At 38.5% G+C, this 288,358-nt stretch overlaps 2 protein-coding genes, 1 long non-coding RNA gene and 1 pseudogene across 4 annotated transcripts; 2 read left to right on the forward strand and 2 right to left on the reverse strand.

Annotated features, from left to right (window-relative positions):
• Positions 1–2,951: 2,951 nt before the first annotated feature.
• LOC120099197 (uncharacterized) lies at positions 2,952–39,415 on the reverse strand. Its single transcript, XR_015646892.1, has 3 exons — positions 39,257–39,415; positions 38,045–38,142; positions 2,952–3,245 (listed from the first exon to the last, which is right to left on the reverse strand). It is a non-coding gene; the product is annotated as an uncharacterized LOC120099197 (long non-coding RNA).
• On the forward strand, positions 9,551–10,282 carry Psma2-ps2 (proteasome 20S subunit alpha 2, pseudogene 2; annotated as a pseudogene).
• On the forward strand, positions 39,124–239,571 carry Efhc2 (EF-hand domain containing 2). Of its 2 annotated transcripts, none has more exons than XM_087599492.1 (15): positions 39,124–39,269; positions 67,668–67,856; positions 109,535–109,685; positions 121,121–121,344; positions 124,410–124,661; positions 134,976–135,089; positions 136,785–136,923; positions 143,650–143,815; positions 152,110–152,252; positions 155,032–155,228; positions 158,813–158,943; positions 206,218–206,415; positions 207,632–207,724; positions 219,932–220,037; positions 239,245–239,566. In XM_087599492.1, exons 2-15 carry the CDS (start codon positions 67,725–67,727, stop codon positions 239,350–239,352), a joined length of 2,154 nt encoding a protein of 717 aa, XP_087455618.1. In that variant the 5' UTR covers positions 39,124–39,269; positions 67,668–67,724; the 3' UTR covers positions 239,353–239,566. The 2 variants fall into 2 exon arrangements, with proteins under 2 accessions (XP_087455618.1, NP_001100422.1); NM_001106952.1 differs by lacking the exon at positions 39,124–39,269 and adding an exon at positions 39,271–39,403 and having other exon boundaries at positions 239,245–239,571.
• Positions 97,165–100,836, reverse strand: LOC147998139 (uncharacterized). Its single transcript, XM_087601257.1, has 2 exons — positions 99,377–100,836; positions 97,165–99,208 (listed from the first exon to the last, which is right to left on the reverse strand). Exons 1-2 carry the CDS (start codon positions 100,834–100,836, stop codon positions 97,165–97,167), a joined length of 3,504 nt encoding a protein of 1,167 aa, XP_087457383.1.
• Positions 239,572–288,358: the final 48,787 nt, after the last annotated feature.

Genomic DNA, 288,358 nt, shown 5'->3' on the forward strand with positions numbered 1-288,358 from the left:
TTCTTTCCAGATGATGATTGAGAAGCTAATTTAAAAAAAAAATGGTGCCAGGTACCACAAGAGTAACAGAACTGTGCTGTTTTCTCGGGTTTTGTTTTTTTACTTTTTTTTTTTAATGGAGTGTGCTGGATGTCTCTACAGTTTTGTTCAGATGACTGCAGAACCTGGAAAAGCCGTTGCTGCTGTTGATGCATAACACACTGCTATTATTGGTCTTTTTATATAAATATAAATATATATACAGATATATAATTTGAATTTTTTGAAACTTTACCTGTGCTGTCAACTTTCGAAAAAAGTATCCCCGTTTACTGTGTTGAGTTGGCACTGTACAGAAATTAACAGCCATATTGGTCTAGAAATGTTGAACTTAAGTTTTTTTCCATTTGTAGAGGGGTAACACACTGTATTAAATATGTAAGGTCTTATATACGTGGGTTTGATTACAAAAACTAATAAAGTATTCTCTAAATTAAAAAAAAAGAAATACTCAAGTTAATAATAAAAAAAAAAGAAATGAAAGACTTTCTAGAATTAAATGAAAACGAAGGCACGACATACCCAAACTTATGTATGGGGCACAGTAAAAGCAGTGCTAAGAGGACAGTTCATAGTACTACATGCCTTCCATAAAGAAATTGGAGAGTTCTCATACCAGCAATTTAAAAGTACACCTGAAAACTCTAGGGAAAAAAGAAGCAAACACCCCAAGAAGAGTAGAGGGCAGGAAATAATCAAACTCAGGGCTGAATTCAATCAATTAGAAACAAGGAATCAATGGAAGGAACAGTTGGTTCTACAAGAAAATCAAGAAGAAAGACAAACCTTTAGCCAAACTAACTAAAATGCAGAGAGACAGTACCCAAATTAACAAAATCAGAAATGAAAAGGGAGACCTAACAACAGACACAGAAATCCAAAGAATCATTAGGTCTTACTTCAAAACTGGTACTCTACAAAATTGTTAAATCAAGATCAGGCAAACAATTGAAATAGTCCTATTACCCCTAGGAAATAGAAACAGTCATTAAAAGTCTCTCAACTTGTGTGGTAGCTGATGTTCCACCCCAACATGTACCCTAACTATGAACCCTGTCTATGAGCACATGAAAGGGCTGGTCCTGCAGAATCAAAGTTTCAAGATCTCCATGACACAGAGCAACAACTCGATATTCAAGAGGAGTCCCAGTGAAGATTTGTAATTGATGGAGCAGAAGCCAGAGGCCTCAAACTGGAACTATGATTCAGCGCAATGAACATTTGCAAGCAATGATCTTTGGACAAAAGAGTAAACGTGTGACACACTGATACATCTTAGCTTCCATGATAAGTTTTTATTTATTTTTTGTTTTCTTTTGTAGGGGGTTGCAAGGATGGATGGTGGATAGGAAGGGATGGGGATATGCGATGGGGTGCGTGATATGAAATTCACTAAGAATCAATAGAAGGATTTTTGTGTTTTACTTGTTTAGCTGGTTTTTTTATTTGTTTTTGTTTTTAAGCCCAGCCAGTGCCATGGTTTTAGTGAAAATTCTACAAGACTTTCAAAGAAGACCTAATAGTAATACTCCTCAAATTATTCCACAACATAGAAACAGAAGGAACATTTGCCAAAATCATTTTATGGGGCCACAGTCACCTGATACCCAAACTACACAAAGACTCAACAATGAAAGAGAATTACAGACCAATTTCCCTTATGAACATTGATGCAAAAATACTCAATAAAATACTTGCAAATTGAATCCAAGAACACATCAAAAATATCATTCACCATAATCAAGTAGGCTCCATCCACGGGATACAGCGGTGGTTCAATATACAAAAATCCATTAATGTAATGCACTATTATAAATAAACAGGAAAAAAGGTCCTCAGCTGAAAAAGCCTTTCACAAAGTCCAAACATTCCTTCATCACAAAAGTCTTGGAGAGGCCAGGGATATAGGGATTGTAGGAACCAGAGGAGACAAGAACATCATCACAAGAGAACCCACATAATCAACTAACCTGGCTTCAAGGGGCTCACAGAGACTGAACCAACAACAAGAGAGCTTGCATGGGACTGACCTAGGCCCTCTCTCTGGTTCTTGTGTAGTTGGTCTCCTTGTGGGACTCTTAACAGTGGGAGCAGGGCTGTCTCTGTCTCTTTTGCCTGCCTGATCTTGGGACCCTTTCCTCCTGCTGGGTTGCCTCATCTAGCCTTAATATACAAGGCAGCGCCTGGCCTTATTGCAACTTGATATACCATGTTTAGTTGACATCCATAGGAATCCTGACCTTTTCTGAAGAGAAACAGAGAAGGAATGGAGCTGGTGGAGGGATTGGAGGGGATAAGTGAGAGGAAGCTGTGGTCTGGATGTGATATGTAAGGAAAGAGTAAATTTAAAACATGTTAATAAAACATTAAAAACATAACAAAGAACGTGTGAGAGAGGTAGAAAATGAGGAAGAGTGAGAGAAGTTAGAGAAAGGGCTGGAGAGATTTGTTGGAATTATGGGACAGGATTGCAGGGGGTAGGAGACAAGATTGTGCACTAAGCAACAAATAGCATGTGATAATAATAAAGGCTATTTTTTCATGAAAAAGAATATATTTGTTTATATGTATACAAAATGCCTGATGATTTTCAGAGCAGCTATAGCATCTTGTTTTCCTGTCAGCAATATGAGAGATAGAATTGCAGTTTTGGTTCGCTTTGTTTTTTTGATTTGTCAATAACTCTCTCTGTAATGTTGATGATGACAAGTTACGGCATAGTCTAAATCTTTCATTGTAAACCTTGTGGCTGATGTTTTTTTCAGGTTTTGAGTGATGATCCGTAGTTTGTTCTATAACTGAGGATTCATTTACTTTAGTCACCTTAAAAAATTCATATTTACAACTTAGGTCATGTTGTCCATACTCTTTTTAATTTCTATTTCTAGAAATTAAAGTGTACCATTTCATGCTTTTAAGCATATCTCAATACATTTTATTAGTATCTCTGCATCTTTGTCTCTTTCTGCTGCATCTTTGGAAATTCCTCATGACATGTATTCCAAGTCACCAAGTCTCTCTTTAAATGTATCTGATTCTTTAAATTTTCATTTGCTATTTCTGGAAGACATTCAGTTATTCATTCATCAATCATTCCCTATCTTCCTTGATGGGAGTATATTGTTACCATTCATTTGCAGTCTTCATTTCTGTGTCAATCCCACATTTGCTCCATTTGCTTGCTTTTTCATCTGTTGTGCTTTTGCCTAGAAAATAAAATAAAAGACATCTTTATTTAAAAGAGGGATGCATGAAAATAATAAGTAAAGTGAAAGGTAATTTGGTAACAGGGAGGCATTAAAGAGATGAGTTTGCCAGCTTCTGCCCTACCATTTCTCTAATGGAGCCTGCCAGGAGGTACAATCACTTTGTAATTATATATCCTAAACCATGTTATTTCTGGTTTGTTTTTGTCTTTGAGCTTATGTCAGAGCTAGCAGAGCACAGGAAATGGAAAACTTACATATGTTAATTTTCTGTATAAATATTCTTTAAATCCTTTCTGCAGAAGAGAGGCATGTTGCTAAGGGGTTGCTCCCAGAGCTTTGACAGTGGTGAGCTATACCACTGGGCTACATATCCAGTTTGATTTATTTAGCTTTATTTTAAGATATTTTATAAAGTTTTTTTGTGTGTGTGTGTGTGTGTGTGTGTACGTGCACACGCACATGCCTGAGTTATGTGCATCTAAGTGTGTGTGCTTCCAGAGGCCAGAAAAGGGTAGGTATTGGATCCATTTGTCCTACAGTTATATGAAGTTGTGAGCCACCAGCATGGGTTCTCTGCAAGTTCAACAGGTGCGCTTAACCACTGAACCATCTCTCCAGCTCTCCAGCTCTTTACTTTTAACATGTTTGCAATATTTAAACATACATTAGCATTTATTGAGTGTCTACTATGTGCCTGATTCAGTGCTAGGTCATTTTCGTGTAATCTGCATGACTGTTTTTCAGGGTTACAAGATGCTCGGAAAGCAAAGACACTTGCTGCTAATCCTCATGATCTACATTCAGTCCCAGGACCTACATGGTGGAAGTTAAGAATGAAATCCCACAAGCTGTCCTCTGATGTCTACACATGTCCCCACAGAAAAGAAACAATATAAACCTTTGTTTGAACCTTAGAACACACACCACTGTTTTACAAAGAGTACTGCTAGTAAGCAACAAAGTTGGTGTTTGAAAACTAGGCCTTTCTTTCTCTAACCTTTTTTTTTTTTGTCAAGTCAAAACTTTGACTTTGGTAAGAAATAGCAGCAGTAAACAGAGCTATTTTGCCAGGTTTGTTTTCCAGTTGGCTTCTTCCATAACTTCTAGTGAGAGAATGAATTTTCAGGTTAATAGTCTTTTGTATGTGGCTTACCCCTAAATACTCTCTCTTCAGTAATAATGCTGCCTTAGGAGGGCAGGGAGAGGGATATACTAAACTCAGTTTTCCTATGTTCACATTCAACAATCAACACGGAAGATTTTTGACACCACACATGTGGCAAATTTTCTTGTACATCAAATATTTAAGAATTCTTTATTCATTTATGTTAGATTACATACAGTTAAGGTTTCCATCCTTAAGGTTGCTCTCCACTTTAATTGCTAGTCACAAACCCCTGACTGTATTATCGCTTAGGTTTCTGACCTGTGGGCTACAATCAGGGTTCCTACAACCCCTTCGGTGGGCGCAATTACTGTGCTAAAGTGGCTGACAGAATTCAGAGAATGTTTAGCTTACTGGTTCACTATATCAGCTATTACAAAAGGTGCAGAGGAACCCAGAAGAAGTGAACCATAGAGCAAGGGTCAGAGGCTCCCTTTTGGGCACTCTATTTTCCTGGAATGCTGTCCTTTGAAGTTTATGGAGGCTCCACTACTTAGGCCTGAGTGGTACTGGGGAATAAGCCCTGGGCCCTTGTGGAAGTAGATCAATGCTGTACCACTGAGCTACACTTCCAAATCCATTTCTTTAAGCAAATTCAAATGATTAGTTTTATTATGGGTAATTGGTGATCAATTAAAATCTTAGCTCTAGGCGTTGGGGATTTAGCTCAGTGGTAGAGCGCTTGCCTAGGAAGCACAAGGCCCTGGGTTCGGTCCCCAGCTCCGAAAAAAAGAACCAAAAAAAAAAAAATCTTAGCTCTACAATCCAAATCAGAAGCTACAGGATGAGGCTGAAAGTCTCAATCCTCTGATCCTGCCATGATCTTTCTGGTGACCAGTGCCCATTCTGAAGCTATTTAGGAACTGCCACCCAGCAGACATGAGCCTAAAAAAAGACATCTTTGCGTGAGAGACTGCCAGGAATTTAGGAGTTTTATGCCTGAGAATATATTACAACAGCACACTTTTAAGTCCCCTTGAATATTAATAAGAAGGACATGGAACTGGCTGTTATTAAAAATCAAAGAAAACAAAAGGCCCCAAAGTTCCTAGTATATGGCTACTCAGTAAATTTATGCACACTTTATTCAGTATTACAATATAGCCACTATTAAAATTTACCACTGAACATTCACAATCATTATAACATCATTGCAGCAATAACAGTTCTGTGTACTCTTTTTATATAACATGGTATAAAACACACATGCAAGCTAAATCTCATACACATAAAATATAAATAAATAAATCTTAGAAAAAAGTGCAGTTCAAGGTCATCCTTGAATACATAGCAAGTTTAAGATCACCCTGGACTAAATAACTGTCTTGGAAAGCAGAAGAACATTCATACAGCAAACAGTGAATACTCAAAATTGTAGCAACGTAGTTTAGAAATAGCTCATTATCATTACCATTGAATTTCTATTGCCTTCCTCCCAGCTATGTCCTTTAGAATTTATTTCTAGTTGTCATGCCTTTCTTTTATTAGTAATCTATATAACTAAACATTATATTGTTTCATTTGCATGTTTTTGAAATTTAAATAAATGTGTCTCCTGCACCTTGGTTTTTGCCTATCTACTTTATGTTCCTTTTAGAATTGTCACAGGAATGAAACTGAGAATTGATATCTTAATGATTTTTCATGTTCCATTATTTAGGTGCTACTTAATACATTTTGATACAGTTTATCATTTATCTCTAAGTATCCTGTCCATCACTTTGCTAGATTTAGTCTGAGATATAAATTATTTTGATGTTATTATAAATGGGTTTTTGAAAAATTAGTTTTCTAGCAGTTTATCGTTGCTGGACAGAAATGAAATTGATTTACCCCCTTTGATGTAATAAAACCATTCATCCTCTAAAAGGTCTGGAAAAAAGAAAATGAAACATTGGTTATCAGATGTGTACAAACTATAGTGATCTTGCTTAGGAAAGAGGGATTCAGATTTCAGAACAGTGGTGTTTGGAAAAGTAGAAGTGAGACCAAAGAGACACACAAAGAGGGTGTTAATAACATACATAGTATTTAATTTTATTTTGAAGCAAATCTGATAACATATTAACATAGCAAGTGTATGAGTGACTGTGTTATTATTCTTTGTGGGTTTTGGAAACAGGCTGTAATTTTGAAAGTAAAATACACGGTATTTACTGTGTGCTCAAGATAAATCACTTTTACAGTGAATGTCCTCAGAATCCATTAAAGCTAAATTGGATGCTGTAAAGTGGCGGCTGCATGCCAAATCCAAACTTCAGATAGAATTATTCCTTGTGCTCTATAGTTTTGAAAATGGATCAGTGAATGCCAGTGATTTTGTTTTTAAATCTGGATTTCTAAATTCTTTTAAAAGATAAGAATGTCTGGGCTGGGAAGGTCGCTCAGAGGTAGAATGAGTATTTAACTTAAGTGAGCTCCTAGGTTTGGTTGTCAACACTGCAACAAAAAAATAAAAAAGAAAATCTGACAGTGGCAGACGTCTGTGGGTGGATTTCTAGGTGATGATAGTTCATTAGATAGGCATTGCTTGCCTGATTGCTTTTCCACTGTTTATTCTAATAACAACTTTCAAAGATTTTCAAAGATAGATGAAAATAAGCCCCTAGATACCAATCAAGGACACCCAACAATCATAGATTCATGACCAGGGTCTTTCTTATATTGTAAGATTTTTATGAAATTATTTTTATCTATTCATTTATTTACTAAGTGCTACAGAAGGAACCCAGGGCCGTGCTGATGCTAAGCATCTGTTGCAGCCCTGAGCTATAGCCATTAAAAGACATTTATTTCTCTGAAGCTGGTGCTAGAACCCAAGGCTTTGTGTATGATAGAAACTGCTCTACCATTAAGTTCCATCCCAGCCCCAAGGTTTATTTTGTACTTGGCAAACAATTGTTGTATATATTTATTTGCAGACCACATGTTGCTTTGAAATATGTCGACATTGTAGAATAGCTAGATGGAGTGGATAAACATATTCATTACTTCACATGTTACTTTTTGTAGTGAGAAAACTTAGTATTTATCCTGTCACTAGTTGTTAAGAATACATTGTTAATAATTACAGTCATTATATTGTACAACAGAGCTTCTGACCTTGTTCCTCTTAATTGATATTTTATACGTTGATTAAAACATCTTTCCCTTTGCTTCTTAGTCCTGAGGACCACAAATCTGTTTTCTGCTACTAAGCATTCAACTATTTTAGATTTTACTTGTGCACACGTGTGTTATGTATTGTTCTGTGCTCCTTTATTGCACTTAGTATCTCCTGGACATGATTTTACTGTTTCAAACACTGAATAATATTCTGTTATGTATATATGTCTTTCTTTTCCACCCCACCCTCCCCCCAAAATATGATTCAGCAATATGACTTCTGGGTTTATCTCAAAACAACAACAACAACAACAACAACAAAGCCGAAATCAGTGTGGTGAAAAGACAACTCCATTGCAGTGTTCACTGAAAAATTGTTTACAATAGACAAGTTTCAGAATAAAGGTAAATATGTATTGATGGATGAATGAGTTTTAAAATGTGATATTGAATATGGTGGTGAATACCTTTAATCTCAGCATTTGGGAGGCAGAGACAGACAGATCTCTATGAGGTCAAGGTTAAACTGGTCTACATATTGAATTCCAGGGCAGCCAAGGGTACATAGCAAGAACCTGTCTCAAAATGCCAAACACCAACAAATATGATGTATTGGATCAGCCATGGACATGGGGCCCAAGGTCTCACACATATGATTGGTTTGTTTTGGTTTTCCATAATGGCTGTAACAATTTATACTCTCAAAATAGTATATACCCAATTCCTTTTTCTCATATGCTCAATAACACTTGTGATCATTTTCTCAATTATGTTCTTGTTAATAGACATTGTGATACATCCAACTGTTATGCCTTTAGGATGATTAGTAATGTTGAAAATGTTTTCATATATTTCTTGGAAAAAATATATCTTTAAGGCTTTTGTCAATGTTTCAATTAGGTTATTTATTTTTATTATTTATTTTATGTATGTGGGTGTTTTGCCTGCATATATGTCTATGCACCACATACATGCATGCATAGTGCCTGCAGAAGCCAGAAGAAAGCATTAGATTTCCTGGGAGTAGAGTTATAGATAGCTGTGAGCTGGCATGTAGATGCTGGGAATGAAACCTTCCTCTAGAAGAGTAGCCAGTGGTCTTGACACCCAAGCTATCTCATCAGCCCTGGACTGTTTTTCTGGTGGTGAGGTGAGTTTCTTATATATTTTAGACATTAAGTCTTTATCAAATATGTGATTTGCAAGTCTTTCTCCATATGTTGCCTTTTCCTTGTTAGTTGATTTTTCTGTAAAAGACTCATTGGTCAATTTTGCTGTGTTTAGTGCTTCTACTTTCTGGGACTTCTGGTTAGTTTTGAAGTAAATCCCGAGCCTTGTATCATTTCATCCACAATATTTTACTCTTTATTTATAAAACACAAGTGCTTTTTTGGGAGCTTAATCATGAGGCTGGAGAAATGGCACAATAGTTAAGATTATGTACTACTCTTGCAAAAGAGTCAAATCCAGTTCCCAGCATTCCAGCATCCATGTTGGGTGGTTCACAATTACCTGGGACTCCTGCTCCAGAGGATCCAGTGCCTTCTTCTAGTCTCTGTGGGCTCTTGCATGTGTATGCACAGGTGCCCCCCCAAACACACATACACATAAGAAATAAAAGCCAAGAGCACATTATTTTTGTCACACGTAAAGATTTTAACAATAATTACCTAAAATAATTTATCCAAGATTTCTCATCTTTATTTTATAATTTGCTTAAATAGAAATTCAAATATGGCAGACTTTGGGGTATGTACCCGTAATAACAGCATAGGAGGTTGAGACAATCTTATGATGGCTGTAAACTATAAAATGAGTACCTATCACATACGCACATGCGTGCACACACACACACACACACACACACACACACACACACACAATAAGGCCTTTATATCACACATGGTTTATATATTCCTTAAACCTTTGTGGCCTGATAATTAGGGTTAAACGCACAACAAAAGTTTCTGTGGTAATCAACCTGTTAATCATCTATACTGTTTTATGTCAATGCAATGAGACTGATGCAATTGAAAATCTGGACTTTGGTGTTCCAACTTTCCAGATAAAGATGGCAGAGTGTGGTTACAACTTCTCTCTGACTATATTCAGGCCATCTGGTAAACTTGTCCAGACTGAATATACTTTAGCTACTGTAGCTGGAGGGGCCCCTTCAGTGGGAATTAAAGCTGCAAATGGTGTGGTATTAGCAACTGAGAAAGAACAGAAATCCATCTTATAGATGAAAGGAGTGTACATAAAGTGGAGCTAATAACCAAACACATCAGTTTGATATATGGTGGCACAAGCCAGATTACAGAGTACTTGTACACAGAGCTTGGAAACTTGCTCAGCAATGCGATCTTGTTTACCAAGAACCCATTTCCATAGCCCAGCTGGTACATCTGTGATGCAAGAGTATATCCAGTCAGGTGGTGTTCGTCCATTTGGTGTTTCTTTACTTATTTGTGGGTGGAATGAGGGCGAACCATATTTATTTCAGTCAGATCCATCTGGAGCTTACTTTGCCTGGAAGGCCACAGCAATGGAAAAGAACTACGTGAATGGGAAAACTTTCCTTAAGAAAAGATATAATGAAGACCAAGAACTGGAAGATGCCATTCATACAGTCATCTTAACCCTAAAGGAAAGCCTTGAAGGGCAAATGACAGAAGATAACATAGAAGTTGAGATCTTCAATGAAGCTGGGTTTAGGAGGCTTACCCCAACTGAAGTAAGGGATAACTTGACTGCTATAGCATAATGAAGATGTGCCTGAATCATAAAGATCTCACACACTCTACTTATTCGTGTTAAATTACGATTGGTTTGTGCAGACTTATTTCTACAAGGTTTAATGGTTTCACATTTTTAAAATAATAATCATAATAAACTGTTAAAACTAAGAAAAAAGAAAATCTGGATTTTATTTTTAAGACAATGTCTCAGAATATATATATCTTTGGTTGGCCTGGAATTTATTATATAGACTAGGCTGACCTCTCAGAGATTGGCTTGCCTCTACCTCCAAAGTGCTGGGATTAAAGGTGTGTTCCAACTTACCCAGAAATAAAAAATAGAATTTAAATTTTGTTTCATTTTAATTACTTAAAATATATTCTAATGTGTTTATTAGAGATTCTGTTTTTGTTTTCTCAGCTTTTAAAATTTTGTCAGAATTTTAAACTTTGTTTCATTTTAATTACTTAAAAGTGTTTTCTCATGTGTTTGTTAGAGGCTTTGTTTTTGATTTTTTATCAGTTTGACACAGGCTAAGAGTCATCTGAAAAGAGAAAGAGGGAACCCCAATTGAGAAAATACCATCTTCAGATTGGAAAGTAGGCAAAAGTATGCAGCATTTTTTTTGATTGATGATTGATGTGAAAGGGCCTAGTCAATTGTGGGCAGTACCATCTCTGAGAAGGTGGGACTGAGTAATATAAAAAAGCAAGATGAAGAATACACAAGAATCAAGACAGTAAGCAGTGTTCATACATGGCATCATCATTATGTCCTACCTCAAGTTCTGTCCCTGACTTCCCTTCATCATGGAATATAAATTGGAAAATGAAATAAACCATGTATCCCCGAGTTGATTTTGATCATACTATTTATCACAGCAACAGAAACCGAAGAGAGAACATTTAGTAAGACACATTTCACATACCATGAGGTTCAACCTTTGAAGTAAATAGTTCACTTGCACTCCAGTCAAAAAACAGGGTAGATGAACTGCAGATCTTACCTTCCTCCTCATCTACTCCAAATACATTTCCACAGTCTCCCCCCAGCTCGCAGCACAGTACCTGATGCATCCTCACCCTGACCCATCCAGTGGATCACAGAGCTCTTCCCCTCCTGACCTCCCTCCTCCCACTCTTTGCTTTATCCCAGTCCCCAGCTCCAGCAGACACTTCCGGGGAACCCACAACCCACGGGGGCCAGAGAAGCTGGTAGACTAGCTGAAGCTCTTCACCTTTACCTCCATTGTTCCAAGTCCCATCCCACATTGTATTCCACAAGTCTAAGCAGACCTTCTGCTCTGGCTTTTCCATACTCTCTGGCCCCATTGCCAGGGGACTAAGCAGGTCCTGGTGGAAGACCCTGGTTTCCTCCCTTCTGTAAAGCTCCTCCCACCCCTCTCCTAATCCATTCCCATTCCTAAGTGTCAGCTCCTAATACTCAGAAATACATTTTTCCTAGAATACCCAGTGTTCACTTGTATCAGGATCCCAGAAGAATTTTCTACCAGGTAACACACAGCCACCACATTCTCCTAAGAACAACATAGGAATCAGAAACCAAGGAACAGAATATCTACCCAACAAGGTAAGACTAGATATCAGCACCTAGAATTACAATCTTCCTGATTCCAGATGCCTAAGCACTAGTGCAAAAACACAATCAACACCCAGGATGTCTTCACTTGAGCCCAGCAACCCTACCACAGCAGACACTGAATATTCCAACATAGCTGAAACAAATGGAAAAGACCTTAAAACAGCCTTTATGCATATAATAGAGCTCCATAAAGAAGAAACAAGTAAATCACTTTTTAAAAATTCTATGAAAACACAAACAGTGGAAGGAAATAAACAAAACAATAGAAGATCCAAAATTAGAAATAGAATAAAAAAGTAATCTTTTTTTACTGAGGGAAATCTACAAATAAAAATTTTAAGATCTTATACAGGAATCACACAGGTAAGTTTACCCGCAGAATACAAGAGATAGAAGAGAGAATCAGAGGCATTGAAGATAAGACAGAAGAAAAGAGATACATTCGTCAAAGAAAAATGTTAAATGTAAAAAACTCTTGGCACAAATTATCCAGAAAATGGGGACACTACAAAAAGGCCAAATCAAAGAATAATAGAAATAAAGCAGTGGTTCTCAACCTGTGGTTCATAACCCCTTTGGGGGGGGGTGGTCAAATATCAGCTATCCTGCATATCAGATATAATTCATAACAGTAGCAAAATCACAGTTATGGCATAGCAATGAAAATAATTTTATGTTTGAGAATCATCACAACATGAGGAATTTTATTAAATGGTTATAACACTAGACAGGTTGAGAACCACTACCATAGATGGAAAAAAATTCCACGATAAGACCAAATTTAAGTAATATATCTATGTAAACATTCAGTCCTGCAGAAGGTGCTTGAAGATAAACTCCAACCTAAAGTGGCAAACCATACCTCAAAATCCCAAGAATTAAACAATCCCAGACCACAACATCAAAAAAAGGGAAACAAACACACCACCACTACCACCACTATTACCACTGTGATCATTTGTATATGCTTGGGCTAGGGGGTGGCACTATTATGAGGTAAGGCCTTGTTGGAGTAGGTGTGTCACTGTGGGTGTGAGTTTAAAACCCTCATCCTAGCTGCCTAGAAGTCAGCTTACACTAGCAGCCTTAGGATGAAGATGTAGAACTCTCACTCTGCCTGCACCATTCCTGCCTGGACACTGCCATGCTCCCACCTTGATGATAATGGACTGAACTGCTGAACCTGTAAGCCAGCCCCGATTAAATGTTGTCCTTATAAGAGTTGCCTTGGTCATGGTGTTTATTTACAGCAATAAAAGATTAACTAAGACACCTACCATCATCACAACAACAGCAACAAAAACACCAAAACAACAACAACAACAAAAAAAAAACAACTTAACAGCAATCAAAAAAAAAACATTGCTCATGGATATCTCTAAACATTAATTGTAGAGGAATTTTAATTCAACAACATGGCTGCTCTGGCCATGGATCACATCCAAAGACCTTCTAGGCCTGTGTGACCCAACTACAATACAAACACACCTTTATTCTCTCTGGATGCAATAAGGGATATATGTCATTAGCAAAACAATGTATATAAGGTTAGTTTGTAGAACAAAACAATGCACATAAAAGTTAGTTTGTAGAAGAAAGCAGCCATGTTTGAAAGTGAAGTCTAATTAAAGGGTGGACAAAGTGACAAATCAGAGAAATATTTGACCAACTGAGTCAAAGATAGGATATACCTGGCTCATGAAAACAGACAGGAAAGAGACACAATTTATGAGAGCAGCACAGAGGGAGAAGGCAGGGAGGCAGTTTTACCTGGACAGTTTTACAGAGATAGGTTTTAGGTGAAGATGAAGAGCCAGAGAATGAGAAGGACGCAGGAAATTCAAACAGATTGCCACAGTTAGAGGCCAAGCAGGGCAGTTCTGTTAGAAGCTGAGAGAAGCCAATTTGAATAGGTCAGCTTGGAGAGAAGTTTGGGGCAGATCAGCTGAATTGAACAAGCCAGAGTCAGTTCAAAAAGAGATAGTAAGGGTGAGCTTACTCAGCAGTAAGCCTCCAAGATGACAGTTATATCAGATGAATAAAAGTTACTTTTACAAGTATTGGTCTCAAGTCACATAAAAAGATACAGACTAACAGAATGGATACAAAAGCAGGATCCATCCTTCTGCTACATCCAAGAAGTACATCTTAATATCAAGGATAGACATCAGTTCATGATAAAGGGTTAAAAAAAGATATCCCAAGCAAATGGACTTCAGAAACAAACAGGTATAGTTATTTTTAATACCTACTAAATATATTTCAAACCAAACTATTCAGATGAGATAGGGAAGAACACTACATACTTCTTAAACAAAAAATCCACCACGAGGATATTTCAATTCTTAACATCTGTGCTTCAAATTCAAGGGCAGCCAAGTTTGTAAAAGAAATGCTACTACAGCTTAAACCACATATTGAGCCTCACATATTGATAGTGAGAGAATGCAATACCCCACTCTCACCAATAGACAGGACATCCAGACAAAAACTAAACAGAGAAATGCTGGAGTTAACTGAAGTTATAAACCAAATGGACCTAACAGATAACATTTACAGACATTTCACACAAAGAATATACCAAAGAATATACCTTCTATGTACCTCATGGAGTTTTCTCTAAAATTTACCACATACTGAGACACAAAGCGAGGCTCAACAAATACATGAAAATACATTGCATTCTATGATTGTGGATTAAAGCTGGATGTCAACAACACTAAAGAATGATAGAAAACTTACTTAAGGAAATTGAACAACTCTCTACTGAATGAAAAATAGGTCCAGTTAGAAATTAAGAAATTAAAGACTTCCTAGGATTCAATGAAAATGAATACCCAACAAACTCAAACTTAAGGGACACAATGAAGACTGTTCTAAGAGGCAAGTTCATAACACTAAGTGCTTCCATAAAAAATTGAAGAGGTCTCATACTAGCAACTTAACAGCACAGCTGAAAGCTTTAGTGCAAAAAGAAGTAAGCATGACCTAGATGGGTAGAGAGCAAAGACAATCAAGTCCTGACCTAAAATCAATCAAATAGAAATAGAGAATAATACAAAGAATTTTGGAAATAAAAAGCTGATTCTTTGAGAAAAATCATCAAGATAGATAAATCCTTATTCTAACTAATAGATGAACTGAGAATATCCAAATAAACAAAATGAGAAACAAAAGGAGGCACATAACAGATAACTAAGGAAATACAAAGAATCATAAAGACATACTTTAAAAACCTGTGTACCACCAAATTGGGAAATGTATAAGAAATGGATAATTCTCTCAGTAGGTACAACTTGCCAAAGTTAAACCAAGATCATATAAGACATTTAAGTAGACTTATAACCCCTAGTGAAGAAGAAGCAGACATTAAGTCTCTCAACAAAAACCACCCAGGTCCAGATGGGTTTAGTACAGAATTCTACTAGACTTTCTGGGAAGACTTACTGCCAATACTCATCAAATTCTTCCACAAAATAGAAACAGAAAGGACATTGCCCAGTTCATTTTATGAGGCCATGGTCACCCCGATACCACATAAAGACTCAACAAAGAAAGAAAATTAGAGATCAATTTCCTTTATGAACATAGATGCAAAAATATCCAAAAGATACGTGCAAGCTGGATCTAAGTGAAAGAGTTGTGTGACAAAAAAACTAAGGAAGGAAGAAATTGAAGAAGGTATCAGAAGATGTAAAGACCTCCCCATGCTCATAAATTAGTAGGAATAACACTGTAAAAATGCCCATCCTAACAAAAGAAATCTACAGATTCAATGAAAGCCCCATCAAAATTCTAAAACAATTCCTTACAGACTGTGAAAGAACTATACCAACTTCATATCAATGAAATCTCAATATAGCTAGAACAATCCTGAATAACAAAAGAACTACTGGAGGTATTATTATTCCTGATTTCATGCTGTACTACAGAGTTATATAATAATATGGTTATACAGTAATATAATAATAACACCATGGTATTGGTATAAAACAGACACGTTAATAAATGGAATCAAATTAAAGTCACCAACATAAATCCACATACTCATAGACATCTGTTTATTAAAAACAAGGCCAGAAATAAACATTTGAAAAAATACAGCATAAAATAGTCCTGGTCAAACTGGATGTCTATATAGAGAAGAATACATATAGATCAACACTTATCACCCTGCACAAAACTCAAGTTCAAATGGATCAAAGACCACAACATAAAACCAGATATACTGATCCTGATAGAGAAGAAATTGGGGAATAACCTAGAACCTATTAGCACAGGAAAAAGACTTTCTGAACAGAACACCATTAACACAAGCAACAAGATCAGTAACAAATAAACTCATGAAACTGAAAAACTTCTATAAGGCAATGGACCCAGTCAATTGAACAAAATCCAGCCTGCAAAATGGGAAAAGATTTTTATTAACTCTGAATCTGATAGAGGATATATATAATATAATATATAATAGATATATAACAATACAAAGAGTCAATGAAATAAGTTGGCTCTTTGAGAAATCAGCAAGATAAATAAATCCTATATGTCATATATATATATATATATATATATATATATACATATATATATCAAGAAACTATAGATCAAGAATAAAACTCAATTAAAAATTTTAGGGCAGATCTAAACAGAGAATTCTCCATAGATAAAACTGAAATATATGAGAAACACTTAAAGAAATATTCAACATCCCATCAGAGAAATGAAAATCAAACTACTTTGAGACTTCGTCATACATTTGTCAGAAGGCTATGATCAATCAAACAAGTTACTGTTCATGCTAGCGAGAATGTGGAGTAAAGGAAACATTCATCCATGGCTGGCAGAAATGCAAACTTGTACAACCACTGTGGAAATTGGCATGGTAGTTCCTCAGAAAGATAGGAATTGACTTACTTCAAGATCTAGCCATACCACTTGGGTACATACTCAAGGAACAGTTTATCCTACCACATGAACACTTGCTTAACCATGTTCCTTGATGCTCTATTTATTCATAATAGGCAGAAACTGGAAGCAACCTAGATGTTCTTCATCCAAACAATGGATAAAGAAAATGTAGCACATTTATGCATAGAGTATTACTCAGCTTTTAAAAAATGAAATTTAGGCCTTCTGAATTCCACATGCGCCTGGAGCTGACCCTATGACACAGCTCTCTGTACCTAGAACTCCTGGGGAGAGAGCACGATTCTCAGAAGTACAGACAAATAGAGGTGAATGCTAGTAGCAAATCAATGAACTGAGAACGGGAACCCCGTTGGAGCAATTAGACAAAGGATTGAAAGAGATGAAGGGGCTTGCAACCCCATAAGAACAACAATGCCAACCAACCAGAGCTTCCAGGGACTATAAACACTACCCAAAGACTATACGTGGACTGACTCAGGGCTCCAACTGCATAGGTAGCAAAGGATGGCCTTGCTGGGTACCAATGGAAGGAGAAGCCCTCGGTCCTGCCAAGGTTGGAACCCCAGTGTAGGGGATTATAGGGGGGGTTCGTCAAGGGGGTGGATGGGGAGGGGAACACCCTTATAGAGGGGGAGGGGGAGAGGTTAGGGGGCTTATGGACAGAAAATCGGGAAAGGGAATAACATTTGAAATGTAAATAAGAAATACCCAATTAAAAAAATTACAAAAAGGGAGGTCCCACGCCCGCGGATCCCGGGCCCTCAGCAGCTCTCTGCTCCCAGACCCTGTGGGAAAGACACCTCACCGCCTGATCAGGTGGGCACTCCTGAGGCTGCAGAGCGGAAGAGACCACCAATACTGCCCACCCCTGCCCACATCCCTGGCCCAAGAGGAAACTGTATAAGGCCTCTGGGCTCCCGTGGGGGAGGGCCCAGGAGCGGCAGGAACCCTGCCTGAGACACCACCAGAACCTGAGGGAAACAGACCGGATAAACAGTTCGCTGCACCCAAATCCCATGGGAGGGAGAGCTGAACCTTCAGAGAGGCAGACAAGCCTGGGAAACCAGAAGAGACTGCTCTCTGTACATACATCTCGGATGCCAGAGGAAAACACCAAAGGCCATCTGGAACCCTGGTGCACTGAAGCTCCCGGAAGGGGCGGCACAGGTCTTCCTGGTTGCTGCCGCCGCAGAGAGCCCTTGGGCAGCACCCCGCGAGCAAACTTGAGCCTCGGGACCACAGGTAAGACCAACTTGTCTGCTGCAAGAAAGCTGCCTGGTGAACTCAAGACACAGGCCCACAGGAACAGCTGAAGACCTGTAGAGAGGAAAAATTACATGCCCGAAAGCAGAACACTCTGTCCCCATAACTGACTGAAAGAGAGGAAAACAGGTCTACAGCACTCCTGACACACAGGCTTATAGGACAGTCTAGCCACTGTCAGAAATAGCAGAACAAAGTAACACTAGAGATAATCTGATGGTGAGAGGCAAGCGCAGGAACGCAAGCAACAGAAACCAAGACTACATGCCATCATCGGAGCCCAATTCTCCCACCAAAACAAACATGGAATATCCAAACACACCAGAAAAGCAAATCTAGTTTCAAAATCATATCTGATCATGATGCTGGAGGACTTCAAGAAAGACATGAACACACTTAGGGAAACAAAGGAAAACATTAATAAACAAGTAGAAGCCTACAGAGAGGAATCGCAAAAATCCCTGAAAGAATTCCAGGAAAACACAATCAAACAGTTGAAGGAATTAAAAATGGAAATAGAAGCAATCAAGAAAGAACACATGGAAACAACCCTGGATATAGAAAACCAAAAGAAGAGACAAGGAGCTGTAGATACAAGCCTCACCAACAGAATTCAAGAGATGGAAGAGAGAATCTCAGGAGCAGAAGATTCCATAGAAATCATTGACTCAACTGTCAAAGATACTGTAAAGCGGAAAAAGCTACTGGTCCAAAACATACAGGAAATCCAGGACTCAATGAGAAGATCAAACCTAAGGATAATAGGTATAGAAGAGAGTGAAGACTCCCAGCTCAAAGGACCAGTAAATATCTTCAACAAAATCATAGAAGAAAACTTCCCTAACTTAAAAAAAGAGATACCCATAGGCATACAAGATGCCTACAGAACTCCAAGTAGATTGGACCAGAAAAGAAACACCTCCCGTCACATAATAGTCAAAACACCAAATGCACAAAATAAAGAAAGAATATTAAAAGCAGTAAGGGAAAAAGGTCAAGTAACATATAAAGGCAGACCTATCAAAATCACACCAGACTTCTCGCCAGAAACTATGAAGGCCAGAAGATCCTGGACTGATGTCAAACAGACCCTAAGGGAACACAAATGCCAGCCCAGGTTACTGTATCCTGCAAAACTCTCAATTAACATAGATGGAGAAACCAAGATATTCCATGACAAAACCAAATTTACACAATATCTTTCTACAAATCCAGCACTACAAAGGATAAGAAATGGTAAAGCCCAACATAAGGAGGCAAGCTGTACCCTAGAAGAAGCAAGAAACTAATCGTCTTGGCAACAAAACAAAGAGAATGAAAGCACACAAACATAACCTCACATCCAAATATGAATATAACGGGAAGCAATAACCACTATTCCTTAATATCTCTCAACATCAATGGCCTCAACTCCCCAATAAAAAGAAATAGATTAACAAACTGGATACGCAACGAGGACCCTGCAATCTGCTGCCTACAGGAAACACACCTCAGAGACAAAGACAGACACTACCTCAGAGTGAAAGGCTGGAAAACAACTTTCCAAGCAAATGGTCAGAAGAAGCAAGCTGGAGTAGCCATTCTAATATCAAATAAAATCAATTTTCAACTAAAAGTCATCAAAAAAGATAAGGAAGGACACTTCATATTCATCAAAGGAAAAATCCACCAAGATGAACTCTCAATCCTAAATATCTGTGCCCCAAATACAAGGGCACCTACATATGTAAAAGAAACCTTACTAAAGCTCAAAACACACATTGCACCTCACACAATAATAGTGGGAGATTTCAACACCCCACTCTCATCAATGGACAGATCATGGAAACAGAAATTAAACAGAGATGTAGACAGACTAAGAGAAGTCATGAGCCAAATGGACCTAACGGATATTTATAGAACATTCTATCCTAAAGCAAAAGGATATACCTTCTTCTCAGCTCCTCATGGTACTTTCTCCAAAATTGACCATATACTTGGTCAAAAAACGGGCCTCAACAGGTACAGAAAGATAGAAATAATCCCATGCGTGCTATCGGACCACCACGGCCTAAAACTGGTCTTCAATAACAATCAAGGAAGAATGTCCACATATACTTGGAAATTGAACAATGCTCTACTCAAAGATAACCTGGTCAAGGAAGAAATAAAGAAAGAAATTAAAAACTTTTTAGAATTTAATGAAAATGAAGGTACAACATACCCAAACTTATGGGACACAATGAAAGCTGTGCTAAGAGGAAAACTCATAGCGCTGAGTGCCTGCAGAAAGAAACAGGAAAGAGCATATGTCAGCAGCTTGACAGCACACCTAAAAGCTCTAGAACAAAAAGAAGCAAATCCACCCAGGAGGAGTAGAAGGCAGGAAATAATCAAACTCAGAGCTGAAATCAACCAAGTAGAAACAAAAAGGACCATAGAAAGAATCAACAGAACCAAAAGTTGGTTCTTTGAGAAAATCAACAAGATAGATAAACCCTTAGCCAGACTAACGAGAGGACACAGAGAGTGCGTCCAAATTAACAAAATCAGAAATGAAAAGGGAGACATAACAACAGATTCAGAGGAAATTCAAAAAATCATCAGATCTTACTATAAAAACCTATATTCAACAAAACTTGAAAATCTTCAGGAAATGGACAATTTCCTAGACAGATACCAAATACCGAAGTTAAATGAGGAACAGATAAACCAGATAAACAACCCCATAACTCCTAAGGAAATAGAAGCAGTCATTAAAGGTCTCCCAACCAAAAAGAGCCCAGGTCCAGACGGGTTTAGTGCAGAATTCTATCAAACCTTCATAGAAGACCTCATACCAATATTATCCAAACTATTCCACAAAATTGAAACAGATGGATCACTACCGAATACCTTCTACGAAGCCACAATTACTCTTATACCTAAACCACACAAAGACACAACGAAGAAAGAGAACTTCAGACCAATTTCCCTTATGAATATCGACGCAAAAATACTCAACAAAATTCTGGCAAACCGAATCCAAGAGCACATCAAAACAATCATCCACCATGATCAAGTAAGCTTCATCCCAGGCATGCAGGGATGGTTTAATATACGGAAAACCATCAACGTGATCCATTATATAAACAAACTGAAAGAACAAAACCACATGATCATTTCATTAGATGCTGAGAAAGCATTTGACAAAATTCAACACCCCTTCATGATAAAAGTCCTGGAAAGAATAGGAATTCAAGGCCCATACCTGAACATGGTAAAAGCCATATACAGCAAACCAGTTGCTAACATTAAACTAAATGGAGAGAAACTTGAAGCAATCCCACTAAAATCAGGGACTAGACAAGGCTGCCCACTCTCTCCCTACTTATTCAATATAGTTCTTGAAGTTCTAGCCAGAGCAATCAGACAACAAAAGGATGTCAAGGGGATACAGATCGGAAAAGAAGAAGTCAAAATATCACTATTTGCAGATGACATGATAGTATATTTAAGTGATCCCAAAAGTTCCACCAGAGAACTACTAAAGCTGATAAACAACTTCAGCAAAGTGGCTGGGTATAAAATTAACTCAAATAAATCAGTTGCCTTCCTCTATACAAAAGAGAAACAAGCCGAGAAAGAAATTAGGGAAACGACACCCTTCATAATAGACCCAAATAATATAAAGTACCTCGGAGTGACTTTAACAAAGCAAGTAAAAGATCTGTACAATAAGAACTTCAAGACACTGAAGAAGGAAATTGAAGAAGACCTCAGAAGATGGAAAGATCTCCCATGCTCATAGATTGGCAGGATTAATATAGTAAAAATGGCCATTTTACCAAAAGCAATCTACAGATTCAATGCAATCCCCATCAAAATACCAATCCAATTCTTCAAAGAGTTAGACAGAACAATTTGCAAATTCATCTGGAATAACAAAAAACCCAGGATAGCTAAAGCTATCCTCAACAATGAAAGGACTTCAGGGGGAATCACTATCCCTGAACTCAAGCAGTATTACAGAGCAATAGTGATAAAAACTGCATGGTATTGGTACAGAGACAGACAGATAGACCAATGGAATAGAATTGAAGACCCAGAAATGAACCCACACACATATGGTCACTTGATTTTTGACAAAGGAGCCAAAACCATCCAATGGAAAAAAGATAGCATTTTCAGCAAATGGTGCTGGTTCAACTGGAGGTCAACATGTAGAAGAATGCAGATCGATCCATGCTTATCACCCTGTACAAAGCTTAAGCCCAAGTGGATCAAGGACCTCCACATCAAAGCAGACACACTCAAACTAATAGAAGAAAAACTAGGGAAGCATCTGGAACACATGGGCACTGGAAAAAATTTCCTGAACAAAACACCAATGGCTTACGCTCTAAGATCAAGAATCGACAAATGGGATCTCATAAAACTGCAAAGCTTCTGTAAGGCAAAGGACACTGTGGTTAGGACAAAACGGCAACCAACAGATTGGGAAAAGATCTTTACCAATCCTACAACAGATAGAGGCCTTATATCCAAAATATACAAAGAACTCAAGAAGTTAGACCACAGGGAAACAAATAACCCTATTAAAAAATGGGGCTCAGAGCTAAACAAAGAATTCACAGCTGAGGAATGCCAAATGGCGGAGAAACACCTAAAGAAATGTTCAACATCTTTAGTCATAAGGGAAATGCAAATCAAAACAACCCTGAGATTTCACCTCACACCAGTGAGAATGGCTAAGATCAAAAACTCAGGGGACAACAGATGCTGGCGAGGATGTGGAGAAAGAGGAACACTCCTCCATTGTTGGTGGAATTGCAAACTGGTACAACCATTCTGGAAATCAGTCTGGAGGATCCTCAGAAAATTGGACAATGAACTGCCTGAGGATCCAGCTATACCTCTCTTGGGCATATACCCAAAAGATGCCTCAACATATAAAAGAGACACATGCTCCACTATGTTCATTGCAGCCTTATTTATAATAGCCAGAAGCTGGAAAGAACCCAGATGCCCTTCAACAGAGGAATGGATACAGAAAATGTGGTACATCTACACAATGGAATATTACTCAGCTATCAAAAACAACGACTTTATGAAATTGTAGGCAAATGGTTGGAACTGGAAAATATCATCCTGAGTGAGCTAACCCAAACACAGAAAGACATACATGGTATGCACTCACTGATAAGTGGCTATTAGCCCAAATGCTTGAATTACCCTAAATGCCTAGAACAAATGAAACTCAAGACAGATGATCAAAATGTGAATGGTTCACTCCTTCTTTAAAAGGGGAACAAGAATACCCTTGGCAGGGAAGAGAGAGGCAAAGATTAAAACAGAGACTGAAGGAACACCCATTCAGAGTCTGCCCCACATGTGGCCCATGCATATACAGCCATCCAATTAGGCAAGATGGATGAAGCAAAGAAGTGCAGAGCAACAGGAGCCAGATGTAGATCGCTCCTGAGAGACACAGCCAGAATACAGCAAATACAGAGGCGAATACCAGCAGCAAACCACTGAACTGAGAAGAGGACCCCCGTTGAAGGAATCAGAGAAAGAACTGGAAGAGCTTGAAGGGTTCGAGACCCCATATGTACAACAATGCCAAGCAACCAGAGCTTCCAGGGACTAAGCCACTACCTAAAGACTATACATGGACTGACCCTGGACTCTGACCTCATAGGTAGCAATGAATATCCTAGTAAGAGCTCCAGTGGAAGGGGAAGCCCTGGGTCCTGCTAAGACTGAACCCCCAGTGAACTAGACTATGGGGGGAGGGGGACAATGGGGGGAGGGTGGGGAGGGGAACACCGATAAGAAAGGGGAGGGGGGAGGGGGATGTTTGCCCGGAAACTGGGAAAGGGAATAACACTTGAAATGTATATAAGAAATACTCAAGTTAATAATAATAAAAAAAATACAAAAACACGAAAAAAAATTACAAAAAAAAGTGTGGAAAATTCTGAGAGCATAGGTGAGACCACCACTTCTGCTCACATTCCTGGCCGAAGAGGAACCTGCCCGGAGCCCTCTGGACACAGTTATCGAGGAGCAGTGTGGGACAGGATCCTTCCGGTTTCAAACTGTGCCGGGAGCTGACCCTGTGCACAGCTCTCTGTACCCAGATCCTGCTGGGAGAAAGCCCGACTCCAGGAGTGCTGACATACGGGCATAAAGGATGGTCAAGTCACTGTCAGAGACAGCAAAACCAGCTAACACCAGCGTTAACCTGATGGCAAGAGGCAAGGGCAATAACCTAACAACAGAAACCAAGGCCACTTGGTATCATCAGAACCCAGTTCTCCCACCACAGAAAGCCCTGGATACCCCAACAAACCTGAAAAGCAAGGATTGGATTTAAAATCACAACCCATGATAATGTTAGAGATCTTTAAGAAGGACAAAAATAATTCCCTTAAAGAAATACAGGACAACATGGATAAACCTGTAGAAGCCCTTAAAGAGGAAATAGAAAAAAATCAACCAAATAGGTGAAGGAATTGAACAAAACCATCCAGAATCTAAAAATGGTAATAGAAACAATAAAGAAATCACAAAGGGAGACAACCCTGAAGATAGAAAATCTAGGAAAGAGATCAAGACACATGGATGAAAGGATTACCAACAGAATACAAGAAATAGAAGAGAGAATATCAGGGGCAGAAAATACCATAGAAAACACTGACACAACCATCAAAGAAAATGCAAAAACAAAAAGCTCTTAACCAAAAACATCCAGGAACTCTAGGACACAATAAGAAGATCAAACCTAAAGATAAGAGGTATAGAAGACAGCGAAGATTCTCAACTTAAAAAGGGTCAGGGCTGCTGCCGCAGAGAGCCAGTGGGCAGCAAACTTGAGCAAACCCCACGAGCAAACTTGAGCCTCGGAACCACAGGTAAGACCAACGTTTCTGCTGCAAGAAAGCTTCCTGGTGAACTCAAGACACAGGCCCACAGGAACAGCTGAAGACCTGTAGAGAGGAAAAACTACACGCCCGAAAGCAGAACACTCTGTCCCCATAACTGACTGAAAGAGAGGAAAACAGATCTACAGCACTCCTGACACACAGGCTTATAGGACAGTCTAGCCACTGTCAGAAATAGCAGAACAAAGTAACACTAGAGATAATCTGATGGCGAGAGGCAAGCGAAGGAACCAAAGCAACAGAAACCAAGACTACATGGCATCATCGGAGCCCAATTCTCCCACCAAAACAAACATGGAATATCCAAACACACCAGAAAAGCAAGATCTAGTTTCAAAATCATATTTGATCATGATGCTGGAGGACTTCAAGAAAGACGTGAAGAACTCCCTTAGAGAACAAGTAGAAGCCTACAGAGAGGAATCGCAAAAATCCCTGAAAGAATTCCAGGAAAACACAATCAAACAGTTGAAGGAATTAAAAATGGAAATAGAAGCAATCAAGAAAGAACACATGGAAACAACCCTGGATATAGAAAACCAAAAGAAGAGACAAGGAGCCGTAGATACAAGCATCACCAACAGAATACAAGAGATGGAAGAGAGAATCTCAGGAGCAGAAGATTCCATAGAAATCATTGACTCAACTGTCAAAGATAATGTAAAGCGGAAAAAGCTACTGGTCCAAAACATACAGGAAATCCAGGACTCAATGAGAAGATCAAACCTAAGGATAATAGGTATAGAAGAGAGTGAAGACTCCCAGCTCAAAGGACCAGTAAATATCTTCAACAAAATCATAGAAGAAAACTTCCCTAACCTAAAAAAAGAGATACCCATAGACATACAAGAAGCCTACAGAACTCCAAATAGATTGGACCAGAAAAGAAACACCTCCCGTCACATAATAGTCAAAACACCAAATGCACAAAATAAAGAAAGAATATTAAAGGCAGTAAGGGAAAAAGGTCAAGTAACATATAAAAGCAGACCTATCAGAATCACACCAGACTTCTCGCCAGAAACTATGAAGGCCAGAAGATCCTGGACTGATGTCATACAGACCCTAAGAGAACACAAATGCCAGCCCAGGTTACTGTATCCTGCAAAACTCTCAATTAACATAGATGGAGAAACCAAGATATTCCATGACAAAACCAAATTTACACAATATCTTTCTACAAATCCAGCACTACAAAGGATAATAAATGGTAAAGCCCAACATAAGGAGGCAAGCTATACCCTAGAAGAAGCAAGAAACTAATCGTCTTGGCAACAAAACAAAGAGAATGAAATCACACAAACATAACCTCACATCCAAATATGAATATAATGGGAAGCAATCATCACTATTCCTTAATATCTCTCAACATCAATGGCCTCAACTCCCCAATAAAAAGACATAGATTAACAAACTGGATACGCAACGAGGACCCTGCATTCTGCTGCCTACAGGAAACACACCTCAGAGACAAAGACAGACATTACCTCAGAGTGAAAGGCTGGAAAACAACTTTCCAAGCAAATGGTCAGAAGAAGCAAGCTGGAGTAGCCATTCTAATATCAAATAAAATCAATTTTCAACTAAAAGTCATCAAAAAAGATAAGGAAGGACACTTCATATTCATCAAAGGAAAAATCCACCAAGATGAACTCTCAATCCTAAATATCTGTGCCCCAAATACAAGGGCACCTACATATGTAAAAGAAACCTTACTAAAGCTCAAAACACACATTGCACCTCACACAATAATAGTAGGAGATTTCAACACCCCACTCTCATCAATGGACAGATCATGGAAACAGAAATTAAACAGTGATGTCGACAGACTAAGAGAAGTCATGAGCCAAATGGACTTAACGGATATTTATAGAACATTCTATCCTAAAGCAAAAGGATATACCTTCTTCTCAGCTCCTCATGGTACTTTCTCCAAAATTGACCATATACTTGGTCAAAAAACAGGCCTCAACAGGTACAGAAAGATAGAAATAATCCCATGCGTGCTATCGGACCACCACGGCCTAAAATTGGTCTTCAATAACAATCAGGGAAGAATGCCCACATATACTTGGAAATTGAACAATGCTCTACTCAATGATAACCTGGTCAAGGAAGAAATAAAGAAAGAAATTAAAAACTTTTTAGAATTTAATGAAAATGAAGGTACAACATACCCAAACTTATGGGACACAATGAAAGCTGTGCTAAGAGGAAAACTCATAGCGCTGAGTGCCTGCAGAAAGAAACAGGAAAGAGCATATGTCAGCAGCTTGACAGCACACCTAAAAGCTCTAGAACAAAAAGAAGCAAATCCACCCAGGAGGAGTAGAAGGCAGGAAATAATCAAACTCAGAGCTGAAATCAACCAAGTAGAAACAAAAAGGACCATAGAAAGAATCAACAGAACCAAAAGTTGGTTCTTTGAGAAAATCAACAAGATAGATAAACCCTTAGCCAGACTAACGAGAGGACACAGAGAGTGCGTCCAAATTAACAAAATCAGAAATGAAAAGGGAGACATAACAACAGATTCAGAGGAAATTCAAAAAATCATCAGATCTTACTATAAAAACCTATATTCAACAAAACTTGAAAATCTTCAGGAAATGGACAATTTCCTAGACAGATACCAAGTACCGAAGTTAAATCAGGAACAGATAAACCAGTTAAACAACCCCATAACTCCTAAGGAAATAGAAGCAGTCATTAAAGGTCTCCCAACCAAAAAGAGCCCAGGTCCAGACGGGTTTAGTGCAGAATTCTATCAAACCTTCGTAGAAGACCTCATACCAATATTATCCAAACTATTCCACAAAATTGAAACAGATGGATCACTACCGAATACCTTCTACGAAGCCACAATTACTCTTATACCTAAACCACACAAAGACACAACGAAGAAAGAGAACTTCAGACCAATTTCCCTTATGAATATCGACGCAAAATTACTCAACAAAATTCTGGCAAACCGAATCCAAGAGCACATCAAAACAATCATCCACCATGACCAAGTAGGCTTCATCCCAGGCATGCAGGGATGGTTTAATATACGGAAAACCATCAACGTGATCCATTATATAAACAAACTGAAAGAACAAAACCACATGATCATTTCATTAGACGCTGAGAAAGCCTTTGACAAAATTCAACACCCCTTCATGATAAAAGTCCTGGAGAGAATAGGAATTCAAGGCCCATACCTGAACATAGTAAAAGCCATATACAGCAAACCAGTTGCTAACATTAAACTAAATGGAGAGAAACTTGAAGCAATCCCACTAAAATCAGGGACTAGACAAGGCTGCCCACTCTCTCCCTACTTATTCAATATAGTTCTTGAAGTTCTAGCCAGAGCAATCAGACAACAAAAGGATGTCAAGGGGATACAGATCAGAAAAGAAGAATTCAAAATATCACTATTTGCAGATGATATGATAGTATATTTAAGTGATCCCAAACGTTCCACCAGAGAACTACTAAAGCTGATAGACAACTTCAGCAAAGTGGCTGGGTATAAAATTAACTCAAATAAATCAGTTGCCTTCCTCTATACAAAAGAGAAACAAGCCGAGAAAGAAATTAGGGAAACGACACCCTTCATAATAGACCCAAATAATATAAAGTACCTCGGTGTGATTTAACAAAGCAAGTAAAAGGTCCGTACAATAAGAACTTCAAGACACTGAAGAAGGAAATTGAAGAAGACCTCAGAAGATGGAAAGATCTTCCATGCTCATGGATTGGCAGGATTAATATAGTAAAAATGGCCATTTTACCAAAAGCAATCTACAGATTCAATGCAATCCCCATCAAAATACCAATCCAATTCTTCAAAGAGTTAGACAGAACAATTTGCAAATTCATCTGGAATAACAAAAAACCCAGGATAGCTAAAGCTATCCTCAACAATGAAAGGACTTCAGGGGGAATCACTATCCCTGTACTCAAGCAGTATTACAGAGCAATAGTGATAAAAAACTGCATGGTATTGGTACAGAGACAGACAGATAGACCAATGGAATAGAATTGAAGACCCAGAAATGAACCCACACACCTATGGTCACTTGATTTTTGACAAAGGAGCCAAAACCATCCAATGGAAAAAAGATAGCATTTTCAGCAAATGGTGCTGGTTCAACTGGAGGTCAACATGTAGAAGAATGCAGATTGATCCATGCTTATCACCCTGTACAAAGCTTAAGTCCAAGTGGATCAAGGACCTCCACATCAAAGCAGACACACTCAAACTAATAGAAGAAAAACTAGGGAAGCATCTGGAACACATGGGCACTGGAAAAAATTTCCTGAACAAAACACCAATGGCTTACGCTCTAAGATCAAGAATCGACAAATGGGATCTCATAAAACTGCAAAGCTTCTGTAAGGCAAAGGACACTGTGGTTAGGACAAAACGGCAACCAACAGATTGGGAAAAGATCTTTACCAATCCTACAACAGATAGAGGCCTTATATCCAAAATATACAAAGAACTCAAGAAGTTAGACCGCAGGGAAACAAATAACCCTATTAAAAAATTGGGTTCAGAGCTAAACAAAGAATTCACAGCTGAGGAATGCCGAATGGCTGAGAAACACCTAAAGAAATGTTCAACATCTTTAGTCATAAGGGAAATGCAAATCAAAACAACCCTGAGATTTCACCTCACACCAGTGAGAATGGCTAAGATCAAAAACTCAGGTGACAGCAGATGCTGGCGAGGATGTGGAGAAAGAGGAACACTCCTCCATTGTTGGTGGGATTGCAGACTGGTACAACCATTCTGGAAATCAGTCTGGAGGTTCCTCAGAAAATTGGACAATGAACTGCCTGAGGATCCAGCTATACCTCTCTTGGGCATATACCCAAAAGATGCCTCAACATATAAAAGAGACACGTGCTCCACTATGTTCATTGCAGCCTTATTTATAATAGCCAGAAACTGGAAAGAACCCAGATGCCCTTCAACAGAGGAATGGATACAGAAAATGTGGTACATCTACACAATGGAATATTACTCAGCTATCAAAAACAACGACTTTATGAAATTCGTAGGCAAATGGTTGGAACTGGAAAATATCATCCTGAGTGAGCTAACCCAATCACATACATGGTATGCACTCATTGATAAGTGGCTATTAGCCCAAATGCTTGAATTACCATAGATCCCTAGAACAAATGAAACTCAAGACGGATGATCAAAATGTGAATGCTTCATTCCTTCTTTAAATGAGGAAAAAGAATACCCTTGGCAGGGAAGGGAGAGGCAAAGATTAAAACAGAGACTGAAGGAACACCCATTCAGAGCCTGCCCCACATGTGGCCCATACATATACAGCCACCCAATTAGACAAGATGGATGAAGCAAAGAAGTGCAGACAGACAGGAGCCGGATGTCGATTGCTCCTGAGAGACACAGCCAGAATACAGCAAATACAGAGGCGAATGCCAGCAGCAAACCACTGAACTGAGAATAGGTCCCCCGGTGAAGGAATCAGAGAAAGAACTGGAAGAGCTTGAAGGGGCTCGAGACCCCATATGTACAACAATGCTAAGCAACCAGAGCTTCCAGGGACTAAGCCACTACCTAAAGACTATACATGGACTGACCCTGGACTCTGACCTCATAGGTAGCAATGAATATCCTAGTAAGAGCACCAGTGGAAAGAGAAGCCCTGGGTCATGCTAAGACTGAACCCCCAGTGAACTAGACTGGTGGGGTGAGGGCGGCAATGGGGGAGGGTTGGGAAGGGAACACCCATAATGAAGGGGAGGGGGGAGGGGGATGTTTGCCCGGATACCGGGAAAGGGAATAACACTCGAAATGTACATAAGAAATACTCAAGTTAATAAAAAAAAATAAGAAATTGGAGAGTTCTCTCACACTAACAATTAAAAATAAATCCACTTTCTATATACACAAAAAGGGTCAGTAAATATCTTCAACAAAATTATAGAAGAAAACATCCCTTACCTAAAGAAATAGATGCCCATAAACATAGAAGAAGCCTACAGAACTCCAAATAGATTGGACCAGAAAAGAAATTCCTTCAATCACAATCACATAATAGTTATAACACCAAATGCACAAAACAAAGAAAGAATATTAAAAGCAGTAAGTGAAAAAGGTCAAGTAACATATAAAGGCAGACCTATCAAAATTACATCATATTTCTCATCAGAGACAATGAAAGCCCGAAGATCCTGGGAAGATGTCATATAGACCCGAAGAATATAAATGCCAGCCCAGGCTACTATATCCAGCAAAACTCTCAATTAACATAGATGGAGAAACCAAAATATTCCATGACAAAACCAAATTTTCATAATATCTTTCCACAAATCCAGCCCTACTAAGGATAACACACAGAAAACTCCAACACAAGGAGGGAAACTGCACCCTTGAACAAGCGAGAAAGTAATCTCCTTGCAATGAATCCAAAAGAGAAGAGACACATGAACATAATTCCACCTCTAACAACAAAAGTAACAGGAAGCAACAATCACTATTCCTTAATATCCCTTAACATCAATGGACAATCAATTCCCCAATAAAAAGATATAGACTAACAGACTGGATATGTAAAGAGGACTAAGCATTTTGCTGCATACAGGGAACACACCTCAGTGACAAAGCCAGATACTACCTCAGAGTAAAAGGCTAGAAAACAACTTTCCAGGTCTTAAGAAAGAAGCGGGAGTAGTCATATTAATATCGAATAAAATCAACTTTCAACCAAAAGTTATAAAAAAGAATAAGGAAGGACACTTCATACTCATCAAAGAAAAAATCCACCAAGATGAACTCTCAATCCTGAATATCTATGCTCCAAATGCCAAGGCACCTACATTCATAAAATAAACCTTATTAAAGCTCAAAGCACACATTATACCTTACAAGGTAATAGTGGGAGACAAAGATATTTGTGAGAGTTCATTCTCTTTCTGCTATGTAGTTCCTAGATATTAACTCAGGACCTCAAACTTGATGTACCCATTGAGCCAATTTGCTGGCCTATCATTCTTTTCCTGAGTATATATTTTTTCTTCTTTCTTTGATTATAATATAATTATATCATTTTCTCCTTCCCTTTCTTCCTTTAAAACCCTCTGATTGATGTACCCCCTTGCTCTCTCTCAAATTTATGGCCTTATGGCCTCTCTTTTTGTTGTTCACATACCCCACACACACACACGCACGCATGCACGCACGCACGCACGCACGCACGCACAGAGAGAGAGAGAAGGAGAGAGGGAGAGAGGGAGAGAGGGAGAGAGGGAGAGAGAGAGAGAGAGAGAGAGAGAGAGAGAGAGAGAGAGAGAGAGAGAGAGATACCCTATTTAGTCTTTATAATGTTACTTATATGTGCGTTTTCAGAGCTGAACATTTAACATTGGATAACCAGTTTTTGTGGTTTTCCCTGTGAAAGACTTATTTCTCCTGTTCTCTATATTCCTTAGTTGCCTGTAGTTCTTTGTGTTGGTTTGAGGCCTGCCTAGTAGGTTTTCCCCTATCTCTAGCAGTTTCCATCCGTTGCAAACAGAAGTTCCCTTGATGAGGAGTGAGAACTACAGTTATCTGTGGGCATAAGGACAAATATTTAGAATGAAGGTACGGATTATGCTGGTTTAGTAAAGTGGCAGCAGCTATTTCCTATTCTCCTTCAATCCTTGTGTTCATTATTAGTCTTTTTGTTTCTGTGAATGCCTATTCTAGATATTTCAACTAATAGTTGGCCATTTGCATCTGACTTTTCTCATTTGTCACAATGTTTTCAATATTCATCTACATTGCAGTATGTGGCAGTTCATTCATTTCATTCCCTGACAGCATAACGTTCTGCTGTGCACATATTACACAATTTGTTTTACTCATCAATTGGTAGACATTTCAGTTATTTAAACCTTAGCTGTTATGAAAAATTCCACTGAAAGAATTCCTGCACACTTTCTGTGTATTCACATGTTTTTAGTTTTTTTGATTTATACCTAGAGTTGGAATAAATTAAGTCAGAGTTTAATTTCTAGGGAGACAACCAAATGGTACTCCTACCAGTGATATATGTAGCCTCCCATTTCTCAACATCTTTAGCAACACTTGTAATTTTATTTCATTTTATAATCATTTAATAGTCCTAAAGCAATATTGTAGTTTTGATTTGCATTTCTGTAATTACTAATAATAGGGAAACTTTCTATGTGACTATTGGTTATTTGGTTATTTGTTTAATTTTTAAAGAAAATTGTCTAGTTTGATTATATCACTTGCATTGTTTTGACACTTATTTATTCTCTCTCTCTCTCTCTCTCTCTCTCTCTCTCTCTGTGTGTGTGTGTGTGTGTGTGTGTGTGTGTGTGTGTGTGTGTGTGTGTGTATACACCCAGGTGGAGCAAGCTCTGAATAGCCATTCCTTCAGTCTCTGCTCCAAACTGTTTTCATATCCTCTCCTATGAGTATTTTTGTTCGACCTTTTAAGAAGAACTGAAGCATCCCCATTTTGTCTGTCCTTCTTCTTGAGCTTCATGTGATCTGTGGATTGTATCATTTTTTCATTTTTATTAAATTGGGTATTTCTTATTTACATTTCAAATGTTATTCCCTTTCCCAGGCCATCAGCCCCCTAACCCCTCCCTCTCCCCTTCTATATGGGTGTTCCCCTCCTCATCCACCCCCCATTACCACCCCCCAACAATCCTGTACACTGGGTGTCCAGCCTTGGTAGGACCAAGGGCTTCCCATTCCACTGGTACCCCAACAAGCTTATCCATTGCTACCTATGCAGTTGGAGCCCAGGGTCAGTCTATGTATAGTCTTTGGGTAGTGGCTTAGTCACTGGAAGTTCTGGTTGGCTGGCATTGTTGTTCATATGGGGTCTCAAGCCCCTTTAAGCTCTTTCAGTCCTTTCTCTGATTCTTTCAATGGGGGTCCCGTTCTCAGTTCAGTGGTTTGCTGCTGGCATTCGCCTCTGTATTTGACCATTTTCTAAAAGCAATAGCAAGGGTTCAAGGAGATACAGATGGAAACTCAGGCTAGTAGAAGCCTTTCAGTACAAAGCAGATCAAGGGTCAGGCACAGTAATGATACAGAAACATCAAATCATAATAACTACATACACCAGTGGTCTACATTGAACATTAGAGCACAATAGAGCCCATCCTTCTCAATTGTATAAATATTAGATCACAAAGAAAACATCAGTAATTTCTATACCACTTGAAAGATTCCAAACCTCCTTCTTAGCAAAGGGATAGCATAGCTATCAGGTTAGAATAAAAACAAAATTTAAACTCTATAACATTTAAACTTCTAGCTAGAAACTGAAAATCTATCAAACAACCATTGGGTTAAAAAAAAAGGGCAAAACAAGTAATAAAAGTAGCAAATATCAGAGACTGTTGGATACTTTTAGAGATCACTAGAAAATCTGTAGTTTTACACACTTATGTCAGTATTTATAAATAAAATGCATGAATTGTGTTAATGTTGGAAGTCAGAAAAGAAAATGTGTTCAAATAATCCGTAAGGATGAAAATACTTTAAGTATGGAAGCAGAAAAGTAATAAAGTTTTAGAACAGAAAATAGGCCAAACTGATTTAAGTAAGAAAAATACATAAATTATTTGCCAAATTAGCCAAATCAAAATAGGACAGATACAGCTTATATATATAATAAGACAAAGAACAAATAATGTGGAATATCAATAGATAAATAAACCAAACTGGCTTACAAATGAATAATACACATATCCTAAACAGAGAGAAGCAGACACATCCAAGAAAATTTTTACTTTGGTATTTTGACTATAAACATTAAGTCTAAAGCAAAATTGCTGAGAAGAAATAGTAAAACCTATAGTAGGTTTGGATTTCACAGAAGCCTAAATTACATGCTTTTTACCCTCATAGGTCTGGGAAGAAACTCAGGGCCCTCTGTATACTAAGGAGAGGCATTCATCTGCTACAAAGTCACCCATCACCCAGTTAGATACCCTAAAACTGTGTAGAAGAATTTCAACCCAGCAATATGACTGCTTTAGCAAGGGATCACATCCAAAGACCTTCTAGGGTTTTCTCTGTTATGGGGCTGGGATGCAGACAATCCCTGGATTAAAGTATGATCTGGCTGGAATACAGATGTATCCCTAGTAGATACCTTTAATCTCAAACAATGTAGGTAGAAGGAAGTAGCCATATTTGAAAGTGACTTCTAGTTGAGAGGAAGACAAAGAGACAAATAAGAGAAAGATTTGACAGAATGAGTCACACATACGATATGCCTAACTCTCAATAGAACAGACAGGAAAGAGAGGCTACTTAAGAACAGGCAGAGAGACAGGGGGTAGGGAGAGGCAGTAGTTTTTACCAGGACAGTTGTACAGAGATAGGTTGCAGATAGAGAACAAGCTAGACATTGATGAAAACAGAATGAGTGAGAGAATGAGAAAGATCCAGAAGATTAGAATAGATTGTTAATTAGTCTGATGCCAAGTAGAGCAATTCAATGAGAAACTGAGAGAAACAAAACTGAATCGGTCGGCTTAGAGAGGAGTTTGAGCTGGAACAGCAGAGTTGAACCAGCCAGTCAGAGTTCAGAAAGGAATAGACAATGTGAGATTATTCAGCAATAAGCCTCAGAAGCTGAAATCATTCTAGGCCTAGATTAGATTGTACAGAGGCCAGAAGCTTCCAGGACCAGGCCTAGGGTAGCAGATGGAGGTAGTAAGCCTCCTAGAGGACAAGTATATCTGAGGAAATCAAAGTTACTTATACACAACTTCTTTTGTGGTCTTGTATTTAACAAATAAGTAGATGAGCATTTACTTTTTGTCAATACTCATTCATCTCTGAGGCTTGATATGCAGAAAGGGCTGGGGACATGGCTCAGTAGATAAAGTCATTGCTACACAAGCTTAAGGACTAGAGTTTGTATCCCAATATCCATATAAAAGCTGGGTAAAACTTGTGAAACCTGTATTCATAATCCTGTAACCATAAAGAAAGTAGACATTGGATCCCCAGAGCAAGGTGGCTAGTTATACTAGCCCCAACAGTGATCTCTTGCTTTATTAAGGGACTCTGGCTCAGAATATTAAGTAGAGAATGATCCAGGAAGATGCCAAACATCAACCCCTCATTTCTGCATACATGTGCACATGCAGTCACACATATATGTGAACATGTATACATATAACTACACATATACATGTGCTAAGGGAGAAATAAAAGCAGGCATTCTACTGTGCTGATTCAAAGTAGACATATCAGTGGAAACTCCTTGCTTATGACATATTTCTTTCTGTGGACAACAACATCTGTTTTTATTTCTATTGACAAAAACTTGGTATAGTGCATCTTATTACATGAGAACATCATCAATTATGATAAGATTACAATGTCATATGTTTGCTTCTTTGTTGAACTAATGAAATATAGCCTTCCTCTTATGGCATACCTCAAAGGAAATGGTAGTTACTATAAACTGGGGGACTTTTTCTTCCAGTATCTGGTTTATCCTCTTGGAAGATGTCAAGGTCAGAAGAAAAACCCAAAACACCAAAAACTACAAGAGTTATCCCAGATTAAAGGAGAGTAATAGTCCATGAAAACTAAGAGCTATGATGTTGGAATGGACTCTGAACAAAAGTACATTATTGGGAGAGTTGACAAGATTTACATTTTAGGTAAGATAATGGTGTCTTCAGGTTTACAATAAGAAAGTTCAAGTATAGAGAAAATGATAAAACCAATGTACTAACTAAGAGACAAAAGAGTTTAATCTGGATGAAGTGAAAATGGGAGTTAGTTGTACTGTGTTCTAGTGGTCCTGTGCTTTCAAGGCAAACATTCTAAACTGAACCACATCCCTAGCCTGTTTATTTTGTTTGTTTACATCTTTATTTTGAGATAAGTTCTCCAAAAATAGCCTAGGCTGGCCTTAAACTCACTAGAACTAGTGATCCCCTTGCCTCAGCCTGTAGTATCACCATCCTGTGTTAACAAGCTGAGCTTCTTTTGCTACAGCTTTCCTAGTGTCTTAGTTGGAGTTTTACTGCTGTGCAGAGACACCATGACCAAGGCAATTCTTATAAGGACAACATTTAACTGAGGCTGGCTTACAGGTTCAGAGGTTCAGTCCATTATCATAAAGGCAGGTGCATGGCAGCATCCAGGCAGACATGGTGCAGGAGAAGCTGAGAGTTCTATATCTTCATCTGAAGGCTGCTAGCAGAATACTGATTTCCAGGCAGCTGGGATGAAAGTCTCTCAAAGCCCACCCCACAGTGACACACCTACTCCAACAAGGCCACACCTACTCCAACAAGGACACATCTCCTAATAGTGCCACTCCCTGGGTCAAGCATATTCAAACCACTACACCTAATATTTTTAAATTAATTCACTTTAGAAAATAACAAAAAAAAGTATTTTCAAAAGCATTAAGGAGAACCTGGACTTGGTGACATACATGTGTAATCCCAAAACTGAGGAGGAAGGGGCAGGAGGACTAACAGTTTCCCACTTGGAGTCCACCCTGATCTATGTGATGAAACTGTCTCAAAACACCACCAACACAAACAGATTTTGTATTCACTGCATTATTGTTAATAATTAGTAAAATAAATGAAAATAGTAATTATCAACAATAGATGACAGCAGATTTGTGTTCTAATCACAGGATGCACATTAGATGGATGAACTATTTTTCACATGTGTCAACATGTAAAGATCTCAAAAATAAAAACCATAGGTGAAAGGGGCAGGCAGGAGAAGCTTGGGTTATTCTGGTTGGAGGGTGTGCCCATGGCAAAAGGAGTGTCTGGGAGACAAGTCAAAATACACATTCTCTAAACAAAATAAAGATGGACAATTCTGTCTGTGAAGAATTTTCACACATTTAACAGAAATTCAAGTAACTGTATGACTACAATGTAGGAGGAGGAAGGCACAAGTAGTGTGTATTGTGCTTAATGCAGACAGAGGAGGGGTACCAGGGAGCTGAGGGAACATTCATTTCCCAGTAATTACAAAGCCTTCTGTACCTCCCTTTCACACTAAACCAATTCCTGGAATAAGAAGAGGTTACCTTGTTGAAGCATGGAAAGGCAGGCATGTTTCTAGAAGACAGAGTGATTTTCAAAACCCCAGTCTTGCCTGGTGGAAACAGGTAGAGGTTTCTTGAAGCTGGAACAGAGGAGGGGAGGGTCAAAGCAGTAGCCACTAGAGATGAAAAGTGTTCCTTTGGCAAGGGCTCCATGCCTGGCTAAGGAGTTTGATGGCCTGCAGGGGAGGGGAAGGCAGCTTCTTGAAGTAGAGAGTAACAACTGCAGTTTGAATTTCACTCTGTAAGCATGATCTGTTGTCGCTGCCTCCACTTCTAAGGAAGAGAGTAGGGCAAGCCATAATTGGGGGTAGGGGTCTCAACAAAAATAGCAGAGGGATTGATAAATATACTAAGGTGTCCAACCAGCAGGGCTGTGGGGCAGTTAACTGTAGGCTTTCTTTCTAGATGTCTGCGTGGCTAGTGGAGCAGTCTTGGTATTTTATTTGTTTGTTTTGGTTTTTTGACATAACCTCACAGTGATGCCCAGGTTGGCTTGGAAAGGAGGCATTCCTCTTACTTGTGCCTCCAGGGTGCTAGGATTACAGGCACGAGGCACGGTGCTTGGTTAGAGTTTTTATGCGGCCAATCCTACTCCTGGACACTGCTGATGGACCTTAGATTTTCCACACTTAGGCCATATATGAAATGATCAGAAGAAGGATTGAAGTCCATGTTTACCCTTGGAATGGGTTTCCCTGTAGGGGGTGAGTGGTTTTAGATTCATCTCAAACGTTTGAATTAAAAAAAAAAAAACAGGCTGGTGAAAATGCAACACAGCTCTGTAAACTCACAAGCGTCAGATTTCTGTACGTTTCAGGGCATTTTAACTACACTTAATAACAAAATGGCAAAACAATTCTGTGTCAAGATTTCGTGAGCTGAAGGTCACAGGAGGATATGAGCTCTTAAAAAAACGAGTGAAAGCAGAAAACAGCATAAGTGAAAACTGAGCACTCACTGTAAGTGCGAGCGCGGAAAACCAGTGGGGTCAGAACAAAGCTGCTTCCCGCTGGTGGGCGGACAGGAAAGGAAGATCATAATGCTGTGCGGAGGGGAAGGGAGGAGCCCTGTGGGCTTGGCCCCGCCCCCACCTCCACTCTGTCTACCCCTTACCCCCTCCCAGGCCTTGGCTCCGCCCTAAGACCCCTACCCTTTCCCCGCCTATCTTAGCCCCTCCTCCCTCCATGACGCTACCTCCGGTCTCCAGGTAACGCGGGGGGTCAAACAAGCGGCGGTTGAGGGCATTAACTATCTTCTCTCTCTGGTCGGACCCTTGATCCTCTTCGGACTGTGACAGCCATGGCTCTACCGCTTCTGCCTGGCAACAGCTTTAACCGCAATGTGAGTAGGCAGGAAGCCCAAGGTCTTGGTCAGATCCTGGGAGTCAGACAGAATCTGGGAGTGTTCATCTCCTTAGGTCCTACCTGCTAGGTAGTTCCTGCCATTTATTCCTGTGTGCTGAGTACACCTAAAACTTCATGTTCCCTCACCCCTTTCCTTCGAAGTGCATCTGAATGCTTTTCCTACATGACATCTAAGTATAGGAAGTTGGGCCATCCAAAGTAGTTGGTGACAGTGATGATAAAAAGAAGCACTAAGTGTTTAATGTATGTGCGGTGCCGTGCTTTAATCGCTCTGGGTATTCTCCATAGCTGTTTGGATTATATCTTTTTGTTCCCGTTTACATCTTGAGGAAACTGAGGTCTTCGAGGTGATGCTAGTTTTCTTTCAGGCAGCTGGTCTTTATAATCCATGAGTCTAATTATTATCTTTAGTACACTGTGTGTAAAAGAATAAACTTTGCTACTAAATAGAAGAAACCCGGAAAGAAGCATGGCAGATAGGGAAGCCTTCTATTGGCCTATAAAGTTTAGTGCCACACAATGGAAATGGGCACCTAAGCACAAAACCAAGAGATCACAATCCCTAGAACAACAAAGAATTCTGCAATAAGTAGCCACATACCTAACAGGAGGAAAACTAGTCAAGCTTTTGTTTTCTAGGGGTTACTGTCTTTTGCATGGGTTTGCTAATGTCTTTAGGAGAAGTTAATATAAATCGATGAAAAGGACTTCATGTGGAGTCAGTCACTCAAGGTGTTTGTAAACTTCAGCTCAAAGTTTGCAAAACACTCAGTGCACTGAATTGACAGATTCTGAACAGTGTCTGTATCTGAGTTGATGGCCCTAAAGGGCCAGTATTGTTGTAGATGTTCTATTTGAGGTTGATTTTTAACCCCTCACATCAGCTAGTCTGTTAAACTTTGAACAGTGGCTTGCACATTTTGTTTCTTGGCTGATGTAAGTTAGAGGCTGGCCTCTGAAGTGTAGCATTGTTCTTTGGAAAGATTAAATCAGCCAAATAAGAAAGGCTCCAAAAAAGAGGGCATGAAAAAAGATTCCAGAAATAAAGAAGCATGCTGTGCAAAAGTAATTTTAATAAAAAATGTAAGCAGAGTCTACAGCTTTTGGCTCAGCTACGCTTCTGATTACTGATGCCCACTGCCTGCAGAAGTATCTCAGCTCTCACACGCAGTGATTAAGGGTGGGTAGAGAAAAAGAGTGTTTGGATGAGATATTTTAAAATCAGCAGCATAGTACTGAGTGTTCTTTGCTTTTTATAAAACTTATTTTATTGGGAAGAATAACACATGCAGAAAAATGCGCAGTAGATGATCACAAAAGGAACATCAAGAAATAGAGTACTACCACTACTCTAAAAGCAGCCCTCTTGATTATACGTGCAATTTGTAGTAGTTAAAAATAAATGTTCTGAATATTACCTGGGACCTATTATTACTAAAATATTACTTGTTGCTTCAGATTCAAATTTAACTGAGCAGCTTGTGTTTTATGTGGAACTCTATGCCCCTTCCCACACCCTGTTAACCCATACACCATTCTCCAAATGGAACCACTATTTTCCCTTTTGTCACTATTGTTAGATTTGGCTTCTTTGGAACCTTTTATATGGGGAAATATCCTGTGCTTTTTGTTCTGTGACTTTTTTGGTTCAGCATTGTATTTGTTAGATTTGTCCATGTGGATAATATGTCATTGTATGAATATATCATACATATATGTGTGTGTGTGTGTGCATATATCCTTCTGTTTATTTTATCTATTTATTTTATTCTTGATAGCTCTTTGGAGCTTTTACAAATATTCTTGCTATGATTCTCTTGTTCACTTCTTTTGGTGTGATTGCTTGATTGGATGGCACTGATACTGAAAGCATTAGTGAACCCTGAAAAGTCATAATTCTCATTGCCATCAGCATTTTTTTACTTATGTGTTTTTATTTCCAAATGCCTATAGTGTTTAGTCTTTTAAATTTTACATATTTTGGTCAGTGGTTGCACTGCAATTTGCAATCTTAAAGATTTATTTTGAATTTTTTAAACTTACTTACCTGTGTGCTTGCCGCATGTGTTCATGTGTATGTAGAAGGCAGAAGAGGGCATCAGACACCTTGGAGCTGGAGTTACAAGGGAATTGTGAATTGTTGAGGATTCTGGGAACCAAACTCATCCCCTGGAGAGCAGCAAACACTCTTAACCCCTTTGTGGTTTTAATATGCATTTCCCTGACTTCCTAGTAAACTTGAACATTCATTTTTACACACCTTTAATCCCTGCACCCAGAGGCAGAGACAGAGGCAAGTGGATCTTTGTGAGTTTGAGTCCAGCCTGGTCTACATAATGAGTTTGAGGACAGCCAGGGCTATAGAGAGACCCTGCTAAAATAAAGTATCAAAATTGTCATTTCTTTTGTGTAGTGGGCACACTTGACTTTCATACAAATCCACAAACTGGCCATATGGCTTATATATATTTAACTTGATAAGAAAGTAACCCCCTGTCATGAGACAGGGTCTCATGTATCTAGTCTGGCCTCAGTTGGAACTCATATTTGGCCAAGGATAACCTTGAACTCACGATCCTCCTGTCTCGATTTTCTTAGTACTTTGAGAAGCCTGTGTTTGGTGGCCTGTTTTGCATTGGCAACAACAATGAATTTATGTTATGCTGAGCATTTGGTGTTGTCAATATTTTGGACTTTAGCCATCTTAATAGACATGTAGTATATCTAATTTTAATCTTAATTTCCCTAATGGCAGGAATGTTGATAGAATACTATTTGCACTCTCCTTTGAACAGTGTTCATTAGTGTCTCTTGTTTTAGTTTGAGTGTTACCTTACCTTTGAGATGTTCTTGTTTTTTTTTTTTTTTTTTTTTTTTTTTTTTTTTTTTTTTTTTTTTTAAATGAGCAGCCATTGTTGCTGTGTGGGCTGCTAAGATTTTCTCCCACTCCATAGTTTGAATTTTATTGCTCTTAAAGTTAGGAAATATACATATATTTTAAAGAAGAGAATACAAGCTGCATTCAAACTGCATTCAAACTGATATTTCCAATGCAAGTTAAGGATCCTAGAACTTTTTCTTAAAACTTCTTTGATTTTATATTCAGAATTTACTTACATGGTCAACAATTAGTTACTTGGTATGTCTTACCATAAGTACATATTCATAGAATTTCTAAACAATATCAATGGCATTATTAAAATGATTTCTTTCTTTATTTTTATTTTATGTGCATTGGTGTTTTGCCTGCATGTTTCAGATTCCCTGGAACTGGAGGTATAAGTAGGTGTGAACTGCCATGTGGGTGTTAGGAATTGAACTGCATCCTCTGGAAGAGCAACCAGTGCTCTTAACTGCTAAGCAATTTCTCCAGCCCCAACAATAACATTATTAACTATTTAAGTTTTTAAAGAGTTCTTTGTAGGTATCTCTGTTATAAAGAACCCCTTCATTAGAAAAGTATTTCCAAATTACTAGGGCGAGTCTTAAGGCATGCAGTATTTGCAGTGTTATGGCTTAAACACAGTACATTGTTTCTACCAAGCAAATGCTCTCAGTCACTCATATTCAGTTTTACTTATATAATTGCTGTGAGTAGAGTTTCATAACCATCTCCATACCCAGTTAGCGTCATTATTTTCATTGTGCTTTTGATTCTTATTTTTATTGTTTCATTATAATGTAAAAACATTTCATGCTTTCAAAGTCAAATTTACTGAATAAAACAGGGCTACCTTTTAGCCATGACCTTACAACTTTGCTCCACCTTCTCTCTAGAGATAGCTCTAAAAATGATTTCTTTCTCTTTTCCCACCTCATATCTCCATTCCTTGTTTCTCTTTCTTTTCTTCCTTTTTGGTCTGTCTCCCTCCAGTCTGTTTTTAAAACAACAATTTCTTAAAAGTATTTGCCCTCTTTCTCTTTGTTAAATAGATAGTAACCTACTCTGCTTATTCTCTTTAATCATTTTTATTTCATTTTAATGCCATATCATGAAAGTCACTTAATAGGGTGTAGAGCTAAGCCTCATTGCTTTTCACAGTGATAGAGTTACCCTATTGTGTGCACTTAACAATAGTTTATTCAGCCTATCCATTTATGATTTCCCATCTTTTGTCATTACAAATAATGCTATAATACATCACCAAAGTTATACTTCGAAAGGAAGCTAGCACATAGTGTGGGGGAAATATTTACAAGCCATATGTCTATTAAGGGATTTAGAATTGTAGTATATAAAGAATCTCCATGACGACAACTACAACAATAATCTAATTAAAATGGGGAAGTAGTTAGAATAAACATCCCTTCAATGAGAATATAGAAATAGCAAATATGCATGTGAAAAGATGCTCAACAGCTTTACTTATTAAAGACATGCAAATTATTAAAACTATAATAAGACAACACTTTAGACCTATAAGGTGACTGCAGAAAAAAAAGATGAATAAAGGTTGCAAGGACATAGATAAATCACTGGTAGGATTGTGAAATGCAGCTGCTAGTGCTGCAGAGAGCAGCCTGGTACCTTCTGAAATGGTTACATAGAGATACTGTATAACATTAGCACTCTTAAAAATCTACCCAAGAAAAAAGCATGCATATAAATGTGTATGAGAGAACTGATCATACTTTTTAAAATTTATTATTGTTGTTGTTGTTATTATTATTATTACTATTATTATTATTGCCTAGGATTGGCCTTCAGCCATTGTACATGCTATACAACACAGACAGAAGCAATATACCCATCTTTTGTAATGACTCAAAATAGAAATAACTGATGACTCTCAACTGATTGGTGGGAAATGAAAATGTGGTATCTACACAAAATTGAATGGTTTTTAAATTTTCTCTTAGATTTTAGAGATAGGGTCTCAGTGTAGCTCCAGTTGTCTTCATACTTAATTTGTACGCCAGGCTGACCTCAAATTTGCAATCTTTCTGTTAGGATTAGAGGCATGCTCTATCTTGCTTGGTGCTAGAATACTATTCAGCCAAAAAATATATTACTCATATATGTTATAGCATAGCTAAACCATTACAGAACAATGTGTAAAAGACTGTATTATATATATACATATATATATATATGTATATGATCATGTCTGTGTAAGACGTGAGTGGCTTGATGTATAGGAGGAACAAATAGATTAGTGTTTACCTTAGGCTGTGTAGGGTAAGAGGTAAAAAGAGGACTGGCTGCTATTGAAATTTCCTGTGAGGATGATGAAAGTGCTCTGAAATTAGATTCTCATGATGATGTACAGCTCTTATTTTTATGAAATCACCCTGAATTGCTCATTTTGAGTTGGTTAATTTGATGATAGTTTATGATACAAAAGAATGCTATTATAATGGTTTGGTTAAATGCCCTCCAAAGGCATATATGTTAAAAGGCTTTGTACCCAAACCATGGCGCTACCCAGAGGTGGTAGGATCTTAAAGGGATCAGGCCTAGTGGACAGAAGTCATTGGGGGCATATTACCAAAACAGATATTGGAAACCCTGCCTCATTTTCTTCATCTTCTTGGTTTCTGGTTGCCACAATATAAGCAATTTTTTTCTCTATATGCCCCATGCCATGATGTTTGACATCCTCACAGGCTCTAATATAATGGAGTCAACCTCCCACAGACTGAAACCTCTAAAACTGTAAGCTTTTTGTTCTTATAAGTTGATTATCTTAATATTTGATATTGTACAGATGGCTAGTAAGTAGGGTTATAAATAGTTATTCAATGGATTTGGTAACGATGTTGCTTGGAAAACAAAACAATTGGTGTTTATTATGCCATAGCACTGGATATATTTTTTAATTTCTAAGAGTTATTTTGTCACTATATATGTACATGTATTTTTGTGTGTGTTTGTCTGTGTATACATATGAGTGTACAAGCACATGTTGTATGGAGGCCAGAGGTGAACACTGAATATCTTCCTCAAAAACTCTCCATCATTTTTAGAGTCTCTAATTGAACTTGAAGTTCATTCCTTGGGCTAGGGTGGTTGGCCAGCAAGGCCTAGGGATTCTCTTGTCTCTTGCCTTACCAGCAATGGAATTACAGACAAACACTAATGTACCCAGCTTTGTACATGGGTGTCCTAGATTTTAACTCAGGTCCTGATACTTGTACAAGGTGCTTTTGAGGTAAAGAATTGTGTCACTTTGCTCCAAGTAGCTATTGAAATGTTACAATTTTGGACTGAGCCACCTGTCTTTTTCTTCGTGTTATTGTTTGTTTTGAGGCAGGATCTATGTGCTCCATCCAGGCTAAGCTGACCTGTGTACTACCATGCCTGATCTGGTCCACCTCTTGAAGTTTCTCCCCATATTTTGAAAATTACAATTCTGATGATATTTCTAAATGTTATTTGGACTCCAAAAATGAGAGCCCCTTTGCCTACATTTTAATGTGCATATCAAACGTGCAACATCATATTGCATTTTGTACTGTACTACAAAGTCTTTCCACCTAGCATATATTGGCATCGGTACATTAATGTCTGTGCCCTTGGCAATGAATTTAGTGTGACCAGCTGATGATGTCCCTGCAGATATCCAGGAAGGGAAGCAAACCCTTAAAGAGATAAGAATGAAAACCCAGTGACTCTGTCAACCTGGATCAGACACCTCGGAGTCTAGTACCAGGTGGTTCATTGTCGCTATATTTAAAACACAGTGCTTTGGGGAATATATTTCCAGGCAACAATCAGTCCAGTCAGTCTGTACAATAAATCTTAAGATGTGACTACATAGAAACTATGTTACAAAGTACATGTGACTATGAGAGTGGGTTCTATAGCTTAAAGGCCTAGAATTTAGTGTGGTCTCTGACCCAAAGCATAGACATCAGCAGGCCATAAATTGCTTGTGACATTTGATGAGTAATGGTCTAAGGAGGAAAGAGTCTGGGATAATCATTCTCAGGAATTTGCATAAGGTCTGCCAGTATAGCAAAGGTCACCAGGTCCTTAACAACCTCCACTCTCAGCCTTTTGGATGGAATGCAGGTATTTGATTTTATCTCCACCAGTAGGAAACACCCCTGTAATTAACATTCCTGGTTCCTTGGTGTTTCTCTGTGAGTGCAAGGACTCCTGTGTCCCCAGCTACCAGCTGTGTGAAGTTTTTACCTCTGACTTTTGTGCAGTGATGGACTGCAACCTACAATTATAAGTCAAATAACCTTCTTTCCTCCACTAAGTGATTTCCCCCCACCCCAGCAGGTTGTTTTATGACAGCAACAGGAAGCAAACTAGAACATTCCTCAAATAGCCATTTTGATTTAAATCCTTTCTTGTCCTTCTCATCATTACCTCCTTTTGCTTATTGAGAACAAGAGTCTGGAGTTGGCATGCTGACACCCTTGGAGTTAGGTTCTACCCTAGGGCTCTGCTTAAATTGGGTTTGTTCACTTGTGATGAGGTGGTAGTTCTCAACTGATCAGTTGAGAACTGATTTGGGTTACCTCTTGGTACTTTTTTTATACAAGGTCCATCCTGAATAACTGATTGTCCATTGTCCCTCTACCTTCAGTGATCATGGTTAAGAACTCGACAGTGATTGCTTCAAGTCTTTCTCCATTTAGTTTGATGTTGGCTACTTGTTTGTGGTATATTGCTTTTTACTATGTTTAGGTATGGACTTTGAATTCCTGATCTTTCCAAGGCTTTTAGCATAAAGGGGTGTTGAATTTTGTCAAATGCTTTCACAGCATCTAATGAGATGATCATGTGGTTTTTTTCTTAAATTTGTTTATATAGTGGATTACATTGATGGATTTCCATATATTAAATGATCCCTGCATCCCTGGGATGAAACCTACTTGATCATGGTGGATGATCATTTTGATGTATTCTTGGATTCAGTTTGCAAGAATTTTATTGAGTATTTTTTCGTCAATATTCATAAGGGAAATTGGTCTAAAGTTCTCTTTCTTTGTAGGGTCTTTGTGTGGTTTAGGTATAAGTGTAATTGTGGCTTCATAGAAGGAATTGGATGGTGTTCCTCCTGTTTCTATTTTGTGGAATAGTTTGGAGATTATTGGTATTAGGTCTTCTTTGAAGGTCTGAGAATTCTGCACTAAATCTGGTTCTGGACTCTTTTTGGTTGGGAGACTTTCAACAACTACTTCTATTTCTTTGGACTTTATGTGATTGTTTAGATGGTTTATCTGATCCTGATTTAGTTTTGGTACCTGGTATCTGTCTAAAAATTTGTCCATTTCATCTCAATTATCCAGTTTTGTTTACTATAGTCTTTTGTGTTAGGATCTCATGATATTTTTTTAATTTCCTCAGTTTGTAATTATGTCTCCCTTTTCATTTCTGATTTTGTTAATTTGGATACTGTCTCTGTACCCTCTGGTTAGTCTGGCTAAGTGTTTATCTATCTTGCTGATTTTCTCAAAGAACCAGCTCCTGGTTTTGTTGATTCTTTGTATACTTCTCTCTCCCTACATATTCAATATAGTACTTGAAGTCCTAGCTAGAACATTTCGACAACAAAAAGAGGTCAAAGGGATAAATTGGAAGGGGAAAAGTCAAAATATCACTATTTGCAGATGATATAGTATACTTAAGTGAGCCCAAATATTCTACCAGAGAACTCCTAAACCTGATAAACAACTTCATGAAAGTGGTTGGATATAAAAATAACTCAAACAAACCAGTAGTCTTCTACTTAAAAGATAAATAGGTTGAGAAAGAAATTAGGGAAACAACACCCTTCCCAATAGTCACAAATACAAAATACCTTGGTGTGACTCTAACCAAGCAAGTGAAAGATCTGTATGACAAGAACTTCAAGTCTCTGAAGAAAGAAATTGAAGAAGATCTCAGAAGATGGAAAGATCTCTAATGCTCATGGATTGGCAGGATTAATATTGACAAAATGGCCATCTTGCCCAAAGCAATCTACAGATTCAATGTAATCCCAATCAAAATTCTAACTCAATTCTTCATAGAGTTAGAAAGAGCAATTTGCAAATTCATTTGAAACAACAAAAAACCCAAGATATTAAAAACTATGCTCAATAATAAAAGAACTTCTGGAGGACTCACCATCCCTGACCTCAAGCTGTATTACGGGGCAATATTGATAAAAAGTGTATGGTATTGGTACAGAGACAGGCAGGTAGATTTGGCAGGAATAGAATTGAGGACCCAGAAATGAACCTACACACCTATGGTTACTTGATCTTTGACAAAGGAGCTAAAACCATCTTGTGGAAAATAGCATTTTCAAGAAATCCTGATGGTTAAACTGGTTGTCAGCAAGTAGAAGAATGCAAATCAATCCATTCTTATCACCTTGTACAAAGCTCAAGTCCAAGTGGATCAAGGACCTTCACATAAATCCAGATATACTGAAACTAATAGAAGAGAAAGTGGGAAAGAGCTTCAAGCACATGGGCACTGGGGAAAATTTCCTGAACAGAACACCAATGCCTTATGCTCTAAGATCAAGAACCAACAAATGGGGTATCATAAAATTGCAAAGCTTCTGTAAGGCAAAGGACACTGTCAATAGGACAAAACGGCAGCCAACAGATTAGGAAAAGATCTTTACCAATCCTGCATCCAATAGAGGGCTAATATCTAACATATACAGGGAATTCAAGAAGCTAGACTCCAGAGCACCAAATAACCTATTAAAAAATGGGGAACAGAGAATTCTCAACTGAGGAATATTGAATGGCTGAGAAGCACCTAAAGAAATGGTCAACATCCTTAGTCATCAGGGAAATGCAAATCAAAACATCCCTGAGATTCCTTCTCACACCAGTCAGAATGGCTAAGATCAAAATCTCAAATGATAGCAGATGCTGGCGAGGATGTGGAGAAAGAGGAACACTCCTCCATTGTTGGTGGGATTTCAGGCTGGTACAACCACTGTGGAAATCAGTCTGGCTGTTCCTCAGAAAAATAGACATAGTACTACCCGAGGACCCAGCTCTACCACTCTTGGGCATATACACAAAAGATATTCCAACACATAACAAGGAACCATGCTCTACTATGTTCATAGCAGCCTTATTTAAAATAGCCAGAAACTGGAAAGAACATAGATGGTATTCAACAGAGAAATAGATCCAGAAAATGTGGTACATTTACACAATGGAGTATTACTCAGCTATTAAAAACAATATCATGAAATTCATAGGCAAAGGGATGGAACTAGAAAATATCACCCTGAGTGAGATAACCCAGTCACAAAAGAACATACATGGGTATGCACTCACTGATAAGTGGATATTAGCCCCAAACTGGGAATGTCCAAGGTACAATTCACAGACCATATGAAGCTCGAGAAGAAGGAAGACCAAAATGTGGATGTTTCAATGCTTCTTGGAGGGGGGGGAATACTCATGGGAGGAAATACAGGGACAAAGAGTGGATCAGAGACTGAAGGAAAGGCCATCAGAGACGGCCCCTCTTGGGGGTTCCATCCCATATGCAGCCACCAAACCAAGTCACTAGTTTTGATGCCAAGAAGTGCTTGCTGACAGGAGCCTGACACAGCTGTCTCCTGAGAGGCAAATACAGAGGCTGATGTTTGCAGCCAACCATTGAACTGAGAACCGGGTTCCCATTGGAGGAGTTAGAGAAAGGATTGAAGGAGCTGAAGGAGCTTGCATTCCCATAAGAAAAACAGTACCAACCAACCAGAGCTCCCAGGGACTAAACCACCATCCAAAGAATATACATAGATAGACACATGATTCCAGCTGCATATGTAGCAGAGGATGGCATTGTATGGCATCAATAGGCGGAGAAGCCCTTGATCCTGTGAAGACTCAATTCCCCTGTGTAGGAGAATGCCAGAGTATTGAGGTGGGAATGGGTGTGTGGGAGGGGCATTACCCTTATAGAAGTAGGCAGAGGGGGAAATGGGATAGGCCAGAACCAGGAAAGGGATAACATTTGAAATGTAAATTAATAAAATATTCAATTAACAAAAAGATCTAGACAGGTGCAAACACAGCTTGAGAAGATCGTGTCCAGAGTGAACATCTCACTGTTGTCTCCCACTGTTGCTAGGGAAGAAAATAGGCCTTACTTGGGCAGTAATATATAGAAAGGGAAAGGAGAAGTCATTTGCCTGTGTTGCCTAAATAAGCTACATTGCTGTCTTAGATGCTTTGTTGCCGCAGTAAACATCATGACCACAAGCAATACCTTGCACCTTACAGTCCTTCATGAAGGAAAGTTGGTACAGGAACCTGACACCACTGTTTGCTCAGCTTGCTTTCTTATACCATGGTACCTCCCCCTGGTGGGCTGGGCTTTTCCCCATCAATCATTAATCAAAAAAAAATGGCCTAGAGACTTGCCCACAGGCAATTCGTTAAGAATCATTTTCTTAATTGAGTTTCCTCCTTTCAGATGACCCCAGCTTGTATCAAGTTGACAAAAACAACCAGAATAATGGCTTTTGTGAAGCTTGGCTTAGCCAAAGTGGCCAGGGCAGCATCCAGATGTTACTATGCAAGTTGAAACTCAAAGCCATTTGTCTGTGATATGGTGAGGGATATTTGTGGGGTAAAAACAAATGGGACAAGGAATGGGAGAAGTCAGCCTAGAGCAAGAGTTGGCTCAAAGCCTGTCCATTCCCCAGAAATCTCATCCTGAGATTGGTCACAGGATCATTCTACCCTGCCCTGGGCTTTCGTATTCCTATGTACATATCCCTGTACCCCTAACTTTTGCTCCTCCCAGGAGGTCATGTACTTCAGTAGACAGGTTAAACTTCCTTTCACCTTATAAAGTCATGTCCAGTAGCACCCGGAATTCTTCCTTATGCAAATGAGGCACCCCCAGCACCCTGACCCTGCTCAATGATGGTTTGTATGCTTGGCCCAAGAAGTGGCACTATTAGGAGGTGTAGCTTTGTTGGAGTAGGTGTGTCATTGTGGGTGTGGGCTTTAATACCCTTGTCCTAGCCGCCTGGAAGTCAGTCATCTGCTAATTTCCTTTGGTAGAAGAGATAGAACTCTCAGCTCCTTCAGCCCCATGTCTTCCTGTACATAATGCCCACCTTGATGATAACGAGCTAAACTTCTGAACCTGTAAGCCAGCCTCAATTAAATGTCATCCTTGTGGGAGTTGCCTTGGTCATGGTTACAAAACCCTAACTAAGACAATGGTGTACAATGAAAGCCCCTACTCACTCGCAGAGGTTTGAGCAGCCTTTGTTCCCCTCATTAAATGAGCTGTCTTACTGAAGCTGTCTCCTGAGAGTCTGTTCTTGTAATACTCAGTTTCCTGAGGTCTCTTCAGCTCCTGGACATTCCTACTTCAATTTCCCTTATCCTCTCAAGGTCTGCTGAATGGAATAGGGTGGGGAGGCAGAACCTGGGTGACAGATATTTATTTTCTCAGTGAGGGATATTTATTTCCTTTTTCATGGTGTCTTGTTTCACATTTGCTGGGAGCAGCAGATAGTTTTTATGCAAGCTTCTCTTGGGGAGAAGTGTTCCTGCAGTGGGACTCCAGAGCTCCCTAGCACAAAATCAAAGGATTTCCTTTGCTATCTCCTCAGGTATATACTGTGCACTACAGCTGCAGAAAGAACAGATGCAGATTTTTAAGTTTGGGAAAGTTGCCCAAAGGAGGGCCAAGTGAGGTGGGCATTTTTACTCGATCCTTACCTAGGCTGCAACATTCTTAATTTTGACCTGGCAGCACCAACATCACAAGTGGCTGGATTGACCACTTGAAAGGCGGATTCTTTGCTGCATTTCTAGTGCTATAACTGGTATCTCAAAGGAGGGGATGTCTAGAACTTACCTGGGTCCTCTGCAAGAGCAGGGGGTGCTCTTAACCTCTGAACCATCTTTCCAACCCCTTTCCTTTTTGTACGTGTCTGAAAATTTTATTTGTAGGTTTCTAGGTAGAAACATTAAAAAATAATACATAGAGGTCATAGATGCCTTTTAATCAGTTTCCTCCAATGACAACATCCTGCAAAATGATGGTATCATATCTCAGTCAGTGTGTTGACATTGATACCATCTGTGATTCTGACTCTAGGGTTTTTTTTAACTTAGCATAATTCTCTGGAGGCTATCCAAGTTTTTTATTATTATTAATTTTTTACCACCCAGCAGTAAACTCAAATATTCTGTGTATGCACCAAAATTTCTGTAATTGTTTGACTGTTGAAGGTTACCTGGGTAGTTTTAGATTTTGGCTATTGGGAATAAAGCTTCTATGAATGTTCATGTACAGGAGTTTGTATAAACAGGTTTTTAAAATATATTTATTTATTGTGTGTGTATGCATGTGTGGGTGCATGAATGCCACAGCACACCTGTTAAAGGATAACTTTTAGGAGCTGATTTTCTCCTTCTACCACATGAGTCCTGGGCATCCAACTCAAGTTCTCAGGCTTGGTTGCAAATGGTTTTACCCACTGAGTCTTCTCATCAGCCTGGAAATGTAAGGTTTCATTTTCCTGAGATAAAGAAGCAAGAGTACAATTCTTGGATCATATAATAATGATTAATTTTATAATGATACTGTCAAACCACTTCTGAGATCAGATACCATATTACATGGCCACTGGTGATGTATATGTGAACTACTTTGCCCACAACTAGGTTAACATTTAGTGTTGCCATTTACTTTAGCTAGTCTGTAAGGATAGCATTACTGTTGGTGTAATTTATTTTGTTGATTTTTGTCAACTTTACACTATCCTGGGCCATCTAGGACCTGGGAACTTCAATTAATAGCATGAGGTCATCAGATTGGTACTTAGGCAAGTTTGTGGGGTGTTTCCTTGGTTAGTGATTGATATGGGAACGACCCAGCCCACTGCAAGCAGTGCTATCACTGGGAAGGTAGTCATGGGTTGTACTAAAACAAAATAAACAAAAAGGCTGAGTAAGCCACAGGGAGCAAGTCAGTAAGCAGCAAATATTTCTCCATGTTCTCTGCTTTTATTCCTGACTCCGGGTTCCTGCCTTGACTTCCTACCCTATCTCCCTTTTGTGATAGATGGTGAATTGGGACATGTAAGCCAGATAAGCCCTTTCCCACACACATTGCTTTTGATCAGAATGTGTTATCATAGCAAATAAATCAAACTACAACACAAAGGATGATACCTCAGTCAGTCTCAAGTGGTTAATGAATTGAATATGCTTCCATGTATTTACTAGTCATCTATAGCTCTACCTTGGTAAAATGTCATCTTTGTGTTTTGGTCATTTTTAATTTTTTTATACTGTTGACTTTTGACAATTCTTTAGGTGGGATGTAGTTTGCATATATCGTCTCAGTCTACAACTTGTCTTTTTCAACCCCTTTAATATTATTTCAATGGACAAAAGTTCCAAATGAATTTTGTTTACATGTGCATATGTGCACATGCATTTATTTGCGTGGACATGCATGGACATCAAAAGACAACTTGTGGGAATCATTTCTCTCCTTTTACCATGTCGGTCCTGAAGATTGAATTCAGGTCATCAAGCTCAGTAGCAAGCTCCTAACCCGTCTCACTGACCTGGCCTATGCTAAGAACTCTCTGTTCAGCCCTACAGCCTAAGACTGTCTCTTTTTTCTAATAGTTTTACATTTTTAATTAATGTTTATGATTCACTTCGTTAATATTTATATAAGGTATGAGGTTTGGATTCTCAGTTTTCCAGAATCATTGGTAAAAAAAGCCTGAGTTGCTTTTGCATCTTTGTAAAAATTCAGTAGAGCATATGTGTCTTCTGGCATGGCTCTCTGTTCTATTGACCTGTGTCCTCCTGTTTCCTATTGCCATACTATTTTTATAGTTCATGCTACTTAGCAACATTTAATGTCATGGTCAGTGATTGCTTCTACTTTGCCTTTGCTAGGATTTTTCTTTCTATCTTTCTTATTTTTTCCAAAGGATAAGGAAAATAAATCCTCATTCAGATCACATAATGATCTTACTCTGTTAAAACAATGTCCCCGCATGTATCTCAGTGGTGGAACATTTGCCTGGCATACATAAGGTCCTTGGCTCAAGAGAACAAAAACCCATTCTAGAATCTCAAAACAAACTTCTGAAAGCAAGGCTAAGGAAACAAGGGCATTATTCACATTTGGGGAGGGGATTTTTAAATGGACATTGTCATGGGAGAAGGACTTTAGAGGTGGAGACACTAACTAATCAACTACAATGATTTTTTTTTATTTTAACTGACTTTAGGAGAAAACCCTGGAATTACTCTCTTTATTAGCTAGTGCCTTGAGTTGAATTACTTAGAGAGGAAAAAAAAATCAGGACATTGGTGAAGATGCTACACTCTCTAGGTCTTGACTTAAATTTTATTTTTTACTTTCCAATTGAAATATATTATTAACTATATAAAACAGTTTTATTGCTATGTTGAATTGATCGCTAATACTCACATGCACATTTTTCTAAGTTAGATTTACAAAGAGGAAAATTTGCTTAAGAATGTTGTAGAATTTTTGGGACATGCCTTTTTTATTTTCACATTTGGATAACTTCTCCAGTGACTATGAGTTTATTAATAAGTAACAGTAGCTTTCATGCTCTTCGGTTCTGAACTCTAACATTTGACAGTTTGTTGTTGTTTTCTCTGGACAATTTGCAATAGTTTCTGAATGACTTCTCTATAAAAATATAAGAGAAAAAATGAGTTTCTAAAACAAATATGACATTAAGGCAGGAAGAAAATCCACAATCCTATTGGAATAGAAGGAAACTAGTCCAGAATATGATCAGATATGTATGACTAAAACTAATAATTTTTAGATAATTCTATGTCAGACATTAATTAGATGCTGTCATGCAGTGTCTCAGACTTGTAATCCCAGTATTTATTAGCCCAAAGCCAGAAAGATCCTGGATTCCAGACGAGCCTAGAGGCACAGGAAGTCTCTATCTTTAAACTATAAAAAGTAGTTTTTTAAAAAAGTGTTTTTAGGGCAGCAAGATGACTTAGTGGGTAGAGGTGCTTGCCACCATGCTTGTTGTCTTTGCAGTGGTGAATCCTGGGCATTAAATAAAGACTTAGTGATTGTCAATCAAGTGCTATATCACTGAGCTGCATCTAGCCCCTGAAATGTTAAATATTATCTGGTTTTCTTCAGTTCCCACATTTTTATAACTGGATGGCATAGAAGTGATTCTCTAGAACTGTCTTCTCATATATGCTGAACTTCTAAGGGATCTAGTCTGTTATTTGACCCATCTTTTCCTTTCAAGATCATAGCACTCAATATGCCAAAATGTCAAAAGAACTTGTCAAAAGCAAAAGTGACTATTCAACTCCAGTGAGTTAAACAAAGGAAGAGAGTCTCCTTTCTTGAAACAAAGCACCAAAGAATACAAGAAATGGTGCTGAGGAGATGGCATAGTTGGTAAAGTGCATATAACATGAACATAAGGATGTTGTGCAAACCCCCAGAAGCCTCATGTCTGTAATCCTGGTGCTGAAGAGTATCTCTGGGGTTTTCTGACCAGCTAGTTTAGCTAATTGGTGAGCTCTACGTTCAATGAGAGTTCCCATCTTAAAACAAAATACAACAAAACAAAACTGGAGACATAGATGGGAGAAGGGAGCACAAGCCCCCACCCCTGTTTGAGAGGTATTGGCAGTTGCTGGCTGCTAGGGAAAGTTTAATCCATTTTTTAGGGGTGTGTTCTCTCCTTGGAGGTGGATGGATATGATCAAAATGTATTACATGCATGTATGAAATTCTCAAAGAATACATAGATAAATCAAATTTTTAAAATAAGTTGGAAAAGCCATTGAAGAAGACATCTTATACTAACCTCTAATTTATACATATATAAATATACCACAAATACATTATATGTACATGTACATTACATATACATTACGTGTACATGTGCATATACATATGCCTATATATTACACATACATCACACACATACACACACGCATACACACATATATATATATACACATATATGTACATATACATATACATATATAGTGTACATACATATACTCCACTCCAAAAAGATGATAAAGAAGAGAAGAAGGAAAGACAGACAGGAGAGAAGAAAAGGAAAGAAGGAAGGAAGAAAGGGGAAGATAAGAGAAGGGAAGGAAGGAAGAAAGGAAAGAAGGAAGGAAGGAAGGAAGGAAGGAAGGAAGGGAAGGATGTAAGGCCTGATGATGAGTTTGCATCCTAGATTAATCATCATAACATCAGAAAAATTATTATGACTGTCCTTTGGAATCCCCATTTATAAAATGATGCCACACACTCAGTTTTTCACAGAGATTAAGAAAGGTGAGTGCTGGGGCTGGGGATTTAGCTCAGTGGTAGAGCGCTTACCTAGGAAGCGCAAGGCCCTGGGTTCGGTCCCCAGCTCCAAAAAAAAAAAAAAAAAAAAAAAAAAAAAAAAAAAAAAGCTGAGTGCTTCTAGAGTGCCTGGTACAGGACTAGAATTTTTATTAGCCATTATAGCAAAGGAAATGATACTTGCACCTACAGCGATGGGTATCTAGCTTACTTTGCTGTACCTAGTCAGCAGTCAAGTTCACACCACAACCTTATGTAGGAGAGTATTAACTCTCATAGTATCTTTTCAAACATATTTCCTATGCATGTAGGAAATGCTCCTCAATCTAGTTGGGTCTGCCTCTTGTCTCAGAATCATATTTCTTATTCTCCAAGATAATGTCAAGACTCACCTGAAGATTCTTAGTGGAGTCCTTAGAATTTCTATGTCCTTTAGCCATATGCCATTTGTTACACTTGGCTGCCAAGAAGTAAATCTTTAAAAAGAAGTTTTATTTTTTTTTTAATTTTTTCCTCCATCTTATATTTTGGGTTTAAAAAAAAAAGAAAAAAGAAAGCTCGTGATATATATGCCTGCAAAATAAGCAAAATAATTCCTAAAAAAAGGAAGTTTTATTTAATTTCACAAGTGATTGACTGCATTTGTATCAGGCCCTGTTAATCTGACTGGTTGAGAATAAGACCACTACCACAATATAAAGCAACATTTGAAGCAAGCCTTAATTAAGTATTGGCCAGGTAAATGGGCTCTGGCCAGGTCCATTTCTGGGTTTCCAAAAAATGGGCCTGAGTCATGTTTTACAGGGATTTAAAAAATCAAAACCCATAATTCACCGCCTTTCCCATTGGGTCCAATCAGTGGAAAGCATATATCCTAATATACTTCTTGCCTGTGTATCTTTTACCTACATCCAATGAAGGACAGTTATGCATCCTGACATATTTCTTGTCTGTTGTGCCCAGATTTCAGGGTCCCCCAAAACCACCTGGAGCCCAAATCAGTATTCAAAAGCCTTTATTCAGGCTTAAGCTCTGACCCTCAAACTCCTCCAATTCATGCTGAGAGCCCCAACCTCAATTAGTCAGGGTTTTTATACTGGTTTGAGCAGGGAATAGGGGTCTCCAGTCTGGCAGTCACCTCATTTGGCAAGGGGTATTCTGATGCATAGTCAATGATGACTTCAGCCAGTTTGAGCATTTTATCCATAATCTCTGGAATTTTAGACACTTTCCCTCTATTCTCTGATTAACTCGGGCCCAGGGCAATTTCTCCCTGGTATTTTTATTAACTAGAGTTCAAACTGGGAACAAGCTGGAGTCAGCTTACAGATCAGAGTTTCTCCTGTTGCCTGTATTCTTCATTTTCTACTTTTCCAGTAAGTATCCAAGGCCCAATCATGGGTTTTGTGTTTCTATGGTTCTCAGAATTCAGAGGTTGGTATTGAGATCTTAGGATTAATAGTTGAACAGCATTGACTCCTTGTCTGACAAAAACAACTATTAATATTACAGGGGCCAAATGTGAGGGTAAGCAATAACTAATAAAGGGCCTGCTAGGACTGAAATCAAGGTGATCAGTCAGGAGGACCAGTTTGAACAGATTTTTATTCCATCACTGTGTCTATTTTCTTTCTAGTTCTCTGTCCTGTAATCTCTCAGCTCAGCCATATTTTCTCTGACTATGCCTATGTGGTCTTTGTAGATGCAACATTCTTCTCCTGAGGTAACGCAGAGATCCCCTTGTTGTAGGAGCAATAGTTCCCTCCTGTTCTGTAGTACTACTTTAGCTAGAGATGAAAGTAACTCTCCAGAGCTGTCATGGATTTTTCGAGCCTCTGAACACCATCTGTAGCCAGTGGAGAGATGTCCTCAATGTCCAGATGTGGATCTGTAAGCTAAATATGAGTATAATGTACCCAGGGGGAGATCCCATCAACCTTGAGGGCAGTGGGCCTAGTCAGGACAACGTAGGGTCCTTTCCATTGAGGCTCCAAGGTCTCTCCTATATCTCTGACTGAATATCACCTGTCCCATGGGTGATAGTTGTATAGACTGGAAGGACATATAGATGGACAGCCTCATATATGCCCTTCAGGTGAGGTCAGAGTTCTTTTTGTATGTGGGCTATGATTTCAATAGAGTTAAGTAAATGGAGACCATCAACTTCAGCTAGCAGTTCTGCTTTCTGATTAGGTAGGATGGGAGTGGGGTCTTCCAAACATAATCTCATAAGGGGTCAGGCCCAAGGTATAGGACGTACTACACACCCTACAAAGGGTGAAGGGGAGGAGAGCCACCCAGTCCCCACCAGCCTCCATAGTTAATTAAGTGAGAATCTCTTTTAGAGTTCTAGTTATCCTTTCTACCTAGCCTGAACTTTGGGGCCTGTAAGCACAGTGTAATTTCCTCTCTGCCCCTATGGCCTTGGTCATTCCCTGTGTTACCTGAATGGCAAAGGCTGGTCAATTGTTAGTAGATCTCCTTTTTCCTTGGGTTGGTTATCTGCATTTGTGGATTTGCAACTCAAGCATTTGGAGGCAATTTGTTCTATTTGGGGCCTAAAGTTGAGGATTTTATGTGTATATGCCTAAGTAGATCTTTGGTCCATCTAGTGCCTAAATGAGTGGTTTGATGCATGTGCTAGAGTAGGTCTTTTTCCAATTTCTTAAGCAGGATCAGTTTGCAATCTCCTGTGAGCCATCATTCCTCTTTATTCTGAGTCACAGGCAATCAATCAAGTTCAATTCCTCTTTAGTATATAGGAGCTTTTCTGGTAAAGTGGGTGGAGTGCTATGGGTTTTGTAATTGCGGGGTTAGAGCAGTTATAGGGTCCAAGGCAGCCTCTTTGGCAGCCTGATCTGCCCTCTGATTGCCCCATGGCTCAGCGGTGTCTGCCTTTTGATGGCCTGGGCAATGTATAATAGCTAATTTCTTGGGGAGCCATAAGGCTGCCAGCAGGTCTAAGATCTCCTGTTTGTTCTTAGTAGTCTCTTTTTCTGCAGTAAGTCTCTTTCTTGTTAGCTCCATGGATGTGAGTAGTTGCAAAGGCATACATAACTGCTGTCTGTTTAGATGCTAATCCTATTATCTTTTCCCAATTTCAAGGCTTTGGTCAGAGCAATGAGTTTGACCTTCTGTGCCAAAGTGCCTGTTGGCAGGGCAGTAGCCCAGATGGTTTCTATCTCTGACACTGTGGTCACCCCCACATACCTCCATCTCTCACAAAATTGCTCCCATTGGTATACTAGGTGATGTCTGCATGTGGTAGCAGCTGGTCTGTCAAGTCCTTCCTGGGCCTGTGGACCTGACTCAGTTTCCCAACACAAGCCCTGGGTTAGGTAGCAAGGATGCTGGGTTAAGGACAGTGCTTGGAATGAAGTGAATGGGTTTCCATGGTAGGGGGTATTAAGCAGCAGGCTTTGGTAATGGGTCATGTGTGCATTACTCAGATCCTCTTGGTGGCATTGTGGGAGTGACTTATAATTGTTACCCCTGAGTGAATTTGTCAGAATACTTGACTAATAAGGATATGGCTGCAATTATTCTCAAACAAGGGGGCCATCCAGAGGCCACTGGGTCAAGTTTCTATGACAGGTAGGCCACAATCGATTCCAGGGGTCCAATGTCTGGTTAAAGATCCCTTATCTACATTGATTCTTTAGAAGCTTTGGCTTCCCATCTTGTGGATCACTTGCCTTTTTTAGTTGCTAGGTGGCAAAGCTGATGGCTTTTCTTGGGAGTCTGCTGATGTGGGCAAGAGAATCTTGGCCAGATTGCTAGTCAGATGTTTATTGGTGGTGGTCATGGCCCACAGTTGCTTTTGATGTAAACTCCCCACTCCCACCCCTGCTACTGCTAGCAATTCCTCCAATGTCTTATCTGCTAACCCATTTATTGTCTGCAATTTGTGCCTGATATCAGGCCCTGCCTGGCTCACAAAGACTATCATGAACCCTGATTTATTTTCTGGTGCCTTTGGATCTAAGGGTGTATAAATATGGTAGGCCTCCAGAAGGCTGCAGGCAATTCTGTTTTTTCTTGTTACATGCTACTAACTTTAGCCAAATCAGTGGGTTGTTATGCTGCTGCTGGGAGACCCCCTCATTAGAGTATGGTGGTAGACCCAGAGCCTCTCCTTACCTCCTACCATGTTGTAGTCCCAGTCAGATCTGATCAGTAGGAAACCCTAGCATCTATTAGGACAGGGTCAGCAGTGGGAGTCCCATTGGCACCTGAAACCAGTTTCTGAGCTTCTGTCAGGATTATCTCCTTCTTTTCTGTAGTGAACAGGATCTGTAAAACCTGCCGGCAATCATCCCATGTGGGCTGATGGATAAAAATAGCAGAATCCAATAAATCTATTAGGGGTATGGGCTTCTCTGAGAATTTGGGGTTCTGAAGCTCAAAAATGTATAGGTAAATATTGGAAAAATGGATAATATTGCATCAGCTGTTTTCAGCTTCATTCCTGGGACCTAGGGCCCTAAAGGAAAGGGCAATTGAGTCAGCAATTGAACAGGTTTTCTCTGTTCTCCTTGTATGGGGTTGGCTCCCCAAGGAGGCAGCCTCAGCTTCCCAAGGCTGGATTCAGAGGTTGTTTGGGGCTCCTTGGTGGAGACTCTGGTATGGGGAGGTAAAAAGAGGGCTTCTTCCTCTGTAAAAGAGAGCCCTGTAAAACAGGATAGAAATAGGTGGTAGGTTTAGTTTCAGTTTTCTGTTTCTTGCAATTTTTCTGGTGGCCAGCCAACATTAAAAGTTGGCCATTAGTTCCTACAAAAAGTAGTTAGTTGGTCCTTCTTAATATCTAACCCTAAATTTTTGGCCCTAATTTTAACGTCCTTAAAGTGGTCCAGAAAAAGAATTAGGGAGGTAGTTTGAGTCTGCTTCATCACTTCAGTCAAAAGAATACAGGTCAGGCAGACAACAAAGAGGAACACAAAGAACAATAATATACTTAGTCCTCCTGGGGGTCTGGAGGCAAAAAAAAAAGAAAAAGTGAGACATTGTGCAGGCAGAGTGACCCACTTCATCTCCTCAAATTCATGAGAAGGATTCAATCCCTTACATGTGGGTCTGGACCATCTCCCAAGTTGCATGCAGGCTGTGCAGGGTGTCTGCTTAGACCTTAGACCACTTGCAGACTAACTCATACTAGAGAAAAAGTGCCTTTAACAAAGAAGACAGTAGAGTACAAAAGACACTTATCAGTGCTGTATGAAGGCTTAATGGGTTGGGGATCCTGGTGGCAGTCTCAGGGATTCTGGCAAGTCCCAGATTTCAGGGTCCCCCAAAACCACCTGGAGCACAAATCAATATTCAAAAGCCTTTATTCAGGCTTAAGCTCTGACCCTCAGACTCCTCCAATGCAACACATTCATGCTGAGAGCCCCAACCTCAATTAGTCAGGGTTTTTATACCTGTTTGAGCAGGGAGGTAGGGGGTCTCCAGTAGGAAACTAAAGTGATATAAAATACTCATTGTATTACTTATAATTTTAAAAGAACTGGATGTCATTGGACATACCTGTAATACTAGCACTTGAAAGCCTGAGGAGCATCTCAAGTTCAGGTTACCCAAGGATACATATTGTGTTAAAACATTTCAAAATATATATTTGGAGAAGAGAAAAAAATTAACACTTAGTAACTGTGGGCCTAGGAACTGGTTCTTTTTATTATTATTTTTAATTAAAATAATTTATTCATGTGTCTGGGTATTTTTGCCTACATTTGTGTTTGAGTACCATATGCCCAAGGAGGCCAGAAGAGGGCTTCAAAACTGAACTGGGGTTATAGATGGTTGTGAACTGCCATGTGGAATCAAAACCTGATTTTCTGTAAGAGCACCCAGTGATCTGAACCACTGTGTAATCTCTTCACTTATTCTTATTATCATTTAAATTTTTTATTGGTTATTTTATTTATTTCCATTTCAAATTTTATCCCTATTATTATAATTTTTAATTGGAAGTCTAATTCATTTCTTAAAAAAAAAAAACCAAGAAAACAAAATCAGTGCTATTAGACAGCCACAATCCCAGATAATCTCTCAGTCCTAAACATGGTCCTATAAAGAACTTTTTCTTATTCTCAATTTAGAGATGCTAAAGAAAAGGGCCTCTAGAGAATAGAAAGTGCTTCTGGGGGATATGGTGTATGCATAGCCAAACTTGAATGGGAATGGCATCAAATGCTTATTTTCTGTTTTATTCTTTATATTACTAAGTTTATGCCTTCAGACTCCGGTTCTGCTCTATTTCCCAGAATTCCAAATGTTTGTATTCAATGTAAAGTGGTCTAAGCCACTTTAAAGTGTGTACACACTTCTGAATGTGTACAAGGAGAGAACAGGTGACAACATCCAATCACCTCCATCTGAAAATAAGCCACAACTTACGTTCTATTGACTCAATAGATTTTTTTTGTTGAATCTGTGCCAGGCCCTGTCATCCTTATTTTCAGGAATTAAGAAATCTAGTATGAAACACAAGGACATCAATAGATTACTATTACATAATACACTAAGTACACAGATGGATATCTAGAAATTATGGACATGAAGCTGTGGCTCATTTGTTGCATGGATGAATCCGTAGAAATCCTGTGTAATTTTTCTGTTTCTCTTTATACTGTTTAAGATAACTGACCAGAAATGATTAGTCAGACACAGTTTATAGTCATCTGAAAGTCTTTATTCCAGTCAGCTGGGACTGCACCCAAATGTTCCACAACCTAGGTGTGACCACAGTATCCAGAACATCAGAACATGTGGTTGTAAAAGGCAGCTTCAGGGGCCTTCATAGAAGTAAGTAGATTGAAACAAGCGGTTTCACAGAAGCTGAGAAAAGAAGTTAGCTGGAGGCTTCCACACAAACAGGCAGAAGCTTAGATAAGTTGGTCAGGACATCCTCACCTTTGTTTCTTGGAATAGAGTTGGGTAGTTTTCATGGGATTCCCCATGAAAGAGATCAGATTCCAGTTAAACTTGAAATGGCCTCAGCAAGAATACAAGATGGAGGAACCACTGCACTCTCTTGTCCTCTCACCATACCACTACTGCTTTCAAGGACAAAGATCCTCATGATCTGTGTTTTAGGTACTTATGTCTTGCCTTGGAAATACTAGTGGGAGTTAGTGGGTCGGTATGTAAAATGATTTAAAGATAGGGTGACCTTCATGACATCTGTAGAAAATCTATGCAAGAACAGAATATTCTGCTTCTAGCAGCCAGGAAAAACTTCAATAAGAGATGGTGTTTTGACAATCTTTTATTTATTTCTTACATTCTTCTGGGCTTGGGTTATTTTAAGGAAATTATAAATACTAGAAAATCAAAAGTTTTGATTTGCAATATCTTACCTAGAATAATTTCAAAAAGACAAAACAAAAACATATGGCTCACAGGATATTTTGTCCTGTGACTCTGCAAAGAGCATTTTCATCAAGGTTGTGACTATCTCTTTGTTGACAAATTTAGGGTGAAGTCTCAAGGCTCATTTTCACCTGGGCATTTAACCAAGTTAATCATGCCCTCCTTCAAATGCTGTCTTTCCAGTTTCCATGACACTAAACCTTCCTGTTTTCTTTCTGTCTTGCAGATGGTCCTTTTTGGTCTTCTTTGCTAATTCTATACCATCTCCCTGAATTGTAACACGGGGATATTTTAAACTTTAAATTTCTATCTTGAATTTCTTTACTGCACCATCATTCAATCCAGTATTAGACTGCCTAAATACTAGACATCAGCTGTCATGTGTCACATTTTTATACCTAGCTTTAAACTCTTCTTTAGACTTCAGACTCACCATCACCTGCTAATTAACATTTTTACATGCTTTTCTCAAACTTAACATAGGCAAAACAGAACTCTGGATTCTTGTGTGACTTTTGGGTTTTGTTTAATATCCCAGGATGTAAAGCTCCACATGTCCATTTTCCCAGGCCAAAATATTTGTACTTATTAGCCATGTGCCTATATTTCTGTATCTCTTATCTAATCTAGCCATACATTAACCCTTTATGCTCTATATTTTCATTGTTTTTACTTCCAGGCATCTGCTTTGGTCCACCCTGGTTCCAATGCACCCAGTGTAGTTGTTTTGTAGTTCTGTGCCTATATCTAATGTAGGGGGTTGGGTGGAAGCATGTTTATTTTGGCTCATAGCTTCTGAAAGCCATTTAGTGGAGCTCATAGCTTTATTTATATTTATTTATGAGGAGGTGGGGTATAGTATTATGCAGTAGCACATGTCTGCAGGTCAGAGAACTGGAGTTTTATGGATTAAACTCAAGTTCTCAGGGTTGATGGCAAGCACCTTTACTGTCACACCTCCAAGTCACATTATTATCTCCACCTTGTGTGTTCAGTTAGTGCTCTATTGGCCCATGTAAAGCTAGATTTATGTGGTATCTGGCAAGGTAAGGCCAAACAGAAAGGTAGGGTAGCATGAAAATCTAAAGTACAGGAATGAATGGTGGGAGAAAGCACTGTTAGGGAGGGCAGATTGCTTGAAGATGGCAGGTGGGAGGGTGTGAAGACTGTGACAGAGGAAGATTCTTGGTCAGAGGAGGCTTTGCCTGTCTGTGATGTCTAACACTTGAATATCTTTAGGTTTCTCTACACAGGAATCCACAGGGAAGTGAAAGCTGTTAGCTCCTGCACCAGATTCACAAATGAACCCGTAGTTCAAGGAGAGGCAGTTAGACACCGAGTATGCAAACTGCTAACTAATTGTAGCCACTCTTGATTCCTTGGCAGTGTGGGTTTTTACCATCTTCTGTGCAATGTCTTTTCAGCATCCTCATTCTATATTTCCTAGCACCTTTGTTATGCCAACATACACATGAAACAACACAGCCTCTGAGGGTTATATTGCTTCTAAGATGACTGTTTTCTTGACCCAAGTTCCTGTTCTTCTCTTGGGTGATTTCTTATGATATGGCCTCACTCTGTAGCCTAGGATGATCTGGAAGTTGCCATGTAGCTCAGGCTGGTCTCAAACTGTAGTCTCGCAAATGCTGGGATTATATATGACTTACCATGCCCAGCTTCTCTTAGTTTCTTCAACATATTTCTGTGGCATTTGCCTCAGGGAGTCAGGGATTGCCAAACTTTGCCATCATGCAAGTCATCTTCAAGATTAAAAATAAAGCATCTACAGTCCATCCACAGTCCAACAAATCCATTATATAATTAATACTTCTTTGCCAATTGAATCCCAGTAAAACTAAATATTTAAAGTGGAAACTAGATCCACTTTATAAAAGTCAAAGATTATAGTAAGAAAAGGGTAAGCCAAAATGGTGTTTTTACATTGGATGTTATGAGTCTAAGGCCTGCTTTTGGTGGTTGTAATTAGAGAAATACACCAGAAGCTCAAAATTAAGTCAGCATTTTGCTATCAAACTGAGACTTTACTCTCCCTTCATAGAAAGGAAGAAGATAGAATGGAAGTCTCCACCATCATACTTGGAAGTAGGACCTCAATGTTTGTATGCAGGGATTTTTCTTAATTTTAAAATAATTTTAATAATATATTTTTTTCTTTGAAAATTTCATATAAATATTTTAATTAATTTATCAATTCACTTTACATCCTGATTCCTGACTCCCCTTCTAGTCCCCCCTTACACTGTCCTCCCCTCACACCCCCTCCTTGAATCCTTTTGGTGTCATATCTAAGAAGCTATTACTAAATCTAAGGGTATGACTGGCAATTAGTCTATGACAGATAGCTGAGATTTGCCCAAAGCCATAACCCTGGAGTCTACATAACTCAGCACCGAGTGGGTGTTTACATGATATTTATAAGAAAGATGAAAATATGGTAGGGCATTACTTGACTCTTGAGGAAAGTGGACTTTATATAGAACATGATGAGGGGCATGACTCTGTATTGGCCCCAAGGTGCCTTACAAACTGAGAAAATGATCAGATCAAAGGGGAGGATACATGTGGTCACTTTGTGAAGTTATGTGGGTCAAGTTAACAAGTGAGGCCTTCCAACAATGGCAGGGGCTTTTGGATTGTGGAAACCAGGATCCATGCTACATGTATGAACCATTAGGAAAGCTTTTTAGGGGAAGGGAGGTTATGACTTAATCTTTATAGTATATTACCAAGAATATGGCCTGATTCGTTGACCACCTTACTGAAAGAGATTTTCAAGGTATTTCAGTATTTGGCTTTCTACATTATGGACCTTCTTGGATATTCTATTCCAGTGCACCTTCCTTTCAAACTTGAACTTGGCTTCTGCTTTACTAGACTTTTCCATCTATTCCTATCTATTGGTCTTCACACTCAGAAATGTTCCTCTCATTGTCTTGCTTGGAGTATAGTCCTATCTCTTCTCTGCCTGATTTACCTCATCCTCTAACCCCTGAGTCATCTTTATCAACTCTTGGCATTACTTGTGCCTTCTCTCTGTCCACATCACTAAAAACTGGTGGGAGGCAAGGTTTCACAATTAAGAGAATGTCAGCTTTGAAGAATTTTCTTTTATATTAATGTTGACGAGGAAAAGATTTTGTTTTCTGTTTTGGTAAATGTAATTTTTAGGCTTCTGTGAAAAGCAGTGGCTTTCTTCTCTTAAATAATTAGGTTTTTTCTGTTTTGCATTCTTTGCAAATAAGTAAAGTAGTCCAATTAGCAAACCAGTGTTCTGAATATTCACTTACACTAATCATTCTGAAATATTGTAAATAGCATGGAATATTAGCTTTATTCTTTCTGCTTTTCAAAGTTTTAAATTAATTAAAATAAACTGAATTTAAAATGTGGCCCAAATTTATGGATAGAGATTACCCATAGTTACTTGACATTTCATGTACGTTTTGTGATGGGAAAAAAATCTATTTATATTAGAAAAGTCTTTATTGCAAAAAAATAAAAAAGAGTAACTTTGGCCATTTTTATTTACTATTATTGTCTTTTGTACTCACAGATAGGAAAGGAGAAGTTCCATAGGTCTCAACATTGGGGCTTTTGCAACAATGTCAGGATGCTCGTGAGTGAGGATAAGCCTGGAATAGGTGGAGATCTACTACCTGGGCAAAAGATAAAGCCTAAACACAGCGTATTTCCCAAAGGAGATGGAACCGATGCGCCATCCTGGGTTGCTTTTGATAAGCAGGTAAGTCACATGACATTAGGGAGACATTCAAATGTCAAGTTTTACATGTAGATGTGAGAAAACAGCACCTTTAATATTGTATATTAAGGTTCTTTACACTTTTGGCTTTTATACATATTTCCTTTGTGCATAATATTTTTCAATTTTTTTCTAAGTAGATAAATAAAAATGTGCACAATTGGCCCTCTGTGTCAACAGGATCCATAGATATGGATTCAACCAACTTGCAGTCATAAACATTTAGGGTGGGGTGGTCTATGTTGAGTGTATGTGGACATTTTTGTTTGGTGTCATTCTCTAAACTATTTCCTTGGCAACTAATTCCATAGGATTACATTGCATTAGGTATCATAGGTTGTTCAGAGAGATGAATTAGAATATACGAGGCTATGTGGAAGTGTTATGCATACATTATTTATGTAATGGACTCCAATATCCTTGTGTATTTCTGGAACAAATTCCATGTGGATACCAAGGGATGACTATATATTTAGGATGTATGACGTGTGTTTTTGGAATATGTACACACTGTGGAATGGCTAACTCAAGCAAATTAACATGTGAATTACTTCAGACTTTTCTGTAGCTTGAAGTTGTTTTTGTTTGTCTGTTTTGTTTTTAAAGACAGGGTATCATCATGTAGCCCTGACTGGTGTAGAACTAACCATATAGACTAGGTTATATAGTCTCAAACACCATATAAGCCAATTTGGCCTGCCTTTGCTTCCAAAGTGCTGGATTAGAGGTGTAAGTCACCCTACCCAGTTAAGAGTGCTTAAAATCTACTCTCTTGGTAAGTATATAGTACATTAATATTACCTGTAATTGCTGTGCCATGCGATATATATCTAGAACTTATTCTTTCCATTCAGCTTTGATTTTGTATCCTTTAGACAAGGCTACTTCCTGCTTAGCCTTAGACAAAAACATTCAAGAGCAGAGGCACCCTAAACAAAGAAAAATTATCTTTGCTGTATTGTTTCTGACAGGGCACTTTTGTTGTAAGGTATCAGATACTTATTTTTTCCAACTAGTGCATATCAACCTTCATCTCCTGTCTTTCTCTACATAGGAGTATCTAAGAGTCAGGTGAACCATGCCATTTTGGTCATTAACTAACCTTGTATGTTCTAAATGAGGCATTAAATAGGACTTGAAAAATATGTTTTCTTTGTTGCACACTAAATGAAGTTCTCCATCCCTAATGACTGTAGTGTGAGCTGATGAGAATTGTTAAAGTAAAAGAAAGATGCACCATTATTACTCAAAGCCTCAAACTCATTTATATGGAAAGGTTGGTCTTGGAGTCCTGATCCTTCTGCTCCTGTCTTCTGAGGGATGGATTACATATGTGCACCATTACACCTGGCTTATGAATTTTTAAGGTACATGTTTGCAAAGAATGCACACAGAGATACAACCAATAGCTGAATAAAGGGGGAATGCAGTTTGTTTCCTTTCATCTATTTTTCTCTCTCCCACTCTAATGATAGGGACTAAACCCATGTTCTTAAACTTGTTAGGCAAGCACTCTGCCATTGACCATAGACAACATCAGCATTTTAGTATCTATAGTAGGGACAAAGATCAAAGGAAAGAAACCCAACAGAAGCAGGTATTTTCTATAGGGCAGATTATGGATGTACCATGTTTATAACAATTCTGAATCACAGCTTCATGCTTTGTTCTCTAAAATGAACTTGTTATATTATCTTAGACCCTCCCTGTAAATTGAAAAGAATTCAGGACTAGATAAAGATTTCAAATCACAATATGCTCAATTTATCAAGTGATTATTTTTTAGTATGTTTAACATGGACCAGTTGGCAATACTTTGATTCTAATCAAAATGTCCTGAAATATGGTAGAAGGGACACATTCCCATGTCATCTGTGATATTATCCATCAGTTAAAGCTCATGTTATTTGAAGCCCAGTTTTGATACTTATAAGAGATGTAACAGACCACAGGGAGGCTTCTTCCCTGGGAAAGCAGATTGGTTTTCAACATGGGCCAATATTTCCTTAATTTTTTTCATGTCTGGCTCTCTGGTAGACTTAAAGCTCAAAAACAATTTCTGGGCTGACTGACTTGGAGCAGTTATGCATGGGTTCCTGCAGTTCTGTACTTTATAGATTATTTAATTTTTAAGGGCCAAAGAAAATATTCTATTTTTACTTCTTAAGTAAAAAGGAGTTTGATGACAATATTTTAAATCCAGTATGGAAAGAGTAATATAGCCTGCACCATTCTCTTGCATGTAACTTTGAAAATGCTCTTTATTTCATATTTTGTCAATATTTAATAATGCTTTTCAAGACAAACTTTCACTTCTGTAAGTACTTATAAAATTATGTAGACAAGTTCATGAAGGTGGAATTATAGTAGCTACAGACTGCATGAGACAATGAAGAGCTTGCTCATTTCAGATCTGACTAAATACACATCATTACATATTTTGTTGATCAACAACAATTAAATATTCATTGAGCTTTAAATGAGACTCTAAGGCTATGAGATATTAATGTGCCCTGACAAGATTGTGAGCTACCCAACAGATCCTAGTTAATATCCAGAGCAAATCATAAAGTGCTTCCTCCATTAGTGGCCCAGCAAAACAAGTCAACACCTGTTAATCATTTGTTTTCTTAAAGTGAGACACTTTAAACATGTTTCCAGCTTTTCAAATAGCTCTTTATCCCAGGGTTATATGTAAAGTTATACTCTCAAGTAATACAAAGTAGAACTGAAGGCAGTTCTTTGGAGGCCACATTCAAGTGAGTATCTGTAGTAAATGTTATTGCTGCCCACCCAGGTCTATATTAGGAAGTATGTTTCCAGCCCCTAGCTGCAGTGACTGCTTTTCCATACTTACAATCCTCTCTGGAGCCTTGCCCATGCTGATGGAAGTTGAAGCACCCAGACATATTCCAGCCCTTCCCTAGGAGCTGACAAGATTAATCAAAGCCAAGGGCTTCTGCTTCATTCTCTCAAGGTGAGACAATTATGTGCAATGACCCAGGCTCCCTTGTGTTGTCAGGGCAGTGTTCAACATGCTTTATGAATGCATACTTGCTTGGCTTATTTCCCCTTCTTTTGGTGCTTTTATTCAGTCCTTAAAAATCCCTCTCAAGAGGATTGAAAGAGCTGAAGGGGCTTGCAACTCCGTAAGAACAGCAATGCCAACCAACCAGAGCTTCCAGGGACTAAACTATTACCCAAAGACTGACCCAGGAACTGACCCAGGGCTCCAACTGCATATGTAGCAGAGGATAGCCTTGTTGGGCACCAGTGGAAGGGGAAGCTCTTGGTCCTGCCAAAGTTAGACCCCCAGTGCAGGGGAATGTCAGGGAGGGGTGGTAAGGGTGAGTAGATGGGGAGGAACACCCTCATGGTGGAGGGGGAGGGGATAGGGAGCTTATGGACAGGAAACCTGGAAAGGGAATAACATTTGAAATGTAAATAAAGAAGTATATCCAATTTTAAAAAAAGAAAGAAAAATTTCTCTCAAGATGTAGTACTGTCTCTCCTCTTAGGGTATTTGGTTACTGCTGGTAAACCAGCTCAGAGAGCACAGGGCACAGTGGTCCTGAGTTTCACCTCTACTTATGAGGTTTCTGGACACTACTCTTAACACTTGCTCAGAGAGGACAGGACAAGCCTCAAATGGATGGGGTCCGTAGTATGCCTTTTCCTTCCAGGAGTCATGCTGCTTCCTGCCAGGCCAGGAAGGGGTAAAGTGGAGCCTTCTTGAACGTTGCAAAAAATTTAATCCCAAACTGGGGTTTTTACCCATACTTTGACCATTTAGGTCCCCAATAAAAGACAAACACAGCCTTTATATTTACAATAATCCTTAAACAGCACAACAGCTGGGGACTTATCTACCCTCTATGTTATTGGAATCTACATCCCTATCAATAAGCCAGAGTTATTATTTACTATGTTTCATCTGGGCTGCTCTTAACTCCAATTGACCAGCCTTCATGGCCATGTTTTCATGACTCACTTAACCCATGGTGGTTTCTCTCTCCTCCTTTACTTTCCTCTCCTCCTTGAGGTTCACTTCTGACTGAAAGCCTGGGCAACCTAAACCTCACCTATGACTCTTCTGCATAACTATTGGCTGTTGGCATCTTTATTACCAATTGGAAATAATTTGGGGCAGGGTCATGGGTTTATGTGCAGATTCCATGTCCTGAAGACCTATACTTAGCATTACAATAGACAGCAAGATCAAACCTTAACATTAGAATCTTAGTGTTACAGCCTCTTTAAATAAGCAAAGGCCTTCTCTGACTATCTTTAATGAAAACAGCTCTCTGAGATAATCTTACCTTGTTTGTATTTCTTTCCTGGAGATGGGTGTGAAGACATCCACTTTATTTGTGGTGATCCAAGGGTTTTATATTTTTGGGGGGAAGGGTATGAGACTATCCAGGGAAGAAAAGGTCATTGGCTAAAAGCTAAGGCTACTGAGGTGCCTCATTAGCATGTAACTGTGACTAACTGTTTGGGGGTTGCTTGGTTAGTGCTCTGAGGCAGGCATGGAAACAGGGAGGAAGTTAGTTCCACTACTGCTGATCTCAAGTTTCAGATTTATGGGATTTAAGCATGTTCCACCTCACCAAGTTCTGTGCCAATTCCTCTGGTGTGATGGGCCACATGCCCCACAACAAGATAAATCCCTGTTTCAAGCCCCATTTTTGTCGGTCCCAGCCTAGGATAACATTACAGTTTTATCTGTGATTCTAAAGGTGACCATCAAAATACTCTGGTTTGATCGACCATCACTTGATCAATAGAGAAAGTTTTATTAGCAGTCATCAAAAAGAGCCAGTATGTGTTATCCTACATGGTCCCTGCTGTGAATACATATTGCCAGTCACTCTTCATTCATATGCCTTGATTATTTTACAGGTGGACTATCAGTTTTATTCAGGCTGGAATGTGACTATTTAAAATTGTTTACTTTGTGTTCCTTGTTTCTTATAGCTATGGCTATTTGCCACTCATTTCATCAGGTGAGTGGTGCATATAAATTGAGAGAGGTACTTGGTTTGAGTTCTCCATTTAAGTTGATTCCTAAGTTTAACAATTACGCTGAATAATAGTTGCTATAAGAGTTAATACAAAAATGTCATGATTAACAAAATAACATATTAAATGATGATAGGATTGGAACTGAACTGGTCCCACAACTCTCTCCAAAATCATTTGAGGGAGAGAGCTGGACTCTCCTGAGAGCTCAGATGAGAAAACTACTTCTGCCCACATTCCTGACCCAAGAGGAACCTGTCCTAGTGCCCTCTGTCCCCTCTGGGCACAGGGACCTAGGAGCAGACAGGAGCAGGACCCTTATGGTTTCTGCCTGCATTGAGAGCCGAAAGCCAGTTGCCAGGAGTGCCTACACACCCAAAAGCAGAGGTAAGACCAACTCTTCTTCTCCAAGAGACCTGCCTGGAGGCTTCAGGACACACAAACCCAGGAGCAGCATTCTGTACACAAATTCGGCTGTAAGAAAACAGGTTTATAGGAGTGCTGACACACAGGCTTACAGGAGGGTCAAGCCACTGTCAAAGACAGCAAGACAAGTTAACACCAAAGATAACCTGATGGCAGAAGGCAAGCACAAGAAACTAAGCGACACAAACCAAGACTACTTGTCATCATCAGAGACCATTTCTCACACCAAAGCAAATACATGATATCCAAAAACACCAGAAAAGCAAGATTTGGATTTAAAATCACATCTCATGACAATGATAGAGTACATTAAGAAGGACATAAACAACTCACTTAAAGACATACAGGACAGCACAGGTAACCAAGTAAAAGCACCTAAAGAGGAAACACAAAAATCACTTAAAGAATTAAGGGAAAACACAACCAAACAGGTGAAGGAATTGAACAAAACTGTCCAGGATTTAAAAATGGAAATAGAAACAAGAAAGAAATCACAAAGGGAGACAACCCGGGAGATGAAAGTCCTAGGAAAGTTATCAGGAGTTATAGATGCAAGCATCACCAACAGAATACAAGAGATAGAAGAGAGAATCTCAGGGGCAGAAGATACCATAGAAAACATCGGCATAACTATCAAAGATAATGTAAAACAAAAAGCTCCTAACCCAAAACACCCAGGAAATCCAGGACACAATTAGAAGAACAAACCTAAGGGTAATAGGTATAGAAGAGAGGGGAGACTCCCAACTTAAAGGGTCAGTAAATATCTTCAACAAAATTATAGAAGAAAACTTCCCTAACCTAAAGAAAGAGATGCTCATAAACATACAAGAAGCTTACAGAACTCTAAATAGGTTGAACCAGAAAAGAAATTCTTCCTGTCACAAAAGAGAGCAAGAAAGAAAGAAAGAAAGAAAGGAAGGAAGGAGGAAGGAAGGAAGGAAGGTAGGAAGGAAGGAAGGAAGGAAGGAAGGAAGGAAGGAAGGAAGGAAGGAAGGAAGGAAGAAAGCAAGCAAGCAAGCAAGCATATTAAAAGCAGTAAGGCAAAAGGGTCAAGTAACATACAAAGGCTGACCTATCAGAATTGCACCAGACTTCTCACCAGAGACTATGAAAGCCAGAAGATCCTGGGCAGAGTCATACAGATCCTAAAAGAACACAAATGCCAGCCCAGACTACTACATGCAACAAAACATAGATGGAGAAACCAAGATATGCTATGACTAAATCAAATTTTAACAATATCTTTCTACAAATCAAACACTACAAAGGATAATGGAAGGAAAACTGCAACACAAGGAGGGAAACTCCATCCTTGAAAAAGCAACAAAGTAATCTCCTTGCAATGAAACAAAAAGAAGAGAGCCACAGCAACGTAATTCTACCTTTAACAACAAAAAGAACAGGAAACACCAATTACTATTCCTTAATATCTCTTAACATCAATGGACTCAATTCCCCAATAAAAAGACATAGACTAACAGACTGGATTCTTAAAAAGGACCCAGCATCTTGCTGAATACAGGAAACGGGAAACGCACCTCAGTGACAAAGATCGACACTACCTCAGAGTAAAAGGCTGGAAAACAACTTTCCAAGCAAATGGTTTGAAGAAGCAAGCCAGAGTAGCCATTCTAATATCAAATAAAATTGACTTTCAACCAAAAGTCATCAAAAAATAAGGAAAGATACTTCATATTCATCCAAGGAAAAATCCACCAAGATGAACTCTCAATCCTAAATATTTATGCTCCAAATGCAAGGGCACCTACGTTCATAAAAGAAAACCTTACTAAAGCTCAAAGAACACATTGCACCTCACACAATTATAGTAGTTGATTTCAACACTGCATTCTCTTCAATGGATAGATGATGGAAACAGAAACTAAACAGAGACATAGAGAAACAGAAGTTATGAACCAAATGGATTTAACAAATATTTATAGAACATTTCATCCTAAAACAAAAGAATATACCTTCTCAGCACCTCGTGGAACTTTCTCCAAAATTGACTATATAATTGGTCACAAAACCAGCCTCAAAAGATAAAAAAAGAAGATGGAAATAATCTCATGCATCTTATCAGATCACCACGGACTAAGGCTGGTCTTCAATAACAACAGTAATGATGGAAAACCCACAAATTCATTTGGAATTACAAAACCCCAGGGTAGCTAAAACTATTCTCAACAATAAAAGAACTTCTGGAGGACTCACTATCCCTGAGCTCAAGCATTATTACAGAGCAATAGTGATAAAAACTGTATGGTATTTGTACAGAGACAGGCAGGTAGATACGTGGAATAGAATTGAAGACCCAGAAATGAACCCACACACCTATGGTCATTTGATCTTTAATAAAGGAGCTAAAACCATCCAGTGGAAAAATGATAGCATTTTCAGCAAATGGTGCTGCTTCAATTGGAGGTCAGTATGTAGAAGAATGCAAATCGACCCACTCTTATCGCCCTGTACAAAGCTCAAGTCCAAGTGGATCAAGGACCTCCACATCAAACCAGATACACTCAAACTAATGGAAGAAAAAGTGGGGAAGAGCCTTGAACTCATGAGCACTGTATGCTCTAAGATCAAGAATCGACAAATGGGACCTCATAAAACTGCAAAGCTTCTGCAAGGCAAAGGACACTTTCATCAGGACAAAATGGCAACCAACTGATTGGGAAAAGATCTTTACCAATCCTGCATCTGATAGAGGGAGAATATCCAAAATATACAAAGAACTCAAGAAGTTAGACTCCAGAGAGCCAAATAACTCCATTAAAAATGGGGTATGGAGCTAAACAAAGAATTCTCAACTGAGGAATATGGAATGGCTGAGAAGCACCTAAAGAAATGTTTAACATCCTTAGTCATCAGGGAAATGCAAATCAAAACAACCCTGAGATTCCTCTTCACACCAGACAGAATGGCTAAGATCAAAAATTCAGGTGACAACAGGTGCTGGTGAGGATGTGGAGAAAAAGAAACTCCTCCATTGTTGGTGGCATTGCAAACTGTTACAACCACTCTGCAAATCAGTCTGGAGGTTCCTCAGAAAAAAAGCTCAAATTACCCAAGATACTATCCACAGACCACATGAAGCTCAAGAAGGAGGTCGACTAAAGTGCAGATGCTTCAGTTCTTCTTAAAAGGGGGGACAAAAATACCCATTGGAGGTATGGAGACAAAGTTTGGAGCAGAGACTGAAAGAATTCAGAGCCTTCCCCACCTGGGTATACAGCATATATATAGCGCCACCAAAACTAGATAAGATTGATGAAGCCAAGAAGTGCATGCTACAGGAGCCTGATAAAGCTGTCTCCTGAGAGGCACAGCTAGAGTCTGACAAATACAGAGGTGCTAGCAGCAAACCATTGGAGGAGTTAGAGAAAGGACAATGATCCAGTCAACCAGAGCCACTACCCAAAGACTACACATGGACAGATTTATGGATGGGAAGGGGGGTGGTTGAGAAAGGGAACACCCTTATAGAATTAGAGGAGGGGGATGGGTTGGGGGCTTATGGCCAGGAAACCGGGAAAGGGAATAACATTTGAAATGTAAATCAAAAATATCCGATAAAAAAATAATATTAGGATCAATAGTTGTGCCATGTGATCCACACTGAGCCTGAAGTGAAAAGCTTTGTAGTATTGATTTTTTCTTCATTTTTAGCATTTCTATACTTTATTCATCAGAACTTTTTACATTAATATTGAAGTTTTAAACTGCCTCATTTGTGGGCTAGAAGTTACTAAGAGGTCTGCTACCAATGACTGTCTAGATGCCAAAATCCATGTGAAGCAGGCAACCCTGTACTACACAGAACTACTTTAACTAAAATGCCAGTCATGCTTCTGTTAAGAAAGCCTCATTAGTTTTAAAACCTTTAGCACTGGGATGATTGATTCAAATAGCTAAAACAATTTTTCTTAATATTTCCCACCTCTGAAAAGGCCATTGATGTCATTGATTTTAGCTAAGAAAAAGAAGGCCATCATAGGCCAAGCTAAAAGTTAGTTTGCTCCACAGTCAGGTTGGAATACTGAACATGAACACATCTAAGCTTTGTGGCTAGGGCATGCAGTCTCAGCTACTCAGGTGGCTAAGACAGAAGGAAAATAAGTTCAAGGCCTGGAATATAGAGTGAGTTCAAAGCCAGCTTTGACAAGTTTTTAAGACCCTGCCTCAAAATTAAAAAAGAAAAAGATGAAATAGGAAGAAACAACAACCAACCAGCCAACCAACCAATCAAATAACAGGATTAGGTAAATAGCTCAGTAGAACACTTTTCTAGCATAAGTGAGACCCTAGGTTCAATTCCCAGTACTAGAAATGAAAACAAACTCAAAAGAATGTTGTTCCATCCATTAAATGCATCATGCACTCTTAATGGTTCCTAGCTGTTACCCCAGTACCTTCATTAAGAAGAAGCAGAAATAATTGTGGTGAATATGTAAATAAGGAATCATACATTCACAGGAAGAGCAAAGATCTGGGATTGAGTATTGGAGGTACTTGTTCCAGTGCTATGGACCATTAACTGTGTACCTGTAGCTTAGTCACTTTACTCTGGCCATCAGCTGCCTTGACTTCATGTGATATAGGGCTTGACTAGATGATTTCTAAGAGACCTTTGCCTCTGGCCATCTATATATGTGTTTATGCTAGAACCAGACCTAGGGTTTTAATTAAATCAATATTAAGCACTGTATGTAGGTTATAGCAGTGTGTGATATGTTGTGGCTGGTTACTATTATATATAAGATCCTATGGTTAGCTGCTTTTATAAAAGTCAAATTATTTAGAAATGTGTAAATGACTAAATGCTTTTATATGACTTTTATCTGGATGTTAAGCACCATTTACATAGACTATACAATTATGTTTTCATTTCTTTTCATTTTTCAATGGCAGCTAGTTAGCATAATTTATTTGCTATTTCATAAATGACTCTAACATAGAAAGTGTCGGGATAAAGGTTGATCTTATGGGGTACACATGCATTCAAAAGTACTATTTAATTTTTTTCCATTTATTAAAAACATAATTATAATTAAAACCACTGACCATTGAATTAGAATTTTAATTACTTCCCATTAATTGACCTTGAGTTTATAGTGAGCTAATTATATAGTATTTTATGAATCTTTCTACTTTGAACAATATAAAAATAATTCAGTCTCTTGAGTCACCTTGATTTTCTTTGTATTCATGTGTTTGAATAGATGCCTCTGTGTGTGTGTGTGTGTGTGTGTGTGTGTGTGTGTGTGTGTGTATCAGAGTACATGTGTAAAGGTCAGGGGTCAACCTTTGGTACGGTTCCTCAAAAGCTGTCCACCTTGTATTTTCAAACAGTTTCTCACTAGGATCTGGAGTTGAACAAGTAGGTTTGACTGGCTGGCCATCAAAATCTCAATGAAATCTAAAAAATCCTGTTTCTGTCTCCAGTGTATGCCACCATGCCTGGCTTTTTATGCTAGAGATAGAACTCAGGGTATCAATACTTGATAATCATTTCATTCATAGAGCCCTTGACTTAAAAAGTAGGTTAGTTTTCTTATTACTTTCTTAGCAGGCATTAGAAAAGACATAAGGTAAGATTAGAGTTTGTGTAAGGAATATCGGGGAAGGGCTTATGGAAAAGAAAAGTTGTTCTGGATTAGAAATTATCAGGAAGCTGCAGTATTTTTATGAGTGGGCACACATTAACACATCTCCTTGACAGAGAGATCAGATAAGAAAGAGGCTATTGCTGTTAACTTGAAGAAAACTGCTGTCACTCCTATGAACCAGGAAAGGTGGAATTTGACATTTGGGGAGGGGTGAGGGATATATTATTTATTTTCTGTCTGTGTTCACACATGATTATGGAGTTGTCTTGGAATTTATTTATCCATCATAGTCACAGGGTGACCCTGTCTGGTGTTGTTGATTGAAATTATTCTTGTTCCCCAGGGAAATACCAGGCCAGCTGACAGTGTTAGGTGGGCAGGCCTCAGGGGCTAATTTTCTTTTCTAGTCTAATACCAATCAAACTTCTAAATTTTTCTGCAGGGTGATTTAGGACTAGTTAACTACATCAAAATTTCACATGATTAACAAAGAACAATGCATAAATACAGATTGAAGGAATCTTGCCTAAAGTCATTAGGCATATTATAAAATATAATCAGTGCATCAAATTAAAAGACAGTTAACACCTTGAAAATTTTTAGGTACTATATCTTTAAGGTATGCTTCAATTTGCAAATGGAAACTTTTCCATAGGTTTACGTAATTTTTAAATTATCTGATTCCTGCTAGAAATATATTGCAAGACACACAGACACACACAGACACACAGACACACACACACACACATCTGTGTAATTGCAGTATATTGCCATCTAATTCCCATGTTTTACTCAGAATTATATAAATCTTTAGTTATTTCGCTTTAGAGAAGAAAGCAAAAGGCTTGTCTAAAATCAAACGTGTGATGCCCCCAATTCACAACTATGTATTCTACATTTATCATTAAGAGTAAAGCACATAATTACAATCATTAAATTTATATTAAAATGAAAGTTTCCAATTTCATTATACAATGTGTGTTTCTTTAATTTTCTTTTGAAATTCAGAAAGCATTTAATTAAAAAGTACCCTGAAACCTCGAATAATTTTTTGGAATTAAAATGAGATTCATAAATGAGTGTGTTATTAAAGAAGAGTTTCCCTCTTTTCTTTATATCCTAGAAATGGATTCCTTGACAAAAATTTAAGACCTTTGCCAATCTTAAAAGATTTATTTTTATTGTAGGTATATGCTTTTTCAAAAGGTTTATTTTTATTTTTAATTGTTTGTGGGGGTCCTATGTGTAGCTTCAATCCCCCATTAAGGGGACAGAGGAGTATGGCAGATGCCCTTAGAGCTTACAGATGGTTTACAGCCTGAAGTGGATGCTCTACAAACCAAACTTGAATCTTCTGGAAGAATAGTACAAATAAGCTCTTAATCACTGAGCTGTTTTTCCAGTCTTAGTTTGATTTTGTTTTTAAGCAACAGTCCACAGCTTATTCATATTAGCCTAAAGTCATTTTAAGTGCTTTTAAGCCAAAACTTTAGTACCTATCATCATATCCCTATTAGAATGGATATAATTTAAGAATAATGACAATACATTCCTGGTATTATATCACCACTTTAAAAAACAGTTTGGCAGCTTTTAAAATAGACATATACTTACCACATGATCAAATGATTTAACTCTCACATACCTATCAAAATAAAAGTGAAACACATACACCAAAATGCATATATATATATATATATATATTCTATTTTTATTTTTTTCTTTTCTTCTTTTTTTCTTTTTTCTTTTTTTTTTTCGGAGCTGGGGACCAAACCCAGGTCTACCACTGAGCAAAATCCCCAACCCCTTTATTTTAAAAAAGGTTTATTTTATGTATGTGAGGGTTTGTCTGCTAATTTCTATGTATACCATGTACATTCCTGGCACTCTCAAAGTCCAGATGAGGGACTTAGACCTTCTGCAATTAGTTACAGATAGATGGTCATGAGCCCTCATGTTGGTACTGAAAACTAAAACAAGATCCTTTGCAGGAGCAGCACGTACTCTTAATTGCAGGGCAATTTCTTTAACATCCCTCCATATTTTTTTGCATGTGAACTTTAAAAAAGTTTGTGTATGTGCATGTGTATGTTTGCAGGAGTATATGTAAGTGAATATGCACATGTGTGCATGTGTATGTGCATGTGGAGGCCTTTGACATAATTCCTCAAAAGCCAGCCATATTGTTTTTTTTTAGAACAGGGTCTCTCATTGGAACCTGAAACTCTCCTATTCATCTAGACTGGCTGGCCAGTGAGTTCAAGGGATTTTCCTGGCACCAGTGGTCCAGCCTTGGAATTGTCATTCTCTCTAGGCCTGTGAGTTTTGGGGGCTGAACTCAGGTCCTCATGCTTGCACTGCAAGTACTTCAAAGAGTTAATCATTTCTGAAGATGCCACTTAGGGATTTTCATAGATGCATTATTTACAATAGTCCAATCAGGCAATAACACAAAGATCTATTCACTTAAAATGGATAAACAAAATTATTCAGCAATGTAAACTCCTGAAGAATGCTATATGAAAGACTATATGAAAGGAACCAGATATAGAAGTCTTCATAGTGTATGGTTCCATTTATATGAAATTCTAGAAAAGAAAATACGTAAGAGAAAAACAAATCAATCCTTGCTTGGGGCATGTGGAGGGAAACATTTAAAAGGTGATAGGAATGTTCTAAACTAGATTGTGCTAAACTAGATTGTGGGAATCATTATAAAGCACTATAAATTTATTAAAAAGCCACTAATAGACCAGTGTAATTGTAGGGGTAAATTTTATGGTATACAAATGACAGCTTAATATGTGTATTTGTATTATTGTCCCACAAAAAAAGTACTATGTACTAGGTGACTTAAAAACAAAATGTATTTTCTTAGGGGTTGAAGACATAGCTCAGAGGTTATAAGCATTGGCTGCTCTCCCAGAGGTATGGAGTTCAATTCCCAGCAACCACATGATGGCTTGCAACCATCTATAATGAGTTCTGATGCCTGCTTCTGTCATGCAGGGGTGCATGCAGACAGAACACTCAAATACATAAAATAAATAAGCTTTTTTTTTTAAAAAAAAGAAACAACAAAAACAAAATGCATTTTCTCCACAGTTCTGGAAGTTGAAAGCCAAGTGTGAAGGGAGGGTTGGATCCTCTTGAGACTTGTCTCCTTGGCTGGCAGATCACTACCTTCCTGCTACTTCTAAAATGGTTATCCACTATGTGCATGGACTTTTTAAAAATCTAAAATCCTGTCATGTGCTGAGATAAACTTTAGACTAATTTATAGTTTGCTCTATATTTGTAATGTATAGAAGCCATGGTTACTTCTATATTTCCCACTTCTGATTTTAAACTAGCTGAAGGTTTATTTTAAACATTTAAAACTGTTGAAGAGTTTGACTTTCCATTTGATTACTAATAGTGGGAAATAGTACAAATACTAACTGTGAATTATATGTGAACCATATTCCTGATTTTAAAAATACTTTTGAAGTACTATTTGACTCATTAAAAATAACAAAATGAGTTATTTTTAAGCTGCCCTTTCTTCAGATTTCCCTAACAGCGACATTTTATTTAACCATAACAAGGAATCAATATACCCTGATTATGTTTGGTAGTTCTCTTGTGTTCACTTATTCCTCCTCCCATTTAAAATAATTTATTCATTTTACAACTTTCAAGTTTTCCTATTTTAGATGTATACATTTTATGTGTTTGTTTTCCCTGCATTTATGTATATGCACCATGTTCATACCTATTGTCTACAGAAGTCAGAAGGCATCCATTCCCCTGGAACTGGAGTTAATCATGGTTGTGAGACACTATGTGGGTGCTAAAAAACAAATATGGGTCCTCTGCAAGAGCAACAAAAGCTCTTAACTACCAAGTCACCTCTTTAGTCCATGATTTTGTTTTTTATGTGTTTGGATTTTCTGCTTGTATTATGTGTGCCTTTGTAATACTTATTTGCCTGGTACCCACAGAGGCCCAGGTGTCAGAACTCATGAAAGTGGAGTTTAAGAGGAGTATGAGTTACCAGGTGAGCGCTGGGAATTGAACTTTGACACTCTGGAACAGCAGCCAGTACTCTTAATTGCTGAGCTATTTCTCCAGCCCCAAATTTATTTTAATTATTTTTATTATGTATCTATTGTGAGTATGTACATATGAGTGCAGGTCCCTGTGGAGGGCAGAAGAGGACATTGGATGCCCTGGAGTTGGAGTTAGAAGTTGTGAGCCATCTAATGTATGTGCTATGATCCAACATCTGCACAAGCAGTGCTCTTAGCTGTTGAACCATATCCCTATTCCTTTCCTCCCAATTTCTGAGTTTCTTCACTATAGCTTAGTTTTGTCTGTTCTTACATTTCATGAAAATGGAATCTGGAGTCAGACTTATATAAGATGTGAGATATAAATTTGATGATATGTATAGAAAGCGAATATAACAAATTCACATGATAAGTCTACTGTGAAAATTTTCTTAGTATCTTTACTATACTACATCATCTTCTAAATTGATAGCCTCAGTTTTAACATGTAATTATGTTTCCCCCAGAATACATTACTTCTCTTATCTCCTCCAGAGGTTCTTCAGGAGCATTTGAAGAAGTTAAAACTGTCCATGTTTTTCCATATATTTTAATTATGCTCTTCTATTTACCTTGTTTGAGCACTGTCTTATTTTCACTGATGTTTTAATATTTGTTCCTTTGTGTTTTCATTTAGAGAGGGGGTGAAGAGGGGAGGGGAGGAGAGAGAGGAGGGTAGAAAGAGAGAGCACGAACAAGAGGAGTCAAGGAAGGGGAAAACATGATATAAAATATTGTATGAAAATATTTTTAAATAAAAACAAAAGTAACTGTTTTGAGTTTGGACCCCTTCCTAGTTTCCTTTAAGTATGGATAAAGACCACATATCACCTTTGTAAACTTTTTATCAAAAATACAAATAAATGAAAGAGTAAGGCTATTCATTATAGAAAATGACTGGACATTATTTAAAGTTACCCAGAAATATTAATCTTTGCCTTTTTCTTCAGTGTGGCTCCATTTCCTTGGTTTTTGTTTTTATTTTTTTTTATCCTGTGGTTTTTATTTTTGTCCCTCCCATCCCTGGCCATATTTTCTATTTTCTTCTCTTATTTCATGGACTCTTTCTATTGCTTCTTATTCATTCTATTAACATTTATTTCCATCCCTTTCTTTCCATCTCCTAACCATGAAAATCCTATTAAACTTACTTTCTTCCTTTTTTCCCACTTTGTTTTCCTTTTTGGAGCTTTGGAGTGGCTGGCTGCTTCTTTGGAGAACATTAGCATCATCACTATGAATAATATTATCAGTTATTTCCCTTTGTTTTACTCCAGATATGGAGCTTAGGTGCATATATCCCCTGCAGTGGAGCATTATCAGATATTAACTCCACATCCAGTGCTTGGAGCGAGGGTCCATTGGAAACTTGACCCTTCTTAAGTCTAAAATCAGCCAACAGTGAGGCTTAGAAACTAGATTTATCATCTTGGCCACATTGTAAATCTCTGTTGTTCTGTTTCCTCATCTGTTCATTGCAAATAACAAAATGTACCTTAGAGTTTCCCAGGAACAGATATCAAATACCCAGCCCATTTTGGTAGTCATGCAGAATTAATTCCCATCCTTTGCCCAAGGCTTGCTTTGTTTCCTTACAGATTCAGAAGGTCAATGTTTCTAAGGAAAATAGTGGGGACACTAGGACTATCCCAGGCTATCACCCATGTTGCAGAATTCTTATATTTTCCTTTGAAATCAATTACTACGACATATTGCAGAACAAGTCTACAGATTTTGCCACTGATATCATTGTGTTCTACCAAGAAGCCATGTGGTGCCATTCCCAATTATTCTTCTATGTACTATTTTGACTTGGGCTACTACAGATAGTTTTTAAAATTTCTTGTATTTAAGCAGGAGGGTTTGGAATGTCTCATTTTGCTTTAGCAAATTTACATAATTTAGGAAAAATGTCAATACCTACATACCTGTTTTCTTTAGAATAAAGAGCAATCAGTAATAGACTGACAACCATGTTAACACTCTGAGTGTACAGAACTTGTACAGATTTCATAGCATGGTCATTTATCGAGATTAAGGCAAATTAACATTGGTATTTTGTTTAATTTTAATGCTATTTCTTTTGCAACCCATGCTGGTTTCTCCTTTTGCTCTTGCCATGAAATCTTTTCTAAGGGGATTTATTTGTCTACAGTTGCTTCTACTTGGCGATTTTCTTCCATTTGACTTTACAGGGCAGCTACTTTGGCATTTATCATTCAAAATAAATATAAAACCCCTGTATGTTCGACTCTAGTCTAATTGACCTTTATTAGAGCTTTGCTTTTTACTGATATGTAATGGGGACACTACTGTGTGCTCTCAGCTTTTCATTTACTATATATTACCTGTGCATCAAATTTGCTCTTCTTATTTCACTTTGTCCCCCTCTCCATTCCTTAGGGGTTCCTCTGAGTTCTTCAGTTGGGATTTTTTAACATACTTATTGATACTCTGGGACTTTCACATCATGTGCCTTGATCGTTCTCACTTCCACAGTCTGTTCCTGTCCAGCTCTCCTTATAACCTACCCCAAAAAGTAAAAATAGAAAGGAGGGAAAAGCCCAATTTGTGTTGTCTGTATTCACTAGAGCACGGTCAAACTCTTACTGGTCTGCCCCTTAAATAAAATTGAGTTCTCCTCCTGGACCCCTATCAGAAGCCATCAATGTGGAGGGCTACCCTTCAGCACCTTTATTACACTTTTTCAGAGTTCTCTTCATTGGATTCCTGTCTATGTTGTTTCTTTGGTGGGGATTGAGGGGTAGGGGTCATCACAGAAGCCTTCTATGTCCTTCCCTCTCAGCTGTTCATCTGCAGTCATTGATATCATAGCAAAAGCAGACTCATAGTCTTCATAGCAGGAGAATGGACCATGGCCCTCCAGTTTCTGGCAACAGCACAAACCATGAACATGTTTCTTCAGAGTTTTAGGATTGGCAGATATAGGAAAGAAAGAATCATAAAAGAAAGTAAGGAGCTGAAGAGATGGCCTAAGAGTAACAGTTAAACTGTTCTAGTAGAAGACCAGGATTTAGTTCTTGACACTTACATCTGGCACTTACAACTGCCTCTAACTCCAGTTTCTGGGGATCCACAGCCTCTTTCTGCTCTCTGAGGGTACCAGGCATTGACATGGTGCACATACATGCATGTAAGCAAAGCATTCATACACATAAAATAATATTTAGAAGACAGGAAAGGCCTTTCTGGGGTATATAGATGTGGAATATCAATTGAGTCACCTTCTAGGTTTTATTTTTCAGCAGTCTAAGAAAAGGTAAGACATCTTTTCTGATTGCTGTTAATTGTCAGGCCAGTTTGCTGAGATACTAATATCACAATAAGACTAAACTACATTGGCATGACATTGTATCAGAGGGCTAACTCAGTGCATAAGGCTCATGTTTAAACATACTATAATGACCATTACCCGTTAGCTACCAGTTGACTTGTCCTCTCTTGACTTCTGAATGTTCCCATTATTAGTCTTTCTCTGATTGCTGCCACCACTTCACTGTATTTCAACCAAGATTAGCCTCCTCACTGACATCTCTATTGTCAACCTGATTCTCTTTTCCTGTTGCATAATCTGCTACAGGTAACTTTAGCATCCTCTACCTTCATTTGCATGGCCTAGGGACCTTTCAGTCCTTTTTGCCTTTCTAGTCTGGTCATCTCTGCCACCATGCTTTCACTCAGTCATTAGGTGCACAGAATTACTTTCATCTTGTAACCCAGTTACAGAAAACATTCATGTTTCTGGAACATTGTATATTGTTTACTTCGTTACCTTTGTCTTTCTTGATCTTTCTTCTATTTTGCAGACCCACTTTAATTGTGAGGTTTATTCTTGATACTTTTAGATACAGCTCTTCCCCATATGATCTTTTAAAATCACATTTGTTTGTTTAAACAAAAGTTATTATTTTAAAACTTATTTGTGTATGTGTGTGTGTACATGTGTGGAGGTCAGGGGACACTTGTGGGAGTAGGCTCTCTCCTTTCACCATGTGGGTCTCAGGATTCCAACTTAGGTCGTCAAGCTTGGCAACATGCATTGTTTCCTACTTGGCCATTTCACTGGCTTTCTTAATTGATCAGAGCATTTTCTCAAATCCCAATAATAATTTTTGCATCCTCTATTGAGCAAATGTAAGTAAAGCTTTTGTGATAGTCCAAGGGATATGGCTAAGTTTGTGGTCTCTAAAGTTGGGGAGCTTGCATTATCCTCTCAACTGTCTCAGTCTTTTTAAAAATTTTAGTCAATTAATTTATTTTTATTTATTCCCTTTATATCCTACTCACTGTCCCCCTCCTGGTCTCTCTTTCCCACAATCCTTCTCCAATCACCCCCTTTCCCCTTCTCTGCTGTCTTAGTCTTTTACTTTGAAACCTTGGGTGACTATTTCACTTCACTTCCCAAACCCTGACTTCTATAAGAAAAGGATCACAGTCTGACCTCCTTTATAGGAATAAACAAGATAAGCAGTATAAAAATAAATAACACATCTCAGGGTCCATTAGCACTTAGGAACCTGAGGCAGGGGGATTATGGGTTCAGGCAGGCTAGGCTCTGTAGTGTGACCTGATCTCAAGCCACTACTTTTAAACAAAAAAAAAATCAATGTTATTTTTATTTAGATTTCAATTTTTAGTGCCTAGCACAGTATATGCTGAGACACACATTGCTTTAAAAAGTTATTGTGTATCTGTGCATGGGTGTATATATTTAGTCTCATGGGTTTATTGTCAGCAGACTTTACTTTTGAAATAATGTTGATTAGGAACATAAATTTCTTTGACTACATGGAGTGACTTTTACTGAGTATTTTACCAACCTAAAACCTTTTTTTTGATATTTTTATTTCCATTTCAATGTTATCCCCTTTCCCTGTTGTCCATCCCTAAACCCCTTATCCTATCCCTTCTCTCCCTTTCTCTATTAGGGTGCTGCCCCACCCAACCACCCACCCCTTCCCACTTCCCCACCCTGACATTCCCCTACACTGGGGTTCCAGCCTTGGCAGGACCAAGGGCTTCTCCTTCTACTGGTGCCCAACAAGGCCATCCTCTGCTACATATACAGCTGGAGCCATGTGTATTCTTTGGATGGTGGTTTCGTCCCTGGGAGCTCTAGTTGATTAGTATTGTTTTTCTTATGGGGTTGCAAGCCCCTTCAGCTTCTTCAATCCTTTAACTCCTCCAATGGTGACCCCATTCTCAACTCAATGGTTGGCTGTAAACATCCACCTCTGTACCACCTCAAACCTTTAAATTTAGCAGTTTTTCTATAACTTTGCTGGTTTATATTGTTTTAGTAAAAAAGACTGTTGGCACAAATACCTACTTTGTGACTTAGTTGTTTATACATTTCAGGGTATTAAAATGTACTTAGAGACCACCAGGCTAATTCAATGTACTGGGGGGCAGAGAGGTTTGGTTTATTGGCTAACTACTAGAATTATAACCATATTGATTGACTGTGGCAGTGTCTAAGCTTGTTGGTTAGTAACATGGTTTCTCTTGGATAACTTGGGTCCCTTGTTTTTTTTTCTTTTTTTTTTTTTTTTCGGAGCTGGGGACCGAACCCAGGGCCTTGCAAGCGCTCTACCGCTGAGCTAAATCCCCAACCGGGTCCCTTGTTTTAATTCTACTATAAATGTAGAATACCAGGGAATAATTTTATTTATGTGTTTGAATTTATGCTCACAAATGTGTACAAATTTTCTTGTGAAAGCCAGAAGACACATTAGACACCTTGAAGCTGAGAGTTATGTTAGTGAGAAGACTGACATGGGCTAAGATCCTAAATTCAAGAGTCTGCTCTCCAGCCCCAGGAAATCTTCCCACAGTGGTTCTGGACCTCTTACTAATAATAAGTGTATTTTAATTGCTTTGCTCCATAGATTCTGCAAGAATGTGAAGACAATATTTTAAGCTGCCAGCTTTGTATCCTACACTGAGTTATATATTATTCAGTATTTTTATAAGTTTCATATTCTCCCCATAACTATTGTATACACACTTTTCTTAATCCTTTAAATAGTGCTGCAATATCCTGTGATCAGTTAGTGCCGATTTTCTAATTCTTTGCTAAAAGGTGAACAAAGAAAATAAGTGGTTTGTACCAGTTATATAGTTAATTGGTGATTGAAATAAAAGAATATTCCAACGAGCTATTTCCCTTCCTCCTTATATGCACTGTAAAGTCCCATCTTGAAGCATGATAAAAATAAGTTCATGAATGCTTATGATGTCTATGCAGGTATATTTCTTCTTACACCATAGATTTAGTCATGGAAACTGGCAGATGAATTATAGATTTATGGTATTTTTTAATAATGTAAAAAATCATGTGGAAGTCATCTTCCTATAATGTATCCCTCTGGTTATTCACTTATTTAACTTATTAATAATCTCTTAGTTCAACAATATAAATGAGACTCAGAGTTTGTATAAGCTGAGTTTCCCTAAGATATGCATATTTAAACACAGTATCCATAGAAACACAAATTTGTCAAAAATGGGGAGGAAAGGAACTAGAATTTAGAAATTGTGACTTGAGCATTGATTTTAATATATACTCTCACTTCCACAGTCCCAATTGAAATGACTGCAAAGTTTAAAAAGATGAAATTACTTTAGTGCTGGAGGCTGGAGGGATGGGGAGGTGGGGAGATATAGAGGGTTCATGTATATGAGACAAATTTTTGAGGAACTGCTACTTAACAGTGTAGATAGGGTTGCATTCTAAATATAGACCAAACCTAACATGTCATTTCACTTGACTAAAAAGAACTGAATTGGGGGTTAGAATAATATACATGAAGATTTTTAATCTAGTCTATATTTTCAAATGTTGATGGCTTAAGATAGCGACCTTCTGGTCCAATATACTGAGCTCAAAGCAGAGCTCACAATTAGGGTTTTTCTGTGACATGAAGCAGTAGTATACAAAGGACTAACCACTTTGTTCCTGGAATAATCTATGAAATGAAAAAAAAATCTAAAGGACGTTTTTCCTGCTAGGTACTATCCATGGCCCCTCCCTAGTTCTTATTCCACATCATACCTTAATTTGTATTAGTTACACTTTAAGAAGGGGGATTTAGGAGCATCGGAATGGATGGGGAAAATTGCACTATTTAGGGAGAAATCAAACCTGGTAGACTGTTCAAGAATGACGAATCTCAGTATGAGACTTTTGAAATGATACTACAACATAAATGGAAAACAAGTTCTAAAAGGCAAAAATAAAAAGGAATCTCCTTATTTCAAAAGTTTGTTTTGTGGGCTGGAGTCAATGATGGCTCATCAGTTAAGAGGACAGTCTGGAATTCCTTTCTTTTCTTTCCTTTAAGATTTACTTATTTCTTATGTATACAGTGTTCTGCCTACATTCTGGCCTGAAGGCCAGAAGAGAGCACCAGATCTCAATACAGATGGTTGTAAACCACCATGTAGTTGTTGGGAAATGAACTCAGGACCCTTAGGAATAGCAGCCATTGCTCTTAACCTCTGAGCCATCTCTCCAGTTCAATGGATTACTACCCAGCTATCAAAAACAATGACTTCATGAAATTCATAGGCAAGTGGAAGGAACTAGAAAATATCATCCTGAGGTAACCCAATCACAAAAAACACACATGGTATGCACACACTGATAAGGGGATACTAGCCCCAAAGATTATCCAAGATACAATCCTCATACCACATGAAACTCAAAAAGGATGACCAAAGTGCAAATGCTTCAGGCCTTCTTAGAAGGGGGCACAAAACTATTCATAGGAGGAGATATGGAGACAAAATTTAGAGCAGAGACTGAAGAAATGGCCATTCAGAGACTGCCCCACTTGGGGATCCAGCCCATATACATATAGCTACCAAACCCAGTCACTATTGGGGATCCCAAGAGGTGCATGCAGACAGGAGCCTGATATACCTGTCTCCTGAGAGTCTCTGGCACAGCATGACAAATGCAGAGGTCGACTCTCACAGCCAACTATTGAACTGAGAACAGGGTCCTGATGGAGGAGTTAGAAAAAGGATTGAAGGAGCTGAAGGGGTTTGCAACCACATAAGATCAACAATACCAACCAACCAGAGCTTCCAGGGACTAAACCACCATCCAGACACATAGCTCCAGCTGCATATGTAGCAGAGGGTGACTTTGTTGGGCACTATTGGGAGGAGAAGCCCTTGGTCCTGCCAAGGCTGGACCCCCAGTGTATGGGAATGTCAAGGTGGGGAGGTGGAAGGGGTGGGTAGTTAGGTAGGGAAACACCCTCATAGAAGAAGGGTGAGTGGGGATGGGATAGGGGCTTTATGCATGGGAAACCAGGAAAGGGGATAACATTTGAAATGTAAATAAAAATATGCATTAAAAAGGACAAAAATATTGAGACATGACTGAAAGCACTTAGAAATAATTGCTTGAAATTTTCTACTGAGAATCATTTTGATCTACTGAAAATGTGATTGAGACTGAGAAATGATTTACTTAGAATAATTATGTAAATCCATAAAAGGAATTGAAGATTTCATGAAATATAAAAAAAACAAAAAAACCCAAAAATACTGATTTTATATGCATACATATATGTTTTTATACATACAAATATGTATATAACATATGTAACATTTATATTTACTTTAGTATAACATGGGTAATAAATGCCCACTAAATTAAATACAGAGCTTTCTCAGTACTTTGGAAAAGTGAAAAAAATAAAAGAGGACAGTCGGCTTTTACAGGAGACCCCACTCAGTACCTAGTACCCATGTCAAAGCAGCTCCAAGACATCTGTGATACTCTCTTCTGGATTCCTAGGATACTTGTACTCAATTGCACACACCCACCCTCTGCATACACACTTCATTGAAACAAAATAGGGCATAGATGTATATGCCTTTAATCCCATTATTTGTGGTTGGGAGCAGAGGTATGCGGATTCTAAGTTTGAAGCTAGCCAGGGCAACTTAATGAGAGCCTGATACAAACAAACATACAGCATGTTTTTTCTAGGAAATGACTGTTTTGGGTTCTTATGCAAGTTGTGTTTTCTCTTGTACAAGTGGAAGTGATTCAAAGGAAGCAGTGAAAACCCTAAGAAGTGAGAGCTGTAAGAAGAAACAAAACAGAAAGAACAAGTTAAAATGCTGCTGAAAGAGCAGGTTGCTGTGGAACGAAAAAAAAATTTAAGCAAACTACAGACTTCACCATGTGAAGGAAAAACCGGGAGAATGGAATATTAGGACAAGAAATGCTAGTATCTATTAAAAGTCAAGTCTTAGAGCAATAAGATGACAGTTTAGAAAGATGGAGACTTAAAACCAAGTTGATTGAGCATACTTATAGAAAATAAAAACTCCATCTTTTTAAACTACAGAACGAACTAGGCCTGCAAAGTGAGTATGTACTCTGTACCAAGTTTCTGAGGGAAAACCCCAATAAATTATACATATTCTGACAGTTTTACTACAATGCAAAGAAATGATAAAACACTGGTAGAAATGGTACTTCCAACCTATAGTAGTGCATCTCATCTTCCTAATGCTGCAAGCCTTTACTACAGGTCCTCGTGTTGTGGTGACCCCCAAACCATATAATTTTGATTCTAATAATGGTAATTTTGGTATTATGAATCATAATTTAAATATCTGATATGCAAGATATCTGATATATGACCTCTAAAGGGCTATAGAGCCATACTGAGGACTGCTGCTCTGAAGGGAGAAACTCTGTTAGTAAATGCCATGAGCCAATGGAGTTATGTATGTATCTTTTAAGGGGAACAAGTTTGTGACCAGAAATTCTATAACCACCTAGCCTACCACTTGAAATATACTGCAGCCAATTAAGAGATTAAATAAATCAAGCCAAGAATGGCAGTTCTCACCTTTAATTCCAGCATTTGGGAGAAAGAAGCAGGTGAATTTCTGAGTTCAAGGCCAGCCTAGTCTATAAAACAAGTACCAGGACAGCCAAGAATATACAGAGAGATCCTATATCAAAACTTTTTTTAAAGCAAAATGAAAGAAATTAAATAAATTAACCAACCAATCAATATGTTAATAGGAAATAGAATTAAAAGCATAAACATTTTAAGAATTTATTGAAAAACGGAAGGATAACATGGATTCCATAAGCAAGATAGAAACAGAAAATAACATACAAGTTTTGTTCAGATAAATTACAACCATTTTTAATGTGTGGAATGCTTGAACTTGTTTCTTAAAAATTACAGTAATAGTTAAAACCTGTTGACCAACAGGGGTTAAGAAATAAATCTTGTCTCTATATCATCTTTATCACTTTTATGACCTCTAAATGTTTTTCATTTAACTCTGCTTCAAAAATATATGCACTTTGTAGTTCTTTGGAAGCTTAGAAGGATCTAGATAGAATTCAAGGTCAGCCTGGGCTATATAGAAAAGTTTTGTTTCAAATTAAAAGGGGGGAATGATGTTAAATAGTTTTGATTTAAATGACCAGGATATTAAAAATCTCTCTTTGATTACTGATGACATTTTTGTGGCAAAGAAGTTTTAAGTATGAGAATTCCTTTTATAATCAGAAAACAAGTTACTTAAAATAATATGCAAGTTCGTGTAGCTTTATAAAAAAAGATACCATCAGTAGTGGGTTTTAAGTAATAAAAGTAGGACCCTTTCCCTATTCCTTGTCATATTATTTGTAATGCATTATGTATCTTTATAGAAGGGACTTTCTGATAAAACATACAAATGTAGCAGAATTATTGTTACGGGCAAAAGTTAATGAACCATTTAGCCTAAGGCATCAGAAAAAGCACAATGAAACATCAGAGTGCAAATCAAAAAGGTAAGTTTAAAAGCCCAATTGTATAAATCAGCAAACAAAAGAAATTTGAATAAGTCCAGGCAGCCCAAAAATTGTGTAAATCAAACACATTTCACACTTCTTTGCTTTGGAAAAAAATACAGAAAAAAATGGATGTAAGTCAAAAATTCACAGGAGTAAACTGTATAGTTTATATGCTAATTAGAAAAGCAACTGTTGTAGCAAGTATTAGAATTGGCTCAGGAATGGATTAGCCAATAACTATAGAGATATTACAGAACTGAAAGGAGGTCACTCCAAAGCTAACCTACTCTGGTAGGATTACAGCCTTATACTTTACTGTTTCTACCTCTTGTGTTTTTTTCATTAGGAATCCTGAAAACTTAACAGTTAGTAGGTATGAATCTCAAAGTTAGATATGAATAAAAATCGCAAGAACAAAATCCTTTGTCTTTTAAGATAAAGTGGCCTATTTTCTCCCCTTAAGCTTTAATTATAGACATAGTTGACTTTTATTATTTTTGCTTTGTATTTTTGTTAAGTGCTGCTGACTAAACTTCCCAGGAACTTCTTCATTGTAAACATATATTGCTCCAGAGAGCTATACCACTACCATTGCCTTTTAAAAATATAAGTGTTCTTAAAGGAATGCCAGTGTTCAGGGAGGCAGTGGCTGTTAATGAATTTGAGAGGCCCTGTGATTCTGGACTAACTTCACTAATGGCCTAAGGATCACTAACAGCAAGTTAAATTTCTATACCACTGGCGTCCCTAATGGGTCTGATATCTTTAAAATAGGACAATGGACACACTAAGTGCCATACCAAAAAAGGGAGGGGGTAAATAATTCTTTGAAGAATATCCGTTGCTTAAGGACAATAGTATTTACAGGGAACTGGAGATGGCTCAGCTGATAAGAGCATACATTAACTTTGCAGAGGACAGAGTTCTGTTTCTAGCAGCCATATTGCTCATAGTTGCTTGTAACTCCATTTCCAGCAGATCTGACACCCTCCTCCTGGTCTCTAAAGGCACCTGCACTCATATGGACATACCTTCACATTTTTTTTTAAAGCTAGACATGATAGTGCTAACCTTTAATCCCTAAACTTTCAAGGAAACAGAGCCAAGTGGATCTCTTGAGACCAATCAGGTGTACATAGAGAGACCCTGTATCAGAAGAAACAAACAAATAAAAAACCCCTACAGAAAACAACAAAAAATATTTGCAAAGTGCCCAAATCTCACACAGTTATCTATTTTTATGGATTCCTTACCCCTAATCGTGGACTCTGCAGGTGAAGATCACTGTATTTGATCTAGGTCATTCAGACAGGACTATACAGTTCACTCCCATGCTTAAAAAATGTTCTGCATGTTAAGAAAGTGTGTAATACATTGCAGCCATTTACCATAAAAAGGGTAGCAAAAAAAAGTAAGTTAGAAAAATAGTTTTCCTGTAGAAACAGCGTTCTTTTATAAAAGAAAAAAATACTTTCCTTATTTGTAGGTCCTATCTATCTGGCTGAATGTTTTTACAAATGCAGGTGCTTGTGGGTGCTGCAGACAGAACTCAGGACCTTTTAAGTATTAGCACATGGTCTCTATTACTGAGTCACACCCTCAGCTCAAGATACATTTTTTCATTCATACTTATCTTTGAAATGTTCAACTGACAGTGTCACTTTGCAAGAGCATCATTGATTTACCTTTCCTGAAGCTAAAGTAGCAAGAAAGGTAAATGAAATAGGATACTGAAATACAATGAATAGAATTCTGAAAAATGCAAGTAAGGGCATCCCTACCCATATAGTATAGCTAAGGTAGCATTTCCCAAACTGGTATATCTGGAGAATTTGTGGTTGAGCTGTACATCATATTAATCTCTAAGACAAGAAAGAAATGTCTCTTTTGGTTATTTATAGTGCATGCTAATATATCAAAGCACACATGAAACCTTAAAATTTAAAACAGATAAAAAGACTACATAGGACTTTATACAACTAAATATTTTCCTAAAATGTATATTCATAAAACCTTGCTTTGTATAGTATTCTAAGAGGTCATGTCCCTAGAGGTTGAAGGATAGTTTGAGCAATATCTAGTTTATACATTAAATGGGAGAAAGATACACAGTTCAAAGTGTTTTTCAGGTTTGTGTCTTGAAAACTGCAATAAAACCAAGCTGGTTACATTCTACTAACTTCCCTGGTTCTGTTAAAACGCAGCTTATTTACACTTAAAACCTTTTCTTCAAAAGATTGGATTCTCAAACAAAGGCAGAAATCTATGATACATTCTGTTATTTATATGCCAGTTTTCTGGTAAGGCTTGCCATACTTTATATTTGGCACCTAAAAGCAGAGTACATATGCCATTGTTTTTGCCTTAGCTTTTAAATCAGAGAGGGGCATAACGGCTTATTCTTAATACCATCTTCCATCCTACATATTGTAATTAACTTCTCAAAATGCTAATGAAGTTAGTTATTGATTTATATGTCAAGAAGTCTTTGCTTATTTCCTAAGCAGTATTCTAAGACTGAGAGTTAAGTATAACAAGGCTGAAGTTTGAAAACTTACAACATAGTAAATGGTAACTGATGAACACAAATATATTTAAAACATGCTAAGTAAGTGCTATGATTCCAATAAACAAAAGGATTATTAGTCTTTTTAGAACAGTAGTCAGAGATAACATTTCTGTGAAAGTGAATTGAGCACAAAGTCAGATGGAGGTAAGCCAACTTTTCTGGATGCAGTTTTACAGGGTAAAAGAGACCTTTCATTTCTCACCCAAACATGGCGTTTGTAGATTTGAATATGTACGTTGTGTCACCACAGTAAGCTTCATTAACACAAATATTTTTTCTTGAGTCTGAATGGACATGTGTCTGAAAGGACTGCCTTTACCAAGTGGGTAGCTGAAATTCTTCCATTTCTAGCATGTGGATGTTGACATCTTCTAAAGAAATCTGCAGTCTGAACAACTGCTGTGCTATTATGATGTACTGAGGTCTGAAGAGCTTCACGATTACATTCTAAGTTCAGATTCAAAACTCTCAGTGGTTCACATTCAACCTTACTTGGTTCCTAGCACTTGCAGCACCTCCAGAGTTTCTGTTCCCATCCTACTGCAGTCCAATCAGAAGTAGACATATTAAGGAGAGATTTTGAGGAAGGCATCTTGCCCTGGTATTCTCTGCTTTTATCAACTCTGATTAGATTTTTGATTTGAGATAAAGGTGTTCAAAATGCTTTGGTTTTGTCAGGCCAACATTTTTTCAAGACTGTCAACTGTGTCCTTCTTCTTTAAATGTTGTAGAGGTGAGAGGTATTCTCCCGCAAGGTAGCCAAGACATGAGACAGTGGCTCATTTTTAATATTAGCAATTTCTTGCACAGTATGCAGGCCCATGCCTGGGTGGGCATATTGGCAAAGGCTTTTGGGAACATGGCGAGGCAGAAAGTAAGGTGCATCAGTTTCAATAAGAATTCTCTCCAGTGGGATCTTTTTTAGAGCATCACGTGCCTGCCAGGCACTAGAATAAGTCAGAACTGCTGTGAAGCCTACAGACATATTAGGAAAGTACTCTAGCAGGGGCTCAATGAGTGGGTAACTGCCAGTGAAGCAGTGCCTGTGGATCTTGTAGTCATAGGGCACATGTTTTTTCATGATGCCCATTAGATCTTCATCAGCCTCTCGGCAGTGAATCACCAAGGGCTTCTTCATAGATACAGCTAGCTGTAGTTGTCGCTCAAAAACTCTAAACTGGTCTGGGACAGGTGTGGTGCACTTGTAAGAGTAGTCCAAGCCCATTTCTCCAAAGGCTACAGCTTTGGGGTGGCGCAAGGCATACAAGATGTTTCTTTCTTGATGTTCATTGTAGTAACGTGCAAAATGAGGATGACATCCAAAGGCACCCCAAACCAGATCTTCATTCAACAGCTCTTTCCATAGGCCATTTCTTAGGGTACGAGGATCACAGAAATCAGAGATGCAGCCCTGAAATTCCTTAGGAAAAGTATAGCTATACATTTCCCTGAACTCAGCAAAACTTCCTTGAAAGGACAACTTGGAAAACAGCATGTCCAAGTGACAATGAGTATCGATGAAACCTTCCATTTGGCTTGGATGTGAATGATGCCTTGGCAGGAAGTCAGATGCAAATCCTCCAGCATCCTCTTGATTTGTGTTCTTTGCCTGTGTTTCTGTGCCCTGCATATGACCAGTCATCTCTTCAGAGGTCACTGTATAGTAAGAATAACCAACTGGAATGTCTTTCTTGACTCTCTCATCCGTGGATGTGGATTTGGTAGTACTGCTGCTGTTACTGGGACAATATTGAGAAATCTTGGTACTGCTAGTGCAAGAGTGGTCATTCCAAGGACTAAAGTATGAATTAGGCTGTAGAGAGTCATTCTTATTCTTACAGGATAAAGACTGTGAAATGGCTGGGAGGCTTGGTGAGAATGATGCATCCTGAATGAATCTGGATGTGGAGGTCTTAACATTAGATCTATAACTTCCTGAAGAGTTGGAGGCTTCAATCATTCCCCCTTCTTTTGATTTTTGGAATAATGGAGAGGAGTTATCCTCACTCTGGTATTTGGGGAGTAGAAGGCTGTTTTCATAACTAATTGCATTTTTGTCACCAAATAACTCTTCACTAGGTGGTTTAAAACCACGTAGAAGCCATTTCCTCTCTCCAAATTTGCCTATCTTGTGAGGTTGGCATGCAAAAGGAAGATTTCTGGTGAGTCTTCTGCCCATCTTGGGATGCTCCTGTGCAGTCCTAGAACACTCCCCTTGGGTTGTAGTAAATTCTGCTGGTGCTTCAGCTTTGGGCTTAGAAGGCTCTACTTGGGGAACGGTGGGTTCTGCTCTGGGTATCGGAGCCTGCCATACAACCTTTGAAGGCTTGGCTCCAGGCATTGGAGACTGCCATATGAGCTTTGGAGACTCTGCTCTAGGCATTGGAAGCTGCCCTTCAAGATTTGGAGGCTTCGCTGCTCTGGGCACTGGAGGCTCCATCATGGGCTTTGAAGGCTCCACCAAGGGCTTTGGAGACTGCCCTCTGAGCTTTGGAGGCTCTACCATACGCTTTGGAGACTGCCCTCCAAGCTTTGGAGGCTCCACCATGGGCCTTGGAGACTGCCCTCTGAGCTTTGGAGGCTCCATCACAGGCTTTGGAGACTGCCCTTTGAGCTTTGGAGGCTCTATCACGGGCTTTGGAGAGTGCCCTCTGAGCATTGGAGGCTCCACCATGGGCTTTGGAGGCTGCCCTCCAAGCTTTGGAGACTCCAACATGGGCCTTGGAGACTGCCTTCCAAGCTTTGGAGGCTCCACCATGGGCCTTGGAGACTGCCCTCCAAGCTTTGGAGGCTCTACCACGGGCTTTGGAGACTGCCTTCTGAGCTTTGGAGGCTCCATCACAGGCTTTGGAGACTGCCCTCTGAGCTTTGGAAGCTCTGCCCAGGGCTTTCGAGGCTGTCCTCTGGGCTTCGGAAACTGCCCCCTGAACTTTGGAGGCTCTGCTGGAGGCTGCCCTCCCAGCTTCAGAGGCTCCACTACAGGCTTTGGAGGCTGCCTTCCCAGCTTCAGAGGCTCCACCACGGGCTTCGGAGGCTCCACCACGGGCTTTGGAGGCTGCCCTCCCAGCTTCAGAGGCTCCCCCACGGGCTTTGGAGGCTCCACCATAGGCTTCGGAGGCTCCACCACGGGCTTCGGAGGCTCCACCATGGGCTTTGGAGGCTGCCCTCCCAGCTTCAGAGGCTCCCCCACGGGCTTTGGAGGCTCCACCATAGGCTTCGGAGGCTCTACCACGGGCTTCGGAGGCTCTACCACGGGCTTCGGAGGCTCTACCACGGGCTTCGGAGGCTCCACCACGGGCTTTGGAGGCTGCCCTCCCAGCTTCAGAGGCTCCCCCACGGGCTTTGGAGGCTCCACCATAGGCTTCGGAGGCTCTACCACGGGCTTCGGAGGCTCTACCACGGGCTTCAGAGGCTCCACCACGGGCTTTGGAGGCTGCCCTCCCAGCTTCAGAGGCTCCACCACGGGCTTCGGAGGCTCCGCCACGGGCTTCAGAGGCTCCGCCACGGGCTTCGGAGGCTCTGCCACGGGCTTTGGAGGCTCCACTACAAGCTTTGGAGGCTGCCTTCCCAGCTTCAGAGGCTCCGCCACGGGCTTTGGCGGCTCCACCATGGGCTTCGGAGGCTCCACCACGGGCTTCGGAGGCTCCACCACGGGTTTTAGAGGCTGCCCTCCCAGTTTCAGAGGCTCCCCAACGGGCTTCGGAGGCTCTGCCACGGGCTTCGGAGGCTCCGCCATGGGCTTTGGGGGCTCCGCCTTGAGGTTTGGAGGCTCCATCTCGGGCTTTGGAGTCCTCTTTCCCCTACTAGGCTTTGAAGACTGTACTGCCAGAGAAGCTACAGGCTTAAACTCTACTCCAGCCCTGAGGTGGTCCACTCCAGTCTCTGCTCCAGCTTTAAAATGCGCTGCTCCCACCTTAGAATGCTCCAGCCCAGGCTTAGGAGGGTCTCCTTCATTGGATTTTGCACTAACACAAGGCCCCCCTTCCCCTTTAGGGGCACCAGCTTTTCCTTTTGCTTTCACGGAACCAGCTTCTACCTTTCCCTTTGGTACACCAGCCTCCCCTCCTCCGTTTGAGGCACCAGCTTCCTCCTTTACGGTTGGGGAGCTGGTCTCCTCCTTTATGTTTGGGGCACTATTTAGCCCTTTTGTCCTTGGAGCTATCCCCTTTTCCTTCAAAGAACCTCCCCTTTCTTTTTGTGTTGATTTTCCCAAGATATTCTGGATAGCTTTCTGGTAAATCACAGAAGAACCCCGTTCTTGAACTCTGTCTCTCTTTCTTTGAGACTTTTCTAGTTCCTCAGTCTTATTTTGACCTATCACTTCGTCTTTAAATTCAGAATTGTGGGAGCCATGTTTGTTACCATCGTAGGCATCCTCTAGAGAAGCCATCTTTAAAAAACTGGATAGTTATTTGAAAAGTCAGTCCCATAAACTGCAGAAAACTGCCCACTGTAGCAGATATAGAGGCAGCTCTACTTCTACACCTGAGATTAAGGGGGAGAAATTGAGCTGTGGAATGCGCTACAGGCTAAATTTCAGAGTTCACAAAGTCTTCCTGGGCTTTTTGGCCCTTGTAGCCCCTAGGGCCTTTAGCCCTCACCAAGTCACTTAACCAAGTCCCCGGGGCAAAACAATTTGCTATGGGAGGGGTTACTCAGCACCACATAAGTGGTGCTGGAACTCACGCGGCTCCTTCTTCGATGCCTCAGGAATCTTTCTTCATCTTTCAACCTTGTTCAGGAATTGCCAAAGACCTTCCACCGTACTTTCAAAGTGCTCTGGAAAAGTTAGAGATGAGGATTCTGGAGAAGCTTCACACAGCGACCGAACGCCACGACGAGCTTCTCAGAATGGCGAGGATTTTCGACTTTTAGCCCCTGTTTCCTGTGTGAAGACGTACTTCCGGTTCATAAAAAAATGTAACCTTTGGCTTGGGGTTCAGGGCCCCGCCTCCTGACTTTACTTCTACTGGCTAGGAGGGAAACAGTCCAGCCTCTTTTGTTCCTCTTTTGTTCTGGATAGGCCAGAAGTCTGGAGCATCATCCTCAACTCCACCTCTTTTCTCTGTAAGCCTTTCCGTTTCTTCTGTTTCCTTTCTTCTTTGTGGCTGGCTACGTGGTCCTAGATAGACCTCCGGTGGTGAGCTCCCATTTTGGATGTATTTGTGTCACGTCTCCACTCTGTTTTCTCTCTACTCTGTTCTCTCCCCACTTGTGGCTTACAGTTTTGGCTTTGAAAACAGTTTAAATCAATGTATTACCCTTTCTCCCCGACCCCTTAAATCTATGTACCCCCCTTTTCAATCTCTTCTCCCTTTCCACCCCTTAGACCTATGTGCCCCCTTTCCCTCTCCCCAACTCTTTTTAAAAATTTATTTATTTACTTTACATCGTAGTATCAACCCCCTCTCTCAGTACCCCCTCAGTACCCCTCCGTTCTTCCCTCCTTTTTCTGAGAAGGAGGAACCCTCCTGGTTATTACCACCACACCCCACACCCCACCCCCACACATATTTTCTGCAAGACCAGGCACATTCTTTCCCACTGAGGCCAGGCACGATGGTCCAGTTAGGGGAACAGGATCCACAGGCAGGAAATAGATTCAGGGACCATCCCCGCTCTATGTGTTGGGGGACTCGCAGGAATACCAAGTTTTACATATGCTACATATATGCAGGGGTCATGGTCCAGCCAGTGGGTGCTCACACTTTGGTTGGTGGTTCACTCTCTAGGAGCCTGCAAGGATCCAGGTTAGTTGTCTCTGTTGGTCTTTCTGTCCTCAATTCTTAACACCTCCATCCTCACCCACTCTACATATATTTCTTATATTAATTATATTAATGAAACCCTGGAATGCCCGTTGTCCTGGCTTCCTATTTCTGTGACCTCTGTGGTATCTTTCCTTATATACCATGCATGGTCAATCTATCCCACTTTTGTGGGGGGAAAAATGAAAGAGGTTGATTTGTTAACATAGAGCTGATAACCACCAAGTATTTAGTCCTCCTTCCCACATTTCCCCTTTTCAAATAGCACAGGTGTAGATTTTAGAAAGCATAATTTAAATTTACACACTTCTTAAAACAATTTTGATTTTTAACTTAATATTTCTGCATGCCTGAAGTAATTTTTATTATTACTATATGGTTTTCAAAACCATATTAGTGAGTTTATAATATCACAGGAACTGCATACAGTTAATTTACTAAACTCTCCCTTTTCAAACTTTTTAAACCCTCTCATTTTACTCTTTTCCCCTTATAATTAAAAATGCAGTTAAAACATCTTTGCAATTTTTAAGATTTCTAGTTTGGATTTTTGCTCCCTTTGGGCTATGTGCCCAGACTTCTTGAGATCGCTCTCAAGAAGGATAGGTATAGGATTTTTAAATTGCTCTGCATTCTCCCTGCAGTTTTTAAAAATGTGATATAAACTGAGGAATGGTGGTTCTTCTGTTGTACTGCAATACAAGGTGCTCAGAAGTTCATTGCCAGACTTGGAACAGAAAAAATATATTTCATGATAACTCCAAACCCCCCATGATTAACTGTCCTTTTAACAGAAGAAACATATAGTAACAAACTTGAGGTCTCCCTGCAATTATAATTGTGTATATCTAGTAATTTCTTAAAGTAAGGATTTCATTTGTGTTTCTAATTTTTTTAATGTAAAAATTATTATAAAATACTCCCCAAGTTCATTTCTCTTCATATTTTCTGTCGTTTTATTTTCTTTAAATCCTAGAATTCCTCTACAGTGTCCCATCTTTCTGTCCTGCATTGACCTTCAAATCCAGCTGCCCTTCCTCCTATGTGCTGTTACCTTCACTTCCTTATTTGTGTGTGTGTGTGTGTGTGTGTGTGTATGTGTGTGTGTGTGTGTCCTGAAAGAGGTTTTGTTTGTTAGGATAAAGCTGATACTTCTCTGCTATATATTTGGAGCTTATAGTTTATTTAGTTGGGGATATCCAGCTAGTTTTTAAAGTTAGAAATTTTGTTGATTTGTGATTATTTTCTTATGCATTATAAATTCATGTGCTCAATAGAATCTATTCTTTATCCTTAGATAGTATGTGTTTCGTTAATCTGTTTTTGTTGTTTTAATAATTGAGACATTTGGATATAAAATCTGGGTGAACTAGGTCTCTATTGCTCTTTAACTTTTGTTGTTATTATTAACATGGCTTATTTTATTGGGTTTACTAAGAATTATTATGATAATTCCTAATTCCAATGAGATAGGCAATTGAAATATTTTAGTCTACATATCCAGAATAGAGTTCATTTGTGGTCAAGTTCCTTTGTGTCTTCTAGCAAATGCTTTGAGTTTTATATGGATCAAAGTTCTAATTGAAACTGCTTTTGTTATGTAATTTTAAATTTTATTACCTTTATTAATTTATCTAATATATGTGCAAGTATGTATGCAAACAGGTGTGCATGTGTTCATGTGCCACTGCGTGCATATGGATGTCAGAGGATAATTTACAGAAATGGATATTCTCTGTCCAGCATGTAGGTTACAGGTACTGAATTTTGACCATTAGGCTTCATAATCTCTACATGCTGATCCATCTCGCTGGTTATGTGAAGAATTTTTCTTTTCTATTGTGAACTTACTTCTTCCTGTTATATTTTCTAACTATAATATTTTTGATTGGGTTGTCTTTAATGAAATTTTATATTTTTACTTATTTGGATTTTGCCAGTCGGCCCATAGAGATGTTTTGTTGCTTCTTGGTATTTTCATTTCATCTCTTTTTACATTGCCTAGAACTTTTAATGACAGTATGAATGATGATTTGCTTGTATTGTCCTGTTCTCAATAGTGGTAGGTGCATAGCTTAATTAAATATAATGTTGGTTGTTGAGGCTGTTTTAAAGCACATGCTTTATATTTTTTTGTTAAGGAATTACCCTGGTGTTTTAAAACATATGGGGTAGGAAATGGCCACAGGATCATTACATTACATTTGCACATGTTCCCTAAATTGAAATCATTTTTATGTCTGTGAGGAAAATGTTTCTTTTTGTATAGGTGTCTCATAACTGTTAATGGAGTGTTATAAATTGCTTACAATGTAGTTATGATCTGTAAAACATTAAGTAGTGAAATTTCTGTGTACCAGTATTTCTTGGTGGTAGCTTGCACTTGAAAATCACCTGGGGAGTCTTTAAATCAATGATGTCTGAGATAATGTTTTTATTGTGATGATGGGAATGGTTATATAGGGGTTGGGGTGTGACATGGTCCAAGCATCAGGAGTATAAGAGGCTCTTAAGTGATTCTAATGTGAAGCCAGCTCAAGACTGTTGCTCTGTAGTTTATTAGTTTCTTTAATGGTGTATTTATCAGACATTGGAATTCACTTTATAAGCTGTCCCTCTTTTTGGTATCCTAGGGATATCATATATAGTCTTTTTCCTTTCTTTCTCACTTTGAAATAATTAATTAGTAAATCCTCTTGGTTGGAACATTTGTTGGGAATACTTGGGAGAATTTTTTTCACATCATAGCTATTAGCTTATTCGCTGTATTTTTGATAATTCATGTTAATTACAGAAATTAGTTTCAATGTATTTAAACTGAATTTAAACTTTATTTTTTGTGTATATTATGAGATAATTTATCTTACAAGTTTTAGACTCGTGATGTCTCACTTCTGATTTTATATAGTCTCTCTTGGTGAGCTTTTCTGAATTTTTACTTATTTAAAGCATTTTTAGATTGATTTGTTATGATTTTATTTTTCTTTGAATTTTCTCTATCTGCAGTATTGGATTTTTTTGCACTCTACTGATTTTCTTTATGGTGTATCATTATTTCATACCTTCTTTAGTATTTCATAATTTAGCTCAGAGTTCCTTTTTTATAAATGTTTTGATTAATATAATTTTTGTGCTGTTAAGATCAAACTCATGTGTTTGGATATGCTCACTTGTGTTATATTCTCTGTCTTATCTCATCTCTTCCCTGCTCCTCTCCTCTTTTCCTCCTTACCTTATGCCCCACTCATATAGCCTTTCCTTTTAGATAGGGTCTTACCATGTTGTCTAGGTTGACTTGGAACTCCTGTGATTAAGTGGGGAGCCTCAGCCTCTTGAGTGGCTGAGGTTACAAATAAATGCATGCCATCATGCCCACCTTCCTAAACATTTTAAATTTCAACTGACCTGTGACACTGATCTTTTTTGAAGTGTCAAAACATTGGACATTATTGGTATTTCATCTTTCCTAATAGCTTCTCTAGAAATTGATATGTAAGATTTTGACACTCAGAATTTGTTTTCTTTGGGACAGGGTCTCACTGAGTTGTTCAGATTCCCAATCTTCCTGTACCCCAGTTCCTCTCCTCCTTAGCACTGGGATGCAGGTCCCAGACACCATACCTGTCTAACATTTATATGTTTAGTTCCTGAGTAAATAATTCCTGATTTATGCATTGGTTACTCCAAACCCTTATCTTTAAAATGTAATTTTTTTCTGAGTTTAAGCTGTTGCTTTAGCCTTATAATTATAGCTCCTATCCTTTTGTGGATAATGGACAGACGTCTGCATGCAATACTATTTTGTGTCAGTGTTTCACTAGATAATCTTTGATAACACTTTAAGGGTAAGACAAGAATCAAAATGAATGTTAAAATCCAGCCTGGACTATGGAGTCAAAAGCAAATAACTCAGTTGGCATGAAAATAAGTTTAACTTTTTCATTGAAAGCTAAATTTGTACTGTGTGTCAAGTTATAACAAGTTACCCATCAAAATGTACTTTTTGACTGCTTTGAATTTCTCAACTTTATTTATAACATGATCCTAAATCCGGAAATATAAACATTAATTTTTTCCTTCCAAAACAATTTTTCCTCATGTGCCTGGTTTTTTTTTTTAAGAATTGATTTTATATCCTGTAATCTCTGTGATTAAAACTCTCCAAATACATTGGTGATCAGGCAGGTAACCTTGTACAGTAAATACTGTGGGGCCATTTGAAGTTTATGGAGAACTAAAGATTACATATTATGCCAAGTGACATTCACATTATGTTTTTAAGAAAATAGCATTTTTTTGAAGATCAGAAAATAGCATTTTTTAAAAGGAGGGCTGGCATAATTGCTCAGTGGCTAGAGGTGTGTGCTGCCAAGACTATAGACCTGAGTTTGATCCGCAGGACCCGCATCATGTAAGGAGAGAACTGGTTCTCCCAAATTGTTTTTTGACCCCTATAGTATGTACATGTGCACACATGTATACACACACACACACACACACACACACACACACACACACACTTTAAAAAAAGAAAATTTTGGGCTGGAGAGATAGCTCAGTGGTTAAGAGCACTGACTGCTCTTCCAGAGGTCCTGAGTTCAATTCCCAGCAACCACATAGTGGCTAACAACCATCTGTAATGGGATCTGATGCCCTCTTCTGGTGTGTCTCGATGACAGCACACTCATATACATAAAAATAAATAAATATTAAAAAAAGAAAATTTCAAACAGTTGTATCCTCTAGGTTTAAACTAGTCTGTGCTTAACTCACAAAAAATATGAAAAAACCTTGTATCACTGTTTTGTTTTTTGTTTCTCAGAGGCAGACATTCACTTTATACTTTCAGTATACATAGATCACTTTGTTGCTATGAACTGGTGGCAGTCCTTTCGCCTTAGTCTCCCAAGTGTTAGGATTATGGATATTAGTCTCCAGACTAGACTCATAGTTATCTTTCTATAAATTTTCATTTTTAACAGACTTTAAATTCCCTCTGGATTCTTTGATAGATGGAGTTCATTTATCTTTGTGAAATCACTTATTTTATACTTATTGGTGTGAGCAGAGTGTAAGTGTGGGTGCACATGTGCCCTGGTACATATTTAGAGTTTAGAGGCCAGCTTTTAGGAGTGTGATGTCTGCTTCCACTTTGTCTTTGAGGCAAGGATTCTTATTTCTGTCACTATATTGCATCCCTGCACCTCCAGCTGATATTCATGTGTCAGCTTCCTATTTGGCCATGAGACCTGCAATTAGAGACCTGAGCCACTGCATCTGGCTTTTTTTCTTGTTAGTGTAGGTTCTAGGACTTGAACATTCACCTCATGCCTGCACAACAATTGACCACTAAGGCCCAGCCCCTTGTTTGGATTATATAATTGAAGTTGAAAAAGTTAATTATGTAAATGCTGTAATGCTGTGGTCATTTAAAATGAACAAAATGTTTATCAGTATCCTTTAGGAGTATTTAGTTAGCTTCATTAAAATATACATTTGTAGGCTGGAGATGATTGTTCAGTTGTTAAAAACACTTAACTGCTCTTGCAAAAGATCTGGGATTAGTTACCAGTACTGACATGGTGGTTCAAAACCACCTGAAACTCCAGTTCCAGCGCATCAAATGCCCCTTTTCTGACCTTGGTGGGCTCAAGCATGCATGTGGTGCATATACATACCCTGAGGCGCGTGCACACGCGCAAACACACACACACACACACACACACACACACACACACACACACACACACACACACACTTTTTTTGTTCCTGGAAATATAGCTCTGTGGGTAAGACTACTTTCCACATAAGCCTGGGACCAGAGTTTGATCCCTGGAACCTATGCCGAATGGGAGGCAAACCAGTTACACAAAGTTGCTCTTTTTCTTCCACTTGTGTGTCATAGAACATACAAGACCACCACCCCTCACCCATTCTATTCTCACTATAACAATCAAAGAACACATGGAGCCAAATCACCCCAGAAATACTTAGCTCATTTCTATCAGAAGTGCATACTTTAAAAGTAGCTCTGTGATAGCTGGCACAACTGTTGCACAAATCACAGAAATATTATCCCACCAATTACCCTCAATATTTGTGTCCTTCTGTATGAGCAGGTCATCCTATTGAGAGTGATTTCAGAGGTTAAAGATATTATTTATGCCACATGGCACAGAAGCAAAATTATTAAATGTGACTTTTCAGAAAATGTACTTCTTATAAACGGGGGAAAATGATTTATTTTAAGGAAATTTTCTAGAATAATTTTGTCAGGTCCCAAAGAATCTCAGGACAGATGAGTGGCTAACTGTGATGCCTAATACAATACAAAGTGCATGCTGATCTCATGTTCTCTCAATATGACAAGTGCTCTTCTCACTTACTCTTAACCTTCTCAGGCTCTGAGCTTAGCTTCCCTTTCCCCAGCTTCTGTTTCTAATATAACCCTGCCATTTCAGGCATATGCTCTCTTTGTCTTCTTGTTTCCCTTGGCCCCTTCTCTCTCTTCTCTTCCTCTCTAGCTTTCCTCCTCTCTCTCTTTTCTCACATGGTATGGTGTAGCCTACTGGCCATGTCTAGTGTACTACTTCCTTTTCCTGCTCCGGACTCCCTAGATGCTTCTGACTGTTCTTGCTCTCATATGTGCAGTAAAAACATTTTCCTAAACCATATTTAGGAGTGGTCATATCCTCAGTTTTGTTCAGTTTTTTTAACTGTCTCTGATTTTTGCCAAAAGTGGTTACACTTTAGAATCAATTCTATCCCCCATTCACATGTCAACACTGGATTATTTAGCTTCCTGGAGAAATGGCAGGTGCAGTGTCCATGCTTTTAGAAGGTTTTCAGATTGGCCTTTTTGAGCTATGTCAAGGCAAGCAATCAGTAAGACTAAGTCTTGGGATACTTTTATCCTGTAGCTAAGGTAACTTTGTGCTATTCTTAATGAGAAAAATAAAGTTTTGTTGATTCTGACAGAAAAAGTATTTTGTGCTTCAGACACACAGTTTGAATCCTATTTTGAGATTCCAAAGATAGACAAAAGTTTACTTTATTGTAGAAGTGAAATTTGGGCTTATTATTTTAATATATATAGTCTTTTTAATAATTACAAATTATTTTAATTTATAACCAGAGTGTGGTGAAAGTCAAATAATTCTAATATATTATTGGCTAGGTTGTATTTGTTCTCATTAGCTGATATATAGAATGTCTTCAGCAAAACCAACTTTCTTCCTTAACAAAGATTGTACAGGACATAGATTTATTAATTTTAAGTTTGATGATTCTTTTCATGGTTTCTAATTATGATTCCAACAGGTATTATCTTTTGATGCCTATTTGGAAGATGAAGTACCTGATAAAAGGCAAGAAAACTTTAGAATAAGATACTATAAAATCTATTTCTACCTTGAAGATGACACCATTCAAGTAAATGAACCAGAAGTGATAAATAGTGGACTGCCTCAAGGTATCTATTTAAAACTGCAATGTTTTGCTTCCAACTCCTACCTTTATATATTGTCTGTCTTCAGCTTTATGAAAGACCCTATGCTAATACTCTCAGTTATAGGCAGCAATGAATATAAACATGATGTTAGCCTCTAAGTTTACAATACTGACTTATATTTCTGCACTTATAACAGCATAGGCCATTTTCTCTTCCCCTTATAGTAAGCTATAGTATTATATCTAGTATAGTAATCTCTCCTGTGTCTATGACCATGTCTTTAAAGCTTTTTGTGTGTCACTAAATTATCCCAGTACCATCGTCCAGGATGCTATTGCTTCTTTCTTAGAGGAAAAGAAAGCTTTTCTCCCATGCAAATTTCAGGGCACTATTGTTTCTACTTTCTTGAACTTGCTGCTTGCCACGTGTATAATCGTGGTTCTCCTCATCTACTGCTAACACTATCGGATTGGAATTATCATGACCTTGATGGTTGTTTAACTGTGACATTTAGCTTTAGCATTGCTGTGACTAATCTCTGACAAAAACAACTTAAGGGAGGTGCTACTTGTGTTGTTCATGGTTTCAGCTCAGTGTTGTATATGTGGGTTAGGCAAGGAACTTAGTAGGGTAGCTGACATTATGGTGATCAGCAAGCTGACTAAAACAGTAGCAGGGACAAGTGCAAGATACAATTATGAATGATATGCTAATGACCTAATCCCAGCAATTACCCTACTAGCTAAAGCTCTATATCCTCCAAAGAGATCTCATCATGTTTCAAATCCATAAATGGATTAATTCCTTCGTTGGAGTCTAAGTTATCTTGTTTATTAGGTCAGCACCATCCTAATTTAATCATTCTGGAAATGCCTTCATAGATGTAACCATGATATGTATTCATAGTTTCCTGGTGTTTCTGAGTCCAGTGAAATCAACAAGATTAACTACCACAGTGTCTCAACAGAGCCCTGTTCTTTCATTGTGTATGCCTGAAGTCCTTATCAGTGTTCCACTTCTGCTATAGATGAGAGTTTACCTTGTGGCCACAAGGAAGCTGATCCTAGAGATAAAAGGAAATGACATTTCTTTTTGTGCTGTGGTTCTTTCCCTGGAATGAGAACTGGACTCTAGATTCTGTCAAGGGATAGCAAACATGATGGTGGCAGGACTGATAGTTTGTCATATGTAAGACAACAGTACAAAAGATGTTCCAAATAGGAAGACACAAATGTCTTTGATATCCAAGTGTCTGTCTTACTTAGATATTGTTTTCACTAATAGCACAGTAGGCATATAGGAAGATTGAGTGTTTGCTTGGTCTTGGTGCAAATAACTTCCCAGGGTTTCTTATTCTTTGAGAACCCATGATTTGTTTTTTACTACAATGTGTGTGTGTGTGTGTGTGTGTGTGTGTGTGTGTGTGTGTGTGTGTATGTGTGTGTGTGTGTGTGTTGTCTTTTGGAGTATTGCTACCTGTAATATTTCAGACTTTGAAACTTCTCTGTCTGACTACAATATGTACCGCTTTTCCTTCCCTCATTTTTCCTCATACTTAAAATACTGTTCTGTTTTTGATTCTCAGCAAAACGTATGTACATGTCTATTTGTTCTCTTTGTTGTTATTCAAACCTATGCTACTTTCATTGCTTGATTATAGGAATGGCACAGTTGCCTACTGTGGACATTCTGCAATTTCCTTTCTACTTATTATCTGTTCTTTATGTGGCAGCTTAGATAGTACCTTGAAGTGTTGACCTCCAAGAAGCATGTAGATAGGCTTGCTCATAGAATACCAAAGAGAAGGCTAATGGGTTAAATTAAAATTAATGAATTACATAATACAGTAAAATAATGTAAAATTCTTAGTAACTGCTATCTGGGAATGTAGTTTAGTTATAAAACCCTTACCCAGCACATTAAAGGTGCTGAGTTCCACCTCCCATACTACAAAATTGAACCATACTAATTAAACGGACAAACAATTAAAAATACAGTGAGGAACAGGGAGAACGAGAGAGTTTGGACAAAGTTTAAATGGAAGAAAAGTACATGTTGCCTGAGTCCTAGGGTAGATATTAACATCCCCTCCCCTTTTTAGTGTGGTTTAGAGACCAATATTGAAGGTTAAGCAAGAAGAATCAAGGCAGGAAGCACTTTGGGTCAAAAGCGCACACTGACATAGATCCATATGGGGATGAGTATGCTTGGCCAAAGCTGTAGCTTATCAGTAGTCCTACTTTATAGTATAGGTTTTTGTTTGTGTTCCTTGGGCAAGTGCAGTTGGGGCCAGAATGGATGTCACCAATGAATGAGTGGCTGAATTAAGATCTCATGAATATTAAGGACTCATGAATATTTAGTGACTTGTATATTTAGTGTACATGAATATTTAGAGCCCAGGTGCCTCATATATATTTAATATTGCCTGAAAGTTAGTTATGTTTTAGTCCTTCCATCCTTCTTTTTATATTTAACACATATATTCTGTATTTCCTACTTTCTTATTGTTATGTCTCAAGAAGCTTCCTGCCCATAAATTTTTGCTTACTTATTTAGGCCTAGCATCTACATAATAATTTATCATGATGAATTTAAAGAGGAAATTGAGGTGTGTATAGGGAGCTTCTGAAAAAAATCAAGGATTTTCCTGATAGTGTAGTTATATTGTGTCTGGTATATGGAATGATGAATTTGGAGCCAGGTAGCACTGCGAAGAAGTATTTGTTGAATACCTATCTTCATAAAGCCCAAGAATTGAAGATAGAATAAGATGAAGTTTGCCACTGTGGTTCATTGGGAGGCATAGCATCTTCAAAAGAGTGGAGACATTTGGATGATGATACTCACCAGGCAGTTAGAACCTTGTAGGGAAAAGTAAAATCAAGACCTGAAGTGTGAATCAGGAACCGGATTATAATCAGAACCAACCTTATTCCTTTTTCTCAGGGTGGGTGGCTCTATTACGCTACATCTCAGCTTTTATGCTATTTCCTCCCTGGCCATTATCAATAATTATGTGGTAAATCCTTTAAGAAATACAAAGATGCCTTAACATTAAAAATAAAAAAGGTTTTAGTAGACATTAAGTCTAAAAATGTGACATTATTTCATGAAGGGGACAAGAAGTTTTAGACTCTTAGGGATTTTATTTCAAACGTAAGGAGGTTTTTAAAAATCAGCAAGGCTAGATGTAGTGGCACACACTTTTAATCCTAACACTCAGGAGACAGATGTAGGAGGATCTCTGTGAGTTTCAGATCAGCATGGTCTATATAGTCAGCTTCAAGACAACCAGGACTCTGTAGAGATACCTTGTCTCAACTAAACAAATGTATTGGCTGGTCTTATGTATCAACTTGAAACAAGAAAGAGTCAATAGAGAGGAAGCAAGCCAGTAAGCAGCACCCCTTTATGACCTTTGTATTAGACCCTGTCTTCAGGTTCCTGCCCTGTTTGCGTTTCTGTCCTGACTTCCTTTGGTGATGAACAGCAATGTGGAAGTGTAAACTGAATAAACCCTCTCCTGTCCAACTTGCTTCTCAGTCATGGTGTTTTGTTGCAGCAAGAGAAACCCTAAGACAACAAACACAAAATCAACAATAACAACAAAAAATCAACAAATACATATTAGGAATGTTTAAAGTATTGAACATAAGGAGAAAATTATAATGTTTCATTTTTGTGACCATGTGTTACTTTAGTATTTTCAGTTAAGCATGTGGACAGTATTGCTTTAGCAAAAAAAATATTCTAAAGATTGACTTTTAGTGTGTGTGTGTGTGTGTGTGTGTGTGTGTGTGTATTTCCTGCATAAATATATGTGACTACATGCATGTCTGGTGCCTGTGTAGGCCTAAAGAATGCATTGGATCCCTGGAATTAGAATTTCAGATAGTTTTGAGCTGCCAGGTAGGATCTGGGAAGTGAATTTGTGTCCTCTGCAACAGCATAGATTTATTAAGCGCTGTGCTGTCTCTGTGACTCCTAAAATATTCTTTCTTCTAGACTTTTTCTTACATATTTTGCTCTGATGTTCCACAACCAAGCTTTGTTTACCTTTGGATTACCTTTCCTACTGTGACATGCAGATTGCCCAAATGGGGAACTTGAGGTCACAAGATACCCCAAACCTTCATTATTTGCTTGAATTGTTTATATTTTTATCATTACACGAGCATGTGTGTAGGCATATTTGGATTAGACGGAGGTCACAGATCAACTTCAATTTCTGGTGTCTTCTTTCATCACATTCCTTGTTTTTGTTATTATTTAATCTTGTTTGCAACAGAGTCTAACTATGTAGCCAGGAGTGGCCTGGAAATTGGTGCATAGACCAGGCTGGTTTTGAACTCCTAGAGATCCCCCTGCTTCTGCCTCCTCAGTCCTGGGATCACAGGTGTATGGTACTATGCATGGACACCTTATTTTTTTGATCCAGGGTCACTCATTGGATTGGGAGCTCACTGATGAATCTAGGTTAGCTGGCCAGTAAGCTCCAGAGATCTTTCTGTCATCACTCTTTAGCTCTAGGATCAAGACATGTGCTTCCATGCCCAGTTTTCTTTTGTTTTGTTTTTAATGTGGTTGGTAGGGATTGGAACTTGGATGTTCATACCTGCATGACAAGACTTTTACCTACTGAACCATCTCTCTATCCTTTTCTTTTTTCTTAAATAGTAATTTTATTAAGTCTTTAGGAATTTTACACAATACATTTTGATCATATTCACTCGTCTAACTTCTTTTACCAATATTACCTTGCTATGTGCCCACTTTTCAGCCATAGCCCCTACCTCTCCACCCTAATATTAGTTTCTATTCTTAAAGTGTACTGGTCCTTGTCTACATGTTTTCAATTCATGAAACTATCCGAACACTGTGAAATCCAAAGATATTACACGTGAACAGTTATTTTTAATTTCTTAATTTCAAAGCTCACAGAAAACATTCTCATAGCAAGTTATAATGATTCACTTTAAAATTATTTTTATGTAAGAAGGAAGGAATCTTATTCACAAAGACCTGAGGGCAAGAACTCTGAAAAAGAGACTATTTCAACATCTCTGAAAAAAATCAGAATTCCTGATTGACTTTCTGTGATTTTTTTTTCTTATGATAAAACTGCATCTTCGAGGTTGTAGACAGAGCACACAGTAATCACACCGTGTAATGACACTGAGTTTGTCAACAGAGTGGAGAAACCTGGAGGGCTGTAACAAATCCTGTCAAAAGCATGAACAACCATTCTGCCACCAGGTTTTGCTTACAGAGAGACTACTGTCTCTTGAACTATTTAATATGATGATCATTAAAAAAGGTCTGCTTAGGCAGAAAATTATTTGAAAACTCATTTAAATGCCTTCTTCAAGCTTTTTAAAGTAATATAGGAAAAGAAAGTGGATTTAATGAGCTAATGGTTTAGACCTTGTTAGGATGGGGCCGGTAGTCTTTGTGCCTTGAGTTGCCTGTTCCTGCCTCTCGTGGAGAGGCCAGGTACAATTATTCGATGTAGACCTTATGGTTCAGTAACCAGTACAACACGATAAATTATAATTCCCCAACACACAGCATTTTAGTTATCTTTACTATGTACTTTTTCTTTTACAGAGTGCAGGGATGTTGGGAAAAGGTAGAAGTGAAAACATACATCCATTAGGCTGGTATAAAAATAGGTATTCAGCTTACGTGAGCTTCTATTCAGAACAGTGTATTTTAATATATACTAGTTCTTGTTGGCATAGAGATTGGGTATGTGTGTGTGTGTATGTGTGTATATATGTATGATAAGTCAAATAAGTCATTATCATAGTTTAAAACTTTTCATTTTAAGTTTAGACATGACATAGTTTCATTTCTATCGTTCTAGAATGCAGTTAAAACAATTATATCAGATCAGGAATGTCAGGTAAACCCAGAAGCTTAACCACCCTACTCATCTAACAGAATAATTGTCAATCCAGTGCTATCCTGTCCAAACTAATTTGTGTTAAAGGAAGAGATAATGATTAGAAACATGGCATAGTTTCTGGAATGGTCCAGACCAGTCAGTCTTAGGTAGGAAGTCATAAGTTTTCATATTGCTGACCTGAAGAACTGGCCTTTACATGGTTGTTAGTACATCCCTGGTTAAGAACAGTGACCTGTAGTAATAGTTTCTTTTGGCTCCTCAACTGAGTACTATTTCTTATACTTCCTAAAAGCAGTAATTTACATGAATGAAGCAAATGTATTTTCAAACTAAAATTCCTCGTTTGTATGCTATGCATTTGTGTCAGGCACATTCTCTGCCTAAGTCTTTTATACCATAAAGTAGAGAGGGCCAGCAGTAGGGTTGCCAGAGAAAAGATGAGTTGAGCAGTTAAGTTTGAATTTCAGGTTAGGAATGAAGTTTTTAGTATAACCATTATCCTAAGTACTGCATGTGATAAACTCACAGTGAAATGTTATTTATTCTTTTTCTGTAATTTAGATTTAAATTGGTATTCTTTATTTCATTTTGCTAAATCTGATAAAAATTGGGGTGGGAGTTATAAATGAATGGAACAACATAGAATTTAAAAGTAAAATGGGCTGAGAAGATGTCATGGTCAGTAAAGTTCTTGCCATACAAGCACAAAGACCTGAGTAAGGATTCCTCGTCAGCCACATAATAAGCCAGGCATGGCGGTACACATCTGTTATCCCAGCACTGGGAAGGCAGAGATAAGATTAGTGGACCTTTCTCCCAGCTATTCTTCTCTATTCAGTGAGTCCCAGATTGAGTAAGAGATACTATCTTTTAAAAAGCCAGAAAGCAATAGATGTTGACCTGGTCTACACACAGACACAGACACAGACACAGACACAGACACAGACACAGACACAGACACAGACACAGACACAGACACATAGAGACACACACATACATTCGCATGTACACACAGACATGTCTGTATGTATATACCACACAAAAATTTTTGAAAAAGAATATAAGATCAGAGGTGAATAAAGATGTGTTTATACTATTCAATAAAATATTGTGGAAGCAATGAGAGATGAAGGAAAGAAAGGAGAAAGGGAAATGGGAGGTGGGATGTCATGCTTGTTATACAGGTATCATAAGTGGTAGCAGATGCTTGAGGGATCAAAAGTGGGGAAGCCAGGCACTGAGGAACTTAAAATCTGAGAGGTTCCTAAAAAAATTTCCCACTTAAAGGTGGAAGAGAAAGAAAGCACAGCTTAGAGAGATAACATGAAAGCAATATGTGGGGAAGTGGTGGGCCAAGACTTTGGCAGGTATTCATAGAATATGTAATGAGAACTAGGCATGGAGCTAGTAATGCTAAAGGATGTTACATAATATACCGGGCTATATTTTTGTACTGATAGAGCAGTTAATGGGGTCTTGCATTTTGGTTGTTATTTTTCATTCTGTCCAAAGATGTAGGATGTTTAATATTTTGTTTATTTGATGCTAGGTATGTGTCAGATTAATGGTATATGAGAAAGTTATTCTTATAAAAATCATACTGCAAAGGTGATGTTTTAGAAAAATAACAGTAAAACTGGAGTAGTCACATTAGTGGATGATCAAAGTAAGCCCAAGAGAAGGAAATGGTGTTCTGCCATAGCTGATCACTCAATATAGATTCAATAGACACAATGACAAAGGTAATTCTATTTTTATATTCATTTACTTAAATATTCTCTTGTCCACCCCAGGTACTCAGTATCACTGAAATAAAGTAGATATCCTTACAATAGCGATTGGGGTAAATGTTGGACTTTTAATTCTGAAAAGTGAATTTATAAAGCTGAATTTGGAGTTATAAGCAAAATCTAAGGCAGATCTGAATGACACGGAAACATTGTTAGAGAGTTGAGTGTAGTCAGATAGCAGACCCCTTTTGGGGTAGAGAGATGAGGACTAACTGGAGGGCAAGCACTGGATGCTTGGATGTGTATTCCAGCAGCTTTATGAACATCTGAAAAGTTAAAGGACTGCCAGGGTGCAGGCTTTCCTTTGTATTCGTTTACTTTAACAACTTCAACTGCTTTTCAGTGTGTGCCAAAGACATGGCATCCTGCCAATTTCTTTGATATTCTACAAACAAACCCCACTGGTAAAGTCCTTGCCATTTATCATGGAAGACTGTAAACACACAAATTCCATAAATACATGGTATAATCCTTAGAGTACACAATTGAGAGATCACGGAAATATATGACTAAAAGCTCTCATTTGAAACCATACATATTTCAAATGCTTCACACAGGGTTTCTGATTCACCCTTGATTCTTGTGATGTTAGGTTTTTTTGTTTTTGTTTTTTTTCCTGTGGTTGTTGTTGTTGGTAAATTTTTATTGGCTGATATACCCACTTTCTGATTCTAGCCCATAGATAGTCAAGACTGTTTTCTATTACTACATTTCTGATATTTTCAAAAGCATCTAATGGGGGCTGACCTAAGGAAGCCATGAGGAGTTCTGAGATATAGGCAATGGAGGGTAGAAATGCCATGTGGTACAGGGAACAGGTGTCTGATTCTGGAAACTAGTACTTAGAAGGGGGACAGGATGTTTAGAGAGAGTAGCTCGACCATCAATTTCTTTTCCTTTCATTGTAGCTGATGTCTCTCCAGCTCATTTCTATTCAATTTGCCTGTGGATCTTCCTCTACTCCTTTACTTAAGTACTTTCTGGATGATATACAGTGAGATATAACTCAGTGAAAACTGTAGAAAATGACGATGTTTTGTTAGTCTGAAATCTCAAGTTTAAAACGCTTCTCTCAATTCTTAGACTATAACATTGGTCTAGACACTTAAGCATTCTTAGCTTTAGTTTCACATCTATGAAGCAAACATTGATACTTATTATTGAGGATTGGATGTGTCAAGAAAAGTCTATTCTAGGTCTATGATGGCAATGGTGGTTATTATTATTATTTAAATGCACTATAGTCTACTAATACCTTGAAAGTGATAATATTCCTACTCAGAGCCATACTTAACAAAGCTATAGCTCATTTGAATTCTTAAAATGAAGTACAAACCATAAGTATATGTATTACTTTTTTATTGCTGATATAAAACACCATGACCAAAGCTGCTTATAGCAGAAAGGTTTATTTGACCTTATAGTTCCAGAGTGTAAGATTATGGCAGCAAGAAAGGAGGTGATAGCTTATGTATTGAACAACAAGCACAAGGCAGAATGAACTCAAAGTCTGCCACCAGTGACATACTTCTCACAACAAGGCTATATTTCCTATAGCTCCCAAATACTGTCATCGATTGTGGACCAGGTATTCAGATGCCCAAGACTATGGAGGTTGAGACAATCACAGTATGAATGTACATTATTGCATTTGTATATGTAGTGTGCATGTGTGTGTGTATGCATGTAGAGGGTCAAAGTCAATGCCGGGGTATCTTCCTTGTTCTCTCTCTACTTTATTAATTGAAGCAGGCTCTCTCATTGAACCTGTAGCTCAAAGATTCATTCTCTTCTAGATAGCTGGCAGCTTGTCCTAGATATCTGTGTATCTGTTTCCTGAGTACTAGAGCTACAGGTAGCTGTCACTCTATCCAGGCATTTCTGAAGGCTCTGTAGATCTGGACAAGTGCTTTATCCACAGAGCCACTTCCCTAGTTCCATAGATGAAAATTTTGAGGAAGCTCTAGATTGTTGAGTATTTAATAACCTGTCAGAATGCAAGTATTTTAAAAAAGACATATAATAGTTCCTGGAAATATCTGAAATGCCCATTCTTTTATAGATTTTTAAGTATGCAATTTGTTCTAAATGTCTAATCTTGAATGATTAAATAATTTGCATTCTGTTTTCAATGGCATAAATTAAAGGCTAATTGAAGTATAATTCTTTGCAATAAAATTATATCATCTTTTATGTAGTACATTTAAAAATAGTCTATGCCTGTTCTAATTGTATAGTTTTGTTATTTTAATTTAATGTACCAAGTAATTAAAATTGCTATAAAGAAAAGAAGATGAAAATGATTTTACTTAATTTCTCCTCAGCAAACTGAAGAGATAAGTAGAGTAGTGGAACAGTACCCAACACAGTTCCTGGCTCATAAAGATTATTCATTAACTGTTCTTATAATGAACAAGAATGAGTAAGTTTTAAGTATTTTTATGTTTGGAGAAAAAGCACTATTCTCAATATTATATACAGCACTAAGAACATAAGGTGATATCTTTCTATTAAAATGTTTCTATACTGAACTCACACAAGCCACATGTTACTGGATTATTAGCAATGTGATGTCCTTTGGTTCTTTCCCCCTTTGCTCTAAGGGTAGGTTCTCAGGCCTAAGTCAGTAATACATGTTGAAAGATAGCTCTGCATGTGTAGCTTCCATTGTATACCTTGAAATGTAGACTGCTTTTTGCTCGGAGTTCACTCCTCGAAGCTATTTCTTTACACAGACAGCTTTGGAAAGACAAAGATGGCCTTGGTTTCTAGTACAAATTGGCTTTTAGCCTTGGAAGACAGAGGTAGTCCTTCCCTGAATCACACAAGATGACATGTCTATTGTTTGGTCTAGTAAGACTCCTAACTCCCCACAGAAGGAGCAGGTTCCCTAAAGTCAGGGTTCCTCTCTTGTGCCACTCACATTTGTAGGTGTTATCTTCATTTTCTCTCTTTCCTCTTGGGAATTGCAGCTTATTGAATTATTGCTTTGTCTCTACTATTAAGAGAATGAGCACTGTAGAACTAGCATTGGATATGGAAGATGGTGATGAAATCAAGAATCTCTGACTCAGAGTACTGGCTAAAACTATAAAGTCTTTAATAATCTTCATTTGTTGGATGTGATTGGGTGGATATAGGTAAAGGTACTGGAGGAAGAAGGAAGACTACATTTCTAGATAAACAAGGATTCTTTTGAACTTTCCAAGCAACCTAAAGTAATTCATGCTTACTGAAGCTGTAAATCCTAGTACTGGTACACAGAAGCTAAAGTTTGTTAGTTTTCTTGTTATTTTTGTTTTCTTTTGTTTTGTTTTAGCCTTTTGAGCCTTTAATGAACACTTTACTTTGGGGCCTTAATGCTTTGTTTAGTTGAATGTGTTGGGTTTCTGTAGTAACTGAAAGCAAGTCTATTTTTGTAGGACAGGTAGGTACATGACAGTGGCATTTTGCTTACCATTCTAACACTACCCCTCTTTTATATCCATTCCTGTCCTCTATTCTTTGTGGTTTATAAAAAACTTCCATAACAACACTTAGGAAATTCAAATGTCTTATCGTGCTGGTCAGAGAACTCTGGACCTTAAAAGTCTTTGCTCACTTTTACTTGAGTTTAAATGTATAATGTTGCTTCTTAGAAACAGCCGCTTGCTTGCCTTCTACCATGTCACAAGGAAGCATTCAAGGTTGTTGCTTACATATAACATAACTTCCTGCTAGCCAAATGACTAAAACTGCGTTTCATTTTTCCCCAGGTACTTCTATCAGGCGTCATCGGATTCCTTTTCCACCTCCTTATGATGATCAGTTTTATACTGTGTACGACTTCAATATCAACATAAGTGTTGTCTTCTATGGACGCACGTTCAAGATTTATGATTGTGATCCATTCACAAAAAACTTTCTGAGGAAAATAGGAATCAAATTGAATCCTCCAGGACAGCGTCCATTTGATCCCTACATGAAAATGCGGAGAGAGGTAAGAACAAATACATCTGTGACTTTTTGTCTTTAGAGAAAACCATAGTTATGAGGGTTGTCTTGTTCTTCTTGGATAGAAAGGAAGACCAAATGGTGGCCACAGAACAGGAATGATCCCCTTGTTTCCTTCCTCGCTGCTTTCCTTCACCTTCACCCTCCATTACTTTTGGGGAGCCTCCCTTCCAGCTGTAGAGTATTTTGTGATCTGTGTAGGTTGGATAATGTCTAGGAACCCACAATTAGTTTTGTGGTTACCAATATAATGTAAGTTGAGTCCACATTTCTTCTGCCTGTGTTTTCTGGTTTTAGTTCCCTGTTTCTGGTTGGGAAAAATATGTCTTCTGAACAACTGATTAAATAAATTGAACTTTGAAGATTCCCTTTCCTTCCTTCTTGGAACTTTGTAAACTTGGATGCTGGAATATTCTAGAAGAGTGAAGTAGCTGTGGTTTGCATTTCTCCCAGTTGAGTTTAAAATTTCATCTTACTGAACAAAAATTCAGTGATAATTGTTCTGCAGTTCTTTAAACTGATTACTTGACCCTAGTTTTCTTCTTTTCCAGAAGGCTCAGAATATACAAAAGAAGAATCATTGGTTAGGCCACAAACCTAGCCAGGCTCCTTATTGGGACTGGACTGGAAATTCTGGATTCTTACCTTAATTTCCATTATTATTATTTATTTCCCTTTGTATTTTTATTTTGTATTTATTTATTTACATATTCTTGAGACAAGGTTTTACTATAATGACATAGGCAAGTGTTGAATTCACTGTGTAACTCAGGCTGACCTTGAACTTACTGACCTCCTCCTGATTCTTAAATGTTGGGATTACAGATGTGGGCTACCACTCCTCACTATTTTTTGTTGTTGTTAATATAGAACTTCATGTAACCAAACATATAAGCGTTAAATGTACCTTGGAATGAGCCTTAACCTGCATCCAAACTACAATGTTGAACAGTTCCTTCTCCCCCCTTCCCTGACTTTTCTAATCAGTCCTTCTCTCTCCTCCAGGATAACCACTATTCTAATTGCTGTCTCAATAAGTTGGTTTTATCTGCTTTTTATTGTTTTCAAAACTCATAATTAATTTTGTTTCAGAATAACAAAATTTAAAATAAAATTCCCTTTGACTCTTTTTTTAATCTCTCATTAAAAGCTATATGTGACATCATTCCCCTGTACCTTCCTCTTAGCCTCAGCAAATTATTTTTTGCATATTTAGGCATATAATCCTACTGTGAAGTATATGTATTATTAGTCCTGGAATATCTAAGGTAAAATAACTTTGTATCAATGTAAAAGATTTTTCAGGTTTGGATTCATTTTTATGTTTATCATATGCCCTGAATGATAAGTACAGTCTTCTGAAGCCTCATAGAGAATCTGAAGGAAAAAGATCCTTATAAGTTAATGCTCCCAGCATATGACTATATGTATCCAACAGCAGTTATTGTTGTATGATAATGATTGTGAATGATGAAAAATTATATGAATCTCATATTATTCAACATACTGTCAGGTTTTATAGTCTTCTAAGGAAGAAAAAGTTGTGACAACAGTTGGAAGTAAATACCAAGGAAAAGGAAATGTTTTAATTATCTCCTTTTAGATTTTGGGAACCATTTTGGTATTTAAATGGGGCCAAAAACCCTCATCAATAAATATAGAAGTCTTTGGAAAATTAAGAGTTTAATAAGAGGCTTTTATATTGGGCTTTATGGATTTAGTTAAGTGTTTGCTGCTGCCTTGTTATGTAAAGTTAAACTATTTTGCTTAAACTGAACAAGATCTTAGTGGTATATGATTAATAATACATTATTAGCAATCTTATACATTAAAAGCATTTTAACTAATTAAAGCAGAGGTCCCATAATTTCACTTAAATATTAAGGATAAGTGTAGAATGCCGTCTAGAAGTATTTTTTGTTTTCCTCTTGAGATAAAATTGAAGCTAGACTACCCTGAATAAACACAAAAATTCAGGAATTTTGAGAACGATTATATAACTCATTTTTGGGATAATATTTCCCAAGTGAATCTTTCCTTACCTAACAATATCATTTGCTTATACCAGATAGAATAGAGGCAGCTATACTCTAAGACAGGGCTAAGAGGTTGCAAATTGAAGGAAAGATGATCCAAAACGACCATGGAACTCAATGCTTCTAGAGCATGCTGAGTCTTGCCAAATAGGGTTTCTGTGTGGAGTGGAAGTTCTCCATTTGCTCTGTTTGTATGTCCATTTCCTGGATATCTGAATTTTTTGAGCAAAATTAAACCATAAATATATTTCTTCCTCTTATCTTTGTACATACACACATGCACAAGCATGCATGCACACAGAGATGAGAGATTTCTGGTAGAAAGACAGATTTTTAAAATGAAAATACAATCAGTTTGGGATTTGGTTTATAAATTTTAAACAAGTACAGGTCAAATCTTAAATCAGTGCAACTCAGTGTTTGGAAAATGTGTATACCAAAGTAACCAATATGAAAAAAATGTCAAATGTTTGGGGCTGGGGATGTAGCTCACCCACAGAACATTTCCACAGAATGTATAAGACGCTGGGTTCAATTAGCATAGCAGAAAACAAAAAAGAAAATATACAGACTATTTCCCATAACAACAAAATATGCCTTTGTTCCCCTTTCTAGTCAAGTCTCCTGAAGTCACCCTTTCTTGTGATATCCCCTATACAGACACAATTACTGTTTTGGTTTCTGTCACCGTAGAGTAGGTTTGTTCATTTGTAATAAAATTAAGAATAAAATAAAGGCTTTGAGAAAAGTCAACTTCAAACATATCCCAGAAATATAGTTTAGCATGTTAAAATGTTGTTTAACAAAATATGAAAAATTTCTTAATATTTGCCTGTATCCTATAGGTTAAAACTGACTGTGAATTTGTATATCTGTATGTCATAGTATTTAGTTGAAAACTTTTAAAACAGGATGACAGAATAGTCTACAGAAAATAATCTTTATATTAACTGATTGTCTCCAAGATATGACTACATAAAGCCTGCTTTATTTCTGCCTCTTTTTCCACTTACAGACGTTAGAGTTTGTGGATCCTTTTCGTCCCTATCAGTCTTTTGACACCCTGAAACGATTCCTCCAGTATGATGGGAAGGTTTTGCGTTTCTTCTGCCTGTGGGATGATTCAGCCTCACTGTTTGGGGATCGTAGAGAATTTGTCCTTCATTACTTCCTTTGTGATGATACTATTGAAATCAGAGAAATACTGCCATCTAATTCGGGCCGGGATGCTATGTCATCATTCCTTCGGAGGAGTAAGCTTCCCAAGGTAAGCAGTTTTGAGTATGTTTTTGGGCCAAGAGACTTGAGTCATTATTTGGAATGGTGTGCGATGGCTCTGTGATGATACTTGCCATATGCTGCTTGGTTTAGTTAGGGTTTCTATTGCTGTGCTAAGATACTATGACTAAACGCCACTTGTAGGGGAAGGGACTTTTTGAGCTTATAGTTACACATCACAGTCCATCTCTGAGGGAAGTCAGAGCCAGAACTCATGCAGGGCAGGTACCTGGAGGTAGGAGCTGATGATACAGAAGTTATCCAGGAGTGCTGTTTACTCACTTGCTCTTCCTGGCTTATTCAGCACCCAGGGGTGGTTCTATCAACAGTGAGCTATGCATTTCTACATTGTCAAGCGACAAAATACCCCACAGACTAATTTTATGGAGGCATTTTCTTTTTTTATTAAATTATTGTGTTTATTTATATTCCAAATATTGACCCCCTTCTAGGCCCCATCTCCCAGAGTTCTTCATCTCCCCTTGCCTTTGCCTATGAGAGGATGCTCACCTACCCATCCCCTCACCCATCCATCCCACATCTCACCTTCCCACCTAACACCTCCTCCAGCATCCCCTTTCGTTGGGTCATCAAGTCTCTACAGGATTAGATGCATTCTCTCCCACTGAGGCCAGAAAAGGCAGTCTTCTGCTACATATGTGCTGGGGAGGGATGGGGGACATGGACTAGTCTATGTCTGCTCTTTGGTTGGTGGCTTAGTCTCCGGGAGCTCTGAAGGAGCTGGGTTAGTTGAGACTTTTGGTCTTCCTAGGGTGATGCTTTCCCCTTCAGTTCCTATAGTCCTTCCCCCAACTTCCATAGGAGTCACTGACCTCACTCCAACGACTTGCTGTAAGTATGTTTATCTGTCTCACATAGGAAGCCTAATATGACTTCTAGAACTAAGAGGTTGTAGAGACAATCTCCACTAGCACAATCCCCTGTTAGCAACATGTGAGTGCAAGTCTTCAGCCTTCTAGCCCAAAATTCACTGGCAGACTCTTGAAATGCAGATTTTGAAGGGCTGATCACCCTGTCTTGGCAGAGTTTATCAGTCAACTATTCTGCATAATTCGTCCTTTTCTGGACAGTATTAGTCTGCAGGTGAAGCAGGCAGTTTTGTCTAGTGACTGCCTAGCCACAAAGTATGGCCTCACCTAGAGGAAGAGATGTTCAAATTCTCTCTTAAATCCACCAAAGGGGAACTGTTAGGAGCAGATATGTCTCAACAAAAGATAAATAACTTTAAATCTCAAATTTTGTGGATTTCTGACGTTTTTTGAAATCCATCTACCTATATAAGACAATCTGTACTGTTGTCTTTATATCTTAATAGTAACTTGGAAGTCCTCTCACAAAGTCAGCAATATGTTTGCTATTTGGCCCTTAACTCACATGTGTAATCAACTCAGAAGTTCGTAATGACATCAATAGAAGGACTGGCTCTAAACCTTGTACTTTTAAACTTTTAACAAATACATTCTATACCAAAGCAAAGATATGATTTTAGCTTAGTTAACAAATGAGATTAGGACTGTATAACTCAATCTAGCCAATTCTTCCCTGTTAAATTACAATCAATTTTAATTTCCGCATTAAAAACAACTTTAGAATAACCACTTTCAGCCCCCCAAAGTTCAGGGAATTGGAGCGACAACTCCTCTATAACTTCTTCAAGCTGTACATGGGCGTTGAGATATCCTTTGGGGTAGGGGGTAGGAAGAATGAAGCAAATGCTGTACCTGATGTGTCCTGACTGGACCCAGCTGAAAGTCCTTGAGATCAGGAATCCAAGTAGGCACACTCTGTAAAATACAACTCTCAAGAAAAAAGTTTACAATCGAAATCTCTTTTTGTTTGATTCTCCTGAATTAATTTTTTCAGGCAGTCTACCTCTATCAAATCTGATCAGTATGACTCTGTGAGGTTTCCAGAGCCTAATCACACCTTTTAAAAACACAAAGACAAAATCTTTCTCCCAAATACTGTGTTCCTTAGTCTGAAACCAGAAAAGGTTGTATTTTGCACTCTCTCCAAGAGTAATAATAATAAAACTAATAATAAAAATAATAATAAAAATAATAATAATAAAACTCTTTAAAGTCACACCCATCATGAAGACTAAACAATTTTTTAAAAAGGGAGTAAGCTAAACAATGAGCCTGATAGGTTTTTGTACTCTATGATATCAGGAAATTAACCCAAAATTCCCGTGGAGCCCATGTTAAGAGAATACGATCTTCCTGTTGTGGTAAATATCAAAAGTAACCACAAACCCTCGCTAGCCGGCATCAACGAGCCATATGGCCTTTAGCAGGGTAATTCATGAGAAAACCAAATACTTTCTATCAATTCCAATATCAATAAGCAACATATCAAACCAGGACTTTAGCCCAAAATATCTCAATCTGTCAAGCTCTCTACTCGGAGCCACAGATTTTTCTTTAACCTTAATAACTTCTATAATATATGTCTGCATTCACTCTGCCTGGTGTTACAGACATTCATCACAACTCTCTACTTGGAGTTAGTGACTAATTTTTTCCTATCTAAGTTCTGAACTGTGGATGAAAATCCCCACCTGATTCAGGTAATCTCTTTACTCTCTACTTTCTAAAAACAAACTTAATCACCTTTTAATAATACCTGTAATTTAGAAGTAGCTTGTCTAACTAGGATTTCAATCCAAAATTCCTGTGGAGCCCACATTAAAAAGAATATGAGTGTCCTGAAAGACTTTCTAAACAACTTTCTTTAAAAAGCAGCTTTTAATCTCTAACTCTCTGAGCTGCCATTACTTATCACACAGCAGGGGACCTACAGCCTGCCAGCCCAGGTGTGAGAGATCACATGACTTAACATGGAGCTGGCCTCCTCTTAGAAAATAAAAACTTTCTCTCAACTCTTAGGATTACTAATGGATTCTTGCCCATCACATTGGTTCTCCATCCATTGTTGTAAAAAAAAAAAGTGTCTTTTAGCTTGCTCGGTCTAGCACCTCAGTGCCCCAAGATATCTTGGCGGAAACACATCCCAACTCCACGGTGGCCCAATGTCTCCTGCCACTGCACACTTTCCTACACTCAAACCATAACATAAAAGAACACATAACACAATACTCTTAGATCCAATTGATAATGTGTAAGTGCCCTCTTAAACGTACAGAGCCCGGTACCATCCATCCCTTGGGAACATTGATAACAACCTGTAAGTACACAGAGCGAGATCTTTAGGTCAGCCTCCCTTGTCCTGCCATGGCTTCTCTCTCTCCCCCCCTCCTGTCTCTTCTTTCTCAGGTCTTCAGTTCTATTCCATTGATCGACCTGCCTGTTTCTGAACCGATACCATGCAGTTTTTTTTTAAAAATTACTATTGCTGCTTTGTAATACATCTTGAGATTAGGGATGGTATTCCACCATAAGTTCTTTTATTATTGAAAATTGTTTTTACTACCCTGAATTTTTTGTTATGAAGTTGAGAATTGCTCTTTCCATGTCTGTGAAGAATTGTGTTGGAATTTTCTTCGGTGTTTCATTGAATCTGTAGATAGCTTTTGAGAAGACCATTTTTACTGTTAATCCCACCAATCCATGAGCTTGGGAGATCATTCCGTCTTGTGAAGTCTTCCATTTCTTTCTTCAGGGACTTGAAGTTCTTGTTATATAGATCTTCAACTTGCTTGGTTAGAATTACACCAAGGTATTTTATATCATTTGTGACTATCATGAAGGGTATTGTTTCCCTAATTTCTTTCTCAGCCTGTTTATCACTTGTATAAAGGAAGGCTACTGATTTGTTTGAGTTAATTTTATATCCAGCCACTTTTCTGAAGTTGTTTATCGGCTATAGGAGCTCTCTGGTAGAATTTTGGGGCTCACTTATGTATACTGTCGTATCATCCACAAAGAATGATACTTTGACTTCTTCCTTTGCAAATTGTATCTGCTTGATTTCCTTTTGTTGTCTAATTGCTCTGGCTAGAACCTCAAGTACTATATTAAATAGATAGGAAGAGAGTGGGCAGCCTTGTCTTGTCCCTGATTGTAGTGGGATTGCTTCAAGTTTCTCTTTTTAATTTAATTTGATGTTGGCTGGTGGTTTGCTGTGTATTGCTTTTAGTATGTTTAGGTATGTGACATGAATTCCTGATCTCCCCAAGAATTAAAAAATTCATTTAATAATTTTTTACAATCCAAATTTTATCCCCCTTCTGGTCCATCCTCCAACTTTTCCACATCTCATACCTCTTCCCCGAACCCTGTCTCCATGAGGATGTCCCTACACCCACTCCCATCCCCGACCTCACTAGACCTCTAAATTTTCTGGGACCTCCAGTTTCTTGGATGTTAAGTACATCTTCTCTGACTGATTCTAGACCCAGAAATCCTCTGCTGTATATGTGTTGGGGGCTTCATATCAGCTGGTATATGCTGCCTGGTTGGTGGTCCAGTGTCTGAGAGATCTTAGAGGTTGAGGTTAATCGAGACTGCTGGTACTCCTACAGGGTTATCATCCTCCTCAGCTTCTCCCAACTTTTCCCTAATTCAACCACAGGAGTCAGCAGCTTCTGCTTATTGATTGGGTGTAAATATCTGCATCTGACTTTTTCAGCTACTTATTGTGTCTCTCATGGCAGTCATGATAAGCCCCTTTTTGTGAGAACTCCATAGCCTCAGTAATAGTGTCAGGGCTAAGAATGGATACAGAAAATGTGGTTCATTTACAAAATGGAATACTACTCAGCTATTAAGAACAAGGACGGGCTGGGGATTTAGCTCAGTGGTAGAGCGCTTACCTAGGAAGCGCAAGGCCCTGGGTTCGGTCCCCAGCTCCGAAAAAAAGAACCCAAAAAAAAAAAAAAAAAAAAAAAAAAAAAGAACAAGGACATCCTGAGGTTGCAGACAAATGGATAGAACATCCTGAATGAGGTAACTCAGTCCCCAAAAGACATGCATGGTGTGTTCTCACTAATACGTGGATATTAGCCAAAAAAGTACAGACTACCCAGGATACAATCGACAGAACTTAAAAAAAAAGTTTACAAGCTGAAGGACCCAATCGAGGATGCCTCAATCCCACTTGGGAGGGAGAAGAAAGCAATCACAGGAGTGGGGAGTGAGGGACTTATGTGGGAAGGGGACAGGGAGGGGAAGAGGGGAACATGCTCAGGTATTGGGTGGGAAAACAGGACTGAAGTCCTTAGGACTAGCAGAAAGAATGGAAACAGGCAACCGCAGAAGGTAGAAGGTGGGGGGACCTTCCAGAATGTACCAGAGACTTAGGAGGTGAGAGACACAGGACTCAAAGAGAGGGACCTTAGATGGAATGCCCTGTAGTGGGGAGAGGGAGCTTAAAGAGCCCACCTCCAGCAGAAAGAGTAGGCATCAGTTGAGGGATGGGTTTGCCATTCCACAATCAAAAACTCTGACCCATAATTGTTACTGTCTGAAAGAACTGTAGGGACAAAAATGGAGAAAAACCTGAGGAAGCCAGGTCTAACAGTAGGCCCAAATTGGGATCCAGCTCCAAGACTTTTAATATGGAAAAATGTTGTATTTTGTTAAAGGCTTTTTTAAGCATCTAATAAGATGATCATGTGATTTTTTTTCTTTGAGATTGTTTATATAGTGGACTACACTGATGGATGTTTTTGTATATTGAACCATCGCTGTATCCCTACTTGATCATGGTGAATGATGGCTTTGATGTGTTCTTAAATTCAGTTTTGCGAGAATTTTACTAAGTATTTTTACATCAATATTCATAAGGGAAATTGGCCTGAAGTTCTCTTTCTTTGTTGAGTCTTCGTGTGGTTTAGGAGTCTGAGTAACTGTGGCTTCATAGAATGAATTAGAAATGTTCCTTCTGTTTTTATTTAGTGGAGTAGTTTGAGCAGTATTGATATTAGCTCTTCTTTGAAGGTCTGGTAGAATTCTGCACTAAATCTATCTGGCTCTGGGCCTTTTTTTTTTTTTTTTTTTTTTTTTTTGGTTGGGAGGACTTTATTGCTTTATTGACTGCTTCTATTTACTAGGGTGTTCCGAGACTCTTTAGATTGTTTACATGATCTTGATTTAACTTTGGTTCATTGTGTCTGTCTAGAAAAATCAAACGTTTCATCTACATTTTCCGGTTTTGTTGAGGATAGCCTTTTATAGTAAGACCTGATGATTTTTTTTATATTTCTTCAATTTCTGTTGTTATGTCTCCCTTTTCATTTCTGATTTTGTTAATTTGGATACCATTGTTGTATCCTTTATCTAGTTTGGTAAGGGTTTATCTATCTTGTTGATTTTTTTCAAAGAAACAGATCTTGATTTTGTTGATTCTCTGTATTGTTTTCTTTGTTTCTATCTGGTGGATTTCAGCCCTGAGTTTGACTATTTTCTGCCTTCTACTCCTCTTGTTTGCTTCTTCCTGTTCTGGAGCTTTTAGATGGGATGTTAAGTCACTCCTGTAGGATCTCTCCAATTTCTTTTTTTTTTTCAGGAGCTGGGGACTGAACCCAGGGTCTTGCGCTTCCTAGGCAAGCGCTCTACCACTGAGCTAAATCCTCAACCCCTCTCTCCAATTTCTTAATGAAGGCACTTATTGCTATATTTTCTTTTTAACACTGCTTTCATTGTGTCCAAGCTGTGCCTTCATTTTCATTGAATTCTAGAAACTCTTTAATTTATTTTTTCCCCAACCAAGTTATCATTGAGTAGAACATTGTTCAGCTTCCATGTGTATATGGGCTTTCTGTCATTTTTGTTGTTATTGAAGACCAGCCTTAGTCCATAATGGTCTGATAGGATGTATGGGATCATTTCAATCTTCTTGTATCTGTTGAGGCTTGTTTTGTGACTGATTATATGGTCAATTTTGGAGAAGGTTCCATGAGGTGCTGAGAAGAAGGTAAGTTCTTTCAGGGTGAAATGTTCTGTAGTATCTGTTAAACCCATTTGTTTTACAACTTCTGTTAGTTTCACTGTGCCTCTGTTTAGTTTATTTCAATGACCTGTTCATTGGTGAGAGTGGGTTATTGAAGTCTCCCACTATTACTGTGTGAGGTTCAATGTATGTGTTAAGCTTTAGTAAAGTTTCTTTTATGAATGTGGGTGCTCTTGCATTTGGGGAATAGATTTTCATAATTGAGGCTTCCCTTTAGTGGATTTTTCCCTGATGAGTATGAAGTGCCCTTCCATTTCTCTTTTGCCTACTTTTGGTTGAAACTGTACTTTGTTGGATATTATAGAATGGTGACTCCAGCTTGTTTCTTGGGACTGTTTGCTTAGAGAACTTCTTTTCTGCTCTTTACCCTGAGGTAGTGACTACCTTTGTTGCACAGATATGTTTCTTGCATGCAACATAATGCTGGATCCTATTTGTATATCCAGTCTGTCAGCTCTCTTAACGTATGTCTTTTTATTAGGTAATTGAGTCCACTGATGTTGAGCGATATTAAAGACCAATTATTGTTAGTTACTGTTATTTTTGTTGTTGGGATGGAGTTTTGTGTTTGTGTGTTTGTGTGTGTGTGTGTGTGTGTGTGTGTGTGTGTGTGTGAGAGAGAGAGAGAGAGAGAGAGAGAGAGAGAGAGAGAGAGAGAGATTCTCTTCGTTTAGGTCTGTGTTTTCTTGGATATGGTTATCCTTCTTGTGTTGGACTTTTGCTTCTAGTATCCTCTGTATTGCTGGATTAGTAGAAAGATATTGTTTAAATTTGGTTTTGTCATGGACTATCTTGGTTTCTCCATCTATGGTGACTGAGAGATTTACTAGGTATAGTAGCCTGGGCTGGCATCTGTGTTTCTCTTAGAGTCAGTATGACACCTGTCCAAGATCTTCTGAATTTTAGAGTCTCTGTTGAGAAAGCTGGTATAATTTTTGATAGGTCTGCCTTTTTAAGTTACTTGGCCTTTTTCCTTTACAGCTTTAAATATTCTTTCTTCATTCTGTACATTTATTGTTTTGATTATTATCTGGCAGGAGGATTTTCTTTTCTGGCACATTCAGAAGTATTTTCTTAATTGAGATTTCCTCTTCCCAAATCACCCTTGCTTATGTCAAATTGATAAATCAAACAAACAAGCCCCCCCCCCCAAAAAAAACCAAACTAGACATCACACTTTTGGCAAGTAAAAGAAAGGAAGATATGTAAGGGAAGGAACCTAGTTTTTGTTGAATTCACAACAAGCAGTATTATGAAATATGGGACTCTCTTGAAATTTATTGAAAAGTTTTGAGGTGAATGTTCAAAAGCTCCTATAGCCTACCAATGAGATTCCATGGTATTGATTCGGGTATGAACACACACACACACACACACACACACACACACACACACACACACACACCTGCTCACACATGTCAATATAATCATACATACTAGTATACTAGTATATGGGAAGGAGATAATCACAATTCCAAGTGTAGTGACTAGTCACCAAATAGCCAGTAACCAGTGACAGTATGACATTGGCATTTTCTTTAGTATGGAGAAGATTTGTCAGACTTGTTTCTACAAATAATGTCAGAATTTGAGAGGAAATGTAACTGGTACAGCAGGAATGACACATAGATAGGCCTGGATTAGAATTGTGGATTTGCCTTTTTATAGCCATGTAAGCATGGACATGCCACTCTTGCTCTTTGAACACACATTTCCACATCTTTAAAATGTAGTTAACAGCTCCCGTAATTAGACAGGGTAAATGAGATGTTATAGTAAGAGCCACTATTTGAATCCCCATTTATTAATACCTATCAGGTTACAGAGAAGCAAAGTTCCTTTTCACAGGTCTATTTTGTGTTTTATTTTTAATTTGGTTAAAATATTTAAACCTCTTTCTTACTGTTTCTGAAAAGGTTATCAGGGGCACTCATTTTTATGCAAACAACCGCCGGCCATTCAATCCTCACAGGAGACTCTCCCAGATTCTCTGTTTTCTGCCAGAAGTCCTGCTGTGTTGCTTCTAGGCTGTGGAGGGGGAGGTAGAATTTATTCCTCAGGGAGCTCTAGAATATGCACAAGAGGCCACCAGGAGGTATCTGGGAAATCTGTTTATAGAATGTCTTTGAAAAATAGGTTAAACAGGAAATAATGATGCACCTGTCATTTGCAATATATCTTCCCATCAATTGCTTCATTTTATTTATTTATTCAACAGCTATTTATTGAGTTGTGTGCAGCCTCTTGAGCTACAATGGAAAAGAAAATGTCTTGTGTCCTGCTTTGTGGAGTATAGATTCCCACGGGGATGGGAGTGTGGGTGGGGTAAGATGCAGAAGGGATGGGTATATGCTGGATACTCAAAGCAAGGAATATATTGCTGAGGTGAGAGGGTTGCAGAAGCTGTAGTTCTGAGAGCAAGCCAGGCTGCCAGATGTACTCCATTTCCTGAGCTTAGGACTAGATGGCAGATAGAACAAAGGCAGATAGTGAGGGCCACCAATTCTTCCTTGAGGATGTTTGCAGTTTAGGAAATAGTAAAGATACCTGTTTGCACAATTGGAGAAATACTGAAAGAGTCTTAAGCCCATGGTGTATTGTAACTGTTGGCCTTGTCACCCATGCCCAGTTTGCAAAAGCAATGACTCTGAGACTTCTTATATATGAATAAATGCCTAGGACAAAAGCCTTGAAAAATTCTCTGACTAGCTTATAAGTATAACTTAATCATCCTGTAATTCTATTCTAAGTTCTGCCATGTATCTAGATACCTGGTCCTCAGTAGTTTGCTGCTGTCTCCATCAGTGTTCCATGATGAATTCTTCCCAGTGCTTGTTTCATCATAGAAATCCGGTCTCTTGCTCTACCAGATGTCCCACCTTCTAATCCTGCTTCATCTCATTGGCCAAAGGCTTTTATATTGACAGATGAAACTTCCATACATTGTACAAAAGATTCCCTCCACAGTGTATGAGGAACTAAGCAGATGACTACTTGTATTCTTGAAGCCTGGGTGTGGTGACAAAAGTCTATAAACTCAGCAGGTGGGAGTTATCAGAGGAAGATCAGAAGGAAGATCCTGAACTACATGAGTCTGAGTATAAGCTGAGTATACACTCTTTTGTATAAGACCTTGTCTCAGAAACTAAAACAAAGGAGCAAAAATGCTGAAAACCTATAGAATGGAAGTGTTGGAGGAAAAATGTGCTTTTACCAGAGCTGTGAAGGATGTGTAGCAACAGAACAGGAGCTGTATGGCTTCTTGCAGATGTTAGGGATGAACCATGCAATGCACACTTCTAGAATCTATTTTGAGACTGTTCCATCTCTGTCATGGAGACAGATAACATGTTTTGGTTTTATCTTACAGTTTGGCCCACCTGGAATCTACCAACCGGGCCAGATAACAGATCGAGCAGTTCTCAATGTGTATGGGGGCTTGTCAGAATGGCGAGCAGATGGCTACCTGTTGGATAAATACCAGGTGAGGATCCTGGTGTTTTTTTTTTTTTTTGCTTTAATTATATTTATTTCCATTAGCTATATAGAAATGTACATTTTTTTTATACAATGCTAGGACATTGTGCTATTTCGGTACATACCTACAGGGTACAATTAAGTTAAACATATCTGTTCTATTTTAATTATAATGAACCACATATATAAAATGGGAATATGTTTATGAGAGATTGAGTAGAAGTTAAAGAAAGTTGAATTTTCAAAGTAAAGATTACAGAAACTATTTTTCTATGTATCAACATCCTGTGTTTCATGTGGCCCATGTTTACACTGTGCATATCTTAACTTTTTTAAAATTTTTATTGAAAATGGAACTTTTTCCTCACATAATATATCCTGTTATGGGTTTCCCTTCCTTTTTTTTTTTTATTAACTTGAGTATTTCTTATATACATTTCGAGTGTTATTCCCTTTCCCGCTATCCAGGCAAACATCCCCCTCCCCCCTCCCCTTCCTTATTGGTGTTCCCCTCCCCATCCTCCCCCCATTGCCGCCCTCCCCCCAACAATCTAGTTCACTGGGGGTTCAGTCTTAGCAGGACCCAGGGCTTCCCCTTCCACTGGTGCTCTTACTAGGATATTCATTGCTACCTATGAGGTCAGAGTCCAGGGTCAGTCCATGTATAGTCTTTAGGTAGTGGCTTAGTCCCTGGAAGCTCTGGTTGCTTGGCATTGTTGTACATATGGAATAGAGCAGCAAAGATTAAAACAGACACAGAAGGAACACCCATTCAGAGCCTGCCCCACATGTGGCCCATGCATATACAGCCATCCAATTAGACAAGATGGATGAAGCAAAGAAGTGCAGGCCGACAGGAGCCGGATGTAGATCGCTCCTGAGAGACACAGCCAGAATACAGCAAATACAGAGGCGAATGCCAGCAGCAAACCACTGAATTGAGAATAGGACCCCCGTTGAAGGAATCAGAGAAAGAACTGGAAGAGCTTGAAGGGGATCCTGGTGTTTTACTACTGATTTCTAATGAGACTTTTGAGAACCCTGGATATTGGGGTAAATTGTATATTCTTGCCTTCTGAGCTGGTGAATACAACCAAGAAATACAGAAACATATACATTTTATTGCCATTTGTCCATAGTAAACATATTTAAATGCGCATAGAAATATATGCCTTGTGTTGCTTGTGCCAGTACTACAATGTTCAAATAACACTTAGATAGGCTGACAGTATAGCTGAGTGGAGAATATGCTTACTGTACAAATGTGAAGAGCTAAATATAATCACCTTACCCAAAACATACACAAATTCATACACAGTAATGTTCATCTGTAATCCCAATGTTCCTGTGGATGATATAGAAAGGTGAGGAAGGGGGATCCTCAGCCATTCAAAGGTTAACTGGTCTGGCATACACAGTGCCTAACAGCAAAGAGAACCTATCTCAAATGAAATGGCAGGTAAGTATCAACATATCCACAATCTGTGGCACATGTGAATCTATACTCAACATGAACCATACCCATACATACACAACACATACCATACACACATGTACACAAGAAGGATAAAAATTAATTCAATTTTAAAATTTAATTATAAATGATATAATTAAGCTTTTTAAAAAGTTCATTTCTTGCAAAAAGGCATGTAGTTCTTGGGCAGATCCATAGGGTCAATGCTGTTTTCCTCTGTTTTATCAGCTAGGAAAAATAGAGCAAGACTTTTACACAGACCAGGACCTGTCTATAGGTGCCACGATTAATGTCTGGGGAAGAAAAGTCCTCCTCTGTGACTGCGATGAGTTTACCAAGACCTATTATAAGACAAAGTATGGAGTTGGTAAGTGATATTCAAATACTGGTAAGAAAATATTTTTAATACTTTGGCTGCTTTATTCCCTAGTTAAGATTTTACTTTTGTTCTCGTCACATTACTAAAAACAAGCTTCTATGAGCAGACTCATTATCTCCATGTTAGTGGAAAGGAAACTGAGGCCCACTAAGCTCAGTCTTCCAATTATGCAATAGAGAGAAAGAGCCAAGAATTAAATTACCTCATGTTAGAGGCTTCCATTTCCCCTGTAGCCTTTTTTTGCTATAGTACTCAGTATTCTGGAAGGACACTTGAACTAGAAATATTAAATCTCTTCATTTAATTTTTGCTGACCACAATGGATGACACTCAACTTGAGTTCTCTAGGGAAATCTCTTGTGTACCAGTTAGCTTTGCATTTCCTGGTGAGGTCTAGCTAGGTTTCCTGTTTGTCTTTTCATAGGTATTCATTCCATTCTAGGCAAGTAAATGCAGTTTAGTAAGAACTAGTGATTTATTTAGTACCCATTTTGTGTAGGTCAGTACAGTAGGCTAGGTTTATAGACTAGAAAAGGGAATCTGGAACCTGTAGCATATTCCACAATATGAGAGTCTAGAAGCAAGCTGAGGATGTGCTATAAAAACCTTCCAAACCTTCATTTGTTAAACTCCCACTCTCAGTCTCTTGAAGTTCTGCCAGTCAGCTCTACCCACTTCCTAAGCTTTGTCTCTACCCATGGTCCACTGGTCTGCTGTTGTGGGAATAGATAGGATTTACCAGGGTAGGGTTTAGAATGAGTGTGATGGTACCTAGTCTTCTATATAATCTTCCTTCAGTATTTGCAGCAAATTGTTACTAGCCCTTCCTCTATACCTACATGATGCCTAATGTTCTTACATGAAATGATTTGTTTTTGCAAAAAACCCTATACATACCCTTATGTATTCACTCATTCATTTGAGACAGAGTCTAATCATATTGCTTAGTCTGGTCTTGAACTTGTAATCCTTTTATCTTAGCCTCCCATGTAACTTGAGTAACAATCAGGTTATGGTGCCTTCCTATTTTAAATCAGTTTTTATATTACTTGTGATATCTAATTTAACATAAGTGTAATGCTAATAGTTGTATTATTTAGGAAAAATGACAGGAAAAGCGTGCATACATGATCAATATTGATACAGTGCTTTTAAAAATCTATGGTGAGCTGAATTTGAGCATGTGTACTTTGCTTACATGGAGGATTGATGGATACTTCTGTGAACTGTGGCATATTTACTTAAACATGCTCTGTGAGTGGTAAGATGAAACTGAACAACTATAGCTCCTTAAAAATAAGATGCTTGGATATTTTGCTTCATTTTGACACATTTTTGTTTCATTTATTTTTTTTTTTTTGGTTTTGATTTTGTGTTTGTGGGAGGGTTGTTCTGTTGTTTTTGGAGAGAAGGACTAGAATATAAAGTTAGGTGGGTGGGGAGGTGAGAAGGATCTGGGAGGAGCTGGAGGAGGGGAAAACATGGACAAAAATATTATATGAAAAAATTATAAAATACCCAGGATGCCTTGTGTCTAGAATAAGAGGAGGCCTGCCTGCCTGCCTGCCTGCCTACCTTGCATGTGTTTGCCCTGAACATAATAGATCTCCTGGGAAGTTATATCCTGAAGGAAGTTACATAAAGAACACTAAAGTATTAGAATAAAAAGGACTTCCAGTTTTACTAAGAGAATTTGTTCTAACACATCTACATTCTAGATTCATAAACATGTCTAGATTTGACAAGAGTCAGTTTGGTGGCTGGCATCTCACTTTAATATCTAAAATTGATTGTTTTAGTGGACACAGTTGAACATATTTATTTCAAGGGTCACAAAAAAATTATCCAGGAGTGTGCAGGTGGCAACTGCTCTAGAGAAATTTCTAGTGGACCATAAATCATCAGGGAGGAGAATTTGCCCTTAATAAATATAGGTATCTGTTTAGAATCAGTACACCTTCAGTGAAGATTGGAAATTGGAAATTGGCTCACTGAAAACCATTAAAAACACCTGAAGATTACTTTCATTTAAGGATGTGCTAGAAGACTGACAGTACTGTAACAATTCCAAAACAGCATATGATTTTCTAAACAGCTAGTTCAACATTTGGCTGATGTTTGTCTGCTTAATTTTGAGACTACCATATTTGCTTTAGGGAAAAAGTAATGCTGTAGTGAAGTGTCTTAGTAGACTCTCCAGTGAATTGTCTGATGAAATGTGACTTCTCTGGTGTGGTATGCCCTAAAATGAGCTGTCCTGGGTATATGTATCTGCTTCAAATGTCCTGTAGTCTGTTTGTTCCAGTTATACTGTCCTAGTGTTTAGTTTCCTTTCATCCATTTCCTTTGCTCCCTCTGTAGATTTTATTATATTACATAAAAATATACTTTGTGCCTTTAAAGTCAATATAACAGCATATTTTATGAAAATTAATGCAAATACAAAATTAGGATTCATTTTGTAGTCTCACTGACTTTTTTTAAACACTTTTCACAGCATGTTAAAATGTTCTGTTTAACAAATACCATTACACAACATTTTTTTCAAGTTGTAATATAACACTTAATGTTGCATGTGACTGTAGATTATATCCATGGCAGAATCTAGAGAAGTGGATTGATACTCTCTAATAACCTTTACATTTGCTTTCTCTGGTTTTTGTGAAGTTAAATGAATATATTTCATGCTACTTAAATATAGTTATTTCTGACACTTAAAAATTAAAGAAGTGATCTTCAGTTTTCTTCATTAGTAGCTATGACATGTTGATAAAAGTATTTATAAGGATGAAAAACTTCTCTGTGTACTGTAACAGTTGACAAAACATTAAAAATCAAATTTAATGAATAATCTGTTCAGTATTAATATGATGGTAAGGATGATAATTTTTCTTATAATTCATGTGGTCTTAAAAGTTAATAAGAAGGAATTTTATACATTGTTTTTAGGATTATTGAAATCCAAACCAGAACAAAATGACAAAATGTCGCTAGTAATTGTGATCCTAGAAGAAAGCAGAGGGGAGGGAAGGGGAGAGGGGAGGGTCATTGTTGGTGGGTGCATCTGTGTGTGGAGGCAAGTGATTGATGTTAGGTGTCTTCTTCCCGGGCTCTCCACCTTACTTTTGAGACACAGACTCTCACTGCACCTGAACTTTGCATGGATACCTTTTGTATTTGTGTAGAAGTATAAGGCTTGATAGAATTCTGAAAAACATTTGAACCTCTTTATGAGAGGCAGTCCCTTAGAAAAATGAGATTCTTTCATTTATTTTAGGACTCCAAGGGAGATGTCTTATCCAGGGTAACTCCTTTATCAACCAGTGTGGCTGTCTTGCTGCTGGTAGCTTGCCTGTTAGGATGGAGTAGTAGTTCATTTCCTCATTGTTGATGAGGACAATAACAGATTGCAAGGCAGAAGTCTGCTGCTCTTTCTTATATATGAAGATTTCAAAGGCTTCTAGATTGTCTTTCTTGTGCTAAGAATTTTAACAGTTCTTATCTAGGAATGTATGCCTTAGGTTATTTATTAATAAGATTTTTATAATTTCTACTCTCTTTTCTCTACACTGTTTCCCTTTTCTCTTTTGTCTCCATTCCATTCTCTAACACTGTTGCTATGTAGTTCTGGCTGAGTTGGTACTCCCTATGTAATACAAACTAGCCATACATAAATTTAGGGCAACTTCCTGGCTCAGCCTCCCAATACTGGGATTTACAGGCATATAACACTATACCCAATTTATAGGAATATTTTCTAATCATTGATTTTTGTGATGTGCAAAACCAAAGCAGTAACATAAGCATTTATTCTTAATGGTTTTGAATATTTATATTGAGATTAAAGTAGGACAAACATTTTAAGGTGTCTTTCATTTTCAACAATCAATTCTGGCACTCTCTGAATTCTCAGGACTCCAAAGCAGGAGGAGGAAGAGGACATGGCAGAAAAAAAGTCAGTGATCACTTAAGGAGATTGTAACAACAAAAACAGAACTGGTTTATGGTTTTATCACATATGGCCTTGATGGACTTCACAGGTTTACATCCCCTCAGCCACCCATAGAGTTAATGAGGATGGTTGCAGACTAGAACTTACTTTGTGTTTTGGCACTATATAATTTCACTAATCGTTTAACCTAAATATTGACTACAAGAAGTGATGGATTTCCTTTGAAGCTAAGGATGATTTTATAGTTTTCAAGGTTCTTCCTTTATAGGGGTCCTAGTCCAAAGCTCTGGCCTATTTTTGTCTTCATAATCTAGCATTCTTTGGTTTGAAGCATTTTTTAAAGTTATGCAAGCTTCAGATTTCCTAAAGTGTGGCTCCATCTGTAGGTTATTAGATCATACAAGGTGAACTTTGAGGAAATTAATTGGTCACATTCCCAAATAATGCTTCCACCTGAGATGGCAAGTAGAATCATTAGACTCAATTTCTATATACAGTCTCTGCATTTTGTTACAGTCTAGTCAGTCATGGTTAGGCATTCACATCACATATGTGTACAAGTCATTTGGAATTAGAGAAATCAGTATATTTGGAAGACATGAGTGTTTCGGTATCTACCCAAAAACCCGCCCCAAAATATAGAATATATTTGTGGAGATGCTTTGTACAAAAGCATGCACCTTTTAATTTGCTCAATATTTCTGAATACCTGAAATAGGCAGGGTAGATGGGGTGATGGAAACCCAGTGACAGCCAACTTATCATTCACATATGATTCTGTGGCTTTGTGAACTTATGTGAGCTATCCTGGGAGCTGTGTCTTACGGTTGAACCTTGAGCCAGGGTTTCCAAAACGGGTCTATATGATGTTAGAAAAGTCAAGGGTTAGGCAGTAGAAGAGTTCTCGGTTTTTATACACTAGATGGCGCTGTGGGTGCAGAGGAAAGCTCTAAATTGGCTCTTGAATCTGTTGCAAAAATTAGGTAGTTAAGAAAACAATACCATGTTTCAGACTAGTAATGAAGGCTGGAGAATATATTCTTAATGACTTTGTGATTAAGAATCACCATTTTTGGCTAGTGCACTCAGAATAGGGTGTAGAATTGTATGTGTATGCCCCCTGTTGGAAGAAATTGCTCAGGCCCCAATTGATTTTCTGATTATATAAAGCTTTCTTGCCATTTCTGTGATCCTTGCACTAGAACAAAGGTAGCAGACAGCAGTGATTTTGATGTAATGGTGAGCAAGGATAGAGTCTACTGCAATTTAACTTTGAAAATTTGAGCTTTTCTCTTATTACTAAGATGTCTCTTTAATTGCAAAGTGAGCAATAAGAGAGGATCTGGAGACTGTGTACGGATACTGCTTTTCCCCTTTCACCCAGCCAGGGACAAAGATTTGATGGCAGTTCCTTTGTCAACATGTCTGCTGTGAGCAATTTCTGTTAAGATGGAACAATATTCTTCTGAGAATTGTGCTTCAAGAAACCACACACAAAGGCAACTAGGAAATCTAAGAAAAGTTGAATGATGAAAATGTTTTCAAATTGGAATTAGAAATGGCTTCACACTCTTGGCATTTTGATGAATTAAAAGATGCACTTCAATTGTAGAATTAGACTGTATTACACGACAAATTGATGGGTATTTATTTTTCTAATGGTGTACCAAAATATGGATCCTTTCTTCTATTAGAAGTTTGATCATGGAAAATAAAAGAAAATATTTATATTTGTAGAACTCGTTTTGTTCACAACTGAAACTATCAAGTATGGGAAAGACATAGAAAGTGTCTGTGTGTTTCAGCTTTGTTTTAGGAGATGCTCTAGAACCTCCTTGGCTGTTTGTGGTGAGTCATACACAATGACTTGGTTAGATGGGGTTAGTATGATATTCGTTCTAAAAAGCACAGTTGCTTCTTAGAGAGTACATAGCCCCATAAATGATTAGCTAAGGACTTCTACAGGTATTAAAAGTATGTTCCTACCTCTCCTTACACCTGATAAGGAAAAAATAAAGTGAACAGTATTGATCCCATCACACTTGCTTGGAGAGTGGAAGCAACTGGGGAGCCTTAACTCTTTGGGTTTTTGCTTCATTACAGCTACAGTCGCAGTTTTATCTGGAGCAATAACATGAATGACCTGGAGCAGTGGCTGGTGACAGGAGGGGATTTTTATTTTTCTGTTAGATTTTTAATAGACACTGAAGTACAGTGTTTGGGGGTGAATTAGGGATAAGGAAGAGAGCTTAAAAATGGATCCAAGGAGGAGCTGCTGGCTAATTGGTCAAGTTAAAAGGGAAGCAGTCAGAAGTCAGTCCTATTTGGAAAATAATTTTTATCAGAGAGTGTTGACTGAAGATCAGAAAAGGCCAAATTACAGGTGAAAATATGGAATCGATGGCATGTTTCAAGTTTGAGTTTCATATCATTGGAAAAACTCAAGAGAAGAACAAAATAATATTCAGAAACAGGGATGTAAGGTCAAAAACATTAATAAGAAAAACATTAATATTTACTTATTTGACAAAGATTTTCTCCCTTTTTCTCTTTTGAACCAATGACTATTAAGTGAGCTCTGTGGTTTTTATAAAGATGATTGAAACCAACTCTCATAGGATTTTACTGTGTTTTGTTTGAAAAAGTTTAAATAGTCTACAAAATCTCCATGTTCATCTTGAAATAATAACAGACTTTTCAAAACAACTATAATCACAGGGCAAAAAAATATTGATGTTTTGTTTGCCTATGTTTTGTTGTAGATAACTTTACGCCTATTTCATGCAAGCCTCCTCCTCTTCCAAAAATAAAAAGGAAATACCCACCTTACACTGGCTTTGGGTCTGAAGAGGATTCTTTCCGCTCCTGTGTGAGCCTCAAGCCCACACCTCATCGGAAGAACTTCAGAAAATTCATGGAACTAGACAGGTGCCTAAGGGGACCCTGATTATAGTCCTGTCTTTTACAAAAGTGTTTGTAATTTATGATATAGCCCTCTTGTTGCAAGAGCTTACACAACTCATCTGATTTTGAGTTCAGGGACAAGTTACTATAGCTTTCTAATAAGGTTGACGAATCCACAGGTATTGCCAGCTTCTTGCTTGAGTACTTAGTTTGATGTGTTATTTGGAGAACTATAAAGCCATATCATGCTCTGCCTGTTGACTTTCCATTTCTATTTGCCTGTCTGTCTTTCTGTCTCTTGAGGAAATAATGCAGAGGAGGAATCAACAGATTTCAAGGGTCAGAGGATGCATACTTTTGGATTTGTAAGCCACATAGCCTTCATTATAGCTGCTCAGAATGACATTATAGTGTGAAAGCTACATGGACAGAATGTAAACACATGTGTAACTATATTCCAATAAAACATTTTATGGACATTGACATTTGAATACCATAAAACTTTTATATATTGCAATGTATTATTCCTTTGATATTTTTCTTTTCAATCATGTAAAAGTGTACAAACCACACTTAGCTCAAAGGCATACAAACAGGTGGCCAGCTGGATCTGTCTCACAGATTCGGGTTTGCCAACCACCGCTAGAGAGATTTCAGTGGTTTATAAGTGTTTTTCAACTTACAATTTTAGAAAACTCAAGTTCCTTTGAGGCTTGGTTTGAGTTCAGTAGGAGTAAACTGCTTATATTGCTGAATGTACTTACAAAAGACAGATTTTCCAAAGTATCCCTAATATACATGAGCCACAATCTGCTCCTGAATTGTACATGGGGAACATGAGCACTGGCTATGGATACCTTTTGGTTCTTCAGGATGAGCAGGTCTTGCATAAAAAAAAAAGTCAGGGAAAAATTGTAGGGAAATGTTGCAGATGCTTGAATAGGATGTAAACTAAAAATTGTGTTTCTAAGTCACAGAGATTATTGGTTGAGAGATGCTGGGAGGGAATGATAAAGGGAACATATATTAAGATTCGAAGAACAAAAAGCATACTGAATTTGGTCAAACTGAATGTGGTCCTATGCTGTTGTCACAAATTTGAAGGAAAGGGAACAAACTGTTATGCTCTGTCTATAAAAATGGTTTAACTGCTTGCCTATGAATTGTATGGGATGTGGGAAGGTATGCCTTTGCTGTGGCATGATGTCATTTGTCTTTCAAGAAATCAGTTTATTTTAAAAACTTCATTTTTAAAAAAAATTTAAATTCTTTGCTTTTTAAAATGTGGTCCTCATACTTGATAACATGTTAATTCTTGTGCTTCCTTCTTGTTGGACTGAGAACAAAATGGTGCGGTGAGACCCAGCAATCTCTTTTCATAGTCATCATGGGGAATTGTGAGGCATACTGGTGTTTGAGAATCAACTGATTTTTTTACATTTAAGAAGGCCATCTACATGTCAGTGTCGTCTTGTTGATAACAGTATTCTGGTTAGGTTCTGGGGTAGACTTCGATGGACTCTCTTTCAGTAACTACTATTTTTAAGGGCCACCTGGAGGATATGGGCAGGAAGAATGTCCCTATTGTAAAAGGACACGGAAGTTTTCTTATAGCTAAATAAAGTGAAATATTATCCAGGGTGTTACTTCTGGAACTCAGAGAGAAATAGTTCTTTGTGTGTAGTTGACTTAGTTTTTCTGTCTGCTCTTTAAAGTTGTCTTCAGGACCCTGACTACAAATAGAATTATACATGTAAGTAATACTGTTGTGTTTGGAGGACAGGTATATAGGCACACATGTCTCTAATTTCATTTCTTTTTGTCCACCACTTGTTTTGTGTCAGGAATATACTTTCTTCAAGCTCCCCCTACACAGTGATCTTGTTTCCATGGTAACTGGCACAAACTGGCTTCACAGGACTAAAGTACTTTGTTCTCTGTATGCCCACAATACTCTGTCGAATATTCTTGTAATAATAATAGTACTAGTGATGACAAGCAGTTAGTGGTTTGCTGCGCATTAACTACTTTTATAAAATCTGATTTCCTAAAATCCCTTAAGACACCTTAGAAGAAAGCAGGTTATATTCTTGCACCTATTCTTCAAAAGAGGAAAACCAGACTGCAAGAACTCTGCAACTTGTCCAAGCTCATAGCTAGTTTTTAGTTTAGCTAGGAATTAAATCCAGGGAAATGCTACTTCTAGAGTAAATTCTTACTTATTACATGACTTGATGATTACTCACATATGTAATATATGAGTTCCTCCAGACTAAGAACTACTTGAAGTAAGATACTGGCAAATATTTCACCTAATAAGAAAAGGTACAGATGAATAAGTATAGTGGTAGGGAAAATGTTTGCTAATCATGTTCTTTTAAAAAATATGTCTACCGTATCAGTGTTTTGTTGCATGTAATGTATGTCTACAACATTCATGCATGGTGCTGTTAGATTTCAGAGAATGGCATCAGATATTCTGGAACTGAAGGTGTAGGTAGTTGTGAGCTGCTATGTGGGTGCTAGGAACTGGACCTTGGTCTTCTTCAAAAGAAACAAGTGCTTAACCATCTGTCCAGCCCCACTAAGCCAGTTTATAGTGATGGGCCAAAGTAAAAGGAACAAAACAGGTAACTTCTTAACAGGAAAGTTAGCATCCCATAGTTCAGCTTTTCTGACCATATAGCTTCCAAAAGTCATTGTTTTTAATAATAATATCAATATCAATATTTTACTGCTTTCAAATCTTATCCATCTATTGTTTCCACAAACCACCCCCTTAATTTTTCTATTATTACTAAAACTGAGTCTTTATATAAAGACTGTGTATCTCTAGATAAGTGGTTCCCAATCTAAGGGGTCACAGGGGTCAAAGATATTTATATTGCGATTCCTAACAGCAGCAAAATTATAGTTATGAAGTATCAATGAAAATAATTTTATAGTTGGGTGTCACTACCTCATGAGGAATGCTATTATAGGATTCTAGTTTTAGAAAGATTGAGAACTACTATATTAGAGGTTTTATTACTGTTTGTTGATTTTTTAGAAAGTTTATAGTTATAGGTTGTTGTAAAGAGCTTGGTTGACAAATACGTTCCAAGGACCTGCTGTGTGATAAGCATTTATTTACTTAGGTGTTTGTGATAGATTCATCAATGAACAAAGTATCCATAAAAGCCCACCTTCCCTCATAAGACTTTATTCTACTTGAGTGAAATATGCAAGAAAGTAAAAACATTCAAGTCCATCAAATAGTACATGGGTTTTTTTTTCCATCTTTATTAACTTGAGTATTTCTTGTATACATTTCAAGTGTTATTCCCTTCCCCGGTATCCGGGCAAACATCCCCCTCCCCCCTCCCCTTCCTTATGGGTGTTCCCCTCCCAAACCTCCCCCCATTGCCGCCCTCCCCCCACCAGTCTAGTTCACTGGGGGTTCAGTCTTAGCAGGACCCAGGGCTTCCCCTTCCACTGGTGCTCTTACTAGGATATTCATTGCTACCTATGGGGTCAGAGTCCAGGGTCAGTCCATGTATAGTCTTTAGGTAGTGGCTTAGTCCCTGGAAGCTCTGGTTGCTTGACATTGTTGTTCATAAGGGGTCTCGAACCAGTATATGGAATTTTTAAGTACCACATTATAAAAAGGAAAACTTTTATTTTCCATGTAAATGATCTAGTTGTATATATAAATGGTGAATATTTCTAGTTGCAGTTTTCAGCAGTGCTCTTTTTTTCTTTTTCTTTTTTTCTTTTTTTCTTTGATATTTTTATTTACATTTCAAATATTATTCCCTTTCCCTGTTTCCCATCCATAAGTCCCCTATTCCATCCCCATCCCTTTCTTCTATGAGAGTTTTCCCTCTCCCCAGCCATTCCTGCTTCCTGCCTCCATGCCCTGACATTCTCCTATACAGGGGGGAGGAGGGGTCCAGCCTTGGCAGGACCAAAGGCTTCTTCAGCAGTGTTCTTGTTGACCTTTCTGAGGAAAATAACCGTTGGAGATTGAACAAGAGAAATGACTTGACTAGGCTTGCTGATTGGAAGAATCTCTCCAATGAAGTGTTAAGAATGGACTGTACAAAGACAGTAGTCGATTTAAGACAAGCCATGGTATTGCTTCATTAGTCCAAGAGAAAAGTTATCATATCTGGTTAATACTGTGGCAGGAATGAAATGAAATGGCAGATTCTGCAAGTATTTTGAATGTAGAGCTAATAGGATTTCCTAACCGATTAGATATGAAGTGTGAAAGAAGTGAAGAGCTACAGATATCTCAAGGGTTAGACCTGAATAATTGGAAAGGTAGAGAAGAGATGGCAACCATTGAGGCAGGCAGGACTACAGGTCTAATAGGTTTGGGAGCAAGAACTCAAGTTCAGTTTTAGAACAACTTGAGATGCCAATTAGATATAAAATGAAAATGGGTATATGTTGAGGGTGTTCAGTAGACAGGTCTGAGCTGGAGATGTAAATTTGGAAGTTATCAGCATGTAATTAGCATTTCAAAATGCCAAATTGGACTAAAGCTTTCAGACTGTGTTGGATCACCAAGGATGAATGTGTCAAGAACCACATGAAAAAAACCTGGGACCATCCCAAATTAAGAGTTTGGAGAAAAGAGGAGTCATGGAAAGATGATGACATGAGGCAAACAAGGAGATAGGAGTCACTTAAAACTAAGAAAATGCATAATGTAGTAAGCAAAGTGATCAAAAGTGCCATGGCAGAAGTTGCTAATTAGTAAAATTAGATGCAGGGGGGAAAAAGCTAAGGATTGTATTTGGTATTATGGATATGATAGTTTTTGTAAGAGAAGTTTAGGTGAAGTAACCTCTTACTAATAGAAGTGGACATAACTGAAATGGGAATGGGCTAGGCCTATGACTTACTGGTATATTTTAGGGCTTTGGTGTCATCTCCCACATAGGAAGACAATGGGGAAGGAACAGTGGGGAGATTTCAGTGCAGTAAAGATAGGTAACATTGGGCTGTATGTAGAAAACATTAAGACATGCATCCTAGATCTAAGAATTTACAGTTTGGTTTGGGACAATGGGAATAAACACATTTTAAGATAACCAGCCAAGAGTACAAGTCTGTATAGTTGCTAAATTGGGTGCAACATCACTGTTGATGCAAGATATTTGTGTAGATGATCACCTGGGAGGGTGGAGACTGATCAGAAGGGGTCAGGCATTTAATAATTGGTTTATATGAAGGAAATATTTGAACATACTTGGAGTGTTCTTACAATTTGCTCTGAGGACCATCTTGTCAGACTCCCCTGGTAGCATATTAATGATGCAGTTTTCTGCAAATATAAGCTCACCTGTGAGCCTATATTTCTGGTGGTGAGATTATGGATTCTGCATATGTTAAAAAGTCCTCCAGGTGATTTTTACGTATGCTAAATTTCATGAATGATTCAATTTTATTTAGTAGCATCATATTGCCAATTGATGAGATCTCCAGAATATGAACTTTAATGGGAAAAATGAATAGCATATTCAAATATTCTAAGTAAATATGTACACTTATAAACTTAAGTTCTAAGATGTTAAATTTAAAGTAGTATTGATTTAGATTAGACCTCATTCAATTTTATATTGATATTTTAGGCATCTGTAATATTATGAGTATTTCATAAGAGGGGACTCATGAATTTTTCATACTTGTAAGTTCAGTTGGTACCAGAGAAGGTGATTGATAGAGTATAGCTGGCCCAAATAGTTATATAAGGTTCATTTGAAGCCTTGGATCTGGACACTTAAGAAAATCCAAATTATGACCATGCTGCCCTAGGATGAGCCATACAAACTGTTGTGTTCTGTCTCACCCAAGGCCTAAAGCTGATAATCTTGCCACTGTGCTTTTCTAGCCCATTTTCCTGTACAGTCTTAGAAAGAGATGAAGAAGCACTGTAGGCCTCTGCAAATTAGAAACCTTTTTTGTAGATCTTATCAGTGTGGACACAAAGACTGAATTTCAGAATAAGAGAATTTGCAAGTGATGACGACTCTTAGAGTTGTAGCAGGGAAAAGGACATGGTTGATTTTAGCAGACACTTACAAGGGTATTGGGTTTTGATTATTTTTTTTCAGGAGTTTCCTGTTCTTTTTGTGAGGGGGGGCTTTAAATTTACATTTCAAATGTTATTCCCTTTCCTGGTTTCCCAGACATAAGCCCCCTATCCCATCCCCCCTTCTTCTATAAGGGTGTTCCCCTCCCCTTCCACCCCCTCTTCCTGCACCCCCTGACTTTCCCCTACTCTAGGGGTCCAACCTTGGCAAGACCAAGGGCTTCTCCTTCCATTGATGCCCAACAAGGCCATCCTCTGCTAAAAATATAGCTGGAGCCATGGGTCAGTCTTTGGGTAGTGGCTTAGTCCCTGGGAGCTCTCCTTGGTTGGCATTATTGTTCTTATGGGGTTGCAAGCCCTTTCAGCTCCTTCAATCCTTTCTCTAATTCCTCCAACAGGGGTCCTGTTCTCAGTCCAGTGGTTTGCTGCTAGCATTCACCTCTGTATTTGACATGCAATGGCTGTGTCTCAGGAGAGATCTATAACTGGTTCCTGTTATCATGCACTTCTTAGCTTCATCAATCTTATCTGGTTTTGGTGGCTGAATATATATGGGCCACATATAGGCAGACTCTGAATGGCCATTTCTTCAGTCTCTGCTCCAATATTTGCCTCTATATCCCCTCCTATGAATATTTTTGTTCCCCCTTTTAAGAAGGAGTGAAGCATCCGCATTTTAGTTATCCATTTTCTTGTGCTTCATGTAGTCTGTGGATTGTATCTTTGGTAATTCAAGCTTTTGGGCTAATATCAGCTTATCAGTGAGTGCATACCATGTGTGTTTTTCTGTGATTTGGTTACCTCACTTAGAATGATATTTTCCAGTTCCATCCATTTGCCTATGAATTTCATGAAGTCATTGTTTTTGATAGCTGAGTATCCATTGTGTAGATGTACCACATTTTCCATTCCTCTGTTGAAGGACATCTGGGTTCTTTCCAGCTTCTGGCTATTATAAATAAGGCTGCTATGAACATAGTGGAGCACGTGTCTTTTTTATATGTTGGGGCATCTTGTGGGTATATGACCATATTTGTTGGAGGGCTGACTTTTATTGGCTGGTAATGGCAGTTGTGCTTCTATGGGAAGACCATGAATTAGTTCACTGTTCACCCAACTAACTTTGGGAACTATTTCTTTTATTTTTAAGATAGGGTCTCACTGTGTAGCCCAGGCTAGCTTCAGACTTATGAACTCAGTTTCTCAGTGCTGGGATTAAAGGTGTGTTATATCATTACTTACCTGAGAAAATTTTCAATTTTATTTTATTCAATCTTTAACCAACTAATCATGCATAGAGTTCTAAGTATATCTCTTATCTTTATGAGTATAACTTTTTGCAAACATTTAGTGTAATACATTATAATGTAAAAAAGTGTTATAGCAGATAATGTTTACTAAGACACCATTTTCCCATGGAAAACATTAGATGTGTAATGGCTATATACAATACAAATGATATGTGTGTTAAAATGGAGGCATGTGCATAAAATCTTTATGAAGGGTAGATGTTAATGTTTTCCTTGAAAGAAGTTGAGGATGTTCCTGGAGAGATGTAGTAATAGATAGGGGTATATATTACCTGCAAGGCAGAAAATTTCTAAACTTGTGACAGGTTTCTAGGAACTCAGTAGAGCTCTGGATTGGCTCAGACCATTATGCTAATGTTTGTGCGTCTGCCTGACAGAATTGCAGATTGTTGACCAGCTTCATGATTAGAAAACAGATGATTAATTCACCTGTTTCAAAGCAGGTGTTTATATCCCCTTTTTTGTGTTTCGTGACATTTTGGTTGTCTACATTATCATGAGGGTACATGTGTGTGCATGTGCCCATGGAGGCCAGAGATCAACCTTCGGCATTCTCCAGGAGCTACTTAGCTTGTTTTGTTTTGTTTTGTTTTTTAAGATGGGATCTTTCATTGGACTAAGGATTAGACTTGGTTGGCTGGCCTGTGTGTCCCAGAGAGCTGCTTGTCTCTCCCTTCCAATGCTGGAATAATAAGCATGTGCCACCAAGCCTGGTTTTCAATGTATTTCCTGGACTTATGAAGAGTAGGAAAGATTTTATTCTACTGAGAAAAGTATTTCAATGTTTATACTTAGAACCTTGGTAATAAGATGTTTAAGCAGTTTAGAAAAGCACAAACTTTTATATTAAAGCCATAACATACCTTAATATTATATATTAATAGAGGCTTACTTGTATAACTCTCTCTCATATCTCTTCTGTTTAGCTTTGGAAACGTAAGCAATATACTCCGTTATTTTGCAAAACTAATTACACACAAATGTGCTGATGTGGACAGGATGTTTGTCATTGCATTTTATCTCAGCGATGACACAATTTCAGTGTTTGAACCTATAGAGAGGAATTCAGGTAAGACACTTACCTTACTCAGCATTTTCCTCAGAACTCTTAGCTGCGTTTTCCTTTTGAAAATTAGGGAGTACAATCTTATTTGATAGCCTAGAAGATCTATGATGATAATTTTCTAACCAATAAATTTCTTCTTACAAAAATGTCTTAAGGGTAAACTGAAACACATAAAACGATAAAAAACAGCTGTGGTTGGTTACCCAGGGGAAATCTCGTTTGCCACTGTCATTTCTTTTTCTGAGCCACTTCTGCAGTACCCCTGGGCTTCAAAGTCAAGGTTTGACTGCCACTAGTCACAGTCACAGCCAGGGACCCTAGAGAGTGTTCCATTGTTCAGCTTAAAAAACCTTTGCCTGATTAAGAAAGGAATACAAGATAATCTCAGAATCCATCTTCTGTGGTACTTGTGTTTGTTCTGGCTATTGCCAAATGTCTTGCCCCCTGGTCTGTGGAATGTTCTCCAGTGTGTTGATCCCATGGCTATTGCTGAGGACAGCCATTGACTTACAAATTATGGAAATGTAAGGCTCTGTTCTTTGTTTCAACATGTTTACAACTTTTATCTGTGCTGAGGACACAGAAGAAAAACCAGCTTAACTGGCTCTTTGGGGAAAAAAGTAAAAACTTTGGCTTGTACCATTTGCCAATTTACATGTTGTGAATGTCCTGATCAAGGCAAGTTTCAAGAAACCAACAAGTTAAAAAAAAAAAACCAAAAAAAAAAAAAAAAACCGGCATGCAAAAGTCTGAAAATGTAGCAATCAGGTCAAGCTGCCATTACCCACTTAACATACTGACAAGTAATACATAATTTGTACAACTAAGTCAGGCCCCAGTGGGATTTGATTAATAGGAAAATCTTAATAGGAAACTGAATGAGGATGAACATATGCCAAGCTCTGAATGGTCAACAAATATCAATTCTGTGCATTTAGAAGGTATTGATGGGGCCAAGCAAATTGGAGCATTTGTAAAAATAGACCATTGGGTTACAAAATAGTAACCATCACTGAGGACTTAATATTATCCTGATGTTTCATGGCAGTAGGGTCGTGCAAAAAGAGGAAAATTCAGAGCCAGGTTTTATGTGGAAAAGATTTATTTAAACAACAATCGAAACAAAAGAAACATGTGGAAGAAACCAGAAGCCCAGAGAACCATCAGACTGCAGTCTCTGTCTCTAACTCTTCCCCGTTGTTGCTGTGTGTGTGTGTGTGTGTATGTGTGTGTGTGTGTGTCTGTCTGTCTGTCTGTCTGTCTGTCTCTGCCTCTTCCTCCCTTCCTCTCCCTCTCTCTTTTCTCACCCCTTCTCCCAACTTCCTCTCCCCTTGTCCCTTTCTTCTGGTCTTACTGCATAGCTCAGGCAGGGACTAAAACTCATTATCTTCCTGCTTCAGCCTCCCAAGTGTTAGCATTATACATGCTTAATACCACATCTGGCTGCAGCAGATTCTAACTCCCATGAAGGGCAGAGGAAAGGGAGAAAGTGGTAGGTCTTGGGCCTTAGTGGATGGACTTCTAAGGATTCCAATAGCAGAATCCTTGTCTTTGCAGCAATGGACAAGTCTAATGTCCCCATCTTGAACACCCACTTGCTGGTAGCAAACTGTTGTTGCTATTGGGGCCTTCCTGTTAATATTCCCCATAGTGCCTGATCTGAGAGTAATATTCATGGCTCTCCACACATTCATATCCTACAATTCCAATTTTACCAGTGCCATCTGTAGCAGTTTGGATACCTTAAAAAATTCAAGAGTATGTAACAGGCAAGTGACAGAGCCAGGATGGAATGTAACTCCGTTTGGCTCTGAAGCCTGTGTCCTTCTGCCACTTCTCCTGTCTGGATTGATCCTGTCTCAGTTATATTCATAAGCCGAGCATCTTGCCCTTAATCTAAATGCTAGGTTAAGTGGGAGGCAGATCTGTGGAAATTAAGCCAAGTAGATCTTTCATTCGTGCCACGGAGAAGAGAAACTTGCTGGTATCCCACAGTTCGAGTTTACTGTAGGACAAATACAGAAGGTTCTTGCTAAATGTTTTCTGGATGAGGGAAAGAGAGAGGAAAGAAAAGTCTAGAATATCATATTGCTTTATTCTTTAGCACACTCACCCATGAAGTCCTTGGCATTTAAAAGCATACAAAGTAATGGGTTAATTTTAATATGTGCATATAATGTTTTGATAATATTAAATTCTCTGCTATCTTCTTTTATAACTTCTCTTTTTAATTTCATATCCTCTCCTCCTAAATTAAGCTTTGACTATAGTTTATTTGGTTTCACATGTTGATTTCCAGTTCCTGGAAATGACAATGTTTCATTCTTTTTGCCTGAGTAAAATTCCAGTGTTTTTATGTGCCGTATTTTTCTTAATCCATTCATCCACTGATGAGTACTTGCACCTGATTCCATGACTTGGTCATTATGACACACACAGGTGTACAGCTATCTTTGTAGTAAGCTGACTTTGAGTCTTTTAGAACTGTACCCAGGTATGTTATATGACTGAATGATGTGCAAGTTCTATTTTATTTTTTTGAGGACGTATGCTATGATTTTCACAGCAATCACACTAATTTACATTCTGTTCAATGGTGTTTAACAGTTACCCAAGAAAAAATGCTGCTTCTTTCCCACTACCCTATTCTTCCTTCTTACAATGCATAACATGGCTTTACAGATAATTTATATTGTCTGTGTTGGAAGAGAAAATAACTAAAGGCAAGTTGTACTTCTTTTAAGAATAAAGCAACTCATGGGCTTTTATTCTGTTTCTTTAGGGAATGCTGGTGGGATGTTCTTGAAAAGAAGTCGTGTGAAAAAGCCTGGACAAGAAGTCTTTAAAAGTGAATTTTCAGAATACGTCAAGGCTGAAGAGCTTTATATTGGAGCCACAGTGAATATTAATGGCTACCTCTTTCTTCTGCTTAATGCTGATGAGTACACCTTAAACTATATGGAGAGTAACACAGACAGGGTGAATATACTTTGTGTACTTTTTGCCTCTCTGTCCTTTGCAGTGTGCATTTCCTTTCTCTAGGGCATCTTCAGTATCTTGTCACTAGCTTACATTGTATATTCACATATGTGGGCATGAATAATGGATCTGTGCAACTTGGCCACAGGTCCCATCATAGAGGCCCAGCCTTTGTCTCCTCTTTACCTACTTAGCTCTCCACTGCCCAGCATCACAGATTTCAAACACCGGTGGGAGGCAGGCCCAGGGCTGAATCATGTTTCAAGGATTTTTTGCTGACACCAACAATGTTTTTTAGGAGGAAATGCAATAACTATAGGAAAGGAAGAAAATCTGGTGGCACATACTGTGACATCCCAGTTAATTGGCAAAGGAGCCTTTGACTAGAACAAACCAAAACCCTGAGGGAACTGAGTACTTGCTGAGGTTGCTGGTCCCTCTAACAGTGACATCTGTGGCTTAAATTAGAATCTAAGAAGAAATTTGCCATAGTGAGCTCAAAGAAGTATGTTCTTGTCGTTGTACTATATTTTTAATTTTTTGAGGCATGTCTAGCCAGACTGGCTTTGAATTCATTGTTCTTTGGCCCCTCTCTTTTGGATGCTGAAGTTACAGGCCTACCTGGCCCAGCCCAGCCATTTTTTTTCTAAAACTTAAAACACTACAATGGAAAATGTGATATATATCATGTTATTCAGTAAAATGACCATATATAATCTCAGTTTTTAAATGTAGACTTGTTCAGTATGTAAATTATGTGGACTTGGAAACCATTGCTTTGTACTTTAGGAATTTTTTTTATTTTTAAGTTCATTAAATAATTATGTACTTTTTTTATACACACATAATACATACTTTATCTCATTTATAAAGAAAATGCTGAAGGTTGAGTTGCTAGGTGTCAAGACAAAGTTAGAGCCACAACTGATATATTAGGGGAGAGAGCTCTGTGGGATGAAAATGGAGGGATCACGAAAACAGTGGGAATGGCTGGTACCTTTGGAGTGCAGTGCAGGTCAGGTCTGATCTGTGTGAAATGAGAAGGCAAGGAATGAGGGATAGCTAGGGAAAAATAAATAATAAAGTTCAGAGAAAGTCTGAGCCAGACAGATGAGGACCCCAGAACAGCCTACTTCTCAGGGAAGTTCAGAGTCCTGCAGAAGTAATAGTTGAAGGCTGGTGACGGTTTAGTGCTCTTCTTCATGACACGGTTGCATGCAGCATCTTCCAGAGTCACTATGCCACCCCTTTTTTTATACTTTTAAAAATCTAGGTTATTCTAATACTGCAAACCTATGCTATATGATGACTCTGAACTCAAGAGAGAGAAATAATTAAGCATTTAGATTTCCAGACTCTGTGTTAGAAACTGAGCTCTAGCTTAATAGGTGACAGGCTTTGTTTATGTATCATTTTTTGAACTTCAGTCTGCTTGTCTTTGAATTAAGAGTAACAACAGTGCTTCTTTGATAATGTTACTATGGAGGTTAGATGTGGTCATTTCTTTGAGGGTCTTAGACTTACAGGACCCATGACAAGCTTAGTCATTGTAGCTGTTATAAATCAAGGTAGTGATTCTAAACAGAACCACTACCTTAACATAAAACATAGAGTTCCTAGAATTGCTTGGCCTCAGATTTTTTACTTTACTGTGATACAAAAGTGATGTGCTTTCTGATAGAAACTGTTTAAAGTTCTGAGTTTTGATCCCTTTCCAGCTAGTAAGTACCATATAGTCCAATCTTCTTGCATGACATCGGGCATGGGCAGTGAGCTGCAGCCCTCATTCAGGCTTGTGATTATAAAGAGAAATAAACCATATTTTACAAATGTGCAGTGTTGCTAAGCTTGGGATGTTCTGTCAGTAGTAAGGACATTTTCAACTTCAGAGATTTTCAACTTATTAACATACAACACATTAATAGCATATAACTCACTGTAAATTAGGATTATCCATGTATATTAATCCGTGCATGTATTTTTTGCTTTGCTTTGTTTTCATTACTAAGGATTGAACCAGAATCTTGAGCATGTCAGACAAGTACTATTCCTTTCCTTTATATATCCAGCCAAAACACAATACATAGTTTAAAGGTATAAAGGGTTTTTATTCTTCCAGTATGATAAAGTGGGTAAGATATTACCTAGTATCTGCATCTCAAGCAAAAATTGCATCATTAAAAAAATACTCTTATCAAGGACTTTGTTAGAAGATAAAGATTAATACACTCTTTATTACCAATCTGAGTAGTCTTTTCAAAAGAGCTATTAGATCCTATCGTGGAAATAGATGAAAGGAATTGCAAAAAAGGAGAAGGGACGGAGGCCTCAGTAGGTGCCAAACCACCTGGATCATTTGATCTTGGAAGAGAGGGAACTTTATACCAAACTCCCATCACTGTTTTTAATCTAAAATTTCATCTTCTTACTTTTGATCCTTTGGCTGTAATTACTTACAACCTTATGCTTTACTGGATTGAATAAGAAATAATCTAAGTCAAAAAGCTAATCACAAAGAAGGTGACAGAAACAGCAGGCTGCCCAGACAACAAATAAATGTAGGTTATAGTGTCTGTGTGGAATGTGGTTACCCAGCATTACTATAAACAGTGCTTTGCTTGGTGACCAGCAATTCCAGGCAGATCTATCCTAATGATCTAGAGAAAATGAGTGTATATTTAGATAACTTTATATTTGTATTCTTTATATAAGGTCTGTGAATATCTAGGCTATATTTGAGAGTTATAAGAAGGTTATATATATAAAAGTTATAAGAAGATTGTTTAGTAAGCTTTGTTGCCTGCTCTCCTTTAAAGTACAATTGTTTGAGATCTAGGATCTGGATTAATGTCGGTTCTTGTCCTAAAGCTTTGGTTTCTAGGTTAAAGGCATATATAGCTTACTCTGGGTTAATTATGTTGTCTTGATGGTCTCCATTATCCTACTAAGGTATAAGGAATAAAAAAAACCTTGCATAATGTTCAGCCCTGAATGGAACATTATTCCATATTCCTTCTTCAAGGTTCAGGGATTGTTGTGGAATCATGGCACAGAAACATTGTATGAGCCAGAGGCAGTAAATGATGGAGAGCAAGTGTTCGATGGGCACAACAGGGCAGCTGCACACATGAGCTCACAATGGTTATGACAGCATGCATATGACCTGTGACCTGTGAAAGCCCAAGGCTTTCCAGCAGGGAAGGGGGAAATGTGCATGAAATGTCCCCACTAGTCCTGGAGCTATTGACAGTTGTTAACTGCTGGGAGAAGGAGTGTCAATTTACTTTCAGAACATAGCCTCTGTTTAGGCAACCACACTCCAGTGGAAGGCCACATATCCCAAAATACTTGAGTAGCACAAATTGGTTGTGGGTTAACAGCAAGAAATCGAACACAGTAGGGTGAGTAGAGAAGGTGGGAAGAGGTGAATGTGATCAAATCACAGTGTACAAAATTCCCAAAGAATAGTAAGGATGATGGTGGTAGTGGAGAAGGTGGTAGTGGAGGAGGTGATGGTGGTGGTGGTAGCGGTAGTGGCAGCTTCTCAAAGTTTCATTCATATATCTTGTTTTTACTCCTTCAAGTTTCCATATAGCAACTTCGAACTTGCCATACAAAAGCTGAAACATGAAAAATCAAAATCAAGAGAGATCACACAAGTGTTTGCAGCTGCTGACTATAATCACACGAAGGTGGTGCCTTATAATGCATTCAGGTAAGCCATGTTCTGCTAGCTGTACTCTGTCCAAAGAATGGAAAGAACCATTTCATTCCTTATGCTTCCCAGTCAGTTGGCTGCATGGATTTCTGTTAGGAATTGATATTTCTTTGCCTTTGCATCGCTTTGCACTCAGGGTTTGGCTGTATCCCAGTAAGTTTTATGGAATTACATATAGGATGTTTATAGGTAGGAATGGAGACCAAAATCAGTTCCTGATTATCAGAGAAAAGGTCATGTGCATAATACAGTGTCTTTGTATGTTCACATGCATCTGCATTTTGAAAGATAGAAGATAGGCAGGCATCGATGGCTTTGTCTGAATGTCCCTCAAGTTTCCCATCATGTTATATACAACAATAGTGAGATGAAGTAACAGAAGAAATAATGATCAATGTTTTCTCAAAGGTAAAATCAAATTCTGTGACTTCCTAGTAGCTGACCTAGGCAAATTCCTAAGTAGCAGAAACACAGGGAAGAAATTCATTTTCACGGTCTACTACAAGTGATATTTTTTGCTTGAAAACCAAGTGAACAGAACATTGAGGAGAAGGTAAATTAAACTGTGGATGGAGAACTTTCACTTTTGGCTGAGATTTTGGGCTGCAGTTAGGAGTACTCACTAATAGCTATGTATTATATTGGGCTTGATGCAGTCAAGGTGTATGCTGGGAAAAGAGGGTAGGAGCTCAGATGGTTATGGCAATGAGAACTTTCCAAATGTGTGTTTACAGTTGCCTGTGGCATCACTACATGATAGCCTGGACCCTCACATTTTCCAGGAATTCATTTGTCATTGTAATAGAGGTCTTTTGTTGGCTTCAGTGTGTTCTTTCAAGAGGAGCTGGCAGAGGATATATTTTTATTGTTTAGAATTGCCAAAGTTCTGGGATCAATATGAATTTGTGGTTATCTGTTATTCTGCATCATTATATACCCATGTTGGTAGTGTTCTGGAATAGATGGAAATGGAAAGATTATAAATAAAAAAGGCGAACTAATGAGAAGCACTGGAGGAGAAAACAAGAAATTTCCATCAGAAGTGAAGGGGGGGTTTGCTTTATTACTTTGTGTCCTTTTCAAAAAGCATCGGTTCTCCCAGTACTCTCACAGAGACTATTGGAAATATTTTCCTGAGTTCAGGGGGCCTTTAGGGAAGTACTTTGTCCAGGAAGGATCTCCAAGGAAGAGAAATTGGTCTGCAAAAGGAGATCTCACTTTTATTGTGGATATGATAAAGGCACACTACACTGATTGGAAGAATGCCCATCAGGCACTGTGGGCTTACAGAAAAAACAACAACAAAAAAAAAAACCAAGCAAACAAACAAATGCAAATAGCCTTTTCATCGCAGAAGTTTTATAGCATGAAAACCAGCTCAGGTTACCATTGAACTCAAAGACTCCTCCAAGTGGCTTGCCTTGACTGGGATTTGAGTGATGGGTCTGTTTATATTTTCATGCTAACTTTTTCTCTAGCCCCATTGGTTGACTTTCAGTTTTTCAAACACATAAAGCTCTTCTCTGTTTCCAAGCCTTTACATGCAGTTCTGTCTGCCTGTGGAAGGGCCTTACTACTATTCTTTTCAGGGAAAATTCTAGGACTCTTTATTACCAGAGTATTTGTTTTTGTCTGACAAGCCTAAGAAAATACCCACTGTTATTCCTGGACCTTGTTTTATATTTCTTCACAAAATATATAACAAGATTTGTAATTGTTTTACTATGAGACTTGTTTACTTGGAGGAGTGATGTTGATGATGATGTTGATGATGATGATGATGATGATGATGATGATGGTGTGTGTGTGTGTGTGTGTGTGTGTGTGTGTGTATGTGTACTTGGGTATGATTCTTCTAGATGATCTTGTGTACTACAGTATCTCTGGGCTTCTAGTGCTAAACTGGATGGAGATGCAGACCCTGAATGAAATGAGCCACATGGAATGTTCCTAGATGCTCTAATTTGGAGGTTTTACTGCATGGTCTGTATTAGAAATTTTTCTATTGCAACAACCAAATGCACAATGCTGAATAATACATGAAAAAAAAAGAAATTTGTTTAGCTCCCAGTTTTAGAGGCTCAAGGTCATAGTCCCTGTATCAGCTCTAGTCTGGTGAAGACCTTGTTATGGTAGAGGGCATTTTGGTGGGAATTCATATAAGACAGTGGAGAAGCTGGTCTTCATTTAAGAAACAATACCTTTAAAAGAGCTTGTGAGAAATCCATGAGAACCATATTTATTTCTTGCCCTTAGTGACCTAACCACCTCCTTTCAAGCCTTATCTCTTAAAGATTCTTACTACCTCTCATGTCACTGCACTTGTAAAAGAATCAAATTTTCAACATGGAAAAAATGTCATCCAAACCAAGGCAGATTCCAAATTAGAGTATGGAATGGTCACCAAGATGTTCTGGTCCTTGTTACATCTTCAGGTTTGATGCATCTTAGCTACTTATACCATTTGAGTTTGGTCACAGTCTGTTGCTTGTTTACCCTTTTATTTCTAAGTTGTTAGCATAATTTTTTAGAAGACACAATTTACTGTGCACTTACTGTTGGCTAATAGGTATGCAGAAATGTTAAAAATTGACTTTGCATTGGGAAGCTCCTGATATTTACTTTTCTTCCTCCACGGTCCTACCAAGGACAATAGATGTTTACTGAATAATTTTTGCATTCTTTTTATTGGATATTTTATGTAATTACATTTCAAATGTTATCCCCTCTCCCCCCTCTCCCATACCCCCTCCCCCTCCTTCTATGGGGATGTTCCCACTCCCACTCCATCCCCAACTCTAACATCAACACCCTGGCATTACCATACATTGGGGAAACAAACCTTCACAGAACCAAGGGCTTCTCCTCCTATTGATGCCAGACAATGCCATCCTCTGCTATGTATGAAACTGGAGCCATAGGTCCCTCCATTTATACTCAGTGGTTGGTGGTTTAGTCTCTGGAAGGTTTGGGGGTTCTGATATGTTAATATTATTGTTCTTCCTATGGGGTTGCAAACCTCTTCAGCTCCTTCAGTTCTTTCTCTAACTCCTCCATTGGGTTCTTCGTGCTCAGTCTAATGGTTAACTGTAAGTATCCTCATCTGTATCAATGAGGCTCTATCAGAGTAATTTAATGAATGATTTCATTTCTCTAGCAACATTAAGTCTCAGGCTCATAGAAGACAAATAAATAACTGATTCCTTTGCATCATGGAAGGGCCATCTGTCTCTGGCTTATTGAAGATAAGGAAAGCTGCTTTTAAAAGCAATCTCCTTGTACCTCCTCTTATATCCATACTTTGGTTTCTTAGGCACTTTTTACACTCTGACATTCTGAAACTCTTCCATTGTAGGTTTACAATGAATTTGTCAAACGTTCCCTTCTCTGGTTAATGCATAGAAATGATAGAACATGATAAAATCTTGTAGGCTTTGCTTCTGTGTTCATCGTACTCTGGCATAGAGAGACCTACCTGCTACCTGCTATGTGCCTGGGATTGTAGGGCTCATACCTCTTAGATTGTCCAAGCTCCATAGCTTCTTCCCTTGGGTTCAGGAGCTAAGAAACTGCACCCTGCACCCCGGTTGATTGTAGACTCAGTTGGAGACCTCCTTGAGAATTTGTGATGTAATAAATGTGATGTAATATGAAGACAGGTCAGAAAGTCATGGGCAACAGCTATCATTTTTAAAAGTTTTTAGATTTAGTTTACATCATGTATATGTCTGTATGTATCTATGTGCATGAATTTATGTGTGTTTGGTGCCCCAGGTGGTCAGAAAAAGGTATCTCACCCCTTGGCACCATAGTTACAGGTAATTTTTAGGTGCCTTATAGGTTCTGGGAACTGAACCTGAGTCCTGTGCAAGAGTTCTCAGTGATCATAGCTGCTGGATCATCTCTTCAGCCCTATGGTTCCTTCTTTTCTTTTTTAATTCAAGCAGTGGACATTTTTGTTTTACCCTGTGGAAATCACCTAGTCTATATCTACCTTGGATCTGTTTCTCTGTGACTTTTTATTCTCTGAGAGATTCACCTCTAAGAGCTATTGATTGTTGAGAGAGAGAGAGAGAGAGAGAGAGAGAGAGAGAGAGAGAGAGAGAGAGAGAGAGAGAGAATGAGCACAGAAGACAGAAGGCCTTTCTCAGAGGTAGAGCTGATATCAGCAGGAAGTAGGACCAGGTTTAGATTTCTTAGATAGGATTTCATGTACTTGGGAACACAGGTACAGTGAACCTTTCCAGAGTGACATCAAGATTTCCAGCATGGGTGGCAGTAGTAGTGAGAACTCTGTACCAGTGAAGATACAGATCATTTCTCCTGGTCAACTCTCTGAACCTTATGCTAGCCATCAGAAATGGCACCTGAATCTTTGTAACTGCATTTTTGATACTGTGTATGCTACTGCTTTCTCACTAATTAGGTATAAAGCTCTCAAAGTACAGGATCCATGCCAGTTTCTTCTGTTTCTTTCCTACATCCCTTTATTGAGCATAGTAAGTTATTACACAGCTCTTCTTTGGACTCCTTTTATTAATTGAAAGGCCAGTATTTCTTTTGTGAACATTGTATAATAAATTCCTTCTAAGACTTAGAGCCTTACGTAAATGTTCTCACTTATAAAAGTGAAATTTATCCTGAGAGAGATTGTATGCTATAAATAGACCAGAGTGCTGATTTGGGAGTTGGCATACCCAGATTCAAACCTAAGCTTTTCCATTTACAAACTTGGTGGCTTTGAGTATATTGCTGAACAATTTTTCATCTATAGAATATGTATAACAATATCTACTACATAGAACTGTTGTGATTAGTGATAGGTTTTTTACTGTTTGTAAAGTTCTTATTGTAGCACACTGACTATTGTATGGTGGTTACTCAACAAAGTGAAAACCTTCATTCTCATAATTGTAACCTGGTCTCATGGTAATGGCTCTAATCTACAAACTGTATAATGTTTTCAGTATTTCAGTAAACTGTACTTTTCCTCATGACGGTCTCACTCAAACATTCTTAAGTGAGGTTGAAATGGAAGCCTTCAAAGTCTTGAGCCCATGAAGGTAGAAAAATAAAGAACATCATAATTTGTGGATATAGGCTAGGAACATTATTATCATCTACTCTTTAGTGTTTTTTACTTCAAGGAAATAGAATGTGAATGTACTTTGAACAATGTAATTATTTCATCCCGCTTTTCTAAGACAGTTGTCTCTCCCTTTTTGCACTTTTGCTCTATCTTTATTTGAACTAGTTTGATTACATTAGCCATGGTTTCTTTCATTGTTTGGTATTGCTGTATGTGTGTGTTATATTTAAATGGTGTGTGTGTGTGTGTGTGTGTGTGTGTGTGTGTGTGTGTGCACTTGTGTGTCCAAATGCCAGAAGAGGACATTGGATGCCATCCTCTGTGATTTGGGATTCCTTGTCTTTTTTGAGAGAGAATTTTTTTTAATGAAGCTATAGCCAGGGTGTAGAACAGTAAGTCCCAAGATTCCTCTGGTCTCCACCCGCAACAACACTGAAGTTATAGGCATGGGAGCAGCCACATCTGGCTTTTTTTATGGACCCTGGGAATTTAAACTCAGGTCCTCCTACATGCACAGCAAGCATTCTGATACACTGAGCTATTACTTTCCCCCCTTTTGAGAAATGGTCTTTCTGTGGAGCTCAGGGTAGCTTGGGCTTCATGATTTTTCTGCCTCATACCCCTCACCTACCAAGTGCCATGAATAGAGGCATATGTCACTGGGAACATTTACTTGCTATTGGTTTTTTTTTTTTATTGTGAACTGATACCTTTTAAGGAAGCCACTAGTCTGTGCATGTAAACATGAGCTGTTTTGGATCAGGTAGTTTGTCTTTAATTTATAACATAGTTTTTGAGATGGGAGCCTAGACATGCGTTTTTGAAAATGAGATTTCAAACCTCCCTGAACACATTATATATATGTGTTAAGTTTTTTTAATTGAATTCTGTCATTGTCTGATGGTATTGTATTGGGGAGGGCTTAGCTTTATAAACTACTTGTCTTTGGTCAGTTAAGCAGAAAAAGAGTCTGTGAAAACGATCCTGGATAATTCACAATATCTTTGGAAGGGCTAGACAAACAAGCTTTCAGCTAAATTTTAGGAACAGTGCCCAGCACCAAGCTGTAGAACTTGTCTGATGAGAAAATGATCTCTGTTACTAATGACACCACCGACAAGTCGTTGCTTCACTTTGTATTTCTGCCAAGAAGTGGATTTTTACCACACTATTTTTACTACCTTGAGTCCTTTGTCAATCTGGTTAATCGGCCCCTTCTGATACCAAATGTGGCTTGCCTGAACTGGTTTCTCATGTTACTCTCTTCTGAGGCAAATATTTTGTAAGCTTCTTGATTGGTGGAATGTGGGTCACCTGCATGCTTCTAACTGCTCAGGATGCTGAAAAACTGAGCTCTGATTCCCATGTTGCCTGTGACAGAAAATATAATGTGGGAATTTCCCTAAATGAAAGATTAATTAAAAGGATATCCTTTGTCCAAAGTTTTAGTTGGATGAATAAATTCTGGAGATCCATTGTATAGCATGGTGACTATAATGAATCGTAATTTATTATACACTTGGAAACTGCTGAGATTTTAAATATTCTTACTCCCCGCCACACACGTATGCACACATGTACACACAGGTAACTGTAAGTTAGTTGATGATTAATTAGCTACATTTAAATAATTTCAAATTATACATTATATACATTTTATTTCCAGTTATACTTTATAGGTGGATGAATGCAAAACTATATAGAAGACATTTACTCATTGCCACACATACTGTAAAGATTGCAAAATCCAAGAAAACATGAGCCAAACTGGCAATGCAAATATATGTTAATATTAGGGACTAAACTAGATTTAGCAAACCAACCAAAAGACCTTGTTTCATTGCTTGAGAATTCTGTTTTGACACATTAAATAGGATACAAATATTTTACCTATGCTTGACTACTTTTGCAATGTTTGAGAACCTTAGTTTAAATTATCTTAAATGATGGTATTAAAGCTCAAAGATTGAAAGCTAGCAATTATTTTGGTTGGTGTTGACTTTTTTTCTTGCTTTGTTTAATGCTTTAAAAGTAGGCGATTAGACATCAAAACCCATGTATCTCTCTACCTGTTGTGAAATAGACATTATACAGTAATCAGTAGTAGCTTAGTGCTACCTGTTCACCTTAGACTTGGTTGAATTTTAGTTTTGTGATGTCACACATGAACACAGTATATTTTTCTTTTGTCCATCTAATTATACACTTACAGGTTATTATCCTTTGGAGACCAGATCATACTATGCAGCCCTGACTGGCATAGGACTAGCTCTGTAGGCCAGGGTGGCCTTCAATTCAGAGATTTTCCTACTTCTGCCTCCAAGTGCTAGAATTAAAGGTGTATATCATCATATCCAGCAAAGACAAATTTTTAAATTGCATGAAAATAAATGCCTAATATTCAGGCAAGTAACTAAATATAAGAATATAATACACAAAACAGTAGCTTTACTTTTTGTCAGCTATAATAAACTAGGGAATGGTCTCGGAAAATGCTATTTATTATAGCAATAAAAGTTATGAAATCTTACGAATGCATTGGACCAAAAATAAGCAAGACCAAGAGAAATACAATTTTTAAGCTTTATGCTATCTCTATGATAATATTGTAATGATTCTATTCTGTTTAGATTAATCTATAAATTTAAAGCAGTTCTAATCAGAATTACAAAGTAAGTCTTTATTGTTGCTGTTGTTAAGTTTGATTTCATTTCTCAGGATTAGGGAGAAGAAATTGGCTTATTGGTTAGGAAAATAAAGTATTAAGAATAGCAAAAAAGTTGATGAGAATATTAAAGTATAGATATTAGGAGATTATATAATTTACAGATATTTTAAAACATAGCTTTCTAGCAGAGGCATAAACTGAGTACCAAGGAAATAGAGTACCAAGATAGTAAAAGATTCACATTTAATCTCTTAAACATTGAATAGGACGAATATTTCAAATCAATGGGGAAAAGGGTTAGCAGTAGAAATTTTGATGACAATTCATTAGAAACCATAACTTTTATTTTGTAATTGGGGACAACTTCTAAAAATCAAAAGAGAAAAGATTTAAAAAGATTAACTGCCAGACATGTGTGTGTGTGTGTGTGTGTGTGTGTGTGTGTGTGTGTGAGAGAGAGAGAGAGAGAGAGAGAGAGAGAGAGAGAGAGAGAGAGAAAGAAAGAGAGAGAGACGGTTCTGCTGCTGTGGGAAAATATGGAGGCTCCCTCAGAAGATTAGTACAAAATTACTATATGATCTAACAGCTCTGCTTGGGGTGTTTGCCTTAAAGAGCTGGAAGCGAAATGTCAGAGATCTTTACTTACTTGTCTTTGAATCTGTGCTCTTCACGATAGATAGGAAAAGCATGGGATGTAGCATGAACATTCAAAAGAATAGTATCCCTCCTGCAGAAAAGAAAATTCTAAAATGCTATAAAAGGCAGGGACCTTGAGGACATTATGATAATTGAAATAAGTCTGTCATAAGTTGACAAATTACACCTCTGCCAAGAGCCTAAGAGGCTCCTTAGAGACAAGCGGGTGGCTGCCGGGGGCTGGAGACTGGGAAGGCACAGTCCAACCTCAAAGAACAGTGTTTTTCAGATGAAAAAGATTCTGAAGGTGGTGGGAGATGCTGGCTGAGTAACAACTGTCACCTCACTGCACGCTTACCGTAGGTAAGGAAGTAAAACGTGGGGCTGTGGTGATGGTAGCTGTGGAGAGCATTGGCTGCTCTCTGGAGGAGTCAGGTTTGATTCCCAGCACCCGCATGACTGGTCTTAACTGTCTGTAACTCCTGTTCCGGGGAATCAAATACCTACTCTGGCCTCCTCAGGCACCAGGCACGCAAGTGGTGCACAGGCAGGCAAAACATTCACGTACATGAAACTAACTAAATCTAAGATCAATTTTCCCAAAAGACAATGTAATCTCATATGCGTTCTTTCATGTGCATTTTAACACAATTAAAAAAATCATAGCAGAAGAGAGAGCACTGGGCCAGGCTTGGCCAGTGTGTTACATGTCACCATTACATCTCTACTGTGTGTCACGACGTGCTGACCGTAATTTATTTATTCGTCTGTCTGTCTGTCTGTCTGTCTGTCTGTCTGTCTATCGATCTTTGTACTTAGTGTTTTTGAGACAGTTTCTTACTCTGTAGGCCTGGCTGTCTTGAAAGTCTATAGGCCAGGCTGGCCTGGGACTCAGAGATGCTGCTGCCTCTGCTGCTCAGTGCTGGGATGAAAATGTGCACCACCACGCCCAGTGTATGCCTTAGGCGAGGTTCAGACAGCAAAAGAGGCAAGGCTGGTGTTCTCCACTGTGGCTGAGGACACTGAGTTTTCTGCAACATCATCCTAACGTTACAATGTTCCAGAGGCTTCCCTCACAGAACCACTCAAGTACTAACCTGTCTTTTAAAAACTGAGTGCACGCTTGGTTGGGGGAAGGAGGGAGCTGGTTTCCCACCTTCCTGAGGCTGGGCTCTGTTAACCGGAGAGTTCAGTCTGCCTTGCTATATTACAAAGCTCAGCCTCCCCCACGCCCATCAGTCTCATAGTTCTTTGAGCACCTAAGTCTCTTCCTAAAAGAGGCAGATGCTTAGCTCTCTGTAAATGATCTCAATTGATATAATCAACCATAAATGCTGGCGAAATGAGGGCTTCGAACAGGGGGCAGGAAGTGTTTGCCGCCCCCAGGACCATGTTGGGTGGCCCACAACCACCTCAAAGTCCAGTTGCAGAGTCTGATGCCTCCAGTCTCCTAGGCACCTGCATCTGATTGGGAGTTCATGACTGGCTTCCACTACACAGTGAGTTGGAGGCTAACCTGTGGTACATGAGACTCCATGTCAATAAAATAAAAGGAAGGAAGTACACATCAGCAAGCATATGGGAGGTAGAAGCAGGAGGATAGTGGACTCAGGGTTAACCTGGGCTACATGGTGTTTTCAAAGTCAATGTAGTTCATGCCTGTAACCCCTGTGCGTGGGGATCACTGTGAGTTAAAGCCCACATTCTTACAATAATGAGACTCTTTCACATGGAGAGATATACTCTCACTTTAAACCAGGATCTGCATTTTTAACTTTGTTCATTTTTTACATTTGTTTTTGTGTGTATGTGTGAGTGTGCATTCACACATGTATATATATGCCACTGCCTGCACATAGAAGTCAGAGGACAACGTGAGCAAATCCGTTTTCTCCTTCCATCCTGTAGGTCCTAGGAAACTAACTCAAGCTGTCAGGCTTGGCAACAAGCCCCTTTTCCCTCTGAGCCATCTTGGAGGCCCTTAACTTTGCTTTGAAAGCTTGTTCAGAACACAGAATGAGTGTTTGAGTATTGCTGGAAAGTATTCTCAGGCCACAGGTGTGTGATAAAGTCATACACAGACATATACAGGCGTGTGTGCGCACACACACTAAGAAAGAATGAAATGAAAGAAAGAAATAAGAAATGTAGGATGATGTCATTATGCTGCAAGATAGGTCGAGCATAAGGCAAAGCCTCTCATTGGATGAGAAGGAAGGGGGGTGGGGAGTCAAGCAAGGAGGGAGGAGGGAGATCAAGATGGAGTCTATGGAAGAGGATGGTTCAGATTTAGGTGAACGAGATCGATTTTATCTTGTCTAGGTGGGCGGTTTATATCATTTTCAACTGGCAGTGAATTTATTGTGTGACTGTATTTAACATACAAATCTAATTGCTAAATTACAAAAAAAAAGATTAACTGCCAGACGTGTGTGTGTGTGTGTGTGTGTGTGTGTGTGTGTGTGTGTGTGTGTGAGAGAGAGAGAGAGAGAGAGAGAGAGAGAGAGAGAGACAAGAGATGAACAGAGAAAATATTTATAAATTGTATAAGAACCATAACATTAATATCCAGGGCTTATTAAAAAAGAAAAAAAATACTCTCTAAACCCAAGAGATAAAAACAGATCAAAGACAAGAAGGGGCAATTCAGAAAAGAAACAGTAGCCTTTAAACCTATGCAAATGTGGCCAATGCTGATACAAGATGAAAAAAAAACTGATATCCCACCGAAGTTGTCATTGTTATCGTTTTAAGATTTTTTTAAGATGAGGTCTTGCTATATAGCCCAGACTGGCTTTGGCTCTTTGGCTCCAATGAACCTCCCACCTCAACATTTCAAGTGTTTGGAACTCAGGTTCTGGAACCACTGTTTCCAGATTATTCCTACCATTTAAAATAATTTATTTTGCTAACTCCAGATAGGTATGCTGGTGAGCAAATGTTCTAACATTTGGAGTGTAAGTTAATTCATCATTGTGGAGGGTAATTAGCAGTATCTGTCTGATATTTGGAAACTTTTACCCAGTACTTAGATTTTTGGAAATTTTTCATTCATAGCATTTGACAAGTGAATGGACACTGGATTTACAGTATTGTGTATACACATGTGCTTATATTTATGTAGATAAACATGAATTTACTTGTAGCAAACTATGATAACAAATGAAAAATCAGAATGTCAATTATAAACAGGTACAGTCTATGGGATTTGTATTTCTTAGTCATTAAAAAGAGTGATGCAGAGTAGATATGTACATCTGAAGAAATGATCAGTATTCCAGGGTTGGTTAAATAAAGCTATAGTAGGAAACAGTTCTATAATGTTAGGGAATTAAACCAGCAGGAGTTTACTTCTTGTTTACAGGTACCAGAAAAAAAAAACTAGTGATAGATGCTGACAGATGCTCTGGGCAAAAGTCAAAGTTTTCAGAGTCACAGACATGATTTTCTGGTCAATATTCTCTTTTGATTATGGATTAGAGTCAGATAGTTTTAAATTGTTTAAAGTTCTTATACTACAGGACATAGGGGGCTCTTTTTGCTTTTAAAATATCAGCTCAATATTCTTACAGCTAGCCTCTATATCAGTATCATCATAAGTTTGAACTACCTTGAAATCTTACTTCTTATATGAATCAAACTTCAATATGAATGAGTTCTAGGTCACAAAAAAGAATGTAGTTTTGCCCCTATTTTTTATGTCTTATATATTAGTTCAACCAAAATATAGATAAATTATATCTATATAAAATAGATATAAATAAAATAAAGATAGATTATTTTTATTTATAAGCATGATTATACAATTCTAGAGATTCAAAATTAAATTTTCAGATAGGATGCTTTTTTTTTTTGGTTTTTAAATTCTTATCAGATTAACCCCCAAATCTGACCTATTACTTTTTCAATGAAATATTTTTGAAGATGTTCACATATCTCTACATTTAAACATTTTCCTGTATATCAATTTCTTTTCTTTTGGTTTATGTAAAAAAAAGGGTTTCTCTCTGTACTCCTGGCTGTCCTGGAACTCACTTTGTAGACAAGGCTGGCCTAAAACTCAGATTCTCCTGCTTCTGCCTTCTAAGTGCTGGGATTAAAGGCAAGTACCACCTAGTTTTTCCCATAAACCTTAATTTATTTTATTATTTACTCCTATTAGTTATTTTATGTAAAAATATGGCATTTTATATTCATACATTTATGTAATGATTAAATTCATTCCCATTCCCTTCTTTCTAGTTCCTAACCTATCTCTCCCTTTTGTCTACCAACTTCATGTATGTGCTTCCTCCCACTTTCTATTCTCTACTCTTTCTCTCCCCTCCCCCTCTTTTAGACTCACTGAGTCCATTTAGCATTACCTACTTATTCATGGCCATGTGACCATCTACTGTAGCATGGGTAGCCTTTCAGGACCTGCATCCCCAAAGGAAATTCAATCTCCCTCACCCAGCAACCATCAATTGCCAAATGCTCTTAATCTAAGAGTGAGACTTCATGAGCTCCTCCATGATCCATCCTGGGAGGTTGACTGTCTTGATCTTGTGCATGCAGTCCTGGCTGATGTTAGCTCATGTGTGCAATCTGTGCTATCATGTCTGGCAAATACTGTTTTGCTGTAGATGTCTATTCCTCCTGGCTCTTATATTTTTGTCCCCTTCTCTGCAATGATCCCTTATACTTGAGGGAAGAGAATGTTATATTAGATGTCCCATTTAGACACCAGTACTCCACAGTCTTCTATTCCCTGCATGTTGACCTTTTATTCTCTGCATGAGTTTTCGTCTTAATTGCTTCTCTGATGATGGATGAGGGATTCCCTAATCTATGGATATAAAGATAAGACTTTAGGAGGCAGCTTATCACTATATCTGTTTATCTTAATTCCTGTTAATTTTGGTATAAATGAGCCTTTTCCTTAAATAATTCTGCATGCTTTTCATTTATTTACATAATTTTCTTTTGATGCAAAATTTATATTTGGTGAAACATATAAAATTAAGTATATATTTATTGAGTTTGACATGTGTGTATATCTGTAACTGCTCAACATCCTCTTAAGAAATAAAGAATTATCATTATCCCAGAAATTTCTACATGTCTCATCCCAGTCCATCTCAGTCCATATATCTCACTCAGGAAGCATCCACTGTTCTGATATTTTCTCTTTAGATTTTTTTCTGTTATAGAATTTTATATAAATGGAAATATAAAATATATACTTTTTGTAGCTTATTTCATTCAGCATGACATTTTGCTTTCATTTTTATACTATTTGGTATATCAACTTTTAAAAATCATTACTTTTTATGTGTGTATATGAGTGTATATGTCAGTAAGAGGAAAACTTATAGGAGTTGCTTCTTTCCTTTCATCATGTGAGCTCCAAGGATTGAACTTCAGTTCTCAGGCTTAGTGGCAAGCGTCTGTTAGTAATGATTTTGCTTTGTTTAATTTTTTTATTTTACAAAAACAAACCTTCCAGACAGTCAGGCATGATGATGTGTGATTGTAATACCAACTCTTGGGAGTGGGGGAGAGGGATCAAAAGTTCAAGGCCACCTATAGGCTACATGCTGAGTTTTAGGCCAGCCTAGGATATATGAGACCGTTCTCAAAAATTTAGTAACAACAGTAGCAACAACAAACAATTAACCATTTCAGACCTTTTGGAAAAATGATTGAATTCTTAGTTTTTGTTGCCAAGTCCAAATTGTTGATTTTTTTGCAGTATTGTTAAAATTTCTTCTGCATTCTTGAAATCTCTAAGATATTCTCCTATAAAAATATCTGAATATTAATAGTCAGATAATTCAGAGTATTATTAATATCTGAATATGAATCAAATAATATCCTTGATTTCAGCTTTCACTTCAAAAATGCTTTTAGGTTTATTTACTTTATTATTTTATGTATATGAGTGCTTTGCCTTCATGTATGTATGTATAGCATGTGCATACCTAGTGCTTGAGGATGGTAGAAGAGGGCATTCAATTTCCTGGGACTGGAGTTATAAGTGGTTATAAGATGTCTGAAGGGGTATGAATTGAATCTTAATCCTCTGCAAGAACAACAAGTGCTCTTAACCAATCACTGAACCAGCTTAAAGTCAGAGTTGACTTTTTTTCATAATACTTTTATTGATTATTTGGGAATTTCACAACATGAGCCCTGCTCATACTCACTTCCCAGTTCTCTCCCAGATCCATATCCTTTTGACCAACCCCCAAAAAGAAGAAAAATTCAATTTGTGTTGTCTATATAATCATTGGAGTAGTCACACTCTCAGTGCCCAGCCCCTTAAAGCAAACTGAGTCTTTCCCTACCCGTTGTTATAAAATTATAAGAAATGATGCTGTCTTTTACCGCACAATAGGTCCAGGTCCGGCACCATAGGGCACCAAGATATCTGGTAGTTACCTTTATCTTGGTCAGTGAAACTTCTCACCTGCTTTTCTCTATCACATATCACACTGGCTTCTTTCTGAGCCTGGCAACAATCTATCTACCCATCTAGCTCCCAAGACAGGTTGCCACCATGCCAAAAATATACATCCCAATTCCATGGCGCCCTAGTGTCTCCAGCCACCACACACTCTCTTGAACTTAAATTGCCACATGAAAGAACATACAACACAATAACCTCTGATCTAATTGATAATATATAATTGCCCATCTATACATACAAAGCCGTGTATACATCCATCCCTTAAGAATATTCATAACAACCTGTAAATGTGCAGAGAGGAATCTTAACATCCACCTCCATGTTCTCTCGGCTGCCTCTCCTTCTGGTTCCAGTCTCCTCCTCTTCCCAAAACTTTTCTCCTGCCCATCCTTCCTTCTCATCCAAAGACAGGCCTCATTCTATCTTGTACCTGCCTTCTCCTGCGTAACGACATCATCCTACACCTACCCCCAGCTCTGCCTGAAGCTATCCATTGTGGAGACCTGCACTTCATCATCCTTACCATAATTCTTGAGTTCTCTTCTATGACTTTCTATTTAGGCTGTTACTGGGGAGATTACCAATCCTTTGGAACTGTTGTAGTATAAATGTTTCTCTTAGGACTGGACTACACAACTCTTCATTTTGATTGGTTGTAGTTTTCTGAAATGGTTTCCATCAGTTGCAAGGAAAAATTCCTTGAGGAAAGATGAGGACTATATCTATCTTTAAATACAATGAAAACTATGACAAATATTTTGTATGTTGTCAGGGATTATGCTGGTTTAGTAAAGTGGTAGTTGTAGGTTCTCCAAGATCTATGACTTTAATTCATTAGCTAAGTTTTCAGTACAAGGAGTGATTTCTCTCTTACTGAGGTAGCCTGAAGTCCAATAAGGGAGCTGCTGGTTACTATGGAGGCATGCATGCCACACTATTGTATTATTAAGGTTATCATGCCACATTGATCATTGTTGTGGTTCATAGGCATCATAGGGCTGTTGAGTGGTTCCCTCTTTAGGAAGCTTGCATGGCACCTGCTGATGCCATGAAAGCTAGCCCTTAGAGAGGAGTTATTCAGGCCACTGCTCAGGAACTACTAGGTTCTACTTCTGAAGTGCATAGTATCTTTAGCAATAGGAACTTACCGTCCACCTCTGGGGAGAAACCAAGGGCAATTGGTACAGTCTATATTAATGAGTCATGATGATATGTAGCAAAGGAATTTTCTTTCAAGACATTTGGCTGTCAATTTCATAAACACTATTTCTATGTTTTTTAAAGGTTAATTGAATTTTGATGGCTTGGGTTGAATTTGTGTATTTGAGGACAGAATTTGAGTCACTATGAAATAGAAACTTGTGATTATGAATATAGTATATATGTTATATAATATTTTAGTTTTGCTGCTATTATAATTTTATTTAAAATTTGGGTTTTCTAGTTGAGGTTTTTGCTTGTGTGTTCAAATGCTATTGATTTTAAAATATTGGTCTTTATCTTCTTTTTTGAGTTCATGGATTCTGTAGTTTATTTTAGATGCTAATTTGAGACATAGTGTAAAATATATGCCTCTTTCTAATCCTTATGCATTATTTCCTATTATATTGGCTAGTGTCTTCAATGCAACACTTAAGAATATTTTCCTAACTTTACAGGAACACAGACAATGTTTCATTACTGAGTGCTTGCCTTGTATGAATTTTTGGTAGATACAGATTTTATGTCAGATTTTCATATATTTGCAGATAAAGACAGGCCTGTATTTCTTGTTTTCTTATACAGTTTTGCTTCCTTCTAATGACAATGCTTTGTAATAGCTTGGTAAAGTCAGTTTCAGAATATCTATTCTAGGTTTCTTAGAGCAGTTTGTAAAAGTTAGGTATTTGCCAGTTCTTTGAAGGTTTATCGAAAGCCTGTCAAACCATATGGTATTCCCTTTTATCAGAGGGTAGATTACCTAATGATTCACTCTGTGAGTGGGTTACATCTTACTTCAGCTTTCTATTTCTTCTTGAGAGTATTTGGGAAATTATGTAGCTTTCAGAAGCATCTATTTGTTACAGTTATCTTTTAAACTCTTTTACTGTTGATATGTGCTTCTTGTTTTTAAATCAATTTTAAACTTATATTCTTTAAAATGTTGTTCTTTATTTCATTCATTCCTACTGTTGTTGTTATCATTATTATTATTATAGCCTAAGTCCTTATACTCTTTTCTTTCTTTTCTTATTTACATAATTATTTTTTAAATCTTTTATCTCAGAATAGTGAGTAATTTTTTTTCAGGGATTTGTTGTTGTTACTTTTTCTAAGACAAGGGCTCACTCTTAGTCCAGGCTGGTTTGGAATTCACTGTGTAAACTAGGCTATCCTTAGACTTGTTGTGAATCCCCTGCCTCAGTCTTCAGGGTGTTGAGATCATAGATATGTGCCATCACACACAGATTTGGGTTTTTGTATTTACTGATTTTTAATGTTTTCTAAGAATCCACTTAAGATTTTAATTTCCCTTTTAAGTACTCCATTAGCATCTATACACTGAACATTTGTCATAAATATTCTCTAGTACCTTGGTCAGTTAATGAAAGAGAATTTTGTACTTTCTAAATGTGTATGAGATTTGCTTTTAGTTCTTGATTTCCCTTTTATGATATTTAGTTTGAAAACATGTTTTTTATGATATTCATCATATTTATCAAAAGTCCTTATTTTCTGAAATGCATTTCTTTTTCTCTTTTTATCTTTGAGTAATTCTGAATTTACAGTTCTTTTGCTTTGACTTTTTGAAGATTCTGCTGTACCATCTTCCTGCATCATGACTGGTTCATATAAATGCTTCATTGTTGCCATTTGACCTCTTTTGTCTGGTTGCCATTTTTATGTCTTTAGCTTTCTGTGGTTTAATTAGAATATATCTTGGGCCTATTTTTACATTCAATTTTTATATTTTTGAGACATGGTCTTATGTGTAACTCTACATATAGAGTGCTGGCTTGATACTATTTTTTTTTCTCTTTTTTTGGAGCTGGGAACTGAACCCAGGGCCTTGCGCTTGCTAGGCAAGCGTTCTACCACTGTGCTAAATCCCCAACCCCTTGATACTATTTTTATTGGGTATTTTATTTATTTATATTTCAAATGTTATCTTCTTTCTGGGTTTCCCCTTTGGAAATCCCCTATCCTATGTTCCTCCCCCTGCTTCTATGAGGGTACTCACCCACCTACCACCCACTCCCACCTCACTGCCCTGAAATTCTCCTACACTGGGGCATGAGCCTTCACAGGACCAAGGGCCTCCCCTCCCATCGATGCCAGATAAGGCCATCCTCTGCTACATATGCAGCTGGAGCCATGGGTCCCTCCATCTGTACTATTTGGTTGGTGGTTTAGTCCTTGGGAGCTTCGGGGATTCTGGTTGGTTGATATTGTCATTCTTCTTATGGGGTAGCAAACTCCTTCAGCTCCTTCAGTCTTTCTCAAACTCCTCCTTTAGGGACCCAGTTCTCAGTTCAATGTTTTGCTGATAGCATTCACCTCTGTATTTGTAAGGCTCTGGCAGAGCCTCTCAGAAGAAAGCTATATCAGGCTTTTGTCAGCAAGCGCTTCTTGGCATCAGCAATATTGTCTGGGTTTGGTGTCTGTATATGGGATGGATCCCTGGGTGGGACAGTCTTTGGATGGCTTTTCTTTTAGTCTCTGCTACACAGTTTGTCCCCATATTTCCTTTAGACAGGAGCAATTTTAGGTAACCCCATCCCTCAATCTGGGGCCTTGCCTAACCTCTGGATATGGTCTCTACAGGTCCTCCCTCCCCTTTGTTGGGCATTTCAGCTAACCTCATCCCCTTTGGGTACTGGGAGCCTCTTGCTTTCCTGGTATCTGGGACTTTCTAGTGGCTACCCCCAGTTCCCATGCCCCATTGCTACGTACCTCTGTTCAAATTCCTGACCCTCTGGGCCATCCCCATTTCCTCCTATACCTGATCCTTACTTCCTTTTCCCCTCCCCCTCTTCTCTTCTTCCTAAGTACTTCCCATCCTCTACCTTCTGTGAGTATTTTGTTATCCTTCTAAGAAGGACTTAAGCATCCACCCTTTGGTCTTCCTTCTTCTTTGAGCTTCATGTGGTCTGTGGATTGTATCATGGGTATTCTGAACTTTTGGGCTAATATCCACTTATCAGTGAGGGCATACCATGTGTTTGCTTTTGTGACTGGGTTACTTCACTCAGGATAATATTTTCTAGTTTCATCTATTTGCCTAAGAATTTAATGTAGTCATTGTTTTAATAGCACATTTCCTGTATCTATTCCACTGTTGAAGGGCATCTGGGTTCTTTCCAGCTTCTAGCTATTATAAGTAAGGCTGCTATGAACATAGTGGAGCATGTGTCCTTCTTATATGTTGGAGCATCTTTTGGGTATATGCCCAGAAGTAGTATAGCTGGGTCGTCAGGTAGTACTATGTCCAATTTTCTGAAGAACTGCCAGACCGATTTCCAAAATGTTTGTACCAGCTTGCAATCTGACCAGCAATGGAGAAGTGTTCCTCTTTCTCCACATTCTCACCAGCATCTGCTCTCACCTGAGTTTTTGGTCTTAGTCATTCTGCCTGATGTGAGGTGGAATCTCAGGGTTATTTTGATTTGCATTTCCCTGATGACTAAGGATGTTGAACATTTCTTTTGGTGCTTCTCAGTCATTCAACATTCCTCAGCTGTGAATTCTTTGTTTAGCTCTGAACACCATTTTTAATAGGGTTATTGGACACTTTCAGTCTAACTTCTTGAGTTCTTTGTATACATTGTGTATTAGCTCTCTATCAGATGTAGGATTGATAAAGACCTTTTCCTAATCTCTTGGTTGTCGTTTTGTCTTAATAGCATTGTCCTTCGCCTTACAGAAGCTTTGCAATTTAATAAGGTCCTATTTCTCAATTCTTGATCTTAGAGCATACACCATTGGTGTTCTGTTCAGGAAATTTTCCCCAGTGCCCATGTGTTCGAGGCACTTCCCCATTTTTCTTCTAATAGTTTGAGTATATTTGGTTTTATGTGGAAGTCTTTGATCCACTTGGACTTGAACAAGAAGATAAGAATGGATTGATTAATCCATGTCATATATCCCTTCAAAGAGCTTCTCTCTTTTATTTTCTGACTTGCTTCTCCAGCTGTCACTCTTTCATCATTGCTTTAACTTCTCTGTGTCCATGTGTTTATTCATATACTTTTCCCTTCTGTGCTACACTCCTGGTGAATTCTTGAAATCTTTCATGTAGTTCCCCGTTTCAGTGGCTGTGCTTTCTCGGTCTTTAAGTGTAATTCACTCTGTCATCTGTCTCTTGTCCACCTGCTGTCATCACAGGCTAGGAATGTTTCTGGTCTGTTGCATGACACTTTACACAGTTTTTTCTCCTTTTTTTTGAGTTTTCATTTTACATTTGTGAGCATTTTTCCTGCACGTGTGTCTGTGCACAACATGTGTACAGTGCTCAAGGATGCCTGAAGACATCACATCCTCTGGAACTGGGGTGCTGGGAACCAAACCAGGATCACGTAAAAAAGCAGCATGTACTTTTCAAGCACTGGGCCATCCTTCTGTTACTTCATTCTTTCTGCATGTTTTTTCTGTCTCATATTTTCAATAAGTTTAAGAGCATAGTGTTAGGGGTACTGCTGACTTTCCTTCTTTTGGCCCCCACTTCTGGATCCTAACTATGCTCTTGTATCTGCTGACTCTTACTCATGAAGGTTTGTTGCCTTTTATAAGCTCATCTGAAACTACTTTATTCTTCCACTGGGGTGGTCTTGTTGCTTGGGTTAGCTCTACAAGAGAAATTCTTAAAAGCCTTTTATTTTGAACTATGTAGATTCACAGAAATGTTTCCAAAATACTGTAGAGAACTTCCATGTACCCTTTCCCAAACTTCCCCTAATATTAACATCTTAAATGACATAATTATCAAAACAAGGAAATTAACTTTCTGATAGTACTATAAACCAAAATCCTTATTTGAAAATCACTGCACCCCCATGCCCCCAACTGAAGTCCTTTTTTCCCTTTCTGTTCCAAGATCCTTTCCAGGGTCCCACTCTGTATTTAGTCATTGTTTATTCTTAGGATTCTGCCGGCTGTAACAACTATCCAGCCTTTCCTTGTTTTATTTTTATGACACTATGCTGCATGACACTATTCCTGGGGAGATGTGAATTACTGTCTACTCATCCCAGACAGCAAACCAACACCAGACAAAAATTTAGATAGACCACTGAAGCCAAAGCTTTATTGGGTTACTTATAGGAATACATGGGTAGGGGTCTAGTTATAGGAGCAGAAATGACTCACAGAAAGCTGTATTACCAAAGTACACTCAGCACTGGGGACAGCTCATGAAAGTTGGAAGCCTGGTGTGCCTTACAAAACCTGTTGATAGTTCATTTACTTTGAACCTCTTCCAAGCAACTCAGCTCTTCTCTGCTCCTTCCAGGAAGCTTGGGTTACTAAGTGTCTTTCAGCAGTCTTTACTGAATAGGGACTCTGGTCAGTGTCAGGGCCTTCCTGAAGTAATTTTGGTTGTTTACTTCCTGAGCTTAAGGAGTTTTCCTACAGGATGGATTGTTTCACCTCCTTAGGTCAGGATTTATCTCCTTGTAAACATTCTGTGTTAATGAGCTTCCCTCTAAGATGAAAGGTTTTAAATTTGGAAGAAACTGCTACATAGCGCCTTGACCCTAATGTTGCTCAATTTAGAGTAGAGTATTTTCCTATGGTTAGACTGAGATTAAACCACATAAATGAAGTTTTCTCATTTTCAGTATGTCAAAGAGTTCCTGGTATCAATCAATGAGTATCTTAACTACTGGTGATATTGATCACTTGAGTAAGGTATTGTCTGCCAAATTTCTTCATTGTAAAATGACCATCTTTCTTATCATTCTCTTTGTGGCTAATAAATACCTCAAGACATCTACTTGGAAACTATACAAATCTCATATATCCTCAAAAACACCAAATTTTTGTATCCAGAAGGAGAATTTTCAAAGTGGCTTTGCTTTTGCCTCTCTAACCTTACGTATACACTGGTTAGATTTCAACTTAATTTTGTTATTACTTTATTGTCATGGAGTATTACTCAATAGTGTTTAAGAACAAATTAATACTCCAAATTCTGAATATCCAAAATAATGGCTTAGAGTTCTAGCAGATTGTGTATTTTTGTACATATATATTATATAAAAGCTATATGCTTGAATGAGTGTGTGTGTGTGTGTGTGTATTTTACATGCACAGACTTAGCCAAAAATACTCCACTCTTAGCCTTATAGACCAGTGAGTACAGCTTACTAATACTTCTATGCCATATTTGACTGCAATTGTAATCCTTTGTAGTACTAGATTTCCACACAGATTCCATATGTAGAGGTTAAGAATTTTATTCTCCATGCCTAAAGGCCTTTTCTTACATGCCTGAGTGACTATTGAGACAGAAGCTCTTATATTTAGGGGTTTGGCTCGACATCTGGCCCTAGCTGCTACTTGTTAAGTTGCTCATTTTCTTCTCTGGCTATCAAATCCCTTTTTCCTTTAATGCCTACGGTGATTCCTGTTTTCTTTCAAACTCAACTATGAGTTTGATTGCTGCCTATTCTATAATTTTTCTAAACACAATCTCTAATACTCTCTAAAATTACATCTGAGAATATACTGACTAGACACATTATTCTTAGGTTTTAGCATATTATTATTAGCATGGATGCTAAAGTGGAATTAGTAGTGATCATATAGACCTAGTTAAAATGAGTTCCCCTATTTAAAAGTCATAATCATTCTCAGGCCATTTTCTTTCTCTTTAAAAAAGACTTCATTTTTATCAACTTGGGTTTTATGGGATGGCAGGAAAAATACTTGGCATGTTAGAATAAATAAACCATATAACATTGTACCAAAACAGATAGTGTTTTTCTTGTTTCTAAAGAGTGGAAAAAGGATCAGCTCTTTTGCTATGCTGTACATGGACATATACATTTATATTATGTTTATTTCTTTTTTCCATGATTATGTTCTTGTGGGAGTGGGTAAATCATTAACAGTGTAATTACTACTTTATCCAGCAGTACAACATTGTAGTGGTCTGTTTTCTAAATGAAATGTCTGTGATTTAAAAGCAAGGGAGCTATGTGACCACATAGTTGCTAGCAAATGACCCTGTTAGTGCCACCCATGCTCCTTCTTTAATTGGAGTCCAACTTATGCTTTAAAAGATTGAAACAGTAAGCAAAGGCTAATTGTAGTTCCTCAGACAGAGAATTTTGATGTAAAATAGAGGGTATAAAATAAGAGGCTATTTAGAGCAGGAGGGCCACCTTAGGGCAGGATCTGCTTGGCCACCTTATATGCAAGTTATGTTTTGCAGTGAAAGGTACTGGGTAGGCATGCTTCAATAGTGTTGTATTGAACCATGGATGTTTATGAGTTATGCATAGTAAATCTCCTAGTGGGTGAGAGGTTCAGAGTTGAGTGTACTCTCCTTGAGAGGTTTCAGTTTATCTGTGGTCTTAGACTACTTGTTTGGGGCTTCAAGTCTTTTTTTTCCACAGTATTTTGGAGTGGGTATCTCTCTGGTGGTACAGTATGAATTGTTTTCACTCACTTAATATGTGCAATTCTATTTGTATATGTGTATATGCATTTGCATGTACAGGTATGTGTGTTTATGTATGATATAAACATGTAAATATGCTGATGTACATTGTCTGTGTGTGTCCATTTGGAAAGCTCAGTAGGGCATTGTTTCTTTTTGTCTTACTGCCTTTAGACAGTCTCTCACTGAACCTGAAGGTTATTATTTTGGCAGTTTATTCTATTAACTCTACTACTGACACTTATAAAAGTAGCTAGTTGTAGCTGATAGTTATAAGTATAACTAATTCTTTACTATATGACAAACACTGTAGAATGCTTATACATATTAGTGTATATTCATTCTATATAGCACTCTAACAAAACTGGTATAGTATAACCTATTTTGAGGCTAAGAAGACAGAAAGTTTAGGGTGCTAGCCACCATCACATTCAGTTATAAACCTTGAATTTGTAATTGCAGTTTAACAATTGCATCATATGCTGAAGTTTAGATCATTCTAGCTAATGTTCTTATTTGTAGTGCCTTAGATTCTCCATCTGTGAAATGAAAGGTTACTGAACCCATTATTCGAATTAACGTATATGTGAAGTACCAAGCTATTGGTTTTGTTCACTTTTCCTTTCCATTGGTCACATGGAAGTTACACTGTAGATGTAGAAAGCAGAAGATCTCTGCTTGTTACCATTTAGCTTATGTCTGTGTTTCCTAAGAGGCTGCTGTTTAAAATGGGGCTAGGAATTTTACAACTGCTTAAGTATATACCCCTTCCACTTTTCTTGTTATTGTATTGATTTTTAAATTTATTTGTATTTTGCCTTTTTTGAGATACTTATTTATTTTTATTTTATGTGTATATTATGAATATTTACATGTACCTATGTAGGAATGTACCATGTGCATGCCTGGTACCCATGGAAGCCAAAAGAAGGTTCTCTTTAGAAGTAGTTATTGATGGTTGTAAGCCACTTTGTGGGTGCTAAGAACTGAATGCAAGTCCTCTACAACAACAGCTAGTGCTTTTAACTATTGTGCCATTTCTGCAGCTCTTATTTTGCTTTGTTTTAAAATTAATGTGTTACAAGTAAGTAGGCAGTTTTATATCATAAAACAGATACATAAGTAATGAAAATAAAATGGGATGGAGTGATGACTCAAGGGTTAAGAACACTTGATGCTCATGCAGAGGACTCAGGTTCTATTCCGAGTACCCACATAACAGCATAATAGCAGTCTATAGTTACAGACTCATGTCTGTAACTAATATAACTAATGGACCCAACTAATGTAACTTTGCTTCATATGGGGATCTAATACGCTTCTGGCCTTCACAAGCACAAAGCATGCACATGGTGTACCTACCAGCATACAGATAAAATACTCATATCCATAAAATGAGATGAAATGAAATAGAAAGATTCTTATAACAATTTTAAAGAAATATGAATGAAACTAGGAAACAACAATGGATTCAGAAATGGACTGGTGCACAGAGTGTATACACTCTAAAAATCACTGTTGCTAGTTGCCAGTGAGCCATAGCTTGGGCTCTGAGCATCTTAGGTAGTAATGTGAAATAGGAGACTGAGAGTACTTACATGATACCTGAGGTTTCTGAAGCAACAATAAGTGGCTGAGGATAAAGAATTCTAATGCAGGATTAAAGCAAAACATTCTCCTCAGAGCACTCAAAGAGATAGATGGTATACTAGTGGTTATTTTAATAGCTTGCCTGCTAGATATGTAAGGATGTGCTCCTATTGGCTATTTCTTATCACTTTGAAAAAAAACCAAAGGCTTCTTAGAAGAATTCTCCTCAATCAAAGCAGTTCTGCTAGAAGCAGCATGTGTCATAACCCAGTCTCTCAATTCCCTGAGGTTGAAGAATGCAGAGTAGGGGTGTGGTAGAATGAATCAAGCAGTCATAGCCACAATTCCAATGTGTAACAAATGATCTCAAAGCATCAGTGTTGTGCCAGATATGTGTTCTCTTAGCGTACAGGTCTTTGGGTTGGCTGGGTGTCCGTTGGTTCGAATTGGGCCCAGCTAATGTCACTTTGTTTCATATGGTCCTAATGTATGAGAACCAACTGCAAGATTATATGAGACCAAAGAAAAAGAACGACTTATCCAGGATTGCCAAGTGCAATTTATTGGGGGACTTGGATACAGGAAGATGTCTTATGCAGCAGCATGATAGGTAGATCCCTGCATTATGACTTAGTAGAAGGGGGCTTAAATAAATGGCCAGGACAAAAGTGACTTCATACAAACCAGAATGTACCTGGTTTATCTCAAGCTCGTGTCTCAGATGTCAGGCATATTTGTGGTGCTGCAGTCTGGGTCGTAAAGCTTCTCATACCACTCTAATAATTATGTCTATTTATAGTGTGCTGGGAAACACTGTGGGGAAAAACGGACTAGGGCTGCTCAGAGGCAGTCGTGGGAGTTATACTCAAGATGGCTTTAGCTGGGTCCTGCTAAACCCCTCTACTATCACTATCCTCTGAGGAGTGGCAGGTTCATAGACTGGGATTCTTGTGAGCCAAAAGTGCCATCAGAGAATGAAAAACATGGATGCCTTCTTGAAGACTCAAGCATACTTCCAGTTGAATGTTCTTCTATCGACCAAAATGTATCCCATGACCAATGAATTTCATTGTCAAGATGAAGGAACAAAATTGTGCCCCTTTATAGGTTAGGACATCACATATAGACAAGGACAAAGATATATGGAGAGTGAAGTATTGAGTGGAGTGATGAAATATATCACAGAAAACTGGAAATGACTGTAGAAAGGTTCATCACGACCTCCCATAGACACACACATACCAATAGGCACAGATTTCTGCTGCTGCTTTGCAGGTTCAGTTTGCCTCTGCAGTAGCTTTGGTATCAGGCAGCTATCTCATAGTTAGTCATTATTGCAAGAAATAGACTTTATGAAAATTGCAGAGTCTGAATGACAATTCTGTGGTTTGGGAAGAACTATGGGAGTACATTTGCCATACTTTTGGGAATATCTCTGGGCCCTGAAATGGGAAAGAAAGCTATGACTGACCACCGGATGCCCTGTTTTATTTTATTTTAATCCACTCATATTTTTATTGGTTTTTATTTTCTTTTTTTTTTTACTTTTTTATATTTTTTCTCCATCTTTATTAAATTGGGTATTTCTTATTTACATTTCAATTGTTATTCCCTTTCCCGGTTTCCAGGCCTACATCCACCTATCCTTCCCACTCCCACTTCTATATGGGTGTTCCCTTCCCATCCTCCTTCCATTACTGTCCTCCCCACAACAATCACATTCACTGGGGGTTCAGTCTTGGCAGGACCAAGGGCTTCCCCTTCCACTACTGCTCTTACTAGGCTATTCATTGCTACCTATGAGGTTGGAGCTCAGGGTCAGTCCATGTATAGTCTTTGGGTAGTGGCTTAGTCCCTGGTAGTTCTGGTTCCTTGGCATTGATGTTCATATGGGGTCCCGAGCCCCTTCAAGCTCTTTCAGTCTTTTCTCTGATTCCTTCAACGGGGGACCTATTCTCAGTTCAGTGGTTTGCTGCTGGCATTCGCCTATGTATTTGCTGTATTCTGGGTATGTCTCTCAGGAGAGATCTACATCCGGTTCTTGTCGGCCTGCACTTCTTTGCTTCATCCATCTTGTCTAATTGGGAGGCTGTATATGTATGGGCCACATGTGGGGCAGGCTCTGTATGGGTGTTGCCTCCCTATTCTCTCCAAAGGGTATTCTTGTTCCCCTTTTAAAGAAGGAGTGAAGCATTCGCATGTTGGTCATCCTCCTTGAGTTTCATGTGTTCTGTGCATCTAGGGTAATTCGATCATTTGGGCTAATAGCCACTTATCAATGAGTGCATGCCATGTGTGTTTTTCTGTGATTGGGTTACCTCACTCAGGATGATATTTTCCAGTTCCACCCATTTGCCTATGAATTTCATAAAGTCATTGTTTTTGACAGCTGAGTAGTATTCCATTGTGTAGATGTACCACACTTTCTGTATCCATTCCCCTGTTGAAGGGCATCTGGGTTCTTTCCAGCTCCTGGCTATTATAAATAAGGCTGCTATAAACATAGTGGAACATGTGTCTTTGTTATTTGTTAGAGCATCTTTTGGGTATATGCCCAAGACAGGTATAGCTGGGTCCTCAGGTAGTTCAATGTCCACTTTTCTGAGGAACCTCCAGACTGATTTCCAGAATGATTGTACCAGTCTGCAATCCCACCAACAATGGAGGAGTGTTCCTCTTTCTCCACATCCTTGCCAGCATCTGCTGTCACCTGAGTTTTTGATTTTAGCCATTCTGACTGGTGTGAGGTGAAATCTCAGGGTTGTTCTGATTTGCATTTCCCTTATCACTAAAGATGTTGAACATTTCTTTAGGTGCTTCTCAGCCATTCGGCATTCCTCAGCTGTGAATTCTTTGTTTAGCTCTGAACCCCATTTTTAATAGGGTTACTTGTCCCCCTGCAGTCTAACTTCTTGAGTTCTTTGTATATTTTGGATATAAGCCCTCTGTCAGTGTAGGATCAGTAAAGATCTTTTCCCAATGTGCTGGTTGTCGTTTTGTCCTAACAACAGTGTCCTTTGCCTTATAGAAGCATTGCAGTTTTATGAGATCCCATTTGTCGATTCTTTATCTTAGAGCATAAGGCATGGGTGTTTTGTTCAGGAAATTTTATCCAATGCCCATGTGTTCGAGATTCTTCCCCACTTTTTCTTCTATTAGTTTGGGTGTATCTGGTTTGATGTGGAGGTCCTTGATCCACTTGGACTTAAGCTTTGTACAGGGTGTTAAGAATGGATCGATCTGCATTCTTCTACATGCTTACCTCCAGTTGAACCAGCACCATTTGCTGAAAAATGCTATCTTTTCTCCATTGGATGGTTTTGGCTCCTTTGTCAAAAATCAAGTGACCATAGGTGTGTGGGTTCATTTCTGGGTCTTCAATTCTATTCCACTGATCTATTTGTCTGTCTCTGTACCAATACCATGCAGTTTTTATCACTATTGCTCTGTAATACTGCTTGAGTTCAGGGATAGTAATTCCCCCGGAAGTCCTTTAATTCTTGAGAATAGTTTTAGCTATCCTGGGTTTTTTGTTATTCCAGATGAATTTGCAAATTGTTCTGTCCAACTCTATGAAGAATTGGGCTGGAATTTTGATAGGGATTGCATTGAATCTGTAGATTGCTTTTGGTAAAGTGGCTATTTTTACTATATTAATCCTGACAATCCATGAGCATGGGAGATCTTTCCATCTTCTGAGATCGTCTTCAATTTCTTTCTTCAGAGACTTGAAGTTCTTATCATACAGATCTTTCACTTGCTTGTTTAAAATCACACCGAGATATTTTATATTATTTGGGACTATTATGAAGGGTGCCTTTTTCCTAATTTCTTTCTCGCTTGTTTCTCTTTTGTGTAGAGGAAGGCTACTGATTTATTTGAGATAATTTTATACCCAGCCACTTTGCTGAAGGTGTTAATCAGGTTTAGTAGTTCTCTGGTGGACCTTTTTGGATCACTTAAATAAACAATCATATCGTCTGCAAATAGTGAAATTTTGACTTCTTCCTTTCCCGTCTATATCTCTTTAGTCTCCTTTTGTTTTCGGATTTCTCTGGCTAGGACTTCTAGAACTATATTGAATAAGTGGGCAGCCTTGTTTAATCCCTGATTTTAGTGGGATTGCTTCAAGTTTCTCTCCATTTAGTTTAATATTAGCTAATGCTTTGCTGTCTATGGCTTTTACTATGTTTAGGTATGAGCCTTAAATTCCTGTTCTGTCCAGGACTTTTATCATGAAGGGGTGTTGAATTCTGTCAAATGCTTTCTCAGCATCTAATGAAATGATCATGTTGTTTTTATCCCTCAGTTTGTTTATATAGTGGATTACTGTGATGTTTTTCCATATATTAAACCATCCCTGCATCCCTGGAGTGAAGCCTACTTCATCATGATGGATGATTATTTTGATGTGCTCTTGGATTCGGTTTGCAAGAATTTTACTGAGTATCTTTGCATCGATATTCATAAGGGAAATTAGTCTGAAGTTCTCTTTCTTTGTTGGGTCTTTGTGTGGTTTAGGTATAAGAGTAATTGTGGCTTCATAGAAGGAATTCAGTAGCGCTCCATCTGTTTCAATTTTGTGGAATAGTTTGGATAGTATTGGTATGAGGTCTTCTCTGAAGGTCTGAATTCTGCACTGAACCCATCTGGAGCAGGGCTCTTGTTGGTTGGGCGACTTTTAATGACTCCTTCTATTTCTTTAGGAGTTATGGGGTTGTTTACATGGTTTATCTGTTCCTGATTAACTTTGGTACCTGGTATGTGTCTAGGAAATTGTATATTTCCTCCAGATTTTCAAGTTTTGTTGGATATAGGCTTTTGTAATAGTATCTGATGATTTTTTGAATTTCCTCTGATTCTGTAGTTATGTCTCCCTTTTCATTTCTGATTTTGTAAATTTGGACACACTCTCTCTGTCCTTTGGTTAGTCTGGCTAAGGGTTTATCTATCTTGTTGATTTTCTCAAAGAACCAGCTTTTGGTTCTGTTGATTCTTTCTATGGTCCTTTTTGTTTCTACTTGGTTGATTTCAGCTCTGAGTTTGATTATTTCCTGCCTTCTACTCCTCCTGGGTGTGTTTGCTTCTTTTTGTTCTAGAGCTTTTAGGTGTGCTGTCAAGCTGCTGATATATGCTCTCTCCTGTTTCTTTCTGTAGGCACTCAGAGCTATGAGTTTTCCTCTTAGCACAGCTTTAGCTTTCAGTGTGTCCCATAATTTTGGGTATGTTGTACCTTCATTTTCATTATATTCTAAGAAGTTTTTAATTTCTTTCTTTATTTCTTCCTTGACCAGGTTATCATTGAGTAGAGCATTGTTAATCTTCTATGTATATGTGGGCGTTCTTCCCTTATTGTTATTGAAGACCAGCTTTAGCCCATGGTGGTCTGATAGGGCGCATGGGATTATGTCTATCTTTCTGTATCCCTTGAGGCCTATTTTATGACCGATTATATGGTCAATTTTGGAGAAAGTACCATGGGGTGGTGAGAGGAAGGTATATCCTTTTGTTTTAGGATAGAATGTTCTATAAATATTTGTTAAGTCCATTTGGTTCATGACTTTTCTTAGTCTGTCTATGTCTCTGTTTAATTTCTGTTTCCATGATCTGTCCATTGATGAGAGAGGGGTGTTGAAATCTCCTATTATTATTGTGTGAGTTGCAATGTGTGCTTTGAAGACCATCTTTAGCCCGTAGTGGTCTGATAGGGCGCATGGGATTATGTCTATCTTTCTTTATCCGTTGAGGCCTATTTTATGACCGATTATATGGTCAATTTTGGAGAAGGTACCATGGGGTGGTGAGAGGAAGGTATATCCTTTTGTTTTAGGATAGAATGTTCTATAAATATCTGTTAAGTCCATTTGGTTCATGACTTCTCTTAGTCTGTCTATGTCTCTGTTTATTTTCTGTTTCCATGATCTGTCCATTGATGAGAGAGGGGTGTTGAAATTTCCTATTATTATTGTGTGAGTTGCAATGTGTGCTTTGAGCTTTAGTAAGGTTTCTTCTCTGTATGTAGGTGCCCTTGTATTTGGAGCATAGATATTTAGGATTGAGAGTTCATCTTTGTGGATTTTACCTTTGATGAATATAAAGTGTCCTTCCTTATCCTTTTTTGATGACTTTTGGTTGAAAATCGATTTTATTTGATATTAGTATGGCTACTCCAGCTTGCTTCTTCAGATCATTTGCTTGGAAAGTTGTTTTCCAGCCTTTTACTCTAAGGTAGTGTCTGTATTTGTCTCTGAGGTATGTTTCCTGTAGGCAGCAAAATGTTGGGTCCTCATGGCATATCCAGCTTGTTAATCTTTGTCTTTTTATTGGGAAATTATGTCCATTGATGTTGAGAGATATTAAGGAATAGTGATTATTGATTCCTGTTGTATTCGTGTTTGGATGTGAGATTATGTTTGTGTGCTTGTCTTCTCTTTGTTTTGTTGCAAAACAATTAGTTTCTTGCTTTTTCTAGGGTGTAGCTTGCCTCCTTGTGTTGTGCTTTACCATTTATTATCTTTTGTAGTGCTGGATTTGTAGAAAGATATTGTGTAAATTTGGTTTTGTCATGGAATATCTTGGTTTCTTCATGTATGTTAATTAAGTGTTTTGCTGGAAACAGTAACCTGGGCTGGCATTTGTGTTCTCTTAGAGTCTGTATGACATCTGTCCAGGATCTTCTGGCTTTCATACTCTTTGGTGAGAAGTCTGGTGTAATTCTGATAGGTCTGCCCTCATATGCTACTTGACCGTTTTCCCTTACTGCTTTTAATATTCTTTCTTTATTTTGTGCATTTGGTGTTTTCACTATTATGTGATGGGGGATTTTCTTTTCTGGTCCAATCTATTTGGAGTTCTGTAGGCTTCTTGTATGTTTATGGGCATCTCTTTCTTTAGGTTAGGGAAGTTTTGTTCTATGATTTTGTTGAAGATATTTACTGGTCCTTTGAGTTGGGAGTCTTCACTCTCTTCTATACCTATCATTCTTAGGTTTGATCTTCTCATTGTGTCCTGGATTTCCTGTATGTTTTGGGCCAGTATTTTTTTCCGTTTACCATTCTCTTTGAAAGTTGTGTCGATGATTTCTATGGAATTTTCTGCTCCTGAGATTCTCTCTTCTATCTCTTGTATTCTGTTGGTGATGCTTGTATCTATGGCTCCTTGTTTCTTCCTTTGGTTTTCTATATCCAGGGTGGACTCCCTTTGTGCTTTCTTTATTGCTTCTATTTCCATTTTTAATTACTTCACCTGTTTGATTGTGTTTTCCTGGAATTCCTTCAGGGATTTTTGCATTTCCTCTCTATAGGCTTCTACTTTTTTATTTGTGTTTTCCTGCATTTCTATAAAAGAGTTCTTTATGTCTTTCTTGTAGTCCTCCATCATCATGATCAAATGTGATTTAAAATGTAGATCTTTCCTTTCTGCTGTGTTTGGATATTCAGTGTTTGCTTTGGTGGGAGAATTGGGTTCCGATGATGCCATGTAGTCTTGGTTTCTGTTTCTTCGTTTCCTGTGCTTGCCTCTTGCCATCACGTTGTCCCTGGTGTTACCTTGTTCTGCTATTTCTGACAGTGGTTAGACCGTCCTATAGGCCTGTGTGTCAGGAATGCTGTAGACCTGTTTTCCTGTTCCCTTTCAGCCAGTTATGGGAACAGAATATTCTGTTTTCAGGTGTGTAGTCGTTTCTGTCTACTGGTCTTCAGCTGTTCCTGTGGGTCTGTGTCCTGAGTTCAACAGGCAGGTCACTTGGAGCTGAAAAGTTGGTCCTACCTCTGGTCTCGTGCCTGAAGTCGCTTCTCAGAGCCGAGTTTCAGCTCTCTGTGAGGGCCAGAACCAGAAGGGCCTGCCCTGCCTTTGCTTGGGACCCTCTGCACAGGGGGCCCATATGGTGCTAGGCGTTTTCCTCTAGAGTCAAAAATGTGGGCAGAGTGTAGTCTCCTCTGACTTCCCGGGCATGTCTGCCCCTCTGAAAGTCTAGCTCTCTTTCCCAAGGGATTTGGGTGCAGGGAGCTGTTTGACCGGGTCCCTTCAGATCCGGGCCCTATCTGGACCACAGCATTGAGTGTCCCTATCTTTCTGTTCCCAGAGGCCCTATACAGTTTCCTCTTGGTCCAGGGATGTGGGCAAGGTTGGGCAGTACTGGTGGTCTCTTCTGCCCTGCAGTCTCAGGCCCACCTGTCTCTCCCTTGGGGTTTTGGAGCAGGGAGCTGTGGGCCGGGATCAGTTACGTTATGGCCCCAGCGAGAAACCGGAAGTGTCCGGTCCCGGAGGAATTTTGCCTTTGTGTGTCCTGAGTCCACCAGGCAGGCCACTTGGTGCAGAAAGTTGGTCCTGTGCCTGGAGTTGCTTCTCAGAGCCAAGTTTCACCTCTCTGTGAGGTCAGCAACCAGAACTGTTTTTTTTTTATTTTTATTTTCTAGTTAGAAAAATTAATATTTGATCCCAGTACTCAGGGAAGAGTGCCAACTCAGCCAGGGATTTATGGTGTGGCCTTGTCCAAAAGCAAATAGGTGTGTGTGTGTGTGTGTGTGTGTGTGTGTGTGTGTGTGTGTGTGTGTCTGTCTGTCTGTCTGTCTGTGTCTGTGTCTGTGTTTGTGTCTGTGTCTGTGTACATATGTGCCATAGCTTGAATTCAGCGTACAGAGGATAAGTTTTAGGAGTTAGTTTTCTTCTACTGTTCCATCTAAAGAGTGAACCCAGATTGTCAGGCTTGCACAGTAAGTTCTTCTGCCAGCTGAGTCCTCTTACAAGAACTTTTCTTTATTCCTTTTTATAAGTAAAAGTATGAAATACTAATAAGTAACCATTTGTTTTTTATTTGATAGAGAGCCATGTATGCTTTAGAGAGGATGCTAGTGGCATATGAACGGCTTCTTTTACTTTTAGAATTACTGTACTTCGGGCTGACACTTTTTGTGGTTACATGTTTGTTACATAGTCTGTAAGCACAATGTATTGAAAATAAGTTCTCATTAGGCTATCTGCACTAAAAGTTATTTCTTATAATGTTGGAAAGTTTAAAAGTTCCAGCTCCTGTCAAAATGTAGGTGGTTTGCCTCCATTCTACTTGTGACTTCTGATTCAAATAATTGAGTCTGAAGCCCAGTGCTCCATTTCCCAAAGCTCAGAGTCTTCATAGAGAAATCAAATTCTAAAATTGGCTGTGAAGAAAATTTTCTACAGATAGGATGCAGAATTTTTTGAGTATTTTATTGGATTTTTTTCTTTATTTAAATTTCAAATGTTATTCCCATTCCCGATTTTCTGCCCATAAGCTCTGTATCCCATCCCCCCTACTCCTTCTTCTATGAGGGTGTTCCCCCACCCATCCACCAACCCCCTCCCACCTCTCCCCCTGACATTCCCCTACACTGGGGCGTCCAGCCTTGGCAGGACCAAGGGCTTCTCCCCCTATTGGTGCCCAACAAGACCATCCTCTGCTATATATGCAGCTGGAGCCACAGGGCTATCTATGTGTACTCTTTGGATGGTGGTTTAGTTCCTGGGAGCTCTGGTTGGTTGGTATTGTTGTTCTTATAGGGTTGCTAACTCCTTCAAGATTTTAAAGTTATGTGTACTTGGGTATATATTTGTACATATATATATTGGTGTCCACAAGGGCCAGAAGAAGGTATTAGACCATTTAGAGTTGGAGTTAGTTGCAGTTGTGAGCTACCTAATGTAGCTACTAGAATTTGAACTCATGTCCTCTGTAAGAACACATGTATACTTAACCACCTTTCTAGCCTTTTGATATAGATTATTTTCCCAGTACTTTTTGGAATTGTATGGTGGCAGAGGAGACTTAACTGCTTTCATGACTAGTTATCACTTGAACATAATCCTAAATCAGCCACAGGATCCTAGCACTGTGTTACTGCTAAGAGCTGTAGTAGAGTTCAAAGGAGTTAAGGTATTTGGGCAAGACTCTTCAGATTTTTTTCTGCTACTCACCCTGTTTATTCTCCTTTTGGAACTTCCAGGCCAAATGTAGCTTCACAATCTCCAAGTTAAAAGTATCTCTCTCTCTTTGAGTCTTCCTTCCTATAAGCATATGTGATATCTTTTCCTGTTGATTTGGCACATTTATTTAGACAAGAATTGATTGAATCCTTCCTTTTTTTTTCCGGAGCTGGGGACCAAACCCAGGGTCTTGAGCTTGCTAGGCAAGTGCTCTACCACTGAGCTAAATCCCCAACCCCCAAATCCTTCCTTTCTTTAACCACTCCAAGTGTGCATATACATATTCACAGACAGGCAGACAACATACACATTCACACACAGGAACCATCTATGATAGAGTTTATGGGATTTGAGAACTATGAGCAACCAAACTATTCTGTGTATATCTTTGTAAATTTGTACATACAACAACAACAACAACAACAACAACAACAACAACTAAAACAACAAAATGACACCTAGATTCTCATGCAGACTCTGAAAATAATTTGTTAGATAAAAATTTGGTGTGTTTGTGTCATGGTCTCATCAAGAATACACCATTTTAAGAAGCAAACAGACAAAAATAAGGAAAAGTCCTATTTAAAGTCTACAAAGTACATATTTTGTTTTAAATTGAAAACTAACCATGAGGTGCTAATGGGGATTGGACAATAAAGAAAATTTGATAGTAAACCAGGGAGTTAGCATCAGAAACATACAATACACTCACTCACTGAAACAATGAAGGAAGCAGATATAGAGGTAAAGACAGAGACAACCAATGGAAATATAGCAAATCATCCTTCATCTTCTTCCTTCCTTCTATTCATCCTTCCTTCCTTCCTTCCTTCCTTCCTTCCTTCCTTCCTTACTGTTTTATGGGGAGTATTGGGGATGAATCTGGGATTTGGCCCATGATAAGCATATGCTGCATCATAGAGCCATTGTATCTCCAGTTCCTAGGACTTCCTCTTTTAAATTGAAAGGGAGGGTGTGTCTGGACATCAGGAGAATTCGCTGTCCAAGCAAAATATAAGAAAAGAGATCGCTATACCTTGGTAGGGGATTCAAAGGACATATAGAAGACTTATAAACATCAAAGAAAGATGGGCATAAAACCAGCAGCCCAGAATCATAAACATTAACCTAGAAACCAGAAAGCTGCAGCCTCAGGTAACAGAAGGATGTGGTAGATCAAATCTTCAATGCTCTAAGGGTAAACAAAGTGGGGACAAGTTGTTGTTTTTGTGCATGGGTCATGAGAAATGATTTCAGAACTTCAAGAAAATGGAAAACAACTTCACAGACAATTGTTACAAATAACAAATTACTTTACTAAAATAACATTGACCATTCAGATAGGTTTTATAGACACATGTATGCCTGTATATGGAAATGGAAAGTTAAAACATCAATGAATGATGTCTTTAAAACAGTTTAAAAGTTTATGACATGGTTTATGCCACTTGTAAAATTACCAAGACAGAGAGACAACTGAACTGTTCCTGTGACATCTGGGAATATAATTATTTTTCACTTTTATCTTTGATAATTAAGTAAATAATGATTTGAGATATTTTAAGGCAATTTCAAGTTATTACACAGCAGAATTCACAGAGTCACTGTGAATTGAGCAAGCCACTAAGTATTATAGTCTTTTGCCAATTCATGAAAAACTGAACAACAAAAGGTGACAGCAAGAAATAGTCCTTTATTCAGTCACTATCATCTCTTCTTTAATCCCCTGAGTCCTTGTTGCCCTGAAGTATTTGAGACCAGAAAGCATTTTAGATGTTAGAGCTATTTCTATCAGGGAGTATTTGTATAGACTTTACCAGTTGACCATCTTTAATCCCCAACACCCAAATCTGAAATGTGCCAAAATCCTTAGCATATTGATCACTGAATGGATGCCTTTAAAGTTTTGGATTTTTCTGGGCATTGGTGGTGCCTTTAACCCCAGCACTCTGGAGACAGAGGCAGGTAGATTTCTGTGAGTTCAAGACATCCCTGGTTAAACCTGAGCGATTTCCATGATACCCTGGGCTACACACAAAGAGAAACCTTATTTCTCAAAATAAAATAAATAAATAAATAAATAAATTTTGGAGAACTTCAGATTTGACCTTCTCCAATTATAGATGTTCAACATATATATCAGGAATTCTTCTTTCAGAGTTACCATGTGTATTTTTTTCTCTTCATTTTCTTCCACTCCCTCTAACTTTCCTAAGCAAAACACACACAGCCCTAGTTGATGTGTCTCAGCTCTTCTCTCTCACCCTCTTTCCCTCTGTCCATGTAGTACTCAATGGTGGGCCCTCCTTTCTATGGCTTCTTGGGTGTGTGGTCTGATGTCTCATTCTGTTGTTATTGTCTTGTTCATTACTCTTCAAGATAATTCTTTGATAAGCAGAAGAAAACTAGGATGTCATGGCATGGTCCACATACATGCCTTTTCTGATTGGACCTTACTGGTCAGATCTCTAAATTGATCTCTTTCTTTCTTTCCACTGTAACCTAGTCATCTGAAGAACTTTGATGAGCTTGGTTCAAATGTTGGCTCTACCAGCTACTATGTGTGTGACTTTGACCAACTTACTGAAGCTTCCTAGTAGCATTTCATTGATAAGATGGGGATTATTCAGAGTCTACTGAGAGGGTTGCTGTGAGTAGTAAATGAGTCCAAGCAAGTGAAGCATTTGATAAAAGTACTTTCAAGGTTTCTTAACACAGCTGTTCTAGTGTGTCATCTTCTCGTTTTCTTTCAGTCTTGTGGAATATGGTTCTTTGTACTTTTCCTCCCTACATCATTCCTGTCTCCCCTTCCACTTCCTGGTTAGCAAACTGCCATTCACCCTCAAGGTCTGCTCGTCTCAGATTTCTGCTGTGATGTCTTTCTGAATATCTCTGTGTGTAGACCTGTGCCAGACCAGATGCTGGACACCCTCTCTGAGCTTCTGGTCATGCTTTTATTGTAGACAGTTTATTTTTGTTTCTTTAACTTGGCTTTGTTTCTGGGTTGTGACTAACTCTAGGATGTAGGTAGTGAGAGCCAGGAGTTAAGTGTGTTCTATTTCTTTCTTTTTCTCTATCAGCTGCCAAGAAGTTTGGTGTTCAAGGTTTGTTAATGAAATGAGCCCATAGCAAAGAATACATGTATCCAGATCACACCAAAATAAATATAATTTTCTAACAAATAGAAGAAGATACATTGAAGCTTATTCATCAATTACATATTAAAATGTTATTATCTTTCACATTGAGTTTGGATTTAGGGGGCTGCTATGGCTGAAGCATAGGACCTTTCAACTGATATTCAACTGATATACTACTTAGCCTTTATGTAACAACAATGAAAGAAAAAGAGACCATGAATTTGAGAGTGATGCATTTGCATGGGAAGAAAAGGAGGAAATTATATTACAATTCCAAACAATAAAATTACTATAAAATGGGTAATATCCATTGCTATGAGCTAATAGGAGGGTGGATGTAACTTAGTATCAGATAAAAATCCTTCAAAATGTTCTTTTTCTGCCCTTTAAATTGTATTTCTGAAACATGATCACTTATAAGTATGAAGCACTTATAAGTATAGACAACTATTTATGTATACAGGTACTCATTGTCACTTTATTTTTGTAAAATTTCAGATAAAGCCATGAAACATAAAATAATTATATTTTATAATTATTAAAACATTATAATAATATAACATTTTGATATGGAAGGACTGGTACCATTGAAATGTTATAGTAGTTGTGAGAATGAAGGTTATAAAATATAACAACCTCTATTTAGGGAATAATGAGCAAAAAACCCTGTAAATAATATAGATTGTAAAGTAATATACCATGTTTTCTTTGTATTGAGGTGCCAGGAGTGTATATATATCCTGCTTTCTTCTTTTCTTCCTTCCCTTCCATCTCCCTTTCTCCCTTCCATCTCCCTTTCTCCATCCTTCTGTCTCTTCTTCCCACCATGAGGACATCAAGTACACTAAACATTTGTTCCTCCACTGCTATATCCCCAGTCACTGTTTTCCCTTTTGAAATCTTATTTATATATTATGCAAATTCTTTACAATTGCAAATATATCATTTTATAGTAAAGTCTTTAGAAAATGACTCCAATTCTATTATTTGCAGTTGTTTGATAGCAGTAACTTAAACTGCTGCGTTGTTTATAAACACATAAAGGGCATAGGCTCTCATGTTGTATTGAATCTAGATATGACCAGTCAGTAGTACAGGATTTATGTGGTGCCATCATCCACATAGGCACTTCAGCACTTTGGGATGTAGAAGCAGGAACACTGGGAAGTAGAGGCCAGGCTGAACTACACAGTGAGACTCTTCCTAAAGCCAAGTAAGCAGGGTTTACCTAGAGACAAATGATCCCTGAGCACAGGATAGTCTCAGTGAAACAAGGTAGCAGAAAATGAGGATCTGTGCTAGGAAATGAAGTGCTTATTTATCTATTTCTACCCACACTGCAAGTTAATTACCATCTCCCAGATTTCCATTTGCTTTTTCAAAAAGAACTATTCACACAATTTAAGAAACATTAACAACGAAAATCACTGTCATGCCAATCCATTTAAATGCATTGTCCCAAATGGTGGAATTATACCTGAATGCTTTAAAGGCTGTCTAAAATTATGCCTCTGTGAAGAATGAGCTGTTAATAATGTACAGCAATTGCTCTTAACTGCATGAAAAGATCTTTTTGTTTGGATACACTCAAACAGCCCTTGAGTTGAGTGCACCAAGACATAGTGAATTTCAAACTAAATAAATTAAAATTATCATGAACATTCCACTGCATGTCAAAACAGGAAAAGCCATAGCATCTGATATGAAATGAGATGAAACTGGTAATGAAGAGAAAATAAGAAGCTTCTTACAGTTATTTGGAATAAGAAATCAGGGTCAATGATTTTCAATACAGATGCACCTCTCTTTTAGAAAATATATCCAAAAAATTACAAAGCAGATGTGTTTGGCAGTAATTATACTGTCATAAGATTCTATCCTTTCAAAAGGATATATTTCAAGGTTCAGTGTGCTTATTACTGTTACAATCTTGACAGAAATGGGTGGAATTTACAGCTAAGATGTTGGGTGTCACTGCCAAATACAGATGACCAAAATGAAGAGAACCTGTCCTTATGTGTAACAAGAAATGAAAGAGGGCCTCTAATTTGATTTCTAAAACTTTCTTATTGGTGTGGTTTTATGATCCAGCCAGTAGATAAAGGAAGGCTTGCCTGGGGCTTGTTAGTTTATCCCTTTATACTTATTCTCTGAATATGACTATTTAAAACAAGCAGACCATTTTCTCTAGCCATTCTCCAGACAGGTTCTGAGATTTCAGAGTCATTAAAAATAGTTCCCTGTCCTCCAAGATAAATTTACTTAAGAGAAGTGACTTGTCCCATTTAATGCAGCTTGAAACAATCCCCATTATAAGATGTGAATACTAAACAGTGCTTTCATTATCGTTTGGCGTTCCAGTCACTATGCTAACTGCTTTCTGTAGCTTTCTAACTTCACCCAGGCTTTCGTGTCTTTAACCAACAATTTATTGTGCAGAGATTAGAATATACCAGGGACTATGTAAAGTGGTGCAAATTTAGCACACTGAATAGACAAGTAGCCCTGGCCTTTGTAAACCATACATTCTAGATGGTGTGTAAAGGCATTAAGAACATGATACATAGGCTAAAATGTGATGGATAGCAGCAGCAGAAAATAGCTGGAAGAGTTCTAGAGGAGGTATCAAACTTTTAACAGGGTTGATCAGGGAGAGCCGTATAGACAAGGTGACATCTGACCAGACGAGAAGATACCCAAGGTCTCAGCTGTTAGAAATTTCTGAGAGAAGAATATCATGCCTAGAAGAAATGGCAACAGCAGAGGCCCATGCCTACCTTCTTTGAGGCAGAGCAGGAAGCACAGTTTGAAAAGTTTGGGGCACGGGAAGAATTAAAGGGTCATAGGGATGAGAGGTGACATACAAGAAGGACCACATCAGCTCTTTGGCCCTGGAGGCCACCAGGAAGCTTTGGAAGTCTGTGTAATTTTACAGTCTAGGGCTCCCCCACTCCCACTAAATCACACCATTTCCCTGCCCCAAACAGGTTCCTTGCCCTGTCAAGCAAAGATGACTTTCTTATAGTCCTAAGTGACCCTCTTCCCTTTGCCTCTCCTCTGGAGTTCTTTAGACTCAATGGCAAGGTTACCATGTTGCATAGTTTTTGAGGGAACCACTTAACAGCATATGTTCATAAATGTATTCTGTGAAGATGGTACAACCTAACTGTGAAGACAGTAATGGCCTAGCTCTTTAGTAAGGCTAACGAGCTTTGTAAATGGCTTTGAACTACAATTAGGCCTTAGCGGAATCTCCAGTCATGTGTTTCTATTAGCCCCATTTCAATGTATGCTTTCGTTCCTCTTTCACATGACATATTTTCTGCCAGCTACCGCTGCAACCCTCTGCTGTCTGACGATGTCTTAGTGCAACGGTTTGCCATGCAGGGATGTTAAGAACAATGGAGTGGAGATTTCTTTGGCCTTCAGGTGGAAGGAAAGCCTGAGGGAATACAGGATATAAGCAACCATGTGTGACTTCTGATTAGAGGAAGCAAAAACATATTTTATTTGATGAATATCAAATTGAAAGAAATGAAAAAGGGTGCTAATAGTCATCAAAACTGCTGCTTGCTTTAATTTAGACTCAACCAGATTTTTGGTTTCCAGGCCTTAGAGCCTAAGGCTTAGGCTCTTGAGGACTTGTTTATGCTGAAATTCGTTTTTAAAAAGTTTATTTGAAAGGCATTGCTTAGAATTTAATGATTCGATATGTAAGAAAAATATCCCGAAGTCCAAACCTTTCAAATGAAGTTTTGATTCACTGTTGCTTGACAGGATGACTCTAACGGAATTAAAGCTCATCAAGCTGGTTAGCATTTTGTGTTTCAGAATTCTGCAGTTACCTCACTGCCCTCCAAGAGCTTGGCACTCCTTTTTTTTCAGTCTTGAATTTTTAGTTGCAAAAATAGAATCATGTCAGTATACTTTCTAATATTAACTAAATAATACTGTTATTAACATGTTAACATGGTATTAAACTGTACAAAATGTGAGTGTTGGGAATGCAATACAGTGTTGGTAAAGACAAAAGTAATTTGATATTGAAATAGTTAAGATACTTGATATTAATCGTCAAGATAAATAGAGTTAGTAGGTGAGATTTTTTTAAAAGAATTTGTTTTAAAAAAAAGAATTTGTTTTATTTGTAATTATGTGCACTTGTGTGTTTGTGCACATAAGTGCAATGCCCATGGAAGCCAGAAGAGGGCATCAGAGCTCCTGGGGCTGGAGTTACAGGCAGTTTGTAGGTGCTAGGAAATAAACTTGGTTCCTCTGCAAGAACTAGCTAGCTGTAGAGGCTATTTACTGCAGAAGTATCTATTAGGTAGTTTTTAAAGGATATTTTCATTTCCCCTCAGTGACTGGATAAGAAGTGGTGAGGCAAAATGTCGGTATCCGGTCTCGTTTGAGGGTCTCTGGGTGAAGACTGGCTACCATTGGTGGAAGCTAAACATTAGCTTTTATGGCTTTTCAAAGCCGAAGTGGAGCATGAAAAAAAAAAAACTAGGTTGACAGTTCCTTAAAAGCTTAAACATTGATTACTGTACAGTCCACACATTGTATTCCTGAGTACATGTATTCCTTCCAAGCTGGAACCAGGTGCCAAGTTCAGCATGACAGCATAGATCTGTAATTCCAGTACTTGGGAAGCTGGAGCAGGAGGATTATTGTGAGTTAAGAGACAAATCTGGACTACAAAGTGAATTCGAGACTAGCCTGTGTTATGTAGCAAAACTCTTATCTCACAGCAAGACTGTTTAAGAGCAGATATTCAAACAAAACCTTGTACACAAATATTCACGGTAGCACTGTTCACATTAGCAACGGCTAGTAACAGTTTAGATATTTTTGAATTTGCCAATAAGAAAAATATAGTATATTCATACAATGAGATATTATTCCAACATAATAAGGAATCAGGTACTTAGACATGCTAATATGTAGACACACCTTGAAAATATTGTGTTACTTGAGAGAACCCAATAACAAAAGCATGCATACGGTCCCATTTATATGAAATATCAAACAATGGCAACTCTGCAAAGACAGAAAGCTGATTAGGGGCTGTCAATTAGGGCAGAAGGCTGGTAGGAGGAAGGAAAAAATAGCTGTTTAGTGGGTGTGGTGTTCTTTGGGGTTATCTAATTCATATCCTAAATGTTAGGAATGGCACATTTTATGCTGTTTATATTGTACCAAAATAAAAAAGTAGAATATACTATTTTTTAAAGATTTCCTAATTTTCTTGTTTGTTGAAGTTTGGCAAGATGTTTTGAATCCCAAAGGACATAGGAAATGCAGGGCAAAATAGTAGCAGCCACCATTCGGACATCCGTGTCATGAGACCTGGATATCTGGGTGGAGAGCCTGGGGTTGGAGTCCCAACTCTCATTCTACGGCAACACTGCAGTGTTCTGGACTGGGCCTGTTTCTGTTGTGGAGTAGCTTGGTTATGTAGCTCTCACGTAAAGCCATGGAATTATGGGAGATACTGAGCTATTTAAAACAAGTATACAGGGAACCCAACAGATATAAATTTGAGTTGCAGTGAAGCCAGGATAATTTCAGTTTATGCAATGAAAAGGAAAATAAAATTTTATGATCTGGAGGCACTATAATCAGCGTAGTTAGAAGTGTATTGAAAGTTTCTAGCTACTGCTGGGCATGTCTTTTTCTTGTTCTCCCTTCCTTCCTTCTTTCCTTGTATTTTTCCTTCCATTCTTCCCTCTTTCCCTTCCTTTCCTCCACCCCTCCTTCATCTATTCCTTCCTTTCTGTTGTGGGGGTATACCACTTGTTCCTCTTCATGCTATGTTCTACTTTCAAGAGTAAAAGGAATATTTCCCTATTGCAGAGACCCAGAAAAGTTAAAAAATATATTTGATAAAAAGAAAGGAGAGATAATGTCCCTGATGTGTTATACCAATGTTTTCCATGATTGTTGTTTTGTCCATGTTATATAGGCTCATATATCTGCAGTTTTTGTTTTTTGTTTTTTTTGTTTTTTTGTTTTGGTTCATTTTTTCGGAGCTGGGGACCGAACCCAGGGCCTTGCGCTTCCTAGGCAAGCGCTCTACCACTGAGCTAAATCCCCAGCCCCATATCTGCAGTTTTATTGGAATCACACTGTGCTTACCCATAGAGCACTATGGGTATCCTTGATACCAAAAGGCACACTATTAGTGCTGTTTGCTTTTATGCACTGTCATGAGTGTTTATTTCATTGCTAGTGCATTTAATGATCCAGGTCTCTCCTTCTCAGCACTCCTATTCAGTTAGCCCTATGTCATGAATACTTAGTGACAGAGACTTTCTAAAATTGTGTTGACTGAGTTCAGTTCTCAAAACAGAGATGTCTAACCCCATTTTTCTGTTTCTAAAATAAACTACCTAAGACTTAGTAGTTTACAAAGAAGCATGTTCAACTGAGACTTTTTGAAACTGGGAAGTCTAAGAATATGATGCTGCTATGTAATAAGGGCCTTTATTTTATTGTACAATCACATGACAGATGGTATCACATAGCAAGGCAGAGCAAGTATGCTAGCTCAGGGTTCTATTCTTCCTTTTGTGAAGCCACTACCATCTTCTTGGTAGCCCATCCTTATGAGATTATCTAACCATAATTTCTTCTCCAAATAACAGCAGCATTTATTGGGAGATTTAAGTTTTCAGTACATGAATTTGAGGGGAAATAATCAAATCATAGCATGGACTGCAAAGAGAAATTGGTCCATACAAACTCAGCTCAAGGCTGGAAATCATTAATTGAGTTCCTAGGATGTGCAAGGTACTAGCTTTGATTTATAGCTCTGCACATAAAGCTCAATTCAAATCTCTTGTTCTTTAGGGAAGTTTTTTCCTAAGCCTCTCTTCTATCAGTCTAGATTCTGTTCTAGCAAAAGAGTACATATAGTAATACACAGGAACATAGGTTTTGAGGTTCTCATTCTAGCTTTTGGAAAACTGAACAGATTCTTTAACATATTCTCATCTATAAAATATGAATAATTATAGTACCAACCTTTTAGTTCAGGTGAGATAATCTCTGCCAAAGGTATCTGTAGCACAGTACCTGGTATGTTTTTCATAGTTAGAGTTTTACTGTTGTGTACAGACACCATGACCAAGGCAACTCTTATAAGGACAACATTTTATTGGAGCTGGCTTACAGGTTCAGAGGTTTAGTCTATTATCATCAAGGCAGGAGCATAGTAGTGTCTAGGCAGGCATGTGCAGGAGGAGCTGAGAGTGTTCAACATCTTCATCTGAAGGCTGCTAGCAGAATACTGATTACCAGACAGCTAGGATGAGAGAGGGTCTTAAAGCCCACCCCGTCAGTGACATACCTACTCAAACAAGGCCACACTTACTCCAACAGGGCCACACCTTCTAATAGTGCCATTTCCTGGACTGAGAATATACAAACCATTACACTATTCTTCAGCAAATGGTAGAAGTTGTTATTGCTATTCTTTTATTTGGTCCTGTTAGCTTGTGCCTTGAGAAATCTTCTGATGCTTGGAGAACCTAACTGTAGTATAGAGTCTGAGAAATTCAGATGACAATGTGCCTTTCATAGGGTTTCCCACAAAGAATATCCTTTGCTAATAGTACTGATTGATTGGCCTGAGTTACTGAGATAGAGGGACTCTTTTTTGTTGATTTTTGGCCTTCATTAAAAAAATATAAAAACTAAGTAGAGAAATCTCAATAGCCTGAGCTGTATGTAAAATGAAGTTTCTTTGGATAGTGGCAAGATCACGGATTCCAGAACAGGAAATTCATGATTAGGATAACCTTACATTCATTCACTTATCATTTCTCATTCATATTCTCCAAATCTCTTCTCCCATGTGTACGTGTACTTGATATAGGATCTCTCTATGTAGCTCAGGCTGGCCTTGAACTCTTAGCAATTCTCCTGTCTCAGCCTCCCCAAGTCGTCTAAGTATACCACCATACATAGCTTTCTGAGATCCTTAATTGATAATGATAATGACCAGAAATATCTAAAAGAACTAAAGACTATTAATCTGAAAGGTCCGACGATAGTAGAAGAACAAATGAAATTTCACTTTCCCATGTTTATTTGGGACTCCGTAAGAACTGAATTATTTCCAGTAAGTCAATTTTCTTGTGGAAGTTTATTCATGTAACCACCATGGCATTTTTCATTTTAATGATTTTGATTTAGTTCATCCTAGTGTAGGCTGCACAATTTATAGCTTTCATACAGATGATGTATTGTAAACAATGCAGACAATATGTTAGGCTTTGCATCCTCCTCATCAGTAATATGTTGTTATTGTTTGGCTTCTTTAGCACTTCTTTAGCAGTGCCGTTTGTCTTGTAAAGAGTCAGGCAGCTGAACTCTTACATGACTCTTCTAAGTTTTTTTCTCATTGCCAGGGTGTATCATTTTTTACTTTTGGCAACAGAAATGTGAACAACTGCTTTTTCCCTCTTCAAAATATCCTTCTAGTTTATTGACTTACAAATCCTGTGCTCCAGAAAAACAGAAACCTAAGTCAGTTACTATTTCTTGTAAGGAAGATGACGAGATATTGCACTAAGTTATATACTTGGTGACAGGTATTTAAACAACTAACTTCCTCATTGCAGATTATTCTCAAAGCGAACTAAATATTTTATTTATATAGTATGATGGTTATTATTTTCCATGATAACATCAGTGTCTTCTTGATGCTCCTAAATTAAGTATATGAATCAAGTCAAAGAAAACAATTGCTGGGCCTGGTAGCACAGGTCTGTAATCTGATCTAATAGGGAGCTGAGGTAGGAGGATCTCAAGTTCAAGGCTTGCCTAAGTAAATGACTGAGACCCCCCATCTCAAAAAGCAAATAATGGTAACAATAAGAGGATTAGGGTTATAAAAGGCTTGTTTCCCATGTCAGAGGCCTGATTCAATTCTTAGTGCTGACAAAGGAAGGAAAATAATAACTAACAAAAATAATTGTCCCCTGAGACATCATGCAAGTTTTATAAAAATAGAATTTGAATCTGATTAAGGGACAGAAAATATTCTTCTAGGTCATTTTGTGAATGTTGTTCCTTCCACTTTATTTGCAGAGATATCCTGATGAGCATCACTATGGGGAATCTCATAGACCAGGAGCTCATAACCATTGCACGCCACTACCGTGTGCCTGAAGTTATGGATCCAGACTTAGCATACTTAATTGCACAGGCCCATGAAAAGTTCAAGAAAAATATGTTTGAGAATTTTGACATGTTCATTTATAACTGTGTATATGAAGACAGAGAAAGGTAAGATTTGTCTTATTGATTCTAATAAATCACTTAAGTTTCTTTGAACTTAAGTAGTAAAGAAATTTATGTATTTTTATGAAAATAGGCAAAGAGGAAATTGACATGTTTCATTGTACTGAACATTTTTAGCAAAGCTATCTTAAGTCATAGGAGATGGGATGGATAGAGGTCTTCTATCTTTAAAATGAATAGATTGCCTCTTTCATTTTCTTTTCTTTCTAGGTGCTTTTGACTAAAATAGAGTAATTGAAGATGTTATAGGGTTTAATGATGAACTTTCTTACAGATTTGGGGGAGATATTTCTTTTTAAAAAATAATGAAACTCTGGGCAATCTATTTCTAATGGACTGCTCCATAGGTGTTCAGTTTTGCTAGGTCATACAAAAATTTTTTCAGTTTAAAAAGTTTTTGTTTTTATTTATGTGCTTTTGTATGTTGTTACTCTGTGTGCATGTGCATATCACTGTAGTGTCTGTGGAGGTCAGAAGAGGGTGGCGGATCCCCTGGAGCTGGAGTTACACATGATTGTGAGTCACCAGCATGGGTGCTGGGAGCCTCTGAGAGAACAGCAAGCATTTTAAACAACTGAGTCATATCTCTAGCTCCAGATTACTTTTTATATACACCTTGATGTGTGTTTGGATTTTAGATCTCAACATCTATATTGCAGAAAAAAGAATCAATTTTATTTATTTATTTATTTATTTATTTATTTATTTATTTATTTATTTTTGGATTCTAGTTTTGCGTGTTCATGAGAGAACACTGGTTGACTGAGAATACTGGAGAAATTATTCTGTGTGACCTTTGAGTCTCCCATAGAGAATATAACTTGATTCTGAGAAAATCAAAGTGAATGCCCTAGTTAGGTTTGAGTTCAAGGAAAAGTCCAGAAAAATATCCCCAAGTCATAATATACTTGTGTTGAAGGCTCCAAGTGCCTGTCTAATTAGGAGATATTTTCAAATATCAAAATCAAGGTGACACTCATGGCTACAGTTTTAATAGGCTTTTCTGAGAATAATCTGGTCACCCCTGGAGTTGAAGCCATTAACGAAATGCAATATGACTGATTTTCCTTACGGTCAATTCCAATGCCAGTTCTGATACTTCCATTTTAGGCTCTACCTCATATGTCCCTTCCTGTAGCACATAACTCTTACTCACATGAGATACAATTCATAAAAGCACATTTACTTTCTTTGTATACAGAAAAGGTGTATTACCCACTACAGACATCAAAAGGATGTGCAAGTCTTCCAGGCTACCTTTGAGTGATGACTTCCTAGATTGCTTACTGTCCAGGTAAGTGAAGGTCCCCTTTTGAAGGAGACTGAACTTAATGTTTTTATTTTGGGGGCTATATTTAATTATCTTTGATTTTTGCCCTTGACTGTTTTAATCATATTGTTGGTAATGTACTTCTGTATAAGTATTATGAATTAAAACTTAGTCATGAGTTTAATTCTCAAAATGCCTGTTTGAAATTATTATTTCATCTTTTGGACATTAATGTGTACATGGGTTTCTGTGGCAAAATGAAATATATACCTTTATTGGTTATGATATTGCCATAAAATTTAGGCCACACTTTTGAAAGCAGTAGTGACTGGTGTCTAAAGACATTTACTAAGAAGACATAGGGCTATGAACACTTGCTTGTCTCTTTGCCTCCTTCTCTAGAGCCAGGCATAGAACAGATGATGGTGCCATGAAAGGCACTGTTACCATACTGTCATATTTACATCCTTTATGCTTCCTATGCCATTAGTCCAAGCTCTCTTACCCTCTGACCCACATATCTTGATCATTTTGACATTTTTTTCTTTCTGCCAGATAGGATGCAGTACTTCATGTCCTTTTTGAAAACAACTTACAGTGGACAGAACTATTACCACTCTTATTTGTACATGAGTTGTTGAAGTTTAAAGAAAAATGGTATTTTGCCCAAGGTTACAATATTCTGGAAGAGTATATGGAACCTGACCATTGAACCTTCCTTCCAGTTCTCACCCCTTGTTTCTGATAGTTTTGACTCATTGTCTATAATAACCAGCATATTAGGATGCCTTGACAATTCCACCTTCTTTCTCTGGCTTCACAGACTTACTCTTTTTCATTGTTACTATCACCACTCTTGTTCTGATCTACATACCTTCCTGACTAGTGCAGGGGTTCATTATTGATCTTCTACCAATCTCTGCAGTTCTAGGTCTGTTTTTACACACAGCAGCTAAATACATCCTAGATGAAAAAATGTCTTTGTGTTGTCCATTTTGCATACCTGTGCTATTTCTTTGTTGTGTATAGAAAGATCAGTTATTCTGTCCTTAGTTCAGAACTTTTTGTTGGAGTGTATTCTCAAACATGTATACTGGAGAGTCTTCATCTGAGATAAAAATGTTAAAGCAAAGGGAAGGTGAAATTAATTTCTATGCCGTGGAACTGGAATCTAAGGTATCGGGAGAGGAATCTAGAGGAAGCCAATTCAGATAGATATATGTGTTCAGTGAACTGACCTAGAGGAATTCTCTAGAGATTAATCACCACTTTCTCTTCTCATTTCTTTTTTGATTGCTTGTTTAGATCTATTAACTTTTATTTACTTGTAGCAGGGTCATCCTGATATAAAGTAGCCAAAATAAAGTAGACAACCTTGGAGTCTAAATTCTTCATAGTCATCATGTTTCCAAGGCCTCCAGTTTCTCCCCCATAATCCAGAGAAATGGGTAATCTGACATTTGCATGTATATCTTCTACCTTCCATTGTTTTTGGTTTCATCTGCTGTTTCTTCAGTAGGAAATAGCAACACAAACATGGCACTCTCTTATATCTGCTTAGCTAGTGATTGCAGTGATTTTTTTCTAAGAATTCTTAAAATTCTGTTTTTCTTCTTTTGTTCCTTACATAGTAATGAAGAGTTGTGACTTGACTTGACCCTCGATCCATTCACATGTGGATACCTACTTCTAGCATTTTTGAGTTTTTGATTTACCACCCGTGAACAAGCAACAAGCTGCCCACCCAATCATGCCAGTTTGGGTATTTCATGTTGTCTCTTAAGTTCTTTGAATCACTTATGGTTGTGCAATCTTATACAACAGCTTTGACCTGTCTGAATCTCAAATCCCTTCCCTAAAATGGATTATCAGTTTACAACCTAGTATTTCCATCCTCTGAGCTCTGAAGAGTCACTGAGATATATGGCACAGCACCTGGTACTATCTCTTGGTTATAAACTAGGAGCAAAGCTAAGCCAGAGGTCACAATTCATATGGTGAACCTCAAAACTGAACTGGAAGGAGCCTGTGTCTATTTTGTGAAAGTTGGGTCTGGATGCCTTTCATACATTAAGCTGTCTCCTAGTCAGGAAGCTACAGATCTTTATTAGATTATCTCTTGATGGGCTTGAGGATAAGTTCTGCTGGAAAGTCCAGGGATGTGGGAGCCTGGCCCTGCAGGACCCAGAGTTTTTACACAATCCTAAGGCCAATAACCCATCATCCTCTCATTCTCTCAGCAGACTATTTTGTCTTTGCCTTTATGATTTGACAATAAATTCAAAAAGGCTATTCTGCAACTTGTTTTGGAATCTGTCTCAATCTCTGTATGACTGCCCCAAAGCCTGGCTTAGCTGAAGAGGTCATTCTTCTCTGCTTCTGAGCAGCCCATGTTCAGTCTAACTTTGCTTCTAATTGTGCAGTGACCCTTCTCCATACTCAGGGGAAACTTCAGACTAATCAGACTAGAAAATGGCTCATTCCCATTCCCCTCTCTATCCAATGTGCCCTGCCATGATTTGGGTCACATGCTTGGTGTTTTGCGTCATCTCTACAGATTCCTTTCAAAGACTGCCCTAATTCCTAATGGGCCCATCAGCCTGCAGCTTACATTTAGATTCTGCATTCTTATTGTTCCCCACAGACTGCACAAGACTTTACAGAGGCTTGATGAGAGTTTCTTGTCTGCATATCCCTCCTTATGGTATGCTAAACCAGAACCCCCTTTGACGTCTGCGGTCTCCCATGGGAGGCAGGCACAGAGCTTGTTGTTTTTGCTTTATGCACACTGTGCCCAGGGTCGGGGCTGATTACCTGCCTTATGGTGAGACTGGGTAGCTGCTGAGATATGTGAATTCTGATCACAAAATGAAAAGCACAGTGGCTACAGGATAGGGCTCTTTCTTTTACCTAATGACAGCTACCTAGGCATTTTCCCTTGGTGGCAAGATTTCTCTTCTGTTTCATTCCCTTTGTCCTTAGAAATCAGCTAGGTCTTTTCCTTATTAGTGCAACCATAAATGCACTGTGGACTTCACAGCCTTCTCATTGGCAGTTGACTCAGGCCCCAGCCATTTGTGTTGTAAGAGCTGGTATGAATTCATCTTCATCACTACCCAAGTTCATTTCACTAATGCATAGTATTAAACTTCAGCTCTATGTAGTGATGGCTAGTATCAATAACAAAAAGTTGTGATACTTTGTATTGACATAGTGTTATGAACCTGAGAATACTTGCTGAAGAGCATATTAAAAGCTGTATTTTAATTGGTGATGGGTATTATTCAACATTTCATAAGTGCAAGCTTTGAGATATGAGGAGAGTCATTGACAAAAAAAGGGTATTCAATGCCAAGGTGAATTTCAAACAGAGTTGTGACTCAGTATGACACTAAACTCTTGCTTCTATTCAAGCTCCTATAGAGATAGGACTCTGACCCCGTCATCTTTGAATCCTTAGAGACTTGTTCATTGCTGGAACACTGTATGTGTCTTGAATCCACTATACCCAACTCTAAAATCCAACTCAGCTACTCCCTAGCTATGTGGTCTTTATTTATTCAACCTCCATGAATCTATGTTTAGATGTGAATGTCTTTAAGTACTTTTGAGCAAGATATTTTGCTTCTTAAACCTCAAAAGATGGAGGGAAATCTTAGGTCATTCCATCTTGTATTCCTTGGAGAACTAGAGAATAAAAAAGGTGGCCCTCTCTAATTTTCACCTTCTGAGACTAGATGGGGAATTCAAATGCAGTCTTCTCCCAGAAGCTCTGCCACAAGCTAGTCTTTTATGGCTGGCTTTGGGTCCCATGGAATGCCTTAGAACTACCCTCCCAAGAGAGCTGGTGCCTCATCCAGAAAGATCTGTTAAAATGGAAAAAGTTAACAGGGCTTTAAAATCATCTCATTATGCTTTGCCTAGCCCTGCCCCCTCTTAGAGGAAGTGCTCAGTCTCAGGCAGTTTTCCCCAGAAATACCTGGCAGTGAGGCTGAAAGCAAGCACTGAGCCATGTGGCTATTGTTTCACGATGTTTGGTGTACTCTTGAGGGCTTCATAAAGGAATGGTGTTTTTTACTGTTTCTTCTACCGCTCCCTTCCCTTGGTTCCCTTCACTCTTTTCTTTTATCCGTACTGTGTTAAATATACATACCCACCCAGGCCCTTTCTGTAGGTTCAGATGCGGGTGACTTGAGGTTGAAAAAAAAATCTAAAAGAATCCCACACTGTATAGTCCATATTTAGCAGTCATTACCCACTCCACCAGGAACTTCTAAATTTCTATTTAGAGATGGAGCAACTTAGAAATAGCCATTTACTTACTGTCAACCTGAGTGATGCCATCTTGTCAACTGCACCCACCACAGTGGCCCAGAGCTTCTCCTTCCTTGTGCATCGGGCATCACAGACCGGATGTTTCAGAGCACACTTTGTGGATTCTGTGATAATGGACACAAACTAAGTGTGATTATGAGTCCAAGTAGGGCTTCACTGCCTTTCATTCTCTTCTGGACCATTTCCTAAGGAGTGAGTATTTCCTAAGTAGCCAGTGTAGCAGAAGAAGAGGCAGGTTCGTCTTTGGCGAAATATAGTGCCCACTAATCTTCCACGTCTGTGGAGGGTGAAAATAAAGCAGCACAGCATTATTCCCCGTGGCAAGAGGGTGGCTGGCCTCTGCAGTTTTCGAACTATTCATCCCTCTTGGGAAGGGAAGCATGAACATCAGTCAAGCATCCCATTAGACTGGCTTCTAAGAACGCCCACCTAGCAAGGCCTCAGGAGGCATGTTTGGGGGCTGTTATTATGTAGAGAGGAACTAGAGAGATTGCCTTCCCTCCCCCTTCCTCCACAAACATGTCTCCTAGTTTGTGTAGGGAAGGAAATGGTGGATTGCTAGAGCATCAAAGGGAAAGAAGAATTTATGGAGGCCTTAGGAAAACACTTTAGCAGTGTGAGCTGGCACTTGAATGTGAGGAGGCTGACTTTTTAACAAGCATAGAAACACTTAAAAGCCAGAATTAACCTTGCCCTTTAGGGCAGTCACCCTGGAAGGCTATGCACAGATTTCAACAATGTTGCCATAGAAAGTTCTTCTTTGGAATTGGCTTCAAAGCCCTTTCAAATGAATTTCTTCCTGAGTGGCAAGTCTCCATCCTTTGACTATAGATCACAGTTTTATCAAAACCAAATGTCCTTTGGTGAGGAGTGAAATAGAAAACTCAGGTGGAGAATCTGGACCATGTTTTGGATCAAAAGCCTGGTGCAATTGTAAAATGTAATCTATTTTCTATAAAGTTCATAAGCTTTTCCAAAATCTTTTGAAAGGATGTTTGAGACTTGGCAAGTGGTTCCATTAGTCATCAGACAAAGAGGTCTCCATGATGAGTGCCAGAATCAATAACCTTCAGGGGCAGCTTTTTGTTTCGGAGTGACCTGCTTGGCCTCACTCCCCTGATATTCAAACCTTTCTCTATCTCTGAACTGTTTTCCTTTCTCCTTCTCAAACCTGTCCTGGTTTTAATACCGAAAGGGCCTCATCTTTAGATTTTCCCTTACATTCTTATTGAAAACATGATAAATATTGAATAGAAATATATACTATAATAACAAACAATAGCATGAAAAAAAAATCTCACATCAGTGGTCCAAGAAAGAAGCTATGCACAGAATTTAGGATCAGGAAAGAACATAGACTAATTCCAAGGGAACAGAATCCCAACTAGGAGTGTCTCTGACTTTCCAAGAGTGTTACTCCTACGTTTACTACTGGGAGAAGCATGCTTTAGGATCACTTCATCTGTTTTTAGTGCCCTTTAAATTTTTATTTATACAAAATTGATAAATGCTTAGAGTCAGTGTAACATAAAATCAGTGGAGCATTTTGTTTAAAAACAACCATACTTTGGCTGTATTAGCAGCCTTGTTAACCCTTCTAACTACTTCTGCAATTACAAGAGTAGCACGCACAAACCACTGTATTTTGGTTTATCAAATTTGTCAGTACCTACTAACCTACTTTGATAATGACTGAGAAGTTAGCATAATTGTGATTCTATTATTATTATTTCTGTATGCTATGAAGATATTTTCTTTATTCCTAGTGTTCTGGAAGTTTACGGTAGAACTTAGTATGTGTATGTGTAGTATGCCAAGAACATGTGTTTAGGTCACATGTTCCTTTCTTGTATTCTTCTGTTTTCTTTTCAGGAATGCAATATGTTTCCTCATTTTACATCTTGCTATCTGCCTCTGATCCATTTTAATTTTATTTCTCTGGTCCCTTTCTTTTTTCTTGTTGTCCATTTGATTTCTGTCCTTAAAGTTGGATGTTTAGTGGGGACAGAAAATATCTTGTTGACAGTGAGCTTCACTGCACAAATTAGATCCCATCACTCCATCTTTATCAGGGAGTATCCAGAAAATGGAATCTGGAGATTTCTCCAGAACAATTCAGAGTATTGTGAGAAAAATCTTGTGTACGTGTGTGTGTGTTTTCAGTTGTAGTACAAGGGCGGATGGATTAAATGGGGAAGGAGAGTCTAAAAATGGTTATTGCTATTTTAGAAGTGGGAAAAATGGAGCAGATCATTCTTTTTTGTTGTTTCATTTAAGTTACATTTTTAATATTGTTCTTACATTTTTCTAATAATTTATTCTTTCATTCACTTTACCTTCGAATCACAACTCCCTTCCACTCCAACCCTTACAAATCCTTCTCCCCATTACTTCCTTCCCTTCTTTGAGTGGAAGAACTCTCAACCCCCCTCCTTGTGTACTGCCCTATACTGGGACATCTAGTCCTAGCAGGACTAGCGACATCCTCCCCCACTGAGGCCCAACCATCCAGTCCAAGTAGTGGGAAGGGGATCCAATGGCAATAAACATGGATCAAGACAGCCTCTTAAGATAGCCTCTACTTCACTTGTTAGGAGGCTAACACGAAGACTAAAGTTCACGTTTGCTACGAATGTGTAGGGTCCTATGTTTACCCCTGCATGGAGAAGTGATCATTCTTAAATTCAGGATATAATGTTCTCCTCTGACTACATATGTTCTACCTCTATAGGACTGGAATTTCTTTAGCCTTTTTAATTTCTCTGAAGCTAAAACCTTTCCCCACTACTACACAGGGAAAGATACCTACAGGTTTAATCACTTGTGTCTTCAACCAATCCTTGGCTTCTGTGCCAGGTTTTATTTCTGCTTGGTTGATGCATAGTTTATTCCCTCTATCTCTTGGGATTTCTATGAGTTGCTGAGTATCTGAGCTCCTCTCCTTGGTCATATAGTGCTTCAGTTTCTATTCTTCTCTTCTGCCAAGTCTGATGTTAATTCTGAATCTGCTTTTCATCTTGCAGCACATTTGAAATCCCTTTCCCATTGTTGTCCTCCCTGCTGCCAAGCTGTCTTTGCCATTGTATATATTATTTTTATATTTCTGTTTTTTATTTTTTTGTATGTAAAAGGTAAGACTTGTAATAAAAGACAGAGAAAAGTTTATGTTGATCCATTCTGATTAACTGACAACTTCCCAGGAACAAAGTATTCTTGCCAGAAGTTTCAGCCAGTCTTATCTCTTTAAATTGAAAGATTATTTGTTCTTTGCCCCTTGAACCCTTTGAGGATATTTACACATACACAGAGATCTTCTAAGAAGAACTAGAAAGTAAACCTTGTAGGATCTTAGCACATAAACTAATTGGGTTTAAGCCTGGCTTTGGCTTAAAATGAAAAATAAAGCTTTTCATTTCATGACAATTTTTACACATATCTAAGATGTCTACACCTGTATCAACAGTTTTGTTCCTTCTTATCATTTGATTCAGAAGTATGTCTCACAAATATCCTTCTAAGTAGATAAATAATTAGATATATTGAATCTTACATATCATGAGGTAGGCAAGAAAGTGAGGTGCAGTTAGGAGATAACTAGGAAACATGAGCAGATCTCAAAGTTAGTTACAACAAAATCTAGTAAGTCTTCCTATAGTAAATTTTAGAATTTTTTTCTGAGTTCCAGTGCAAATCAAATCCAGGCAAAGGGCTTCAGCTAAGATGCATTTCGGGAAAAGACCTTCCTAAGGGAAGCAGTTATTTGAACTGCATTTACATGAACAAAAAGAAGCAGAAGTTACTGAAGGTCAGCAGACCTGAAAGCCCAGACAAGGAGAGAATCTTCAGGTCATGTTTGTGATCAGAGATGTGAGCAGGGACCAAATTAAGTCAGCTCTTATATACCTTGCTAAGGATCTTAGGTTGTATTCTAACTACAATGGGAAGCTATGGGAGGATTTCAAGCAAGGAGTTAAGTGAATGGCTCTATATTTTAGAATGAGTTCTCTGAGGGATAGTGGGCTGCTGCACCCAGCATAAGAGTTGATAGAAGGAATAAGGTCAAGGTGGGAAACTGTGCTCTAATCCTGATGAGTGGTGAAAGTGGTTTGAGATTAGAGGTTAGTGAAAGAGATGGGGAAGTTAGTTAGATTTGTAATATGCTGGGTAGTTTTAACACAAAAGAATGCTCAGTAGATTGTGTGTGTGTGAGGAGTGAAGTTGGATGTGACTCAAGATCTAGTCAGGAACTTTACTGCCTGGTTACCAAATAGATGAAATATAACCGTTTGCAATTCTAGGATTGAATGAGTGCCCTCTGGAATTCATGGTGTGGGAATTTCCTGACAATTACATTATCTTCCATAAGAACAAATAGGAACACTCATTTCATTGGTGATTGCATTTAGTTTCCCAGTCTTTTAAAATAGCACGCACTTTAAAAATATCATTTATATTACAAGTGACTACAATATCTATAATCTTCAAAGGCCTTGAACTTTAGGCTCATTGCCGCTAGTTTTTATTTCTCACTAAAAATAATGTATCTACTAGTCCAAGAAAAGGCTTAATATGTAAGAGTACTTGCAGCAATTCCAGAGGACCTAAGTTTGTTTTCCAACACTTGTGTTGGGGAGCTCACACGTCCTTATAACTCTAGTTCCAGAGCATCTGATGCCTTCTTTTGGCCTCCATCAGTACACATGTTACGCACATACACAGGTAGACATAAATAGACATTAAACGTTGGGTCTTGTGTCACTCTTGAAGCCCTGTCTGGCTAGTTGCTCAATCAGAAGCCTTCAAGTCATTTTCAAACATATGTCCCTTACCACTATTGTGTGTGGGTGTGTACATGCATGTGTATACATGTACATGTGTGCTTCTGAGTGTGTGTGCACACATGTGTACTCATACTCATGCACATGTGCATGTCTTTTAGGAAGCTTACATTCAAAGTGGCATCCAGAATGGACAATTCTTCACTGCTAGCACTTTTGTCTAAACCACCATCTTTTCTATGTGGACTACGTGAGAGAGATTTCTAACTACCCCCTGCCACTTTTGTGGTTACCCCAGTATGCTACTCATAGGACTTAGATTGTTCGAATAAGCTTTAAAACTATATTAGGCTCTATTTTAGTCTTGTTAGGCTGCTACAAGAATATGCCATAGATTAAAACTGCTTTTTAGAATTCTGGCAGGGAAGATACTAAAAAATAAAGTGCCAACCTATTGAGTCTCTGGTTGAGAGTCCTCACCTGCTTCTTAATGGGCTCATTCATGCTGTGTCCACACATGGCAGAAAGAGCAAGACATTCTCTTTGCTACTATTCTGTATTCTCATTTATTTCTGGTAGTTTGTGACAGGGTGTAACTATGGAATCAAAGCTTGCCTCAAACTCACAACTCTCTCTATTATCTTTATCCACCCTCCGGGTGCTGAAGTTTCAAACATGTGCTACTCTGACATACTCTTGTGACCTGGTTTCAGGAAGGCTTTGCCTTACATTTCACCTCCTGTTATTAACACATTGATGCCTAAGTATCAGTGTAGGTATTTTGAAGGGATCTGATCATCCAAAATGTTATAGATCTTATAAGAAAATAGTCCAGTAGCTCCTAGATTTTTCTTAGAAGAAATGTCAAAAGATTCTGTATGGCCTTCTTCTCTGATCTCAGGTCCCACTCAGTCTATTAAGAAATATTTTCTTCAAGACTCTCTGTAATGGAATGGTTCTCACCAAACATCTTTAGTTGAGTTTTAGTAGTTCCCCAGAAACATACACAAATAAAAGACATAATGGTCCCACATTTTGACTATAAATATGCTCATAAACAGAGATGTCTTTTAAAAGAGGTGAAATGATGAGTGAGCCAAAACTCAAAGGATAAACAGTGGTAGGGGGCAGCATGTTGGAGTTGTATCCCAGAAATCTTGGCCAAAGAAAATGTACACAAAGAATTACAGAATTCCCTTTCCTGTGTTCTACTCTCTGTTTATTCTACTCTGTTTAGATGGATGAATCTATATTACTTCAGCTTATAACATTTTGGGTGCTGTGATTTTTTTTATGAATTTGTAAATACGAGCTATTGTTTTCTTAACACTTTGAAAAAGAAGAAAAACATCTTTTGATTACTTATGCACATGTTACTTTTAAGAGTAGAATCCTGGAGCAGTGTGCTTGGAATAATATCTTTTTCATAACTTTATCATTTCCTTAAATATTGGCATAATGAGATTAATAAATAATTCACCTTAAAATTTGGCAGGATGTTGCCAAATAGGAAAAATAGCTTGAGGTACATTAAAATGTAGTTAGGCACTATTTCAGTCATTATAACAATTATGTTGAAATTATTATCTTAGTGATCAAAATTCTGTTATGTAAAGTTGAAGATTAATTTAAATCAGTATCAATAATTTAAGATTCATTAGTTTTGACGTAACTTTTTTTCTTTCTTTTAATTTAATTTAATTTAATTTTATTTTTTAACTTGAGTATTTATTTACATTTCGAGTGTTATTCCCTTTCCCGGTTTACGGGCCAACATCCCCCTAATCCCTCCCCCTCCCCTTCTTTATGGGTGTTCCCCTCCCATCCTCCCCCCATTGCCGCCCTCCCCCCAACAAGCACATTCAGTCTTAGCAGGACCCAGGGCTTCCCCTTCCACTGGTGATCTTACTAGAATATTCATTGCTACCTATGAGGTCAGAGTCCAGGGTCAGTCCATGTATAGTCTTTAGGTAGTGTCTTAGTCCCTGGAAGCTCTGGTTGGTTGGCATTGTTGTTCATATGGGGTCTCGAGCCCCTTCAAGCTCTTCCAGTTCTTTCTCTGATTCCTTCAACGGGGGTCCTGTTCTCAGTTCAGTGGTTTGCTGCTGGCATTCACCTCTGTATTTGCTGTATTCTGGCTGTGTCTCTCAGGAGTTGACCTAACTTATGATGCATGGTAATAATTTGTTTTCCTTTGTTCCAAGTGAAAAACTGGCTTTTTTTCTAATTATAAATTGAAATCAATTCAGATGATACGGATTAGTCATAATAAGGCAAAAATCATCATTTGACTTTCTAGAGATGGTTTTCTTACTATATAAGTATATTGTTACCATTGTCTCTATTGCTTCTATGTAAATATAAACCTAAAGTAGAATAAGAACTGTGCGTAGGGTTCTAGAGAGATGGCTAAGTGATTAAAAGTGTGTATGTAGTACTCTTGCAACAGCATTTGCTTCCTAGCTCCCACATCAGGCAGATTACAACTGCTGGCAACTTCTGCTCTAGGGCATATAATGCTCTCTTCTGGGCTTCATTGACACTGCACTCGCACGTACATACCCATAGACTCACACAACACACATACACATATAATTAAAATTAACTAAAATAAAACAAAACTGTACATACTATGTTATAACCTTCTTTACAGTTTATGTCAAGAACATATTTCTGTTGTTTCTAACATGGATCTACATAACCCCATTTAATGGCTACATAGTAAGAGATAGAGATAATTTTCCTTTTGTAAAAACCTAGTAGTAGTCAAAATTAGTCTTAAAAACATTTAAAAGGTATGTAATTTAAGAACTACAAGAGAGCTTCATTTTATTGACATGAATCAACCACTAAAATAAAAAGCCCTTCAAATATTCTTAACAAAATGTAGTGGTGGTCTTACCTATCAAAATGTGGCAACCTCACTGATTGTTTATTGAACTTCTACCAACTACTACAACTGGGAAATTAGATAGGTGAGATCCCTGTTTTCAAAAAAATATAGATTCTGGGTGGATTAGAAATAGATAATCCACTAATAAGAAATGATGATAACATCAGCTATTGAAGCATGCATGGTAATATATTCTGTAGACTGAATCAAATTATATGCTTTCAGGTTTGAAGACAAAGACCAACAAATAAATTATGAGATATTTTTCTCCCTCCTGAACTGGAGAATGAATCCGACACCTGATCTGCAAGCCCCGCCATACCTTAAAGAGGTAAATTTAATACTTATTATAGAAATAAGCTATTGCTACTTCCCTTATATTTTTAAGATCCTGTGTCTTTGAAGTATGTTCCAATGGGATGTAGTAGCAACCTCATTGCTCTTGGAAAGAACATTTTCTGGGTATTTCTGTTGAAGGCTAATTCACTTTCTATGCTGAACAAACATATATATAGAAGAACAGAACTTTTCTCTTGCAGTTGAATAGCTTTTAGCCCCAGTTACATCCAATTATATGGAAGGATAGGTTACACTTATAAATAGATATGAACATTGTACCAAGATGATATAATTATCACCTCTACCTGCAAATCTCAAATGTCCATGTCAATAACCCTTAGTGTATCTGTGGCTTAAGAGCTCTTAGCTCATCTCTCCCTTCTAGAAACTTGAGGTGGTAAATACTTTCATTCCTATTGTGGAGGTGAGAAAGTTAGAAAACAGCAAGTATGTGGTATACCCATAATTTTAAGTCATATCTGTTCTACTGCAAAGAGTAAACATGAAAAATATTGGCTGAGGGTATAGCTCAATGGCAACATGTGTGTTTCAAAATCACAAGGGCCTCAGTTTGTTCCCTAGTACTATCTATTCTCCATCCCATTGCCAAAGAAAGAAACTCTGTCTTTTTGATATACTTATTGTTGGAAATATTGTCGTCAGTTAACCAAAGCATAAGATACCACGAGAGAAGGAAATCACTACTGACATTTGCCCTGGTAAAGGGGTATGGTCATTATTCTGCCTTTCCATAAAATATCCTTCTATTCTGTGTTAACTATCATGCACTTGTCTCATTAAGACAGCTTCCATTGTTCTAAGCCTGCTTGGTCATCCCTGGGCCTGACCTTTGTAGCTTGTATCAATTGGCCCCCTAGCCCTTAAGCATCTTCAGCTGCCTAGTCAGAGGTTTGTGCTGGCAGGAAAGAGAAGGGAGAGAGATGGGAGAAACCATCTCCCTCCCTTTCCAGTCACATCCTCTAAGTGCATAGTATCTGCTCAGAAGTTCATATAACTGGTGATCTAGGTTCTAGTAACTGTCTTTACATGCTTCTTCAGACCCAGGAGCTTGCACTGACTCTTTGTTATTAGTAGACCCTGGGAACTGGAAGATTTCCTGTTTTGTCCCCTCATCCCCCAATCCATCCTACAACATTTTAAGTACTGTCCGTCCCCTATTCCTGCACATTCTATCTCTGTGGCCTCAACCAATCACACCTGAAAAATAATATAAAAAAATGTGTCTACCATGGACATTTGCTGATACATTTTCTTGTATTATTTCTTAAATTTAATACAATTGTATTTTCATAATATATACATTTGGTTAGGCACAAGGTACCTAGAGATGATTTCAAGTGTATGGGAGGGGGCTGGAGAGATGGCTCAACAATTATGAGCACTTGTTGCTCTGGCAGAAGACCCAAGTCTGTATGTGGTACATATATATGCATTCATGCAGGCAAAGCACTCATAATATAACAAAGTAAAATTTTTAATATTAAAAGTATGTGGAAGGATGTGTATAGGTTCTACACAAGTACAATGTCATTCTATGTAAGGGCTTGAGCATGCATGGATTTCTGTATTATGTGTGAGTTATCCTGTGACTTATCTACTTTGATGCTGAAGGATGAGGTACTTACTCTACTAAATTATTTGCCACTTACTCTGGTTCTAGAAATACTATTTTCCCTAAGGAACTCTGAATGATGCATGACCTTGTTTTTACTGAGTGAAAACTTTGCTTTTTTTTTTTCACTTTGCCCTCTCCTTTTCTTTTTTCTTTCTTTCTTTTTTTTTAATTAACTTGAGTATTTCTTATTTACATTTCGAATGTTATTCCCTTTCCCGGTTTCCGGGACAACATCCCCCTAATTGCTCCCCTTCCCCTTCTATATGGGTGTTCCCCTCCCCAACCCTCCCCCCCATTGCTGCCCTCCCCTCAACAGTCTACTTCACTGGGGGTTCAGTCTTAGCAGGACCCAGGGCTTCTCCTTCCACTGGTGCTCTTACTAGGATATTCATTGCTACCTATGAGGTCAGAGTCCAGGGTCAGTCCATGTATAGTCTTTAGGTAGTGGCTTAGTCCCTGGAAGCTCTGGTTGCTTGGCATTGTTGTTCATAAGGGGTCTCGAGCCCCTTCAAGCTCTTCCAGTTCTATCTCTGATCCCTTCAACGGGGGTCCTATTCTCAGTTCAGTGGTTTGCTGCTGGCATTCGCCTCTGTATTTGCTGTATTCTGGCTGTGTCTCTCAGGAGCGATCTACATCCGGCTCCTGTCAGCCTGCACTTCTTTGCTTTATCCATCTTGTCTAATTGGGTGGCTGTATATGTATGGGCCACATGTGGGGCAGGCTCTGAATGGGTGTTCCTTCAGTCTCTGTTTTAATCTTTGCCTCTCTATTCCCTGCCAAGGGTATTCTTGTTCCCCTTTTAAAGAAGGAGTAAAGCATTCACATTTTGATCATCCGTCTTGAGTTTCATGTGTTCTGTGCATCTAGGGTAATTCGACCATTTGGGCTAATAGCCACTTATCAATGAGTGCATACCATGTGTGTTTTTCTGTGATTGGGTTAGCTCACTCAGGATGATATTTTCCAGTTCCAACCATTTGCCTACGGATTTCATAAAGTCGTTGTTTTTGATAGCTGAGTAATATTCCATTGTGTAGATGTACCACATTTTCTGTATCCATTTCTCTGTTGAAGGGCATCTGGGTTCTTTCCAGCTTCTGGCTATTATAAATAAGGCTGCTATGAACATAGTGGAGCACTTGTCTTTTTTATATGTTGGGGCATCATTTGGGTATGTGCCCAAGAGAGGTATAGCTGGGTCCTCAGGTATTTCAATGTCCAATTTTCTGAGGAACGTCCAGACTGATTTCCAGAATGGTTGTACCAGTCTGCAATCCCACCAACAATGGAAGAGTGTTCGTCTTTCTCCACATCCTCGCCAGCATTTGCTGTCACCTGAGTTTTTTATCTTAGCCATTCTCACTGGTGTGAGGTGAAATCTCAGGGTTGTTTTGATTTGCATTTCCCTTATGACTAAAGATGTTGAACATTCTTTAGGTGTTTTCAGCAATTCCGCATTCCTCAGCTGTGAATTCTTTGTTTAGCTCTGAACCCCATTTTTAATAGGGTTATTTGTCTCCCTGCGGTCTAACTTCTTGAGTTCTCTGTATATTTTGGATATAAGCCCTCTATCTGTTGTAGGATTGGTAAAGATCATTTCCCAATCTGTTGGTTGCCGTTTTGTCCTAACCACAGTGTCCTTTGCCTTACAGAAGCTTTGCAGTTTTATGAGATCCCATTTGTGGATTCTTGATCTTTGAGCATAAGCCATTGGTGTTTTGTTCAAGAAATTTTTTCCAGTGCCCATGTGTTCGAGATTCTTCCCCACTTTTTCTTCTATTAGTTTGAGTGTATCTGGTTTGATGTGGAGCTCCTTGATCCACTTGGACTTAAGCTTTTTACAGGGTGATAAGCATGGATCGATCTGCATTCTTCTACATGTGGACCTCCAGTTGAACCAGCACAATTTGCTGAAAATGCTATCTTTTTTCCATTGGATGGTTTTGGCTCCTTTGTCAAAAATCAAGTGACCATAGGTGTGTGGGTTCATTTCTGGGTCTTCAATTCTATTCCATTGGTCTATCTGTCTGTCTCTGTACCAATACCATGCAGTTTTTATCACTATTGCTCTGTAATACTGCTTGAGTTCAGGGATAGTGATTCCCCCTGAAGTCCTTTTATTGTTGAGGATAGTTTTAGCTATCCTGGGTTTTCTGTTATTCCAGATGTATTTGCAAATTGTTCTGTCTAACTCTTTGAAGAATTGGATTGGTATTTTGATGGGGATTGCATTGAATCTGTAGATCGCTTTTGGTAAAATGGCCATTTTTACTATATTAATCCTGCCAATCCATGAGCATCGAGATCTTTCCATCTTCTGAGGTCTTCTTTAATTTCTTTCTTCAGAGGCTTGAAGTTCTTATTGTACAGATCTTTTATTTGCTGGGTTAAAGTCACACCGAGGTACTTTATAGTATTTGGGAGTATTATGAAGGGTGTCGTTTCCCTAATTTCTTTCTCGGCTTGTTTCTCTTTTGTGTAGAGGAAGGATACTGATTTATTTGAGTTAATTTTATACCCAGCCACTTTGCTGAAGTTGTTTATCAGCTTTAGTAGTTCTCTGGTGGAACTTTTGGGATCACTTAAATATACTATCATATCATCTGCAAATAGTGATATTTTGACTTCTTCTTTTCCAATCTGTATCCCCTTGATCTCCTTTTGTTGTCTGATTGCTCTGGCTAGAACTTCAAGAACTATATTGAATAAGTAGGGAGAGAGTAGGCAGCCTTATCTAGTCCCTGATTTTAGTGAGATTGCTTCAAGTTTCTCTCCATTTAGTTTAATATTAGCAACTGGTTTGCTATATATGGCTTTTACTATGTTTAGGTATGGGCCTTTAATTCCTATTCTTTCCAGGACTTTTATCATGAAGGGGTGTTGAATTTTGTCAAATGTTTTCTCAGCATCTAATGAAATGATCATGTGGTTGTTATCTTTCAGTTTGTTTATATAATGGATCACGTTGATGGTTTTCCATATATTAAACCATCCCTGCATGCCTGGGATGAAGCCTACTCAATCATGGTGGATGATTGTTTTGATGTGCTCTTGGATTCGGTTTGCCAGAATTTTATTGAGTATTTTTGCATCGATATTCATAAGGGCAATTGGTCTGAAGTTCTCTTTCTTTGTTGGGTCTTTGTGTGGTTTAGGTATAAGAGTAATTGTGGCTTCATAGAAGGAATTCGATAGAGCTCCATCTGTTTCAATTTTGTGGAATAGTTTGGATAGTATTCGTAAGAAGTCTTCTATGAAGGTCTGATAGAATCCTGCACTAAACCTGTCTGGACCTGGGCTCTTTTTGATTGGGAGACCTTTAATGACTGCTTCTATTTCGTTAGGAGTTATGGGGTTGTTTAACTGGTTTATATGTTCCTGATTTAACTTCTGTACCTGGTATCTGTCTAGGAAACTGTCCATTTCCTGCAGATTTTCAAGTTTTGTTGAATATAGGCTTTTGTAGTAAGATCTGATGATTTTTTGAATTTCCTCTGATTCTGTAGGTATGTCTCCCTTTTCATTTCTGATTTTGTTAATTTGAACACATTCTCTGTGTCCTCTCATTAGTCTGGCTAAGGGTTTATCTATCTTGTTGATTTTCTCAAAGAACCAACTTTTGGTTCTGTTGATTCTTTCTATGGTCCTTTTTGTTTCTACTTGGTTGATTTCAGTTCTGAGATTGATTATTTCCTGCCTTCTACTCCTCCTGGGTGTATTTGCTTCTTTTTGTTCTAGAGCTTTTAGGTGTGCTGTCAAGCTGGTGACATATGTTCTCTCCTGTTTCTTTCTGCAGGCACTCAGAGCTATGAGTTTTCCTCTTAGCACAGCTTTCATTGTGTCCCATAAGTTTGGGTATGTTGTACCTTCATTTTCATTAAATTCTAAGAAGTCTTTAATTTCTTTCTTTATTTCTTCCTTGACCAGGTTATCATTGAGTAGAGCATTATTCAACTTCTACATATATGTGGGCGTTCTTCCCTTATTGTTATTGAAGACCTGCTTTAGGCCTTGGTGGTCTGATAGGACACATGGGATTATTTCTATCTTTCTGTATCTGTTGAAGCCCATTTTTTGACCAATTATATGGTCAATTTTGGAGAAAGTACCATGGGGAGCTGAGAAGAAGGTATATCCTTTTGCTTTAGGATAGAATGTTCTATAAATATCTGTTAAGTCCATTTGATTCATGACTTTTCTTAGTCTGTCTACGTCTCTGTTTAATTTCTGTTTCCATGATCTGTCCATTGATGAGAGTGGGGTGTTGAAATCTCCTACTATTATTGTGTGAGGTTCAAAGTGTGTTTTGAGCTTTAGTAAGGTTTCTTTTACGTATGTAGGTGCCCTTTTATTTGGGGCATAGATATTTAGGATTGAGAGTTCATCCTGGTAGATTTTTTCTTTGATGAATATGAAGTATCCTTCCTTATCTTTTTTGATGAATTTTAGTTGAAAATTGATTTTATTTGATATTAGAATGGCTACTCCAGCTTGCTTCTTCTGACCATTTGCTTGGAAAGTTGTTTTCCAGCCTTTCACTCTGAGGCAGTGTCTTTCTTTGTCTCTGAGGTGTGTTTCCTGTAGGCAGCAGAATGCAGGGTCCTCATTGTGTATCCAGTTTGATATCCTATGTCTTTTCATTGGAGAGTTGAGACCATTGAAGTTGAGAGATATTAAGGAGTAGTGATTGTTGCTTCCTGTTGCATTTGTATTTGGATATGAAATTATATTTTGTGCTTGTCTTCTCTTCGTTTTGTCGCAAGACGATTAGTTTCTTGCTTTTTCTAGGGTGTAGCTTGCCTCCTTATCTTGGGCTTTACCATTTATTATCTTTTTTCGAGCTTCATTTGTAGAAAGATATTGTGTAAATTTGGTTTTGTCATGGAATATCTTGGTTTCTCCATCTATGTTAATTGAGAGTTTTGCAGGATACAGTAACCTGGGCTGGCATTTGTGTTCTCTTAGGGTCAGTATGATATCAGTCCAGGGCCTTTTGGCTTTCATAGTCTCTGACGAGAAGTCTGGTGTGATTCTGATAGGTCTCCCTTTATATGTTACTTGACCTTTTTCCCTTACTGCTTTTAATATTCTTTCTTTATTTTGTGCATTTGGTGTTTTGACTATTATGTGACGGGAGGAGTTTCTTTTCTGGTCCAATCTTTTTGGAGTTCTGTAGGCTTCTTGTATGCTTGTGGGCATCTCTTTCTTTAGGTTAGGTAAGTTTTCTTCTATGATTTTGTTGAAGATATTTACTGGTCCTTTGAACTGGGAGTCTTCGCTCTCTTCTATACCTATTACCCTTAGGTATGATCTTCTCATTGTGTCCTGGATTTCCTGTATGTTTTGGACCAGTAGCTTTTTGCGCTTTACATTATCTTTGACAGTTGACTCGTTGATTTCTGTGGAATCTTCTGCTCCTGTGATTCTCTCTTCTATCTCTTGTATTCTGTTGGTGATGCTTGTATCTACGGCTCCTTGTCTCTTCCTTCGGTTTTCTATATCCAAGGTTGTTTCCATGTGTTCTTTCTTGATTGCTTCTATTTCCATTTTGAATTCCTTCAACTGTTTGATTGTATTTTCCTGGAATTCATTCAGGGATTTTTGCGATTCCTCTCTGTAGGCTTCTACTTGTTTATTTATGTTTTCCTGCATTTCTCTAAGGGAGTTCTTCATGTCTTTCTTGAAGTCCTCCAGCATCATGATCAAATATGATTTTGAATCTAGATCTTGCTTTTCTTGTGTGTTTGGATATTCCGTGTTTGCTTTGGTGGGAGAATTGGAGTCCGATGATGCCATGTAGTCTTGGTTTCTGTTGCTTGGTTTCCTGCGCTTGCCTCTCGCCATCAGATTATCTCTAGTGTTACTTTGTTCTGCTATTTCTGACAGTGGCTAGACTGTCCTATAAGCCTGTGTGTCAGGAGTGCTTGTAGACCTCTTTTCCTGTTTTCTTTCAGCCAGTTATGGGAACAGAGTGTTCTGCTTTTGGGCATGTAGTTTTTCCTATCTACAGGTCTTCAGCTGTTCCTGTGTGCCTGTGTCCTGAGTTCACCAGGCAGGTCGCTTGGAGCAGAAAATTTGGTCTTACCTGTGGTCCTGAGGCTCAAGTTTGCTAGTGGGGTGTTGCTTATGAGCTCTCCATGAGGGCAGCAACCAGGAGGACCTGCGCTGTGCTTTCAGGGAGCCCCAGTGAATCAGGGTCCCAGATGGCGTTTGGTGTTTTTTTCTGGTGTCAGATATGTGGGCAGAGTGTAGTCTCTTCTGGCATCCCAGGCGTGTCTGTCTCTCTGAAGGTTTTAGCTCTCCTTCCCACGGGATTTGGGTGCAGAGAACTGTTCACCCAGTCGGTCCCTTCAGGTTCCGGAGGTGTCTCAGACATAGGGGACCTGCTGCTCCTGTGCCCATATCTACGGGAACCCAGAGGCCGTATACAGTTTCCTCTTGGGCCAGGGATGTGGGCAGGGGTGGGCAGTGTTGGTGGTCTCTTCTGCTCTGCAGTCTCAGGAGTGCCCACCTGTCCAGGCAGAGAGCTCTCTCTCCCACGGGGTTTGGGAGCAGTGAGCTGTGGGCTGGTATCAGTGAGGTTGAGTGACAACTTTTCTTGTTCTTTTTCTTGCTTTCGGTTTCTCTTTTTTCCCTTCCTTCTTCCAGTCTACCACCCAATTAAGTGTTAGACATTTCAGTATTGATGATTCAGAAATGTGTTCATATCACATGTATTTATTTATCTGCTTTTCCTACTTCATTATGAAGAATTCTTCCAGTTCAGTATTCATAGACCTAAGTCATTCTTGAACAAATATAGTTAAGTAACAATTTAGCCAGTCTTTCCCTGTTGATAGGCATTCAAATTATTTCTAAAAATTCTTGCTGAAAATATAGCACCTTGTTACTTTAACTTTTATTTTCCTAATACCTATTGAGCTTAAATAAAATTCAATCACCCTTTGTGCTATATATAATACACAGTAAGAAGAACATTTTTCTACAACTCAGTATCCACATTATAATGGAACAAAAGTTTCATGGAAAGTTACTAATTTAACTACATATGGAACAACATCTTCTTTCTTATCCTGCCCTTTGAATTTCTCTTCTCCCTCCCACATCTTTTGTTTTCTCCTGTTTGAATTTTGTTCATAAGTCATTATGATGATTTCATCACCCACAGAAGAATCACCACCCTATATGGGAAGGCCAAAAATGTTCAGTAGTTACACCTCCACAACATTATCATCTACCATCTCTGTTGCCTGGCACCATTTCTGAGCCCTGGGCATAAAGGATTTCAGATAGTATAGAAAGTACAGTGTCATAGGCTTGATTTTAGGTCATTTTTTCCATGGTCAACTGAATGACTGTGTACAAGTTTCGCAACCTTTTTCCATTTAAAAAAGAGGTGTTAAAAGTGCTTCTTTCATTAAGGTTGTGCGGATTTAGTTGATATACACCAGCACTTGCAATAGCAGGGAGGGCTTAGATGTTAGGTCCTCTTACTGTTTATAAAATGGAGCTGTGTCCTAGCCCTGAGTTTGGAATGATGAGGTTAATGTCAAGGAATGGTAGGCTAAGCATCTGTGTGAGAGTAAGATCTGGATGGATTCCCAGGGTCAGAAAATTGCTCACTTCCTGTAGTACTGGACACGGCCAGTTAGCTGGCATTCACTAACTTCCAGAGATGGTGTGAGTAGCTCTCAGGAGGTCATCAGTATTGCTACCATTTAGAATATAGATTGTTTCTATCCTGAGTTGAATATTTTCCTCAGCATGATTTCTTCCCTGCAAGAAAGCTGAGTAGACCTTAAATGTCTGTATTATTGTTAACTGATATGATGTCTTACATTCTCCTGTTATTGTGACAAAATATTCTGATAAAAGCATTTTCAAATTACAATGGAGTCATTATGGATTAAAGAAATAGAGGCAGAAGGTGTTTGAAACAGTTAGTCATATCACATCTATAGTTAAAAGCAGAATGATGACCACAGATACCTGCCTAGCGCTCTCTCTCTCTCTCTCTCTCTCTCTCTCTCTCTCTCTCTCTCTCTCCTTATACAGAACTAAGAACCCAGTCAGAGGCTGGCAGCACCCTTTTCCCCTTAGTTAACATAATCAAATTTTCACCATAGTCATGCCCAGGGGTCCATTGCCTAGGTGACTCTAATTTCCGTAAAGTTGTTGACTAACACTAGCCATCATAGAGACATTTTGGATAGAAATTTGGACCACTTCTCTATTCTAGCCTGATTGACTTTAGTGAATAGATAGAGGACAAAGGCCAAAGATAGGAGTCAGAGCTTTGGTTAACTAGAGACTGAATAGGTATCTGGGTACATATGATATAGGATTGGACAGATGGGTCATCTAGGAGTTTCAACAAGGAATTTAGGAGTTAGCATCAGTCAGTAATGAGAAAGGTCCATTTAGCCAGTTCTCAAGCTTTTGTGGGGATGATTTAGCATTAGGTCCCTAATTGACAGAAGTGCAGACAGGGTTAAGGGAATCAAACAGGCAAATGAAACAGTTCAGTACTAGCAAGAGGGCAGAGGCTTCATTTACCATGCCTAGGTCTAAAGAAGCAGGGAGGAACCAGTATTACTGAAGGATAACTAGAACTAGAGCTGTAAGCAGAGGGATCTAAATACTGACCCACTATGAATACCATCAAACCAAGTCCCAGTAGAGAGAGCAAGGGGAAAAAGAGGAAATCAACACTCTAATCTCTAACTTAAATTACTTTCCCAGAATCTGACAATACATCTCTTTGGCAGATGCCACCTCGAAGCCAGAGAACACAGGACCTCAGTGATGTGGTCTACATGGGACCACCTCCCAGGGCAGAGAAATAGGATCAATGAAAGGTCTTAAGGGCAAATAGACAATGATCCAGTCTACTCTGTTACCATAAAAGACTTTGCTTAGGAGAGCAAACCCTTTAGCCAGATCTAAAGGTTTACTTAGACTAATAGCTTCTTTAGCATGGTTGTGTTGAATGTCAAGAACAGTCTTCTAGAGTCAGATGTGCCCTCTCTACACATGAAGGTTAAGTGGTTTCAGTTAATACAAGTAAGGTCCAGCAATGAACAAGCAAACATGTTATAGTTAGTTGAGCTATGATTAGCCCTACTATCTTATGGTGAGAAGCTGTTCCTGCATGGATACATGCAAGTTGAGTATTACCAACTATCCTGACTGCTAGCTGTGGCCCATAACCACTTGCCTATAGCCTGGTTGGGGCAGGATAGTGCTGTTCCCTATATTGTTCATTTGCCTGGTCACTCAATACTGAGAATGTTATCCAAAGTATTATCATAGCCTAGAGACCCCAAATTCAATTCTACTGTGCTTGCCCTCATATGGTGGTTAGAATCTAGCAGACTAGCTCTCCCAATTTAGAGCCTGTCTGATTAATATCACAAGTCACATTTTGTACAACAGCACTATATCAGTTCTTATATAAACTTTGTGTACTGTGAGACATATCTTTCAACATTGCTGAGAAAAGTTAGACATAGATTCATTTTATGAGGATTATAACTGCAGAAATATCAGTTGACTCAAGGGTTCCCTCTCTTTCATGGCAAGTTGATATATGGCAGTAGGAAGTAAGAGGTTGGATATACCTTAGATGTGTCTTTGGATACCTCACTTGTTAAGTTATATACCTTTTATGACATTTTATTGCCCCCCAAAAAAACTTGCGAAATAAAATCATCCTTATTTGGTAGATAGCAAAGACTCAGGCGTTCCTAAAAGTAAGAGATATGTTGTCGTGGATAGTGCCAACTGGTTTTTGTTTTGTTTTTTGTTTTTGGTCAGAGTGTCATTATCCTGAAACTCACTATTCACATTAGACTGACCTCGAACTCATAGCCAGCTTCTGCCTCCTGAGTCCTGGGGTTCAGGGTTTATACCACAATGCCTGACAAATCAACGTTTTTCACCCTCTTTTTGGCAACTTTTTCCAAAGTTGTTTCTAATATTTATGGTAAAATATAACAGTTGAAATACAGGGTTAATATCTGTTGTCATTATATTAAAAATAACTAGCGAACACAAACTGATTGTCTAACACCAAACAGTTGTCCAGTTAGAAATGATATTTGGGGGATCTGTTATGATAGAAAGCATTGACCGACATGTACTTGAGTAATATGCAAACCTATCACTAATGTTTACAGAGAACTCAAGTCTCTTTAAAAACCTTCATTTGCCAGAAATGCATTTTAAGAAAAGAATCCCTGCTTGGAAGCCACACACATGTTCAGAATAGATACACAGGATAGCTCAGCCAAAGAGAAACAGCTATGAAACACTGGATATAAGGAGACACGTGGATAGAAATATTAGTGAATCCCACTCCACATATGAACTTTTTCTCTTATTCTCAGGATGTCCGTGATGAACTCAGTAAGTATTTAGAAAATCCTCTTTTCAAAATGAACTTCCATTTGGTTTGCTAAAATTTAATTGCTTTTAGGTATGGTTTTATACCTAATGTGATTATTTCTAAGGCTGCAGAAAGAAAGAGTGGGGGGGAAGGCAGGAAAGAAGGAAGATGAAAGAAAGGAAGGAAGGAAGGAAGAAAGGAAAAAAAGAAAATAGACTGGGAATATATATATACATACATACATACATACATACATACATACATACATACATACATACATACATACATAACTGTAGATATGTCCCATAAAAATACTCTTTTCTGAAAGGAAAGAAAAAAGATCCTTTTCCAAGAGAGTAGAGGGAACAACATGGTAAAATCACTAATATACTAACTCTATCAGCTTTCCATTTGGGAAGAATAAAAATAACCATATTGCAGTGAAGCATGGTCTTTAATTGGCTCCCAGTCTTTATCCCTCATGCATCCAATGGCCAGTGCTACAGAAGAAATTTTTAAGCTAGAAGATGACATAATCCAATTAAATTTTCTCTTAAAAATGTCAAAGCAAATAAATCCAGGGCCTATTAGCTCACACACAGCTTTGTGATTCCCACTGGGTTTTCATCTGTTGCCATCTTCTCATTTCAAGGTGTTTGGGGGTGTGTGTGTGTGTGTGTGTGTGTGTGTGTGTGTGTGTGTGTGTGTGTCTGTACACAGATTAGCAGCTACAGTTTTCCATGTTGAGGAATAAGTAATTTACTACTAAATTCTTTGACATCTTGAGTGACTCTAATGACAGCCAGCTTGGAATATGTTATGGGGCATTCTTTGGAAGCATTGATACTGAGCCATTTTAGATTTCTGATTTTTCTGTCACCAACTTTTACTCTGTGCTCCTTAGCTCTTCCTTCTAGCAGAAAATGCTGTGTGACATATACTATTTAATGCTCTGGGTTACATTAAATTTTATTGTAAGATTTGAGGGTTGTCTCTCATTTTATCAGTTAGTCACCTTGGAGACTGGATTTACCCACAGTTTGCTTGGCAGTTGCTTTACTCCAAGATCTATTGGTGACTTTCATATACATGTTTTTAACTTGGTAAATGTAGAGCTGCTTTTTGCTTTTAGAAACAGGGTTGGAGACAAGAATTTTGTTGTTAAGTAGTTGAGGGAAAGAAATTAAAACACCCAGAAGAGGTTAGAGTGGCAGAGGAAGAGAGGGAATTACTAAAGGGTATATATAGTATTAAACAAGTTACGTTGGGAGATACATGTTGCACAATGGTTTTGGGAAATGCTAGGATCTAACAGAAACATGTCCCTCAGAATTATCCTGGCCAAAGTATAAGGAAACTATAGTATTAATCTTTAAGTCTCCTTTAGACACTCATTGATTGAGGGATGCTCTTCACCATAGAGAAAAGGAAATAATTCCCTGGCACTTGCTGCTTGACATAGGGGCAGCCAAAGTAAGCCTCAGAGGCCAACCAGAAGCTTAGGGCAAAGGAATAGAGATATTTGGAGGTCAGGCTGCTGTAAGCTAGATTGGGAAGAGTAAAAGGCTAGTAAAAGGGACACTGGCAGAGCTTGTGTCACAAAAGATTCCAAACATGTGCTGTCAGGAGTTTGTCTTACAGAGATGTCCTCATCTGGAATGGAAGGCATCATTATCTATGGATGAGCCTTCTTTCTGCTGTAGGATTACCACGTGTGTACAGTTATTTCCCTGTTCAATTTACATGCGTGGGCTGGCAGTATAGTTCCACAGTACAGCATCCTCTGCAAGAAACAATCCACATCAAAAACTCACTGCTGTAAACACTGTGATCTATAATTTGTATTTTCTAATCTAGAAGGAATAAAAAGTCAATATTTTAACTCAATACCAAGATTTTCATAAAACTTCTATAATATTTGGAATGCTTTCAGGTTTATTCAAAAGAACAGTAGGTCATTTCTAATATGGGGATTTTGTAGATACTCCCAAACCTGTTTCTTAAAAAAAACAACAAACAACAACAACAAAAATGGGACCAGCCATATGCCAAAGTGTAGGCAAAATTATAAAGGTCATAGCTGTACTTCTGCTTCATTGCTATCCATAATTCCATTGCCTGGATGTTTGAAAATCTCCCTGTACCGAATCCTCTTTCCATCCATTTTCAGATAATTCCTGAGACAACCTCCCTAAAAATTGGTGGGTGACAGTGGATGAATCCTACTCTATAGGGCTCCACGCATGTCTCCGTGGCATTTATCAGAAGTCACTCAAACTAGGAACCTGGGGATTGGTAACAAAGGCAAAAAAGAAATGACAGTGGGAAATGGTATTGAATTGAAACAAAGCACAGCACGAGAGAAGTCTGAAAAGCTCTGCAGGGACCTTGGGTTTCAAACTGGCCAGTATTTAAAGAAATGGACTATTGTTATCTTCTTCCCTCATATTACCCCTCATTGGAAATCTGGTTATTTGTCTGAGTTTCATTTTGCTGATTAGCCCGTTGCAAATAAATTTGGTCCTCATATATCCAAATTCTTGAGTTATTATTTCAGTATAAATTCCTACCATTTCTCTTTGATTTGATTATATCATAATTCCTGCTAAAAAGCAACATAAAACACAGCCACTTTTTGTGCCTAGTAAGATAAGGGAGAATTATTAATACTGACTTATTTCATGAGTAATAAGCCCATCATAAACTTATGAGTGGCATAACATGGTTTTGTATTAAAGTTTTATTTAAAAAGTAAAAATTTTTATTTAAAAAATTCCATGAGATAATAATGCTTTCGAATATATATATATGTATATATATATATATCATCTCTCTGTGCTAAGATAAAATTCTAAAATGCCACCTAAGAACAGACACTGGTTTAAATTTTAGAAAACTTTTGAGAATGGGTTGAATATTGGAGTTGAATGACTTACTGAGCTCATCTTTCATTGATTAAAATCCTGTGTTTACTATCTACGGTGACTCCCTGGATTCAGGTATAATCTGGTATAATATAGATATAGCTGGTATAAGGAAGATCATGTCACTAAAGTCCATGTGTTATAGACTGTACAGAAGACTCTTTCAAATCTGCATTGCCATCATCTCTCTGAAGCATCACTTCCATCATACTGCCAGTTGGTGGTTTAAACTCTACAATTCCAAGAGACCCAATGCTCTCTGGCCTCCTAAGGCAGCACTCATAGCTTCCCCTCCCCAGTGCTTAATTAAAGTAGTTTTTAAGAACTACATTGTTTTCTACTTAACTTTCCTTAGTGAAAATAGTGAGGAATGGTCACTATGTAGGATGGGAACCAGGTGTTTGTGAACAGGCTCACTCCATTTCATGGAATACATAGACACAATACATAGACATAGCTCTGGAGCTTCATTGCTGGGGAGACTGTTCAGTCTCCTCCCCTGCGGACTTGTGATTTAGTTGCAGAGAAATTAATTTCAGTTTCCGTTTTTTGTGGACAGGTATTGTAGTAACACCTACCTGTTAGGGATTTTCTGTGACAAATAATGTAATTCATGTCAAACACCTAACAGTTGTTATCATATAGTAAATGTCTAATATATTTCTTGTTACTGCTAAACTAGGTATATATAAGACACAACCCTGCAAATATGTCTGACTAGTTCACAATCATAACACATCTATTAGATTCAGATTTTGTGTCCCAGTTCATGATTCAAGTACTTGGTGTTCTTCTGATTCTATATTAGTTATTGGTTACTATGGCTTGACATATCACCCACATTCCAATGACACTGGAATTTTTTGTACAGTTCTGAACTCTAGCTGTATGCTACATGGGACTGTATTTCCAGGATTTATCAGAACCTCTCTTTTTTGGTGTCCATTTTTATCAGGCCTTTGAACATTTTACACAATATATTTTAATCATATTCATCCCTTCCCCCAATGTCCCACATCCCTATCCACCCAACTCTATGTCTTCCTTTTCTTTTAAAAACACTCAATTTGTATTGCCCATATACTATTTGATGTGTTTGGCCTTCTACTGGAACAAGCCACCTACCAAGAACCATATCCTTAAAGAAAACTGACTGCCTTGCTATCAGTAGCTGTTAGTAGCTAATAGCCCTTACCTAGGAAGGAGTAAGACTTTGAGCCCACCTCTCCTCTACATGCTAGGATTTTGTCTGCCTTGAGCTTCCACAGGTTTGGTGTGTGTCACAACCACTATGCCTTGACACCTACCTGATATATCTGAAAAATACCATTATCCTTGTAGTCATGCACTGCTTCTGATTTTTGTCTTTCCACCCCTCTTCTTCAATGATCTCTGTACCATAAAGAGGAGAGGATATGATATAGATGTCCCATTTAGGGTGGAGCACAGACTCTATCTTGATGTTCCATGAGTATAAGAAATAAAGTTCAAGTTAATACTTAAATTTCTCCCTTTGATCCTCCTTTCTTCTACTTAAAAATAACTAAAAAATGCCTATCCTACTTTTCTATATTTCCTATACCCTATACCAATCTGACTCCATCTTCTTCAGCTTACCTGTTTACATTTATAGTTACCTTCTGAACTGTAGAGGGTTACGAGGTCAACATTTCTTTCTGTGGGGGCAAATAGTTTAACCCTGATGTTTCCCCTTTTCTTTTCCTACCACTTCAAGTCTTGGACTTTGAAGTGTTCTCCTGAGAATCTTTCTGAGATAGCTCCTGATTTGGAGCCCCACTTCATCCCTCCTGCTTCATCCCTCCTGACTCTGGCAAAGTCTGATAATCACTACAGAATTGATTTGTATATATTCTCCCAACATCCAGCAAGTTATCTGGTCAATTTCCAATCACATTACTGCTGTTATTCTGGCAGCTTCCTCTAGTTGTATTATAGCCTCAAGTATGAACTAGTACAGAAGGCTTAAACTTTGATCACAGGTTCTCCTTCCAACTCCTTGTTGCCTCTTTGCATTATGTACCCTAGACCAAACTAGGCTAGTCACTATTTCTTGCAAGGAGTTCTTGGAGTCTCTGGGCCATTGCTTATGCATTTCACTATAGATAGAACAGCCTTGGTGCCTCAACCCTGTGCTGTCCTGATGCCATAATCCCTAGAAGTAGCAGCACTGAGTCAGTATACCTCTAGAACACCGTCACAAAAAATCATCTAGCCTTTCCCTGGGTTTCTGTGACACTTTGTGACTCTGGATATTAATGGAATGCTAATGAAGGGTTAGAACCTCTTATATAGCCATGGGTGTAAGTTAGTGCTTTTCTAGCATGTTCAAGGTCCAAAGGTGAAACCCAGCACTGAAAAAGGGAAAAGGAAAATGAAGAAGAAATAGAGCATTGCATATAAAAACAACCTTGACAATAGCACATGTTGTAGACTTTCTCCCTGGTTGGTCCTAACGTTGATCTTCCATTCATTAGAGCCTATGCAAAGAGTTTGTGTGTATATGCTTGAGTACACATACAGGCACACTAAACATCATTTAATGATGAGTGATGTTCTGAGAATATGTTATTAAATGATTTCATTGTTGTAAATACATAGAATAGACTTTACGTGAACTGAGTGTTGCAATGCTAGCACATACTGGACTGTATGGTATATTTATATTTGAGTACATATGGTGTATATGCCTGTTGTTCTAGAGCTGCAATTAATAAAACAACACAAGACCAAACACGAGAACATTATGCAGTCAAGACATTTAAGCACAAGATTATGAGGCTGATGTTATCCTGACAACTTTAGTTCAATATTCAGAAACCATGGGATGGAAGGAGGGAACTGATTTTCACAAGTTGTCCTCTGACCTATACAAGCATTTCATGCCATAGATTTGTGTGTGCAAGTGTGTGTGTGCACACAGCAACATAATAGCCAGAGTAACATTGGGCTACTGTAAGGATTTATCAGCTCTATCATGATTCTTCAGGTTTTGTTATTTGTTTGTTTCGATTTCTTGGAGTGTTTTGAGGAGGGTGTGGGATTAGAAAGCTGTTTTGTTTGTGTTTAGATATCACTATATATAGCTTGGGTCAGCCTAAGACTTACTCTGGAATACTAGCTGACCTCAAACTCATAGCCTACCTGCCTAAGCCTCCCAGGCCCTGAGATTAGAAGTGTAGATTACCCATCCTGGCTACCATCATAATATTATGGGACCACTGTCATTTATATAGTACATTATTGATACAAAACATTATTTTGTAGTACTGTACTGTATATATGATATAATCTAAGCATAGCATGAGAAATCTACTACTTTTATTAGTTTATTGATGAAGCAGTAGCCAAGCAGCTGGTAGAAATACCTACTATTGAATATAAAAATTTGAGTTCTCAAGACGGCATGAAACAACCACTGCATTAATGCTGCCTTGCTCCCAGCATTTCAGTGTTTCACAAGACAAATAGTTTTTTTCTTGTCCGTTAATCTGTAAGTCAGCTAGCTGGGTCTGGCTGATAATTGTAAGGCGGGCCTTGTCTTCTCCATCTCTGCCATTCTAGAACCAGTACATCTACCTTCCATGCAAAAGTCATAGCCATTCGTGTGGTTATGTTTCTCTCAGAGGAACAGGAAAACTCTCCTTTTCCCTTTCCATCTTTACTTCCTCTTCCCCTTTTCTTTCTTTTTCATTGCTTGTTCCTCCTACTTAGTTAATTCATCATTTTCTTCCTCTTTCTTCTCCATGGAAGGGGCTGCAGTTACATGGTAAAGATTGGGGACATGTAATTCTAATATAGGGAAGAAGCAAACAAAAGCAAAACTATGATACTCTTCCCCAAAGTTCTTTTGATACCTAAGTAGAATGTAGAAAGCTCTACTCTTCTCTTTTAAATGACTACTTTGTGAGTGTGTGTGTGTGTGTGTGTGTGTGTGTGTGTGTGTGTGTGTGTGTGTGTGTGTGTTAGGAGCCCGTTAAGATCAGAAGATAGTGATGAGTCCCCAGCTAGAGTTATGGGCACTTGTGAGCTACCACGTGTGTACGTGTGTGTGCTGGGAACCAAATCCAGATCCTCTGCAGTAAGTGTTTTTTCCCACTGAGCCATCCATCTCTCCAGACCAGAAACAACTTCAACACATGTTTATTTAAAGAGTAAAGAATGTAGCACTAAAATTTCAAAACTCAACTTTGAAATGTGGCTATAACTGTGTTTATGTTTCTTTTCTTTCCAGAAATGTGAAGACGTTTGGGTGGGAATGCCATCACCTATTCCTGTGAGATACGTTAGGTACTTAGACTTTTTGATGGATGTCTATGGCTTAGAGGAGAACATGCCATGAAGGTTTTCATCAACTCTCTTTGATCTCCTGTTCTCATTATGCCATTTTATTTTAATAGATATAATTTCATTAAAAACAAACAAAAATAAGAAGCAAGGTTTCTATTAAATGGAAATCCATTAACCACAATTAATTTTCTTTGTCACTGTAGCTCCTCAGAACAGCTTGTTATATTGCTGATGTACCAGCACTATTAAAAATACCATTTAAAACACTGTTGACCATTTTATTGTATGTATTATTTATGAATGCCAAGGAATCTTATAATAATTTCCATCTAATATAATTTGATACATTGCAATGTGAAAAGAAAATGACTTTTGACAGCTATGCATGACAATATAAAATCAAATTATATCAGAGCAATAAGTTGTGATTCTGTTAAGCATTTTTGAAATCTTTTTGACACATGTTTATTACTTACATAATTAAGTTTTGTAGCAATGCACCTCATCAAAATAATTCTCAAACCTCTCTAGAGTGAGTATGTTTATTTTCTGACGTTAGTGAAGTTATGGGAAGAAAGAACCTTCTCTCTGCCAACACACATACACGTGTACACACACACACACACACTTTCAGGAGAGAAATTAAAACATATGCTATGTTTATATTTTTAGTGTCTTTTAATATCTAAACTCACTTTTTAGCTTAGGAATACATGCATGTGTATATAATTAGAGCATGACGAAAAATTTATACCTAGAATATGTAGGGATATTATTGTGGAAGGTTTCAGGGGTTTGTTTTGCTTCATTTTACATACTTACTACCAGCCTCTCGACCTCCAGTACAAAGGTTTAAGTAGTTTAAAATTACAGTGGGTCTCTCCTGCATTTCCCTGGTTTTAAGTTTTCCACCCCACAGCAGAACTCTTGTCATACAGTGTATATCTGATTACAACCTATCACAGTGGAGCTTCAGTGTCCAGAAGCCTTCCCTATGCCATGCCAGCCCCCAATGCTGGGTGCTAAATATCATAAATGTGTTTGTCTTCAAGGCAGTTGGAGTCTGTCAAGAAAGGACTGTTCTGATTAGGGGTCATCCTGAGGAAAAGAGGAGTCAAGGACATTTCAGGGGCCCCACCCTTTCATTCTACACTTGGAGCATTCCCTTGTCCCCAAACAAGTTTGCTTCTCCTTACATGGTCCAGTTTGCCTCACAACAATGGCTCTTTCATTTTCTTTTAGTCAAAACTGCCAGTAAATTGCTTCTCTCCATAAACCTAGGACAATTCCATGTGCACCATTAGAATTGGTCCCATAGAGCCATGTATTAAACTAGTATTAATAAGTTAGATACTAGAACAGTGGGCCCATAAAACTCTAATTTTGGTGGCTTGGTTTTTGTCCCAGTTTCTTAAAAGGCAACCAACAATGCCAAGCTATTTTGTCATTTTAAGGCTTTTCTACTCCCAGAGAACAAGCTTTTAGAAAGGATGATACTTGCCTAGAAGTTTTCAAGCTAATACATCTGTCATCTACCTATTCAACTCTTCACTTAGTTATCTTTCCCTCATATGACTGTATAGATTATTTATCCCCTGTGCAGACTTTGGAATTCACTCAAGAAGCAGGAAGAAAAGGAAATAAACCAATGATAGTGTGCCTTAGTTCATGGGGTGCCTACTATTCATCCTATGTCATGGATCTGTGTTCCTGCCCTGGTGGTTCCTGGTTCAAGCTAACAATTAACAATAAAATGGCCATTATAGGAATCATGCCGATAAACATGATACATTACAGCTATACAGACACTTTAAATAATTATTCGTTTTATAACTAAGCCATATACTAAAGGAGATTTATAATTCAGAGATAATATCCCCATTAGTAAAGTTTATGACCCAATAAACAGCTCCCACTAGTTAATAAATGCCAAAGCCATAAAAACAAAGACTATTAATGTAATAGAATTTCTGTGCCTCTCTTGCTGGTGGTCTGAAGATACTGAAGGGAAATGCTATCTTAGGAAAAACATTTATTCTCATTATGTAAATATCAATGAATAGTCTTACACTTGAGTTGGAAATTTCCCAGCTCCCCTTGGACCCAGGTGGTCCCAAAATGCTGATGCATTCTGCTTAGGTTTCAAGCAGTAGATAACCAGCTTCAATAAATAAACTCTGGGACTCAGATCTTTAGGGCAGATGGAGAGGGGGACCAGGCCTCTTTTCTCTTTATTTCTGGAAAAGAGAAACTCTAGCTAGTGTCATTGTTCCAAGGTAATACTTTTGAAAAGAAGTTTTTCAACCTTTGTATAGACCTATTTTTAACTCTTAACATTTTCTTCCCATGATGGAAAAGCAAGAGTTACATGCGGGTGTCAGGGTGAATTGAAGGTTAATATAGGCAAACCTTTTGTCCTATGAACTCATTGTTTTTTAGTATTCTTGGAGTCCTGCGAATGATTGATAAAGTGATTTAGAAGCACAAATCAAGTCATGTCTTTCAGTGCAAAACTGATTAAAAGCTGTTGGAGTTCAGAGTAGTGACGTGCTGAGTCACTGTGTGAAAAAGCATGCTACTGTCAGAGGATGATTAATTGGCAGGATTAATTGGCCTTTTCCTTGTCACCTTTTTTACCTATTACCTAACTATCTGAAGCAGAGTACAGATAAGTCTATTGCTTGGCTTTGCAGTTACTAAATGGTTAAGACTTTAGACAATAGAGAGGAAGTGAAGATCACTATAATTTTGAACATATAATAGTTGAAACTGCTGTTTTCTATATATTGCCTTTGATTCAACTTATGTCATATGATATTTTTATATTGCACTACTGAACTTGTTTCCTTAGGTTTGCAGAGCTTTCTGGATCCCACAATCACAAATTTACAATATTTAAATTGTTCTTCCTTCCTTTCTTCCTTTCTCCTTCCTTCCTCCAGACATCAGGGGATTATTGATGAGTAAATCAAGACCTCATGTCTTTCAAACATAGAACATAAACAATTTTTAAAAAAAAATTGGAAAAAACCTTGCCTTTCCAATTTGGATTTATCTAAGTTTGAATGACACCCACTTTTCTAGCCTTTTCAGCTGCTTTTTATTCCATCTGCCTTCTTTCTTCACCTTGCTCTTCTTCCATGAATTATAAATTTTCTAGTTATGACTCCAGTGCCTGGAGTCTTAATGAACAAGTTATGTTCCTCACAAAATATTTATGCTACTGAATAATGTAGAATCCATCCAATAATAAAATGCCATGGTCTTAATGGTTTGTGTATTCTCTTTAGTTATTAGTCTAGAGTGCTGAATTTTGAATGTCCATCAACATTGTTCTATAAATGGCCTTTCAGACTAACAGCTTCCAAGTGATGGCAAAACCCACTGATCCTAGTTAGTGATGCATCCATCTCTGCCCTCAAATTTACTTGGCCAAGAACTGAATTGCTTAAGCTGAAAGCAGGTTAAGACCTTTTCAAAAATGAGTCTTTTTGAGTTGACTGAGCATCTTCAGACACACAGTGCTTTTCAATTCCCAAGAGAATGTAATGTGTAAAAACTGGAAAGCCTACTGAGGCAAGATCAATGAGGCTATTGAGCAAATAATCAACCTGGGGCAATAATGGAGCAAACATCATTATTACAAAGGGAAGCACTGACAGCAATTAGTTTAAGAGAATCTTGCAGCTTGCCTCTGCCTGCCTTCTACCAGGTTAGATATTGGTTTAACTATACATTCATTTTTTGTGTCAGTTAAGTTCCCCCAAAGTTACAGTTCTGAGATACCGTTGTCACAGAATGGCCAGCATGGGTACCTTTTTGCATCTGTTTTCTGGTCCCCAGTAAAATTCTTTCCAAGGGCACTTTAGAACCTATTGTGTGTCTTGTATGTGACTCACATAAGAACCCAGGGGTCAGCTCTGCTGCTCAGAAATAACTGATAATGGCTAAGAAATGTGCCCTATAAAAAACTCCACAGTGGCTCTGCAAGCAGAGAATTAATGGCTCCCCAGAATCAGTGGGAGCTTTGACTTCTAAACACTCATTAGTTAAAGCAGTGAGGCCTGATGTTATGCAAGTTGGAGATGGAAAGAGGAACCACCCCTCCCTATTGTCTATTCTGAACAGAATCTGCACATTTAACTCAAAGTGCTGAATGGATCAAATACATCAAACCAACTATTCATCAATCTCTCAGCTTCCTGAGCACCGCTTTGCATCTGTATAAAGCCAACAATAGAGGAAATTCTTGTTATGACCCCACTATAATATTAAAATCCAGAGGAGTCCATGGCTTGGTGAAAACACAGAGAAAAATGCCTTCTCCTTTACATCGAATCTACCAAAATCATCTTTCTGTTTCCTTTTTCCTACACTGCCTACACAGGGACCTCTGATTGCCGTAGGGACTTGGCAGAAATTATTTTTGCCTGCTTTTTCTCCCATACTACTCTGGCTCGTCATTATTTCTGTGAGGCCACCCGTGGAATAAAGAACAGGAGCTGAAAATATTGCCACTTTTAACTATGATCACACCCTGCAGGGAGAGGAGAAAGGCAGCAAGAAACAATTGCAGGAAGTGTGATGGGAGTTCTGGAGGAAAATGGAGAGCACCTGTGTTTGTGTGTGACTCGCTTTAAAGAATTTGACATTCATCCTGAGGGAAGAAATATTACTGGAAGATTTGAATCTCAAGCCTGAAAAGATCATGTCTGGATTTAAATATTGTTGGCTGTATTTGTGTGTGTGTGTGTATGTGTGTGTGTGTGTGTGTGTGTGTGTGTGTGTGTGTGTGTGTGTGTGTGTGTACATTATTGTAGAGCTGAGTTTGGGAGGTGAGAAGGTTTGCTGGCAGCTTGATGGATGGCTTGGATTAACGTTGGTAAGTTGGTTGAGAACTGGAGAAATTCATGACACATTTTGGATGGTCAAGATAAGAGAGGCGAAATCACAATTATGATTGAGTCCTTTTGACAGCTGGGTAGACGATGTTGCTGTTCACTGAACTGGGATGCATCAGAGAAAACTTGGATTGAATGAAATCAAGAGTTTTGCCTGGGGCTGGCAAGATTGTTCAGTGCATAAAGGCATTTGCCACCAAGCTTCCTCCACACTGCCCCCTCCCCTGCCCCAAGTTAGATCCCTGTATCCTACATTGTGGAAGGAGAGAAGCAACTCTTGACAGTTGTCCTCTAACTTCCAGATACACCCATGCATGCAGACACATGTACACACAAAATAAATAATTAAAAATAAGGATTTTATTTGAAGTCAGATGTAGTGTCACACATTATAATTTCTATCCTAGTAAGTTGAAGGCCAGCCTGGAATATGAATTAGAATTCTTATTTGAAAAGCTAACACAACAAAACAGAGATTTTACCTTAAAATCTGGGCAGCTTGGATAACTGGAAAATTGAGAAATTTTGATAAGGCAACTTGATAAATCATGTCTGATTTTTTTTTACAGAATGGTATGGACTAGTGTTGCATTATTTGAGTCATTAGTGTATTGATATAAGAAGCATGGTGTTCACTTTAAAGGGGTTATTAAAGAAAAATCTCAGTGCTTGGCATGGTTAGACAGACCACAGAGACCCCCCAAAACAATAGAGGTTTTTGCCATTGACTTTTGCTACCTACCATAATTATGTGATAAGACTCTGATGCAGAAGACACCACGCACTTTGTTTGCAGGACATGAAAAAGTCAATCGTGAATTGTCTAGAGAACTCTCCAAGCTGAGCAGCTTTTATAATGCTGGAAAGTGTTATGAAGAATGACTTCAATGTTCTTATCCAGCACTGGACCCTGTGTGCAATACTGGTCTATGAGGCAAGATATGCGCACTGATGCAAGACTGTATATGGGGTGACCCTCCTTGTTTAAGGCCTTCACCACAGGAGGGAATTCAGGCCTGGTACTATAAACATGATCAAAACTCAGAACCTGAGAAATCAAAGACCTTCAGGGAAACATTTATGATGTTGTTTTACTAAATGGCCATGTTGACAAACTGCCTTCTAAATATTTGTTTATATAATTTTGTGCTGCCCCGAGCCTTGGTTAGTGAGTAGTGGTTAATACAGAGATGCATTACTATTAGGAGTGCTGACAATAAGTGATTATGGGAGCTCATCCATAGATGGTATCTATTTTAATACTTTTTCAAGGCTCAGGAAACATCCAACACGAGGGAACAGAAAGAACATAATAACCAAAGGATGGAGAGAATCATTATGAAATGCTGTCCACTAGATGTGATGTGGCTGTTGCACACATGAACTCAGCAATTATCGTTACCTACATAAGACCTACACAAGATCAAGAGTTAAAAATTTAAGCATTGAAGGGGATACCAAGGTCCAATTCCTAGCCAAGGAGATCTTGGCAGTTGATAATTGCTGGGGGAGGGAGAGGAGTCATTTTTCTATAGGAATGAAGCCACCAGTATGTTCCTGGTATTCTAATAAAAGACCCCGTGCCAATATACATATGGCCAACACTAATTGGACTTGGTGAGTCAAAATAAATAACTAAAAGAATGTATGAAGTTGGGAGGAAAATGTAATGGGGCACATGTGAACTTCATTTTTAAGACAAGGGCTCACTATATAGCCCTTGCTGGTCTGGAACTCACATAGAGAGCTTGGCAGTTGATGGGTGCTAGGGCAGGAAAGTCATTTTCCTTTTTTCTTTTTTATTCATTTTGTATCCTGATCGCTGCCCCCTCCCAGTCCTTCCCCTATCTCCCTCCCTTTCCCCTTAGAGAGGGTGGAAGCCTCTACTGGGTATGCCCCTACCCTGGCACATCAAGTCTCTGTAGGGCTAGGGGCTGCTTCTTCCACTGAGGCCAGACAGCCCAGTTAGGGGAATAGGATCCTCTGGCAACAGCTTTAGGGATAGCCCTTACTCCAGTTGTTCAGGTACCCAAATAGAGACTGAGCTTCATACTTGCTACATATGTGCTGGGAGCCATGGGCCAGCCTGTGTATGTTCTTTGGTAAGTGACTCAGTCTTTGAGAGCTCCCAGGGGTCCAGGTTAATTGATTCTGTTGGTCTTTTGTTGGTAGAATTCCTATTCCCTTCAGGGTCCTCAATCCTTTCCCGACTCTTCCATAAGAGTCCTCAAGTTCCACCCAACATTAGTCTGTGGGTCTCTGCATCTATTTCAGGCAGGTGCTTGATGGAGCCTCTCAGAAGATAGCCATGCTAGGCTCCTGTCTGTAAGCATAACAGAGAACCATTAATAGTGTCAGGGATTGGTGCTTGCCATGAGATGGGTCTTAAGATGGGCCAGTTATTGGTTGGCCATTCCACCAGTCTCTGATCTATCTTTGTTCCTACATTTCTTTTAGACAGGACAAATTTTGGGTTGAAAATTTTGTGGTTGGATTGATGTCCTTATCCCTTCTCTGGGAGTCCTGCCTGGCTACAGGAAGAAGCCACTTCAGGTTCCATATCCCCACTGCTGTTTGTCTCAGCTAAGGTCAACCCCATTGACTCCTGGAGCCTACACTATCCCAGATCGCTAGCACTTCCTAGATTTCCCCCACTCCCTAACCCTGGAAGCTGCAGATTTCCATTCATTTTCCTGGCCCCTCTGGCCATCTCTCCTAACTGTCCTCACACCTGATCCTGACTCTCCCATTCCCTTCCCCACATACTTCCACCCAGTTTCCTCCTTCTCTTTGCCTCCTATGACTATTTTATTCCCCCTTCTAAGTGAGATTCAAACATCCTCACTTGGGCCTTCCTTCTTGTTAAATTTCTTATGGTTTGTGGGTTGTATAATGGGCATCCTGTATTTTATGGCCAATATCCACTTATAAGTGAGCATATACCATGCATGTCCTTTTGGGTCTGGGTTACCTCACTCAGGATGATATTTTCTAAATTTCATCCATTTGGATGTAAGTTTATTTAGAGGGAAGCCACTGAGATTTTTTTCTATGTTCCAGTCTACTTTTGCCTCCTAAGTGCTTGGATTAAAGGCATGTTCCGTCATATACCTGGCCTTTCAGGAACTTTCATTCACAAGACTAAGGGTAACAATTATGAACTTTGATAAGGTTGCTGGGAAACAACAGTGTAAGAATATTGGAGTGTCTTTCAGAATGATAGGGCCTTTTTTCAAAAACTGTGGATCAAGAAATTCAACTGCCACCAAAGCTCCCAAAGCCACTGGTTTTCTCTCTTTTACATTTTAAATTCGAAGAATGAAATTCACAGAACACAGTTTTAGAGAGAAGTTTATTATATATCCATAGGTATAATCTTAAGGGGAAAGGAGGGAGGGAGAAGAAAAGAAAAAAAGAGAAATGAAGGAGGGCTGAAGACTGATTTTCCAGAGGTCGTGAGTTCAATTCCTAGCAACGACATGTAATGGTATCCAATGCCCTCTTCTGGTGTGTCTGAAGAGAACTTCACTGTACTCACATAAAATAAATAAATCTTTAAAGAGAGAGGGGATACAGACAGACAGATAGACAGACAGACACTAGTGATATTGTATAGCAGAAGGGGTCCCAAGAAATAAAGTACCATTGAGCTGCTAGTATGGGGTTTTGTAAAGGACAAGGGTGAGGCATAGGCAGGAGGATAAAGCAGGTCCATCCACCTTGGTCCAAGCACAGGGTATCCAGGTCCTTCATCTCAGTTTCAGTCAGGTAGTCTCATATAGCCTTTTGGATTTTTCTGAGCTCTCCACATCTTCTAGAGATGACAAAGGGAACTGAACCTCTATTTTGACACTCCTAGCCTCCAACAAGGATATTCACAGAATTGCTGCTTTGGGTCCCTGTTCCGTCTGATCAATTTCTCTCTCCTATCTTTGTTTTCACAAATACTTGATGTGGTCAGTCATCTCATTGTGATTATTTTTCTATCATTGAGCTTTTTGAGTTCCTTGTTGTTCCAGTTTGGGTCCTGTCTAATAGATTTACAAATATTTCCTCTCATGCTATTGTCTCTTATTCTTTTTTTTTTTTTTTTAGGTAAACCTGAGTTTTTATTAACTTGAGTATTTCTTATATACATTTCGAGTGTTATTCCCTTTCCCGGTTTCCGGGCAAACATCCCCCTCCCCCCTCCCCTTCCTTATGGGTGTTCCCCTCCCAACCCTCCCCCCATTGCCGCCCTCCCCCCATAGACTAGTTCACTGGGGGTTCAGTCTTAGCAGGACCCAGGGCTTCCCCTTCCACTGGTGCTCTTACTAGGATATTCATTGCTACCTATGGGGTCAGAGTCCAGGGTCAGTCCAGGTATAGTCTTTAGGTAGTGGCTTAGTCCCTGGAAGCTCTGGTTGCTTGGCATTGTTGTACTTTTGGGGTCTCGAGCCCCTTCAAGCTCTTCCAGTTCTTTCTCTGATTCCTTCAATAGAGGACCTATTCTCAGTTCAGTGGTTTGCTGCTGGCATTCGCCTCTGTATTTGCTGTATTCTGGCTGTGTCTCTCAGGAGAGATCTACATCCGGCTCCTGTCGGTCTGCACTTCTTTGCTTCATCCATCTTGTCTAATTGGGTGGCTGTATATGTATGGGCCACATGTGGGGCAGGCTCTGAATGGGTGTTCCTTAAGTCTCTGTTTTAATCTTTGCCTCTCCCTTCCCTGCCAAGGGTATTCTTTTTCCTCATTTAAAGAAGGAGTAAAGCATTCACATTTTGATAACCGTCTTGAGTTTCGTTTGTTCTAGGGATCTAGGGTAATTCAAGCATTTGGGCTAATAGCCACTTATCAATGAGTGCATACCATGTATGTCTTTCTGTGATTGGGTTAGCTCACTCAGGATGATATTTTCCAGTTCCAACCATTTGCCTACGAATTTCATAAACTCGTTGTTTTTGATAGCTGAGTAATATTCCATTGTGTAGATGTACCACATTTTCTGTATCCATTCCTCTGTTGAAGGGCATCTGGGTTCTTTCCATTTTCTGGCTATTATAAATAAGGCTGCGATGAACATAGTGGAGCACGTGTCTCTTTTATATGTTGAGGCATCTTTTGGGTATATGCCCAAGAGAGGTATAGCTGGATCCTCAGGCAGTTCAATATCCAATTTTCTGAGGAACCTCCAGACTGATTTCCAGAATGGTTGTACCAGTCTGTACTCCCACCAACAATGGAGGAGTGTTCCTCTTTCTCCACATCTTCGTCAGCATCTGCTGTCACCTGAGTTTTTGATCTTAGCCAATCGCACTGGTGTGAGGTGAAACCTCAGGGTTGTTTTGATTTGCATTTCCCTTATGACTAAAGATGTTGAACATTTCTTTAGGTGTTTCTCAGCCATTCGGCATTCCTCAGCTGTGAATTCTTTGTTTAGCTCTGAACCCCATTTTTTAATAGGGTTATTTGTTTCCCTGCGGTCTAACTTCTTGAGTTCTTTGTATATTTTGGATATAAGGCCTCTATCTGTTGTAGGATTGGTAAAGATCTTTTCCCAATCTGTTGGTTGCCATTTTGTCCTAACCACAGTGTCCTTTGCCTTACAGAAGCTTTGCAGTTTTATGAGATCCCATTTGTCGATTCTTGATCTTAGAGCATAAGCCATTGGTGTTTTGTTCAGGAAATTTTTTCCAGTGCCCATGTTTTCCAGATGCTTCCCTAGTTTTTCTTCTATTAGTTTGAGTGTGTCTGGTTTGATGTGGAGGTCCTTGATCCACTTGGACTTAAGCTTTGTACAGGGTGATAAGCATGGATCGATCTGCATTCTTCTACATGTTGCTCTCCAGTTGAACCAGCACCATTTGCTGAAAATGCTATCTTTTTTCCATTGGATGGTTTTGGCTCCTTTGTCAAAAATCAAGTGACCATAGGTGTGTGGGTTCATTTCTGGGTCTTCAATTCTATTCCATTGGTCTATCTGTCTGTCTCTGTACCAATACCATGCAGTTTTTATCACTATTGCTCTGTAATACTGCTTGAGTTCAGGGATAGTGATTCCCCCTGAAGTCCTTTTATTGTTGAGGATAGCTTTAGCTATCCTGGGTTTTTTGTTATTCCAGATGAATTTGCAAATTGTTCTGTCTAACTCTTTGAAGAATTGGATTGGTATTTTGATGGGGATTGCATTGAATCTGTAGATTGCTTTTAGTAAAATGGCCATTTTTACTATATTAATCCTGCCAATCCATGAGCATGGGAGATCTTTCCATCTTCTGAGGTCTTCTTCAATTTCTTTCCTCAGTGTCTTGAAGTTCTTATTGTACAGATCTTTTACTTGCTTGGTTAAAGTCACACCGAGGTACTTTATATTATTTGGGTCTATTATGAAGGGTGTTTTTTCCCTAATTTCTTTCTCGGCTTGTTTCTCTTTTGTATAGAGGAAGGCAACTGATTTATTTGAGTTAATTTTATACCCAGCCACTTTGCTGAAGTTGTTTATCAGCTTTAGTAGTTCTCTGGTGGAACTTTTGGGATCACTTAAATATACTATCATGTCATCTGCAAATAGTGATATTTTGACCTCTTCTTTTCCGATCTGTATCTCTTTGATCTCCTTTTGTTGTCTGATTGCTCTGGCTAGAACTTCAAGAACTATATTGAATAAGTAGGGAGAGAGTGGGCAGCCTTGTCTAGTCCCTGATTTTAGTGGGATTGCTTCAAGTTTCTCTCCATTTAGTTTAATGTTAGCAACTGGTTTGCTGTATATGGCTTTTACTATGTTTAGGTATGGGCCTTGAATTCCTATTCTTTCCAGGACTTTTATCATGAAGGGGTGTTGAATTTTGTCAAATGCATTCTCAGCATCTAATGAAATGATCATGTGGTTCTGTTCTTTCAGTTTGTTTATATAATGGGTCACGTTGATGGTTTTCCGTATATTAAACCATCCCTGCATGCCTGGGATGAAGCCTACTTGATCATGGTGGATGACTGTTTTGATGTGCTCTTGAATTCGGTTTGCCAGAATTTTATTGAGTATTTTTGCGTCGATATTCATAAGGGAAATTGGTCTGAAGTTCTCTTTCTTTGTTGTGTCTTTGTGTGGTTTAGGTATAAGAGTAATTGTGGCTTCGTAGAAGGAATTCGGTAGGGCTCCATCTGTTTCAATTTTGTGGAATAGTTTGGATAATATTGGTATGAGGTCTTCTATGAAGGTCTGATAGAATTCTGCACTAAACCCGTCTGGACCTGGGCTCTTTTTGGTTGGGAGACGTTTAATGACTGCTTCTATTTCCTTAGGAGTTATGGGGTTGTTTAACTGGTTTATCTGTTCCTGATTTAACTTCGATACCTGGTATCTGTCTAGGAAATTGTCCATTTCCTGAAGATTTTCAAATTTTGTTGAATATAGGTTTTTATAGTAAGATCTGATGATTTTTTGAATTTCCTCTGAATCTGTAGTTATGTCTCCCTTTTCATTTCTGATTTTGTTAATTTGGACGCACTCTCTGTGTCCTCTCGTTAGTCTGGCTAAGGGTTTATCTATCTTGTTGATTTTCTCAAAGAACCAACTTTTGGTTCTGTTGATTCTTTCTATGGTCCTTTTTGTTTCTACTTGGTTGATTTCAGCTCTGAGTTTGATTATTTCCTGCCTTCTACACCTCCTGGGTGTATTTGCTTCTTTTTGTTCTAGAGCTTTTAGGTGTGCTGTCAAGCTGCTGACATATGCTCTTTCCTGTTTCTTTCTGCAGGCACTCAGTGCTATGAGTTTTCCTCTTAGCACAGCTTTCATTGTGTCCCATAAGTTTGAGTATGTTGTATCTTCATTTTCATTAAATTCTAAAAAGTTTTTAATTTCTTTCTTTATTTCTTCCTTGACCAGGTTATCACTGAGTAGAGCATTGTTCAATTTCCACGTATATGTGGGCATTCTTCCCTTATTGTTATTGAAGACCAGTTTTAGGCCGTGGTGGTCCGATAGCACGCATGGGATTATTTCTATCTTTCTGTACCTGTTGAGGCCCGTTTTTTGACCAATTATATGGTCAATTTTGGAGAAAGTACCATGAGGAGCTGAGAAGAAGGTATATCCTTTTGCTTTAGGATAGAATGTTCTATAAATATCCGTTAAGTCCATTTGGCTCATGACTTCTCTTAGTCTGTCGACATCACTGTTTAATTTCTGTTTCCATGATCTGTCCATTGATGAGAGTGGGGTGTTGAAATCTCCCACTATTATTGTGTGAGTTGCAATGTGTGTTTTGAGCTTTAGTAAGGTTTCTTTTACGTATGTAGGTGCCCTTGTATTTGCGGCATAGATATTTAGGATTGAGAGTTCATCTTGGTGGATTTTTCCTTTGATGAATATGAAGTGTCCTTCCTTATCTTTTTTGATGACTTTTAGTTGGAAATTGATTTTATTTGATATTAGAATGGCTACTCCAGCTTGCTTCTTCTGACCATTTGCTTGGAAAGTTGTTTTCCAGCCTTTCACTCTGAGGTAGTGTCTGTCTTTGTCTCTGAGGTGTGTTTCCTGTAGGCAGCAGAATGCAGGGTCCTCGTTGCGTATCCAGTTTGTTAATCTATGTCTTTTTATTGGGGAGTTGAGGCCATTGATATTGAGAGATATTAAGGAATAGTGATTATTGTTTCCCTTTATATTCTTATTTGGATGTGAGGTTATGTTTGTGTGCTTTCATTCTCTTTGTTTTGTTGCCAAGACGATTAGTTTCTTGCTTCTTCTAGGGTATAGCTTGCCTCCTTATGTTGGGCTTTACCATTTATTATCCTTTGTAGTGCTGGATTTGTAGAAACATATTGTGTAAATTTGGTTTTGTCATGGAATATCTTGGTTTCTCCATCAATGTTAATTGAGAGTTTTGCTGGATACAGTAACCTGGGCTGGCATTTGTGTTCTCTTAGGGTCTGTATGACATCAGTCCAGGATCTTCTGGCCTTCATAGTTTCTGGCGAGAAGTCTGGTGTGATTCTGATAGGTCTCCCTTTATATGTTACTTGACCTTTTTCCCTTACTGCTTTTAATATTCTTTCTTTATTTTGTGCGTTTGGTGTTTTGACAATTATGTGACGGGAGGTGTTTCTTTTCTGGTCCAATCTATTTGGAGTTCTGTAGGCTTCTTGTATGTCTATGGGTATCTCTTTTTTTAGGTTAGGGAAGTTTTCTTCTATTATTTTGTTGAAGATATTTACTGGTCCTTTGAGCTGGGAGTCTTCACTCTCTTCTATACCTATTATCCTTAGGTTTGATCTTCTCATTGAGTCCTGGATTTCCTGTATGTTTTGGACCAGTAGCTTTTTCCTCTTTACATTATCTTTGACAGTTGAGTCAATGATTTCTATGGAATCTTCTGCTCCTGAGAATCTCTCTTCCATCTCTTGTATTCTGTTGGTGAAGCTTGTATCTACAGCTCCTTGTCTCTTCTTTTGGTTTTCTATATCCAGGGTTGTTTCCACGTGTTCTTTCTTGATTGCTTCTATTTCCATTTTTAATTCCTTCAACTGTTTGATTGTGTTTTCCTGGAATTCTTTCAGGGATTTTTGCGATTCCTCTCTGTAGGCTTCTACTTGTTTATTAATGTTTTCCTGTGTTTCCCTAAGTGTGTTCATGTCTTTCTTGAAGTCCTCCAGCATCATGATCAAATATGATTTTGAAACTAGATCTTGCTTTTCTGGTGTGTTTGGATATTCCATGTTTGTTTTGGTGGGAGAATTGGGCTCCGATGATGGCATGTAGTCTTGGTTTCTGTTGCTTGGGTTCCTGTGCTTGCCTCTCGCCATCAGATTATCTCTAGTGTTATTTTGTTCTGCTATTTCTGACAGTGGCTAGACTGTCCTATAAGCCTGTGTGTCAGGAGTGCTGTAGACCTGTTTTCCTCTCTTTCAGTCAGTTATGGGGACAGAGTGTTCTGCTTTCGGGCGTGTAGTTTTTCCTCTCTACAGGTCTTCAGCTGTTCCTGTGGGCCTGTGTCTTGAGTTCACCAGACAGCTTTCTTGCAGCAGAAAATTTGGTCTTACCTGTGGTCCCGAGGCTCAGGTTCGCTCGTGGGGTGCTGCCCAGGGGCTCTCTGCAGCGGCAGCAACCAGGAAGACCTGTGCCGCCCCTTCCGGGAGCTTCAGTGCACCAGGGTTCCAGATGGTCTTTGGCTTTTTCCTCTGGCGTCCGAGATGTGTGTGCAGGGAGCAGTCTCTTCTGGTTTCCCAGGCTTGTCTGCCTCTCTGAAGGTTTAGCTCTCCCTCCCACGGGATTTGGGTGCAGAGAACTGTTTATCCAGTCTGTTTCCTTCAGGGTCCGGCGGTGTCTCTGGCGGGGGTCCTGCCGCTCCCCCACGGGAGCCCAGAGGCCTTATACAGTTTCCTCTTGGGCCAGGGATGTGGGCAGGGGTGAGCAGTTTTGGTGGTCTCTTCCGCTCTGCAGCCTCAGGAGTGCCCACCTGACCAGGCGGTTGGGTCTCTCTCTCACCGGGTCTGGGAGCAGAGAGCTGCTGCGGGCCGGGATCCGCGGGTGTGGGACATCCGGTAAACACAGAACGTGCCCGGTCCTAGAGAAATTCTGCTTCCGTGTGTCCCAAGCTCACCAGGCAGCTTTCTTGCAGCAAAAAATTTGGTCTTACCTGTGGTCCCGAGGCTCAGGTTCGCTCGTGGGGTGCTGCCCAGGGGCTCTCTGCAGCGGCAGCAACCAGGAAGACCTGTGCCGCCCCTTCCGGGAGCTTCAGTGCACCAGGGTTCCAGATGGTCTTTGGCTTTTTCCTCTGGCGTCCGAGATGTGTGTGCAGGGAGCAGTCTCTTCTGGTTTCCCAGGCTTGTCTGCCTCTCTGAAGGTTTAGCTCTCCCTCCCACGGGATTTGGGTGCAGAGAACTGTTTATCCAGTCTGTTTCTTTCAGGTTCCGGTGGTGTCTCAGGCAGGTGTCCTGCCGCTCCTGGGCCCTCCCCCACGGGAGCCCAGAGGCCTTATACAGTTTCCTCTTGGGCCAGGGATGTGGGCAGGGGTGAGCAGTGTTGGTGGTCTCTTCCGCTCTGCAGCCTCAGGAGTGCCCACCTGACCAGGCGGTTGGGTCTCTCTCTCACTGGGTCTGGGAGCAGAGAGCTGCTGCGGGCCGGGATCCGCCTATTGTCTCTTATTCTTACTGTTACTCTCTTAACAAAAAGGCACAGCCTTTAAAACTTTTTTGACTTATTTTATGTGTTTTGTATTATGCCTGCATATATGTATATGTATATGTATATGTGTATGTGTGTGTGTGTGTGTATATACATACACACACACACACACACACACATACACACATACAACCTGTGTGCCTAGTGCCACAGAGGTCAGAGGAGAGTATTGGAATTCCTGGAACAACTTACCCATGGTTGTGAGCCACCATATGGGTTCTAGGAATTATATCTGTGTCCTCTGAAAAGTAGCCAGTATTCTCAATTTTTGAGCCATCTCTCCTGCCTCACAAGGAAGAAAAGGTTCTGCTCTAATGGAGACTATTGTTTCAGTATATCACTTTATAGACTGCTGTTTTTGTTAGTAAACCTTTGCCCAAATGAGGGTCATTAACGTTTTATCCTATGTTTTTGTCTTAAAGTTTTTATAGCTTTCATTTTGATTTACAATTCTTTTTGAGTTTGTTTTTCATATAATTCAAGGTATGACTTCAAATTTACTTTGTGTTGCTGTTTTTAAACATTTAATATTTTTTTTGGTTCTTTTTTTCGGAGCTGGGGACCGAACCCAGGGCCTTGTGCTTCCTAGGTAAGCACTCTACCACTGAGCTAAATCCCCAGCCCCTAATATTTTAATTATACATGTATCTGTGTGTATGTGCACATGAGAAGAAGAACAAAAAAGATGAGAAAGAGGGATCAGATATCCTGGATCTGGAGTTATAGGCAGTTTTATGCTATCTGACATAGGTGCTGGGCACTGACTTTAGGACCTCCATAATAACACTATGCACCCTATCCCCACCCCTGTGTTGTATAGCAATTTTCTCCAAGGTGAAACTCTCTCCTCTAGGGAAATTTAAGGCATAAAAGAAAAGTAAAATAAGATCTTTTAGGAGAGAATCTTTTTGGTTTTTGCTTGTTTTTAGTTTAATATTAACTAATTTTTTGCCCAAATATTAGTTTCTATTTTTTATTGGATTTTTTATTTACATTTCAAATGTTATCCACTTTCCAGGTTTCCCATCCACAAGCCCCCTATCCCATCCTCCCTCCTCCTCCTTCTATGAGGGTGTTCCCTCCCCATGCAACCACCCCTTCCTGCCTCCCTGCCCTGACATTCTCCTCCACTGGGGGCTCAAGCCTTGGCAGAACCAAGGAGTTTTCCTCTCATTGGTGCCCAACAAGGCCATCCTCTGCTACATATGCAGCTGAAGCTGTGATACTCTTTTGATGATGATTTAGTCCCTGGGAGCTCTTGTTGGTTGGTATTGTTGCTTTTATGGGGTTGCAAACCCATATACATACAGTTACCAAACCCAGACAATATTGCTGATGCCAAGAAGTACATGCTGACAGGAGCCTGATATAGCTGTCTCCTGAGAGACACAGCCAGAGCATGACAAATATGGAGAGGATCTTTACAAGGAAGTAAAACAGCAGGGAGTTCTGAGGAGAGGTGAAAAAAAATGCCATCCTTCAGGGAAGCTCCTTTAAGATAGGAAATAAACTCAAAATAATTTCAGAACATCCCTGAAAATGACCAGATTCAGTAGGCTCTTCCCTTCTAAGAGTAAACAAACAGCAAAGTGTCCTGAGAGTCAATCTCAGACAGGTCAGGCAGCTAGGAAGAAGCAGAAGAAGCAGAGATTTGTGTGCCTGCCTGGAAGACAGAGCAACCAAGCTACTTGGAAAGGGCATTCTCCAACCTGTTAATCTGCCTGCAGGCTGTGCAGTGTTTTCAGATCCCCAACCTTTACAAGCTGTCACGCATGCTGGGGTGGGCCTTGGTGATTCAGCTGTCTTTGAGTCATTTCTGCTCCTGTAAGGAACTCTGTCTTAGTCACTGTTCTATTGTTGTGAAAAGACATCATGACCAAGGCAACTCTTGTGAAATGAAGCATTTATTTCAGGGCCTGTTTACAGTTTGAGAGGTTTAGTCCTCTGGTTTTTTTAATTACTTTTGTGTATATGCAAATTTAATTGTCATGGCACCAATCATAAAAAGAAATTTTTTTTCTTCAGTGAAGCATTTTACATGTATGGGTCTGTACTTTCTATTCTGTTTCATTGACTAATATATCTATCTTTACAGTAGGACCAGACTGTCTTATTTAGTGTAGCTTTGTAAAAATCTGGAAAACACTATTGTTAATTCTTTAAATTTGTTCTTCTTAGAATTACTAGTTTTGCCTCTTGTAGTCCATTTGTGTTTCTACATGAATGTTGGTATCAGTTTGCCAATTTAAAAACCTCGGTAGGATTTAGTTTAGAATTGCAGTGTTGTCAAGGGATTGATGTGAAGATGATCAAAATCTCCAAAGCTCCAAATCTTTTGACTCATGAACACAGTATCGCATCTCAGTTACCTAAGGCGTCTTTATCTTGGTAGTGTTTTTTAGACTTTAGTATACACATGTTACATATATGAGATACATGCTTTTGTGGCATTTGTTATTACTTTATGGTTTTTAAATTTTATTGAACTAATATAGTAAATGACAGTGATTTTTAAAGTATATTATTAAGATGAGATTCACACCATGTAAAAATAACCATTTTAGATTGTATAAGTTAATGGAACATATACACTCACACAATCATTGCCCTTAGTCCCAAAATATTTCATTGCCTCAAATAAAAACCCTGCCAGTCACTGTAGCTCACTTCTTTAGTTCCAGAACTTGGAAGATGTAGCCAGATATCTGTGAGTTTGAGGGTAGCCTGAAATATATATTGGGTGGTAGATCCTGTCTCAAACAAAACACAAAACCATATATACACCTACGTATGAGATACCCTAGTACCTCAGCCTTTGCCTATCACCAATCTGATTTTTGCATCCAACTTATTTTATTTTAAATAATTGATATAAATTGAATATGTATGACCTTTCTTTCTGGTTTCTTTCAGTTAATATAACTAAGGTTTAGTGTTGTTTTAAATAGTGAAAAAGACAGAAACTAAAGCCCCTACCATTGAGCTATACTCTCACCCAGTATTTTTGATGCTATCCATGTTGCAGCATATATTGACAATTTATTCTTATTTTGTGCTATTATTTCACTTTATGACTGAATATTATTTCTCTTATTGATTCTACTCCGTAATTCCACAATTTATTTATTCATTCATCCACTGATGGACATTTGGGTTTTGTCTTAGTTAGGGTTATTATTGCTCTGATGAAACACTATGACTCAAAGCAAGATTGGGAAGAAAAGGCTTTATTTGGCTTATACTTTCACATTGTAGTCAATCACTGAAGAAAGCCAGGACAGGAACTCAAACAGGGCAGGAACCTAGAGGTAGAATTTGAAGCAGAGGCTACGGAGCGGTGCTGCTTACTGGCTTGCTTCCCTTGAATTTCTCAGTCTGCTTTCATACAAAACCTATGCCTACCTGTCCAGGGTGGCCCCACCCATGAAGGGCTAGGCCCTCCCTTATAAAATACTACATAGGCTTGTCCACAGCCCAATCTTATCGAGTCATTTTCTCAATTAAGGCTCCCTCCTCACCAGCCTTGTGTCAAGTTCACATAAAACTAACCAGCACAAATGACCCCCTTACTAACATGATGCATAAAACACATCAGTATTAATCCACAACATTTCTTTTCCGATTATTCACTAAGATTGCACATTAAAAGAAACATCACAATATAAAATATTCCAAATTTTAAAAATCCTAGTCTTTAAAAATTTAAGAACTTAAAAGTTCAAAGTCTCTTTAAAATATCCAAACTTTTTAAAATCGAAAGTCTTTGCAAAATTCCAAAATCTCTTTAAAAATCTAATGTCTCTCAACAATGGGCTCCTATAAAATAAAAATTAAATTAAATACTTTCTTACTTCAAGAGGAAAGAACCAGAGCAAAGTCACATTCAAATCAAAGTAAAACCAAACTTCAAAAGTGTAAATAACTCTATGTCCAATTATCTGGGATTCACTCACAATCTTCTGAGCTCCTTTAAAAGGCTTGTGTCACTTTTTTGTCTCTCTCCTTTGCAGTATACACAGTTTATATCCTAGGCTCAGGCAGGCTCTACTCCATTGCTGCTGTTCTTGGTGGTTGTGCCACGTTACTGACATCTCCAAAATGTTGGAATCTTCTCCTGCAACTGGACTGCACCTTTAACAATAGCCTCTCCTGGGTCTCTTCATGGTAAAAAGCCACAACTTTTCTCCATGATCCATTTATTCCTGGGGCTTCAACTGCTATTCTGGTTATACCATCACAAATTGCCTCTCCTGGCCTCTCTCTCAGCCAAGCCGCATCTGCTCTCCATGACCCCTTCATGCCTTCCAAACCTGGGTGACTCTTACACTACTATGTTCAGCAGCTAGCACAAGGTATAACCTTGGTGGCCTCTGGAGTACAGCTTCTGTGTGCAGACAGAAGCACTGTCCAGAAACACTTCCCAGAAGATTTTACCTAGAGATGATAGTCTCAATCACCACTAATTTCTTAACTTCAGTTGACCAGTAACACAAAGGTTTGCTTTATTGGTCTATACTCGTGGCTGACTCTTCACCTCCTATTGACAGAACCACAGAATCTCAACTCAGAATAGCAAATAGCCCTGACAGATTCTTTAAACTTCCATCTGGAATTTTACTAGCCAGGCCTTCAGCATCCTTACTACTCTCAGCGTTCTTCCAAGCTCCTAGAGAACAGTTCATCAAGCTTTGAACTCTTAAAGTTCTTTTCTCGTGCAAAGTTCTAAAGTCCTTACACAATCTTCTCCAAAACAATATGGTTAGATTTCTCAGAGCAATACCCTACTATCCTGGTACCAACTTGTTTAGAGCTGGGGCAGAGCTCTCCATAAGTCAGTATATGCTTTGAATCAGCATCCAGTATGTTGAACCATTTCTCTCATAGCCAGGACCCACAGGTCCAGAAGTCAAGGAATAGAGAAGGGAATAGTTACACTTATGGGTTCAGGAATGGGGTGGAAATCACTATCACTGCTAGATACCTACTAGGTAATTTTTTGCTTCCTGTTCCTCTCAACGTTAACTTCTGCTGGCTTAGAAGTTTTGGTTCCAGAGTGGGGAGCACTCCTCCAAGAAGCCACAACAAATAATGCATTGAATTGGAAACTTGGCCTCCTCCCTGGTTACTTTGGTTTTATGATGCCAATAAGCCTGCAGGATAAGTAAAGGATAACAGTGTTAGGGGCAGGGGGATGATTGATCCAGATTACAATGACAAAATTGGATTGCTTCTTCACAATGGAGGTTAGCAAGTTTATGTCTGAAGTGCAGGAGATTCTTTAGAATGTCTCTGAAAGCTACCATGTCCTGTGATTAAAATCAATGAGAAATGACAATAGCCTAATCCAGGCAAAGTGACATAGAGGACAGACCCATTGGGTATGAAGATATTGGTCACTCTTCCAGGAAGAAGCCAAGACCCACTGAAGATCTTGCTGAGGGTGGAAGAAACACAGAATGTTTAGTTGAAGAAGGAAGTAATAAATACCAGCTAGGCCATATGACCAGTTGCAGAAAAAAGGATGATAATTGATATCAATCTTTTGACTGTATTTTGTTAAGAACGTGTTTGTCTGGGTTCATAGGGGCTCACAGAAAGTGAACTAACAACCAGGGACCCTTCATAGGTCTGACCCTTGACACATATGGTACTAGTTGTATGGCTTGATTTTCTTGTAGAACTCCTAACAGTGGGAGGAGGGGCTGTCTGTGACTCTTCTGCCTGCTTTTGGGAACCTTTTCCTTCTACTGGGTTGCCTAATCCAGCCTTAATATGAAGGAAGGTGCCTAGACTTACTGCAACTTGACATGACGCATTTGCTTGATGACCCTGGGAAACATGGCCCTTTTCTGAATGGAAATGGAGGAAGAGAGGATGGGGAGGGCAAAGGGGAGGAGACAGGGGTGGGAACTGGGAGGAGAGGAGGAAGGGAAAACTGCAGTCAGGGTGCAATATATGAGAGAATAATAAATTAAAAGTTTTAAAGAATATGTTTATGCAGATATTTGTGTTTACTTTCTTTCATTTCTTTCCCATATTATGTAACATCAATTAAGAAAATATCAGTCATTATCATATTTAAGTTTGGGATACTAAAAGAATGTCCTTCAAGGACATTGCCACCTATTCTAAATTTATAATGCATTTGTGATTGAATGAAGGATTGTTGTATCATGTTAGGCTTAATTATGACCTGGTTAAATCTAAAATTAATTTCAATCGTACATGGGATAGTTATGTTTAGGTGTTATTATGACCTGGTGATTGTTTTCATTTGGACATTAACCATGCCATAAGGAGATATGATTGTTCATATAGAATTTGTGGTGTTACTTTCTAATCATTGGCAAAATTAACAATTGACTATCTGAGCCTAGTGTTTGCTTTATAAGGCAATTTTAAAGATTTTAAAGGTTAATTTAATGATCCCTTGTGTTTGTATATTTCTTTTGCAGTGAGCTTGGTAGGTTAAATCTTAAATGGAATTTCTATTTCATGTTAGTTGTTAATTTGTAATTATCCTTCAAAAGGCAATTCTTAAATGTTCATATCGGAAGATCTTTAGCAACATTGTTTCTATTCCTTTTTAAAAATGTGTCTGGCAGGCAATTGTCAGTTTTATTTGATCACAACCAAACCAGTTTGATATTATATTACATTTCTCAAGTGTCTTTCTGTGTTCCCTGATTCTTTTACTTTCCTCCCATTCTTTTCCTTTTAGGAGAGGAACTGAGACTTTTAACCCACGCTGGTGTGGAGCTTGTAGTGACCCTCATGTCCATATGTTTCCCCGTGGTTAAGACTCTAAGTATGAGCCACCACACCCAGCTTAGTTTCTAGTTTCTATTTATTTGGTTTCTGTAATTATTTTCTCCTTTCTTCTTATCTGAATTCAATTTGCTTCTCTCTTTCTAGTTTCTTAGAACAAAAACAGAAGTAATTGACTTGAATCTTTTCTCCCCCCATGTCAGGTTTCAGTTCTAGAAAATCCTCCCAAATCCTGCTTTGATGGCAACTTTCTTTAAGCTATGTTTCCATTTTCAGCCATGTGTTTATTAATTTACTAATTGCCTTTTGATTTCTCTTTTGATATATAAGTTACTCATAAGTATTTTATTTAGTTTGAAACCTATGGACCTTTGCAAAAATTTGTCTGATGATTTTTAATTTAATTTCTTCTGGGTCAGAAAATGTACTTATATGACTCCTGTATTTTAAATAATTTATTCAGACTAGTTTCATGACCCAGAATGTAGCCTATCTTGGCAAAGGTACATGGATACTTGAAAAGACTGTGTGTTCTAAACTTCTTTCATGGCACCTTAGGTAAATGTTAATTGGGCCAAGGTGTTCAGATCTTCCGTGGCCTTATTGATTTTTCTGTCTTTTCCCTTGAATAATTATTAAGAAGAAGATACTGATATTTCTGACTATAATTGGTGCTCTTGTTTTTTCATGTATTTTTAAACAGTTAATAAATGTGTAAATATTTAGGACTGGTATATTATCTCATTCAAATAATCCTTTTATTACTATAAAAATTTGCCTATTCCTAAAAATTCTTTACCTTAAAATCTACATTATCTAATAATAAAGCCACATTGACTTTCTGCTTTCACTAGTGTTACCATGTCTGATAATAAAGCCACTCCCATATTTTTTATTAGTGTTACCATAGTATACATTTTTTCTGTCTTGTGGTTAAAAGTTAAACCAGAATTTCTTACATGTTAAGCAAGTACTTTACCAACTAAACCCCAAACACTAGTTCTGTCCTTTTCTTCCCCCATTTATTTTCAACTTTACTTTGTTATTGTAGTTGTATTGTTACTGTCGCTGTTGAAAATAGATTTTTTCATACAATATAATCTGATTCTTCTTTCCCAACTCCTCCCAGATCCTCCCCATTTCCTCACCCACTCGAGTCCACACCCTTTTTTTTCTCTTTCTCAGTAGACATTTAAAAAATTAATAATATTAGATAAAATAAAAACACATAAACCAGAGGAGGACAAAACAAACAAAGAAAAAAAAAGAGCCAAAGAGAATCCTCAAGAAATACATAAAGGTAGAGAGACATGTATACATATGTACACACAAAATTCTAATGAAACACAAATCTGGAGAGTATTATGTATATGCAAACGACCAGGAAGATGGTTTTCATTATTTGTTGTTGGAGATTTTCTTTTGTTTTGTTTTGTGCTGAGAAAGCATTATGAGATGAAGAACAGATAAAAATGTCATTGAGTTTCTTTTGTGTTGGCCATCTACTGCTGGGCATGGGGCTTGGCCACCACTTGTCAATTGTAAATATCTTCTGGGATAGGGATATGGGCTTGTGTCTACTTCCCCTCTCAGATCTAGGGTTTCATCTGGCCCAGACACATGCAGGTTTTATGCATCCTGGACAGTCTCTGAGAATTCATATGTGCAACGACCCTGCTCTATTTAGAAAACCTTCTTTCTTTAGTGTTCTCCATCCCTCTGGCTCTCATTTTTTTTATTTGATGGTATATGTATTTACATTTCAAATGTTTTCCCCCTTCCCAGTTACCCCCTCTCCCATCCCTCCTTCCCTAATTCTACGAGGATGCTACCCCTCCTACTCACTCCTACCTCAAAAATACTCACTCCTACCTCAATACCCTGGCATTCTCCAACACTGTCGAAAAGAGCCTTCATAGAACCAAGGGCTTCTCCTCCTGTTGATGCAGACAATGCCATATTCTGCTACATGTGCAGCTGAAGCCATGGGTCCCTTCATGTGTACACAATGGTTGGTGATATAGCCTCTAGGAGCACTGGGAGGGGGGTTCTGGTTGGTTGATATTGTTGTTCTTCCTGTGGTTTTGCAAACCCCTGCAGCTCCTTCAGTCTTCTCTCTAACTCCTCCATTGGGGTCCCCTTGTTCAGTCCATTGGTTAGCTGCAACCACCCTCATCTGTATTAGTAAAGCTCTGACAGAGCCTCTCAGGAGACACCCATATTAGGTTCCTGTCAGCAAGCACTTCTTGACATCAGCAATAGTGACTAGGTTTGGTAACTGCATAGGGGATATAATCTTTCTGTTTCCTCTTCAGCAGAGTTCTCTGAACCCTGAGGGCAGAGAGGAATTGTATGGAGACATTCCATTTATGACCAAGTGTTCCAAGGTGTCTCAATCTCAGCCCATTTTCCAGCTGTCTATCTCTGTATTTATTCTCCTCAACTGTAGGAGGAAGCGTCTGTGATGATGGCTGACACCAATTTATGTGTATAGCAGAATGTTGTACATTTAAAATGCTTTCCTTATAGGTAACATGTAGCTTAGTATTATTTTCTTAATCCATTAGATGATAGCTGTTTTAAAAATATTTTTTTACTTCTAAAAATAATTCTTATTTAATATATATCATATCTATATATGTCTGTAGGACATGGGCAGTCAGTGACTGCAGAGGCCAAAATAAGGCATTTGATTCCCTGGAACTGGAGTTCCAGATGGTTGTGTGCTGCCATGTGGGTGTAGGGAATTGAAACTGGGTCCTCTGGGAGATTAGTCTCTTAACTATTGGACCATCTCTCCAGCCCCCTGATTGATACCTTTTTATTATTATATTTATACGACTCTGGCTTAATGAAATTTTTAATATGGTTAATTGAAAATATATCATATTGGTGTTTACTTCTTAATTTTCCAATTTTTGTTCCTCTTTTTCTACTTTCTTTACTTTTGGAGGATTGGCAAATTACATTTTATCTTATTATTATTATCAGTTGTTGTGGAGGAAAGGTTTCCTTGTATCCCTTCATTTTAGTTATTGGAGCCCTGAAAATTAAACCAAAATGGACAAGTGAACAATATGAAAAATAGATCTAATTATGTATACATACAAGCGTTCACAAGAAAATAAGACTGAAGGAGATTATTAGAATTTAGAATGATATCCTATCTGTATAAAGGATAGGATGGAACAAAGCATGTCTGAGTAAACAGAATTTATTAAAAGGGAGGAATGAATCTATCTACTGAGATACAAATAATGTTTCAGAAAGATAAATGGGCCCCACAAAGACTAGCTGAGAGATAGCTTCACTATATGCCATTTCCATCTAGGGCATGAAAGCTATATAAACATGTTTCTATCTGCTTTATTTAGAATAGCCCAAACAACCCTACTGTCCTGAAGTGGGTTAATTATAAAGTTGTGGCACCTATAGTTACTCCCCACTAAAAGGATATGACTCACAGATAATGTATGACAACCTGGATGAGCTGTAGAAAGTTAAGCTGTAGAAAAAAAGACATCCCACACAAAGTTATCTATTGCATTATTCTACTTATATAACATTCTTGAAGGATACAATAATAGACATCAGCAGACCAGTAGTTGTCAGAGGTTACGGGTTCAGTGCTGTGAATGTGTGGAAGGTAAATGGGAATGGCTGCAAAAGCATCAGGAGCAGTCCTTGTGTTGATGAAAATGTCTGGTGTCTTCACTGTAAATGTAAGTGTTCTAGTTGTGATAAAGTGTTGCAATTTTTCAAGATGTTATCATTGGGAGAATTGTATAAAGGATACAAAAGATTTCTTTTTTCCTTTATTCATCTCTCATATAATAGATCCCAAGGACAGCCTTTCCTCCCTCTCCTCCTGCCAGTCCCAACTCCACCTCTTCTCTCCTCTGGATCCACTGCTTCTCTTTTCAATAGTTCTTACAATGGGATGTCAACTGACATTATATGAAAGTAAAGGCTTAAAGGACCAACAAGATGGTTCAGTGGGTAAAAATGCTTAACAGTTAGTCTAGAAACATGAGTTCAATTTCTAGGACCTACTTGATAGAAGCAGAGAACTAATTTCTACAATTTGTCTTCTGACTTTTCATACATGCCATGAAATGTGTGTGTGTGTGTGTGTGTGTGTGTGTGTGTGTGTGTGTGTGTGTGTGTGTGTGTGAATTCTCTCTTTTTCTCTTGATACCCTTACCTCTATTTCTCTGCCCAGCCATTAGCTGCTTGTAACTGTATTTACCAATCAGAACCAATTGGGGGCAGGGAGCCCTCAGCATCTTACATATGGGTCCTCATGCAATTTTAGGAACCCAAAAAATATAATGCACGCATCAGAGGAAATCCACAACACACTTTATATAGAGAAATAAATAAGACCATGCTTTAACAGCAATTATCTTTGGAATAATTGATTTTGGGTTTCATGTGAAATGCAAAGGTAGCCCTTCACGCAAAAGGAAAATAGCTTCACCAGGGAATCATACCAAACATTTAACAAAGCAACTCTTCCAGAAAAGTAAAGTGTGCCTGCAAATTGATTCTGGATTTCAGAATCACTGATACAAAACAGCAAATGATGATGATGATGATGATGATGATGATGATGATGATGATGATAATAATAATAATAATAATAATAATAATAATGAGAGGAAAAGAAACCACCAAAAATATCCCTCAAATGAGCTCAGGTGAAAATTTGCCTTGCAAAATTTATGCAAGTCCAGTATCATTAAAAGTGATGCTATATCATGACTTTGGCTGTGCAAATGTGGTTTGGTATTCAAAAACCAGTCCTGGCCACTAGTAGATTAAAAAAAGATAGTTGCAAGATAATTTCAATGTACTTAATAAAAGAATTTGGCAAAAATCCAAAATTCTGGGCTTCAAAAAGCCTCAGCAAAGTAGTAGTGGAAAGGGAACTTATTCCTTTGGATTAAAAGGTACCTTATAGAAAGAATAACAAAAGTAAAAAACCCTACAGCTAATCTCATAGTGTGAACAGCCTATTTTCTTTGTAAGATCATGAAAGGGCTGCAATGTACTGCATGGCATACAGATGTCAGATAAGTCCAGGAAAAGATATTTTACATGAGAATTTGAGGGGAAATTTAAAATCATCACAGCACTTATGTATACTTAATATAACACCTAAAATCCCATCTCACTCAGTTTTGGCAAGTATGTGGAACAATTGGCACACTGCTGGTGGGCATGTATGTTAGAGTGACAAACTTGGAAACAAGTATTTTTTTTTAAAAGCTCAAAATTTTCTTTTGCTAAGATTTTATTTTAATTATGTTGCATATTTGTGTGTCTTTGTGGGTTTGCAGCTGAGTAAAGTTGCTCACAGAAGTCAGAGAATCCCCTGGAACTAACTAATATGAGTACAGGGTGTGGAACTAGAGAAAAAAACAACTCTCATCTGTGACATGCAGAGTAATGCATGCCTGGGATGCTAACACCCAGGAGGCTGATGTAAGAGTTCAAAGCCAGGATGGTATACATAGACTCTGTCCTCAAAATAGGAGAGAGGAGGGAATTCAACATATATCTTTACAGCCATAATATTGCAAGGTATTTTTCTATTCAAGAGAAAAAGAAAAGGCATATTTTCACCCAGAGCTTTGCATACTAATATCAAAGCAGCTTTATTTATAATAGCTCAGATTCAGAGGCATCCCCAATTTCCATCTACTAACACAAATAAACAAAAATTGTGGTCCATTAAACTGCTATTAGTGCAGCAGCATGGGTGAATGTTAAAATAAGTATGCTGAGTGAAAAACAAAATCCAGACATAAAATCATATAATTTAAATGATTCAATGCATGTGAAGTTCCAAAAAGTGTAAAATTATCTATAATGACAGAATGTACACTAGTTGTATTTGTTATATATTGATTCTACCTCAATAAAGTTGAAAAAATAGCCTTGCACAAACAATAACTGTCCCAACCTGGGTCCCATCTTATGGGCAAGCACCAATTCCTAAGACTATTAATGCTACTTTATTAGGCTTGCAGACAGGAGCAAGTTGACCTTCAAGAAGCTCCACCCAGCAGTTGACTCAGACAAATACAGACACCCACAGCCAAACAGTGGATAGAGCTTGAGGACTCTTATGGTAGAATAGGAGGAAAGATTTCAGGTCCCAAAGGGGATAGGAACTGCACAGGAAGACCAAAGAGTAAACTAACCTGGACCCTTGGGGGTCTCAGAGTCTGAACCACCAACCAAAGAACATTCGTGGGCTGGACCTAGGCCTCCCCACTCATGTAGTAGATGTGTAGCTTGATCTTCATGTGGGTCCTGAAAAACTGAAGCAGTGGCTATCACAAAAGCTCTTGCCTGTTTGTGGGATTCTACTACCTGGACTCTCTTATCTGTCCTCAGGGGAAGAACAAGCACCTAGCCTTGCAGGAACTTGAAGTACCAGGGTGGAGGGTGGGGGTGGGGGTGGGGTTGGGAGGAATACCCAGGTGGCCCTCATCTGCCCAGAGGAGATGAAAAGGACTGTGGGACCAGATGACTGGAAGGGTGGCAGTGAGTGGGATATACAGTGAATAAGCAAATAAAACAACATTTTTAAAAAAGAAAAAATAGCCCTGCATAGTGGTATATGCCTATAGTACTAGATACTTGGGAAATAGAGGTTGAAAGGAAATCACTGACACCTAGAAATTTTAGTCCAGCTTGGATTACACAGTGAGACTATCTCACAAATAAAACAAAATCCTATAAACATTTATTTGTATTCAATACACCTATTTTGAGCAAATTTATAGCCTTAGATTTATTTCTTAAAAATGTGTGAACAAAGTCCAAAATTTGTAAAAGAAAAAAAAAGTCACAAATTTTGAATAAAAGACAGCATTCACTAGAACTTTCTAATTAAATTTGAATCATCTCCAAGACTTACAAATTAAACATCTTTTTTTGTGGCCCATCATTTAGCTTGCCTTTATTGGTGATGGCTTTCTACCATATGGTACATATGCAGTGTTACAGTTTTCTCTTTCTTTCTTCTTTTTTGTTGCTGTTCATGATTTTTTATTGGATAGTTTATATATTTATATTTCAGATGTTATCCCCTTTTCCAGTTCCTCCCTCCCATCCCCCTCCGCCTACTTCTATGAGGATGTTCCCCTTCCCATCCACCCACTCTCATCTCACCACCCTGGCATTCCTATACACTGGGGAAACAAGCCTTCACAGGACAAAGGGCTTCTCCTCCTATTAATGCCAGACAATGTCATCCTCTGCTACAAATGCAGCTGGATCCATCGATCCCCCATGTGGAATTTTTGGTGGGTGGTTTAGACCCTGGGAGTTCAGGGGAGTCTGGTTGGTTGATATTGTTGGTCTTCCTATGGGATTGCAAACCCCATTCAGCTCCTTCAGTCCTTTCTGTAACTCCTCCATTGGGGTCCCCATGCTTAGTCTGATGGTTAGCTGAAAGCATCTTAATCTCTATCAGTAAGGCTCTAGAGAGCCTCTCAGGAGACATCCATATCAGGGTCCTGTCAGCCAGCACTTCTTGGCATCAGCAATAGTGACTGGATTTTGTGGCTGTATATGGGATAGATACCCATTTAGGGCAGTCTCTGGATGTCCCTTTCCTTCAGTCTCTGCTCCATTCTTTGTCCCTGTTTTTCCTCCCATGAGTATTTTGTTCCTGCTTCTAAGAAGGACTGATGCATCCAATTTTGGTCTTCCTTTTTCTTGGACTTCATATGGTCTGTGAATTTTATCTTGGGGTTTCCAAGCTTTTGGGCTAATATCCACTAATCAGTGAGTACATACCATGTGTATTCTTTTGTGACTGAGTTACCATACTCCGGATGATATTTTCTAGTTCCATCTATTCGCATAAGAATTTCATGAAGTCATTGTTTTTAATAGCTGAGTAGTATTCCATTGTGTAAATGTTCCACATTTTCTGTATTCATTCCTCTGTTAAGGGACATCTAGGTTCTTTCCAACTTCTGGCTATTATAAATAGGGCTGCTATGAATATAGTGGAGCATGTGTCCTTGTTATATGTTGGAACATTTTTGGGTATATGCTCAGGAGTGGTATAGCTAGGTCATCAGGTAGCAGTATGTTCAATTTTCTGAGGAATCACCAGAATGATTTCCAGAGTGGTTGTATAGTCATCTTTTCATATGAGGTAGAGAATCATACTTGTAATAATGTATACAGGCAGAAAGTTTATAAAAATATAGAAGAATATATGCCAATATACATTGCTTTATGAATGTTATCAAAATGAAAAATCTATTATTGTCCATGTTTACAGTGCAAAAGTTGGAAAACACGGCCTTATACATGTTAAGCATGTACTGTACCATTGAGTTATACACCCTCAACTCTGTTACTTTATGTTGCTTTGGTACCATGTCACCCAATGGTCCCATTCAGGGTTCTTCTTTCAACTGGATCCTCATCTGCCAAAACACTTCCATGATTTGGAGTAAGAGTCAGTGCATAGACATTTTGAAGTGATCAGTTTGCTGCAAAGATGATTGGGATTACTAGAAGCTCTTCACTGGTTAGTTTTATCAAAGTATTGAGTCTCCACCATTGTTTTCTGAATTGCTCAGTGTGGATGGATTCCTTGCCTCCAAGTGTTTGAAAACAGTCACATAGTTTCCCACCTCAGACTGTTCTAGTATCCTAGTTTTCAGTTTCTTGAACAGATTGATACCCTTAACCATAACACTTAAAGTATGACACCAGGGTTGGAGCATTAATATCTGCTAGGAGCTCAACTAAGGCTTCACCACAGACCTAAATGAGATTGGCATCTAACAAGATCTTCAGGTGAGTTATGTGTATTTTAGACTTTGAGAAGCACTAGTGTCGAGGAAGGCACTTTCTCATTTGCCAACATCTTATATATTGGGTGCTCTCTAAATAGAAGGTAACCCCAATTTTCTATGAAGTACAAAGCAATAGTTAGAACTTCAGATATAATCATTCACTAGGGAAATGAATGTTTATGGAAGTTTTTCCTTTCTGTGAACTACTGTTATCAGTCACTATCCAGTGGGAGACAAAGGCAAAAAAAATCAGATCACTGCAAAGATCTAAGACTTTCAGGCTCCAATGGAAGAGTTGCCAAAAGACATAAGTAATAGAGAATAAAAAGATTATATGATGATAACTATGGTAGCCTGGAGGTGAAAGCTCATCTGGGAATAGTAAGTAGCTCTAGGGGTATAAGCCTGTTTCTAGACTCAGAGGATTAAAAGCTAACTCAAACCTGAATACGGTAGTGGGCACAGGCTGCACTGTGCCAAGAGACAGGAGGCCTCAAAATTTAAGGAGCATTGGCATCATCAAGAGAGCTTATTACTAAAACTCTAATGGAGCTCTTTTTAGCTTTTAGTCTGATTAGACAGAAATGAGACCCAAGAATGCATTTCTAGAAAGTTCCCATGTTATGGTGTTGGTAATATTTTGAAAATCCCATGGGGAGAACCAATGATTTTTGAGAAAATCATGTGGATCTTGGAGTTAGTTTGGGTTCTTTCACTTTCACTTTCACCCTTTATTTCAATTTTTTCTTGTTGGTTCTCTTAAAGAAACAGAGAGTGACAATAGTCATCTTGCAAGTTGTTATGAAAGCCCTGGGTGCACTGCCCAGTGCTCTGTGTGTTCTGTTTGAGTGAAAAGGATGGCCTTTCTTATGTAAAAGTCACTCAAGAGTGGAATCATTACCATTTTGGAAAACTTGGGTTGAAACTTCTATATTATTGACTCATACAGATAGTATCTCTTGCATGGATTGAGCTAGCCCATTTTGTACTCTAATGATAGTTCATGTTACTTTCCAGTTAGTAAAAACAGTGGAACCAAAAGGCTTAGGGAAAGAGTAGTGTCATTCCAGGTATACCACATTAAGGGATGATTTGAAAAATGCAAAGTGAAAATTGCATTTCACTAGGTAAAAATGTATCTCATTTAATGGAACTTTCATAGACTTATTTTTCTTTTTTCGTTTTTAAGAAAGTCAAGCAACCCAATGTATTTGGAAGAATATGTATATAGATATTTACCTTGTCTCTAATGGTAGTCCCTTCATTATTAAACACCATGGACCAAATGATTTAGTAACTGCCTTAGTTAGGGTTTTATAACTGTGAACAGACATCATGACCCAGGCAACTCTTACAAAGGACAACATTTAATTGGGGCTGGCTTACAATTTCAGAGGTTCAGTCCATTATCATCATGGCAAGAAGCATGGCAGCATGCAGGCAGACATGGTACTGGAGGAGGAGCTAAGAGTTCTACATCTTCATCTGAAGGCAACCAGGAGAGGACTATATCTTTTAGGCAGCTAGGAGGAGAGTCTCAAAGTCCACCTCCAACAAGACCACACCTTCTAATAGTAGCACTTTTCATGGGCCAAGCATGTTCAAACCAACACAACAAACAAGCCTGTTGTCCCATTACAATTTCTTATATGATCCCTAAATTAACTTAGGAAGTTGATAGTCCTCATGTCACCAGTGCTTGACTGTAACATGTAGACACATTGGGCTATAGCTGGAAACTGATTCCACAGCACAGTTTTTATTGGAGTATATTAATTGTACATAGTTTCATAAAGATGGTTTCTTTCAAGTATAGCATGTATTTTTAAATATTTGTTTCCATACCCTTCTTTCTCTTTTTCAACATCTTTCTGTTTTCAGATGGTCCCCACTAGTCTCCTTCTGTATCCAGTCTCCCATTGTCTCTCAATGTGTGTAAATATATGGTTTTATATATCCATGTACAATAATCAGATCCACAAAAGAGAGAAAATATGATATTTGTTTTTCTGAGCCTAGCTCATTTTGTTCTTTATGAATGGAATAAAATTTCTTTATGAACATATACCCTATTTTCTTTATCCATTCATCTCTTGATGCACACATAGACTGATTTCCATAACTTTTCTGTTCTGAATAGATCAGTAATAAACAAAAATGGACAAATACCTCTATAATGGCTGGGTCATATGGTCATTTCATGTTTAGTTTCCTGATGAACCAGAATCATGGCTGACTGCCAGCAGTATAGGTTCTACTATCCTCAACCTTCAATTAACATTTATTGGTGTTGTTTTTTCTTAATGATAGCTATTTTGATTGAGGTGAGATCATAATCAAAGTATAGTTTTAATTTACATTTCCTTGGTGGCTAAGGAGTTGAACAATTTTTTCAGGTTTATTGGCTGTTTGTGTTTAAACTTTTGAGAACTTTATTTTCATTTCATTAGCCCATTTATTGATTGAACTTTTTGCTTTTTATTGGCTATTTACATATTATAGATATCAATCTTCTATGATATGTATAGTTAGCAAAGATTTCACTCCTTTTCTGTGAGCTTTTCTCTATTGTTTGCTTTGCTGGGCAAAAGCTTTTAATTTCATTTGATATCATTAAGTCGAACTTGATGATTAAGACAGAACAATCAAGCATGTGTGAAGCCCTATGTTCAATATTCAACAAGACACATGTGGACACATCCTCAACACACATCCCAAAACAAACAAACACCCACAGAGAACAGATATGTTCTAGTTGCTGTGGAGAAACAGGTTTTTATTGAGCAGGAGTCTTTATCTGTTTGAGTTTGGAATGTGCAGAAATCAACCTCAAGATGGTGGGCATCTTCCAAAAGGACTTCAAGCAATGCAATGAGCTCAGACATGGGGTAAACGGTGTGTCTTTGTTGTCACTGAGGTTTCTATATTAGAGTGAGGTGTTGTTTCTTTATCCTCTCAATAGTTGAAGTTTAGCTGAAAAAATATGTCACCTCCCAGATTATGTGTCCACTGGCTCCACTGCTGCCTTCTGGTTCAAATTTAAATGTCCTATTTCAAGAGCAGCCAGCATCCCTTCACTCTAGTGGTACACTGTATAAATAGCTATCATGGGCAATTAGTGTCTCTGATTTTCTTCTTTTTAAATAATGCGGTTGAGGCTTATTTAAAATATTTTAGTTTTCTCTCCCCAAATCATGTCAAGTAAATTATATTTTCTTATGCCTTGCAAAGTTCATGCATATATCACTTCAACCATGATTGAAAAGGATAAAGCAATTTTAAGAAAAAGGATATGAACCAGCTACATTTTTATGAGTCTAAGACTGTTTTGCTCAGAAATTCCTGAGGAAAAATTGTCTTGTATTTTTAAGAAAAGACATTTTATTTTTTGATATAGTGAATGTTAGGTTACCATATAACATTAAACAGGAATTTTTGGTTTTCCTATTTTTGTGTTTCTTGTCCATTCACACTACCAATGTCACACATATTTGCTGTTTTAAGACACTTGAAACAAACCATGATCCTAGACTCCCAGAGTCCCAGTGGAAAAAAAAATGTAAGCATTCCTGTAACTTGCGGGTTTAGGTACTTTGTGCTGTCTGGTTCAGAGGTCATACACAAAAGGTTCTATCAGCATTTGCAAATTATAGCACCTCTTCCTAGGTACCTGTGTCCTGTCACAGTGGCTGCATCCAGTAGGTTTAAAGAAGTCATGAATTTAGCAGGAGTGGGACACACAGGAGAACTTGGCAGGCGGGGGTGGAGTGGGGTGGGAGGTGTACAAATGATGTGAATACAGCACTCACTTCTTTAAGATTTAAGGTTTTAAGGTTTTTTAAAGTTAACATTTGGAAAAATAACATTGAATTTGGTTGCAGAGTTCTAGGAAACCAAATAGTTTGTTTAGAGGGACATTATTATCACTTATTTAGAAGTCAGCTCAGCCTACTATTCCTTGAGACATCTCATTTGCTGTCTCATTTCACTGTTTTCCTCTATATTCTATTGCATTTCAAAAGCATCACAAACTAGGTCACATGGCATAAGAAATCAAATTTTGCCAATTGTGGTGGCACACGCCAGTAGAATTTGCTGAAGGGGGCAGAGGCAGGAGGATCACAAGTTCAAGGCCAGTCTGAGCTACACATTTAAAAACAAAACAACAACAACAAAAAAAAAGAAATCAAATTTTATCCCCAAGTAAGGATATCTAAAGACTGTTTAGAGACCCTGGCTTCTCTTAGCACCCAAGACCAGAAAGTACCCTGCAACACATTCCTTTAAGACCTGTTTGCCTTCTTGGGTTTCTACTCACTGCCATGACCCTCAAATGATTTCATTTCATCTGGCTACCCAGGATGATGCTCTTCTGAGTCCTAAAGAGGTGGCTCAGTTGAATCCAAAGTTGTCTTCCAGAGCCAAACTGGGTGAAGATAGCTTGGAGCCTGCCTGTTTGAAAGAGTAGCTGTGAGGAAGTGACTGAAGTATAGTTATTTCAGACTTTGGGAGCAGAAGTTGTTGGGACTCCGTTAAATAATCCTCAATTCTCACCATTTCCACATACCCAGACCTGATAACTTATTTCTAGTGCCAAGCTCTTCTCTTGGGGAGTTTCCTTGGCCAATATAGTGAGGTATGTTTAAACATAGGGCATAGTGGAAATTTTGTGCAGTTAACCAATGGAGGAGTAGTTCTTAGCCAGTAACTGGTGATCTGCCCACCCCTACCCTAGTCTTCATTCCGGCAAGAAGGGTGACTTTCACGTGTTCTCCATGCATGTGACTAATTAGGAATGCACTCCAGCTGCCATGGCAGGAATCTGCTCTTTAACTCACCAAGAACTAGTTTTCACTCCTTCCCCATATCACCCATTACCTCCTGTACTAGTGCTTCCTGGCATACTTTATATGCTTATCAAGGCTTTTGCTTCTGAGAGAGCTAGGCCTAAAGAGTGAGAACCCAGGATGTGTGAGGTTGTAGCTGTTCATGCCACATGGGACCATGTTGTAGAGATCCTTGATGCCATATTGAGACTTTATTTCATGGTGTCTTGGTTTAGTAACTCTGCAGCAAAGGTACTAATTTGATTAGACTTCTATTCGCTGCTTGAGAAAACAGGGAAGAGTGGCTTAGAACAAAGGTTCTCAAAGTGGTACCATGAATGTAAGTTCACCTGGGACCTCTTTAAGTACTGGATATTGAGCTTTGCATAAGTTAGGCATGCAGTGGGCCATGGAGCTACAGATGGAGACTTTTTGTTTTTTGAGACAAGGCTTTCATTGAACTTCTGATCTTCTTGCCTTAGCCTACAGAGTAGCTAAATCACAGGCCTGCATCACCATGCCCTGTGCCACCATACCTGATTTTGGAGACCTCAAAAAATGAAAAACATCCCCTTTTCCCCCAGACTTATGAAATGAGACAATCTGGGAGTGAGACCTGAAAAAAATTCTGTGTTTAACAAGGTCTCCAAGGAATTCCAATGCCCTCAAAGTAGATGGGAACTTGCAGTCTGAAGACTATTTAGCAGAACGCTGGTGACTATAAGGGCCAGAGCAATTGGATTGGATTCCCATCTCACTTGGACCACGCCATACCTGCACTGTGCTTAGAAAGCACTGAGGCCCTGATGTGTCCTGGGCCATCATCAAGTATAAGCTGTAGTGAAATGGCCAGAGAAGAGGGAGAATGGAGTAAGGAGGAGGTAATTGTTCCTCTGTGGTTCATACACTCACCACATGGCATTGAAAGCACTGTCTCCTTCTCAGTTCCAGGGAAAGAGACTCTGGAGAAATTGGAGTAATGGTCCAATTTAGTGAAATCCGATGTTTCCTTTAGAATAAACAACAGATATTCCCTCTTCAGAAATCAGGATCTCATGACTTCTGTACATTAACCCTGAGATGTATATATTATAAATCTGAGAATGAGCTATCCATAAGGTGGGTGATAAAAGCTTTTAATAGAAATTATTTCCTGAGAAAAGGAACTGTGTGTATGTGGACAGGGATGGGTAGATTTTGGGAAGAAAGAGGGAGATGTTGCTAAATGTCCTAAAATCTCAAATTGCATCCTGTTAATTTGAGACCAAATCCTCATTATTTACTTTTTGTAGGAAAGCTTTTCTTTTGTGTGTTCAAACACAGCTTGTCCAGGGTCTAGTTTCTGTCATAAGTTTTCGGATCCCATAATTATTCTTCACAACCTCTTCCATTAGCATCTAAACTCTGAGAGCCTGCCTGTGGGTCTGTGGGAAACTGAAGTCTCCCAATAGTCCCCAGGGCTGGGGTGGGTGAGGGAGACGTTAGCAACGAACTCAGGGAACAAGAAGGCCTTTGAGGCCTGTGCAGAAAACTAGATCACATTCTCTAGTGCAAAAGGAGCAATTGCAAAGGTAGTTTTGTGGGTTGAATTGTGAGCCAGAGTTGAAACCAGGCTGAGGCTGTAGCAAGTCTGAAGGAAACCTGGCAGAGGAGAAAAAGACTCTCCCTGAGCCAGCAACTGCATGAAGCCATGACCAATCACCAGGCACTAAAGCAGAGCAGAACTGTTAGAGACTAGCAAATATGGCTTTACTGTCTGGTGATTTGCTGTGAGTGGTGGCAGCCAGTGTTCTGCCTGGTGGAATGTAGTCTGCGGAAGAAGAATCTGGCTAGAAAGATTGCTGTATTATTTATCTTTGACCAGGAAAAACAAAGTCTTTTCAAGAGGAGCTAAAGGGGACAAACATTTTGTGACCACAAAACCTTGAAAAGGCACTGTGTGTCCTTCTTACCCAGCTGGACTGAGTTATTGCTTGAGCTGTGTCATACAAAATTAATATGAAAATAAAGATGTACATGCACAGGCATTTACTAGGCATACGGATATTTTTCATAAACAAAGAAGTCATTACTGTACTTTGAAGAATAGGCTATGGTTGGCTACACCAAGGGATTTTTCAAGTAACCAGAGTTTCTTTGTAGATTAAATTCTAAACTGTCACAAAATGAATAAGCACAAAAATCTTATGTCAGACAGAAAGACTAATGGGGGCCAATGTCAGCACTGGACTGAAGAGAACAAATCCACAGGGTCAATCCAATATCTTCAAAACCCCCACAGCAGAAGGGCCGCTGAACACATCCATTTTCTTCCACTGAGTCCTTGGCTTTAGTAGCTGTATCTCGTTGCCATGGCAACCAGCTGTGGACCGATTAATGTGGTTACTAAGCAGCCTACCAGTTCAGTTGTTAAAAGCTGACACAGGTTTTCGTGACTGCAAGGCTTGCTTGATAGTTTGGTTATCAGCTGGAAGGTAGTGGAAAAGACAGAAATTGGCTCCCCTGATTTCTTTCCCCAGATCTCTGGCTCAGGGGTAGAAGATAGCACCTAAGTCACTGGTGTGTGATGAAACCCCAATGAAACTCCCAAGGCAGATTCTCTGCTTCTCTCTACCAGAATCTGGTCAATGTAAAACACATACTTGAGTCACAGAAATCAACCAAAGTCACTTAAAAACATTGTGCTCTTTGCCAACAGACTTTAATTCCCTAAAGATGTATCTTAATTAAATCAGCATAAGAAAAATAGCAGCAATAACTATAAAATTGATGGAAGATAAATACCAGCATTCTTTACAGCTTAATTTATTAGGACTTTAAAGGGGTTGCTACAGCATCAGCTTGCTTTGATTCTGTGAAACATGGTGCATTTTTGCAATTCCCTTCAGTTATAAATTAATATAGGCCATCAGGGATGAGACTAATGGTGGATGAGGACTTTCTCATGGGGGAATCCAAGCACCTGAGAAAATTAAAAAAAAAAAAACAGCTGCAGTGTACACCCCTCCAACCATTCCTACAAATGATACAACTTGTTATAAAATTAGTTCCCAGAGAGGCATATTAATTTCTAATAAACCAGCCAAGATTTTTCCCTCTGTGCCTTAGGTTTCTATTGCAGTGATTAAACAACATGGCCAAACTGTTATTTCATCTTACAACTTTCAAGTGTCTGTCATGAAGGGAAGTCAGGGCAAGAACTCAAGGCAGGAACCCAGAAGCAGGAACTGAAGCAGACATAATGATGGAAGAACACAGACTGCTTGCTTCCTTGACCCTTATCACTTGCTCAAGTTGACAAAAACAATGACCAGGGGACTCTATAATTGTATTTGCCACAATGTTCTAGCCTAGGAACGTTTGGAATAGATACTGTTCTAGTTTGAATGTAAAATGTCCCCCCACAGGCTTATGTGTCTGGGCACTTGTCCCCAACAGGTTGTGCTGTTTTGGGAATTGTGGAACCTTTGGAATATGGGCAGTGTCTGGTAGAGGGAGGTCACTAGAGGTCAGGCCTTTAGGGCTATAGATCAGCCCTGCTTCCAGTCCTGTATTATATTATCTGCTTCCTACTGGCCATGATATGAACAACTACCACTGCCTGCTATTTCTGCTACAGATGGAGCCCTTTCTGCTGTCATGTATCCTTTATTACATGACATGAGCTGTCTCTTCTGAAACTCTGGGTCCAAATACACCTTTCTTCCTGTAAATTGTTTATGTCAGATTGATCACAGTGACAAAGAAAAGAACTAATAAGGCAAAAGGATTTAGATGTTAAGGAGCTGTAATAAGCTCATGTTTTGAATTTACATTTATTCATTCGTTCATTTTGCATGTGTGTACATGGACATTAATGTATCATGGTAATGGGTGTCAGTCAGAGAACAACCTGCAGGAGAAGGTTCCTTTCATTAAGTAGCTAGCCCTTAGGGACTGACCTCAGATCCTCAGGCTTGTCAACAAAGCACTTTTACCAGCTAAACTATTCTGGCCTAGAAGACTTCATTTATATCTGACTAGCATGAATATTCCATATAAATACCTGGCTCCCCCTTCATAGAAAGTACAAGTTCACATCTGAGATTATGTGCTAATGAATAAAAAAAGCTAACACACTTACAGGCTGGTTGGCCATTATCAACATATTCAAACTTTCCTCTTGAGAAATATATGGAAGTGTCAGGTTTCCAATGTAACCAGGACAAATCAAGAGAGCTTTAGGAAAACAGGGAGTGGGTAAAACAGTGAAAGGTGTTGTCTCCACAAGAGCATCACATAAGTTACTGAGAGAGATTTAAAGGGGTTAATAGCAAACTAGAGGTTCTATGAATAAAAGACAAAAACCCTTCATGCCCTCTAGAATCCTGGTTAAAAGTGTGTAATAGGTTTGAAACCAAAATACTGTTCAATTCTTAAGACACTGACATTGATGTGGACTCAAACAAGATGAATATGCCTGAAGACAAAGATGAGGGCTGTTTTCCTACAGAGACATTTATGCTGTCTTTAGACAAGCCATACTTGGCTGAAGCTGATCTCTTCAAAACCCCTCCCCCCACTTCCATTCCCTCTTCTCCCACTACCAATGTGGGCTTCCATGTTCTTAGGACTTTTGTTCAAGAGATGTACATGTCCATTTTTCCCTTTCCTCATCCAAGAAACATAAATGAACATTAAAAATTAAGTAGCTAAAAATTAACACAGAAAGATGCATGTGCATCAGACATTAGGGATTCTGATTTATGCCAGTAACCCTTGCACTCCCAGACACCCCCATGGCCTGCCACATACAGTATAGCTGAAGAGTAGCAGTAAGTGACTAGAAACAGAAGCTCCCTTTGAGAATACTCTTGTGACATCTAGATAGCTATGAGCATCATATCAAACAAAGCAATCATCTGGGACACTCAGTCTCTGTGCCAGCTTAAGGTAGTAGGCACTGATTTTTCTTACTCTATTTCAGTAAACCATGGGCCTGGGAATCAGCTTATGATAAATCACAGTAATGGCCCAGTGGACCAAAGCTTGGTTCTGTCCAGACTTGAGGCTGATATAGAACAGAAACAAAGCATAAAATTGATTTACTAAAAATTAGTTTTTCTCTAAAAAAGCCAGTGTCTCTCTAAAGAAGTTTTTATATATTTTCTGTCATGACTGTGTGTCATAAAATGTGATTTGGACATAAGGAAGCTGGCAAGTTACCCATCTGTGGCCAGAAACGAACATTGTCATGTTGGGGATCAACATAATAGGGAGTATAATCTCCAAGTAAGAGAACAGGTTAAAGAAAAAAAGCTTGTTCCTTCATTTAATTTTTAAAAAGTGTGTGTGTGTGTGTGTGTGTGTGTGTGTGTGTGTGTGTGTGTGTGTGTGTGTGTGATGAAATGTGTCTGCTGGTCAGAGGACAGTTTGCAGGAGTCAGTTCTTTCCATCCATTATTTGTATTCTGGAGAGGGAATTCAGGTCATCAAGCTTGACAGAAAGTGCCTTTAGCAGCTGAACTGTCTTGCTGGTCCTGAAGGCTGTTAAGTTCTCTTTTTGCATTTGATCACTCACGAAACTACCTATGATAGGAAGACTAGTTGAAACAGGAAATAGCCTTAACTGATATCTTACCTCCTTATATTACTTGGAAAAATATAGAGAATTTAATAAAATCATGCTTGCACTTAGAACAATAACTACTGAATGTCATCATCATTTTCTTCTGTATCCCCCACATCGTTTCCTGTTCACAAGCACATGAGAGACCTTGATAAATGTTGAGCAGTGATATCACTATGCTTCTCAGGATTTTGTTTGTTTGTCAACTTGATGTAAGCCAGGGTCATCTGGGAAGAAGAAACTTCAACTGAGAAAATGCCTCCCTCAGATTGGCCTGTGGGAAAATCTTTGGGGGCATTTTCTTGATTAATGATGGATGTCGGAAGACCAAGACAGTGGTAGGCGGTACAACCCATGGGCAGGTGCCTGGGGCATAGGATTATATAAGAAAGGAAAGGGATCAAACTATAAAGAACAATCCACTAAGCACTCTTCCATGGTTTCTGCATCAGTTCCAGCCTGTAGGTTCTTTCCCAGACTTCCTTCAGTGTTGGAGAGTTACCTGGATGTGTAAGATGAAATAAAACCTGTCCTTCCAAAATTGTTTTTGGCTATGGTCTTTATCACAACAACAGAAACTCTAATTAAGACAAATACATGCCCAGTCCTCTGCTTTCTTATTTCAGAGAAGAACCAAGATTAGTAGAGGCAGGAAGGGTGTGGTGATTTATTAACTCAATTAAAACCATTTTCTTTAGTCAATTTTTGTTACTGTCACTAAATAGTTGCTGGAGTTTCAACATTCAAACTTCATAAAAATGGGCTCAGATTTCCCACTCTAAGTCTTAGGCACCATATGTTAGAATTTTTTTTTTAAGAAAACTGTAGGGAGACAGACAGACAGAGATAAAAAAGAAAATGTTGGTCTGACCTTGGGAATGACCATGTTTATTCATGGTGAGGGAGCATTTTGTCACCCATGTGTGGAGGGTCTAAATGCCTATAGGGGAAGATAATATGAGGCCCCTTCTAGGGATGGAAATGTCTTCTGTAGCTCGCAAAGAAAACTGCGAAATATAGTCCTTCAGTAGGAAACTATCATTGCTAACTCTGAGAGGGTTACAAAAATGAAGGACATGGGTGTTAGAGCTGTTTTCTTCTTCTGAGGATAGTCCTGGGCCCATTAAATTCTATTCCTTCTATTGATATAGAACAGATCTCTAGGTCACCACATTCTGAAAACAGTAGGCATTTTTTTAAACATCATTCCATTTGAAAATAGATTGACTATTTAGGGAAATAAATTATAAAGTGAAATGAACAAATGAAATGAGCTTTTGTCTTTTGGAGGTTCTTAGGAAACATCAGTGCCAAACCCTTCTGCTCCTTGTGCGCTTCAAGATGAGAGGACAGTGGCTGGCCCTGGAGCTCTCAGTGTGGGTAGAGATTGGATTATATTCTCAAAGCACCACAGGTGAGCCAGGTTGGAGAGAATCTCTTAATCTAAGTCATTTTCTTCCAAGCAATCTACAGGCTTAGGATATCACATAATAGAATCATTTGCTGAGTCTACAGATATAAAACCCACTGTCAGTGACACCCCTTGGACATTCTGGAAAGCTTTCCAAAGCTGTGGGTTTGATGGCATCTTTCTTTAATGGGGTAACATGGGTCATTAGGGTGTAGATGCTGGAGTTAGCTTTTACTAAGAGAAATAATCAAGTGCTAGGGTAAAAGGCATGGTCAATTGAACTGGTCTATAGGTCCCATACCAGTCAGACGGTAGACTTAGGTACAAAGTTGTCCTGGTCACAGTCATACATCAGTTCAGGAGACACTGAGGGCATAGTAATTGTTATTTCTCTCTATGTGTTATTTAAGATGTTTAGGATGTAGGTAGGAATCTGAAATCATCTACTGGGCAAGAGAATCTATCCCCTTGTCATGTGAGACATGAGGAGTAATTTATCTTTAGATAAAGAGTAAGGTTGTTTTGTTTCTTTTTGTTTTATGCTTTGGTCTGCATGACTGAAGCTTGTCAGGTCTACATAGTCAGAGCTGGTCACATCTATGCACAGGAGCTTGGAGGCATATGCAGCCAGAGGTAAAAGCAGCAGGCTTCTTGCATGTCTTATTTGCTGTGCATTCTTGTATGCAACTTAGTCCGGTTAGATGATTCATCATCCAAGGGAGTTAAGCACTCTACCATTTGTAACCTCTATGGGAATCTCAGAGTTGTTTTGATTTGCATTTCCTTGATGAGTAAAGATGTTGAACTTTTTTTTTTTAAATGCATCTCAGCCATTAGAGAATTCTCTGTTGAGAAGTCTCTGTTTAGCTCTGTTCTCCAGTTTTCATTGGATTATTTGGGTTATTGGTGTCTAACTTCTTGAGTTCTTTATCTAATTTGGATATTAGCCCTCTGCTTGATATAGGGTTGGTGAAGATCTTTCCCAAATCTGTAGACTGCTGTTTTGTCCTACTGTCAGTGTCCTTGGCCTTATAGGAGCTTTTCAGTTTCATGAAGTCACATTTATAAATTGTTGATCTTAGTGCCTGAGACACTGATGTTCTGTTTAGGAAATTGTCTCCTATACCAAGGAAATTTTCCTACTTTCTCTAGTGTATTTTGTTTTATCGTACTCCTTAGCTGTTTTCAAGTAAAAAGTGTCTTTTCCTGTGCTGTTCTGTTTTGCTCTGATTCTCCCTGCCACTGAGTCAGCAAAACCCAGGTGGCCAGGACAGAAATATTAGAAGGAACTTTTGAACATAGGTGCTTGGGTGTGGAGCAGATGAACCAAAAATCTAACTTCAGAGCTGCCTTCTCCGTAGGGTAGAACAGCAGGAAACAATTTTTTCAATATTATCTGTATCCAAAGATATCTCTATAAGACTGAACCCAGTAATCTACATATCTATAACCATCAGTTTGTGTGTGCCTGTAGATGGGAGCAGACAACCTGGAAAGCTTTTACCCTTAGCTGTTAAAGATATAAACAGGATTTTCCCGGCTTGGAGAGGCAGAAATACAAGTAGGTCAAAAGCATAAGGCAAAAAAAAAAAAAAAAAAGAGTTCTATGTTATCCCTGGAATAGATACAAGTTTGGAGGCCCAACAGAAATGGATGGCAGCAGACATTCCAACTTTGGTTGTAAGCCAGGGCCTTGAGAAAGATTAAAGTGAACTGTGAGGTATATGGGGTAGGGGCTTTAAACCCTGCTTAGCATTCTGCCTTGTGGCGTTACCTAAGATATTTTAGGTATTAGAAATTGAGAGAGGTGAATTTGGGTCATCAGTAACCTTTTGTCAAATGTATATTGAAACCAGATTTGGACCAAGAGCTGAACAAGTGAACTTAGTATGTAGTCTCCCAAATGGATCTTTTTAGATTAGCCTGCAAGCAGGCTGAGGGTGCTTTTGAAATGGAGAATTTGGAACTCATGGTGGAATCCAAGATCAAAGTAAAAACAGGGATCAATATCCAGCCACTTAAAGCACTCCCTCAGTCTCAAAATGACCAAATGCACCTGCAAAGTAAGGGGACATACCCACCCTCTATAATTCTAGAGTTAAGAAACCACAGAGCATTCAGCTGATCAAGTGGTAAGCCAGTGGAGCATTCCTGGAATTACAATTCTCAGGCAGACTTTCTTAGTCAGTGGAAAGTCTCCAGTGTCTTTGACCGACTGGACCTAAAGACAGATAGAAAAAAATTCCAGTGAGCTCCCAGACTTAACTAGGGCATCTCTGAGTTGGAGCCAATAGATTACCTTCTCCTGGCAGCTTAGTATCTTGCTTAGACATTTTCATCGAATGCAGCTTGTCCTCCTATGTATAATAAAGTCAGATTGTGTCAGGTGAGACAGTAATGTGAGGAGAAAGTGCAGAGGCAGGGTGAAAAAGAAAAAGCTGCCTGAGAGAAGTGGGTAGACCTAGGGATGAGGATCATTTAAGAGCCAGGGATGTTTGTCCTTGGGTGGACTTGAGTCTCTAGTGGGCTCAGATTTCTCAGCCCCAGTCTTCAGCACCATACATTAGACCGTGAAAAGGCAGCTGTAGAAAGACAGAAGGAGGAAAGAAGAAAGGCCTGGTCTGACCTTGGACATGACCATATTTGTTCATGGTAAGGGGGCATTTTGTCACCCTCGTGTGCAGATATCCAAAATACCTACAGGGAAGATGGGATGTAGCCCCTTATAGGGGTGGAAGAGACTCCAGGGAAGCTCGGAAGTGTAATCTTTCAATAGGCAACTATCATAACCCTCTACAACCCCCACCCTCCAAGCTCCCACCCCCAACAGAGATAGCACCAAGAGTTGTGAGTGTAGGGGAGGTGGTGGTAAGGGCTACTCTGTCCACCCATGGGAAGTTATAGTGAGAATGTATCACCTACTTGACACATGAACTCACTAGGCAGCGTATTTACCAATGTCTTGTTCTCAAGCTATAAGGAATACAGTGCTGTTACGTAAAAGTGATCTGTTTTACAGTGTTTTGTTACAGGTAAAGTCAATATGTATAAGCCAAGCAGTTGTTCAGTTATACCTCATCTGACAGAAACTTAACTCAGAATGGTTCATAGACTTAAAAGTAAAGCATCAGTCAATAAGACTTTCAAGAGAGAAGCTGTGGCGGGACAATGGAGGCTGACGTAAAGATCTCGCTCTGTGTATTTACAGGTTGTTATCAATGTTCTTAAGGGATGGATGGTACCGGGCTTTGTATGTTTAAGTGGGCAATTATGTCTTACCAATTGGGTCAAAGATTATTGTGTTGTGTATTCTTTTATGTGACGGTTTAAGTGTAGGAAAGTGTGCGGTGGCTGGAGACACTGGGCTGCCGTGGAGTTGGGATATGTTTCTGCCAAGATATCTAGCAGGTATCTTGGGGCACTGTGGTGCTGGATCTAAACGAGGTAAAAGACAACAATACTTTTTTTTTAATTTTTATATTTTTACAACAACAGATGGCGAACCAATGTGATGGGCAAGAATCCACTAGTAATCCTAAGAGTTGAGAGAAAGTTTTTATTTTCTAAGTAAGAGGAGGCCGGCACCATGTTAAGTCATGTGATATCTTAAGGGCAGGAATTCAAACAAAGAAAAGGGGAAGCAGCCTGGGCTGGCAGGCTGTAGGTCCCCTACTGTGTGATAAGTAATGGCAGCTCAGAGAATTAGAGATTAAAAGCTGCTTTTTAAAGAAAGTTGTTTAGAAAGTCTTTCAGGATACTCATATTCTTTTTAACGTGGGCTCCATGGGAATTTTGGGTTGAAATCCTAGTTAGAGAAGCTACTTCTTAATTACAGGTATTATTAAAAGGTGATTAAGTTTGTTTTTAGAAAGAAGAGAGTGAAGAGATTACCTGAATCAGGTGGGGATTTTCATCCACGGTTCAGAACTTAGATAGGGAAAAATTAGTCACTAACTCCAAGTAGAGAGCTGTGATAAATGTCTGTAACACCAGGCGGAGTGAATGCAGACATATATTATAGAAATTATTAAGGTTAAAGAAAAATTGGTGGCTCCGGGTAGAGAGCTTAACAGATGGATATATTTTGGGCTAAAGTCCTGAGTTTTAAGTTGCTTATTGGTTTTAGAATTGATAGAAGGTGTTTAACATGGTTTAAAGGAAAGTAAAGAGATTCACCCGAATGACATGGGGATTTTCATCTATGTTCCGGAACTTAGATAGAGAAAAATTGGTCACTAACTCCAAGTAGAGAGTTGTGATAAATGTCTGTAACACCAGGGAGAGTGAATGCAGACATATATTACAGAAGTTATTAAGGTTAAATAAAATTCTGTGGTTCCGGGTAGAGAGCTTAACAGATTGAGATATTTTGGACAAAAGTCCTGGTTTATATGTTGCTTATTGATATTGGAATTGATAGAAGGTATTTGGTTTGTTTTATGAATTACCCTGCTAAAGGCCATATGGCTCGTTGATGCTGACTACTGAGGGTTTGTGGTTAATTTTGATATTTACCACAACAGGAAGCTCAGATTCTCTTAACATGTGCTCCATGGGAATTTTGGGTTAATTTCCTGATATTACAAAGTACAAAAGCCTATCAGGCTCATTGTTTAGCTTACTTCATTTTGTAAAAAATTATTTAATCTTCATAATGGGTGTGATTTTGAGTTTTATGGTTATATTATTAATCTGGAAGAGAGTGCAAGATACAAGCTTTTCTGGTTACAGACTAAGGAACACAGTATTTTGGGAGAAAGGTTTTGTCTTCGTGTTTTTAAAAGGTGTGATTAGGCTCTGGAAACCTCACAGAGTCATACTGATCAGATTCGATAGAGGTAGACTGAAATTAATGCAGGAGAATCAAACAAAAAGAGATTTTGATTCTAATTTGTCTTGAGAGTTGTATTTTGCAGAGTGTGCCTACTTGGATTCCTGGACTCAAAGACTTTCACCTGGGTCCAGTCTGGACATGTCAGCTATAACATTTGCTTCATTCTTCCTACCCCCTACCCCCAAGGACATCTCAACCCCCATGTACAGTTGAAGAAGTTATAGAGGAGTCGTCGCCCCAATTCCCTGGACTTTGGGGGTCTGAAAGTGGTTATTCTAAAGTTGTTTTTATGAGGAACTTAGAATTGGTTGTAATTTAACAGGGAGGAATTAGCTAGATTGAGTTATACAGTCGTTACCTCATTTGTTAACTAAGCTAAAATCATATCTTTGCTTTGGTATAGAATTTATTTGTTAAAAGTTTAAAAGTACAAGGTTGAGAGCCAGTCCTTCTATTGATGTCATTACAAACTTCTAAGTTGATTATACATGTGAGTTAAGGGCCAAATAGCAAACATATTGCTGACTTTGTGAGAGTACTTTCAAGATATTATTAAGATATAAAGACAACAGTACAGATTGTCTTACATAGGTAGATGGATTTCAAAAACATCAGAAATCCACAAAATTTGAGATTTAAAGTTATTTATCTTTTGTTGAGACATCTGCTCCTAACAATTCCCCTTTGGTGGATTTAACGAAGAATTTGAACATCTC

This window comes from Rattus norvegicus, chromosome X (genome assembly GCF_021556685.1).
Source record: "Rattus norvegicus strain SHRSP/BbbUtx chromosome X, alternate assembly SHRSP_T2T, whole genome shotgun sequence".
Classification (NCBI taxonomy): domain Eukaryota; kingdom Metazoa; phylum Chordata; class Mammalia; order Rodentia; family Muridae; genus Rattus; species Rattus norvegicus.

Coding starts and splice junctions, on each gene's coding strand:
- Efhc2 (NM_001106952.1), top strand. CDS start 39,362: ATGGCTCTACCGCTTCTGCCTGGCAACAGCTTTAACCGCAAT. Junction 124,662..134,975: donor GGAGGAGTAAGCTTCCCAAG/GTAAGCAGTTTT, acceptor TTTATCTTACAG/TTTGGCCCACCTGGAATCTA. Junction 135,090..136,784: donor ACCTGTTGGATAAATACCAG/GTGAGGATCCTG, acceptor CTGTTTTATCAG/CTAGGAAAAATAGAGCAAGA.
- LOC147998139 (XM_087601257.1), bottom strand. CDS start 100,836: ATGGCTTCTCTAGAGGATGCCTACGATGGTAACAAACATGGCTCCCAC. Junction 99,209..99,376: donor CCTCCAGCAGAGCCTCCAAA/GTTCAGGGGGCA, acceptor GCAGTCTCCAAG/GCCCATGGTGGAGCCTCCAA.